The sequence below is a fragment of the Oreochromis niloticus genome, linkage group LG14 (assembly GCF_001858045.2).
Source record: "Oreochromis niloticus isolate F11D_XX linkage group LG14, O_niloticus_UMD_NMBU, whole genome shotgun sequence".
Classification (NCBI taxonomy): domain Eukaryota; kingdom Metazoa; phylum Chordata; class Actinopteri; order Cichliformes; family Cichlidae; genus Oreochromis; species Oreochromis niloticus.
The window spans coordinates 39,364,249-39,652,606 of record NC_031979.2 but is presented as its reverse complement, the minus strand read 5'-3'; the positions used below and the strand labels follow the sequence as shown (position 1 = coordinate 39,652,606).

Sequence of the window (288,358 nt, the reverse complement as noted above, 5' to 3'; positions counted from 1 at the left end):
CAACTACTCTTTCAAGGATGTTTGATATGAAAGGAAGGTTGGAGATTGGCCTACAGGGAGTGCAGAATTATTAGGCAAATGAGTATTTTGTCCACATCATCCTCTTCATGCATGTTGTCTTACTCCAAGCTGTATAGGCTCGAAAGCCTACTACCAATTAAGCATATTAGGTGATGTGCATCTCTGTAATGAGAAGGGGTGTGGTCTAATGACATCAACACCCTATATCAGGTGTGCATAATTATTAGGCAACTTCCTTTCCTTTGGCAAAATGGGTCAAAAGAAGGACTCGACAGGCTCAGAAAAGTCAAAAAATAGTGAGATATCTTGCAGAGGGATGCAGCAGTCTTAAAATTGCAAAGCTTCTGAAGCGTGATCATCGAACAATCAAGCGTTTCATTCAAAATAGTCAACAGGGTCGCAAGAAGCGTGTGGAAAAACCAAGGTGCAAAATAACTGCCCATGAACTGAGAAAAGTCAAGCATGCAGCTGCCAAGATGCCACTTGCCACCAGTTTGGCCATATTTCAGAGCTGCAACATCACTGGAGTGCCCAAAAGCACAAGGTGTGCAATACTCAGAGACATGGCCAAGGTAAGAAAGGCTGAAAGACGACCACCACTGAACAAGACACACAAGCTGAAACGTCAAGACTGGGCCAAGAAATATCTCAAGACTGATTTTTCTAAGGTTTTATGGACTGATGAAATGAGAGTGAGTCTTGATGGGCCAGATGGATGGGCCCGTGGCTGGATTGGTAAAGGGCAGAGAGCTCCAGTCCCACTCAGACGCCAGCAAGGTGGAGGTGGAGTACTGGTTTGGGCTGGTATCATCAAAGAGGAGCTTGTGGAGCCTTTTCGGGTTGAGGATGGAGTCAAGCTCAACTCCCAGTCCTACTGCCAGTTTCTGGAAGACACCTTCTTCAAGCAGTGGTACAGGAAGAAGTCTGCATCCTTCAAGAAAAACATGATTTTCATGCAGGACAATGCTCCATCACACGCGTCCAAGTACTCCACAGCGTGGCTGGCAAGAAAGGGTATAAAAGAAGAAAAACTAATGACATGGCCTCCTTGTTCACCTGATCTGAACCCCATTGAGAACCTGTGGTCCATCATCAAATGTGAGATTTACAAGGAGGGAAAACAGTACACCTCTCTGAACAGTGTCTGGGAGGCTGTGGTTGCTGCTGCACGCAATGTTGATGGTGAACAGATCAAAACACTGACAGGATCCATGGATGGCAGGCTTTTGAGTGTCCTTGCAAAGAAAGGTGGCTATATTGGTCGCTGATTTGTTTTTGTTTTGTTTTTGAATGTCAGAAATGTATATTTGTGAATGTGGAGATGTTATATTGGTTTCACTGGTAAAAATAAATAATTGAAATGGGTATATATTTGTTTTTTGTTAAGTTGCCTAATAATTATGCACAGTAATAGTCACCTGCACACACAGATATCCCCCTAAAATAGCTAAAACTAAAAACAAACTAAAAACTACTTCCAAAAACATTCAGCTTTGATATTAATGAGTTTTTTGGGTTCATTGAGAACATGGTTGTTGTTCAATAATAAAATTATTCCTCAAAAATACAACTTGCCTAATAATTCTGCACTCCCTGTATAATTAGCTAAGACAGCTGGGTCTAGAGATGCTTTTTAAGTAAAGGTTTAACTACAGCCAGCTTGAAGGCCTGTGGTACATAGCCGATTATTAGAGATAGGTTGATCATATTTAAGATCGAAGCATTAATTAATGGCAGGACTTCTTTGAGCAGTTTTGTAGGAATGGGGTCTAAAAGACACGTTGATGGTTTGGAGGAAGTAATTATTGAAGTTAACTCAGAAAGATCAATTGGAGAAAAAGAGTCTAAATGAATATCAATGGTACTAAGAGTAGCTGTAGATAATATTACATCTGTGGGATGATTATAAGTCATTTTTTCTCTAATGATTAAAATTTTATTTGTGAAGAAGTTCATGAAGTCATTACTAGTTAATGTTAAAGGGATTGTTGGCTCAGTAGAGCTCTGACTGTTTGTCAGCCTGGCTACAGTGCTGAAGAGAAACCTGGGATTGTTCTTATTTTCTTCAATCAGTGACGAATAGTAAGATGTTCTGGCTTTGCGGAGGGCTTTCTTATAAAGCAGCAAACTATTTCTCCAGGCTAAATGATGATCCTCTAAATTTGTGACACGCCATTTCCTCTCCAGCTTACGAGTTATCTGCTTTAGGCTACGTGTTTGAGAATTATACCACGGAGTCAGGTACTTCGGATTTGAGGCCTTAGTTTTCACAGGAGCTACAGTATCCAGAGTGAAAAGGTTTATGTAACCTAACTCTGACCATAAGCTGCTGTGCAGTGTAAAAAGAAAATTTTTACAGTCCAAGTCTTTACCCTTGGTTTCCTTCTGTGGGAACAAACTTGCCTGATTAGACCCGTTCAGTCTCTGCTCCCTGGGTTCTGCTTCACATGCTACCCCGTTGTGTTAAAGAACCTTCTAATGTGATGTTCAGGCTCATCAGCTTAGCGTTTACAAGTGTACAAGTTTTTTTTTTTTTTTTTGCAGCATGTTTTGCAATATGAAAAACATAACTTCAGAACATATATAGATTCAATATGTGATTTAAAATGAGGTCATTACATGTAAGCTTTCCAGTTTAAGAACTGCTCATGGTATCTAATACCTCTAAAATAACTGGTTCCCTTCCTCTCCTGTCCTGGATTTCTCTGTCTTACTGTCTCATGGTCTTCTCTCACTGTAAATGCAGCAGCTGGACCTTTAGCTGAAGATCCAAGCAGTCTGATCCACAACTCCCCAATCACGAGAAGCCACTAAATCCTCTGTCTCACCCCAGGTTTTTATTTTTTTTATTTTTTTCCCAAATCTTTATTTAAACATCAGTAAAATACAAAGTAGAATTAAACGGTACTACAATAAAGGTGTTGTACTTACAGAAATTGTAAACCATAAACAAACAAATAAACATTATTCAGAACGTACAATATACATATGCTAGGGGGAGAAGTTTAGCTGATTAAGCCAAAGAGTAAAGTGACTGAAGGAGCTTCATTTTTTCACATACATAGTTTTTATAGCTTTTGGGTTAGTAGAGTTCTTAATTGAAGTAAGATATTTCACAAGGTCATAAACATTTGGATTTGTGAATATGAATTTAGATTAACAAGTTAATCATATATCTGTTATCAATGTTGAATTGTCTTTGGTTTTTGTGGAGACCAAATAATACATATTTCCAAAACAGTGCAAATCCTTTAAAAAAAATTTCTGAGATAAAAACACATAATCTCTGCCAGAAGTCTTGTACAAGGGGACAAAACCAAAACAATAACTGAGTTAAGAACCATCTTAAGTCTGTTAGCTAAAATTAGAGCAAATACTTTATAATTGTTATTTAATAAGCGAATTGGTCTCCAATTATCAATCATTAATAGGTCCTTATTAGGCTTTGGAATCAATGTGGTCAAACTTGATTCATTGTAGTGGGAAGTTGTTGGTTTCCTATGCCCGTCTCACCCCAGGTGCAGATATCTTGCACAGAAGTTGCGGTCTCTCAGAGAAAGCAAACGAGTGTTTCAGTACTGCGGCGCCGTCCAGTGGTATCACTCTTGCATCACACGGATGTCTTCCTCCATCTTTAGTGGGGTTCATTTTTATTTATGTAGCACCATTCACAGCAACAGTCGCCTCAAAGCACTTTATAGTGTACGTTAACGACCCCACAATAATACAGAATCAGACGGTCCCCTATGAGCAAGCACTTCGGTGACAGTGGGACAGAAAAGCCCCCTTTTAACAGGAAACCTCCAGCAAAACCAGGCTCCAGGTAATCAGCTCAGGTGCACAAGTGTGGTTGGTGCATACACAACACAGGTCAGGCGGACCACGACCAGCGTACCACCGGCGCAGTTTAACCCCCTACTCTGGCGCGATAAATGATGCATAATTATATGGTTGTGTGATAACTGTCAGTGATTGATACAACAACAGTGTCTTGAGCCACAGTAAAGCTGCAGTATTCAGGTGTTACCAACACATTCAATTGTGATTGCAGTCTGATTTACATTTCTTGGACCAGGCTTTGTTTTTTGAGTGCTTGGCTCCACGTTTCGTGTCAAAATGCTGATGTATATTTGCTGCGTAGACCAGAGCTGCTTGGTTATCACATTAGCGGGCACCATGAACTTGTGTCAGTGTCACACATTGGACCCAACAGTCAGTCCATTTTGCAGAGCTCAATTTGTGGAAAACACACAAAACTGAAAAAGCCACGTGGTAGCTGGGTTCAAACATTTATCCAGAGGTCAGCGGGGGTCGGGCTGTCACACTGGTCCGAAGAACGAGACGTGTTTTTGCAGTTTGTGAAGGCAGAGATCGTTGAGCCCTGCACCAACAACCGGCCCATGGAAGTACGTAACCCCCACACGGGGTATTCATGTGTCATGACTGACCTGTGAGTGAGGCACAGGGTTGCTGTGATGGAGCATGCATGCAGACTTGGAACCGACAGCAGGTTTGATCAAGTTGATTTTTGTTCTCACACGTTCACGCTAACTGGCTCAGGTTGGAAAATGTTGCACACAAACACTCTTTTCAAAGATGTCTTAGAAAGGCCAGAAGGTGCTTTGTAATGATATCAATGATGCATTAAAGTAAGTCAGATTTATTTATACAGCGCTTTTCACAGATAAAAAACAAAGTGCTTCACAATACAAAGAATGAAAACACAACATATACCAATGTACAACAATAAAATACAACATAAAAACAACAAATTTGTTGAAATCTTGTCTAAATAAAAATGTGTTCAGCTGCTTTTTAAAAGACTCAGTGGAGTCTGCAGCCGTGGAGCCTGAAAGGCCCGATCACCACCAGCAGCCTCTGACACGATGACCTCAGAGCTCGGGAAGAGGAATGCGGTGTCAGCAGGTCAGATATGTTCTGGCGAGCTTGACCATGTACAGGCAACAAGTGAAGGGAGTGATGTGAGATCTTCTGTTGGTGCCTGGACAGCATCGTGCTGCAGCGCTGTGCACAGTCTGAAAACGATTTAAGGCTGATTTATTAAGACAAGTAAAGAGACTGTAGGAGCCATATGAGTTGTTCTTTTTTTGATTAAGAGGGTTGGTTTAAATGCACTCGCTGTATTGGTGCACGGGTGTGGGGTGTGACTCATGGGTGTGTTAGGTGATAAATGTGGTTGCACTCACCTGTTCACCGCACCTGATGTTGATGAGTAGAAAGGTAGGGGGAGCATGAGGGGAAACCTTCTGTTGAGCGCAGCTTGAGTCATTTTGATGCATTTCTGACTGTAACTTGAAGTATGGTTTATACACTAATTTATGCCATAGGCCAATGTTTTAGTTTGGCATAGTAATTGGTGCAATTCTTGGTGAGTTGCAGTCATTTTGTTTGTTAAATCTGTGCATTTGTTTAATAGTTTGATCCCACGTGCTGATTTGTATAGTGGACAGTACCATGTGGAATAAAAGGAGCAAATAGTACAGAAGTGCATCTCATGTGTTTTTTGTTGCGCGTCATCAGTGTCCTCATGTTTAGCCTGCCGCAGCTGTTGGTTGGAGGAGCCGCAACAGAGACCATTGCATTAAAGTACAGTCATGAAGGTGGAATCAGTCCTTTGTTTTGTTGCTTTAATAAAGCCCAGCTTATTACAGCACTGCTCATAATTATCACTGCTTCATGCTTTAGATCAGGGGTCGGCAACCTTTCTGATGGCGAGTGCCATTTAAAATTTCCTCAGAAGTCAGAGTGCCATATGATTGCATTAGCAATAAATTTAATAACGCTTTATATTAACAGTTACACACTATATAGAACAGATGTTGGCAGCTATCAGCGAATAGTTATCAGCTATTTTGAAACAAAAACAAAAAAAAGTTCCATAACAAGAACTCCATTACAGCAAATACAGAAAATACAAATGCTATTTATGGTCTCCTCACAACAATGATAAGAAAAATAAACTGGGCCAATATGGCATGTTTGTTAATACAGAGATACACATGTGATCTCTGGTCTCCCACTCAGAGACACAGGTCTCCGAGTGTCCAACATTCAGACGGCTGAGGACACTCATGTGAGAGAAAATCTGCTCACACAGATATGTAGAGCCAAATACTGTCAATAAGGCCTCTGCAATGTTCTGAAGACAGTTAAACTTGTCAGGTAGTGATGTCCAGCAGGTGACAATGCAGCTCCATGAACACACACATCTATGGATTCCAGCTACTTCAATGTTATATGTATGATTTCTATACATTTTATGTCAGATAAAAACTTTGGTTGTAAGCTTCAGATAATTATTTAATAACAGCCAGACATTTTAAATGAGAATAAGAAAGTATTTCTTTGTGCCCCCCTTTCCCTGTTAATGCCCTACCTGGCCCCCTGGCATCACTTTGCTAGACCCGCCCCTGCACAGTTACCAGCTGTCAGCTACGTAGAAAAGGATCCTGGTGTTATTTGTCTCTCAGAAACAGTTCATAACTTCCCTTCAACTCATTCATGTGACCTAAAAGGTAAACCTGTTTCTCCATCACCTGTTCAGCTCTGATGATTCAGTAAGGACATCTCCTGGTTTCATCTGCATGTTTCCCTCTCACCACATATCCAAACCGATATCATGACCAGCAGCTTTACAGCTGTGGCTCCAGCAAACATCAGCTGATACTAGAAATTAATATTAAATAAATTCTAACAACAGCTGATCAAGCTTAAACGTGCTGCTGTTGTTTAGCGCGACATCCGGTGGTTTCTTCTTTCTGGCGCAAATAAACAAACACGAGAGAAAAGCCGATCAGCTGATCATTGATCGTTTCATGATTGAAGTAGCAACAGGAGAGAGAGGGGGGAGAATGAGAGAAGAAGAGGCAGCTGCAGCGTAACGACAGAATAAATCCAGCGTTGTGTCTTTTTTTCATTTTAGCTAAAGTCCGGGACAAACTGTGTTCCTTTTCAGCTTAATACGAAACACGTAACATTTTCTCTGAATGAGGGACGATTCCGTCTTTTTACAGGCAACTCTACTAACTAACCTTATGAATAAAATAAAGTTCACTATCAGTAACATCACAGCACCCACCCAGCTGTATAGAAACACCGTCATGCTAGCTAGCACGCAGTACGAGTTATTGTAACTGACGGTAAAAAGTCAGCACAAGGAAAATAAACTCCACCTAAACTTGGTTTATATCTGACCCGGATAGACTGCAGGTCATAACTTCTTACCTGAAGTTCAGTTCACCTGACACTCGGCCGCCTCGGGTCTCTCCTCCTCCTGCCTCCCTTTTCTCTCATCCGGGTCATTCTTACTATTCGGTGCCATTTGAGTCCTAATGACATAATATGGTATATTTAGTGTAAAACTTGTCTAATGCTTATTTCTAAACCATTTTCTTGTATGTTTAACCCCCCTCTACCATAGAACACATTGATATATACACAGGATAAATACATTAAAAGTAAATTACTTTTATTTTAGCACAAGTCACTAAAGTACTATGTCCCCAGTCATGCTTGCTCGACTTCAGTTACAAATATAACTTAAAAAAAAAAAAAAAATCTAGATTTTTCATCATTTCTGGATTGGCTTATTTCTAATGTTCCTCATCAAATGTTCTTTTTTATTATTAATGCATGTTTAATACTTAAAATCTTTAAAAAATGTTGTGTCCCTGAATCAACTGTCACCCCTGTTACTCTGATAAGAATTCCATAGAACACATCACCTGATTATTCTTTTAGTCACATGACACTCCCGGATGTAACATATTTTGGAGGGAAAACTTTCAAGAAGAAGACGAGTAAGTACCACTCTTTAATCAACCCTTTTTTCAATGTTTTAGCAAGATTTTGTAATGTGGCAAAGCATAACACGTCCAACCTGTTACGCTTATTAATAGTGGAAACAATTTTTTTTTTGTAATTTTTATAATATGGCTAATAAACATGTTAAAAATGGTTCTTAGTGGTCACCATGTACTAGCTTGTTGTTCATCATACTAGTAGTAATGGCTAAGTTTAGCATAAAATCTCCCCCCTGTTACCGTCACCCCTGTTATTGCTATGCACTGTAACAGGGGGGACACATGGTAACAGGGGGGACGTAAGATGATAGAAGTTTAGTGTTTAGGGTTATTTATACAAGTGTGTATTGGTAATTATTATTAACCTGTATATATATACTTTTAGAAGATTTTGAATAGTATACATTTTTCAGGGAATGGCACCAATGTCTGCTGCGGAGAAGCAGCGGCGCTACCGAGCACGTCGTGATGCTGACCCTGAGAGAAGACAGATATATCTCAATAAAGAGAAAGAGAAGTGGAGAAAGGACAGAGAGGAAGGGAAAAAAAAGAAAGTGGCAGATCTCAGTGAACGACAGAAGAGAGCACAGAGAAAGCAGTGGCGAGAAAGGAAAAGAAAGCAGAGGGCTAGTGCCAAAGGCAGGACAGAATTTGAGGCTATGAATACTCCTCCCCTAAGTCCAGAATATTCCCTAGAGCCAGAAAATGCCCCGCAACCAGGACCCTCAAGGTTAGAAGAAGAGTTGACAGTTCAGTGAGAACTACTCCTGTAAGTATTCTCAAGAAGTACAAGCAGTCCACTTCGGAGGGTCACACCAGCAGGCAACCCTACATACTGGAGTACTGTACACTGCAGCTGAACAGTCACCAGTAACATTCTGCTCTATCTCACCTTCCAGGCGGCATGATCCCCCTGCGATATGGGCCCATCTTGACCCTGTGTTAGACATGATCAGAGAAAGATACCCTCTTATCAAACACCTCCATGTCTTCAGCGATGGTCCAGCTACACAATACAAACAAAAGGGCAACTTTTACCTGCTCTCAAAAGAGCCATTCAAAAAAGGGTTCAAAAACATCAGCTGGAACTTTTTTGAGGCCAGCCATGGAAAGGGGGCTCCAGATGGTATTGGAGCCACCCTTAAAAGGTCAGCTGACACAATTGTCCGCCATGGAGGAGATATCCCCAACGCAGAAGCTATGTTTCACAAGCTGAGAGACATGGGCACTTCAGTGGAACTTTTTTTTGTGGGAGAAGATGATGTTGAGAGGAAAGTAAAAGAAATTATTGATGGACCGACACTTGTGCCTGTCAAAGGAACCATGAAAATCCACCAAGTACTCAGTTTCTCTCCAGGAACAATAAAATACAGGGACATAACCTGCCTTTGCCAGGCAGACAAAGGTGTACTGGACTGTGAATGCTATGGCCTGAAGGAGATAAGCCTTAGTCAAGAGGCAAGTCCACATTGCACTGAGGGACCAACCCGGCCTGAGAACATCACAAAAGATCATATTGGTCAGTGGTGCATTATCAACTACGATGGTGAACCCTACCCAGGAATCATTCTGGAGGTTGAAGAGGATGTTAAAGTGAAATGCATGCACAAGAACAGGACCAACAAGTTCCACTGGCCAAGTCCACGTGAGGACATAACCTGGTATAGGGATGACCAGGTTGTGTGTCTGATGAAAGAACCAACACCTTTGAATAAGAGGTCAGTTCAGCTGGAGAGGAAAGTGTGGGATTTCCTTGAAAAAAACTGGAGTTGCTGGTCTGTTGCATAGGTAAAAGGTGTGAGAAAAATGTTCATTATGTTGGGTGTACAGTGAAAATTTGCTTGTTTAATGTGGACATGTATCTACCTGTGTTGGTTGGACGGGCATGGTGAAGGTGTTCAAAGTTTCTTTAAGGTGGTATTTTTTGTCACTGATGTTATGTCCACCCTGTTACCTCCTGTCCACCCTGTTACCTGTGTGTTTCTTTTGTTAATTAAATCAAATCAACAAACATAATGCATGTCTCTTTGGTTATTGGGAGGGAATGAATCAGCAAAATTAAGTTACTTAAAAATGGAGCCAATTTTTTTTTTATATTCCCTTTGAATCTAAAAACAATCTTTTGAAATTACACTGTGTCTTAAAACTGAACCTGTCTTCTTTCAATATAATGCTTGTTTAAAATACTTCCTTGAAATTTCCTTGCAGATTTTAAAAAGGGACATTGTAGCTTTTAGAAAATGTAAATATTACTATAACTGTGTATTCAAAACAGTTATTAATAGAAAATTGAATGTCCTGTAACAGGGTGGACATTTGGCACGTCATGGGTAAAGACTTTGATTTTAAAAAATATTATAATATAATATCCTTAGCTGGACCAATACATTTTTCTTATAGGTTGAAAATCCCTCTTTTAGATGAAATGTTAAAATAATTCAAAATTTTGTATTTTTTGATGAAGAGTGATCACACTGAAATGGCACCGAATAGTAGGAATGACCCATCCACCTGCTGGCCTCCACCACTTGCTAATTTTACTGAATCTGGGGAAGCGCCGCCATAGCCACCACCAAACAACTGAGTTATTTTTACACACAGACCAGCATCTGGACAAACCACCACCTTTCATTGTTTATACAAGGGGAAAAAAAAGTCACCGGGCCACCGAGCAAATGCCCGATGGCCAGTCCAGCATTGGTCGTGCCATCAGTTAGTTGGCACGCGTGCCGAGGGTTGCCAACCCCTGCTTTAGATGGAAGGAGCATCAGCTGGTGTTTTTATTTCTAAACTTACTGATTCCTGAAAAAGTGTCAGACATTTTTAGAAAAATGTAATTTTGAAATACATTTTTTTTTTTTTTACTAAAACCACATTGATAACAAAGGTGTGCCGACCAGCGCTAGCCCGGCTCACAACACAGAGCACAAACCAGGAGAACATTTATGCACTTTCCTGCCTCTCCTTCCTCCTGCATCGGTTTTCCTGCTCTGGACATTTTCAGTAGGTCGCTTGCAGGAAAACCACAGTAGTTAAACACTGTTATAGGAACACTGCACAGTGGTGGGGTGCCATCTCTGCACAGGACACAGAGTCAGCTTGCATCGTGGGATATGTAGTTTATGGTCACTGTACAGCAGGGGTCTCAGCAGGGGGATCATAATATCAAACTTGTGCAAGTTAGTCTTTTAAAAATGTGTAATTGTAACTTAATTCAGACATGAAGGTTTTTCTTTTGGTGTTGAATGAGCAGCAGAGCTCTGTGAGCTGTCAAACGTAAGGAGAAAAAGGCCTTTCCTCTCCGACTTCTGAATCTCTGCATAAACAATAAGCAACAACAGAAAAACAGACAGAGGTCATTTGATTTATATCGTGCAGCCTGGATGTGATGTGCAATGAGGTCATTTATATCTCATTATTCTTTATGATCCAGGTCAAAATCTCTTTTCTGTGACGGAGCTGGCCAAGATATTTATAGAAATAATACTTGTATCTGAAATTAAACATGCTTTTAAAGGTAATAAAGAACTGAGCTTACCTTCTGTTTATGTCCCGTGTCAGTAGGGCTGCAGCGTGCAGCTGATAAGAAAACCAAACATGTAAGAAATGATGATGATAGAAAACATCTGGCCTTCAAATATGCAGGACTGACATATCCATCACTGCAAATCAGCCATGACAGAATAAATGTACTCACTGTAATGTTGTTGTAATGATCATTACTGTTATTAGTGTTCAGTGTTTGGTTTTCTTGAATGGCACGCGTGTGATGAGCTGTGGATATTCACTAAAAAGCGTCCAGTAAGAAGCTTTGTTATTAAAACAACAATAAATCAACAAACAAAAAATGAATGTTGTTAGCCCCTCACCTGGTCGGCTACTGTGGAAACAGCTTCTAGCTGCTTCCTCAGGTTACAGGAGGGCGAGGCCATCATCCAGAACGCCTGATGGTTCTGATTCAGCTGTAGCTGCAGGAGAACCTTCAGTGTCTCCTCAGACAGACGTGACTCACACTCACAGTGGCTCTGACTGCTGGCAGCGATGCACATGGATGCAGTTTAAATGAACGTGTCACTTACCTGATGTCAGTGACAAATCCGCTGATTGGTGAAGGCGTGTTAGCTTGATGACACAGGAAAAACAGAAAATGTGCTAATGAAGTCTCAGATGGCATCCTGGGAAATACAAGCCCAGCCTTTCAACACGCTCAGTACTGTCTCTGTTGTCTTTGACAATGTCACCTCTGATGGGTGGAGTTCTGAAGGTGGGGCACAGAGAATGCTTTCAGGGACCTTCTGACTTCCAGTCCAGCTCTGAGACAGTAAAAGCAGATCAACTGCACGTGCCGCTCATCAGCGCCGCCTTAACACAGCTTTACACACCGGCAGCAGCGTTAACCCTTTGAGGTCCACACCAAGAAAAAAGCAATGGAAAAGTTTTTTGTTTGCATTTCTTATTGATTTGGGTGAGTAATTACCACAATCAATAATTTGTTTTTTTCAATAGACCCTGTAGTTTTTAAAATATTGATCTCTACCAAACAGTTGAGATGTCACTTAATGGTAAAAGTATGAAATGTCATGCAAATACAAGTACATTAGATAATACAGTTGAAAAAATCAAATAAAGGGCCAAATTATAATTAAATTAATAACAAAAACTATCCAGGACATTGGATACAGTTTATTTCTAGTAGCATGCAAGTGAACATTGGTGTTTTCATTCCATCAAAGGAAAGTATAATATCAAACAACAAAATGCATAGTTTTTTCATCTGCAAATGTGAAAAATGTGCTACGGCACAAAATACTTACATTCAGGCCACTTCTGATTGAATGCTACTGTGCAAAATCAGTTTTGTTTTTTAAAAAATAAAATAAAAACAGTGCAAATCAAGCACATCTGCTTGTGGTTTTGGTCGTTGGGGTCTTAGGGTGTAGCATTTATTCTGTGGTGGTGGAGAGCTGAATCATGGTTGTCCAACTCTAGATGCTGGCTTGTTAACTTGGTTCAGACACAGCCAGGTGGAATCCTTTTGAGAGCCGTGGTTTCTGATCCAGTAGGGCACAGTCCCTGTTGTAGACCAGGTATGCAAGTCAAGGATGTATCCGAACAGTAGAATATGCCATTTCCTTAACTTGTAACTTATAACTTGTCTTATACAGGTGTAAGCTTAATTCCTCCCATATGCTAATTATATACAGGGATGAGTGATGGGCATGGAATGGTGATCTTTGCATTGGACTCTTTGCTCCACTGTTTGACCGATGAAAGAAGCATGAACCCACAGGCATTGTTTAGAAGGTTGACATATTTGGTGTCAAACCATTTTATTGCAATCAGACCTTCATCAGACCTGTAATCACAGGCTCCATGGCCCTTATTCATCAGGTCTTTGTCTGCCATCAGGGGAGCTCCACCAGTGCAATTTGGTCATACAGTACCAATGCACCTGACACCCAAGGAGGTGTGCAAGTTCTGCACCAAGCTGAAACTTGTGAAGAGCTGAGGTTCTTTTATGGGTTTGCATAGTGTTTTTTTTTACAATTTTGGCCCCTTAGAGGTAGCTTCTGTTCCTTTTCACTGAGGGGAGCAGTGAAGAATGTAGACCCCCCTTCATACAGCAGCAAGTCGTGGATGATGCCAGACGAACTTGCTTGGCAGAACAATTTAAAGCCCCACTCATCTGGTTTGTTGGCAATATATTGGTGGAGAGTGCCAGCCCTTGTGGCTTCATATGAAACCATGACCTCAAACACACAAAGTGACAAATCAACTGTTTGGTTGAGCACTTTTTAAAAAAATTATTAAACATTTAATTTCACTTTTTTAATGCTGTCAAGTGACATACATCTGTTTAGTAAGTCCTCTAACACTATCATATATCAAAAAATTATATCTTCCTACCTTAGTTTCATCAAAAACACTTAAAATATGTTGGATGTTTTTTTGTTTCTGACTTCCTGGTTGGGAGAGGGATAAGAAGAGCCAACAGTTTCCATTCACAGCGCCTTCTGGTGGATTTTTTAGCAGTACAGATGTAAACCAATTGGTAGAAAAGACTCAACAAGGTAGGTCAATTTCAGTGAAAGCCTCAGTTAGATATAGGGCCTGAAAATGTGCTCTACCAATTGGTTGAGCAGAATGCTAAAGGGTTTTAAGGCTGAACCAGCTCATTCCTCCTTAAAGAGGGGTTCAGTAATAAACCAGTGAAGATTAGTACAGGCTTTAGCACAGAAGCCACAACTGATTGTAAATGGTTCAAAACACACACACACACACACACACAGAGTACAGGTGAAACCAGCAGAAACTCTTAGCAGCAGTGGCTCGCTGCAGGCCTGAGCGTGACCCCTTCAGGGACCCTCGTCCCCAGATGTAGAGCTCTGCAGGGGAAATGAGGCCAGCGTCACAAACAGCCTCTCAGTCGATGACACTTAGTAAATCCTCACAGCAGCTTTTTCACTTTTGGTCCTGCTACAGCAACGCTGGCCCTTTATGTTTGCTTCCCTTTAAAATGCAGGCTTTGTAATGAAGGCATGTTTTTCACAGGCTATTCTTTTTTATTTGACAGGGGTACAACGTGCAATGCAGTCAGTAATATCGGTCTCTGCACGTTCCTAACTCCTTAATCCACTCGCCTACACACCTTTCCTTCACCTCGAGGAGTTTTCCTCTAAGTGTTTAGGAAAAGGAGACAGGAGGTGGCTTTTCACGGGACTGATGGTGCTTCAGTCTGAGGAACAGAAGGGGAAACCACGCAGACCAGAAGGCCTCTGAGCTCCCACAGCACGTGAAGGCATCAGCGGCAGCGTACCCGCCCTGTCCCGGTCCACCCGGTGTTGATACGGTCCCTACTACTGTAGGGACTAAAAAAATGCTGTCGATCTTACGTGCTGCACAATAATGTTTAATATTTAGTATTTACTGACATATTCCCATAGATCATTGTGATGATGTTTATTACTCTCGTTTTCTTCTGCTTGCTTTCTTCTTTCTTTCTCAACAGGTGATCCAGGTGATCGATATATGTATTTTTTGTCTGCTTATTCTGTTGGTTTTTGGTTTTTTGCCCTTTTTCCCCATCCCTCTTCCCCGCTGTTTTTCTTTCCCTCTTTCTTTCTCCCCTTTCCTTCCCCCAGTCAAGTCTGTCCCGTATTCAGCAAGTGAAAATAAAATAAACAATAAAAGGTGAATCAGATGGACCATTACGGCAAGGCTGGGATGGTCCATTTGGTAAAGTAAATCTGTTGGGCATCTCTCTTTGCCTTTAGACAATAATTCTGATGGCAAAAGAACCAAACGGGACAGGTAAAAAAAAAAAAAAAAAAAAAAAAAAAAAGGGACTAAAAAAATGGTTTGATGTAAACAAATTATCTTTGAACTTGACAAAAACGAAATTTATGATTTTTGGAAATCGGGTAAAAGAGGATGAAGTAATTCTGTCCATTGATGGAGTTTTGATTGAGAGAGTTACTGAACTCCGTTTTTTGGGGGTAGTATTGGATGATGAATTAAAATGGAAATCTCATATTGAACATGTTAGAAAAAGATGGTTAAAAATATTTATATTGTGGGTAATGTCAGAGATATACTAGATTATAAGGCGATGCATATTTTATATTTCTCACTAATTTTCCCCTATCTCAGTTATTGTGCTGAGGTGTGGGGGATACATATGCGACTTATATACATCCTCTATATTTGTTACAGAAGAAAGTGGTACGAATGGTTCATAATGTTAAATACAGAGAACATACAAATAATTTGTTTATAAAATCTAAATTGTTGAAATTTGAAGACTTAGTGAAATTACAGACATTATTATTCATGTGCAAGGCAAAAAATAACACATTACCTCTTAAGTTACAAAGTTTGTTTGTATTGTGTTCAGGAAGTGGGGACAGTAGGAGGAAGTTTGACTTTAAGCATCAGTTTGCTAAGACCACACAAAGGCAAATGTGTCCGACAGTCAAAGGTATAAGAATATGGAATTCTCTCGAAGATAATCTCAAGAGTTGTACAAACATGCACCGTTTTAAAATGTGTTACATACTTAAAAGGATAAATCAATATGAAGACCATGAAAGTAATTAGGGCTAAATGTGGAAGAAAAATTTTTCATTGCCATTTAATGCTGTATATTACTGATTATATTGATTTGTTGTTTAGTTTTGCATTGTTTTTGGGGGGTATTGGCGCCCTCTTGTAAGAGTATTTGGATTGCAGATAGGGGGCAGCTGCTAACAAGAATTTATTCTTCTTCCTGCTCCTTTTCACCCATGGGTGCAGAGTTATATTAATGGGAAGGAGGTTCTGTATGTAGGAAAAGAAACACTATTGAACCATGTGTGAAATAAATAAATAAATGAAATATGTAAGGCAAGGCAAGGCAAGTTTATTTATATAGCACAATTCAACAACAAGGTGATTCAAAGTGCTTTACAGAGACATTAAAAACAAAAACAAATAAAAAGCATGATCTAAAATTGATTAAGACAAACAAACAAACAAACAAACAAACAAAACAGTGTTTAAAATAAAAAATGAAAACAGTAGATAAAATCAGAACAGTAGATAAAATCAGTAGTTAAAATGTAAGTTTTGAAATTTAAGCTTAAAAGTGTGGATTTGGTGATTTATTCAAAAGCAGCTGAGAATAGGTGGGTCTTCAATCTGGATTTAAATAAACTGAGTGTGTCAGCTGATCTGAGGCTTTCTGGGAGTTTGTTCCAGAGATATGGAGCATAAAAGCTGAATGCAGCTTCTCCGTGGCTGGTTCTGACTCTGGGAACTGATAAGAAACCGGATCCAGATGACCTGAGGGATCTGGAAGGTGCATACTGGGTCAGGAGGTCACTGATGTATTTTGGTCCTAAACCATTCAGAGCTTTATAAACCAGCATCAGAACTTTAAAGTCTATCCTCTGACGGACAGGCAGCCAGTGTAAAGACCTCAGAGCTGGACTGATGTGGTCCACTTTTTTGGTCTTAGTGAGGACTCGAGAAGCAGAGTTCTGAATGAGCTGTAGTTGTCTGACTGATTTTTTAGGTAGACCTGTAAAGATGCTGTTACAGTAATCAAGCCTACTAAAGATGAATGCATGGACTAGTTTTTCCAGGTCCTGTTGAGACATCAGATCTTTTATCCTTGAAATATTCTTGAGGTGATAGTAAGCTGATTTTGTTATTGTCTTAATGTGTTTTTCTAAGTTTAGGTCTGCATCCATCATTACACCCAAATTTCGCGCCTGGTTTGTGGTTTTTAGGTGTATAGATTGAAGTTCTCTGGTGACCTGTAATCGTTTTTCTTTGGCACCAAAGACTATTACTTCAGTTTTGTTTTTGTTTAGCTGAAGAAAATTATGGCACAACCAGTCATTAATTTCCTCAGTGCATTTACCAAGAGCCTGTACAGGGCCTCGGTCTCCTGGTGACAATGTGATATATATTTGTGTGTCATCTGCGTAGCTATGATAGTTTATTTTGTTGTTCTTTATAATCAGTGCCAGTGGGAGCATGTATATGTTAAACAGAAGGGGTCCCAAGATGGAACCTTGGGGAACTCCACATGTGATACTTGTCAGCTCAGATGTGAAGTTACCTATTGATACAAAGTATTTCCTGTTTTCTAAGTATGTTTTGAACCAGTTTAGTACAGTTCCTGAAAGACCTGCCCAGTTCTCCAGTCGTTTGAGTAATATGTTGTGGTCAGCTGTATCAAATGCTGCACTGAGATCCAGTAGAACTAAGACTGAGATTTTTCCACTGTCTGTATTCAGACATATGTCATTAAACACTTTGGTCAGAGCGGTTTCAGTGCTGTGGTTCTGTCTAAAACCTGACTGGAAGGCATCATAGCAGTTATTCTGTGTTAAGAAGTAATTGAGCTGTTGAGAAACTGCTTTTTCAATGATCTTACTTAAAAATGGGAGGTGTAGTATTACTGCTGTTATCCGTGGCTGCCTCCTCTCTCTGTTTCCTTACTTAAAAATGGGAGGTGTAGTATTACTGCTGTTATCCGTGGCTGCCTCCTCTCTCTGTTTCCGTTTCTCTCCCGGTCGTTTTTCTCCGGTCTGTTCGGTTCTGATGGCGGAGAACCGGGTGGGGCGGCGGGTAAACAAGGTGTGCGGGAATCCGTCACCGTGCCGTGCCGGCGGTGGGCGGGACCCTGGTCAGAGCCCCCAGCGGTGCCAGGCCCAGGTCACTGTGACGTACAACCGGGATGAGCTGCAGAGGAGACTGGAGGTGGAGAGGTGGATCGACCGCGGGCTGGACCGGTTGTACCGGGGCCGGGTAAGTACTGCGTACAATACTGCTGAGTACTGCATATAATACTGCACATGATACTGAGAGTACTGCATATAATACTGCATATTATTTATTTATACCAATTCCATGTGCAATAACTCAACTGTACATACATAACACTATTTATTACATATTGTTTACGGTTTGTTAATTGTACATTTTATATATATGTACACATCTTCTTCCCTATGTTAATACTGTCCATATGTATATAGCGCTGCAGAACTGTACCCCCCCCCCAACATGTTTACACTGAGTAGGAGATGCTCTGTATCTCATTGTACAGCTGTATAATGACAATAAAGGCATTCTATTCTATTCTATTCTATTCTATTCTATTCTATATGATACTGCTGCGCAAACAGATGTGAGGGGGGTGTAGGCTGGGGAGAGCAGGAGGGAGAGGTGGTCGGACTGACCGAGGTGGGGGAGGGGTATGGCTCTATATGCATGCTTGATGTTGGAGTAAACATGATCTAGAGTGTTTTCTCCTCTGGTGGGACATTTGACATGCTGATAGAACTTTGGGAGTACAGTCTTTATGTTGGCCTTATTAAAGTCACCTGCAATTATGTGAACACCGTCCGGGTGGGCCTGCTGCTGTTCGTTAACGGTGTTCAGCAGGATACACACAAACAGATCTACAGAAGACGCCATCGCCACAGCCCTCCACGCTGTGCTGAGTCACCTAGAGCAGCGGCAGAGCTACGTCTGAATGCTCTTCGTGGACTACAGCTCAGCCTTTAATACAATCATCCCGGACATCCTCATCACCAAACTGGTCACTCTTGGCCTCCCTCCTCTCACATGTGCCTGGATAAAGGACTTTCTCACAAACCGGCCCCCAGACTGTAAGACTCGGCCCTCATCTCTCCTCCACTCGCACACTGAGCACCGGCTCCCCACAGGGCTGCGTGCTGAGCCCCCTCCTGTATTCTCTCTACACCCACGACTGCAGTTTGACCCACAACAACACTCTCATCATCAAGTAGGGCTGCCATGATTAGTCGACTAGTCGCGATTACGTCGACTATTACAATCGTCGATGACTAATTTAATAGTCGACGCGTCGTTTGAAGCTTTGTAAGATCCCAAAATAAGGAATAAGTAGTAGGATTTAAGAGTGTAATGACGGACTGAAACAGAAGATGGCAGCACTGCATGTACAAGGATGCCAGCTGCCGTTAAACCCCGAAGAAGAAGAAACTGTGTCCCAGAATTCATAGCGCGGCCCTGCTCAGTTTCCAACAATGGCGGCAGCTAGTTAGTTTTAATATTACTCTTATTATTCTTTCTGGGTCACAAAATAAACATTTAACATATTTTCAGGCGAGAATGTAGCTGTGTAAACCTCAAATATCTGCTTAGTCTATCAAGACACCACATATTTGCAAAAGCGCTCCGACGTTTTCGGAGACGTCTGTTACCCACCGGGATAGCTAGCCGGGGTTGACGGCTCACTAGAGCCGGTGAGAACACCGGACTCCTGGCAAATCGTTTTCAAACCCACCGCCATCTTTCGCTACTCAGGTTAAACATGATATTTAAGTCACTTAGATAACTTAAAAATGATATTGTTTGGCTTTTTTCAGTATTTTATTTGTTCCTGAGTAAATCGGGTTGGCTGAGATTAAAGTTATAGTTTTTACACAGCTGAATAAACGTCAAGGAGACGACTGATTATCAGAAGTGTGAGATGCTCGAGAACATACTCCGGTGTCCTGTTATATTTTAGATAGCAAGGAGCAGACGGCTGAGTTTATTAAACTCCACCAAACAAACTACAAATGTCATTAAAATTTAAAAAACTATCATCTTGTCTTTATTTTTAGTTAGCACCTTAAACACTTAAAGCTGTAAGCTAATGATAGTTATATAAGAGCAGATGCATGCTGGTGAAATAAGCTGTATGTTTTACATCCAATGGATGCATGATCTGATTAGTCGACTATCAAAATAATCGTTTGTGGCAGCCTTATCATCAAGTTTGCTGATGACACCACGGTAGTCGGACTCATCTGAAAGGGAGACGAGGCAGCCTACAGAGAGGAAGTCCTGAAGCTGGCAGCCTGGTGTTCAGAAAACAACCTGACACTGAACACTAAGAAAACCAAAGAGCTCATTGTTGACTTCAGGAGACACAGCACTGACTTAGCCCCCCTTTATGGGGAGTGTGTGGAGAGGGTCCACACCTTCCGGTTCCTTGGTGTCCTCATCTCTGCTGGCATCTCCTGGACAGACAACATCTCAGCGGTCGTCAAGAAGGCCCAACAGCGGCTGCACTTCCTGTGGGTCCTCAGGAAGTACAAGCTGAACTCCAACCTGCTGCTGACCTTCTACCGCTCGTCCATTGAGAGCCTGCTAACCTGCTGCATCACGGTATGGTACGGCAGCTGCACCAAGGCGGATAGAGTGAGGCTTCAGAGTGTGGTCAAGACAGCACAGAAGATCATCGGCTGCCCTCTCCCCTCACTGATGGACATTTATTCCTCCCGCTGCCTCAGCAGAGCAGCAAACATCACCAAGGACAGCTCCCACCCTGGTTTCAACATGTTCAGCCTGCCTCCCTCAGGGAAGCGCTGCAGGTGCATCAGCACAAAAACCCACAGACTCAAAAACAGTTTCTTCCCCAAAGCCATAACCACCCTGAACTCACACATGCACCGATAACACAGCCCCCCCCCCCAATTTTTTTTCCTTCCCACTTCCTCTATGAACCACCACTGTGCAATACCAATTCTATGTGCAATAACCCAACTGTATATACACAACACTATTCATTATATATTACTTTTTTTAAAAACCGGCTTGTATATTTGTACATTTTATATATATATATCTTTTTCCCTCTGTTAATACTGTCCATATGTATATAGCGCTGCAGAACTGTACCCCCCCCCAGCATGTTTGCACCGAGTAGGAGATGCTCTGTATCTCATTGTACAACTGTATAGTGACAATAAAGGCATTCTGTTCTATTCTATTCTGAATACTACATATAATACTGCATTTGATACTGAGAGTACTGCATATGATACTGCATATGATACTGCTGAGTGCTACATATGATACTGCATATGATACTCCTGAGTATTACATATAATACTGGACATGATACTGCTGACTACTGCATATAATACTGCATTTGATACTGAGAGTACTGCATATAATATTGCACATGATACTCCTGAGTACTGCATATAATACTGCACATGATACTGCTGAGTACTGCATATGATACTGCATATGATACTGCTGAGTACTGGATATAATACTGCACATTATACTCCTGAGTACTGCATATAATACTGCTGAGTACTGCATATAATATTGCATATGATACTGCTGAGTACGGCATATGATACTGCTGAGTACTACATATAATACTGCATATGATACTGCTGAGTACGGCATATGATACTGAGAGTACTGCATATGATACTGCATATGATACTGAGAGTACTGCATATGATACTGCTGAGTACGGCATATGATACTGCTGAGTACTACATATAATACTGCATATGATACTGCTGAGTACGGCATATGATACTGAGAGTACTGCATATGATACTGCATATGATACTGAGAGTACTGCATATGATACTGCATATGATACTGCTGAGTACTGCATATAATACTGCACATGATACTCCTGAGTACTGCATATAATACTGCATTTGGTACTCCTGAGTACTGCAGATAATACTGCTGAGTATTGCATATAATATTGCATTTGATACTGAGAGTACTGCATATGATACTGCATATGATACTGAGAGTACTGCATATGATACTGCTGAGTACTACATATAATACTGCATTTGATACTCCTGAGTACTGCATATAATACTGCTGAGTAGTGCATATAATATTGCATTTGATACTGAGAGTACTGCATATGATACTGCTGAGTACTGGATATAATACTGCACATGATACTCCTGAGTACTGCATATAATACTGCTGAGTACTGCATATAATATTGCATTTGATACTGAGAGTACTGCATATGATACTGCATATGATACTGCTGAGTACTGGATATAATACTGCACATTATACTCCTGAGTACTGCATATAATATTGCATTTGATACTGAGAGTACTGCATATGATACTGCATATGATACTGAGAGTACTGCATATGATACTGCTGAGTACTACATATAATACTGCATATGATACTGCTGAGTACTACATATAATACTGCATATGATACTGCTGAGTACGGCATATAATACTGCATATGATACTGAGAGTACTGCAGATGTAACAGAGTTAGAAAATAGCTTAATGAATTTCCTCAAAATTGATGTGCTTTGTGACTAGTTGGAGCCACCTGGTGGACAAATACCGCAACTGCAACTGTTAAGGTTCCAAATCGCTGCACAGCGCATGCCTCAGCAAAGGAAAATACTCCCAAGCTGGTGGTAGGTGCTTGTGAGCGATACTGTTGTTAATTGTGTATGTGTATTAATTAAAACATTCTTATAGTGGTAATTGTCAACATGTATTTTGATTGTAAGCAGTACTAGCATGTATCCTGAAGGTTACGGGCATTTTGATGCATGGGTAGTAACTTTATTCACGAGTAGCATTTTTAGTTAGCATGCTAAGCTAAGCTAATACTCGTTAGCTAGTCGGGTGCTTTTTGACTTGCACTCAGCTCTAATGTTTCTCTGTGTGATTGTAATTGCTCTAATTCTTTTTAACAGAACTGAATGTTGCAGTTGCTTTGCACACTGTTAATGACGACTGTTTTCTTTGTACCAGGTAGGCGCTGTTAAGTGTAAGTTTTAATTGATGCTGTTGTATAGGAAAAAAACATGATGAACAATGATGATTGTTTTATAATAGAAAAGCTGTTTTATATGTTATTGTTGTTGTTGGTTAGGAAAAAGGAGAAAAATAAATAAATAATATTGCTACTATACGATCACAGGTTTGGTTTCAGCTAGAACTTTTAAAGAAAGATTTTGTTGATGTTGTGTTGTATCTTAATCATTTGTTAAGTGTTATGATTGGAAAGAAAAGAAAGGAAAATACTCCCAAGCTGGTGAACTGAATGTTGCAGTTGCTTTGCACACTGTTAATGACGACTGTTTTCTTTGTACCAGTTGCCAGAATAAAGAGGGAGCCCAAAGTAAGGGCAAGTCCAGCGTTGCAGTGCCGTCCTTCCTACATGGGCATATCACACCACTTGCACGATAGACTCACAGAACAGCAACAGCTACATTGGTGCCGTGACTCTGCGATTTGAGATCAACTTGATGCAGATCTCCAACCCAGGTTGCAGTGTATTGAGCTTAAAGATTCATCCTTTGCCCGTCTTGGACTGTGAATCACGTTGAGGTACTGGACTGTTTGTTCTTTGGTTTGATGGGACTCTCTCCGGACTGCTTGTGCTGACACCTGCGACTCTGAATATTTGTTATTGTCTGTGTTTTGTTTTTGTTTTTTCTTGCCTTTCCTTTTCTCTGTTTATATGCTAATATGGCAAGCAAATTCCAGCTGAGTGATATATGTGACAATGTTCGCTCCTCTGTTGGGCGGGGTAGAGGTGCAGCACGTGCTCATTTACTGTCACATGGGTCAGTTGGGAGGGATGAGGGAGCTTCACCTGTGTTGCCTGGGAGGGTTGGAGCCTTTGGGTCGGGTATAGATCCAGATGAGTCTCCCGTGGGGCAATTTTTGCGGGGCGAAGCACGTCACTCCACTCCCAGTGATGGGAATGACACATTAAACCAGTTTAGTGACATGATCTTTCAACTTGGTTCACAGATAGGTGAATCTATTGCGGCCAGACTTATGTCTAGTGGAGCTGTTGGTGATGTTGACCGAAATGATGCTCACTCACATAACCAGACTTCCCATTCGGGTGGCAATACGAATACGCCGAGTGAGAACACTCAATTCAGCGTTATTGTAAAATCCGACAGGGAGCCTGTCATTTTCAGGGGTGATGGTACAGACAAGTACACAGTGACTGAATGGGTTGAGCTGATGAAATCATACATCAGAAAGCAGAGTCTTGATGTGTCATTGCAGACAGAGGAGGTGATGGGGAGGCTAATGGGGAAGGCCAGGGATGTAGTTAAGATAGGCTTGAGAAGCGATCCTGCACTTATTACTTCCTGCGCCCCTGATGTCATATTCAACATGCTGATAAGGTACTTCAGCAACACTTCCTCTTGCCTACCCCTGCAGGACTTCTACTCGACTCTGCCTTCTCACAGGGAGAATCCTGTTGATTACTGGATACGCCTCAACAAGGCTGCTGATATGGCTGAGGAAGGTTTGAAGCATCAGGGCAGGCGAATGGAGGACATTGGTGGTGAGATCGCTAAAATGTTTGTGAAACACTGCCCAGATCCTGAGCTTGCATCTGTGTTTAAGTACAAGCAGATACATGAGTGGACGTGCAAGGAGATTCAGGAGAGGATAGATGAGTATCGGCGCGAGAGGGTGTCTTCTGTGAGAGTGCGCGTGGTTGAGGCCCATGCAGCAGCGCTAATTCGTGATGACACGCGTGTTGAGCTCTTGAATAACGATGACAGGAAGTCTTCTGGTGTTGACTCGCTTCCTACCTCACCCCCGTCTCCTGGGGTAGGTCCCTCTGTCTCACCCTCTCCTCTCTTGTCCCAGACGCAGCAGACGTTTCTCGCTCCAAGCTGTCCCACAGTTCCTCCTCTATTGTCACAGGATGGGGAACGGAACCCGACAACCTCATCTCAGAATAGATGTCAGACTATTCCCCTGCATTACCAGAAGCAGTCTGCTCTCCCTGCTCCTGAGCAGCAGTTCCCCCACAGTCAGCAGCCCAGTGATAATGCTGTGCTTGGCGAGATGATGTCAATGCTCAGGGAGCTGTTGAATAAAGTGAAGGCTGGGGATGGACATTCCCCCTCACGGCAGGGTGGCAGACGAGTACAGAACCGGGCACCTTCGTTCAATGGCAGGAGCTGTCAGGTCTGTAATAAGGAGGACCACACTACACAGTCCCATTGCCGCCTCGCCCGACTCTGTTTCACATGCTTTCAGCCCGGTCACACACGTCGCTCGTGTGCCAGTGGGGCCTCTACGGGTGACAATGCCCAGGGAAACTAGACGGCCTGTGCTTTGAGGGAGGCTGTACAGGTCATGAAGGACACTCCCACACACATGATGCAGCAGAGCTGTATGACAATGTAAAGGACTTAGACAAGTCTGAGAGAGTTATTTTTCAGGACACACAGAGAATCAGCAGCAGTGACAGCCTGTTCTACACTCCTGTTACAATCGGAGGCAAGGCATCCCTTGGTGCTATGTTGGATAGTGGTTCTATGGCCTGTTCCTTGAGTGAAGTAGCACTGCAGAGGCTTGCTGCTGCTGGTGCTATTGATTTGAGCAATCAGGGGGCACCCACTGTTGTTTTTGTTGGCTGTGGTGGTGTACGAGTGAAGCCTAAATCAGTGGTGGAGCTCGACATGGAAGTGTATGGGTGCCATATCTTGGTTCCAACATTTGTTGTTGAGAATCAACGAGATGACTTAATTGTTGGCTCAAATGTCATCAGACATTTAATCCGTCAGTTCAAGAAAGATGCAAGCTACTGGGAGGCAGTTTCGACGTCGGGTTCAGGTCATCAGGAACTTGAACAGTTCCTCTCTCTGCTTGCTGGCCTGGAACGCTGGTCTGGTACTGAGGTACCAGACAAAGTGGGCACAGTCAGGTGCAACAGGGCTGTCACCCTGCCAGGTAACAGTGAGTTTCTTGTATGGGGGAAACTTCCTAAAGATGTTAAGATATCTCCCGGCTCTACTGTGGTTACTGAGCCAACCACCTCTCGCTCTGCACCCAGGGGCATCATGGTCGCTAGAGTGGTGACTCCTCTCTGGGGAGACAGGTGGGTCCCACTCAAGCTCCTCAACGTCACAGACAACCCTGTTATTCTGCGGAGGAATGCCAAGCTTGCTGATGTCTACACCTGCCTTGCATTGGAGGATATGGAGGTTCCAGAGCTCAGTCAACAGTCTACTCGTACAGAGCCCACTGGGACATCTGTACCCACAGTGGATATTGGTACTGTACAGGAGAGGCTGGACCGTGTTGGCCTGGGTGACCTGGACCTAAAGTCCTGTGATGTGTCGTCGGACTGGCAAGAAAAGTTGACTGACCTTGTGGTCAATTATCAAGATGTCTTTTCTCGCCATCATCTGGACTGTGGTGAGGCTAAGGCCTTTGTGCACAGGATTCGACTGACAGATGACAGACCATTTCGTCTCCCGTACAGGCGTGTGCCTCCTGCCGAATACCACAAGCTCCGCCAGGTTCTTAACGAGATGGAGGAGAGAGACATAATCAGGAAGTCTACCAGCGAGTTTGCCTCACCTCTTGTCCTTGTGTGGAAGAGAAATGGTGACTTGCGAGTGTGCACCGATTTTCGATGGCTCAACAGGCGGACGCTAAAGGACGCTCATCCCCTGCCACATCAAGCTGATTGCTTGGCAGCCCTTGGTGGCAATGCGTTTTTTAGCACGATGGACTTAACTTCTGGCTTCTATAACATGCCGCTACATGAGGAGGATCGCAAATACTCTGCATTCACAACACCCATGGGTTTGTACGAGTATAACCGCCTCCCTCAGGGTTTGTGCAACAGCCCAGCCAGCTTCATGAGAATGATGACCTGCATTTTTGGCGATCAAAATTTCCTCAGCCTGCTGTGCTACCTTGATGATCTGTTGGTCTTTGCACCATCTGAGGAGTTGGCTTTGGAGAGGTTGGAAATGGTTTTCAGCCGACTTCGCCAACACAACCTGAAATTGGCCCCAAAGAAGTGCTGGCTTCTCAGGAGGTCGGTGAAATTCCTCGGGCACATCATTAATGAGTCTGGTGTGTCCACAGATCCTGCTAAGGTCGAGGCTGTCAGCAATATGACCATTGCGGACCTAATGGAGCCTGATGGGATCACCCCGTCACAGTCCCGTGTCAGATCATTTCTGGGCATGGTAAACTATTACCAGCACTTTGTGCCCAACTACTCTGCCTTGGCAAGGCCTCTCTTTGACCTTCTGTCTGGCCAGAAGCAGAAGCGCAAGGGGCGGGCACGTGTGGGCCGTGCTATGCAATCTCGGAAGCTGACACCTACTGACTGGACACATGATCATCAACAGTCATTTGAGGATCTGAAGGCTGCTTTGGTGTCCTCAGTGGTTTTGGCCCATCCTGACTTTGCTCGCCCTTTTGTCTTGTCCACCGACGCCTCCTTGGATGGGCTGGGAGCAGTTCTTTCACAAGTTCAGGAAGGTGATTTTGTGGCTAGACCAGTTGCATTTGCCAGTAAATCCCTTTCCCGTGCCCAGCGGAAGTACCCTGCTCATCGCCTTGAATTCCTTGCGTTGAAATGGTCTGTGTGTGACAAGTTTAGCCACTGGCTCAAGGGACATGCCTTCACGGTGTGGACTGATAATAATCCGCTTACACACATTATGACTAAACCTCGTCTGGACGCCTGTGAGCAGCGGTGGGTGGCGAAGCTGGCATCTTACGAGTTTGATATCAAATATGTCCCTGGTTCTAAGAACATTGTCGCAGATGCACTAAGCCGTCGACCATTTGTAAAGTTGGTTGTTGGAGAGAGGTTGCTTTGCTGCCCTTATAGCGACCTAGTTGGAGAAGCTCTTCCCATCTCTGTTGGCTCAGTACAGGAGGCATTTCGACAGTCGAACTCCAGTCGACATCTTTTCGACGGCCAGGTCGAGGAGGAGCCTAATGTGTCGGTGCATGCTAAGAACCAGTCCTTGACTAAAGAAGAGGTCTCTGCCATCTTTGAGACACATACTCTTTGGGAGCCGGGTGCCAGAACGCGTGCTATTGACATCCTCCAACAGCTTCCACAGCTACTTCTCCCTGAAACAGATGCTCAACCAGTGTTCTCTGAGGGTGAGCTTCGTGTGGGGCAGATGAGTGATCCTGTCCTCTCGAGAGTGTTGTACTTTGTGGAACGAGGCCGCCGACCTTCCAGGAGGGAGAAATCCGGTGAGTGTGCCATGGTCATTAGGTACCTTAAACACTGGGACAAACTGACGATGTGTAATGGTGTCCTTTACAGAGTATCTAGGGATCAGGTCTCCAAGAAGAAGAGATACCAATTTGTTGTCCCTGATGCCCTTAAACCCGAGGTCCTCCGGGGCACACATGACAATGCTGGTCACCAGGGGCAGTTTAGGAGCTTGTGTCTGGCCCGCCAGAGATTCTTTTGGCCGCACATTGATAGAGATGTGAAGGATTATGTGCGACAATGCCAGCGGTGTGTCGTTGGTAAGGCAGCTGATCCTGAGGGGAGGGCACCCCTGGAGAGTATCAAAACATCTGCACCTTTGGAAATTGTGTGCATTGATTTTTGGACTGCGGAGGATTCTAACAAGAAACCTGTTGATGTGCTGGTAGTGACGGACCATTTTACTAGGATGGCCCAGGCCTTCCCTTGCCGAGATCAGTCTGCTAAGCAGGTTGCGAAGCAACTCTGGGACAAGTATTTCTGCATTTATGGATTCCCAGAGAGGATCCATTCTGACCAGGGGGCATCATTTGAAAGTCAGCTGGTTGCTGAATTGCTCAGGGTTGCTGGTGTGAAGAAGTCTCGGACGACACCGTACCATCCAATGGGCAACGGTAGTGTGGAACGTTTCAACAGGACACTGGGCAACATGATTCGTGCCCTCCCTCCTGATGCAAAACACGACTGGCCCCGGCGCCTCCAGACCCTGACATTCATGTATAACTGTACTGTGCACGAGACAACAGGTTATGCTCCTTTCTATCTCATGTTTGGTAGGGTCCCCCGTCTTCCAGTTGATGTGCTGTTCAAAAACATACTGAAAGATCCTGAAATCAGTTGCTATGATAGCTACGTGGTGTCCCTGACAAAGGATCTTCAAGAGGCAATGGCTATTGCTCAAGGACATGTTGACAAAGAACAGAGACGTCAGGCTGAGCTCTATAACCGACGTGTGAGGGGGAACGTAATCGCTACGGGTGATAGAGTCCTGGTTTCCAACAGACGTGAGAGAGGGAAGCGAAAAACAGCTGACAGGTGGGAGTCCACCATATACACTGTCGTTGGTGTGAACCCTGCTACTCACACATATGTGATCAAGAATCCTATGACTGGACAGGAGAGGGTTGTGCACCGTAACCTGTTGATGCTTGTTAACTTCTTACCTGTGGACGTGGACAGTCACGCAGATCGCACCTTTCAGTCCTCTTCTGAAGCTGGATCTGGCGATGTCATGAATGTGACGGGATTGCTGTCTTTCTCAGAAAGTGGGGATTCTGTGAATAGAACTCAGCAATGGGTTGACAATTTGTCGGCTGCATGTTCGGACAGCTGTGAGGACGCTGAGCCCTCTAGTCGTGTTTTGAGCATGGCTGCTGTGCCTGAGAGTGTGAGTGATTTGCACCATCAGGCCGGTTCAGTGACCTCTGAACAAGACTGCTTATCGGCCCCCTCGACCATCACTCAGGGAGGGAACAGACAACTCGCGCCTTCCAACCAATCTGGTCCTGGTGATGTACAACAAGTCGGATCTCGTTTTGGACGCATTGTCAAACCAGTCAATCGGTTGCTCCATGTAATGTCCACTCAAGAGGTCGTCAATGATGCAAGTGAGATAATTGGCAAAGTCTCCAAGTCAATACGTCAGGCTTTTCAGTAAGGTTTTTCTTCTACATTGTGGTTTCCAGTTTGGGGTATTCTTTGTTCCATTCTGGTTTGCCATTGCACCACCATGTTTGAAATTCGGTCCCGTTGCGGAGACATTTCTTTTTCTGTGGGGCATGGTTTGTGTGGGGTGTAGACGGCATCCTGCATCCAGGAGCTGGTAGTGAGTTGGCGCCGCTCACTCTGCTTCATCCTTTTGGGGATACTTCTTGAGTTGGTATATCTATAACCATGTCGGGTCTGTTTTCTTTTGGGTCTTTCTTTTGTTTTGTTGATTTTGGTGGATGCTGTGGGTTGTGCATCTATAATTTTGAGCGAAATTCTGCGGGGGTGGATGTAACAGAGTTAGAAAATAGCTTAATGAATTTCCTCAAAATTGATGTGCTTTGTGACTAGTTGGAGCCACCTGGTGGACAAATACCGCAACTGCAACTGTTAAGGTTCCAAATCGCTGCACAGCGCATGCCTCAGCAAAGGAAAATACTCCCAAGCTGGTGGTAGGTGCTTGTGAGCGATACTGTTGTTAATTGTGTATGTGTATTAATTAAAACATTCTTATAGTGGTAATTGTCAACATGTATTTTGATTGTAAGCAGTACTAGCATGTATCCTGAAGGTTACGGGCATTTTGATGCATGGGTAGTAACTTTATTCACGAGTAGCATTTTTAGTTAGCATGCTAAGCTAAGCTAATACTCGTTAGCTAGTCGGGTGCTTTTTGACTTGCACTCAGCTCTAATGTTTCTCTGTGTGATTGTAATTGCTCTAATTCTTTTTAACAGAACTGAATGTTGCAGTTGCTTTGCACACTGTTAATGACGACTGTTTTCTTTGTACCAGGTAGGCGCTGTTAAGTGTAAGTTTTAATTGATGCTGTTGTATAGGAAAAAAACATGATGAACAATGATGATTGTTTTATAATAGAAAAGCTGTTTTATATGTTATTGTTGTTGTTGGTTAGGAAAAAGGAGAAAAATAAATAAATAATATTGCTACTATACGATCACAGGTTTGGTTTCAGCTAGAACTTTTAAAGAAAGATTTTGTTGATGTTGTGTTGTATCTTAATCATTTGTTAAGTGTTATGATTGGAAAGAAAAGAAAGGAAAATACTCCCAAGCTGGTGAACTGAATGTTGCAGTTGCTTTGCACACTGTTAATGACGACTGTTTTCTTTGTACCAGTTGCCAGAATAAAGAGGGAGCCCAAAGTAAGGGCAAGTCCAGCGTTGCAGTGCCGTCCTTCCTACATGGGCATATCACACCACTTGCACGATAGACTCACAGAACAGCAACAGCTACACATATGATACTGCATATGATACTGAGAGTACTGCATATGATACTGCTGAGTACTACATATAATACTGCATATGATACTGCTGAGTACTGCATATAATACTGCACATGATACTCCTGAGTACTGCATATAATACTGCATTTGGTACTCCTGAGTACTGCAGATAATACTGCTGAGTACTGCATATAATATTGCATTTGATACTGAGAGTACTGCATATGATACTGCTGAGTACTGGATATAATACTGCACATTATACTCCTGAGTACTGCATATAATACTGCTGAGTACTGCATATAATATTGCATTTGATACTGAGAGTACTGCATATGATACTGCATATGATACTGCTGAGTACTGGATATAATACTGCACATTATACTCCTGAGTACTGCATATAATATTGCATTTGATACTGAGAGTACTGCATATGATACTGCATATGATACTGAGAGTACTGCATATGATACTGCTGAGTACTACATATAATACTGCATATGATACTGCTGAGTACTACATATAATACTGCATATGATACTGCTGAGTACGGCATATAATACTGCATATGATACTGAGAGTACTGCATATGATACTGCATATGATACTGAGAGTACTGCATATGATACTGCTGAGTACTACATATAATACTGCATATGATACTGCTGAGTACTGCATATAATACTGCACATGATACTCCTGAGTACTGCATATAATACTGCATTTGGTACTCCTGAGTACTGCAGATAATACTGCTGAGTACTGCATATAATATTGCATTTGATACTGAGAGTACTGCATATGATACTGCTGAGTACTGGATATAATACTGCACATTATACTCCTGAGTACTGCATATAATACTGCTGAGTACTGCATATAATATTGCATTTGATACTGAGAGTACTGCATATGATACTGCATATGATACTGAGAGTACTGCATATGATACTGCTGAGTACTACATATAATACTGCTGAGTACTGCATATAATATTGCATTTGATACTGAGAGTACTGCATATGATACTGCATATGATACTGAGAGTACTGCATATGATACTGCTGAGTACTACATATAATACTGCATATAATACTGCACATGATACTCCTGAGTACTGCATATAATACTGCTGAGTAGTGCATATAATATTGCATTTGATACTGAGAGTACTACATATGATACTGCTGAGTACTGGATATAATACTGCACATGATACTCCTGAGTACTGCATATAATACTGCTGAGTACTGCATATAATATTGCATTTGATACTGAGAGTACTGCATATGATACTGCATATGATACTGAGAGTACTGCATATGATACTGCTGAGTACTACATATAATACTGCATATGATACTGCTGAGTACTGCATATAATACTGCACATGATACTGCTGAGTACTGCACATGATACTGCACATGATACTCCTGAGTACTGGATATAATACTGCACATGATACTCCTGAGTACTGCATATAATACTGCTGAGTACTGCATATAATATTGCATTTGATACTGAGAGTACTGCATATGATACTGCATATGATACTGCTGAGTACTGGATATAATACTGCACATGATACTCCTGAGTACTGCATATAATACTGCTGAGTACTGCATATAATATTGCATTTGATACTGAGAGTACTGCATATGATACTGCATATGATACTGAGAGTACTGCATATGATACTGCATATGATACTGCTGAGTACGGCATATAATACTGCATATGATACTGAGAGTACTGCATATGATACTGCATATGATACTGAGAGTACTGCATATGATACTGCTGAGTACTACATATAATACTGCATATGATACTCCTGAGTACTGCATATAATACTGCATTTGGTACTCCTGAGTACTGCAGATAATACTGCATTTGATACTGCTGAGTACTGCATTTGATACTGTGCGGACCCCTCTGAGTTGGAAGTGTAAGTCCAGCTCAATCTCAGTACTCGAGTAAGAGTACTCTGTTACTGGGTGTGGTGGATGATGGTGACGGGAGGATGGGAGGAAACAGGAAAAGGGAATTTCTTACACAACCACCATGATTCAGGCCGTGAGTGCTCAGGTTCTCCTGTCAGAAGTACTTGTACTGGTATTTGTAGTATTTGTCAGGGAGCTGCAGTTAGTTTCTGGTTGGTTAAAGTGATCTCTGCTGATGGTCAGAAACCAAAACACACACACACACACACACACACACGTGAGCTCTTGTTGACTTCATTGTCCTCCTCAGTGTGGAGGGGGCAGGGTGTGTGTGTGTGTGTGTGATTGCTGTACTGATGTTTAATGTTGGATTTGACAGAGAGGCTCCACCCAGTGGTTTTAGAACAGCCAATTAGAAGAAAGATGTCGCGAATGGCAAGGGTCATTTTTATTGTGTTTGAGAGGATGAGTGTGAATCAGCCAAAGCTGTTGTGCAGACACAGGCTGAGCAGAATAAGTCTTCTATAAGGAGATAAAAACAACTAATAGCATAAAATAGAATAAAACCAGAGAGAAACGAATCAGAAAACATGGATTTAAATCGGGCAGCACGGAAAGAAGGTCCTGAGTTTGATTCCACCACCTGGATGGCCCTTTCTGTGGAACATGTTCTTCCCGTGTCTGCGTGGGTTCTCCCTGGCTTCCTCCCACAGACGGTAATTGTAAATTGCCCATAAGTGTGAATGGTGACCTGTCCAGGATGTGCCACGCCTCCAACAGACAGGTGTTCAGAAACTCATTCTGGGACATGAAGTTATTTCCAGAGGGTTCATGTGAGCACTTTAATGGCAGGTAACAGCAGTCTCAGACAGGAAGTGCAGACATGAAGCTCTGATACTGAGGTGTGTGTGCTCCTCAGGAAGAGGACATGCCCGAGGAGGTGAACATCGACGAGCTGCTGGACCTCAAGACTGATGAGGAGAGGACGCACAGACTGCAGGTAACAGTGCCACCTATGTGTTACACACAGCCAGGCAGACGGACCGGCGCGCTCGGTGGTCAGAGAGCTGAGAGCCAAGCTGTCGATCTTCGTCCCCGCCCTTGCCTGTGATCTCACCCTCTGAGTCCTGACCATGGTGGAGGAGACTGCAGAGTTTCCTGTGAGGGCGGCTGGCTCTCCCTTAGAGGAGGAGCTCAGAGGGAGGAGGCCCAGGGAGAGCCAGGCCTGATGGCGGAGGTTAGCACTCTTGCCTGGGAAGGCCTCGGTGCCCCGGGCGGCGAGGAGTGACCCAGAGCTGGATAAGCAGCAGGAAATGGATGAATTTTAAATTCTGAACTTGAAAATATTTTTTAATATCAGTTTTTTTTCTGTAAATCTGTTTGCCATTAGAAGTATTAATGGTTAATATTCATTTAGAGGCTGATTTCTAATTGCTTTTATTGTCTGTTAGATCGTCACATAATGAATGATTTTATTTACGTCTAAACAAACAGAAGAAAAGAAAAAGTGATTTGTAAATGAATGTGCTGTTGTGACGGCCTCATCGGTGGTTCTCGGATTATGTCAGCGTCTTTCTCACTGTGATGTTTGTCACCTGAACCAATGATTCAGTTTGTACGGTCTCACACACACACACTGCATTCGTGTGTGCGCTCCCTTGGAGCCAGGGTGGTAACAAAATGAATGTTTTATAGCACATTTACTTATTAATTCATTAAATTAAAGTGCACGGTGGTGTGGTGGTTAGCTGACAGCAAGAAGGTCCTGAGTTTGATTCCACCACCTGGCCTTTCTGTGGAGTCTGCATGTTCTCCTCGTGTCTGCGTGGGCTCTTTCCGGTACTCCGGCTTCCTCCCACAGTCCACGGACGTGCAGTCAGTGGGGTTAGGTTAGCTGGCGATTCTAAATTGCCCAGGTGTGCGAATGGTTGTCTGTCTTTATGTGTTAGCCCTGCGACAGACTGGTGACTGTCCAGGTGTGCCCCGCCTCTTGCTCTGTGGTAACTGGGACAGGCTCCTGCCCCCCGCGACCCTGATAAGGTGAAGAGGATGGATGGACATTGAATTCATTCCTGCTCCTCCATGAAACACAAGTGTGACTGACCTCTGCTGTGCTCTGTGTCTGCAAGACATCCTTCACCCCTGTGACTGCAGCACTCAGGTAAGAGCTTTCAGTCTGTGTTGTGGGAGTCAGGGTGGCAAATTCCTCGCTGTCAGTTTAACCAAAAGGCATTTCCAGTGGAAATTGGCCGACATATCCTAAGCATAACCATGTAGAATATCCACAAAACTTAAAAACAGGTGCTTTGCAACATGAAACTGACAGTGTCCCAAATAAATAAGTCAAATACATGTTTTTTGGACCATAAGGTGCACGGGACTATAAGAAAACCAAACAGCCAGATAAATCAAACTTTACTCATTCTTCTTGCTTCCATTAATGTTGAATTCTCTCAGTGCTGCTCTGTTCCCATGTTCTACTGAGTGACTGATAGAGTTTGAAATCCGCTTCATTAGCATGTCTCTTAGCAGGAGCCATTTTGTGGTCCTTATACACACACTATACGGTAATATTATGTTGAAGCACAGTACGTATCACTCCACGAGGCTCCTGACTACGGTAGCCGTAACGCTGCAACAATCCATCAAGCGGTGCGGCTTCATAGCTTAGCAAAGTCGTACTAAAACTCTTTTGACAGATCTTTGAGCGCCGTGTAGAACATAAAATCAGTTCAAGGTCAGTAAGCACAACTAGAATTCATACATAAGGCGCACTGTCGATTTTTGAGAAAATTAAATGCGTTTAAGAGCACCTTATAGTGCGGGAAATATGGTAATAACAACGGCCCACTTGCATGCTCTACAAAAAATGTGCTTTGTTGTGTATCTGATGGACAAAAACCAAACCAGTTCCACACCACTGATGTTGCACCATTTTTACAAACCAGTTCTGGTTCATCTGTTTCATTCAACGATCCGCTTTCGCCCTTTTCATTCTCCGCCATGCTTTTTCTGCCATGTGCGTATGAAAATAAAGGTGCAGCGCATGCACGTTTTACCCATGTTCTATCGCAATATTTCATTTTCTTACCATTGCCTAACATTATACCAGTATTACCATGAACGGTATAATATGGCCCAGTCCTAGTTTACACACTTGCCTAACAAGCAGAAGACCCCTGGTCTGTTTATGGCAGGAGACACAAATCCGGTGGGGGGGTGTCAGGAAGGGTGCCCAGAGCTAACATGTCATTTCATCAATACTTGTGTGATGATTGATCAATCAGCCCTCTGCACCTGTTGGTGTCTCTGAGCCCTCCTGAGCTTCAGCTCATGTTCTCATGTCACAGTCTGTGGAGTGGACATTAGTGGACCCAGAGACAGACCAAACGTGGAAACGGAGCTGATTTGAACAGAAAACGTGTCTTTTATTATGGCCGAAAACATTAACCAAACACGAAAAAGAGAAACTAATCGCAAAAACCTAAACTGGGAAAACTAAATACATGAAAACCAGGAACACTAGGAAATACATGAGACATGAGGAGGTTAACAGACGGTCAGACAACCAGCAGAGGGAGACAGAGGGCTTAAATACACAGAAAGGTAACAGCTGACACAGATGAGCATGACGCAACAGGAGAAGCAAAACTAAACACACCGAACATGGAACACAGGACTGTCAAAATAAAACAGGAAATAGGCAGAGTAAGACACTCGGACTTAACAAGAGAACAGGGAAGTGACAATGGGAGACGAGACATGGATCAGACTACGGAACACATACAGAGGACACAACGGGCTGGGAGACATGACACTGAATACAAGGAGAACATGGGAACACAGCGGGGAAACAAGACACACACACACACACACACACACACACACACACACACACACACAGCTTTCCTTCACTCACTGTTCGAACATGGTGCAGAAAATGAAGCAGAGGTAATCTTGAAGGAAGAGCGTGTGAACGGTGTCGTGGAGGTCATGGGAGGCAGAGAGTGCTGTCGGCGTGCGTGTCTCACAGGTTAGAGGTCAGAGTTAGCAGAGACAGACAGGAAGCCCGGAGCAGGATGAAACAGGATGTTCTCCTTCTTTATTTCTTCAGCTGACGGTTTTTCTTATTAACACTCTTTAGTGTGACTTTGGAGTCTTTTCCAGATTCCTGTAAATCTTTGAAGCTTGACACAAACCAGTCTTCATTTAGTTTAAATTTATTGTCAGGGTCCATGTATGAAACACCCCAAACAAAAGAGAAAAAACACATGACACCAGTTTCAGCTGCTAGCTAATCTCCCCCTGTAGTGCTTGGGCAGGTCAAATAACAAGCACAACTGCATCATCAATAAGCAATATTATGCTAATACAAATACAGCCGCCCGGCTAAAGTAGTTTCAGAACTCATTGGTGATGTCCAAATCCCATATCAATCCACAGCACATGCATGCAAATGCTGACAGTCTCCACTCTCATGGTGTCTGCTAGTTTTCAGATCCTCAGGAAGTTTACGGTGGAGCTACAGTCTCACAGCTCTGCTGGTTGGCTCTCAGAGGTGGGGGTGCAACATGGTGAACAACTTTAAAATCAGCGGCAGATCAGAAATCAAGCTTAAATTATTACATTTCCTAATGATGTGACAGTGATGCAAATATCCTGGTTTCCTGTCGTCCAGAGCTCGATTATAAAGAGATTGACTCGTTTGAAGGTCGCGCCCCTCGCCTGTTTGTGACAGTTACAGTCAGAATGAGCTCACCTGAACAGCTTACAGGAAGCCCGAGGCCGTCTGTAGTCAGAGTATTTGATCTTTGAAAGGCTGCGAGCAGAGTTAAGACACGGTCCGAGGTCTGATTGGAGGAAAAATCATCATGTTGTTGACCGGTTTTTCTTTTCAGGGTGTAATGAGCAGTCAGTCTCACGTTAATTATTATTGATTATTTAGCTTAACTGGAGGTTTAAATAGTTTTATTCAGGAAAATAAATAAATAATTATTAAATGGTACATGTACTGCAATCCTGCGTAAGGTCGAGGTATCTCAAGTTATTGATCTTCATGCTATTGATTATCTAAAGTGCATCAGTGAAAGACTTAATTTTAATTCTGTGTATCACAGTCGGAGCTCCCAGGATCGAATCCATGTCAAACTGAAACTGGACTGACCTGAAACATAGAAACACACACACACACACACACACACACACACACACACACACACACGCACGCAGGATGAATAAACTGCTACATCTGGAGCAGAGGTCCACAGCTGTGTTCTCCCACAGACCTTGCTGTGGCAGAGGCCCTGACCCAGAATCAGGCCCAGTATGGAGTTCAGGATGTTGGCCCCACAGAGGACCGTCTGCAGTCCGCTCACAGTCCCCATCACACTGAACAGGACCAAGTTCCACTGGACCACCGAGCTGGGCTCCAAGCAGACCCCAGACCACAGAGTCCTGTTGAACAGGTATCCCGAGTGTCTAAGGAGACAGGAGAATATCTGTCCAAGTGTACAAGGAAACATCTGTGACATTACTCCGAGTGTCTGGGGACAGAGAGACAGGAAACCAGTGAAACATCTGTGTGAGTGTGTCTCACCGGCCTGGGAGGGGCTTCAGCGGGACCCCCCAGGTGGGACCAGAGGAGTCGTTGTAGAGGCAGCGGGGACCCTGAGACAGACCAGTGGCACTGACCAGGCAGCAGGAGGCAGCAGAGAGCAGACACAGGCAGGAGTAAAGCAGCTGGCACAACATCTGGAGGAGAGAGTCGTGGTATGACTGACAACATCTGGAGCAAAAAAATACAGATGTGGTTTCCAGATTTCACTTTGATAAAAAATATCTGTGATGAAAATCAGTGCAAGAGGGGGTGGAGCCTGAGGTCACCTGACTCCTGAATGCACAGCAGCCTCGGGTTCTGCTGCTCTGGACAAAGGCTCGAGCTCCAAGTAGAACCTGAAATCAGAGTTTAAAAATTCTAGTTAAACTGTTACACTTTGATTTCATTTTCTACTTTAACTTTGTTCAGGTCAAATCGCAAAGAGAAACATAAAAACACATCATCAGTAAGCAAATTATACTGATGCAAATGCAGCTGACAAGTCAATACAGTGAGCCAAACATCCTAAATGATTTAGAACCAAATAAACATTAAAATCCCAAAACAAAAAATGCACTGTACCAGACCCAGCACCCAGGTTTTATTGACAGTCACTGAGCAGATAAAACCACAACCAGGAACACACAAAAAATCCTCAGTAAGCAACTTGTTCTAAGACAAATTCAGCTATTTAAAATAACATGAATATGAATGATATGACTGGATTGTCTCAGGGGCATCTTTTTTTTTTTTTTTTTTTTTGTCTGTCCCATTTGGTTCTTTAGCCGTCAGCATTGTTGTCTGAAGACCAACAAGGATACCAAATGGATTTATTCTGCCAAATGGATCATCATGGCATTGCCGTATTGGTCCATTTGATCAAACTTTGTTGTTATTATTTATTTTATTTTCAGTTGTTACAGATGGGACAGACATGACTGGGGGATAGGAAAGGGAGAAAGAAAGAGAGGAAGGAAAAGAAAAACAGAAGGGAAAAGAGACAGTGAGAAAGGGCACTTACAAAGACAAAGAGAAAGAAAAAAAAAATCTCCTGGATCACCTGTTGAGAGAAAAAGAAGAGAAGACAAGCAAAAAAAAAAAAAACCAAACAAAAACAAAGCAACATACTAAACACAACACCATCACGTTAATCTAGCTAAGTGTGAACATCAGTAAATACTAAATATTGAAAGTTGTTGTGCAGCACGCAGGACAGACAGCGCACAATGTGCTTTGAAGTAGCAGCTAAGAAAGGTGTAGTTTATGTCTACGAACAGTGAACACCCGTGTGCACACCTGTGTGGATCAACGCGCTTGTATACAAAAGGTTTCCCCATGTAACGGTCTGCTAGAGGGTGTGGAGGGCCATAGCCCCATCCCCCAGGGCATGAAGCAGGCATGGAGGAGATCCAGGCTCCAGACATCCAGAGGCCCCAGAGTGCGAGAGCCCAAGGAGTACCGCCGGAGGGGCATCCGTGCCACCTTCCTGGGAAGGGCTGAGGAGATCCCCAGACGAGGGGGTCACCCAGTAGCCACGGAGCAGAAGCCAGAGGGGGCTGCACTGGCGTGCCCGCCGGCTCTGCCGGCAGCCAGCTGTGCCAGAGTGAACCGAGTTGCAGGCCCCGAGGCCGGAGGCCCGAGGGCCCCCTTTGCCCCGGAAGAGGCCTGACCGAGCGACAGGCACCAGGCACCAGGCCCCGCCAAGTAGCCACCGGGAGTGAGCTGGTGCATACCTGAGCGCCCAGCCCCAGACACCAAGAACCACCAATGCACCAACCCCTGAGGGCATCAGTTACCAGCAGGGAGTGTGGTGAGGGGAGATAGGCCTCCACACTTGGAGGGCCTGGGAGTACCCAGGGAGGTGGAGTCTAAGACCCGACCTGACATATAGACACAGACAAACAGGCACACACAGACATAAACATGCTTTCCCACCCTCATGCACACATATACAAACACTCAGCACTCACCCAACGTAGGGACAGACATACATAGACATGTACACACAATCATACTCCCCAAACATACTCTATGCCCCGGGTCCAAGTACCCTCGCTCCCAGAGGGGGAAACAGCACCCAGACCCAAGAGATGTGACCCTTTCCCCCGGGGTGGAGGCAAGCAGACCGCCCCAGGCTCCGCAGCAGCAGGGAGGCCAATCGGACAGCCAACACCTCCTCCCAGCCCCCCGCCCCGATGGCTAGTAGAGAACGGGGGTGTGTGAAGACCCCATACCTCCCTCCTCCCGCTCATGTGTAGTGTTGCTGCGTGTTGTTCTAAAGTGCATTTAAAACAAGGGAGGGCATGGTGCTGCTGCCAGGGAGCAGCAGGTGTTAGCACGGCCCCTCCTGAGAACCCTCAATGTCTACATGGATTTAAAATTGAGAGGTGGGCACCGGCGCCAGAGGTAGGGTTGAATACACAGACCGTCCTCTCGATGCCGTTAACGTGGTCACCCTCAAGGCCCTACATATATATATATATATATATATATATATATATATATATATATATATATATATATATATATATATATGTGTGTGTGTGTGTGTGTGTGTGTGTGTGTTATGAGAGTGTGAATAATGTGGATGTCTAAGTTGTGAAATAAAATTGAGGCACAGGTGGCCAGAAGGGGACAGAGGGGGGGAATGCCTCCCCTGCACCCTGGTGACACACCCACACCCCAAGGCCCTACCTGTGTGGGTGGGTGTGGTGGAGCGGGAAGAGGGAGGCAGCCGGGGATGGGAGGAAAAGAAGGGAGGGGCAAGATGCCCCTCTTTAGGGCCAGCTCCCCCGCTGACCCCAGTAGGCACCCCCGTCCCCTAGCACCCACCAAGGCAAGGGGCCCAGGCCCATCCAGACCGGGGCCTATGGCAGCAGCACCGCTAAGCCCTACAGGACCTGGGGAAGCCCACCCCACCCCACCGCAGAGGAAACTATACCCACCCCAACATTCAATCATCTCCAGACTACACAAGACAACAGACACCCAGGTTAGGTTTATTCTCCACCTCTCCTGTGTCTCTCCCCCACCTGCAGAGTGGACTTCTGCAAGGATGGAACAACCTCCCTGCCAGTTGAAGAGCCCCCCAGTTAGGCCGATGCACCAGAGGCCACCTGCGCCAGGGCTGAGCCCCCGTGCACCCACCCGCCCACAACAACGGCGACACACCGACGAGGACCGAAGCCTCCAAGGCCCAGCCAGAGCCCCATCACGGAGACGAAGCACCCCCGAACCCCAAGCCCCCCCGCCTGCCCCGGATCCACTCAGGGGCAGCCAGGCCACCAGGCCAGTAACCTATGTCCGCCAGTACAGACCATCCCCCAGCCCCGCTGCACGCAGCCACGAGGAGAACACCCTCTAAGAGCAACCAGAGCCACTAACCAGGTTATGACCACAACCCCCCGGGTTGAGCCCTCCAGGGATAACGTCTCTAGGGGTTCTCCTGGCGCCCTAAGCCCATCCCAACCTCCACATCAACCACAATAACGAAGGCAGGACCAAACCATGACCCCCCACCCCCACTAGGTGATGAAGCCGATCAAAGGAGCCCAAAGGGATTGATCAAATGTGGTGGCAGAGGCTGTATCAAGACTAATGTGATCTATTAGATGGTTTTTATATTGATTAGAATTAAGATTATTTTATTTTTCCAGTTAAGGAGGACCGTTTTCTTGGCAATGCATAGGGCTGTAAAAACAATGTGGGCTGTGTTTATTTCTGCAGTGACCTCATCCAAGTTGCTCAGCAAGCACACTAAAGGGGAGGCTGGAATGTTACATTTCAGACACTTTGATAAGTCTTCACATATCTCACGCCAAAACTTCTGCACTGGTGGACAGAACCAAAGGGCGTGGATGTAATTGTCTGGTGTATTGCCTTGACAGTGTGAGCAGTTGTTGGAAGATGTAAAGCCCATCTTGAACCTCCGATGACCTGTATAGTGCACTCTATGTAGTATTTTGTATTGTATTAATTGCAGACTGGGATTTTTAATCAATTTAAAGGTTTTTAAGCATACCCGAGACCAGAAGTTTTGGTCTAAGCTTACTGATAAATCTGCTTCCCACTTTGCAATAGGAAGGGATATTGATTCATCTATTTTAGAAAGTGTTCTGTATATTTTAGATAATAATTTGGGGGATTTAAGAGTAAGAAAGTGTACCGCACTTGGTGGTGTTTGTAATTCAGCTTGACTGAGGTTAAATCTCTTTTTTACTATGGATTTAATTTGTTGATATTCTAAAAATCTTTTCTTGTTGATCCCATATTGTGTAACTAGTCTGTCAAATGGAATAAATTCTGTTCCTTCTAATATATGTTCTAAGTATTTAATTCCTTTACAACTCCATTCTGGAAAATTAATCATATTATTGTTTTGTAATATGTCAGGGTTATTCCAGATAGGTGTACGTTTGCATGGGATTAATGAGGACGCTGTCATTTTTAGAAACTCCCACCATGCTGTCAGAGAAGAGCTGATGTTGATGCTTTTAAAGCATTCATGTCTTTTGATGTTTGAGCTGATAAATGGTAGATCTGAAATTTCTAGATTATTACATAGTGCCTGTTCAACATCTAGCCAGGGCTCATCTAAGAAGCTGTGTTTAAACCATCTAGAGATGAACTGAAGCCTGTTGGCTAAAAAATAGTGATTAAAGTTAGGCAGATCTAATCCTCCTTTATCCTTGGTCCTTTGTAATGTTTTTAAGCTGATACGTGGGGGTTTGTCTTTCCAAAGGAATTTAGAAATACATGAGTCTAGAGATCTGAACCAATCTTGTGATGGCTTACTTGGGATCATTGAAAACAAATAGTTTATTTTTGGCAAGACCATCATTTTTATAGCGGCAACCCTTCCCATGAGTGATATGGGTAAAGATTTCCATCTAGCCAGATCGCTTTCTACTGTCTTTAAAAGCGGGATGTGGTTTAATTTAGTTAATTCTGAAAGCTTAGGAGAGACATTAATACCTAAATATTTTATATTTCCAGATTGCAGTGGTGTAGGAGAAGAATTATGGAAGGAGCAATTAATTGGAAGAACTGTAGATTTTGACCAGTTGATTGAATAATCTGAGACTCTTGAGAAAGAATTTATCAATTCAATCACCCCAGAGATATTGGTTTGTGAGTTTTGGAGAAAAAGTAACACATCATCTGCATAAAGGCTGATTTTATGTTCTACGTTCTTGCATTTTATGCCCTTAATTACTGAATTCTGTCTAATTGCTGCTGCTAGTGGTTTAATAAAAATTGCAAACAGTGAAGGGGAGAGTGGGCATCCCTGCCTGGTGCCCCTCAGGAGACAGAAGCTGGAGGATGTCTGGTCATTTGTTCTGACACAAGCTGTTGGGGAATTATATAATATTTTTAACCAGTTTATGAAAGAAGATCCAAAACCAAATTTGTGTAAAGTTGCAAATAGAAATTTCCAGTTAACTCTGTCAAATGCTTTTTCTGCATCAAGAGACAATATTATGGTTTCAATGTTTTTACTGCATGAGTAGTCTGTTAAATTAAGTAATCTACGTGTATTTGTTGATGAGTGCCTACCTTTTATGAAACCAGTTTGGTCAGGATGAATTAAGAGGGGGGTCATTTTCTCTAATCTCTTTGAGAGAGCTTTGCAGATTATTTTGAGGTCTACATTAATAAGGGATATTGGACGATAGCTTGAGGGATATACAGGGTCTTTGCCTGGTTTTAGTAAGAGACTAATATTTGCAGAGTTTATATTTGGTGGTAGTCTGCCATTTTCTTTGATTTCCAACAACGTTCTGTAAAAAACTGGTGCTGGAATCGTCCAGAATTCTTTGTAGAATTCTGCAGGAAAGCCGTCTGGACCTGGAGCCTTATTATTGGGCATACTTATCAGGGCTTCCTGGAGTTCACCTGGCGTCAGTGGCGAATCCAGTGCCATTGCTTGGGTGTCTAATAATTTTGGAAGAGTTATGTTGTCCAGAAACTGATCAATTTCGTTTTTAGATGGGTTTATTTGTGGTGTATATAAAGTTTCATAGAAATCCCTAAAAATTTTGTTTATTTTTTTAAGATCATATATTGTATTCCCAGATAAATCTTTAACAGCACATATAGTTGTTTTTTCTTTATTGATTTTTAACTGGTTAGCAAGAAATTGTCCGGATTTGTTACCATGTTCATAATTTTGCAGGCGAAGTCTTTGTACTAAGAATTTAGTCTTTTTATTAATAATTTCATTTAATTCTAGTTTTGTTTTGCGTAAATTGTTTAATATTTCTTGATCTTGGTGTGATACATAGGCTTTTTCTAAGGATTTGATGGTTTTTTTCTAGTTCTTGAATATTTTTGTTTTCTTCTTTCTTCTTATGTGATGAGAAAGAGATTATTTTACCTCTCATCACAGCTTTCCCTGCTTCCCAGAGGACAGATGCTGATGTTCCAGGAATGTCATTAAAGTCTAAATATGAAGTCCATTCTTTTTTAAAGTATCTGATAAACTCTTCATCTTTGAGCAGCGATGTATTAAATCTCCAGTTTTTACTTGGTGTGGTATTATTCTTCTGCATTAGTGTTAAAGATACAGGAGCATGATCGCTGACAGCTATAGGGTGAATCTCAGTGTCTGAAATGTCCCTCAGCAGTGAGCTGCTGACCAAAAAATAATCCAGACGAGAGTAGGAGTGATGAACATGTGAGAAGAAAGAATATTCCTTACTGTTAGGGTGGAGGGAGCGCCATGCATCGCAAAGACCAAAGTCGCTCATATACTGTTTGATTATATTTGTGGACTGCCAATTACGCTGAGTTCCTGCTGTACTGAGCCTATCCATTTCTTCATTTAGTCCAAGGTTGAGGTCTCCCCCAAGAACAAGTGTGCAATCTAGGTGTTCAGAGAGTGCACTAAAAAAACCGTGGAAGAATGAGGGGTCATCAACATTCGGACCATATATACTTACAATACCTAGCTTTTGGTTAAGTATAGATAGTTTGACTATTAGGAATCTGCCCTCTGGATCTATAACTGTATCGAGTACTGTGAAATTAATATTTTTATGTATTAGAATTGCTACTCCCCTTTGTCTAGAATTATAACAGGCTGAGAACACATTAGGAAACTCAGGTGTTTTAAGTTTATTCAAACCTGTGACAGGCATGTGGGTTTCTTGTATTAAAACAACGTCTGCCTGTAGTTTTTTAAGTTGGTTAAATATTTTTAACCTTTTTTCCCTAGAGCCAGCTCCATGCACATTCCATGAGACAAACCTTAGCGTGCCCATAGTTGTGTGTTTGTGGCTAATGAGTCTCAGGGGCATCTTTACACAACCTGCACCTGGTGTGATAGACCCCAGCCTCTATCGATCTTGTGCTCAGAGCTTGTTCCTGTGCTGTCATGATTAGTGCCTCTGTGCTGTCTTTCAGTTCAGCTTTGTCCAGCCACTGGTAGGATTTCTGGATGTCAGTCACTTATTCTATTTGTCGGTGGTACATACCATGCAGGGGCCTGTGCTTCCATGATGGTGCCTCCTCTTGCTCCTCTTCTTTCTCACGTTTCTGCTGCCTGAGGTGCTGACCCTCACCAGTCCCCGGCCTCCTTCCTTCCACTTAGCGTACAGCCTCAGGGTGCTGGACTTGGGGTGAAACCCTCCATGCATGGTCAGGAGCTTCCTTGTCTTGATGTCAGTGGCTTCTATCTCCTCCTTTGGCCAGTTTATTATACCAGCAGGGTACCTGATCACGGGCAGGGCGTAGGTGTTGATGGCCCAGATCTTGTTGTTACCGTTCAGCTGACTCCTCGGGACCTGCCTGACCCTCTGCAGGTACTTGGTGGTTGCAACTTTCCTAGCGGCCTCTTTGTGGTTTCCATTTACTGAGGGATCCCCAGGTACTTGTAACTGTCCTCTATGTCTGCAATGTTGCCTTCTGGTAGTTCGATCCCCTCAGTTTGACTACCTTCGTCTAAAACATTCCAGTACTGCGCATGCGTGTAAAGTAAGAAGATTCGGCCTGCCTCATTTCTGTCTGCCTTTTATTTACTTTGTGGCTCTTTGAAACGCCGCGGCAAAATGTTTTTTAAATGGACTATTTAAATGCATACGACGCACCACTTCTGCTACCCATCCACCGTGTATCCAGCAGGGAACGTCCCTCCAGGACACTGGTGCTCTCTCAAGCCCAGGCTCCTCGTAGAGAAGAGAGTGTCAATTGCATCAAGGGACCAGTTGATGAAATCCATAATTCTTCTTTACATTTTAGAGAACAAGAACGAGACTGAGAGGAGCGCTGAGTTAGAGAGGAGCGCTGAGTTAGAGAGGAGCGCTTGAGTTAGACGAGACTAGACAAGGACATAGGAGCTAAGCAGGAAAGATAAGGGAGGGAGAGGGAGAGAGAGAGAGAGGCGTCCGCCTCCGCCAAGAGTTGAAGTAGAAAAACACTTGGCCGCTAGTGCTGTTCGCCATCCCCATTGAGTTCCTGATGAGGGCTCTTAGGATCCTGTTGATCTGGTACAGGTATAGACATTCCAGGATCCAGGTGAGGGGCATTGAGTCACAGGTTTTCTTGTAGTCAATCCAGGCAGTGCACAGTTTGGTCAGTCTGGTCTTGCAGCCTCGGCTGACTGCTCGGTCTACCAGTAGCTGGTGTTTCGCTCCTCTGGTATTCCTGCCAGTTCTTTTTGTGTCCCGCTCATGTAGTGAGCGATGTGCCTGTTCATCTTAGCCGCTATGATGCCTGGCAGGAGCTGCCACATGGTGCTGAGGCAGGTTTTTGGCCAGTAGTTGGATGCGATCGGTCCCTTCTGGGGGTCCTTGGGGATCAGGACTGTCCTGCCTTCAATTAGCCATTCTGAGTGTCTAGCTGCTGGTTCCCCAGTCCCAGGATGCAACAAAGACTCTGGTAAGGTAATGCGCTGCGGGCTGTGTGCTTATGTACTCCAGGACCGGTGCCATAACAGCAGATTATAGAGCACCTTATGGCACACGTGCAATTTTCACTGTATATATACAATGACAATAAAGGGCTATTCTATTCTACATGGAGGTAGAGAACTTGTCCTGCTGGTGCTCAGAAAACAAACAGAAGCTGAACATCCTAAAACCAAAGAACTCATCATGGACTTCAGGAGACACAGACAGGTCCACTCTCATTATAAATGGAGAACAGGTGGAATCTGTCTTCACCTTCAGGTTTCTGGGCACCCACATCTCAGCTGATCTCACCTGGACCCACAACAGCATCGCCCAGAAGGTCCAGCAGCAGCTGCACTTCCTCTGTCTCCTGAGGAAGAATAACCTGGACCAGGAGCTGCTACTGCTCCTCAGTGGAGAGTGTGCTCTCCTCCTGCCTGGTGTTTGGTACTCAGGGGCCACGACTGAGAGCAGGAAGGCTGCACAGAGGGTCATTAAAACCACCAAAAACATCACTGGCTGCCCTCTGACACCCCTGGAGGTCATTGCCTGATCCTCCTGTTTCAGGAAAACCAGGGCCATCACAGGTAACCCCTAGCACCCCACCCACCACCTGTTTGACCCGTTGCCCTCTGGTCGGCGCCTCTGGTCAGTCAGGTCTCACACACTCACTAACAGCTTCTTCCCCTGGGCCATTCAGACTGTTAAAAAACACCATCCCCTCCACACCCCACCCCTTCCCACCCATCTGAGCCATGGTCTGAGTGGCCCTGATCACTCAGGCCACTCACACACAGACTCTACCCAGACGGTGTCCTCTGCACTACTTACAAGCACTTGGAACCTGTTCTTCTAATGTGTGCCTTGTTCTCTTGTTCTGTATATGTCTCTCATGTCTGATATTTGTCCCTGCTGTCTTACTATTTATACTTCATACCTGGACACTTGGTGGGGAGCACCCACAGTTTTGTTGTACATGTACAATGTCAGTGTGTCTATTCTATTCCATATAAGCAAATGGATTAGCTCTGCAGTTTTGGTTGGTTTAATCTAAATTTAAGCTCCATTGGATGGAGCAAAGCTGCTCTTTCCAAATGTTCTTTTAGTTGTTTAGCAGCAACTTTTTCAATAACCTTCAATAACCACAGGTAATACAGGTAATTGGTCTATACCCAAAGTTGATCCTGTTCATCTGGACATTTCAATAGAAGAAATGTTTCATCATCATCAGGTGATTTCTCCAGTCTCAGCTGACTGCAGGTTTCAACCTTATAAACAGGACATTTGTACAATGACTGAAACCAGCGACACTGACAAACAATAGGCTGGGAGGTCTGTTTATGATCATTGATATGCAACTTTTCAATTCAATTCAATTTTATTTATATAGCACCAAATCACAACAACAGTCGCCGCAAGGTGCTTTATACTGTAAGGTATACAATACTATAAAGAAAACAGAAAAACAACAAAAATCATAATGAACGAGCGCTTTGGAAACACTGGGAAGGAAAACCTGCAGCAGAACCAGGCTCAATGAGGGGGGGGCTATCTGCCCCAAGCTGTGACTGAATCACTCAATGAAATATGGTCAACAGTATCGAACGCTGCACTGAGGTCTAGCAGGACAAGCACAGAGATGAGTCCACTGTCAGAGGCCATAAGAAGATCATTTGTAACCTTCACTAAAGCTGTTTCTGTGCTGTGATGAGCTCTGAAACCTGACTGAAACTCTTACAATACAATACAATACAGTTTTATTTATATAGCACATTTAAAAACCCGAAGGCACACCAAAGTGCTTCACAGTAATATGGAGAATCAACACAAGTCAATGACAGGGTACGGCACTAGCACAGACAAAATAGAGGCACTAATAGACAGCAGAAACTCTTCAAATAAGCCATTCCTCTGCAGATGATCTGTTAGCTGTTTGACAACTACTCTTTCAAGGATGTTTGATATGAAAGGAAGGTTGGAGATTGGCCTATAATTAGTGAGCAGTCTTGTAGGATTGAGGTGTAGTAGAAACACTGATGTTTTGGAGAAAGTCATTACTTAAGTTAACTCAGAAAGAAAGATTGGAGAGAGTCTAAAGAAGAAGAAGCAGTCTGCAGACTTCTGCTAGGGGAGCTCTGCGCAGTATTTACTTTTGAGGGAATAATATTATATTCTGTATATTTTCATATTGTTTACTTTGTTCTTTTTAATCGTACTATGTGATTGTGACTATCACATTATATTTTGCATCTAAATATCATGTCACAGTTGACCTCGATCTCACTTTTACATTTCACATCTGCCTTTGTTTCAGGTTGACCCCAATCGTTTCCTAAATGTGAAGGCACCAGAGATGAAGCTTAGTTTCACAGACAACAGACATTTTATTAAAGCTGACCTTATTTAACTTTGAGGAAGAGATGAAAGGTCCAAAGTAAGGTGATATGTAGAACCCCTACTTTGGCCTACTGATCTGAAGCTCACATACACAAACATGCATGAATGAGGCATGTTATAGTAGTATACACATATATATATATATATGTATATATATATATATATATATATATATATATATATATGTATATTTATGTGTAGTATAAGAACCAGTCCATGTATATACACACACTCACCAGGAAGCCAGAGCCCCACAGTCCTGTGGCCCAGGTAGCCTCTCTAGTCACATGACCGTCCAACAGGAACTGGATCTTCAGCTCAGGAACCAGTAGCAGGATGTTGCACAGTATGCAGACAATCGCCATGGGAACTAGAGACACGCCCACACATCGCAGACACCTTGATACACACATCTAGATTCTTATAGAGACTGCACATGAAAACAGTCATGAGATTAATGCAGGCGAGTCTCTGAAGGTAAAAACACATCCTTCATAGTATTGTCATTTCTTCTAAACCAAATATCTAACATCCGACTCCTGTGATCAGGTCCCTATAAACTGAGTCCTCTAATATGACCCCTGAAATGTGGCTCTTGAAATCTGGCTCATGTGTTCTGATTCCTCTAATCTGACTCCTGTAATCCGATGTCTGTAATTTGAATCGCACAATCTGACTCTTCTAATATGACTCTGTAATCTTGCTAGCGTGATTACTCTAATCTGACTCCTGTAATCTGTTCTTTGTAATCTTGCTCCTATACTCTGACTCCTCTAGTCTGACCCTGTATTCCAGTTCCTGTAATTTGCCGTAATATACATCCTGTGATCTGACCCATATAATCTGGTTCTATAATCTCTTTCAATATGACTCCTGTAATTTGACTTTTGTGATCGGGTTCCTGTAAAATGAGTCCTCATTTCTGATTCCTGTTATTGGATTCCTCTAATTATGCTGTGATGTGACTCATTTAATCTGGTTCTTTATAAATTTATTTATATTTATAAACTTACAAAATCATCCTTGACATGTCATCGAAATAATCACATTCATATTTCTGTCAATATCAATAAAGTCATACTGAATTTACTGAATAATCATTATTAATAATAGAAACATGTTTAAAGATGTCACATAAAAACATTGATTCAATCATACAGATTAATAATCACTCGTTCTTCAGTCCTTGTGTTTAAATCACTAAATAATAATATATATACTAAACCGTGTGATCATGTATCATTCAGGTCAAACTACAAGTCTCATCAAAGTAAAACCATGAATAAAGGCTCCTTCTATTTGTACTTTTATGTTGAAATTATTAAACCCATTTACAAATATAATTTCTCAGTTTTATTTTATTTATTATGTGTAAGATGATTTTTAAAAAATCTGTGACAGTACACAGACTTTGAGCAACAGTCATATGTTTCTATTAATAATAACAGAAGTCGACTCACCGGGAAGGCTGACTGACGATCCACTTTAGACTCTGTCTGAGGAACAACTACAAATATCTATCAGCACATGCACTAGGACACGCCTCCCGCTATTACGCACGTAGGAAGTACAAAAGATGGAAACTAACGCTCAACAGGACCGGCTCGGTATCAAAATGGAAAAACAGAAATAAACAGGATAAAATCGGACTTACAAACACACACATGATGTGACGCAGCAGCTGGTGATTCTGCTTCTGTGGCTCAACACGAGGGGGGAAGTTTCTCAGCCTGCTCGCTGGATTTTTAAATCTGTCAGGGTGGATTCTTATTGGTCGATTCTGTCACCACTGATCGTGACTGGTCAGCAGAATGGCATAAAGGGAAAACATGACTGGTTCCGATCACATCGAGACCTCGAAAGATGAAATTAATTAGAAGTTAATTATTTGGAGGTTCTGGTGCATTTGTAGACTGAACTAAGTTCACAGCTCCAGAGGCTGGACTGAGAAAGACCTCCTAACAGTCAGGGGGTCAGAGGTCACAGGCCACTCAAAGATCAAATCAGTGCCTGTTCAGATCAGATGTTTCTGCTGCTTTTCTCTGTAATCAAATCAAATCACTTTTATAGTCACAGCACATGTGAGTGAAATTCTTGTGTGCCAGCTTCACAAGCAACAGAGCTGCAAAATACAAGAAACAACCAAATATAAGAGCAGGAATGTGAGAATGATGAGATGTATGCACGTTACTAGATATGTTTACTCATTCATCTCATCTGTGTTGGTACAGATAGCAGCTGATCAGTTCTCAGCCCACAGTGGACACCTGAGCTCATGCTGAATACTCCAGAGAGAGCGCCCGAGCTCATGCGAGTGAAATAGAAAAATCTCAGTGAGACGTCAGTTTCTGTGCCACCTGTACGTCAAAGAGGCCACGCCCCTAATGCTGCAAATTTTAAAGCTTAAACAGGTGAGACACAGAAACATCCTCTTCTGAGTCTGATGAACTGGAGTGAACTTTGGTCCACAGCAGCGTCTCCTTTGGAGTTTCTGAGTCGCAGTCCCAATAACCCGAACGGCGAGCCAAGTAGCCCGCGTCGAAGCATCCTCATCGATCAGCCCTGATGTGGTCGACTTCCTCACATTTTCTCGTGGAGCTCATTAGGTCACACAGCGGAAACCATGACTCCTCGGGGATGTTGACATCAGTCACCAGGGTCACATGACCGCAGGGAAACCGCAGAAAGCTGTTTGGCGATGTAACTTCCTGTTAGACTGTACGCAGTGACTTGGTTTCTGACCCCGAGTCTCTGACCTGCTGATGCTTCCTGTTCCTCAGTCTGAGGTCATGTCAAGTCAAGTCAAAGTTTATTTCTATAGTATATTTAAAAGACTAGTGTAGATCAAAGTGCTTCACAATAAAACCGCAATGCGGGCAGAACAAAGAACATTATACTTAAAATTGCATTTACATGGTGTAATGCAGGCCGAATGAAAGTCAAACTAATTTGTTTCAAAACCTAAGTTAAACAAGCATGTTTTTAAACGGGATTTGAACGATTGAACTGATTCCAATGTCCGGATTTCGACTGGGAGATTATTCCAGAGTCTAGGGGCAGTGATGGCAAATGCACGGTCACCTCTAGTTTTTAAACGAGACCTTGGTTGCATTAGGAGCAGTTGGCTGGAGGATCTTAGTGCTCTCTTTAGGTTGTACGGATCAAGGAGATCAGTTAAACACCTATGGGGCAGGTTATTTAGAATTTTAAAAGTGAGCAGGATTTTGAAATCAATGCGATATTTGACGGTAAGCCAGTGTAGGTTAGCGAGGACAGGGGTGATGTGCTCATGCCTTCTGGTGCCGGTTAGGAGGCATGCTGCCGCATTTTGGGCTAATTGCAGGCGCTGAAGGAGGGAGAGTTGGAGGCCCAGGTAAAGAGAGTTGCAATAGTCCAATCTAGAAGTGATGAAGGCATGGATACGTTTTTCAGGTTCTTTATGCGGTATATAGGGCTTAGCTTTGGACATTTGGTGTAATTGATAAAAGCAGTTTTTTAGCACAGTGGATACCTTGCTTGTTCAATTTAAAAGAACTATCCATGAGCACTCCGAGGTTTCTGGCAGAACGAGAAAGGTGGTTGGCGAAAGACCCCATTGTATCAGTTAGCTGGCCCAGAGGAACGTGGCTATCGAAAACAATTTCTGTTATGCTTTCATTTAAGATAAGCGAGTTCTGGGATAGCCAGTCTTTAACCACCCGCAGACATTGGAACAAAGGCGAGAATGGGGACGGGGCATCCAAATTTAGAGGAAGGTACATTTGGATATCATCTGCGTACTAGTGATAGGAGATGTTATGTATGTGACCCTTTCACCGACCTCGTATCGTCGTTTAACCATAAAAACATCTGAAGGGTTCAAAAGTTTTAAAAAGCTGAAGTGTGATCTGTGTTTCTCTGGTCTACATAGAATTAACTCTACTGTGAGACCTGTGTGATGTCATAGAGAGGCTCCACCTATAATCGTCACATCATCTTGTAAGTGGAAGGTCGGTGGCTTGAACCCTGGGTGTCTGTCTGCCAAAGTTCCTTTGGGCAAAATAGTGAACGGGGAGTTGCTCGTTCGTTAGTGTTAGAAAACAGGAAACGATGATGTCGATGGTTTATTTCTCAGAAAAACAAAAAGACAAACAGGTTGACACAGCAGCCTCTTTAATCCCTCCCACTGTATGCTGCGGCCATGTGCCGCTTAAACGGGTGAGTGCTGCATTCAGGTGACCCTGGGAAAAACAGAAACTCCCACTTTCAACATTCAAACCATAAAAATAAATCAGATGTAGCGTCACATGACCCACTGCAGTCAGCATGCATTGTATCCCACAATGCCTCACATTTTATCATGTGACACCATTACACACCACCCAATAAATCATCAACAAGTTAACCAGACGTGGACGGCGTTCTGGGCGGAGTCACAGAAGCTGGGGCTGGAAACAAAATGGTGACTCTGTGTCACCTAGCAAACGGGTAAAAATAACCTGACAGCACTGAGTCCTCGCCAGCGCTTCCACCAATGAGAAAGAAGCGTTCCAGCTGGATGACCTGCAGAGGCAGGAAGTCATTCTCCAACAGCAACTTTAAAACACATGAACTCTGTTCACCATTCCCGAGTGTGCGTTCACTGCCATCAAATCTGTGGACCGCCGTGCGCTCACCATGATGACTCACAGGTAAGAGGCAGCAGCGTGTCCACAAACTTCTGGTCAGGATGTGTTTTAAAGTAACAACAGCGCTCAGGTAGACAGCTCAGTTTATTCATGCTCCTGCAGGAAGGGGGGGGGGGAGGAGGAGCAGGCAGAGGACAGCTCAGCTGCTGAGGGTGGAGAACATCTCAGTCAGAAGAGTCTGTTTGCTCCCCTTCCCTGAGGAGGAGGAGGAGGAGGAGGAGGAGGCAGCAGAGGGCTTGGCGGTGCAGTTCTTTGGCGTTCTCCTGGAGGGTCTTCCTGGCATGATAGAGGTGCGGCCCTCCTGCTCAGCTCCTCGGTGTGGTCGGAGCTGGTAGGCGTCGGTGGAGCCTTTGCTTCTGTCAGTGGCACACCGTTTCTCCTCCTGGTCGAGCTGCTTCTGCAGGATCAAAGCGAGCTGTCGGTCATCCTCCTCCTGCCTCCTCCTCTCCTGTAGCTCCTGTTCGGCTGCCTCCAGCAAGGAGAAGGAAGAGGAGCCAAGGAAATGGGGAGAGACTCGCTTGGTGTCTGCCGTCACCTCCTCTGTGGCCTCGAGCTCTGAGCTCTTCCTCTTCACTGATGAACATCCTCCGTCTCTGATTGCCTGACTCCCTGGCTGACGCTCAGCCACCTCCTCAGGTGGGCGGAGATCGGTCTCAGGCCCATAATAATCCAGCTGAGGTGGTCTTCGTTCTGCCGGTAGCGCTGCCTCTGAAACAAGGATGTTCTCCTGAAACAGGAAGTCACAGACATGTCGTCACTGCCACGCTCACATGTAGATCCTGTTCACTGAACATAAAACGCACGGTGGTGTTTTTATGTCTATTATTTACTCCATTAACCGAGTAATGGGATAAAGCTACTTTATTCTTATTAGTGAGTAATAACAAATATTCAAAAGAGAGAAAACTAGATAAAACATCTGTCAAAACAACAACTAAACTCTTTGATTGTATTGAAGTGCCATTTGTCTGACTTCAACACGCTGGTGGGCAGCTCTGAACACCACATCCAGAACACCTTGGATTGTGTTGAGAAGGTGAGAGATGTCATGATGGAGACAGATGAAACCATGGTCTTGTACGATCTTACATCTCTCTTCACTTGCATCCCAGTCACGAAAGTGTTGGAGGAAGTTCATAAGAGATTACAGGATGACCCCAACCTCAGCAACAGGACCACTCTCAGCATCGACCAAGTGTGTTTGAGCTGTGTCTTAATTCCACCTACTTCACATATAAGGTCAGTACTACAGGCAGTACTACCTCTCCGTGAATCGCTACCTTATCGTGGTGGAGGGGTTTGTGTGTCCCAGGGATCCCAGGGGCTATGTTGTCTGGGGGCTTTTGCCCCCTGGTAGGGTCTCCCATGGCAAATTGGTCCTGGGTGAGGGACCAGACAAAGAGCGATTCAGAAGACCCTTATGAAGAGAACATCGAGGGAACAGTTTACCCTGCCGGGGATAGGGTTACCGGGGCCCCGCCCTGGAGCCAGGCCCAGGGAGGGTGCCCGAGGGCGAGAGTCTGGCGGCCGGGCCTTAGTCCATGGGACCTGGCTGGGCACAGCCCGAAGAGGAGACATGGGCCCATCCTCCCGCAGGCCCACCACCCGCAGGAGGCGCCATAGGGGTCGGGTGCATTGTGTGCCGGGCGGAGGCCATGGTGGACTGATCCCCGGCTGCCAAGACTGGCAATAGGGACATGGAATGTAACCTCTCTGGTGGGGAAGGAGCCTGAGTTAGTGCGTGAGGTTGAGAGGTACCGGCTAGATATAGTCGGGCTCACCTCTACGCATGGCTTGGGCTCTGGAACCAGTCTCCTGGAGAGGGGCTGGACTCTGTCTCAGTCTGGAGTTGCCCCTGGTGAGAGGCGGCGGGCTGGGGTGGGTATTTTAATATCCCTCGACTTGCTGCCGGTACGTTGGGGATTTTCCCGGTGGATGAGAGGGTTTGTTCCCTGCGCCTCAGGGTCGGGGAACGGGTCCTGACTGTCATTTGCGCTTATGCGCCGAGTGGCAGTTCAGAGTACCCAGCCTTCTTAGAGTCCCTGGGGGGGGGGTTACTGGAAGGTGCCCCACCTGGAGACTCTGTTGTCCTGCTGGGAGACTTCAATGCTCACGTAGGTAGGTAACGACAGCGAGACCTGGAGGGGCGTGATTGGGAGGAACGGCCTCCCTGATCTGAATCCGAGTGGTGTTTTGTTATTGGACTTCTGTGCAAATCATAGTCTGGCCATAACGAACACCTTGTTCGAACATAAGAGTGTCCATAAGTGCACGTGGCACCAGGACGCTCTAGGCTGCAGGTAGATGATCGATTTTGTAATCGTATCACCAGACCTTCGACCATATGTTCTGGACACTCGGGTAAAGAGAGGGGCTGAGCTGTCAACTGATCACCACCTGGTGGTGAGTTGGATCAGGTAGCGGGGGAGGACGCTGGACAGACCCGGTGCACTTAAACGCGTAGTGAGGGTGTGCTGGGAACGTCTAGCAGAGGCCCCAGTCCGCGAGATCTTCAACGCACACCTCTGGCAGAGCTTCAACAGCATTCCGAGGGAGACTGGGGACATTGAGTCCGAATGGACGATGTTCAGCGTCTCCATCGCCGAAGCTGCTGCATTGAGCTGTGGCCGCAAGGTGGTTGGTGCCTGCCGTGGTGGTAATCCCCGAACCAAATGGTGGACACCAGAGGTGAAGGGAGCCACCAGGCTGAAGACGGAGTCCTATCGGGCTTGGTTAGCCTGTGGGACTCCGGAGGCAGCCGACAGGTATCGACAGGCCAAGCGGAATGCGGCTCAGGCAGTGGCTGAAGCAAAAACTCGGGTGTGGGAGGAGTTCGGAGAGGCCATGGAAAAAGACTTTCGGACTGCCTCGAAGAGATTCTGGCAAACCGTCAGGCGTCTCAGGAGGGGAAAGCGGTGCTCTACCTGCACTGTGTATAGTGCTGGCGGAGCGCTGCTGACGTCGACTGAGAAAATTGTCAGGCGGTGGAAGGAATACTTCGAGGACCTCCTTAATCCCAATGACACGTCTTCCGCGGAGGAAGCAGAGTCTGGGGATGAGGGGAATGACCCGCCAATTTCCGGGGGCGAGGTCACTGAGGCAGTTAAACAACTCCTTGGTGGCAGAGCCCCTGGTGTTGATGAGGTCTGCCCCGAGTTCCTGAAGGCTCTGGACGTTGTAGGGCTGTCCTGGTTGACACGCCTCTACAATGTTGCGTGGAGATCAGGGGCAGTACCCCTGGACTGGCAGACCGGGGTGGTGGTCCCCATCTTTAAGAAGGGAGACCGGAGGGTGTGTTCCAACTACAGGGGGATCACACTCCTCAGCCTCCCTGGGAAAGTCTATGCCAGGGTGCTGGAAAGGAGAGTTCGTCTGATAGTCGAACTTCGGATACAGGAGGAACAATACGGTTTTCGTCCTGGTCGCGGAACACTGGACCAGCTCTTTATCCTCTCAAGGATACTTGAGGGTGCATGGGAGTTTGCCCAACCAGTCTACATGTGTTTTGTGGACTTGGAGAAGGCATTCGACCGTGTCCCTCGAGGTGTCCTGTGGGAGGTGTTGCGGGAGTATGGGGTGTCTGGCCCATTGCTATGGGCCATTTGATCCCTATACAACCGTTGCAAGAGTTTGGTTCACATTGCCGGCAATAAGTCGGACTCGTTCCCGGTGGGTGATGGGCTCCGCCAGGGCTGCCCTTTGTTCATAATTTTTATGGACAGGATTTCTAGGCGCAGCCAAGTGGCAGAGGGCTTTCACTTCGGTGGCCTCAGAATCTAATCTCTGCTTTTTGCGGATGATGTGGTTCTGTTGGCTTCATCGGGTGAAGGCCTCCAGCTCGCACTGGAACGGTTCGCAGCCGAGTGTGAAGCAGCGGGAATGAGGATCAGCACCTCCAAATCTGAGGCCATGGTTCTCAGCCGGAAAAGGGTGGAGTGCCCACTCCAGGTCGGGGATGAGTTCCTGCCCCAAGTGGAGGAGTTCAAGTATCTCGGGGGTTTGTTCGTGAGTGATGGGAGAAGGGAGCCGGAGATCGACAGACGGATTGGTGCTGCGGCTGCAGTGATGCGGACGCTGCACCGGTCCGTCGTGGTGAAGAGGGAGCTAAGTGTAAAAGCGAAGCTCTCAATTTACCGGTCGATCTACGTCCCTACCCTCACCTGTGGCCACGAGCTGTGGGTAGTGACCGAAAGAACGAGATCGCGGATACAAGCGGCAGAAATGAGCTTCCTCCGAAGGGTGGCTGGCCTCTCCCTTAGAGATAGGGTGAGAAGTTCAGCCATCCGGGAGGGGCTCAGAGTAGAGCCGCTGCTCCTCCACATCGAAAGGAGCCAGTTGAGGTGGTTCGGGCATCTGACAAGGATGCCTCCTGGGTGAGGTGTTCCGGGCATGTCCCACTGGGAGGAGGCCCCGGGGCAGACCCAGGACACGCTGGAGAGATTATATCTCTCGGCTGGCCTGGGAACGCCTTGGTGTTCCCCCGGATAAGCTGGAGGAGGTGGCTGGGGAGAGGGAGGTCTGGGCTTCTCTGCTTAGGCTGCTGCCCCCGCGACCCGGCCTCGGATAAAGATGGATGGATGGACTACAGGCAGAAACATGGGTGTGCCATGGGTTCCCCAGTTTCAGCCATCGTGGCCAATTTGTACATGGAAGAAGTGGAAAAGAGGGCTTTGCTATCATACCCTGGAACACCACCAAGAATACATCTGTCACCATCTTACAATGCTGTGATTGCAGCCATTCCCCAACTCTGTGAGTGGGACTCATGACCATTGATCAGTGGTTGTTGATCAATGGTCATGAGAATGTACATATTAATGATGAACGAACTGACCTCCCAGCCCATTGTTCCTTCAGTGGGCTGGTTTCAGTCATTATACAAATGTCCTGTTTATAAGATTGAGACCTGCAGTCAGCTGAGACTGAAGAAGTCACCTGATGATGATGATGAAACGTTTCTTAAATGAAAATGAAAAAAGATATATATAAATAATCTCAAGTACAGACAAAGTCAAATAAAATAAGATAAAAACACGAACCTTTACCGGAAGGCTTTCTGACATTAGTCGGAAGCGAGTTTTAGTGCTGCTGAAAACAGATGTCATGATGGTGTAGCCATTAATATTAATAATAATTCAGTGTCCATCCTCACACCCTCAGGTACTGGCCCGTGTACATCTTTACTGGTTTGTGAAAAAGGCTTTTATTTTTACATTTTCAAACTCCAACCAATTTCTTCCTATTTTCCTTCCCACTGTCACCAAAGCCCTCGCTCGCAGCAGGTCATGTGATTGTTGGGTTTTTCTGTTTTCTTGTATTGTTGTAGGATCTTTGACTTACAATATAAAGCACCTCAAGGTGACGGCTGTTGTGATTTGGTGCTATATAAATAACACTGAATCAAATAGAAGTTCAAACTCACCTTGTTGGACACATGGCTGGAGGTGGAGCTACAGGTGGAGCTACAGGTGGAGCTGGGCGGAGCCACTCGGGGGGACAGGAACCTGAAACAACAAATAGAGATGTGTGAGGTCATAGAGATGGCGTTCCCGACACAGCGAGTTATTTGTCCATGGTGTGAGTAGGCACTTCCTCAGTGTTTTTAATTTCAGTTTGACATCACATACTTTCAAGATGGCGCTGGAGCAACAGCGGCCTTTCGTCTATTCGAGAGCAAAGCTGCTGGCACTAAATACAAAGGCACCGGCATGCGACACAGCATCCTGGCCGAGCTACAGAGGCCACGAGACTGGAGCGAAGCTGAAAGCGAGGAAAGTGGATCACTGGAGGCGATTCAAACCATCAATCCCGACAGTGATAATGGGCGACGTGAATTCACTACAGAACAAGATTGACAACCTGTCTGCTCTGAACAACCATCCAATCTACCGTGAGTGTAGCTTGTTTATCTTCACGGAGGCGTGGCTAACCAAGCTAACGCCAGGGACTAACGTAGAGCTATGTGGATTCATGTCTGTGAGAGCCAATAGGGACAACAGGTCAGTGGAGAAAGCAGAGGTGGGGGACTTACTGTCTACATCAACAACAGATATTGTAACCCTGGGCGCGTCTCCGTTAAAGTATCTGTATGCTGTTCAGACCTGGAGCTGCTAGTCGTTAACATATTATCTAAATTGAAAGTTCAGTCATGTGATCTGTGTGTGTGTTTAGATCCCTCCCAAGGCCGACGCAACAGCTGCCTGTGAGGAAATACACACAGCAAGACTGCAGACACAACACCCCGAGGCCTTCATTATTAAATGTGGAGACTTTAACCATGTCACCCTGGACTCTGGCTGCTTTTCACCAGTTTGTGAATTGTTCCACACGGAGCAACAAGACAACTGACCTACTGTATGCTAATGTGAGAGAGGCATACAAAGCCACCCCCCTCCCCCCACTAGGGAAGTCAGGCTACGTCCACACGTACACGGGTATTTTCCGTTTTCGTTTAAAAAAAATAATCCCGTCCACACGTAAATGCAGAAATGAAGGAAAACGCTGCTAGGAACATGCCAAAACAACAGTTGGCAATATATTCCTAACCGTGTAGAAATGTTGGCCAATCAGAAGTCTAGAAGCCTCGGTAGGAAACAGTAAACAAAGATGGCGCATAGAAGCAGAACCGAGTCGTATGTGTGGAGGGACAGTAACTGTGTATGTATGTAAGCATTTAAACACTGCAGAGAGTACAATTAACAGTAACAGTATTGTAGAAATTCATTTCACCGAAACAATAACGTGGCGCACACCTTTGACGCTGCGTTTTCTCCGTTTTTCTTGTCCACGCGTAAATGCAAAAACGGAGTTTTCGAAAATATCCACCCTGGCAGGTGTTTTTAGAAATCTCCGTTTTCAGTGACTGAAAACGCCGTTTACGTGTGGACGAAAGGTGCAAATGCATAGAAAAAATACCCGGGTACGTGTAGACGTAGCCTCAGACCACAAACTGGAGAAGGCAAACGAACTCAACAACTTCATCAACAGGTTTGACCAGCACATAACCCCCCCGGACATCATGACATCCCCCTGGACTCTGGTATAGTCTTCCTCTTAATTTTAGACCTGCACAAACATTTTAAATTGTTACTAAAGACACATTTTTATGGTCTGGCTTTTAATACATGTCAACCTAAACATTTTGCTTTGAACAGCCTTAATTGTTGTTTTTGTTTTTATTGACTTATTTGTTTTTCTGTATTTTACTGCATCGTTTTGCATTTTACTTATTTTAGTGGAAATGTGCTGTATAAATAAACTTGACCTTGACCTGTACCTAAGGGAAAGAGCAGCGTCAGGATCCTGTTCCTATACTTTTCTAGGGCCTCCATACAATCCGGCCCCGTCTGCTCCAGGAAAAACTGAACAGGATGCAGGTGGACTCCTGCCTGGTCGCTTGTATCTCCAACTACCTCACTGACAGACCACAGTACGTCAGGCTGAAGGACGTCACGTCTGGCACTGTGCCACAGGAGCGCCACAGGGAACTGTGCTGTCCCCTCTCACCTGTGCATCATATTCAGAAGTTTGTGGATGACACAGCCATCATGGGGTGTATCTCAGGTGATCAGGAAGAGGAGTACAGGAGTGTTGTGACTATAACTTGGCTGAAAGCTGTGTGTGCAGCTGTGGGTCCGTCAATTCCAGTGGCGTTTCGGGTACGTGCACCTTTAGATCTTTATAAACTGGGGCGTTGCTGTGTTGCAGACTAGTGTACGATCACGTTGCCACTTTAATGATATTCCAGTACAGGCGATCAGAGACGTACCGACATACGGGGCAAATGTTTGAAAACTAGAGACTTTCTGGAAAGAAAAGAAAAAACCCAACCGCTCTGTAAAGTCTTCTTCTCCTCCTATCTCAACGCTGATGTGGTAGTGCTGTCTGAGTGGTGACACCTGCTGTTCAGGTGAATACTGCAGCGGCATAAATACAAGTGACTGTGTGATGATTTTGCAGCAGTGTCAAAGCAACCAACGTGAAGGCTATACTGGCACCTTGACACCTCATCGACCAGTAAACTTGGAGCAGCTGATCAATGTGACCTCTGGTATGTTTCAGGTAAAGTCATGAAAACAGGACAGACTGAACTACTGATCAGGGTTAAAGGGGGAGGGGCTATCTCTGAGTTCCAGACCCATCTAGGACTCTCACAAACACATCACTGCTGAAACGCATAAGACCTGCCAGTAAAACCATCAGAGTCTGGCCGAGTGGGGCTGTCTCAGCGCTGCAGGACTGTTTCGAGTGCACAGACATGTTCAAAGAGGCAGCCACCCAAAATGGCTTCTTGGACCTGGACAAGTTCACTGAATCTGTGACCTGTGACATCAGTAAGTGCACAGAGGATGTAACGGTCTCCAGAAACATCACCACGAGAGCCAATAAGAAACCCTGGTTCACTGCAGCAGTACATGCATGTCTGAGGGAGAGAGATGCTGCTTTCTGGTCTGGAGTTAAAACAACTCTCAGAACAGCCAGAGCCAGCCTCTCTCATGCCATCCGGAAAGCAGAGCGTGCACATGCACAAAAGATCCAGAGCCAATTCCACAACACAAAGGACTCACACAGTTTATGGCAGGGCATTCAGGCCGTCACACAGTACAAGCCTGCACCAAGCAGCTATGATGGAGATGTCACACTTCCTGAGGAGCTGAACAAGTTCTACACACGGTTTGATGCACTGAATAACACGTGAGTGAAGAAAGCCACGCCCCCCCACCACCGACCAGACCATCTCTCTGCCTGCAGCCGATGTGAGGAGATCTCTCACCAAGGTCAACCCATGGAAAGCTGCCGGACCAGACAACATCCCAGGTCGCGTGCTGAGAGACTGCGCTGATCAGCTGGCCGATGTCTTCACAGACATCTTCAACTCATCGCTGATACAGATGATCGTTCCAGCGTGCTTCAAGTCCACCACCATCATCCTAGTGCCAAAGAAATCCTCAGTATCCTGCCTGAATGACTATCGTCCCATCGCCCTGACCCCCATCATCATGACATGCTTCGAGAGACATGGCACACGTGAAGAGCAGCCTCCTCTGCTCACTGGATCTGCTGCAGTTTGCATACTGGTCGAACAGATCGACCGAGGATGCTATTTCCACTGCACTACACCTCTCCCTCCTGGACAAGAAAGACACCCATGTCAGAATGCTGTTCATAGACTTTAGCTCAGCATTCAACACCATTATCCCCCAAAAACTGTTTGACTAACTCAGCAAGTTGGGACTGAGCACCTCTCTCTGCAACTGGATACTAGATTTCCTGTCAGAGAGGCCTCAGTCCGTCTGAATCATCAGGCTGAGCACAGGAGCTCCTCAGGGCTGTGTTTTCAGCCCTCTGTTGTTCACTCTCCTGACACACGACTGCACCGCCCTACACAGCTCCAACCACATCATCAGGTTCGCTGACGACACAAGCAGCTGGCGTTCTGGTGCAGCGAGAACAACCTGTCACTGAATGTGGACAAAACCAAGGAGATGATCGTCGACTTCAGGAAGACTCGCTCCACCCACACACCACTCAGCATCCAGAGTTCCACGGTAGAGATTAGAGCTGGGCGATATAAGATTTTTTTATATCACGATATGTTTTTTTCATTTCAGGCGATAACGATATATATCACGATATAAGCCAAATAACTATATTTGTAAGATTTAAATGTGCCGTTGCTCACAAGTAAAATGTGAAATAATTAGCAGGTTGTTTTAATTAAAATATTTATTTCCCATAATAAGTTCAACAGGGTAGATGTACTTAAGGAACATGAGACTTCAGTTTCAGATAAATAAAGGCAAATATTGCAAACTACACAAAAGGCAGCCGCTAAAGCGTTTAAGTTTCAAAATAAAACAAACAAACAGACTAAATTGTCAATTCCACTTGGAAACAAAATATTAATTCTAAAAATAAATCTTAGCTTGTTTTACAGAAGAACAGACAAAATTGACTAACTTTTGTCAATATCAAATAAACTGAGAACTAAAAGGAAATTCTCAATCTCTCCTTGTTGTATAGTTTAGCTTTTCAAACAGTTTTAACAGTGACTTTAGTCTGACAAAAGCCGAATGACGAATCAGCACTTTCAGTCAGAGATTGAGCATGCACCGCTTTATTGTATTTCCAGACTCGCTTTCGGCACAATTTACAGTGCGTGCTACTCTGTTTTTTGTCAGACTTGAAATAGCCGAAATACCTTCACACTACGGAACTTCTGTGGCCCTTCCGTTCGACAAGCTCTCCGGCATTGGAACCATCATCTGTTCTTTCTTCGGTAACCTTCGCTCACGCTCTCGGTTGATTTTTCTCTAGTCGGCAAACTCATTTCCTTCATTACCCGGGCTGCACGGCTGCAAAAACAAATACACATGTGCGCCTTGGCGCTTGTGCTGTACGTAACAAGTCACGTGACGTGACTCTGCGGCTGTGATTGGTTCGGCTCTGCGCTACTTAATTTGGATTGGCTGTTCTTTTTTTTTTTTTTTTTTTTTTTTTTTTTTTTTTTAAGAGGACAAAAGAGATGAGGCCTATCGCAATAATTTTTCAATTTTTTTAATTTTTTTAAAATTTTTCTATTGAGAAAAAGTTATTTTGCAATACATATCGTTATCGTTCTATTGCCCAGCTCTAGTAGAGATTGTTAACAGCATCAAGTTCCTGGGAGTTCACATCTCAGACGACCTCACCTGGAGCACCAACACCACCTCCATCACCAAAAAGGCCCAGCAGTGCCTCCGCTTCCTGAGACACCTGAAGCGGGCAAACCTCCCTCCTCCCACCCTCACCGCGTTCTACAGGGGCACCATAGAGAGCGTTCTGACCAGCTGCATCCCCGTGTGGTTTGGAAACTGCAAAGTCGGCAACCTCAGCCAGCTACATGGGATCGTCAAAGCAGCTGCCAAGATCAACAGAACATCTCTCCCTCTGCTACAGGACATCTTCCACAAACGCTGCATCAGTAAGGCCTCCTGCATCGTGCGTGACCCCTCACACCCCTCACATGGACTTTTCTCCCTCCTCCCATCTGGCAGATGCTATCGCAGCATCGGGGCCCGATTCTCCAGACTGCGAGACAAGCCATCAGACTCCTGAACTCACTACCAGCTCCCCCCGCCCACCACACACACCCACACAAACCATTAACTGATTCTACTGCACTCCACATGCTACTGCCTTTGTAAATACAGATGCTGCTCTATGGACAATCCTGCTCATGTTGGTCACTATAAACCACTTCAAGGCCACTTTAAATCTCAATTGTAAAGTTAGACTGTTATTGATCCCTTTTAGCTTAACTGTATATTTACTCCTCTTACCTCAGTCTCAAAGTTTATATTTATTTCTTACTCTTCCTATATTTATTGTTGTTTGTTGCACTGAATGGAACTGGAGCCTCGACGTCTCTTCTCTCTATATACTGTACTGTATATAGCAGAGATGACAATACAGTTTACTTTGACACACTTAAGGGTCATGTGACTCTAACCACTCTTCCTCGATGACCTTGATCTTTAAAACAGTCGCTTACTTCTCGATGTGTCCCACAGAGGCCGCCTTCTTCTTCTTCAGTGGTGTCACAGCAACATGACCCCTGTCCTCGAGAGGAGGAGGGTTCTGCCGAGGAGGGAAAGAGAGGGCGATAAATTTCCTCAGAGAAAGAATCTACCAACTGATCACTGGTCAACAAGCTCAGAGTTTCTGATTGTTAATCAAACATGGGGATTTTCTGTGAGGCATCTGTATCTATAAGCCTCTCCCAGTGTGGACCAATCACTGACTAGCTGATCACTGAGCAGTCTGGCCAGCCGCTCGTCTTCATCCCTCCTCTTCCTCTCATCCCGCAGCAGCTGCTCTTCCTCAGCCAGCAGCCTCTGGATGTACTCCTCACTGGCCTTCCTCTCCTCCTCCTGGAGCTCCCGCTTCTCCTTGGTCAGCTGAGAGAGGACAGACACACCTGAGATTTACCTGAAGGACCAAAGTGTGTTCATCAGGAAGTCAAAGGTCCTCTTTGGGTCAGACGACACATAAACCACAGGCCATCATCACAACAGATCTCACACATACTTTAAGGCCATCCAGGACCTTTTCAGACCTTTAGGCCGAGACATCAGAGAGTGAGAGCACAGACATATGAAAGTCAGTGACACACACACACACACACACACACAGGAGAATATGGATTCTTATTACAGAAATGTGTTTAACCCACTGGAGGGTGCTACTGCAGGCTGAGAGCTTCAGTCACAGGTGAGAATAACTATAAACGTGTTATGGCCACGCCCACCAATGGCTGAGCGGTCAGCTTTCACCCGTCCTGCAACAACAGCAGTGATGGTGAAAGATCATTTCTTAAGTATTTAAGTTTTATTAGTTTTATCAGTGATTTGTGCTATCTACTGTACAATATAAAGCGCCTTGAGGCGACTTTTGTTGTGATTTGGCGCTATATAAATAAAATTGAATTGAATTGAATTTAGATCATTTATTACAGATCGTAAAGTAAAAGTGCACATTAGCATAAACTCATAAACAAAGGTACACAATGACATGTTAATAACTTAAATTATTACCGAGGATGAACATTATGAGCAGCCTGTGAATAAGACCTCTGACCACATAAGCTCACACCGCAAAAACACAACAGCAGCAGCGATGATGCTGGCAGGGTTTAATGTGGAGGCGGAGTCTATTTATACCACCAAGAGTAAAGAGGCGGAGCCTTACTGAGACTGACGCAGCTATCCTATCACATGTGGAAGCAAACAGGGGTGAGTCTAAAGAGGGGAATGGGGTGTATTGCACCATATTTATTTGGAGGCTTTCGTAACATTTTTTAGATTTAAAGTGAAATATTATAAAATACTCTATTACTTAAACTGCACTAATATTTGAAAGTGTAAAAATAAAAGCTTTTTTCAGAAACCAGTAAAGATGTACACGGGCCAGTAACACTGTGACCTGAGGGTGTGAGGATGGACACTGAATTATTAATATTAATGTCTACACAATCATGACGTCTGTTTTCAGCAGCATTAAAACCCGCCTCCGACTAATGTCAGAAAGCCTTCCAAGAAGAGTAGGGGTAATTTTTTATGGCTTAATTTGGATGCTGTATATATTTTACTTGACTATACTTGTGATTATTTGTATATTTTTAAAGAAGATTTTGTCTGTAAAAGTTTAAAATTTCAATACAGCACACAATTAAAGCTAATCAAAGGGTTTGACAGATGCAGGGTTAGGGTTCTCTTTTGAATATTTATTATTACTCATTAATAGGACAAAAGTATTTATCATCCGATTACTTGATGGAATAATCAATAGCTGCAGCCCTACTCACAGCTGCTACGAAACACATTAAAAAAAATAATTGTAAAAGTCGAACAATCACAGGGTTTTATCTCCTCGCCATCAAACCTGCAGCACCTCATCAGCGTCCCCTGCTGTTCTGCACAGCAGCTACCCGCCCACTTCTTCACACATGTGGACACACACTCCCAGCTCTGACCTGGCTCATCAGCAGTAATTATTCGTCTTTTCACTACCTACAGTTCCCTAAATATTTACTGATCAGCTCTGGCCCACATTAGAGCAGCCTTGACTCACAATGCCTGTAAACAGCCAGGTGTGTCGCATTAGTGGTTTTACATTCTATGGGGTCCAAATTAAGTATAGTCAAGTATTAATTATAGTCAAGATGGCGCTGGAGTGACAGCAGCCTTTCCAAGTACCTCTGCAGCACCGCACCTTTTCTTAACTTTTAACTTTTTTTAGCCTAGGCTTTCAAACTTTATTTCACCTTCCTCTAGTTACTCTACTTCTACCTCTTAGATATAGCGATACAAGATGGATAATGCACTTTTTAAAACTTCTGGAAACAGCTCCAACTATTTGAGAGCGGAGCTGCTGGCACTAAGAACAAAGGAACAGACCGGCATGCGACACAACATCCCGGCTGAGATAAAGAGGAGCTACAGAGGCTGCAAGGCTGGAGCGAGGTAAGCGGATCACCGGAGGCAATTCAAACCATCAATCCCGACAGTGATAATGGGCAACGTGAACTCACTACAGAATAAGATTGATGAACTGTGCGCTCTGAACAACCACCGACACCGATATTGTAACCCTGGACACGTCTCCGTTAAAGTTTCGGTATGCCGTCCGGACCTGGAGCTGCTAGCCGTTAGCTTGCGGCCATATTATCTACCTCGGGAGTTCAGTCATGTGATCTGTGTGTGTGTTTACATCCCTCTGAGGGCCGACGCAGCAGCTGCCTGTGAGGAAATACACACAGTTACAGCAAGACTGCAGACACAACACCCTGAGGCTTTCATTATTATATCTGGAGGCTTTAATCATGTCACACAGCATTCTACTCTGGCTGCTTTTCACCAGTTTGTGAATTGTCCCACAAGGAGCAACAGGACAATTGACCTACTGTATGCTAATGTGAGAGATGCATACAAAGCCACCCCCCTCCCCCTACTAGGGAAGTCAGACCACAACCTGGTTTACCTACAGCCACAATACACACCCCTCGTCCAAAGGCAGCCTGTCACAACACGCTCCATCAGGAGATGGACCCCAGAAAAGGAGAAAGCTCTGAGAGACTGCTACGACACCACAGACTGGGATGTGCTTCTGAGCCCACATGGTGAGGACATAGAGGGGGCGACACACTGTCTGACAGACTACCTCAACTTTTGTGTGGACACAGTCGCCCCTGCTAAGATGGTACGGTGTTATCCTAATAACAAACCGTGGGTAACACAGGAAGTCAAAGCTGTCCTCAACATGAAGAAGAAGGCTTTCAGGAGCAAAGTGAAGGAGGAGATGAAAGCAGCACAGCAGGAGGTGAAACGCTGCCTGAGGGAAGCAAAGGACACCTACAGGAGGAAGGTGGAGCAGAAGTTGGAGAGGAACAATATGAGGGAGGTCTGGAATGGTGTGAAAACCATCACAGGCCACAACACCAAGAACAGCTCAGTGGGGGGGACTGTGGAGAAGGCAAACGAACTCAACTACTTCTTCAACAGGTTTGACCAGCCCACAACCCCCCACCCTCACCTTCACTACAGAGCCCTCTCCCCACTCTCCTACCTCCCTCGCTTCCCCCCCTTCCTGACACTATGACACCCCCCTGTGTGCTGCTGAACTTGGGGAGCCGCTACAACGAGTCTTCAACCTCAGTCTGCGACTGGGGAGAGTGCCCGCCCTCTGGAAGACATCCTGCATCGTCCCGGTCCCCAAAAGGAACCGGCCCAATGAGCTGAATGACTTCCGACCGGTGGCACTGATGTCACATCTTATGAAGACTCTAGAGCGGCTCTTCCTCAAGCTCCTCCGACCACAGGTACAACATGCCCAGGACCCACTACAGTTCGCATACAAGGCGGATGTCGGAGTGGAGGATGCCATCCTGTACCTCCTACATAGAGCCCACTCACACCTGGACAAGGGAAAAGGCACGGTCAGGATCCTGTTTCTTGACTTTTCCAGTGCCTTTAATACCATCCAGCCCTGTGTGCTCCAGGAGAAACTAAACAGGATGCAGGTGGACCCCTGCCTGGTCGCTTGGATCTCCGACTACCTCACTGACAGACCACAGTACGTCAGGCTGTATAAAAAAGCCCAAAGCCGACTGTATTTCCTCAGGAGGCTGAGGTCTTTTAACATCTGCAGGAAGCTCCTGAGGATGTTTTACCAGTCGGTGGTTGCTGGAGTACTTTTCTATGCTGTGGTGTGCTGGGGGAGCAGCACAGCAAAGAAGGACTCATCCAGGCTGGAAAAACTGATCAGGAAGGCTGGCTCTGTGGTCGGCATGAAGCTGGACACTCTGGTGTCAGTGGCAGAGAAAAGGACACTAAAGAAACTGCTGGACATTATGGGCATCCTCTGCACACGGCCATAAACAACCAGAGGACAGTGACAGGTTGCTTCTCCCAAAGACAAGAACCAACAGACTTAAAAACTCCTTTGTCCCACATGCCATCAGACTGTTTAACTCCTCTCTGCAGGGGAGAGGGAGGGGAGACAGGAGGACAAAGGAGGGGGGACAACTAAGCTGTAGTGCCTCTTCACTTCACTGTGCAATACTTTTTGTTAATAGTCAATGGTGCAATAGACTTCAATACTTGAAATGTGCAATTCCCTTGTATTCTTATTCCTATTTATTCTATTTATCCCTTTTGTATACTCTGTATTTATATATGTGTATATATATAATATTCTGCTCACGTTCTGTAACTTCTGTCGGTGCTGTGCTTTTGGAAACCGAATTTCCCAGAGGAACCCACCCAAGGGATTAATAAAATCTTATCTTATCTTAAGTCCCTGGGGTTCGTGTAACACTGAGGCCGCTGCACATTCTCACACATCCGGAGCAAAAGACTGTGTGTGTGTCTCAGAGACTGAACTCACTTTGGTGATCTGGTCTTCGTACTCCTGCCTCAGCTCTCCAGGTTCACTAACTCTGCGGAAACACACCAACGCTGCCCACACGCACACACACACACACACACAGAGTGGGTTCAACGTCACATTGACCTGTAAGAAAGCAGCTCTGCATAGTTCATGTTTCACAGTAATCCTTCTTTTTCTGAGCTTCCGTGAAACAAGCTGTTTGCCCCTCACCCTTTACAAAAGCAGTACCTTTTCAGATTGGCTGCCCCTCACAAACAGCAGTTTCTAGCCATACACTTGTGTACGCGTTACCTGAGTGGGGGTCCTCGACCTCGCCCTGCCCGCTGAGGCGATGCTCGCACTGTCGGGGGAAGCAGGTTTGGACCCGTCTCCACAGTGTCTCGTTCACTAGTGTGTTGTTCCTGCTGTGTAACCTAGCCCAGGTGGAAACCCTCTTCCTGCACATGGGACAGCACAGTGTGGCTTTATCCACCGACTCCAGGAAGCACACCTGCACAGGTACACACACAGTCAGGCCTAGTTCTGCCGGAGCGCCCAGAGGAGAAGTCATGTGACTATAATGTGTAAGGTCAGGCTGAAGGTACTGGCATCCAGCAGACCTTTGACCTCTGACTTTATTTAAAACCACTTCTTCAGTCACAGGAAATGAATCAGCCTGATGATATCATTCAAGGGAGAAACGGAAACGCACACACACACAAAAAAGGTCCTGACTACTGCGGCACATGCACGCACACCCCCTAACCCAGGGGTCGGCAACCCGCGGCTCCGGAGCCGCATGCGGCTCTTTAGTCCTTATTTTGCGGCTCCTGGTGGTTTGGGAAAATAGAAGAACTATTTCGCTGAAGTGCATTTTATTTGTGTTTAGTTCTTTCTTTTAACTTTTAGTTCTAAATTGGAAGATTATTGTGATTTTGAAATATAAAAATAAAATTATATTCTATTATTTTTTTATCGCTCAAAATAAGCGTCACACTCGCAGAAGCCGGTATACCCGCCGAAACGCCGTGCATTTATCGAGACTTTCGACACCAGGTAGGCCAATTATGGATCTTCGGATCCACATTATGTCGGCAGCTGTTCTCCACCGTGAACTATGTTAAAAACAAACACCGCTCACGCCTCACAGACGCTGTGCGCCGAGGTTTGGAACCAGAAGTCTCATTGTAAACATATCACTGCAGACCCGACGATGTTTGCATGGACATGCTTTTCAGGATCTCTATATTGACCACTTTTCACACACGGTTGCTGTACGCATAAAGCCGGCTGTAGCTTTTCAGCTCACAGCCCAACAACACAACAGCAGAGAGCGCACAGGCTTTAAGGCGGCGAGGCGCGATTGCGGGTGCCGCTCAGGTGCGTCCGACTCCCATGCAGCGGCACTGCAGACTACGCCCCGCCACACACATTAACAAGGTAAAATAGATATTTAGGCAGAATTTTGCAAATATCTATTTTTTTTTATTTTTTTTTTAGCAGCATAGTGCTTTTTTTTCCAATTACTTTTTAAAAGTCAGGTCAAGGCTCCAAAAGCCTTAACCTGAAAAGAGTGGCGGCTCACAACAGTTTTTGTTTGCCACATGGATCATTTTAGTTCAGCTGGGTGTCTTTCCTTTTGTTATATTTCTTTAAGAGTTCAAAATGTGTTAATTACATAAATAAAATGTAATTTTCTCTGTAGCACTTCATGGATTACATAAGCAACACACCTTAGTTGCTCTGTGGATTCTTTTAAAAAGCAGTGAAAAACTTTTCTGTTCAAACAATCCTTTTGTTGATCTACGTATTTTATATTCTTTACATTATTTACATTTGATCTTTTACATTGTGTATAATGTCTATTGATTGTATTGTTTATTTTAATATTTGTGTACAGCGCTTTGTGACTGCCTGTCTGTGAAAAGCGCTTAATAAATAAACTTTACTTACTTACTTTAGTTGTTCACACAAAGCACAAAGTGTTATCTTCATTTTAGATTTCAAAAAGTATTTGTGGCTCCCAGTGTTTTTTTTGCGTGGAAACCGGGTCCAAGTGGCTCTTTGGGTGTTAAAGGTTGCAGACCCCTGCCCTAACCTGTCTGTGCAGACACCTGCTGGTCGTGCAGGTAGCTTAACACACCTGAGCTACACGCACACATTGTCTGTGTGTGTTACCTTGCAGAAGGTGTGTGTACAGGGCAGTGTGACGGGCTCCATGAAGATCTCGAGGCAGACGGGACACAGACAGTCTTCTTTGGACAGCGTAGTCTCCTGGCCCCGCCCCCCTACGTCCGAGCTCTCAACCTCTGACACCGGAGACATCTTCCTCCTCTTCTTAGACGTTACAGCTCAGCAAGGCAGGACCTAAACTCAGTGAGATAGGTAGTGCTGTACTTCCTGTCTCCAGGATTGAGCTGTCAAAGGAAACGTACTCGATTACTGCTCAATACTACCCCCTGTGGCAGCTAGAGCCCGCTGCTGACCTCTGACCCCAAGGTCCGCGAGCCAGTAAACAATCCACTCCTACCACAGCACCTAACGGGGTCAAAGTTCAGCTAGCTCGGGCTCAGGTGTCTGTGTTTCGGAAGTATGCCGTCACGGTTACTTGGACTCACCTGAGCTGCCGGGCCGTTTGAAGCTTCCGTGGATGCTGACGTTAGCTTCGTGTTATGTCCGAACTAGCAGCTGTCTGTTGGCGGATTAAGCAGCAGAAAAACAGTGCCAAACTTCTTTTTTCTCATGGGAAACTGCCACGCTTTACCTGAGACCAACGCCTACACTAAGACTCTCTGAGTTTCGCGGAGTTTAACCGACTTTACTGCAGCTAACCGGCTAGCACCGAACACCCGCGTGAACAGGCTGTCGACACAATGCGCATGCGCTTTACACCAAAACAATTTTTTTTAAATTAACTTTATTGAACACACAATGAGTATACAACATACAAACAGATGAAGTATACAAAAGAACAGAACATGAACATACAAAACCAGAGGTAAAAAAAAAAAATTATATGAGTACACGCAAAAATTCACATATATATATTGTTTTGAGAGCCTTTTTGTTGGTGACCAAAACAATTTTCCCTCCCTCTCTCTCGTCGCTCTCTTTTCTTCTTCTTCGTGGATTAACCCAATTCTCACGGAGCGCCCCCTGCTGTTCACAGCTCTACAAGCTCAGTTACTGTAGTTAACTTACACAAACCACAGATACCGCAGCAAACCCACACACATACTAACGTTTAGAATATAATAGAATAGCCCTTTTTTTTGTCATTGTACATGTTGTTCAAGTGTGGGTGCTCCACACCGACTGTGCATGGAATAAAAATATAATAAGTAAGACATCAGGAATAAATTACAGACAAGAGGAGTGTTTGTTTACAGTTTGAATGGCCCAGGTGAAGAAGCTGTTTGTAAGTCTGCAGGTGTGGGACCTGACTGACCTGAGTGCCGTCAGGTGGAGAGCAGGGTGCGAGGGGTCAGCTGTGATGGACCTGGCTTTCTTGAGACAGGAGGAGTTGGCGAAGGTCCCAAGGGTAGTGTGACCAACCGTCCTCGTTTCCCCAGAAATGTCCACTTTTCACGTTCTGTCCAGGGCGTCCGGGGGGATTTTCGAGATTGATAAAAATGTCCGGGTTTTCTTGTATTCCCACAGAGGACCCATGTGTGAGACGTCATCCCGGAACTGCTGCTTTGTGAGTGCTTGTTCTGCGCTCACAGACGGGACAGACAGCGCGCAGCAACGCGCCTAATGATGTTTAAAAGATCTCAAAGCGCAAGTGCATCTTTTCAGATGAACTGCAAAAGAAATTTCCCTCGTACCGACCATCGTTTTTACGGCCGATGGTTTTGTTGTTGTTGTTGTTTTTGTAACGGTATAAACAATGAAAGGTGGTGGATTGGCCAGATGCTGGCCGATGTGTAAAAATAACTCAGTTATTTGGTGGTGGCTGTGGCGGAGCTTCCACAGAGGCCAGCGGGTGGATGAGAGACTTGAGGCGGCCGCCGGTCAGTTACAATAACTCGTACTGCGTCTTAGCTAGCATGACAGAGTTTCTATACAGCTGGGCGGGTGCTATGAAGTAACTGATAGTGATATGATATCGGTTTGGATATGTGGTGAGAGGGAAACATGAAGATGAAACCAGGAGATGTCCTTACTGAATCATCAGAGCTGAACAGGTGATGGAGAAACAGGTTTACCTTTAAGGTGACATGAATGAGTTGAAGGGAAGTTATGAGCTGTTTCTGAGAGACAAATAACACCAGCATCCTTTTCTGTGTAGCTGGTAACTGTGCAGGGGCGGGTCTAGCAAAGTTTTGCCAGGGGGCCAGGTAGGGCATTAACAGGGAAAGGGGGGCACAAAGATATACTTTTCTTTCTTATTCTCATTTAAAATGTCTCGCTTTTACTAAATAATTTCCTGAATCTTACAACCAAAGTTTTCATCTGATGTAAAATGTATGACTTCATACTTCAACTAATCACATGTAAATTTTCGCTTTAGCTACATAAGTCTGCACGTTAAATTTAATGGACAAAATGTATTTGATTAGTAGACATTAACTTTGACACATTTCAGCTGCATTTTAATCTGAATTATTACTTCACGTCTATCGAGGGCAGAAAAATCATTTTGAAGCTGGAGCAGCAACTCCAATAAAAGCTCGTCAGTCAAAGGTGGAGTTTTATTCAACACACTGAAACACAGCAAAGTCATTTTTTCACAGATGAAACAGAAACTAAACGTTTATTAGAGCTGCTTTCATCTGATTCTTCTTCTGTCAATGACTGAGCTCAAGGTCTGTTTGATTTTGGCAGCTGAACTTAAATCACCACGACCAGGTGAGACGCCAGGTGAGAGCCAAAGTCCATTTAAAAGAGCTGTCATTTTAAGTCCTGAGGCTGGAGATGCTGTCAGGGCCCAGCTGCTCTTGAACTTTGTTTTAGATTTCAACCCGAGACATGCGGGGGCGTCAGGTGAGGGCATCAGGTGAGTGCGCGAGGTGGTTTTGCAGCAGAAACCAAACATTTTCTGTGTCGCTGACTTTAACAGGGGATAAAAACCAGAAATGGTAAATGGTAAACGGCCTGTATTTAGAAACTCCAAAGTTTCCAAAGGAACTCCAAAGGAACAAACCAGCCAATCAGTGCCAGCTTCGGGAGGCGGATGGACACACTCCATAAACACAATTTGATGTTGATGTGCCGGACGCAGTCGCGGAGGGTGGTGTCAGCGGGAATTACCAGGTTTTCCCGCTGGCCTGTTTCCGTGTCACTGTGCCGTGAACTCGTGCGTCCATGGGAACGTGTCCGCCTGCTTCCTGTTCTTGCTAGCAGAATCGCGCGAGTCATGCTCGCCGTCTGCACAGCGGTGTTTCTTGAGCTGGCGTGAGTCGGAGAAGCCCCGCCCACAGCGCTTGCACGAGTACAGCTTGACGCCGGTGTGGATCTGCATGTGAGACTTCAGCTGGTTGGACTGGCGAAACTTCCGGCCACACACGGCGCACTCGTACGGCTTCTCGCCGGTGTGCACCAGCAGGTGGCGGTGGTAGTTCTGTGGCGTCCTGAACTCTTTGCCACAGTGCTCGCAGCGGTGAGGTTTGACGCCTGTGTGCAGCAGCTCGTGCTGCTTCAGCTGCGATGTCAGCAGGAAGCCTTTGTGACAGACAGCGCAGACGTGCGGCCGGTCGCCGCTGTGCTGCCTCAGGTGGTACAGGTACAGGTGACGCAGGTGGAAGGCTTTCCCACACGTGTCGCAGGTGAACTCTTTGTTTTGGGCGTGGCTCTTCTCGTGCGTGCGCAGCGAGCTGCTGCTGCTGAAGCTCTTTGGACAGACTTTACAGCTGAACGGTTTGACTCCGGAGGACCGCCGCCTGCCCGCCTCCCCGCAGGACTTTCCCCGATCGCCACCGCTGCCGTGAACCAGCTGCTGGTGCTTCTGAAGCTGGCAGTTGTAGAAGAACGTCTTTCCGCACAGGTCGCACATGAACGGCTTTGCCACGCCGTGAACCAGCATGTGAGTCTTCAGAGCCCAGGTCCCCGTGAAGCCCTCGCCACACTGATCACACCTGAGGAAGGAAGGACAGGTGAGGAAGAGTCAGAGGTTAAAGAAGATGCAACTCACAGAAATCAACATGATCTTGATGTTTTGAGTGATCAGCACACCAACACAAAAACAGCGTTCACCATCTGCGCCGAGTGCTCGCTCACAGGGTCGTCTGTAGTTCTGTAGGGTTTTTACTGTACAGTATTAAGCACTGCGAAGTTGGCGCCATATAAATAAACTTGAACCGAATGAACGGACCAGGAAAGTTGACGCTGGTATTTCTTTTGTCTGCCTGCAACACCATGCCGCACTCTGCTGGTGGTTCACTGGTGGATGTCAGCAAACAACTACGCCTCTGCTTCATGTTTGACGTCACACTGAAGCACTCATGAAATCCACGATCACCTTATTTAATCAGTTCACCTGCAGTCGCATGAGTCTAGTCTTCCTGTTAGGGACTGCGCTGATGCCGTTTACCTGTACACCTCACTCAGGTATGTTAAGAGAGACAGGCAAGCGTTTTGCCCAAGGGTCAGAGTGCATCCTGGAGCAGCGTGTGTGTGTGTGTGTGTGTGTGTGTGACCCTTGATCGTTCAGGTGTGTTTTTTTTGTCAGATGTTGTGTGTTGAGCCAATAAAAAGCAGAGATTTCTGTCAAATACCGAAATGGACTTGCTGAGACCTGGAAAATACTCGTTATAGTTCGGGGCCTCGTACCTGAAAGGCTTCTCCCCGCTGTGTAGCCTCAGGTGTCTCTGGAAGTTGTATTTGAGGCCGAAGCTCAGGCCACAGGTGGGACAGGTAAAGGGTTTCTCTCCTGAGTGGACCACGCGGTGCTGCAGCAGCCCCATCCGGCACTTGAATGCCTTGTCGCACTCGTCGCACTTGTACGGGCGTTCCTCGGAGTGCGACCTCTTGTGCACACGCAGGTTGCTGGCGGTGGAGAAGCTCTTGGCGCAGGTCTGGCAGGAGTACGGCCGTGCCCCGGTGTGCACGGTCTGGTGCTCTCGCAGGCTCTTCTTGCGCGTGAAGCTCTTTCCGCAGACGTCACACATGAAGGGCTTGACTTTGGCGTGCGACACCTCGTGGTATCGCAGTGCCCCACTGGAGGTAAAGGTGCGGTCGCATGCGTAGCACTTGAGCGGCGTTTTCTCAAGCCGGTGACAGGCCTGGTGCGCTCGAAGCTGACGTGGCAGCCTGAACTTCCTGTCGCATTGGTCACAGCGCAGTAGCTTGTCTGGGTCGCTCTCCTGCGCCTCGCGGAGACGGTGGGCAAGTAGGTGGCGCTGCAGTGTTTGCGCTTTGTAGAAACCTTTGTCGCAGGAGCTGCAGGGGAACGGTTTCAGGTGGCACGCGGCGTGCTTCAGCAGCTGGTGCTTCTGATGGAAGCCTTTGTCACACAGCTCACAGAAGAACCTCTTCTCCTTGTACAGCTCCCTCCTCCGCCTCCTCTCCTGCTCCTTCTGCTGCTCCTCGCTCACACCTGAACAATAAGACAGACAGGAAGTCAGAGATGCTCCTGCAGGTTCGACAAACAGAAGCGAATGATTAACGGACCATCAGCTGTTCTGAAGGACGACATCATCAAGATCCTCACGTACTAGGTCTTGAATAATCGGGCCCCATCTCATCTTAATGTATCGTATCATCCCATTAGAGCACGTCACTCTCACACCGCAGGCTTACCTGTGGTTCGTACAGTATTTAAAAGTAGATGGGAGGGAGAGCTCTCACTTGTCGGACCCCCGGGCACCTGCTGATCATCATGTTTCTGTCCTACAGGTTCAGACTTCGTCTCTGCTGCCTGGAAAACACGACGAGAGATAAGCATGGTATTATTGATCACCACATACAGAACCATCAACCAATCAATCAACCAGTTTGAAGCAGCTGTCGTCACTCACAGCGTCACACTGCTCTTCATGGGGTTCATCACCTGGAAGCTCAGCGGCCGGCTGATCCTCACAGTCAGGAAGTGATGTCACATCTGCGGGCTGGATCACATCATGTGACACCAGAGGATCTGCAGAGAAGTGCGTCATGTCTAAAACGCCCACAGCACCATTCTGCAGTGCAGTCAGACTGCTTTGGCCCGTGACTGGTGCGTGCACCGGCGGGCTGAGGATGACCACAGCCACAGCAGTGGTGGCAGCAGCTGATTGGTCATCCAGAGACAGGGTGGGTGCATCTGCAGGAGAAACCAAATGAGTTTCCTGTGAGACTTTAACCCAGGGTTTTGAGCTCAATGACTGTTTGACCTTTGACCCTGGGTCTCACCTGCCGGGCTGAACTTCACTGGCGGTTTGGCTGTCCTCGAAGCGCCGGGTATTTTTTCGAGGCAACTCAGTTCTGCCCTGAGAGCTTCATTTTCCGCCTCTACGCTCGCATACAGCTCCCTGAAGACTCTGCAGATTTTACGGGCCGCTTCTCTGGCCACGCCCCCCAGCACGGTGGACAGGTGAGCCTGCAGCACAGACGCATGGGTTACATGACAGATGCACAGGTGGAACAGGTAAAACATGTGGTCTGAGGACCCGAGCGTAACCGATTTCTGATTACACAACCTGTAGACAGGCCCCGCCCACATTCACCTGAGGAGTTCACCGTCATGCTGACTCTCTCAGAGACTGACTGCTGTTCACAGTGAGTGTTCTCCATGACGTGCAGCATGTTTTCAGTGCAAATGCCTGACTGACTGTCGGCCTGTGGCATGAACACCGACACCCCCGGAGTGCTGAGACAAACTTCTCAGTGAAACCATCCAACCTGACTTGGACGAGTTTGCCTACACGGCGAACCGCTCCACTGAGGACGGCGTTTCCACAGCTCTTCACAATCACCTGCACGCTCACAGTCATGTGATGATGTCATTCACACACGGTGGTTAGTGAGCTGAGCACTCTGGGCCACAGTTCCTCTCTGCTTTTATTTATCTTTTTATTCCGTGGACAGTTGGTGCATGCACAATGACAACAAAAGGCATTTCCATTCTATTATGGACTTCGTAACGGGTCAAAACGTCAGAGTGGGCAAACACGCCTCCACCACGCCATCCTAAACACAGGTTCCCCCAAAGCTGTGTGCTGAACCCAGTGACTGCAGCCCCAGCTGCATCTCAACTTCCAAGTTTACAGATGACACCATGATCCTTGGCCTCATTTCTAATGAGGATGGTTAGTGAGGCTGTACCTTAAAGGTTTAGGTGCTGCTGTTTTCTCCTCTGTTGATGCCGGTTAACCTTAAGCTTCTGTTTAGGTTAAGTAGAGGATGATGACGTCATAACACCTGCGGCAGGTGAAGATGAGGCTGCGAACATACCCGTTTATGTACAGCCTAACCTTTGGTCATGTGAGCAGTTACAGCTACACCATGCACGTGCACCACACTTCTGGACAAACCTGGAGGCATGCGCACCTCAGAGCTGCATACACCTGGGTCAAAGATCAAACACCTGCCTCCAGGCGTCTCCTGCGTGTCAATGGGCGGGGCCAATACGTGGGGAAGATCGGCCGCTTTTACCTTTGATCCCTTATTTTCTGCAGGATGTTTTTAACGCGAAACCGGAAGTGACGGCGGATTTTGCTCTCACATAATCTTCACCTGAGCTCCTCACCTGGCCGTGCTCCGCTCGCGCGCCCTCCCTTTCTAACTCGTGCACGGCGCTCCCCACGGCTACCTCCATGATCAGCTCCACCTGCGAAGAGAACGTGCTCAGGGCTGCCATGTTGTCTTTGTCCCGTGCCGGTCCGCGCGCACACATTATCGGAGGCTCGGAGGAACCGACCGAGGAGGGTTCGGGTCAGCCGGTCCGGGTCAGAGGTCAGACGAATACACTCTCCGCGGGATGATTCCCCGCTCTCTTTGCAGCCAACATGGCGGTCTGACGCGATGGTTACTTCCGGGTCAGAAGGCGAATCTCTCTTCTTTTCCTTCTTCATGGTAGTACCGCCACATGCTGGAGGAAAGGTGAAGCGCTCAACAAATTAACTGAGCGTGCGCACCCAGAGTGTCTGAGGAGACGTCATCAGAAAAATGAGAAAATTAGAAAAAAAAATCATATCCAATTCATCCTAACATAAAAGAGGTCAATTCTAAAACGTCAGATGAAATTTATCCAAATAACGATGTTATCAGGTTATCATACTGAACTTTATTTATGAACATCAGTCCAACAATGATTAAAGAAACATATGTCCACAAGGTTGAGCCTGAAAGATTATACAAAAAAAAACCTGTTACAGTGTGACAAAGGTCAACACAAAAGGTGAAGAGATAATGACAAGTCCTTTACTGTATGTCAAAAGAAGAAAAGTAGAATAAAATAGAGCTGCCTCTTATTATCATACACATGTACAATGAAAATGTGAGTCATGTTAACATAAACTAAACCTATTAAATAGAGCATCTAATTTAAGGCTTTCTTGTCATCTGCAAGTTTCAGTGTTTTAATCGGGAGTTTTTCATTCAGCCATCTGTTCATACACAGTTAAGCTTCACAGCATCTACATTTATAGATAAAAAGATATCCCTCATAACAGCACTGTCCTGAAAACAGAATGCAGATTTTATTATCAATAACTATCCCGACGGTTGAGTTGCCCTGGACTGCATGCAGCTCCACGTGTCGTTCCAAAAAGTTTAACCCATTTACAGTGAAAAAACACGTGATGCAGGCTTTCAGTGTCGTTTTCACAGAATACACACGTATTCAGATTAAATTTCAATCTTATAAAGATCTTATTTATTATTTTGACGTTTACTTCTTTTACTTTAGGAGGAAGGGGAAGAGAAATATATTTTCTTTATATAACCTTAATCTCCTCATTCTTAAATTCTTTAAGAATATAACTGGGTTAGGACAAAATAGTTCTAATCGCCTTGTTTGTGTCACAAAAGTCAGTTCCTGCTCTGCGGAGCCGTGTCAGTCCAGAGGAAACCTTAGAGAGCATAATATCTTCTTTATCTTTGATCTCAAAGGGACACTTTTATAGTTCCATCAACTGTTACCTGTGAACAGGTAACAGTTCACAGACCTGTTACCTGTGAACTTCTCACAGGTAACAGGTCACACCTTCCTCATCCGTAAAGTGGGCTACAAGCCAAATCCCTTTGGATCATTCATCCGCAGATTATTTTACCCAGTCGATGTACCTGTTGTTGTATTGTGAGGAGTAAAGTTATATTTGTATATTCATTTCCATTAAAGAGACATCTGCTTATGGAAATCTGAGAGTTTAACTGGTTATGAGCTGCAGTCAAAATCACAGTGAAGTGAAATGAGTGAATGAGGAAAATGCTGAAAAAAAACCTGTCTCCCCATTGGTCATTCCAAAATGTGACATCCTAATATGTCGCTCAAACTCCGAATGTTTAATGAGCCAAACAACATTTTTAAGTTTAACATAGTAGTTAAGTACCAGAAAAAAAACCCCAAGCCACGTAAAAAATAGTAAAGAACTGAAACGAAAAACTTACGGCTAGATCAGTGACAGGTGACGTTTAACAGAACTCTGTTGGCCCAGTAATAACTTTCTTAAACAAAATTGTTCATCTGTCATCACCTCAGACCATCTCCAACCGTTTCCCAGCCTGCCTCGCTTGTTCAGTGTGAGGCCACAGCCTCCTCCCGGTCCTCCCAGTCCTCCCACAGCAGCACATCAGCAAAGTGGAACCTCCCACTCTTACCGACAGCTAAGTCAACGCTAAATCTCTTCTTTCACATGTCTCCAGAATTATGATATGTTTCTGTGCACCACATCCATAGCTTCCTCCGTCTTTGCCCCCATATCAGGTGCAATTTCGGAAAGTATTCAAAGGAAGAGGTTATCAAATGAAAAATGAGAAAGGAGATGAAGAAGGTTTGCAGGAGTACTAAGAGGCTAGGTGTGCAGATAAGAGAGAGGTGGCAAATTAGAACGAAAAGGCTTATAGTGAGCTGTATGTGAGGCTGGACACTAACGAGATGAGAACTTGTATCGATTGGCAGAGATGGAGCTGAGAGGATGTGGAGGATGGATGAGTTCAGGCAGGAGGGAAGAAGAAGACCTCAGAGAGGGCTCATGGATGTAGTGAAAGAGAACATGCAGAGGGTTGGTGAGAAAGACGAGGATGATCCATTGTGGCAACCTGTAAAGGGAGCAGCTGAAAGAAAAAGAGGAAGCTTTGTGTCCCAAACTGTGAGGGTGTCTGTCCAGAAGATCGTCTGAGATACTGAAGCGTCACACTCTCTGGTCTTGGGTAAAAGGTCACTCAGAGGTGCACTTTCATTCCGGGACTTGTTTTAATTATCACCTTTTAAATTCTTATTGCTGATGCTGTATTTTTTCTTATTTGCATTTAAGGTGAGCTGGTGTTGTGGTGCTGGAACCACAGTTTCCCCCAGGCGACCTCCCCAAGAGAGAACTAAAGTTCTGCTGGATACCAGAGGGAGATATATTTCTGTCTGTAACACGCTGGACATATTTTTGCTAAGTTTATTTAAAATCAGAATCACAGTTTAAGAGAAATCTCACGTCTGAAAACAGACAGTCACTAATGTTTTACTCAGCATTCTTTGCTTTGACCCAGTAAAACCATGAATCTGAATCCACAGTGGTAAACTATTTGACTCCAGTTTAATGATAAAAATGGCAAAAGTGTGTTCATTAAAAATCTGATTTATTTTCATCACAGTGTCACAACAGTCAATAAAAATAAACACAGGCTCTGAACTCGTTCACCTGGACCCTGATCCAGGAAGCGGCTTCAGCAAACTCTGAACTTTCTGTTCCAGATGATTCGAGCTGGTCCAATCAGCTCTGAGTATGTTCAGCCTGACAGACCAGGGCAAAGCGTCAACAAAGAGCGCTCTGTCATCGTCACAAACTGAATAAAGTTTGATTCAGATCAGCTGAATCGTGATGTGACCTTTGACCTTAAATCCAACGATCGGAGCCAGTTTGCCGACAGCATCTGTTATAGAGCTGTCTGCACGCCGCTCAGAAATGGTCAAACATTTCAGGAGGAGACGTTTAAATGGGGAACACAGATCCAACACAGAGCCGAACCGAACCTCAGTCTGATCCGGTCTGAATCCGTGCACCTGATCCAATTTGGATCCATCCTGCAGAGTGAGTGCTGTGGAATCCCTGCTGTCTGGCATACCCACTGAGAATGTGTTAAGGTCAGAGGTCACAGTGAAAAATAAGTGTTTGTACGAACTTCGCTCTGATCTCTGACAGCTACTCTACGAAATGGAAGGTCAGTCAGATGGTTGGGCTGCAGGACTCGAGGCGGAGTCAGAGAGAACACCTGCCAGTGAAAAGGTGAAGTTCACAGAGTCTGTTGCCACAGTAACGGACTCAGAGTTTAACTGCCTTTCAGGAGTTTTAACTGAAGCTGCTTTCTGGAACAGGACCCTGATTCAGTGCCAGCACTCCGCTCAGTCACACAGACACCTGCCCACAGGTGTAGCACACGAATGAGGGTGAAACAGTGCCATCATGTGGACAAAATGAGTCTTCACTGACCTGATTGTCATGTGACTGACCTTTACATCCTGACACATGGCTTCATCCCGAGCCTTAAACCAGGCGTAGTTCGAAGAATAAAATATTTTAGTTTTTCATGTTGCATGGAGGAGTCATGTGACACTCACAGGTCATGTGACTGTTCCCTCAGTGCAGTGGTCAACATGACATTACATGTATGTAATTACCTTACATACAGTACCGTCATCTTTCAGTGATACAGTAATGATGAACTGATTACATGTTGGTCCCTCTCTCTGACCAGCTGCTGATTTTACAGCCTGTGCTACGGCTGCTCACACTCTGGCACAGAGGAAAGGAGGAAGACAAACTGAGCACGCTCAGTAAGTCTTTGTGGGAATGGACATCATCATCATCATCACGTTGTTACCTGGCTGCACAGCTGCGTTCAGCATCATGGGATCGCAGTAGAATCTGTCCTGCACTCTGCTGTGGTTCTGGTGTGTAACGTTCAGTGACACCGAGCGCGGTGGGAACAGATACAATGATTTAAACATTTCACAGATAGTCTGAGGGAACGATCAATCGTATGTTTCACAGACACTGATCCTGTTCATTGATTAATCTTCAAATATCTCAGGACGAGTTAATAAAGTTTTATTTTAATATCGACTTTTACAAACTGAAGAAGTGCACTTGGTTGATTACAGGAACAAAAAGCATCAAATCGTTAACAAGGACGCTATAGATCACATGATCACACTCTGTATTGATCACATCGAGTGTGAGAGTTTGTGTGCATATCCAAACATGAAATCTCCCCATGGCTTCGAGAACAGCTGCGGACAAGATGGCCAACTTCTGTGGCGGACAGGAAGTCACGTGACCTCAGAAGTGGAAGACACGTGCAGTCGTTTACACGTGGCCGAGCAGGCGGGGCGTGCACAACCACGAGGAACGGGCCCTCATAATTCTCTGTCAAACTTTGATGTTTGTAGAATCAGCTGAGGTGGAGACATCACATGACTCGATTATAACCCCGCCTGAGATGCTCCTCTGTTACAGAAGAGCGAGGTCGCTGATGTCACATGATTTCCTGTCCTCCGTCTGTAGTCAGACTCCACTTGGCTTGAGGCTGATTTACCTTTGTCTGATATCCCATAATGCTTTGCTTCAGTGCTTTGATTTGACATCATGATAATCAATCAGCTCATTCACCAATGATCAATAAACTGCATTCGTCAAGTGAAAGCTTTCTGCAGACCGTCATCATCATCTACTGCCCCCAAAGAAGTGACCTTTGACCCTGACAAAGCTGTCTCTCCCTCTTGTTGATGACAGTCGGGGGCAGCTGATGAGAGCAGACGAACAAACAACCTGTCAAAATATTCTCTTTTCAAAATAGCTTTTCTCATCTGAATAAAAGTGTTTTCCGTATAAAACATGGTCACGTCCTGACATTTCTTTCACACACAGATGAGCAAGCCTTTAATTTTTTAAATATAAAAACACGATTAAGCAACATTTTCAGCCTTTTTGTTACACACTTTATAAATGACTTTTTTCTGCTACACATCTGTCAGACTTAAAAAAAACATCAGTCTTTTACAGATAGAAAAATAACAAGTAGAAAGACGACAGAAAGCTCTGCTACACCGGAATGACCACGCCCTTCTAGACTCTGATTGGATGGCAGGAGAACACCTGCATGAGTGTGTGTGTGTGTGTGTGTGTGTGTGAGGGGGGGGGGGTCGACTTTAAACTGAGGACATTTCTGGTCCTTTTAATGTGTGCTGTACTGCGTAGGAGGTGACTGCTTATCAGGTACCCTCAGGGGCAACTTCCTGCTTAACCCATGCAAGGAAACAGATTGGCTAATCAATATCCAGATCACTGAAAAACCACGCCCCTTTTCTTTGTGAAGACGCTGATTTGGACAGTGCCTTTTCCTGGAGGTCCTAGTTCAGACTCCAGGACTTGTTACATCCTGTCGCCGAGGGCTCTGAGTGCGTGTGAACATTACTGCCCTCTGCACAGATTGACTGATTTCTCTGATTATTCTTTTGATGGATCTGGACACATCAGGATATCTGTAGCTTTACTGTGGTATGTTCTTTCTTTAAACGACAAACATACCACAAAGAGGAGCAGGTCCAACTGTCAGTTTTTGTATATAACTGAAGAACATTTGCTCTTTCATGACTGTTAGATTCATTATAACTTGATTTCATGTAAAATGTGAAGATGCTCAGAAGGGCAGAAAGAAGTTTAGTCTGGTGACTTTCAGCAGTGGCTCTGCTCTTGCTCTCGTGAAACAAGGAAGGAAAAGCATCTTTGATCACATTAAAGCATTCAGTGCATTTGGAACCTCATCATGATCATCATCGCTGTGTTTCTCCGTTTTACACAACAGTGTTTTGGGTGTTTCATGGCGCGAGTATTTGTCTTTCAGATGGCGGTGTCCCAGAACACGGTGGCAGCATGGCCGGCGGCAGTGGGCGAGGCCGAGTATGGCGGTGGCTGCTTCCTCTTCCAGCTGGGCAGGATGGGCATACTGTCCTGTTTGCACAGATTCTTATCTGGCCGCTGACGAGCTTTGATCTCTCGACATAAAACTCTCTTTTTCTCAATCATCTCCATCATGGTGGCGTCGCCACATAGCCATGGCATCTGGACACAAAGAACAGCTCGAAATCAACAGACCCATACCTCCCTTCTCACTGCAAACTACACTGAGACACACAACGTTACTGTGACGTTTCACACAACCTGCAGGTTCATTGTCACACTCCTATTCCTAACCTGTTTTCGTTGACCTCGATAAAAATGTCACTGAGGTCAAGGAAAAGAGAAGAGCCGTATGCTGAGGACAGGAACGACCTCACATTTGTTTTTCCTCCATGATGTGACATCGGATGTCTGAAGTGCTCACACTACAGTTTGCAGAAGATGGACTACAAAACCTGCATCTAACAACGTTGTTTTCTGGAGGTAATTTAAACCTGAAAAGTCTGTGAAATATAAGGTTGAAATTTCAACCTTATATTTCACAGACTCTTCTGTGAAATATAATATAACATCCAGGGTCAGATTTACTACCGTCTGCAGCAGCACAAAGCCTTCTTTTGATGTTTGTGCTGGTCAGTTTTAAAGTCTTAAATAATCAGGCCCCATCTTATCTTAATGACCTTGTAGTACCATATCACCCTATTAGAGCACTTCGCTCTCGCTCTGCAGGCCTACTTGTTGTTCCTAGAGTATTTCAAAGTAGAATGGGAGGCAGAGCCTTCAGTTTTCAGGCCCCTCTTCTGTGGAACCAGCTTCCAGTTTGGATTCAGGAGACAGACACTATCTCTACTTTCAAGATTAGGCTTCAAACTTTCCTTTTTGCTAAAGCATATAGTTAGGGCTGGACCAGGTCTATTTATTTGTTTGATTATTTATTTAAAATTTAGCACTTTGTAAAAATGTAGTAATTTTTTTTTGTAAAATACAGTAAGATACATTTAAAATGAGTCAGCAAAACACACACACACACAAAAATATGAACAACACAAATGTCAAAAACATAAACATATACGAACAGTTCCATACAACAAATAATGAGATTAATGCTGACGAGACTCAAAATCCATTTTTCACATCATGACCAAAGCTGTGAAAGTGTTTACGCTTTTTGAAGCGGTGCTTTGCTCAGGCAGACGACTGCAGGACATTTGTTCAGCACAGGGCACGCCAAATGTTTTCAAGGGTGGCGGATCAGTATTATGTATAATTTTGTATACTAACTGTATATTTGAATACATAACTCTATTACCAAAACATAACTTATCATGTTGACCTGGTACCAGGTACTTTTTTAGCACCTACTCAGCGAGAGTTCTAGGCAATCCGAGGTGATCTGAAAACATGGCGTTAGCCAAAGCGGCCCCTTTAAGCCCTGATTTTAGTGGTGTTTTCAGGGCTGTATCTGTTTCCCTCATTACTGGCGTAAAGTGTGATTTAACTGAGCCCAGTCTGGTTTTCTGTTATCCTTCTGAGACACACTAAGACACACTAAGCACCTCAGAAGGATTAGGAAATTTGGATATAAGTGTCTTGAAGGTATACATTAATTTCCTACAGACCTGGATAACTGAGAACCTACAAGGGAGGCCCGTTCATAGTTTTATGTTTAATTATATGTTCCAGTTGTGCCTTATTTCATTATCAAAATGCTGTGTTTCCCTTTTTGGCATTAATGAAATGCACTTCTTCTCTTTTAATATAATTTTATTTGACTGGCATACCACTGATTGGATCATATATTTTAGATACACATGCCATTTTATTTGTAAAAATAATTTATTAACAATGTCCTTTAATTTCTTGCCTGTTGTCTAACCCGTTTAAGTTCAAATGAAGAGCACTTCTGTGGTAAATGGACTGGTTCTTATACAGCGCTTTCCTACACTCACTGAGCACTCAAAGCGCTTTGTACAACTCGTGCATTCACCCAATCATACCCATTCACACAAACACTTTATTTAAGGTTTTTAGTGCTTCTATCTAACATTCACTCGCAGTCACACTCTGATGGATGCATCAGAGGTCAACATAGGGTTAGTATCTTGCCCAAGGATATTTGGCATGTAGACTGGAGGAGCCTGGGATCGAACCACCAACTTTCCAGCGAGTAGGTGACTCGCTCTACCACCTGAACTACAGCCACCCCTGTGGCTGGTGCGTTTTGTAAGAAGAGTTGACAATTTATGAAAAAGCAAATCATTTTCAGTAGGTTAGGGTTATCAATACGATACAACTACATTAAAGGACATTTCAGGAGAAAGAATAATGGTTACTCCAATACATTCATGATTCAGTTCTCTACAGTATCCTAGGGGCGAGCCATGCTGCAATAGGTGTAGGCTGCGGGGGGATTCCCATGATGCACTGGGTGTTTCTTCTTCACTCACTGTGTGTTTATGCACCTCTCTGCATTTAATGATGAGTTATCATTGTCATGTCTGACTGTGTGGCAGGCGGATGATGGACACAAACGCAGGAACAACATTTGTATCTTTCATGTCACACTGAGGGCCGTGTCAGCACTGCAATGTCAAATTCCTGTGTAATGTATACTTTATTGATCCCCGTGGGGAAATCCCTCTCTGCATTTAACCCATTCACTCTGTGAAGCAGTGGGCAGCCATTGGGCGCCCGGGGAGCAGTGTGTAGGGACGGTACCTTGCTCAGGGGTACCTCAGGGTAGCCCTTCAGTGGATTCGGACCCCCGACCCTCTGATCATGGGGCCACTACTCTACCTACTGAGCTATCCCTGCCCCTGTATATGATGTATGTATGATCTGTATATGTGGTTTCTGACAATAAAGATGACTTTGACTTGACAAAGGGAGTAAATACTGAACACTGAACACGAAATTACAAACCAAGAGGAGAAAACACACAGCTAACAGGGGACGACATGACAATGAGCAAAGGAAGACAGAGGGCCTGAATCCACATACAGGATGACAGAGGATAGGCTACAGGTAGGAACACGCTGGACCTAATACTGAACACAATGCACGCAGGACAAAACACTATCAAAATAAGACAGGAAACACACAGACAGAGCCTCAGCCTGACACAGTGACCGTGGAGAACAACTAAGCATAGGGAACAGAAGAGGCATGACAGAAGCTATGAATACAAGTATAAGCAGAGGGATCACAACAAGTGATCAACAGACACATAAATGCGGGCTCACAGACCCAGGACCATGACAGTGATGAATTTATGGCTGTAATTCTGCCCTCACTCCCAATGGTTGTGGCAGATCACTGCCCCCTGGCTGAGCCTGGTTCTGCCAGAGATTTCTGCCTCTTAAAATGGAGTTTGTCCTTCCCACTGTCGGCGAGTGCTCGCTCATAGCAGGCCGGGGCTTTTTCTGTATCATTGCACAGTCTTTACATTACAATTAAAACCGCCTTGACATGACTACTGTTGTGATATATATATATATATATAAATAAAACACCAATCAAATTTTATGTCGTTTTGTTTTGTTTTGTGGTCTCCTTTTTCTGTTTTTTGGGGGTTTTTTGGTCCCTTTTTGTCCAATTCCTCTTTGTTATTTTTGTTGTAATTTTGAGTCTTCGTGGGTTTTTTGGTCTCTTTGTAGTCCCAAACAGTTGTTACTGTTCATCTGGACATAGTGTATTGAGCAGTGTTGGGCAAGTTACTTTGAAAAAGTAATTAATTCCATCAGGAGATGGACCCCAGAAAAGGAGAAAGCTCTGAGAGACTGCTACGACACCACAGACTGGGATGAGCTTCTGAGCCCACATGGTGAGGACATAGAGGGGGCGACACACTGTCTGACAGACTACCTCAACTTTTGTGTGGACACAGTCGCCCCTGCTAAGACGGTACGGTGTTATCCTAATAACAAACCGTGGGTAACACAGGAAGTCAAAGCTGTCCTCAACATGAAGAAGAAGGCTTTCAGGAGCAAAGTGAAGGAGGAGATGAAAGCAGCACAGCAGGAGGTGAAACGCTGCCTGAGGGAAGCAAAGGACACCTACAGGAGGAAGGTGGAGCAGAAGTTGGAGAGGAACAATATGAGGGAGGTCTGGAATGGTGTGAAAACCATCACAGGCCACAACACCAAGAACAGCACAGTGGGGGGGGGGGGGGGGGGGACTGTGGAGAAGGCAAACGAACTCAACTACTTCTTCAACAGGTTTGACCAGCCCACAACCCCCCACCCTCACCTTCACCTTTACTGCAGAGCCCTCTCCCCACTCTCCTACCTCCCTCGCTTCCCCCCTTCCTGACACTATGACACCCCCCTGTGTGCTGCTGAACTTGGGGAGCCGCTACAACGAGTCTTCAACCTCAGTCTGCGACTGGGGAGAGTGCCCGCCCTCTGGAAGACATCCTGCATCGTCCCGGTCCCCAAAAGGAACCGGCCCAATGGGCTGAATGACTTCCGACCGGTGGCACTGACGTCACATCTTATGAAGACTCTAGAGCGGTTCTTCCTCAAGCTCCTCCGACCACAGGTACAACATGCCCAGGACCCACTACAGTTCGCATACAAGGCGGATGTCGGAGTGGAGGATGCCATCCTGTACCTCCTACATAGAGCCCACTCACACCTGGACAAGGGAAAAGGCACGGTCAGGATCCTGTTTCTTGACTTTTCCAGTGCCTTTAATACCATCCAGCCCTGTGTGCTCCAGGAGAAACTAAACAGGATGCAGGTGGACCCCTGCCTGGTCGCTTGGATCTCCGACTACCTCACTGACAGACCACAGTACGTCAGGCTGTATAAAAAAGCCCAAAGCCGACTGTATTTCCTCAGGAGGCTGAGGTCTTTTAACATCTGCAGGAAGCTCCTGAGGATGTTTTACCAGTTGGTGGTTGCTGGAGTACTTTTCTATGCTGTGGTGTGCTGGGGGAGCAGCACAGCAAAGAAGGACTCATCCAGGCTGGAAAAACTGATCAGGAAGGCTGGCTCTGTGGTCGGCATGAAGCTGGACACTCTGGTGTCAGTGGCAGAGAAAAGGACACTAAAGAAACTGCTGGACATTATGGGCATCCTCTGCACACGGCCATAAACAACCAGAGGACAGTGACAGGTTGCTTCTCCCAAAGACAAGAACCAACAGACTTAAAAACTCCTTTGTCCCACATGCCATCAGACTGTTTAACTCCTCTCTGCAGGGGAGAGGGAGGGGAGACAGGAGGACAAAGGAGGGGGGACAACTAAGCTGTAGTGCCTCTTCACTTCACTGTGCAATACTTTTTGTTAATAGTCAACGGTGCAATAGACTTCAATACTTGAAATGTGCAATTCCCTTGTATTCTTATTCCTATTTATTCTATTTATCCCTTTTGTATACTCTGTATTTATATATGTGTATATATATAATATTCTGCTCACGTTCTGTAACTTCTGTCGGTGCTGTGCTTTTGGAAACCGAATTTCCCAGAGGAACCCACCCGAGGGATTAATAAAGTTTTATCTTATCTTATCTCTTATCTTAATTATAGTTACTAGTTACTTCTTCAAAAAAGTAACTAAGTTAGTAACTGAGTTACAAGATTCTAAAAGTAATTAATTACTTGAAAAGTAACTATTGCATTACTTTAAAAAAAAAAATGTTTAACCCTCTGGGGTCCAGGGTATAATTGGCCATTTTAACTACTTTTGATTTTCTCTCCACATTTCACCTTTAAAAACTATTTACTTTGCCTTGTTTGGCATCATTCTTTTCAGCACAACCTCACGTGTCTGAATTTACAGTTATGTTTTCATTTTGACATACTGTATTAACACAATTGATCTAAAATCAGACAAAAAACATAAAATCAGAGTAGAAAAAGTTATATTTTTTACTGTAACAACCACAAACATGTTTATTGAATCATGTTTCATAACTTTAAATGCAAATATAAACTGTCACTTTTAAAATCATATACACAAGCTTTGCAAACAACAAAGTTATTTGCAGCCATTTACCTTTTACCCTTTTTTAAATAACGAACTTCCCCCTCTTCCTAAACAACCAAATGTCATGTTGCCATATCAGTTTTTGATTGGTTGACATGGTGCATTTTTCCACCAACACGAACGGGCAGTTTTTTGTCTTTTGTTTTGTTTTGTTTTGCTGATAAGCAGAGAGTGCTTGCTAGCGCTGTCCTTAGACAGTAAACGTGACAAAACTATTCAGGAAAAACGCGTGTAAATTGTTTATCATGACTCTGGTTTTACGTGACCTACCAACACAATTTAAAAACTGGTATATATCACCTTGTTGCTTTGTCATCTTAAAGTGGTCATGTGATTGGCTTACCACGACTGCTTTATTCTTCCTCAGTCAAACAGCAGCACTCATGTGATTGTTTTGCCCCCTTAGCTCCAGGTGTTGTGCCAAAAAGTGATCGTCGGGCAGAAAGTGATTGCCGTCCACGGGAGCGCGCAGCTGCTGTAGCGTCCAGATTACTTACAGCTACTTCCTGCAACTGATATAAGCTGCGGTAAGCTGAACACAGCTTCAACCGTCTGTTTGTTGAAAAATAGTAACACGACCGCATTTTCTTGTTAGTAACGGTAACGCCGTTGTAACGATAGGAATAGTAATTAGTTAGATTATTCGTTACTGAAAAAAGTAACGCCGTTAGTAACGCTGTTACTTGTAATGCTGTTATTCCCATCACTGGTATTGAGCATATTTGTCCCAGCTGCGACGGCAGATGTGTGGAGGTAAGGACCCAAACACAGGCGGTGACTTTGATGAGATGAGTGAGCTTTTATTTATGAGTGCGCAGGATACAGCAGGAGCGGAGAATGGAAAGCACAGAAACAAAAGGGAACCTAAATCCACAGAGGGAGCGTCTCACAGAGGTCACACAGAAAGACCATGCAGACAAACCAGCAACAAGCAGGAGAAAACACAGGGCTTATATACACAGTGGAGTAATCAGGGAATAGGAGACAGAAGGGAAACACAGCTGGGAGAAATCAGGGCTAATGAGACTAGGGAAGAAAAACTAGACACATTCACATAAGATATGGACCTTCAAAGTAAAACAGGAAGTACAACAGGTATGCACAGACACAAACTTAACACTAAGACATCAGACATGGCAACAGGGAGGAAACACAGAGACGTGGGACCAGGGCAGGCACAGTCACACAGAACAGAAGGAGCTCAAAATACAAAACTTGAGAACAAGAATGACTAGAACAGAACCAAAACTATTAACAGTAACAACCCTAAATAACAAATAATCAAGAAATACAAATGGAAAAGCTACAAAACACTGGGTCACTGACCCGGGACCATGACAGTATTGTCCCACTCCCACCGAGTGCACTACGTCCAGATGAACAGATTCAACTTTCTGGGATTTCCTTACATGAATGATTGAACACGTGTCAAGATGCCTCTTTGTAGAGTTTTGTAGTGTTTTTGCGTTGTTTGTTTTTTTGTCTCGTTGTTTTGTTCATCTATTGGTGCCATTTTTGGTTTTATTTTTAGTCTTTTGTGCCTCTTGGTGTTGTTTTTCCCCCCCTTTTTAATCATGAGCATATGAAATCTGAGTTTCTTGTTGTGCATTGATTCATTTAGTGACAGTAGGCATTATCAGTCTGGCATGTGATTGGCTGTTACTGTGTGATGTGGCATCCCGATGAAACTTGTCTTTGTGTCAATGTTAACAGTTACAGTTAATACTTTAAGCTTTGTCTTTTTTCTTTGACCCTGAGTTAGATAAGTGAATGGATGGACACACACACAGACACACACACACAGAGACACACAGACACACACACACACACACACACACACACACACACACACAGAGACACACAGACACACACACACACACACACACACACACACACACACACACACACACACACACAGAAAGACAGACAGAGAAGACAATAACATGTTTTTAATTTGATGACTTTAGCTCACGGTTGTGTGTACATGTGTGAAATGATCACAGCAGCTTTCGTGTACGAGGATCACTTTGACATTCATACATTTTGATTATATTATAAACAAATATAATAAGATTATAATTATAGAAACAACCATATTGTACAACATAATCATTGTTAATAAATGACTGAATTTAAGCTTTGCTTACATGTTAAAGAAGTGGGATAGATATTAGTGGGTGCTGTTATTATTGGTGGAAGTAGGTGTGGTTACATCCATATGTTCAGGTAAAAAGTTTACTGACACTTTTAATTTGATCTTTTACGATTTAAACGTTATTAATTTCAGAGCTGATTTGAACAGTGTTGTTGTTAGTTTAGTCTAATGTTAGTGTAATGTTAGTATTAGCATTTAACTTTGTATCACTACAGAAACTACAGTATAAGTACTGGAGCATTTAACTGCATGCTGTTAGTTTCAAAATGAAAGATAAAACCGAAAGATTGAAATATTTGACATGAATGATACAAAAGTCTAAATTAGTAAAAATGTGTGCACAGCTTGTCAGACTTCGGCTGATGGACCAAAGCTTCTTTTAGTCTCAAGTTGTTTTATTTTCTCTTGTTCAGTTAAAACCTGTGTAAAAATATTTCAGGTCATTATCATCTCAACATGTAACACAGACAGTAAACAAGTAAACAGGTGCTTTACACATGCTGTACCTGGCTTAGGGCAAGGTGATGCGGCTCATGCAGGTGACGATGTGGCGTGCCACCTGGTGAAGGAACTCCTGAAGTCGAAGCTGAACGGCCAAGTTTACCCGCAGACTTCGGTTCTGCAGATACAGATACAGATCGTCAGTAAACTCAAAGAGACATCACCTCGGTGCACATATGTTTGCGTAGATTTTCAGTCCTCCAGGGGTTCTTACCCTTTTTTACCTTGGGGCCCAACCTTTCCACTACACAGTGGCCCGAGGTTAGGGTTATTACTAACACTGTACTGAATAAATTGATGTTGCTTTTGGCTTGATTTATACTTAATAACTACATCCAATCTACTTCATTTTAATGACTAAAGCCTTGTCAAATAAAGTTTCAAGTTTCAAGTTTCTTCATTTATATAGCACTTTTAAAAACAACAGTTGTTGACCAAAGTACTGTACAATTCCACAGTCAAAGCAGAAGACATACCAAATAAAATAGAATCATGGAAAGAACAATAGAAACAGACTCATCTTGATCTAAAAGCCAGAGAGTAAAAGTAGGTTTTTAGATGGGTTTTGAAAGTCTCCAGTGTTGGAGAGGTCCTGATATGCAAGGGCAATGAGTTCTATAATTTAGGAGCAGTCACAGCAAATGCCCGGTCTCCTCTGTGTTCTAACCTCGACCTTGGGACAACCAAAAGCATTTGGTCCGCAGACCTCAAGGATCTTTTGAGTTTTTGAGTTGCTATTTTGTCTCCACGAGTCCTGCGTTTGGATCCTCATTTCTGCCTGCCTGCACACAGAGCCCTGACAGCCCCAGCTGTGACATATAATCTGTGAGTGAATCTGAAAGTTGTTTCAGCAGTAAACCGTTTTTCATTGGCAGAACCAGAAGTTACTCTTTATGTTTGAGACAAATGTACAAACAGTCACAGCAGGTAACTCCCCTTTACCTGAGACACCTGAGCCTGCCTCTGAGACACAATCAGATCCAGTCTGGGTGGGGGGAAAGGATCACTCTCTGAGTCTGTTTCGGGCTTTGGTCTTGGTTCTGGCCACGATGGAAAAATCCTGATTCACACAGATGTGTAGTTGTGAATGGGAGGAGTTTCACAGCTCTCAGTGCCAGACATGGGTCCTCCTTTGAGACAGCACCCCAGAAGAAGCCCACGTACAGTTTGCCCCACTGCAACTTTAAAGTGCTGTCGGTGGAAACTTCCAGAAGCTGGGATTCCAGATGTGAGGGCAAAGGAACATTTTCAGTGGGACCCACAGGAAATGGGTCCAAAATCCACACGTGTCCTTCTCAGAGGTCCTCAGGGGTCATCAAATGTCTGTGTCAGTTGTGAAAGGTGCTGACAGACAGAGTCACGGACCTTCACCTGAGGGGAGTTTTCCGAGATGTGAGACAAAAGTGGAAACGTGTCCATCGTCGTCTCCTGGGCCCTCTTAGTCTACAAAGCAAGTTTCCTCTTGAAAGCTTCAACTTTCAAGAGGAAACTTCAACTTTCCTCAAACGCTTGAGGACCATTCCTGTCCGATCTCACCTCACTGTGGTAGAGAGCTGGTCATGATCTGCTTCCATGTCCTCACAAGGTCGTCAAAACATCTGGAGTTCACAGCATTATTTTTAATGAAGCTGATGGTTTTCACACTTACATCCATCACCTCGTGGAAATCTGGTATCATCTTTTTTGCTGCAAAGCTTTCACGGTGGAGAAAACTGAGTCCATTTAGCTTCTGGTACACGATAAAGAACATGATGCTGTGATGCCTGCCAGCCATTGAAGCTGCATGATCACTGCACACCCCAACACCGTTCTGTCCAGGTCGATCTCAGTGAAGTAGTTGTCTTTTCTTTCAAAAGTCATTTTATTAGACTACATATGTTAGACAACATATCAGTGCAACATATAATACAAAGTACTTCAGAATTTTCACATTCTGTTCCCTCCCCGACCATTAAAAAACAAATAACTGGCAGTGACTAAAGCAAACATAAAGCAAACAAATAGACCAAAAAAAAAAAAAACAAAACTGGGAAGGGGGAGAAGCCGTGGGTTACTCAGAAACAATAGTCGTGGGTTTTCAAAGAAATCCAGAAAGGGGACCACAGTTTATAAAATGTGTGTTTTGACCCACAAACTGTATATCTGTTTTTTTCTAAATCCATACAGGACATTATATCTTTTACCCATTGCACATGCAAGGGCGGAGAAGAGTATTTTCACTTTAGTAAAATAGCTCGTCTGGCCAGCAGTAATGAAAGGTTTAGTGCTCTGAGTCTGGAATTGGGCAGCTTCAGGTCTGCACCAAACATAGCACAGAGTGGCTCTGGTTTAATTTGAGGACTTCAGACATCATTTGGAAAACAGAGTTCCAAAGGTTGGACAACGAAGGACAGGACCAGTACATATGAAGTAATGTACAAGGAGCACCCCCACACCTTCTACTGGTTGGGTCCACCTCTGGGTATATACACACCAGCTTAGCGCTGGATCAATGCCCCCGATGAACTATCCTAGATTGAATGAGTGTGTGTCGAGTGCACATCGATATATTGTAAACTTGGCCGAGGACAGAGCCCCACAGTTCATCTTCGATAAGAAAGTTAAGGTCTTGTTCCCATTTAGATTTGAAGGCAGCTACTGAAGGACATTGTAAGTGGGAGATTAGATTGTACAAGGCTGATATTGGAGGTTGGACTGACCATTACGACATCATCTACCGGATTGTCTGGAGGTTTTTAGGGGAATTGTGCTGTCATAGTCTGCACGTAGTGTCTGACATGTAAAAAATGAAAAAACTGAGCAGTAGCTATGACACATTAAGTGGATATTTGAGGAAAACTTGCAAATGTCCTTATACATCCAAGTCAGCAAAAGATTTTAGACCCTTTCTGTGCCAGATGTGAAAAGCACTATCTGTCATTGAAGGAACAAATAGGTGGTTTGCTGCAATTGGGCTTTGAAGTGAGACAGCCTGGAGGCCAAGACTCTTCCTAAACTGCGGCCAGATTCTAAGAGACTGCTGGACTTCTCTATGATTGCTAGGTAAAGGCAGGGCCAGAGGGAGCGATGAGTCCAAAGTTCTGGGTAGAGAAATTTTCCTCCTTGAATTAGACTACATGGTGACCCAAACTGGTGATTCCGGATGAAAGTGGTACTGTCTCCAATACAACATACACCAAAATAGTCAGAGTAGCGACAGTTAGTTACCCCTTATGCTGTGGGACTAGCGTAAAGCAGTTTAATCCAGGAGCCCATCCCAAACCTTTCTAATGTAAAAAACAAATACTCCCACTCCACCCTATCAAATGCTTTTTCTGCATCCATAGCAATAAAGCATTCAGGCACAACTTGGTTAGGAGTATAGATAATATTAAAAAGTTGTCGTATGTTAAAGAAGGAATGCTGATTTTTAATAAAGCCAGCTTGGTCGGGACAAATTATAGCAATTTTTTCCAGCCTGTGCACCAGTAGCTTAGACAGAATTTTAACATCCTTGTTTAACAGAGATATAGGCCTATAAGAAGCACAGTCAGTCAGGTCCTTGTCCTTGTAACACTGTTATACAGGCCTGGTAACATGATGAAGGAAGTCCCCCAAAGTCAAGCAATTCTGTGAAAACTTGGCAAAGGAAGGGAGCCAAATTGTCCGAGAATTTTTTTATAAAAGTCTGTAGAAAATCCATCAGGGCCTGGAGATTTCCCAGATTGCATGGACGCTATTGCCACCTGAATTTCCTGTTTTGTAATGGGAGCTTCCAGAATTCGTCTGAGTTGTGGAGGAAATGAAGGGATATGGATGGTCTCAAAGAAGTCATGCAAATCTTTACATCTACTGTAGATTCTGACGTATATAATTTAGAGTAAAATGAAGAGAAAATATCATTAATCGCCTTCTGATCTGTAGTCATCACTCCATTGTCCATCCTTACTCCTGTTATGATTTGTTGAGCCCTCATACTGCGCAGTTGATTAGTCAAAAGCTTACCAGTCTTTCCACCATGTTCGTAAAATTCACTCTTGTTCCTAATCAGACATCTTTCCACTTGCTGAGTTGAAAGTAAGGTGAGTTTGGCTTGTAAGCTCAGGCGTTCTTTGTATAGCGCCGGTCATGATGATTGACCGTACTGCCTGTTGATGCTCATAATCTGGTCTGAAATAAGCCTCTGCTCCCACTGTGCACACTGTGATTGAGATGCTGCCACTGAAATGATTTCTCCTCTCAGGAACACCTTTAAAGCCTCCCATACCATCCTGTTTGCTATACCAGGACTTCCATTCTCACTAAGAAAAGTTTTAATTTTAGAAGAAATATTAAAGACATATTGTTTATCTGTGAGCAACAATGGATCCAACCTGCAGAGCTTTGTCACAAAGTCACAGCCCAAAAACAACAACAAAAAGACATGAGAACCAACCCCACCCGAGAAATAAAGTACAATAACATGCCACAATCTAAAGGAAACTAAAACAATATCAACCACCAATATTACCCCAGCAGGTTGCATTGAACAGTAACCGCCTAAGCCCCTGCTCTCTTCCCATACTAGCTAAGTACTCCCCTGTACCACTACCACGTACGCCTTGTACCTTCACCATTAAACATTAACCCCTAAAGTTAAAGCAGGGCCCATATTTAAAGGAGAAGAAGAAGAGAAACAAAACAAAACAAAACAAAACAAAACAAAAGCAACCAAACAAAATACGAGTTTTCCTTTAAATGAACAGAAAAGAACACAATACTATATTAACAGCACGGCTGTACAGTATCAGTCAGATTGAGGGTGCCGAGCAGGCCAGTCCGACCCATTATACTGGTGATTTAAGCTGACTGCACTGACCGGCTACAACATCCACCTCAGGATGGAGAGCGTTGGTTTCCCTCAATGGATTAAATGAAGCGGGTAGCCTCATCAACTGACTCCAATCGCCGGTTATTTCTATCTGGAAGAGTAATCCGAAGTCTGGCGGGGAAGAAAAGGGAAGGTTGGAGGCCTCTCCTATACAACTCGGCCATAACATCCTTACACTGGGCTTGCTGATTTTCGACGTTAGTGTTGTAGTCCTCATAGAACTGGAGCTTGTGTCCGCAGTACTCAGTTGGCCGTGGACCTAGATCCACTGATTCCAGCAAACCCACCAGACGAATGTTCGGCCCTCTGCTTCTGCTCTCCAGGTCAGAAAGTTTAGTTTTGAAAAGTTTGTTCTCCCCCTCTCTCCCCCTTTACATTTAGCTTCAAGCACTACTAAGCACTGAACAACATCCTTCACATTTGTTTTGAAGCTCAACAATACGTAGTTCTTGGTTTACAACTTCCGCTTGTATTTTGTCCAGCTTACCGTTAATTACATCAAGATGTAGGCTTAAAATCCGCAGCTATGGCTGTTCTGCGCTGTTCAAGCAAGGCGACAAGCGCCGGGTTCAGGTCAGCACCAGCATCCTCTGCTAGGCCAGCACTAACACCACTCTCAGCAGCAGTTTTCTTCTCAGTTTGTCTTCTTGCCTTGGACATCTTTCCAGTGTCACACTTATTAAAGGCCCGAAAACATACGTGTCTAATTGCAAAGTGAGGATTAGGAAGTAAAATTTAAAAAGTTAAGCAGGTGCTCATAGCTGACACACCTTACTCCACTGCCAGAAAATGGAAGTCCCTGTGAAGTAGGTGTCAATGCAGTGGAAACCCTCCTGAGTCATGGCTCGTGTTGGTAGCTCTCCACAAAACAGCATGTCTTCATGCAAACTGCTGTCCCAGCAATAAAGCACAAAAACCAGCAGCAATGCACCATTCATGACCAGTGTTGTTCAAGTTACTTGAAAAATGTAATTAGTTACTTATCACTGATTACTTCTCCAAAAAACTAATCCTGTTACATTACTGATTACTTAATTTCAAATGTAATTTGTAACTTGTTACTTAGTTACTTTTTAAAAACATGATACACAACCTGAATACATAATAAAGCAACAGACCTTTCAGCCCAATTCTATTTTTTCTCCATAATCCATCATATAAAACTGAATCAAATGAAAAAGTCTCTTGTTAAAAATGCTTCATTAGTTTTAATCTTTTAACTTTATGCACATTGCATCAAGCAAAATTAAATTATATGCAGCACTTGAAGAAATGTGTTGCTGTATATTCCAGCATATAAAATAAAATCACATTTTGTGTTTACACTCTTTCAAATAGATGCAAGTAAAACACAGCAAAAATAAATAAAATCAAAGATTCAGCAGCACTGAGTCCTGTCACTCTTAAATCTGTTGTCACCTGTTTAGCAGGAGTGGGGCGGGTGGAGGTTTGCCCACAGCGGTCATGTCAGTGGGGGGATCCGGGGGTTTGTCTGTGAATGTCACATTCCCGTGGCAGCGTGCTTGCTGCTCGCTCAGATTTGAAGTTTAATTTTTCGCTGTAGAAAGAAGTTTTCTTCCCACCAGAGTGAACAGCTGACACTAATGTTTCTGTTACTCAGCTAATTGATTCACAAGTATAACCTCGTGTGTGTGTGTGTGTGTGTGTGGCGTTAGAGCATTGATGTTGTAAATAGATTTGTAAAGTTGCATTTATGGGCCTTTTTCACTCTGTATATATTGGTCACTGCAGCAGCCTGGTACGCGTGAAAAGCCATTTCTGTTGATTCAGTTTTCTCCTGTTTTTCATTTAAAACATTAGGGATTGTCTTTTAGTTGGATTTCCTTTGTATAGGAAAGCATCGGGACCTTTAGGGAGTTTTGTTTATTATTTTGGCATTGCTCACTGCTCATGCAAATAAATAGCTGCTTAGCACTTTAAAAGGTACTCTGTTTGGTTCTTTCTTGGGTGGTGTGTGAGTCGGGGCCAATTTCTTGTTGCACGCCTTGACTTACAACATAACAAGATGCTTTTAAAACCCTTTAGACGCTCCTGTCTCCTACTATCTTGTACATAAGCTGATCTGGAGCACGTTAGGTTGCAGCATATACACAGGTAAAAAGTGAACTATATTCATAGTATGGAAAACACTGGGTTAACCCTGAGGTTACCTCGATAACATGAAATCTTGCATTGTACCCACAGCCTGATAAGAGAAATGTGGAAATCAGATCAGAGGGAAATAGGTTGAACAGGTACTCTGGGTTTGTGTTCTGTGTGTCCAGCAGTGTGAAACAGACTCAGCAGATCAGAATCAAGTAGAACAATGTTTAGAGACTTTCTGCATCACCACATGAACTAATGCACATTCATTCTGAACTGCGGGAACTTTACAGCTGGGCTTCATTCACTACTTTCAGGAACAAGCTGCACATACAAAATCTATCACACTGAAATTATGCTGCACATAAAAATATCAGAGAAAACACGGTCCATCAGCTGACTGTACTTGGCTTGAAGTTTCTGTAAATGGCAGCATAAAGTGGGAGTCCTACAACTGTAAAAGACATCTCTCTCTCTCTCTCTCTCTCTCTCTCAAGAAACACTGACACAAATTTCAGCAGACCTTTCTCTTCTCTTCATAGTTAAACTCCTTAAACATGAAGTCATTGTTGTTGCTTTCTGACTCACCTCCTCCTCCCGTCAGCATCATGGTGGGACTGACAGATGACCTCCCCATCCTGCTGGAAACCGGACTCGACTGTCCATCTCTGTCTTTACTGTCATGTCTGGACTTGCCATCTCCTACAGAGGCACAACAACATTAACTCAGTAAGTCCTGAAGAGTCAGTCAAAGTAAACTTTATTGTCATCTCTGCTATATACAGTACAGTATATAGAGAGACGAGATGACGATGCTCCAGTTCATTCAGTGCAAAAGAACAACATTAAATATAGGACGAGTAAGAAATAAATGCACTTTAAGACTAAGGTAAAGGGAGTAAATATACACTTTGCAGTCATTTGTTCCACTGTGAGATAAAGACCCTCAACGAAGACTGTGATGAGACTAACATGTGTGGACACAGAACTCATCCCTGTGATAAGATTTAAAGATCTGATGTAAAGTCATTAGGGCGTGTTGGAAAGGATCAGTGGTGTTTGTCTACAGCAGCAAAAGAAGCTGCAGAGGAAATAAAGAAACACTCAGCTCCTGTGACATCAGACCTTGAACCAATAAAGCTATTATCAAACCAAACCATGCAGCTTATCAATTTGCACTCCACTTCTTCTTATATACAATATACTATATAATATATTCCACCCCTGCCTAAAGACAGTCATATTTATTCTGCCAATGAACATTCAGATAGTCGGTATGAAAGACAAGTGCATCTGACCTGCTCTTTCGTTTATGGCATGTAGTCTGTTTTATCTCAGGAAATAATCTAATGTGATCTTTTTGTTGTCCATGTTAAGACGTGCTTTCACCAAAGCAAACCCACGTCCACCCTTACAAAGGAGTCGAGTGTCAGAGCACTTGGAATCTCTGAGCACCACTGTTAGATTTGTATTGTTGATTGTCATTTATGCTTAGAAATATCTACTCATATATGCTTAGAGTTTTATAATCAATGTCATGTTGGTAGAGGTTTGATCCTTAGTAGTCTGTGGAGACTCTGTGTGCCTCCCAGAGCACTCTGGCATGCACACACAACTTAAGCTCAGGAGAGAGGTTATATCTGCTCTTACTGATTTATGGTATAGGAGGACACCTACTCTGTATCTGGTTAAGTATAAGAGCCTTTTGTTTAGATGGACCACTAGACTCCTGGCACCAGCTTTGGGGAGTCTTCACAGGTTCACATCTTGACCACACACACACACACACACACACACACACACACACACACACACACACACACACACACACACACACACACACACAACATACAGACTGGTACCTTTGTTCATGTGTATGCCTGTGTATGTATTAATGAACCAATGTATATTCATGTAACCTCAATAAAAGAGCAGTGTTACGGGGGAGCGGATGAGAGCAACTGGGGTCAAGCGAAGAAACGGCGTTTGTCCAGTTGGTCTCCCTCGTATATGAGAATCATAAAGAGCTCTGCTTGGTGTTCAATGCTTTTTGCTGTGTAACTGAATTGTCTTGAACGTCCCAGCGAATAGGTTTATGCTACAAACCTATCAACCACATTTCAAATGTCCCAGATGTGTAAGTTAAAGTGGGCCGTAGCAACTGCAGGTGCAGTGTCCGTGGTGCTTCAGCATCTGGATAGCGGTATAGAAGAGGATTTTGTTTGTTGCTTGCTGTTTTGTTGTTTTGTGTACTCTGTGCTCTCCTGTTCCACATTTCAAGTTCCTGTGTTCTGTCTCCCAAGTCTGTGTTAAGTTTGCGTGTTTAGAGTTTTGTCGGTGTGCTTCTTGTTTTATTTTGAAGGTCCGTTTCTCTTGTCAGTGTTCCTAGTTTCGCTTCCCCTTGTCTGGTTATGTCCAATTAATCCCAGCCGTGTCTCCCTCTTGTCTCCCGTTCCCTGATTGCCCTGTGTGTACTTAAGCCCTGTGTTTTCTCTTGTGCGTTGCTGGTTCATCTGTGTTCTTTCCCTGCCTCATTCTGTTATCTCCCTGCGTCTCCTTGCATCCCTGTTTCAGGCTTCAGATTGGTGTTTTGTTAGTTTCTCCCAGTATAGGTTCCTTAGCTTCTGTTTCTTGCCTGCTACGTTTTTGTTTGTTTCACTTACCGGTTTAAGAAAGTTCACCTGCATCTGACGGTGCCTGCATTTTGGGTCCTACTTTCAACCTCCAGTACAAACTCGCAACCATAGACCCAGCAGCACTTAACCCTTCTGAGGAGCTTCGTGATGACATTATTTACAATGTGGAGATACTTCTTAACCTGTGGCTGGATCATTCAGGGGAGGAGTGTGGATATGCTCGACAGAGTGTGGAGGCCCGGTTACAGCGATTGATTTACGGCCTTCCGTGGCTACTGGGATCGCTTTCCCCGATTGCTCAGGACTTCATCCTCAATACTTTACATCTACACCCAGCCACTACGTCCAATCTGCCCAGTCCGACGGAAGATTTCCAGCCCGGTCTGTTGGAGGGTTCAGTTCTTCTCCTCCTCTCCTCCTCAGAGACTCCCTTTTCTGAAGCCATTTCTGAGGCCGTCAATAAGACTGTTTTCCCTGAGACTGCTCTCACCCAGCCAGCAGTTCAGTCAGCTGCCCAGCAGCCTTCAGTTCAGTCAGCTGCTCAGCTGCCCTCAGCTCAGTCACCCATTCGGCCATCATTCTCGCCAATTCATTCCATGCAGGGAGAAAATTTCATCTTAACCTGTGGTGTTTCCCATGAACTGGCTACTTTAGAGATATTAACTCCTTCCAGGGCCTCCCCACAGGCTGGGTATCAGCCCTTAGCTGACTCTGGATCCCTGAAGGCTAAGAAGCCCCCTGAGAACTGCACCATGTTAGCGCTGCCTGGGCAGAGTCAGTGCCCTGTGCAGCTTCAGTCACCTTCGTGTCTGTCATAGGACCTCGAGGCCTGCTGGTTTTGTGCCTGTCTCTGCTGGAGGGTCTGAGGGGCCTGTCCATTCTTCGTTTGTCTCCGCTGGAGGGTTCGAGGGGCCTGTCCAGCCTTCGTTTGTCTCCGCTGGAGGGTACGAAGGGCCTGTCCAGCCTTCTGCCTCTGCTGGCCACCACCTGCGGCTTTCACACTGTCACCTGCAGTGCTACCACCTGCGGCACCACCACCTGCAGCGCCACCACCTGCGGCTTCCTGCAGCTGCCTCGTCTGGTCCTGCTGCCACCATGACGTCATCTGGTCTACAACCTGCTCAGACAGCACATTCAGGTCCAGCACGCTCTGTTCTTCTACAGCCACTTTCTGAACTTCGCCGGCCACCTTCTGGAGCACTGGCTGGACATCAACGCTGTCGTGGTCGGCCTCCTGAACTACGTCACTTCTGCTCCCTTCCTCACGGCCAGCCACTGGACCTCCTTCACCTGTGTAGCCACCGCTGCCTTCCATGCGGCCGGCTTCCGGACTTACTTTGCCTGTGCCTCCGCCGCTGCTTTTTGCACGGTCGGCCTCCTGAATTGAACTGTTTGGGATTCCCTAGTTCTCCCCCCTTTACTTCCACAGGCCTGGATATCTTTGGGCCTTGGAATGTAGTTGCAAGGCGCACAAGAGGAGGACTAGCCTACAATAAGTGCTGGGCAGTGCTATTTACTTGTCCAAGTGCTGTTCTAGATAGAAGTGATTGAGTCCATGGATGCTTCATCCTTCATTAACTGTCTCCGAAGATTCTTTGCTATCTGTAGCCATGAATACAACTGCACTCTGACTGTGGGACTAATTTTGTTGGTGCCTGCAACAAACTTGAGTACCACAAAGCAGTAAAAGACTCAAAAGTACAGAGGTATGTGAACAATCATGGTTGTACATGGGATTTCAACCTTCCATACTCCTCACATATTGGTGTAGCAATGGCAGCATGTCCAGCACCTAGCAGACCACTTCTGGAGACGCTGGAAAACAGAGTATCTACACACACTCCAAGCTCGTCAGAAATGGTTGAAGTTATGTTCTAACATTGAGAAGGGCGACGTTGTGCTGCTTTAGCATGGTTAGCTCGTTAACGCTTTAGCACCATTCAGCCCCACGCACAGGGCGATCCAGGGTAACTCGCTAACAGAGTATTGTGGTTATGGCGTTAGCGTCATTGTAATGAGATTAAAGCTGACAGCACTAGTATTTTCATATTATGAAACTATTAATTTTGTGTCATTCAAATGTTGCATGAAAATGCATAGTAAACCACTGTGTTGGACCGCTGCGCAGTGGCTGTGCTGCTCATTGTCAGTGTTATATCAAGTGTTCAATATTCCAAGTGAGAACCGTCCATGTCACAAGGTGAGTTTTTTGACAGTAACTGCTGTTTTTTCCACCGTTAGGTGTCAGCTGGCATTAAAACTTTCTTTGAAGTGGAGCTCCAACACTTAGTAAATAAACTCTCATGAGGTGTGAGAATTTAATAAAACTGTTTATCAGAGAGAAAGTGTGATTTTTAAGACACTCTACCCAGACATTAGAAGGTACAATGTTAACTTATACTCAGTAGTAGTAGTAGTAGTAGTAGTAGTAGTTGTTGTTGTTGTGGTCAGCTCTGGACTAATGACCACAACAAACGGCAACAAGCCACAATAAACAGATCCAAAGTGAATCCTGGCCAGATGAGCTGATACAAGAACTGATTTGCTCCAGATCTATGATCCTGATCTGGTTTTGATCCATTCTGCTATGCGAGTGGACTCTGATTGGGATCCAGTTTGTGGATCCATTACAGAGCCTACGGTACATCTGGGCTAGATCTGGTCCAGAGTAAATTTGCTATCTAGGAATATACAGTATACTGTGAGTGTGGGAAATGCAAATCAGCCAAGATTGTCAAGGTTTGCTGTGTGGCAGGCAGGATGAAGGACCCAAATGCAGAAACCAAGGAGTGAACTAAAGGAGGCAGCTTTTATTGCACTGTAAAAACTCGAACACCAAATACAAGGAACACAACATAATAACTAGAAGCTAGAAAACTAAGAACTCAGGAAACTAGAAACAAAGAAGCTAGAAACTAGAAATTGACGAGAAGCAACAATGGGAATCAGCATCACAGAGGGCACACACAGCACTGAGGGGGTAGTTAATGACGTGACAATTGTCAGGGTTATATTGTTGATTGTCATTTATGCTTAGAAATATTTAACCATATATACTTAGAGGTGTATAATTGATTGTGTAGTGATAGGAGGTGTGATCCTTAGTTGTCTGCAAAGACTTTGTGTGCATTCCAGAGTGTTCTGGCATACACACTCAGATCCTAGGGTCATGGGAAGAGGTCGTATCTTTTCTTGTTGATATATGGTATAGCACACACATCTATATCTGTTTTAGTATAAGTGCCTTTTGTTTAGATGAACTGCTGGACTTCCAGACCAGCAGTTTTAGGGAAGTCGTTTATGGGGTCACATTCTGACCCCCCCCCACACACACACACACACACACGCACACACACAGACGGTACTCTTTGTTTGTATGTATACCTATGTAAGACGTCATATATTAATGAGCCTATGTATATTCATGTAACCTCAATAAAAGAGCAGTGTTACGAGGGAGCAGACAAGAGCAACTGGGGTCAAGCGAAGGAATGGCGTTTGTCCAGTTGGTTTCCCTCGTATACGAGAAACATAAAGAACTTTGCCTGCTTGGTGTCTAATGCTTTTTGCTGTTGTATTAAAATTGTCTCGTTCCAGCGGCGGGTCTGTGCTAGACAGACCCATCAACAATGGACAGAGGAAAACACAGAGCTTAAACACACCAGGCAGTAATGAGGGAATGGGAAACAGGAGGGAAACACAGCTGGGACTAATCTGACATAACAAAGCGGGGAGGAAGCAAAACTGAAAACAAAGGACACAAGAATTTCAAAGTAAAACAGGAAATACAAGACAGACACGGAGACCCCAACTAAACAAGGGCTGTATCCCAATTCAGGGTCTGCATGTCATGGTTCCCGTGCCTCACCGGCTGACTCTGTGTTTGGCAACATGTTTTGTGTATTTTCCTTTGTGCTCTCTCTCTCCTCTGCTGGGGCGGTGCTCATTGCGGGCTCCCGCCCCTGGCCCATGCACCTGTGCTCACCGTCACACCTGCAGCCGATCCCAGCTGATTGGAGCACTATTTATGATGGCGGGCCTGTGTCATTGATCACTGGATTGTTGAGCCATCAGCGTCAGTTCCTCTGAATCTGAGTCTTTATCTGTGATTTTGAGATTATTCCTAACCTGGACTTCTTTCTGTGTGTGCATATAGATCTGCCCTGGACCCGAGCGAGCGTGTGCGTGTTTGGAACCTACTGAGGAGGAGAGCGTGTATAGCATTAATCCCTGTTTCCCCCTGGACCCTGAAGCCCCGGACCCTTTCCCCTGCCACACTGTATATATATTCTCACCTGGTGTCTAACTGTAAATAAAGACACTTTCTCTTTTGCCAAGGATTCCTGGTCTGTGCGTGAGTCTGTTTCAAACATTGTGACACTGCAGCCTTAAAGGCCACATTTACAGGCTGGTTACATCACAGCGACGAGACCAAGGCTGTCCCAATTTGAAGGCTGCTCCAAATGCAGCCTCAAATGGGTCCTTCATTTCCCTGAATTTGAATGATGGGTCGGTGTATCCTTCGTGGCCCAACATATCCCAGAATTCATAGCGCGGCGGTGGGTGTGGATAATTTAGCCGAAAAAAACGGCAGATGGCTGAAGCGGGGCGGCCGAAGAGTAAACTCTTAAAAGTAAGTACTGAATATTCAAATCACTTATTTATGTGCAAATGTTTAATAACGAAGAACATTAAAACATTACTTTTGGCTACATATCAGCAAAGTTATGTGACATTAGTGATGTTTGTACTTTCAGCGTTTACTTGGTTTTAAAGCCTTTACTTTATACGCCGTTCAATAGTCGACCTTAATCTTACAGAGAATGTGATGATTTCATGGATAATTAAAGTCAGTCATATATCCACAAACACAACAAGCTGAAAGTCAGTGATGCTGCTCGGTTTGCAGTCCTGAATATGACGGCACAAGCAGGATTCACTGCACTGTTAATGTTAGCTATGTTATATTGCTGCCTCTGTTCGGTGGTGTCGAGCCAAACGGACTTTAACGTGTGTTTGAACGAGCTGACGGTTCACTCGTTAAGCTGAAAGAAAGATGCTTTAATCACAGGAGTCACACATGTGTCCACTGGACCATCTGGGAACTCTTCTTGTTTAGCACTCGTAATAACACAAACACTAAATCCTCCTTCTCTTGTGCTGTTTTGTAGCAGTGTGTCCACCTGAGACTGTCACCTGTCTGTCTGTCCTGCACTCTCTCTCTGTTTCTTTCTCTCTGATTGTGGAATAAAAGTATGAACATGTATTTATAAGTTACACTTGTGTTTGAATCCTGCAGCTTATCACACATTTGATTTCCATGTGTGACAACTGCAAGTGTCCAGAGTGAGGACAGACTGAGGGACCCACTGCTGCACATCATCTGTGAGGCTTTGCACCCCTGATGATCCACCAGGACAAACTCAGCAGTGTGTGAGGAAGAGGAGGAGGAAGAGCCAGCAGCAGCTGACAGATGGAGAGAATAGACAGACTGTTCCCTGTTTGTGAAGGACTGCTAGGAAAGTTTAACATAACTAATTGTCTGTTCTGAATCAGTCTTATTAGGTAATGTTCAAATAATGTTATCATCCCAGTGTTTTCAGTGTGGGAGAAAGTACTCAGGGCCTTCAAGTTACACACTATGAAAGGCAGCAACAAGTTTAATATTCAGAAACCTAAAGTATGTATCAGCAGCAGAATGGAGCTAAAAATAAATGTTTGTTTCAGTTCTATGAAGCTTTGAGTATTTTGGATTAGTAGCACTGCTGTGTTTGTTGCATCATATTGCTGTAATTGTTTATATGCTTTATATATTCTGAGGTAAGTTGATCTATAGTGTTACATCATATTCTATAAGGATGTTATGTGTTTGTAGACTTTCTGCCCAGTTTGACCCATTTAGCAGAAGTCAGCCTGTTTAAGGCTCTGATATCTATTCTGTATGACTTAAAGCAGTTATGACATGGTCTGATTTTCTCACCCAATAAAGGAATATTTCATATATCAGTCTACTCTTCATTCTATCAGACACAGTTATCACAGCTCCTACATTTGCTTTTTACACATATATAATAATAATAATAATGCATTTTATTTGAAAGCGCCTTTCAAAACACTCAAGGTCGCTGTACACAGTAGAGTAAAAAAGCAACATAAAAGCAAAGAGTTCACACAATCATAAGACATAAACAAATTTAAAATAGCCAAATGGAGAGGTTATGTGGGATAAGCTATTTTGAACAAGTGGGTTTTGAGTTGGGACTTAAAGAGAGAGAAGGTAGAGATATTTCTTAAATCAGGAGGAAGGGAAGTCCAGAGTCGAGGAGCAGAGCAGCTGAAAGCCCTGCTTCCCATGGTGACAAGACGGGGGGAGGGGACGGAGAGTGAAAGGGAAGAAGAAGATCTGAGACAACGAGATGGGGCGGTGATGTTAACCAGTTCAGAGAGATATGGGGGAGAGAGATGATGAATAGCTTTAAATGCGTACATGAGTATTTTGAAATTGATACGATACTTAACCGGGAGCCAATGAAGCTGCTGCAAAACAGGAGTGATGTGGTGGACAGAAGGGGTCCTGGTGATGATACGGGCAGCAGAATTCTGGACGCGTTGAAGCTTGTGGATGGATTTTTGAGTAAGACCAAAAAGAAGTGAATTACAATAATCAATCCGAGAAGTAACAAGGCTATGGACAAGAATGGCAGTGGCATGTGAGGTGAGAAAAGGATGGAGACGATTAATGTTGCGCAATTAAAAAATGCAGACCGAGTAACATTATTAATGTGTGAATTGAAAGATAGAGTACTGTCGAGGATGACACCCAAACTTTTCACAGAGGAAGAAATGGAGAGTTATTGATAGTAATAGAGAAACTGTTGGTTCTGGATAATGTTGATTTAGTGCCTACTAAGAGGAGCTCAGATTTATTACTATTGAGTTTAAGAAAATTAGAAGAGAACCATGAATTTAGTTCAGCTAAGCAGAGGGTGAGGGAGGATGGGGGAAGAGCAGAATCGGGTTTAGTGGACAGATAAAGCTGGGTGTCATCGGCATAACAGTGAAAATGGATATTGTATTTACGGAAAATATGTCCAAGCGGTAGAAGGTAGATAATGAAAAGAAGGGGCCCCAGGACAGATCCCTGGGGCACGCCAGTGGTCAGAGGAAAGGGCTGAGAAGTAAAGGATTTGAGTTGAATGAACTGAGTGCGATCAGACAGGTATGATTTAAACCAGGCTAGTGGAGTATGTATATATGTAAACATTGAGCCAAATTTAGTGTCCTTAGGGAGTAGAAAGCTGTAGACTCTAGTAGTAATACGATGGCACTACTTCAAAATGGCGGCCAACCAAACCGGTTTGACAACCTGTTTGACCGGTTACGTGCATGTGTGTGTGCGCATGCGCGTTCAGGTGTGCTCGGGGTACGCGAGTTCATGTGTGGAAAACACAGGGCGTCGGTGGGGTCATATGAGTTCATGTGTTTTTAACTGGGTTTTAATTTAATCAAACCATAGGGTTTTTAATTAAACTATTTTTATTGTTTTGGCGTGTCTCAACATTCAGTTATGCAGACATATGTGTTCTCAAAAGCAATTCTTTGTTTTGCGGGCGGAGTGGAAGGCGTTTTACTTCGCAGTGCACCTTAACAAAGTGGGAATGCTTTTTATTTACATCTAGTCAAAAGTGTTGGTAATAGTGTTTTAATCACACTAATTTTGTGATTCTGACAATGTCTCAGCTTGCAGTGATGCAAACATTTTATTTTAAAAACGGCACAAATGGGAAATTCTTCTGAATGGGCAATGTCAGCCTGTTCACAAGCGTTTCATTTAATCAAACCACTAGTTTTAATCTAACTAGTTTTTACGCATGTACTGGGGTTTCTTTCACGGGTTGATGCGATCATCTTATTTAAAAATCGGGATTTCGGAATGTTGAACTAAGACGGAGACAGAGCCAGCTAGTTTTTAACACAGTAAATGGTCACAAATAACATTCAGCCCCTTTAGAAAATAGAAGCTATTGGACTACTTCTAAAACACGTTGCACACGATGTCACCTTTTCCCCAAAGCAGCCAGTATCACTCTTTTCAAACTAAATGTGTTTTAATCACTCATTTTGTGATTTTGATGTCCCAGCATGCAGCGATGCATGCCTTTTATTTTAAAAACGGACCAAACATGAATTTCTTCTGTAAGGGGTTTCATGGTTTCAGAGTAGTTTTTAACACAACAGATGGTCGCAAATAACATTCAGCCCTTTAGAAAATAAACGCTGCAGTGATACTTCTAAACTAGTCGCACAGACCCGCTCCGTCTTTTCAACAGCCGGTTAATTGTTTGAATTTGTTCAGGATTGCAAAAGTCCACTGCAGGTATCACTTAATTGTTGTGATTCCTTAGGAAAAGGTAAAAGATAGGTGTATCACTTAGTTGTTGAGAGTACCATGTGAACAAGGGCCCAACCTGTTGTTTAAATTGGCCGGTATTTTGAAATTCCTTAGGGAAAAGGGAAAAGGGGCAGGTGTAGCAGTCGGGCGGGAACCCCGCCTATTGTCTGAAGTATCGGCTCATTTGTAATTCCTTGAGAAGGAAAAAGCCATGAAGGGTCTCATTTAAATTGGCTGGCGATCGTGGCTCAAGAGTTGGGAGTTCGCCTTGTAATCAGAAGGTTGCAGGTTCGAGCCCTGGCTCGGACAGTCTCGGTCGTTGTGTCCTTGGGCAAGACACTTCACCTACCGCCTACTGGTGTTGGCCAAAAGGGCCGATGGTGCGATATGGCGGCCTCGCTTCTGTCAGTCTGCCCCAGGGCAGCTGTGGCTACAACTGTAGCTTGCCTCCACCAGTGTGTGAATGGGTGGATGACTGGGTATGTAAAGTGCTTTGGGGGTCCCTAGACGGGACTAGTAAAAGCGCTATACAAATACAGGCCATTTACCATACCTTCTTTTTGGAAACACCCATCCTATATAAAACAAGCTCAGAGTCCGAAACCCTTAGCCATTTACCCGTCAAGATCCGCTGCGGAGCACACCATTTTCTTTGCGATCATCAACACTAACATCGTTCTTTATAACATGGACATCGTAAACGGTAAGTAAAACAAAACCTATTATTGTATTTTTAAAGGTGTTATGTTAACATATTATAGGATATTTAAACATTTTTTTCCTAAAACAAAAGGTTAATTTTTAGGAGTTCGGGAGAATGGCACAGGACCCGTTTCTTCAGAAACTGCTGCTTTTACAGCTGGAACTAGTTCTCTAACAGGCACAAGGTGTGTACAGAATTACGGGCTTTTTAAACGTATGTATGTTTTAAACGTACGATTGTTTTAAATTATGTAATAACAGAGTTTTTGTTTGATTTGTTTCAGGCTTAACAAATTGAGCAGGAAAACATTCAGACACCGCGACCACAGAGCCCAACCTTACAACAGGTGTGTATACAATGGGGTGTATAGTTGTGTATTTCTTAAAAAAAAAATGGGTTTAAACAATTACAAATGTTCTAAGACCAACCGTTTTACACATACAGTGTCAGGTTTTGTGTGGAGGCGAGGAAGAAGGAACCCAAACGCAGGACTCGCAGATAGGTGAAGACTGGTGGTTTATTATAAGGAGTGGATGAACAGAGGGTGAACGGACACTGACTGGCTGGATAACTGAATGGCTGACTGAACTGAGAGAACACTAACGGGAACGACAACATAACATCACACGGACATCAATGACACAACAAAGAACTGGTGAAACCGAGGAGCTTAAATACACAGGTTGAATGATGACAATGATTGGAAACGGGTGAGTACAGGGCTGAACATAATCTGACTAATGACACAAGCTGACATGGCAAAAAACAGGAAGTGAGAACATTAATGTGGCAAACTAAACTGAACATGAACAGAACTGAATCACAGGGTCAGCGACCCAGGAACCCTGACATACAGAGCCACGCCAGAGAACTGTGTGTGTGGAGAAGCAGGACCGTCCGGAATAACGCACACTACAAGGTAAGCATAGGCATATATAAATTAGATAAAAAGAGAGAGGGAGACACACTTTTTCTGTTTGAAATGGGTAGAGACATGTATAAAATGTTTTAACACATGTCTATCTTCACAGACTGCAGCACAGTACCCCTCCTCATAATGATCAGGACACCGAACGATCCCTGACGTTTTTGGAATGTTTAAGCAGTATCGACCTCCCAGAACAACAAAAACCCGGAGCTTTGTGCAACAGTGGAGTCAGAACCGATCTTCATCACCGGACCTGCAACACCCCCGAGTGAGTGGCTGCCTCGTGATTTCTCTGATGTTTTTGACTACAGTATATCAGATTTCGATCTAGTTCATATACCCACCACCCCAGAATGTGTCAGAAATAGCGACGATTCACACATAGATTTTGAAGAAGACGGCATAACAGACTCTCAAATATCAGCGGCATATGATCCTTACATGAATGTTGCAGACGGTCAGCCTGCTGAACAGAGTCATATAGCTTCAATAGTTGATAAATTATGTTTGCTTGAAGCTAAACTCAATCAATACCACCAAGCCGCACAGGAACAAAGGCAAGAGTTTACCAAATTCATAAACAAAACGTGTACTACATTAGACATCATCTGCACCAGAATTTTAAATCCCTGACTTTTAAAATCCAGACCATGGACCCTCCAAATAAATTATTTAAACATAATAACGGAACCTCCACTCCTGTTAGATGTTATGACTCAGAGACTTTTAAGCGGTGGGCTGAACAAACAAATAACAAATTAGACGCTATTATAGCTAGACTTAATAGTGTGCCTGCATCATCCTCATCTGATACACATCCTTGTCAGACTGTTCCTACGCCTGCTATTGCTGCTGGGGCTATTATTGTTAACAATGCAGATTGTCCAGTCGCTGTTGCTCGGTCCGCTGTTGTTACTGATGCTAACCGTATTGCTGCTGCTGCTGTTGTTGCTGCTGGTGATTTTGTGTCTGATGCACAACCTAGCTGGGTTACCTCTGCTGCTGCTGCAGTTGCTATTGAGCCTGTTACCGCTTCTACTAATACTTCTGCCACACATGCGTGTCCGGGCGCATGATGCTGCAACACCACACACCCCGTCAATCATTGCAAATTTCTCACAACCAGATACTGCAGTAATCAAGCCCGTTGTGCAGTCAGGGTCTGCCAGGTGCTCTCAGCCGGACATTAGAGAGATACCTAATTTTAATACTCGCGAATTGCGTGAGCGCCTTGATTTTAGGGGTATAAGTCTCGATCATCCAGAAAAAGTGCCTGCGCGAGTGCTAAGCCAATGTGATAGACAGAGCTGTAGCTGGATCTCAACAGGGCAGCGTTCTAAACGTGGTCCTGCGTGGCCCCTCGCTGGCTTCAGATGTTCAGGCTGTTTTAAACGCTGATGATCGGTATGATCCGGATCTGTTTCTCGATCAAATTGCACAAGTTATGCAGAGTAATGATGAATCTATCGGTGATGATGAATTAGAGTTTATTGTCACGGTAGCTCAGAACAGTAGTGGCGGGGCTCGCTTAAGACTGGCGCACATCCCTTATGATGAGATTCTCTCAAAGAAAGGCAGACATTTATACACACCAAACAACACACACAACAATTTGTGCTTCTCCCTTTGCATAGCACATTCATTAAACTCAACATCCTCTGAGCTTGAAAAACTTGCTACAGCTAAACAGATACATGCTGAAGTAGGTCTATGCGACACACAGCAAGTATCCTTCTCTGATGTCAGCAAATTTTAGAAGCACTTCAACATTAAGATTGTAATCTATTACCACACAGAAGGGCGTAAACGCCTGGAATGTTTTTTCACACATGAAGAGCCAAACAAAAACACGTTGATGATGTATCTCCATAATCAACATTACCACCTGATTTTAAACCCGCCCACTTTTTTGGGGGCATCCTATGTGTGTAATTTCTGTTACAGTACATATAATACACCATTACACCACAGCTGTAAACATAGATGTAACACTTGTTACACACTCTGTCAACACCACAGGGGTCCCACAGTGAAATGCAGCAACTGTAACCGCATCTGCAAGTCACAACACTGTTACCAGCAACACAAATTACCTGAATTAAAACACAACATGATTCCCAGTGATAATATGAAGCATTGCATGCACTGCGGCAACACATATATAGAATCCAAGAAATTGCCACACAATTGTGCGCAGCCTAGATGCGAGCACTGCCGCGAACCTAAGTTAGCAGGAGACTCCGACCATCAGTGTTTCATACAGCCTGTTGAAAAACAGAAGCCTGGCGATAAATACATTTTATATGATTTTGAGACGAGGTACCACAACGGTAAACACGAGGCTAACTTTGTGTGTGCGTCTGATCTGCAGGGCAATAAGTTCACATTTAATACATTAAAGTGTGTGGAGGCGTTTGTGCAGCATTACAGATGCCCAAGGTTTCGTGGGTACACTTTCATAGCACATAATGCATCTGGGTTTGATAATTACATACTCCTGGAGTACTTGGTCAGACAGAGCATAACACCTAGTGTCATAATGAACGGCAGCCGTGTGATTTTGATGTATGACCGGGACTATGACCAGCGGTGGATTGATTCGTTGAGCTTTTTGCCCACGGGCCTTGCCAAAATACCCTCTGCTTTAGGTTTTCAAGACCTGCAGAAGGGCCATTTCCCACACAGGTTTAATATGAGGGATAATGAGCATTATGTGGGCCCGTACCCAGACCCCTCCTTCTACGGCTATGAGCACATGTCTGAAAGTGATAAGGTGCGATTCATGGAATGGTACCAGGTTGCCTCACAGAATCCCTTTGATTTTCAGGCTGAACTCAGGCGCTACTGTGTTAATGATGTTGATGTCCTGCGTAAAGCATGCAGCATATATCGTGACACGCTACTGGGTTGTACACAAGTTGATCCATTCACGTATACCACCTTGGCTGCATTTAGTATGGGTGTGTATAAAACGCTGTTTCTGCCCAGAGACAGGGACAAAAGAAATATTTTTAATGTGCATCTGCTCATTAGATTGTTTTATGTACTTTAATAATGAAGGCTTGTAGAGCAAGGCCACCTTTGACTCACAAACTAAGTGCTCAGCCAGACTGAAAAACAGGAAGTTGTAGTGCACAGGCATATTAATAGAAAAGACACAGAAAAGAGGAACTTTCCATATAAGCAATGTTTGAAACTGAGTGACGTGTAAAGTACCAAAATAACACCTATATGAGACACAGTTTATGATTCTAATGTTAGAGCTCTTGCAACTGGCATTTGAGCTGTGCAGGACTCTCTCTTCCAGAAGATGATTGAATAAAAAGAAATATAAATGTTTTAACACACTATGAGTCGGTTTTCTCTGTTCTATCATGGGGACAAAAGGATCGGGGTTTAATAAGAGACGCTCGCTCTCATGTATGACGGGGCATACGTTGAGCAGAATAAGACGTTTTCTAAGGTCTCTATCGAATGGCTTCAATACGTGTCCCACACCACCAACACAGTGGTAAAACAGGCTCTCAGAGGAGGCGAACAGAGGGTTGGGCCGTATTTTGTGGACGGTTTTGACCCCACAAGTAATACAGCTTATGAATTTGCAGGATGTTTTCACCACGGCTGTGTTAAATGTTACCCCGAGAGTGAAGTTAATCCTGTCAGCAAAGCATCCTATGGACTGCTGCATCGCATGTTTTGTGACAAAGTGGATGCAGAGAGATCACAACACAGTTTGAGCGTAATAGTGATGTGGGAATGTGAATGGGCTGCCTTGAGGCAGACAGACCCCACAGTTGTGGCTTTCATGCACACATACAGAAAGCCAGAACGCCTGAATCCCCGAGACGCCCCTTTTGGCGGTCGCACAAATGCTCTAAAGCTGTACCACAAGACTGCAGGTGATGAAAAAATATTTTACTACGACTTCACCAGTCTCTATCCCACAGTGCAGTCTAAAAAAGACTATCCTGTAGGACACCCTCAAGTCATTTACACCAACTTCGACAAGCTAGAAAATTATTTCGGCTTTGTTAAATGCACAGTGCTCCCACCTAAGGGTCTTTTTCACCCCATCCTTCCCTACAGGTGCCACGGCAAACTGATGTTTCCACTCTGCAGCATGTGTGCTGAAGACCAGAACCAGCACACTGCATGCGGGCACAGTGACAGCGAGCGGGTGTTGAAAGGCACTTGGGTCTCATTTGAGCTTGAAAAAGCTGTTGAGAAGGGATACAGGGTTCTTTCTATTGATGAGGTGTGGCATTTCCCCAATAAGACCAACACATTGTTTAAAGACTATGTGAACGGTGGCATGGTGGTTAGCACTTTTGCCGCACAGCAAGAAGGTCCTGAGTTCAATTCCACCATCAGGCCAGGGTCTTTCTCTGTGGAGTTTGCATGTTCTCCCCGTGTTTGCGTGGGTTCCCTCCGGGTACTCCGGCTTCCTCCCACCGTCCAAAGACATGCAGTTTGAGGGGATAGGTTAATTGGATAATCCAAATTGTCACTAGGTGTGAATGTGTGAGTGAATGTGAGCGTGAATGGTTGTCTGTCCCTGTGTGTTGGCCCTGCGACAGACTGGCGACCTGTCCAGGGTGTACCCCCGCCTCTCGCCCTATGACAGCTGGGATAGGCTCCAGCGCCCCCCGCGACCCTGGAAAGGATAAGCGGAAGCGAATGAATGGATGGTGAAAGCCTTTCTAAAACTTAAACAGGAGGCTTCGGGGTATCCAGAACACGTGAAAACACCTGACGAACAGCAGAAGTACATAGATGAGTATTATGAGGAGGGAATAATGCTAGACCCATCCAAGATTTGTGTAAATAAAGCTGTTCGTAACTGTAACAAGCTGTTGCTAAACTCGTTATGGGGTCGTTTCAGCATGAGGTCAAACATGGCGTCATCTGAGCTCATTACAGACCCTTCCAGATTTAGCCAGCTAATGTTTAGCGACCAGTACGACGTGCGTCAGTTTTGTTTCATCTCTGACGACGTCGCAATGGTGCAGTGGCGCCACGCTGATGGTAGAGCTTCCCGTGTGAAGGACGTTAATGTCTTTGTCGGGGCCATGACCACTGCACAAGCCAGACTCATGCTGTATGATTTGCTAGACAACTTGCAGCAGCGCGTGCTGTATTGTGACACGGACAGTGTCATTTTCACGGCACACCCTGGCGACTGGATGCCTCCTCTAGGGCCGTTTCTGGGGGATCTAACAAGCGAATTAGATTCTGGAGAGGGTGGTGTGGAGGATTACATAGTAGAATTTGTTTCCGGTGGGCCAAAATGCTACGCGTATCACACATCGCTGGGCAAGACACAGGTCAAATGTAAAGGCGTGACACTGAATGCATTAAACTCGAAAGTTGTCACCCACGACTCCTTGAAAGGTTTAGTCCACAAGTTTGTGGCCAATCAGACATCAGACGCACACCTAGTTGCCGTGTCTGATAGCATCAGACGTGATAAAAAGAAGCTTCATCTGAAGAATGAAACCGTTGTGAAGAAAGTTAAAGTTGTTTACAATAAGCGCCGTGTGCTCCCAGACTATACAACCCTACCTTATGGATTTTAAATTAGATCAGGGGTTTGACGCCAGGTTGCAGCACCCGTTCAGCATGGTGGTCAGTGGTCCCAGTAACTGTGGCAAGACTTTTTTTGTTAAAAGCGTCATTGAAAATTCTTCCAGGATTATATCACACAGCATTGACAACATTGTGTATATATACTCATGCTGGCAGCCTTTATATGACCAGCTTCTTAAGATAAGAGCCATAAACTTTGTTAACGGTATACCCGAATCTCTTGCTGATGACAACCTTCTGCCTACAGACAAGAACAATTTGTTAATTATAGACGATGTAATGAACGATGCCGCTAACAATTTAGAAGTACAAAATGTGTTCACAAAGTATGTGCATCATAGGAATTTGAGTTGTATATATCTAGTTCAGAATTTGTTTATTCAAGGAAAATCCAGTAGAACCATTTCCTTGAACACTATTGTTTAAAAATCCGAGAGATAAATATCAGGTTATGCTTTTAGGTAGGCAAATGTTTCCTGGTAACACTAAATATTTTATAGAAGTGTTTAATGATGCCACATCCACAACATACGGGTATCTTTTAATAGACTATAAAGCTAAGACACCGGACCATTTAAGACTCAGAACAAATTTACTATCAGACCGTCCAGTTGTTTACATTCCAAAACAAAAATCAGCAAAGAGGTGAAAGGATGTCATCACGCCTGCGGAGGAATCTGTCTCTGTTGGAGTTGATATACAAGGCTCCCCCTACTCTACGCAGAGTTATTATTAGTAATTCAAACTTAGATTTCATCAATGCGTTGTGTGAGATAGCCTTTAATGTATTGCATGGTAACATTCCACTGACCAATCAGCAGTACAAACAGCTAAAAAAGAAAAAAACAATAATCAGACTGATTGCTGACAAAAAGATCAAAACTTTGAAAAAGAGAAAGACAATCAACCAATCTGGAGGGTTTTTACTGCCGTTATTAGGGGCTGCAATCCCTTTCATCACCAGTCTGATAGCAAACAGGTGAAAATGGAACATGTGCAAAAGATGTTTTTGGTGCCCCAACACCAGTTGGACTTAATAAAGCAACAGCAGCAGCAGCAGCACACAGGCAGCATCAGACAACAGGCTCAGAACGAGTTGGACAAGGAGATGTTACAAGTGTTACAAGATTCTGACATAGATGTGTATGAGAAGGCTAAAAAATATGGCGATATTCTCCAAAGATACCTTACGCTTGTGAGACAAGGTGCCCGTGAAAAGAATGTATTGTCTTTATCACTACCCGAACAATTTAACAGGGATGTGCAACCCCAGTCGGCGGACACATTGGCTGTTCATGGTGATGCAGGGGTGAGGGATCTTGTTGCGGAGAATATTTTGACACACATACCTAAAAGGAGTAGGAGGAATGCAGAAGTTATTCTATCAGCGGTGAGCCGTTCGCCAGACTTGATCTCTTATAATGACAAAGGCGAAATTGTTGTTGATAAACACACCATCCCGGGTTCACACATTTATGATCTAATTAAAGCCGTCACAACCACACACACACCTTCTGAGGGTTTGAGACCCATCGGCTGGACAGAGTTTTTAAAGGCTGTCTCAGATCCTGGTTTTTTAAAACACACACCAAAAAAGAACACCCCTGGCGGACCGCTGTGACATAGTACATAAAAAAAAAAAAAAAAAGAATAAAAAAAACAAATTAAAGGGGGTCCTGTAGAGTGGTTGGATTTTTGAATTCAGGCTTTTTCTTATCACTGCTGAAATTGTTTTACTGCTAAAAATATTTGCTGTTTGGTGTTTTTCTACTGTAATGTTTTTTTTCCACTTATTGCTGCAAAATTGTTTTGTTTTGTTTCATTTTCTTTTATTACTGTTAAATATATTATGTCTTTATTACATTTAAATATATGTTTTTCTTTTTTTTATTACTGTTAAATAGTTTATGTCTTTTATTACTGTTTAAACAAAGTATGTTGTGAATCTATAATATATACACGAGATTTGATAATAAATACCACTGACTCGATTAAATCATGCTCTCATATTGTTTTTATTATTCTCATTAGTACATGTCAGTATCCACGTTGCACACACACATAATCACTGCATACAGCAACAGGTTGTATGTTGTTGACAAATCGACACACCATAGCATCATTACAAATTAAATCAGACCCATACATGTTAAGCAGACGTGCATAAGATACACCATTTTGTATATGATATAAAAAAAATACACAATGTTGACAGCATGTGATGGAGAAGTTGTTGTGCACTTGTTTTCCTGAATATAAAATAGTGGAACAGTTTTTTTAGTTTTTTCTTTATCGCTGGGGGAAAACTGTCTAACGAGTGTCCAAAACTATCAAAAAAATAACCGTGTAGGTTTGCACAGGGTAGCAGGCAAACCAGTCTTCAGACAACTCGCCAAATCGTCAAAAACAAGGCGTTTTCTAATACTCTCGTACGCAGTGTTGAGTCTGTCCCTCTTGATCGCGTCATCAATCTGGCTAAACAGACGTGACAAACCTCTCCAGTTGCACCACTGTATAAAAAAACAAGTCCTTAAACCATCTTGTGCGCTCCTCGAGGTTTAGAGAGTAAGGATTTAACCTCCAGTTTTCAAGCCCTCTGGAAGCAATAAGACTATCCCTGTCATCACATACACTGAGAAAAATAAAGTCGTCAGGGTTGCGATTGAAACGATCAGCCTCAACCCTGTAAAGCTCAGGGCCTGATGCACTGTTCCACTGGGAAACATACAGCAGCTCTGGGAAGCCCACATTGTCCAGGTCCGCACACACTACGGTGCTGAAGAGCTTCCAGTTTTTAGTAGACATGACTCGGGGTTCCCCCCAAAACAAACCCTCGCCACAATCTACACTAAGCACAACTGCCCCATCGGTATATTTAATGGCATACACATAGCCTTCGGCGCCTCGATATTCTAACTTAAATACAGTCCCATCTACGGCGTTTACACAGCGTTGCTTTTTACGTTGAGGACCCCGACTGCATACTCCTGTAGACATACCTAGAGCGGCTGTGGCATGGGCGATGTCCTGGCTGGGTGTCATGCTTGATGCCGATGTCATCCTGAGCTCCTTAGGTCGATGCGTCAGGGATCCTTAGCGCGATGTGTCGGTGCTCCTTAGGTCGTGGTGGTATCGATGCTCTAAATATGTGAAAGGATCACTTTTATACCTATACAACCTTGGCCATCCCACTAGGAGGAGTCGTTACCGCCCAGAGGGGGGTGTTTCCACACATAAACACGCATAACCGGTAGCACACCTGAACGCGCATGCGCACACGCAAGAAACCGGTCATACAGGTTGTCAAACCGGTTTGGTTGGCCGCCATTTTGAAGTAGTGCCATCTTATTAGTACTGACTCTTGCTCACGCTTGCCTGGGAAAATGTAGATAAGAGGGGACCATCTCTAGTGGAAAGTTACTGAGACACTGTTGTTTAGACTAGAATGAGAGAGCTTCTGTAATAAAACTGTTAGGGGCAGGCCACCATTTTGAGATTGAACGTGTCATGCAGGACGCATCTCCCTTCTAGAAGAAATAAAGTGTTAAATGGTCTACTGAGCAGTGTTTTGTCTTCCATCGGACCCCTCTGAGGAATCAAAAGAACTTGGTGAAGTGTTGATATTTACAATTGGGGGCTCAACCAGTAAAGCAAACAGAGACCCGGGTCATTTTAAAATAAAGGTAAGCACCACCTGTTAAATCAAAGTGTGCATATTGGAGCTTGTCTAAATTGTTTGTTCGCTAAGTTGATTGAATTCTCGGTGTTAATTTGCTGCAGTAGACAAAGTGGCGGTGTGTGATCTGTCCCAGTGCGTTAGAGCAACTAAATTGGGGTGTAATAAGCCGAGTAAACTAATTGGCTGTAGCGGATAATGACTGAAAGTAAGAGATTAAGAGTAATTATCCTAGGGCGTGGTTGCTCCACTCGCTCACGGAGTTGACTAGGGTGGCAACCTGGGAAATTGAGGACCCCTGAATAGCTAAATCGAGGTGTGGGATCCTCGTCACAGTTGAAGTGTGTATGAGAATAGGCCCCCTCAAGTACTCTGCTGGACAGATTGGGCCGCGGAGGGGAGTGAGGCAGAGTCTCTGCAGCAGCGCTTCTAAGCTGTGTGTGTGTATGTGAAGCGTGAGAGGTTGCGTCTCCCGTCTTGATTGAAATCGAGTAGTTAAATTTGCCACAGCTTGCAGCCTGTATGAGTGTGGGCCTAAGTTCTTTCGCCGGTTAGATTCTGAGTCAGAGATTGGGAAATCCTGCTGGACTGTCAGTGTGTATAAAAAGTTAAAATTCGTTGCAGTTGGCAGTCTGCCTGAAAGTGGGGCTGAGTTCTTTCGCCGGTTAGATTCCGAAGCTGGGTTCATTGGCTGCTGTAGCGCCTATAGACTGTCTAGGTTAAATTTGGGGTTAGTAAATTAGGCTTAACACTAGGTTTACTATCCTGCGCAAATTTGCGTAACTTCCCTAAACCCAATACCCCCTAGAATTACTGGCTTTTTTATTTTCTGGTGCAAGTCCCGAGGTGTTAAGCACCCCTGCTGAGATTTTCACAGGTCGTCAGCTTGTTTCTCCTACAGCTTTTGTTGTGCAAACCACCCATTGTCCTTGAGGCCTGGCACATTTGCATTTGCTCACTCAGAGTTGCTCAGATCCAAGGCAGGCCAAACCTCTGTGTTACAACTTTCAGAAATGCCTGATAGAAATGCTTCAACTTACTCATGAGATTTTGACCACATTTTTTGCGGAAGTCACAACTATACTGAATGCACGACCGTTGTTGCCAGCTGCAAGAAATGCTTGGTAGAGAACAGCTGTTCCCTACCAAGGTTCGTTTCAAAGTTTGAAAGACTTTGAAATAAAACAGACTTGTGTACCCATATATTGTGAATGTCTGTCTTTTGTATGTAGGTTGTAACACAGAGGTTTGGCCTGCCTTGGATCTAAGTAAACAAATGCCAATGTTGCACAAACACACACACACACACACACACACACACACACACACACACACACACACACACACACACACAGCAAATCTGCATTTATTTGTCCCACAAGTGGAAAATCTGCATTGTCATTGCAAAAAAGTGGACAAAGCACAGTATAGAAAGTGCACTATACAAACAATCTGGAAACATAAATATGGACATGTGTATTCAAAAATATTGGTGTATGTATACACACACACACACACACACACACACACATATCTATCCATCTACGTGTGTGTGTGTGTGTGTGTGTGTGTGTGTGTGTATGTATATATATATATACATACACACACATACACACATATATATATATATATATATATATATATATATATATATATATATCCATAGGTCCCTCATCCTATTCAGGTCAGGGGGGAGATATCATCACCCCCACCCGAGATTGGGTACATAGCCCCAAGTGCGATAGGAGAAGGATCGTAGAGTGCGAGAGGAACTGACCTGAAAGATAGGATCATGGCCAAGCTTGAAACCTGGACCCCCCCTAGCCGGTTACCAAGATTACGTGAAGTACCCTCAGAAGGTCTGCTAGATGATGTTAATGCAGCACTACGGATGATACCTACAACCACGATTACCGACACTAACAAGCTGATCTACACTACGGCAGCAGTGATCAGTGAGATGCTTGGCTACAAGTTGAACAGCCACAAGGGGCAGTACCCTCCATGGAGAAGGAGGCTAGAGGGCAAGATCAAAGTAGCACGAAGGGAGGTTAGCCAACTAACGGAGTTGCAGAAAGGCGCGACAAAGAAGGTGCATAAGAAATACAGCAAGCTGTCCATACCTGAGGCCTTGGAAACTGCCAAGCAAAGACTCACAGCCTTGGCCAGCCGCTTGAGGAGGTACACCAGAGAGATAGAAGGCAGGAGAATAAACCAGCTGTTCTCCACAGAACCAGCAAAGGTGTACTCTCAGTGGCAAGGGAACAATAACAGAACAGCACCACCAAGGCTGGAGACGGAGCAATACTGGAAGAGCATATGGGAGAAGGACGCAACCCATAACGGCAATGCTCAGTGGCTAGTGGATCTGAGGGCAGACCATAGCGACCTCCCTGAACAGGGTCCAGTAACCATCACAGTGGCAGACATCCAAGAAAGGGTCTCCAGTATGAAGAGTTGGACAGCACCAGGGCCCGACATGGTTCACGCCTACTGGCTGAAGAAGCTGACTGCACTCCACGAGCGTCTGGCAGCACAAATGAACCAGCTGCTAGTTAACGAGAGACACCCGGAATGGCTAACCGAAGGTCGGACGGTCCTGATCCCCAAGGACCCCAAGAAGGGACCGGTCCCATCCAACTACCGACCAATAACCTGCCTCAGTACTACATGGAAGCTCCTGTCAGGCATCATATCGGCTAAGATGAACAGGCACATGGGTCAATACATGAGCGGGGCACAGAAAGGGATTGGCAAGAATACCAGAGGCGCAAAACACCAGCTACTGGTAGACAGAACAGTCAGCCGAGACTGCAAGACCAGACTGACCAACCTGTGCACAGCCTGGATTGATTACAAGAAGGCCTATGACTCAATGCCCCACAGCTGGATACTGGAATGCCTAGAATTGTACAAGATCAACAGTACCCTAAGAGCCTTCATCAGGAACTCAATGGGAATGTGGCACACAACACTAGAGGCCAACTCCAAGCCCATAGCACAAGTCACCATCAAGTGCGGGATCTACCAAGGAGATGCTCTGTCCCCACTGCTGTTCTGCATAGGCCTGAACCCCCTCAGTGAGATCATTAACAAGACTGGCTACGGATACCGACTACGGAACGGAGCGGTTGTCAGCCACCTCCTGTACATGGATGACATCAAGCTGTATGCCAAGAGTGAACGAGACATCGATTCACTGATACACACTACCAGGATATACAGCAATGACATTGGAATGTCATTCGGGCTGGAGAAGTGTAGTCGGATGGTAACAAAGAGAGGGAAGGTAGTCAGAACTGAGGGGACTGAACTACCAGAAGGCAACATTGCAGATGTAACATATGTGTTAAATACTTGTGAATTTCACTCAAAACACCTTTTTTTTGGATTAAATATGTCATTTTTGCATCTCAGTCTCCTACCTGTGTGATCTGAGTCTGTGTGCGTTCGTGTGTGTGTGCGCTGCGTAGTGACGTAGGCGCGTGCATGTGTGCCCCGGTCACAGCTCCTTTCAGCATGGCCGGAGGTAAGTCACTGCCACGTTGCTCTCTGCTAATTAAAGTTTGTTCAGAGCCCAAGCTGCAATGTGAATACAGCCGAACCGCAGCATTTTTGTTTCTCATTAAGAGATTAATTCGGGATAAGTTTTGTGGAGGGCGGAGTTCGCTAATATATGTTTTTAATGAGTTTTAGCCGAGAACGCAGCTGAAATGCTAGCATGCTAAGTTAGCCTGATCGCTAGCGGCTAGTGAGCGTACTCGCGGCAGTCGTTTTTTTAACAGCGTGCACTCTTTTTTCCTTCGTCAGGAGAGGTGCACTGGCAGACGCATGACACACACAGATCAGACTATTTCTGTGTTGCAGGTATGGAGATGTTCTTGTGTTTTAGAGATGCAGTCTTTCATTCATTGTTTTTATGGTACAGTGTTGTATTCCCTGTTGCATGGCGATTATTAATATGATTGAACTTAAGTATAATGTAATTACCAAAGTATTGGGTCCTGGTTATTGAATTGTATTTATCTGACTGTTTATTTGTTTATTGTTCTTATAAGTTGTTTTTGATGATTTTTCAGTGACATATTATTTATTTTGTGCTTTTTGTTTTTGAGGGCTTAAGTTAATGTTTTAAAACGATTTGTTGTATTTGATTTATTATATTATTGTAGTGTAAATGAAGCTGCAGACACAGCTCCTTTCAGCATGGCCGGAGGAGAGGTGCACTGGCAGACGCATGACACACACAGATCAGACTATTTCTGTGTTGCAGATATACAGTAAAGAGCCAAAGACCCAGTACACAGCAAAATCGCCAGTGTCAAATTGACACTGTGAGTGTTAAATTTAACACTAGAAAAGTGTCTATATGTGTCCACTCTTTTGAGTGTTAAATTAACACTTTTCAAAGTGTTATATTTTTAACAATGAGCTAGTGTTATTTTAACACTGCACAGAGTTAAAGATTAACACTGAGTTACACTGACCAGTGTCAAAATATTCTACACTGGTGTTAAGTGTTAAAAAATTAACACCGAATAGTGTTGGTAGTACTTTACACTAGCCCTGGTGTTTAAAAATTCAACACTGAATAGTGTTAATTTTCTAACACTAACACTAGTGTCAGTCAAATCATTAATACCACCAGATTACAATAAACTCCCATTAATCTCTGATATCTCTACTGCTACAATTAACCCCTAACATCTACCCATTACAAAGAAATACAAGACATTAACGTTCCAAAATACTTTGTATTCTGATACACCACAAATAAACAAGTTATACAAAATTACAGTATGGGACAATGTACATTTTGTCATCAGTGCCATTTGAAAATTGCCTATCATAAGGTCTATAGTACACCAGATCATCTACAGAGATCAGTGCAAAGACATCTAATCCATCCTCAATAACAAATGCATTTAAGTGATCATTGAAATATACTGTTGAAGCCTTACAAGTTAGAAGATAAGCATTGCAATCTAACAATTATATTGACAATCTTACTGAACAAAGGCATCTCATTTTCAACACCAGAACAAACATACATCCCAACTTGATATCTGTATCATGGTATCAGTTGACAAACAGTCAACAACAGATTGTTTTGCATGTGCATGGATGTCATTAACCAGTTCCTCCAATGAAACAACTAAACACTGCACAGTACTTTCAGGAACTCCTGATGATTGTACCTGAGCAATAACAGAGCTGCACATGTTCAGTATTTGCCTTTTTTCAACTGGAACCTGTGTAGTAATTGTCATGGGATGAGCCACATTTACAGGCTGTGAAACAGAGGTTCCATCGTTAGGTACAGGCTCAAAATTATTGATGACCTCAGAGTGAAGACAGTCTCCATGTGCTCGGAGTAAGTGCCGCTTGTAATCAGAGTACGTGCGAAAGATAAATGAACATCCAGGCTCTCCACAGGTCAAACGTAAAAACCTTCCTGGGTACAAACCATGCTGGAACTTCAAATGTCTAAATAACACTGAGCAACTTGTGTGGTGTATCTTGCAAATGTAAGAGATGAACATTTCCAGTCAAAGTGCTGAATAGTGGATATCTTTAAACTGTACAATGAAGACTTCCTCTTGTTTCCCTGACCCGAGGACTCTCCTTCACACTGCCAACATCAATGCCATACACGGTGGTCTGGATGAATGTGTAGAAGTTGTTCAATGCCTTGTCAAAGGACACGGCAAATAAAAAATGTGCCTTGAAAAGTTTTGCCTTGTCAAAACCTGCAACTCCCATCTGTGTCACACAGGGAATGACCTTTTGATCTAGGATAATGTAGAAACTCTGGATGATGTTCTTTCTTTCTCCAACACACAGGACGAATGGCTGAGAGGCCAGCCTTAAGAAAAGCCGCTGTGCTACCTCCCACCTGAGGGAGAGAACGAAACCAAGTGATTCACATTAAACAAAATTGGTAATCTGATGTTGAGGCATAGCTGCCTGAAATTATGACAATATTAAAATGTTTCACTCCGCGCGCACAATTATTTTTGTTTCAATGTGTACATTTAGTTTTAATAGAAACAATAACATGTCAGTCCTGCAACACCAAGCCTGTCTGCGACAGATACATCTGCTGCACGTTGGATCACCTTGCCATCTTAAAATATCAGCCCTTGATAATTTGCATCTGTTCTCATCAAAAGAGAAATATACAGTTCTAAAAATCATACCTTGATGAATTTCATTAGGTGGTGAGCAGCATCTGATGTGCTAATCTTTGAAGACTTCCCTCCCTTAGATGTTGGAGGTACAAGTGAAGCAGCAAAAGCTGGCAGCCGCCTCGCAGTCCCAAACTACAGAATAGGAATTAAGATCATCACAATTACTGTCATTTAAAGGACCACAGCAGTCATTTTTTCCACGTTATGTAATACCATGATGACATTTTAGACACCCGATAATTTTTCAAATAAGGCAGTTTTCCAGTGCCTTGGTATATAAATTTCTTTCTAGAGACTTAAAATCTGGCCACCACGTGAAGTACATATCGAGTCATAACAATGGTAAGATTACGTAACTTTTTTTGTGCTCAAACTACATTAAATGTCATTTCAGGTTTAACATGTTTGTAAGCTTGTTTTCATACCATACACAAATGAACAGAAACCCAATGTGATTTAGAAAATGGACAGCTGTATTCCAATTTGTAGTAAAGGTTTACCGGTATGGTCCAGTGATATATTGTGTTGTGGGAATTAAGCAAATGCTGTAAAGGCATGCAAAATCTACCATTTCCAACTTACACTTACCACCCTCGTCAGAGTAACGCTGTGCAGAAATGAGCAGCTCATCCAATTCTGTACTCTAAAACAGATTTTTGCAATCTTTGATGATCCTTGGCTTGGTTGGCCACTTTGCAAGGAACTTAGCAGACACTTCCTCCCCAACAAACAGCATTGTGAAGTCTTGGTCAACCTTAAACACAAAGTGTAACAACAGAAACAACACATTAACAAGAAAACAAACAAAGGAACCACAAACCTGTCACTAAATCATTTTATGCCTTACCAAGCCAGGTGTATACAGAAATCTTGGGAAAAGGTCCAGGACAGTAGAAGCTGTGGCAGGTTCTTGAACCACTTTTTGCCTATGTTGAAATGTCACCTCCATGTTGTCTTTGACATGTTTCATGTCAGTTGAGTGCCTCTTCCTTGCATTCATCACCTGACAACAGCCTCACATTTGAACACAGGTTGCGAGGAGTCTTGGGGCTGTCTTGAAAAGCTGACTTTGATTTCTTCATCTCTTGTCAGGAACCAGCATATCACCACCTTCCAAGAGTAGAATAAGGTCAAGCATATAACACCATTTCTTTGCAAAATATCTAGCATGTCTAGTCCCTTTAGACTGAGCTAAAATTCATTTTGTTAAGAAAAAACATCCTTGGTCCATCTTTAAGTAGTACAAGCTGTGTAACATGACTGCAATACAGTATTCTCTCAATTATCGCAGGGGTCAGTAGAAACCATATTTCTATTTTATTATATATTTTAAGCCATAAAAACCCTCACCACTCTCTAACAAACCCTAATATAACCCTGTTATTCATTTTTAGACTAGAAAATGCTTAATTTACCATGAAAAAATTTTAATCTAAAAAAAAGAAAAATACCCTACTGGCTACAGAAATGCGCACTATAATGAAATTCCCATAATTTACAAGATGTAGGGGCCATTATAGTGTAAAAATACTCTCAGGTTACCCTTAAGCATCCTAGTTCACCTAAGGCAGGGTCTCAAACTTAAATGAGCTGTCATCTCATTGGAGGGCCACTTCAGTGTTCAAGAAGTAAAAAAAACAGAAACCACAAAGAAAACACCCACAAATATTCCTGACAATGTAGCGTTTGGTTTGTTTGTTTTTAAATTTCAAATATTGTATAACAAGACAAAACTGCAAATATGAACGCATTTTCCCCCCTCTTACTCTTAACTAACCGATGCCTTTAATTGAACTACCAAATGAACACAATGGTCCTCTCTTTCTGGTCAGACACTTTGCAGCACTTCTGCTGTAATTTTGTTCATATTTAACAAAATAAAAATGCAGAAATAAGTGTACACATTAGTTTTTGACTCTCACTGAACTAACAAAGCCAATCCCTCCACATGCTTGTACTCTCTTGTTACCTCGGCCAGGTCCGCGGCTCTGAACCGTGGTAAAGAGACCTCTGGCTAATACGTCGGATTGTCGGGCTTGTAGCTTTACTGTCAGCGAACACAGTGTACAGTCGAGTCTTAACAGCTTTCTTACAACCAGGCACTCCTTTTGGCGGCAGTGGTTATTATTATATTTACATGCTTTCTTCTTCCATTTCTCCTCGGTAACAGCTCCTACTTTCTCCCTCTCTCGCGCTCAAACACACAACGTTCTCCCTACAGCACGGACTACACTGCCCATGAGGGCCTGTAACACTCTGCCCTTATTGCCTTCATATTAAATCATTTTTGGTTAATGACCAAAAAAAAAGTCACTTCAAGGGCCAAATTGCATTATACTTCTTCACCTCAATATACAGGCCGCAAGAAGGGGTGACGTGGGCCGCAAGTGGCCTCTGGGCCTGGAGTTTGAGACCACTGACCCTAAGGCTTTGGCAGTTTAATTAAAAAATAAATAAAAGGCATTTAATAAAAACTGTGACATATATTAAGTAATATTCATTACAGTCTGCCAATAGCCAGATTATGCTAAATGAATATTAGGAAAGTAACTGGTACTTTGCAGAGTTCTAGCTAGCAGTAGCCCAGCTAAACAAAAAACAGTTAAAATTCAAATATGACACTTAAAGATGATGTATTTTGATATAAATACTATTTTTTTTACTAGTTATCATGTTACTTGTTCTAACATCAATCTAAAACTTAATATTTAACCGAATAAAACTTACCGCAGCAGCAAGAAAAATGGCGACCGAAGATTCTGAAATGCGAAGCTCCACAGGAAATGAAGGTGTGGTCTAATTTAACACCCACAGTGTTAAAATGCAGTAACGACTAAAATCGACACCAACACTTTTCAGGAATCAACTCCCGATGTGTTATTTTAACTCGATTAAGTGTTGAACTAACTCGGAACTCTGTTGAATTCTACTAACACTGAAAAATCAACACTGGCATTTTTGCTGTGTACTGTCTCCTGCCTCTTACTCTTACGCCAGAACACAACGCAACGACAACAGGCGTAACACTTGAACGGGTTACATTGGTGCCGTGACCCTTTGGATTCATCAAGCATCGACGTCATCTCGATCACCGTGGGGAGCTCTTCCCAATTTCCTTTGTTCCAAGTTGGTTGCTTTTCCTAACTTGTGTGGGACTTTTTGAATGAGCTTGGACATTTAATCTGCTCAATTCTGATCCTGATTAACATTAAGTTTTTGCTTTTGTACGGTTACACTGTTTTGAATCTTGTGTTTTTTGTGATTGTGCTTTATTCATCATTATGGAGTCGGCATCTGGTTCAGAGGCAACTGGTGTTCCTGATGGGGAGGTTTCCTCTAATGTTGGTTTGGGGCGAGGGTGGTTTCTTGGGGATGGGTTTCAGACACCTAAAGTTGGTGTGTCATTTGCTCCCAAGTTTTGTTCCACTCGTCTCCAGGTTCCTCCCTGTGACATTCAGACCCCGCAGACAGCTGCCAATGCTGAGTTGAGTACGCTCATCTCAGATTTGGCCAATCAGATTGGTCAGTCCATTGTAGCCCAGCTGCAAGGTGATAAGGGGACCAGTATGCCTACTGAAGCCTCTAAGGCTGAGCAGGGACCTCCTGAGCTGAATTTGTCTGGGGTGAAACTTGTCTTGCAATCAGACGTCAAGGAGCCGCCAGTTTTCAGGGGTGACGGCAGTGATAAATTCTCCATTCATGAATGGGTGGAAATGATGGAAATGTACTTTGTAAAACGCAACACACCAACAGATCAGCAATCACGTGACATATTGGCTAGGTTGATGGGGAAGGCTAAGGATGTAGTGAAGGTCACCCTACGTCACAACCCCTCACTTGACCATGTCCAGGTTCCTGAATTGATCTTTGACATTCTGAAACAGCACTTTAGTGTGTTGACTTACTCTTCTATGCCTATGGCTGACTTCTATAACACTAAACCATTACAACATGAGGGAGTGATGGAATATTGGATAAGGCTAAACAATGCTATTGACGTTGCTGACGAGTGCTTGCGTAGGCAGGGGCGTAATGTTGAGGATCCGGGACGCGAGGTCTCGATGATGTTCATCAAGTATTGCCCTGACCCCATCCTCTTGAACAGGCTCAGCATCAAAGCAGCTGAGGAGTGGACAACCACTGAGGTTCAAGAACGCATTGATAGCTTCCAGCATGAACTCAGGGCACGCAGTCAGGGCAGTTTCCACACCTCACAGAGGCAAGAGGTTAGCCACAACTGCTCTATTGTGCCTCAAGAAGTGATGGCATCACAGCCTGTGCAGGCCAGTGTCGCCTTGCAGTCTCAGCCTACAGCACCAGTCTCAAACCTTGCTTGTCAGCTTTCGCCCACAGCAGCTTGCTTCACTCCTGTTCTAACTGATGTTTCGACAGCCTGTCTCTCTGGGACATCAGTGTCTTCTTGCCCGGTGTCTACGCCTACTCCTCAGTTCCAGCAGTCTCCAACATGTCCTGTGACCACTCAGTCTATTCAGCAGTCAGTTGGTTGCGAGCTTGGTTCGACTACCACCCAAGCTTTTGATGTGACTGGCATGCGCGCTCTGATCAGCCTCTTGGATCGCGTGATGGCATGTCAGAATGTGCAGTCTGCAGCCCCGGCATCTGCAACTTTGCAGCATTTTAACCGCGGGCCCTCCCTTAAGAAGGGTTGTCAGGTCTGTGGCAACACTGGTCATTCCACTCACATGCACTGCAGGAGAGAGAATCTCTGTCTTGCATGCTTTGCTCCTGGTCATTGGAGAAAGGACTGTCACAGTCGTCGTGAGGGACGGGAGGCCGGAGCTGCCGCGAGGCAGAGTTGGCCTTCGGAAAACTGAATCACCCACACTTGGAGAGGGGCAGTGTGGGGGATGAACCTAATACCCTCAATCCTGATGAATCGGATCTTGAACTTCTTTATGTCAACACCTGTTCAACAATGCCAGAGGGATACCGTGTCGTGGTTCAGGGACCAGCAGTAGTGCCTACATTCAGTGAATTGTTCTACACCCAAGTTGCAGTGAATGACAAGGTTAACTTGAGGGGCATGATGGATTCCGGGTCCATGGCTTGCACTATGAGTGAGGAGGCCGAGAAGTTGCTTAGAGAAGCTGGAGCTCTTGTGAGTGACCCACAGTCAGCAGAATGTATTGTGCTGGTTGGCTGTGGTGGGAAGCAGACCCACCCAAAGTGTGTTTATGACTTGGCACTTACTGTCCACGGTGTGAAGTGCATGGTGCCAGTCTTGGTGGTGTCGGCACAGCGTGATGAGCTCATCATTGGCTCCAATGTCCTCAAGTACCTGATGCGAGTTATGAAAAATTCTGATGACTATTGGAAGCTTGTGTCTGTGGGGAGCAACCACTCGCTCCTTGACTATGAGCACTTCTTGGACATGATGTCGTGCACCACCAGATGGAGGGGTGAGGAGGTTCCTGACAAGATTGGCACTGTGAAACTGCCTCGTGCTGTGACCCTACTCCCACAGTGTGAGCATCTGGTATGGGGCAGGCTGCCCAGCAATGTGCCAGTCTCTCCAGGCAGCACGATCATTGTGGAACCTTGCACCTCTGGGCCGAGAGACGTTCTTGTTGGCCGGGTGATCACATCCATGTGGGGTGATCGGTGGGTGCCGTTGAAGATGACCAATCTCTCCGCAAAACCAGTGACCTTGAAACGCAACTCGAGGGTTGCTGATGTTTCATCTTGCCTTGCGGTGGAGGACCTTGATTTCCCGCAGGACTCCTGCAAGGTGGCGAGTATGGCCCAGGCACAAGTCAGTGGGCCAGCCGCTACCGAGGCTGACTTGAATGACAGGTTGTGTTCCCTCGGTTTGGGTGATCTTGACATTGACTCATGCCATGCCACCTTACATTCAAAGAGAGAGCTTGTTGAGCTAGTTGAGCAATATGAGGACATCTTCTCTAGACACCCGCTTGACTGTGGCGAAGCTAAACGCTTTGTACATCGGATCCACCTGACTGATGAACGCCCATTCCGCATGCCTTACAGAAGAGTGCCCCCTGCTCATTACCAACAACTAAGGCAGGTACTTACTGACATGGAGGAGAAAGGGATTATTCGCAAATCCATCAGCGAGTATGCATCCCCCCTCGTCATGGTCTGGAAGAAGGACGGTGGATTGCGGATTTGTACGGACTTCAGGTGGTTGAATGCGCGAACTCTTAAGGATGCGCACCCACTCCCTCACCAAGCGGATTGCCTTGCCGCGCTTGGGGGCAATGCCTTCTTCAGCACGATGGATTTAACTTCCGGGTTTTACAACATTCCGATGTGTGAGGAGGATAAGAAGTACACCGCTTTCACAACGCCCGTTGGCCTGTACGAATACAACCGGATGCCACAAGGGCTCTGCAATAGCCCGGCTTCATTTATGCGCATGATGCTGAACATCTTTGGTGACCTCAACTTCACCAGTCTGCTCTGCTACTTGGATGACCTTCTGGTCTTTGCTCCCACTGAAGAGGAAGCCCTGTGCCGGCTCCGAGCTGTTTTTCAAAGGTTGAGAGAGAACAATCTCAAGCTGAGTCCAAAGAAGTGTCATCTGCTGCGGAAGTCAGTCAAGTTTCTTGGTCATGTCATCGACCAGACCGGAGTCGCTGTGGACCCTGCTAAGGTGGAAGTGATTTCCAGGATGCCAAAGGAGGCTCTGATGGAGAAGGATGGTTGCACTCCTTCTGTGAAAAGGATTAAGTCCTTTTTAGGAATGGTCTTTTTCTATCAATGTTTCATTCCTGGTTGCTCAGCGATTGCCAAGCCTCTGTTTGCTCTGACGGCTGGCCAGAAGAGGAAGGGACGGTCTAGTCAGGCTGGGAGGGGTGCTGGCATGTTCAGGAGGTTGACTGCTGCAGATTGGAGCCCTGCGTGCGACAAGGCCTTTCATAAACTGAAGGATGACCTCCTTAACTGTGCCGTGTTGGCTCATCCTGACTTTTCACGACCGTTCATTTTGTCTGTGGATGCTTCTCTGGATGGACTGGGAGCGGTTTTATCACAATTGCCTATCGACGGGGATAAGGCACGCCCTATTGCTTTCGCGAGCAAAGCGTTAAGCAGGTCGCAGCAGAGATACCCAGCCCATCGCCTGGAGTTCATGGCCCTGAAGTGGAGCATCTCTGAAAAGTTCAGCCACTGGTTGAAGGGGCACGAGTTCACAGTATGGACTGACAACAACCCGCTCGTTCATATATTGACCAAGCCCAAGCTGGACGCTTATGAACAAAGGTGGGTGGCCAAGCTGTCATCCTACAACTTTGATTTGAGGTACATCCCAGGTCGAAAGAATGTTGTAGCAGATGCACTCAGTCGTGACCCCTTCACCTATTCTATTGGTGGGCGCTTACTTCAGGAGCCCTATGAGCACTTGGTGCAGAATGCAGAAGGTGCGGCGGCTCATGAGGTGCAGGACGCTTTCAGGTTTGGTGTCCAAAATCTTCAGGTCGCCCAACAACCTGCTCCAGCTCTGACCTCGGAAGATTCCTACAGCTTGTCGGAAGTCAAGGCTACCTTGGTTCACCATGATTACTGGGAAACCGCTGCGGAGAATAGAGCTGTCTCCCTTCTCCACCTTGTTCAGCAGTTGCAACCAGTTGGCAATGATGTACTGCCATCACTTACCTTGCATGAGCTGGAGGACCACCAACTTCAAGATCCTGTCATCTCCGCTGTCCTGCCACTCATAGCCCGCAGGAGGCGCCCTTCCAGGCGTGAGAGACATGATATGGATTCCAGGGCACTGGCCTTATTGAAGCACTGGGAGAGGTTCAAGATTCGGGATGGCATTCTCTACAGGGAGACGAGAGACCCTGTGAGCAAAACAAAGAGACTCCAGTTGGTGTTGCCAGCGAATTTACGGGCGCAGGCCTTGAAAGGTGTCCACGATTTGGCAGGGCACCAGGGTCAAGTTTGGACCCTCCACCTAGCAAGGCAACGTTTTTTCTGGCCCAATATGGAGAGGGATGTGAAGGAGCATGTTCGGTGCTGTGGAAGGTGCATACTCGCCAAGACTCCAGAGCCTGCAGCACGAGCCCCATTAGAGAGCATTAAGACCTCTGCTCCCATGGAGCTCATCTGCATTGACTTTTGGTCAGCAGAGGACAGAAAGAAGCGCTCTGTTGATGTGCTTGTGGTGACTGACCACTTCACGAAGATGGCCTTTGCTTTCCCGTGCAAGAACCAGACTGCCAAGCAGGTTGCCAGAAAGTTGTGGGACTTTGTTTTTTGTGTATATGGTTTTCCCGAGCGTATTCACTCAGACCAAGGTCCCAGCTTTGAAAGTGAATTATTTTCTGAGCTTCTGCAGATTTCGGGCGTTGCCAAGTCTCACACTACTGCTTATCACCCTATGGGCAATGGTGGCACAGAGCGGTTCAACCGCACACTTGGCAATATGCTGCGAGCTCTCCCTCTCAGAGCCAAACAGGAATGGCCGCGGCAGATTCAGACATTGACCTTTGCTTATAACGCAACTGTTCACGAGACTACTGGATATGTCCCATTCTACTTGATGTTCGGCCGTGTCCCACGACTACCGGTCGACGTTATGTTCAAGTCTGTTTTGCATGATCCCATTGTGGTGGACTTTGACAGCTACTCCAAGCTTCTTCTGTCATACTTGTCTGAGGCTGCCAAGATCGCCCAGGAGCACACCAGCAATGAGCAGGAGCATCAGGCTCGTCAGTACAATAAGAAAACCAAGGGTGTGTCTCTGAATGTTGGGGATCGCGTGCTGCTTGCCAATAAAGGCGAGCGGGGCAAGAAGAAGCTTGCAGACAAGTGGGAACCTCGGGTTTATACTGTTGTGGAGAGGCATCCCAGGACCCACATTTACAGGATCAGTGACTCTTCAGGCCAGAGTAAGGTTGTACACAGAAACCTTCTGTTGGACGTGAGTTTCCTTCCTGTTCAGGATGCATTGGGGAGTCAGTCCCTGGACGTTTTCTCCAGTGAGGGGGATCTCAGTGCTTGTGGGGATCTGGAGGACCCTGGCAGTCTAGAGACAGAGTCTACCGCAGCAAGGACTTCCTTGTGGGTCCTTTCGGATTTGAGCCATGGGGTAGATGTGGATTCTGTGGCAGGAGAGCAGGCCTCACAGTCTACGGATCGTCAGCACGGTTCATGTGATGGTGCGGACGTGGACAATACCTTACCTGACTCTCAGACTTGCACGACTCACACTTCAGCAAGCCCTTCTGGTCAGGCCCAGCACTTTGCTCTTCCTACTCCGGTTGACTGTTCCGCTACCTCTGATGTGACACAGTCTGGCACGGTTTCTGCTCCGGGTGCCTGTCATGGGGACGCTGTTGTTCCGCAGACTGTTCCTGTTTCTGGCTCGGACATGAATCAGACCTCTGGTTGGCCGTATCCTGGGCAGCCATCCAACTTGCCAAGACATGACCCTGACTGTGCCAGTGTTCGAGGCAGAGTGGTTACCAGAGCGGGTCGGGTGGTAAAGTCAGTCAACAGGCTGATAGAAAACATGGTCCAGAAGCCTATTACATGGGGCCTGTTACCACCACGTGAGGCTCGGCCTCTAGCATAGACTGTTTTTTTGGTCATCCCATTGCGTCTTATGAATGTGTATTTCCTTGAGGCATCATGGCGACTCACTGCGTGTTTAATGGGACCACGTTTGATGAGGTGTAGGCTGCACCTTTGTGTTCTGAAAGGGTTGGAGGCCTGATCAACCTATCCAACTTCTTTTAATCCGTCTTACGGATAGTTTTTTAACTGAACTATGGATAAGATCCTTGGTTTGCCTGGTCCGGAGGTGATGGTAGTTCAGCATCGTTGTGCCTCTTGGTATTGCAGTACCATTCAGATGTGTAGTGATTTTGGTGAAATTCAGGGGGGGTGAATGTAACATATGTGTTAAATACTTGTGAATTTCACTCAAAACACCTTTTTTTTGGATTAAATATGTCATTTTTGCATCTCGGTCTCCTACCTGTGTGATCTGAGTCTGTGTGCGTTCGTGTGTGTGTGCGCTGCGTAGTGACGTAGGCGCGTGCATGTGTGCCCCGGTCACAGCTCCTTTCAGCATGGCCGGAGGTAAGTCACTGCCACGTTGCTCTCTGCTAATTAAAGTTTGTTCAGAGCCCAAGCTGCAATGTGAATACAGCCGAACCGCAGCATTTTTGTTTCTCATTAAGAGATTAATTCGGGATAAGTTTTGTGGAGGGCGGAGTTCGCTAATATATGTTTTTAATGAGTTTTAGCCGAGAACGCAGCTGAAATGCTAGCATGCTAAGTTAGCCTGATCGCTAGCGGCTAGTGAGCGTACTCGCGGCAGTCGTTTTTTTAACAGCGTGCACTCTTTTTTCCTTCGTCAGGAGAGGTGCACTGGCAGACGCATGACACACACAGATCAGACTATTTCTGTGTTGCAGGTATGGAGATGTTCTTGTGTTTTAGAGATGCAGTCTTTCATTCATTGTTTTTATGGTACAGTGTTGTATTCCCTGTTGCATGGCGATTATTAATATGATTGAACTTAAGTATAATGTAATTACCAAAGTATTGGGTCCTGGTTATTGAATTGTATTTATCTGACTGTTTATTTGTTTATTGTTCTTATAAGTTGTTTTTGATGATTTTTCAGTGACATATTATTTATTTTGTGCTTTTTGTTTTTGAGGGCTTAAGTTAATGTTTTAAAACGATTTGTTGTATTTGATTTATTATATTATTGTAGTGTAAATGAAGCTGCAGACACAGCTCCTTTCAGCATGGCCGGAGGAGAGGTGCACTGGCAGACGCATGACACACACAGATCAGACTATTTCTGTGTTGCAGATATACAGTAAAGAGCCAAAGACCCAGTACTGTCTCCTGCCTCTTACTCTTACGCCAGAACACAACGCAACGACAACAGGCGTAACACTTGAACGGGTTACACAGACATAGAGGACAGTTACAAGTACCTGGGGATCCCACAGGCGAATGGGAACGATGAAGAGGCCGCTAGGAAAGCTGCAACCACCAAGTACCTGCAGAGGGGCAGGCAAGTCCTGAGGAGTCAGCTGAACGGTAAGAACAAGATCCGGGCCATCAACACCTACGCCCTGCCCGTGATCAGGTACCCTGCTGGGGTAATAGGCTGGCCAAAGGAGGAGATAGAAGCCACTGACATCAAGACAAGAAAGCTCCTTACCATGCATGGAGGGTTTCACCCCAAGTCCAGCACCCTGAGGCTGTACGCTAAGCGGAAGGAAGGGGGCCGGGGACTGGTGAGTGTCAGCACCACAGTCCAGGATGAGACAAGAAACATCCACGAATACATCACGAAGATGGCCCCAACTGACAGTGTGCTCAGTGAATACCTCAGGCAGCAGAAACCCAAGAAAGAGGAGGAAGGCGAGGAACCATCATGGAAGGACAGGCCCCTGCACGGTATGTACCACCGGCAGATAGAGGAGGTGGCTGATATACAAAAATCCTACCAGTGGCTGGACAAAGCTGGACTGAAAGACAGCACAGAGGCACTAATCATGGCAGCACAAGAACAAGCTCTGAGTACAAGATCCATAGAGGCTGGGGTCTATCACACCAGGCAAGACCCCAGGTGCAGGCTGTGTAAAGATGCCCCAGAGACAATCCAGCACATAACAGCAGGGTGCAAGATGCTAGCAGGCAAGGCATACATGGAACGCCATAACCAAGTGGCCGGCATAGTGTACAGGAACATCTGTGCCGAGTATAACCTGGAAGTCCCAAGGTCAAAATGGGAGATGCCCCCAAGGGTGATGGAGAATGACCGAGCTAAGATCCTGTGGGACTTCCAGATGCAGACGGACAAAATAGTGGTGGCTAACCAACCGGACATAGTGGTGGTAGACAAACAGAAGAAGACGGCTGTAGTGATCGATGTAGCGGTTCCGAATGACAGCAATATCAGGAAGAAGGAACACGAGAAGCTGGAGAAATACCAAGGGCTCAGAGAAGAGCTCGAGAGGATGTGGAGGGTGAAGGTAACGGTGGTCCCCGTGGTAATCGGAGCACTAGGTGCGGTGACTCCCAAGCTAGGCGAGTGGCTCCAGCAGATCCCGGGAACAACATCGGAGATCTCTGTCCAGAAGAGCGCAGTCCTGGGAACAGCTAAGATACTGCGCAGGACCCTCAAGCTCCCAGGCCTCTGGTAGAGGACCCGAGCTTGAAGGATAAACCGCCCGCAGGGGCGTGCTGGGTGTTTTATATATATATATATATGATATATATATATATATATATATATATATATATATATATATATATATATATATGTATATATATATATATATATATTTATATATATATACATATATATATATATATATATATTTATATTTATATATATATATATATATATATATATACATATATATATATATATATATATATATATAAATATATATATTTATATATATATACATATATATATATATATATATATATTTATATTTATATATATATACATATATATATATATATATATATATATATATATATATATATATATGATATAGATGTGTCTGTGTGTATAACTAGACTTTATGCTTTAAGTTCATGAACTTATGGCATTCATTTCAATCCTGTTTGTAAGAGCAATCATGTGTCCTGTTGGTGCCATTGTGGATTGCTGGTCAGAAAGTTTTCTGGTGCTACTAATCAAGGAGACAATGCCCCGAGATAGATTCATTTCAATTATGCAACACCTTCGATTTGATGACAGGGACACGCGGGCAGAACGGGTGAAAACAGACAAATTTGCAGCGATCTCCGACATCTGGACACGCTTCAACGAGAACTGTGCTAAGAGTTTCACTCCAGGGGAACACATGACCATAGATGAACAGCTGTTCCCTACCAAGGTTCGTTGTCCATTCACCCAGTATATTGCAACCAAGCCAGACAAATTTGGGATCAAGTTCTGGATGGCCACGGATTTGGACACCAAATATGTCTGCAGTGCATCTCCTTACTTGGGAAAGGACCCCAGTCGTCAGAAGGGAGAGAGGCTGGCAGAGAACGTGGTCATGAAACTGATGGAGCCGTTTTTGGATGATGGAAGAAATGTCACAACGGACAATTTCTTTACTTCACTGTCACTGTCGCACAGACTGCTGCAGCGCAAAACAACATTACTGGGCACAGTGAATAACGTCCGGCGTGAACTTCCTCAACTTGCAAAAGATACTGCAAAGCGAGAGGTATTCTCCACTTCAGTGCTTAGAAGTGGCAGTGTGTCCTTGACAATTTATGCACCTAAAAAAAACAAGACTGTGTGTGTTCTAAGTTCCATGCACCAAGACGTGACGATCGGTGACGGCAGAAAGAGGAAACCCAACACGATCACAGACTACAACCACATGAAGGTATGTGAATGTGTGTACAATTTTACACCAGTGCTACAATGTTTTCTGATGTGTGCTATACAGGCCTATAGAAAAAAACATATACTCATGACTCTCTCGCTCTGCTTTTACAGTGTGGTGTAGACGTGTTGGACCAAATGGCACGGATGTATTCTGTAAGATCAGCAACACGCAGGTGGCCAGTAGCGGTTTTCTACAATATGCTGGACCTGGCGGCAGTGAATGCCTACATTTTGTACAAGGCATGTACAGGGTGGACAGGCAAAAGAAGATTGTTTCTGCGTCTTCTAGCTCAGCAACTTCGTTGCCGATTCATGCAGCACAAGGAAATCTTAGCACAGAGGCAGGCTGCTGCAGCTGCTGTGCCAGGGACTGTAAAGACAACGCAGTGCCAGGTGCAAGAGAGCTGCAACAGGAATCGCAGCAGATTTACCTGTGCAACATGTAAGAAATTCACCTGTGCCAAATGCAGGGATGATGGACACTGGGTCTGCAAACGCTGTAAAGTTTGAAACACTTTGAAATAAAACAGACTTGTGTACCCATATATTGTGAATGTCTTTCTTTTGTATCTAGGTTGTAACACAGAGGTTTGGCCTGCCTTGGATCTGAGTAAACAAATGCCAATGTTGCGCACACACACACACACACACACACACACACACACACACACACACACACACACACACACACAGCAAATCTGCATTTATTTGTCCCACAAGTGGAAAATCTGCATTGTCATTGCAAAAAAGTGGACAGAGCAAGGTATAGAAAGTGCACTATACAAACATTTTATATATATATATACATATTATATATATATATATATATATATATATATATACATAGTTATACACACACATACATAGTTATACACACAGACACATCTATATCATATACACACACACACACATATATATATATATATACATATATATACATATATATATATATATATATATATATATGTGTGTGTGTGTGTGTGTGTATATATGATATAGATGTGTCTGTGTGTATAACTAGACTTTATGCATATTATATAAGGTGTGGCTATATAAATATATAAATATATAAATATATGTACAACTCTGTGTATATATGTTTATGGACAGGCATGCAGGCAGGTAAGGAAGGAAAGCAGCCTTGCAGGGAAGGAAAAACTTGAATCTCTCATGGTTAGGGGTTGGGGGAGGGTGTGTTTGCACAACAAAAGCAGGAGAACAATGGAGCTGACGACCTGTGAAAATCTCAGCGGGGTGCCAAGAGGTGTTAAGGTCGGGGGGAATTTACGCAAATCTGCGCAGGCCAGTAAATCTAGTAGTAGGGACTTGCACCAGGGAAAAAAGGCTCAGTAATTCTAGTGTTAAAGTTAAATTTGCATCTAAAACTGTGTGTTTGGGTTTTGCAGAGTGAGACACGCGGTCTGCATGATGTGTTAAGTGTGAGGGAGAAGGAAGTGTCTCCCAGAGCGGAGTGAAGCAGACTGACAGAAGAAGGAGGGGCAGGTAGCCCAACTCAGAGGGGAGGAGCTGAGTGTGGGGTGGACCCAAGGAGGAGCTAGGAGAAGCAGTCTGTGTGACTGCAGGGGAAAGTGCCTCAAATAGAGAGTCAAGAACAAAAAAAGGGGTAAAATTATTATGAATTATGCATAAAAACCAAAGCAGAACAGGAGGAACTGGGAAAAGAAGGCACTGGAATATTTAAATTAGGAACAAGGGGAAAGGTGTTTAAAGAATCAGGGAATGAGAGTGTCAAATAACCAGGGATGAAAATGATCTTAAATAAATCTCTTAGTATGTTAATACAGGTAACTACAGACCTGGTTAAACCGTCCACCACGAGCACAGCGGCTGGAGCAAAATGATAGATTAGCATAGCCCAGCAAGAATCAGCAGCTGTGGAACGGACAGCAGGGAATTAAAGGAGAAATGAAGGGTTTAAAAGTACATCAAAATTGGGTTGAAATTCGGGGCTAACTGACTTGTGGAGGTTGAGAAAGTGTTCGGCGCATCGCAACAAAAGGTCAAACAAAAACACACACAGGCAGAGAAATGGGAGAGAAAGGCACCTTTTAAGGAAACGCCTTTCGAAGAGAGGCTTTGCTGGATCTGCAGCTCCCCGAACACACACACAAACCTGCCTACAAACCACACACATGCAATGAAAATCAGCTTACACTTATGAACACGTTAATACTTTTCAGCAATATTAAAGTAGGGAAACTTAACATACACTTGTTGTTAAATGCTGAGTTTATCCACTACTGACAAATAAACTTTCCAGGTTGCAGGACAACAACTTCACAAAAAAAAAAGAGAGACTGGTATGACCAACCAGTGATGAGACAATAAATTTAGAGGTTAAGATAGTCAAATTGTGAGATGTTTTCCAGTGATTGAGCAACACAAGTAATTACTGTATGAAGAAAATTCTATTTTGTGGTAATATGGTAATATTTTAAATATGCATTTCTGTTGTTCTGTCATCTCGGTGAGCTATGAGTTGATTATATTATTTTTTTAAAAACAAGGGGGAGAGAAGGCTGACACATGGCCCGGCGTTTTTCCTCTCTCCTTGTAACACAGCAAACAGCACATCATTTTCATGTTCGTACACTCCTGTTTGGTTTTTTTTGTTTTTTGTTTTTTCTTTTATGCCCCATTGCAGGCTGCTTTGCAGGCCGTGGAAGCCGAGGCTGACCTGGACTCCTGCTTTCCCCTCTACCATCTTCGACACAAAACTTACCAAACGCTGCAGCAGCTGGACCCACAACAACAACCTCAAAATGTCAACGGTGCTGCAGGAAAGCAATCTCACACAGACGGAGCGGGAGGGTGCTAAACCCAAGGCCCATTTCACTACACAGGGGGAATTCCCAGACAGCTTCAGCTGGGAGAGCTGTGACGAGAAGCCCATCAAGCCCGGATGAGGATGAAGTGAGGCCGAACAAAAGAATGCTGAGCTTGATAACTCTGTGTTAACACTGTGCAGGGCAGTGACGGATGCCTCTCCTGCACCCTGATGGCACACCTGCACCCCAAGGCCCTGCATGTGTGGGTGACTGTGGTGGAGTGGCAACTGGAGATGGGGAGGGAAGGAAGGGAGGGTCAAGAGGCCCCTCCCTGGGGCCAGCTCCCCCGCTGACCCCAGTAGTGCTGGGCGATATGGAAAAAATATTTATCACTATGTGAATTATTTTATATCATGATAACGATATATATCACGATATACCACCTGACCTGTGGTCATCTGGAAAGTATGCAGTCTGTAAACAGCGAGTGGAGAGGGTGCAGTCTTTGTTTTGAGTTACCGTAAAGCATGTCGCAAATCCGGGTGCACGTAAAGCAGCACCATGTCGCAAAACCACAAGACGGAGTTTCTTTGCGAAAAATATCATTTTTTTATACTTTATTTTCTCTTGCATAAAGTTAAGAGTATGTATAGTGAGAAGACAACACTAACATATTTGCCACAGGCTATTTAACCCTTTAAGACCTACCATAGAACCAAGTCCGCCAGAGCTTATCTTTACATTTTACATGCTGTAGTGCCATTTGTGGGAGCATTTCAAGTTGCTATACATCAATACAACCGTTATAGCCCAAATTTTAATAATATGTATCCATTAAGTCCATAGTAACTACATAAATTGCAAAATAGTGCAATAAACTACAAAAAAATTGAAAATCATTTTTGTTTTGTTTTTTACATATATTTCTAGTTAGAGAAATTTAAGAGGCTCAAAACTGTAAATACAAAAAAGTTGCACAAAATAGTTTCCAACCACGTTTTATGTTTGAGATACACTAATTTTTATATACTACAGGAAAAATTAAAATAAATATTATAATGCAAATTTGCAAAAAAACAGCATGTGCATCAAAATAAACTACAGTGGCTTGCAAAAGTATTCGGCCCCCTTGAACTTTTCCACATTTTGTCACATTACAGCCACAAACATGAATCAATGTTATTGGAATTCCAGGTGAAAGACCAATACAAAGTGGTGTACACGTGAGAAGTGGAACGAAAATCATACATGATTCCAAACATTTGTTACAAATAAATAACTGAAAAGTGGGGTGTGCGTAATTATTCAGCCCCCTGAGTCAATACTTTGTAGAACCACCTTTTGCTGCAATTACAGCTGCCAGCCTTTTAGGGTATGTCTCTACCAGCTTTGCACATCTACAGACTGAAATCCTTGCCCATTCTTCTTTGCAAAACAGCTCCAGCTCAGTCAGATTAGATGGACAGCGTTTGTGAACAGCAGTTTTCAGATCTTGCCACAGATTCTGGATTGGATTTAGATCTGGACTTTGACCGGGCCATTCTAACACATGGATATGTTTTGTTTGAAACCATTCCATTGTTGCCCTGGCTTTATGTTTAGGGTGGTTGTCCTGCTGGAAGGTGAACCTCCGCCCCAGTCTCAAGTCTTTTGCAGACTCCAAGAGGTTTTCTTCCAAGATTGCCCTGTATTTGGCTCCATCCATCTTCCCATCAACTCTGACCAGCTTCCCTGTCCCTGCTGAAGAGAAGCACCCCCAGAGCATGATGCTGCCACCGCCATATTTGACAGTGGGGATGGTGTGTTCAGAGTGATGTGCAGTGGTAGTTTTCCGCCACACATAGCGTTTTGCATTTTGGCCAAAAAGTTCCATTTTGGTCTCATCTGACCAGAGCACCTTCTTCCACATGTTTGCTGTGTCCCCCACATGGCTTGTGGCAAACTGCAAACGGGACTTCTTATGGTTTTCTGTTAACAATGGCTTTCTTCTTGCCACTCTTCCATAAAGGCCAACTTTGTGCAGTGCACAACTAATAGTTGTCCTATGGACAGATTCCCCCACCTGAGCTGTAGATCTCTGCAGCTCGTCCAGAGTCACCATGGGCCTCTTGGCTGTATTTCTGATCAGCGTTCTCCTTGTTCGGCCTGTGAGTTTAGGTGGACGGCCTTGTCTTGGTAGGTTTACAGTTGTGCCATACTCCTTCCATTTCTGAATGGTCGCTTGAACAGTGCTCCGTGGGATGTTCAAGGCTTGGGAAATCTTTTTGGAGCCTAAGCCTGCTTTAAATTTCTCAATAACTTTATCCCTGACCTGTCTGGTGTCTAAATCCAATAGAGAATCTGTGGCAAGATCTGAAAACTGCTGTTCACAAACGCTGTCCATCTAATCTGACTGAGCTGGAGCTGTTTTGCAAAGAAGAATGGGCAAGGATTTCAGTCTGTAGATGTGCAAAGCTGGTAGAGACATACCCTAAAAGACTGGCAGCTGTAATTGCAGCAAAAGGTGGTTCTACAAAGTATTGACTCAGGGGGCTGAATAATTACGCACACCCCACTTTGCAGTTATTTATTTGTAAAAAATGTTTGGAATCATGTATGATTTTCATTCCACTTCTCACGTGTACACCACTTTGTATTGGTCTTTCACCTGGAATTCCAATAAAATTGATTCATGTTTGTGGCTGTAATGTGACAAAATGTGGAAAAGTTTAAGGGGGCCGAATACTTTTGCAAGCCACTGTATTTCCAACAGTGTAATTTGACTTCTAAGCCTCCCAGAAACAATACAGAAAAGGATAAAGTCAAACATGACTTTTAAAAACACCAACATAGGCTTTGAAAGTAAAAAACTAAATTTTCCGCAAAAATGACGTCACTTCCGGTTTCGGACAGGTAATGGCGGACATGCGATAGTTCCCGCTGACTTATATTCCAATGTAGGAAGTGTTATGAACAGCTGATCGGATCGGCAAAGCCTGTTTCTGGAATATTATGTTTTTGTTGCTGGAAGTGCTTTTTATGCAATTTTTGCAAAGCTATATGTGGAAGGAAACCGTGACCTAGGGCAAGCTAATGGAATAAGATGTAAGTACAACTCCTCCGGTTTCATATGCAAAAAAAATTATTGCGCTACCTTACGTGGTTCCAGTTCTACAGGGATTTAAAAATTGTTAGGCAAAACGGAGTGTGCCTGCTCCGACCAGTTGTAAAGGGTTAATGATATATTTTATGTAATAATTCATAAAATTAGGGTTAGAAACGATAGAACACAAATGGCACGATAGACACTTTTCTACTGTCCACACAATATATATATATCGTCATATCGCCCAGCACTAGACCCCAGTAGGCACCCCCATACTCTGGAACCCACCAGGGCAAGGGGGCCCAGGCCTATCCGGACCAGGTCCCACAGCAGCAGCACCGCCCAGCCCCACAGAGTCCGGGGGAGCCCACCCGACCCCACCACAGAGAAAACTGCACCCACCCCGTCATCCACTCATCTTCCAGACTGCACAAGACAATAGACGCCCAGGCTGAGTTCTTCCTCCACCTCTCCTATATCTCCCCCACCTGCAGAGTGAGTTCCTGGAAAGAGGAGACCTCCTGCAAGATGTAACAGCCTCCCCCACCAGTTGAAGAGCCCCCCAGGTGGCTCGATGCACTGGCGGCACCCTGCACCAGGGCTGAGCCCCCATGCACCCACCCGCCAACAAGCTCAGCAACACACCAACCAGGACCCAAGCCCCCAAAGCCCTGCCAGGGCCCCAGCCTGGAGATGGAGCACCCCCAGAACCCCACGCCCGTCCCGGACCCACCCAGGGGCAGCCAAGCTACCAGGTCAGTAACCCACGTGCATCAGCCCAGACCCTCCCCCAGCCCCGCTGCACGCAGCCACAAGGGAACCATCATCTAAGAGCCACCAGAGCCCATAACAGGTCATGACCACAACCCCGGGTTGAGCCCTCCAAGGAAGACGCTCCTAGGTAATCCACTGACGCCCCAAGCCTGTCCCTACCCCCACACCAATCTCAACAGCGAAGGTGGGACCAAACTACGACACCCCACCCCCACTAGGTGATGGAGCTGATCAAAGGAGCCCAGAGCAATTGATCTAATGTGGTGGCAGAGTTTCTATCAAGACTAATGTGATCTATTAGATAATTTCTATATTGGTTAGAATTAAGATTGTTTTTGTTTTTCCAGTTCATGAGGACTGTTTTCTTGGCTATGCATAGGGCAGTGAAAACCATATGGGCTATATTCTTTCTGTAGTGACATAATCTAAGCTGCCCAACAAACACACTAAAGAGGAGGCTGAAATGTTAAATTTCAGACACTTTGATAAGTCTTCACATATCTTGCGCCAAAACTTCTGAACTGGTGGACAGAACCAAAGAGCGTGGATATAATTGCACCTTAGAACACACATGCATCAACACTACATATGAGCAGGCGGAGGGAGGTTACCTAGACCGGGGGTATGGAGTACGTTTGGGGAGTGTGATTGTGTGTACAGTGTCTACTTATGTCTGTCTCCACGTTGGGTGAGAGCTGAGTATTTGCATATGTGTGCATGGGGGGTAATGGATTGTATCTGTGTGTGCCTGTTTGTCTGTGTCTATATGTCAGGTTGGGTATCAGACACCACCTCTCTAGGGTCATCTCAGGCCCTCCAAGGTATGGAGACCTATCTCCCCCCACCACTCCCCCTCTCAGTGGCAGACGCCCTCAGACATCGGTGCATTGGTGGTTCTTTGTGTCCGGGGATGGGCGTCCAGGTACGCACCGGCTCACTCCTGGTGGCTGCTTGTCGGGGCCTGGAGCCTGGGGCTTGTTCGGGCCCCTTCAGGTGGTGGGGTGCCCTTGGCCTCTGGGCCTGGGGCTCGGCCAGTCTGGCACAGCTGGCTGCCGGCGGAGCTCACGGGCACGTCACTGCAACCCCCCCTGGCTTCTGCTCCGCGGCTGCTGAGTGACCCCTCATTTGGGGCTCTCCTCAGCTCTTTCCGGGAGAGTGGCACAGAGCCTGGATCTCCTCCATACCTACTTCATGCCCTGGAGGTCGGGGCTGTGGTCCCCCACACCCTCTAGTAGATCATTACATGAAGGAACCTTTTAAATACAAGCGCGCTCATGCTCACAGGTGTACACACGGGTGCTCACACACACAAACTACACCCTTTTTTGGCTCCTACCTCAAAGCACGCTGTGCGCTGTCGATCCTACGTGCTGCACAATAATATCCAATATTTAGTATTTACTGTTATATTCACATATATTCACATTATATTCATATTCACATAGATTATCGTGATGATGTTGTTTATTATATTGCTGTCTTTTTTTTGCTTGTTTTCTCTTTTTTTCTTTCTCAACAGGTGATCCAGGTGATTGATATATGTATTTTTTGTCCCCCCACCTCTTTTTTTGTTTTTTGCCCTTTATCACAGTTCCTCTTCCCCGATGTTTTTCTTTCCCTACTTCTCTTTCTTTCTCCCTTTTCTTTCCCCAGTCATGTCTGTCCCGTGTGTAACAACTGAAAATAAAATAAAATAAACAATAAAAACAAAGGTCAATCAAATGGACCAATACGGCAAGGCTGGGATGGTTCACTTGGTAAAGTAAATACGTTGGGCATCTTTCTTTGACTTTAGACAATAATTCTGATGGCAAAAGATCCAAACAGGACAGGCGAAAAAAAAAAAAAGGATGGACAGAACTGTGAGCAGCAGCAGCAATGGCCGCAAACAGACTGAAAAGGAGGAGGGCAGGACCCCAGGGCACGCTTCAGGCTGTGGTTTACCCAAGACACCAGAACAGGAAAGTGATGAACACACACACACATCTACACACACACACTGACTCAGCATGAAGTGATACACAGACAAACACATGTACACCCGTTGATTGAATGAGAAATGACACATCTGCACCTAATTGCTGATTCACTGAGAAGTGATCCACACACAAAATACACATGCACAAGCTCGTGCAATGAAGAATGCTTTGCTAACAAATGTTCTTGCTGATACGCAAAATGTTGCACACACACACACACACACACACACACACACACACACACACACACACAGACTCTGTTACAAGAAGCCATTGATTACTTGGAAAGCATTTTATGTCATCCAGAGGATTTCAGAAACAAGGTTTAAAATTCTCTGCTTATGAAAACAATGTCTGTGTGGTGAGAGAGTGGAGTTTCTTGCACGTGACTGCATGCTTCAGGATGTTTATGGCTGCTCAAGGCCTGGAATTGTTTACTGTGCTTCACACAGCCTGATGAGAGATATGAGGAGCAGTGGTACAGAGTGAAAATGATGAATTAATTGTGTAAATGTTTATTTCAGAGCGCCCCATTTTCTATGATTGAGATTTAATTCCTGGAGGAACAAAAGAAGTTGCATTTCCCCTTGAAAGATCTAGTGACAGCAGGTGGAAAGACCGGGGCAGATTTGTGGACGTTTGTAACAATTGGCGAGTCGCGGAGTGGTCTGAGTTCAGACCAAGAAAGTATCAGAAACTAATTAAAGCCAGGAGCAGTGAATGCAACTCTGCATGCTACAGCACCTGAGGTTCTAATTCCCAAAAACTATTGTTTCATCAGGAAGGATGAACTTTCCTGTGAATTTTCTGTTGATTTTTCCTCAGCACTAGGTTGATTTTATCAGTGAAGTTTGGGTTGTTTTCTTTCTCTAAGAGAGAGGCGGTTTTATGCTTGGACATGTCTGGAACTGGCCCTAGTATTTATTTTATTATTTTATTGTTTACTTTTGTTTTTGCTTTTGTTACAGTGCACTGAGATAAGAAATCTGAGAGGTGTGATCCACCGGTGTTGATAATTTGTGAGTTCATGATTTAACAATCAGCTCTCTTTTAACTAGGCCCGAAAAATTGAAATTTAAAGTGCTATGAAATATTCTTACTGGAAACAGTCGCAAAGTGCTTCTCTATGATTATAATGGGCTTTGGAGAAATTCACTTATATGGAACACTGATCACATGAGATGGTGAGTCCCGAGTCTAAAAGGATTGCAGCAGTCAATCCAGTCCAAAATCATAAAGAATTGTTTTTATGTTAAAAATGATGACGTGATCTTGCTGGTGATGGAGACTCTGGACTAGGTTGCACGTGAGACGCCACTATCAGCAATACCTGGTGTGGATGCGTGTGAATGAATGCGTGTGACTGCGTGTGATGGACTGACTTGACACTGAGACAAAGACTGCACCAACTTTAGGATTAGTAAATGTTGACAAACAATTAACCCAGTCAGTAAGAAAAGGGTGGATGCTTTGTTTTGTTTTTTGCAGGAGCAGGAGGACAAGAGAGACCAGAGGGGGAGACGGTAGCTTCACTGGAGAGTGTGGAGCTTCAGAGTTAACCCTTTGGCTGCTAATTTTGAGTTACTGATGTTTGCATGAAGAAAACTGTGTTTTATTGGCTGTGTTTTGATTAGGGTATCAGACTGCATGGTTGGGAAATGCAAAGGAGGGGACTGCGGCTCTCAGTGTGGAGGTTTCTGAAAAAGACTGAAGTGTAAATGCCGTACGTTTTCAGAAAAAGGAGGGAGAAAGAAGAAGATTGGACAACATGGAAAATAGACAAGAAAATCAGTGGAAAATCAAAATCAGCATTCTTATACAGCCGCATATCACCTATGGCACTTAAGTAATCAACATGGCTGAAGGAATGACAACATGACTGCAAAAAGCAGTTACGGACATCAGATTGACATCAGATCTAAAAACTGAGCAACTGGTGCATCCAGATCTTGAGAAAACTTGCTATGGTGAATTAGAGCCTTGATGGAGAGAAGGAAACATCACACAATCTGCCTTAGCTCAGGTGGCAGAAATTTTGGCTCTCACCAAAGGCAATACAACTTTCAGGAGGAGGAACCTGACAAATGAATGCTCTAACAGAGGAGTCATTACCATCATTTGACAGAAGATGACATTAAAACAAAGATCCAGGAGCCTACAAGATCAGTGAGCGGATGGAGAAACAAACAACACAGAATAGTGGACGTTGGAAAGTACATGGTGAGAGATCAAGTTGCCCCTACAAAACTTGGTCAACTATCATTAAAACGACCACATGGTCCTTAACATGAGAGCAGAAACAGACTCAGAAGAACATGGAAAGCCTGTAAGTGACACCCACACATGGAAGAGATGGTGGAAAACTGTGTGAGGGAACGCAACACCTGTAATGAACACGACCCAAAGCAGCTGTACCAGTGTTCAAAAAGGGAAGTTTACACTGAAGGCTCCTTTTGGGGACATGAAAATGGATTCTACAGACACGAGAAGCTGACAAAAGACAACGAAGAACATAGAAATCTTCTTGTGATGGTGGACAGACACCAAATACGAAGAAGCAATACCCTGCAGAGAAAGGAAGCAAACCCAGACATAAAATGGCTGTGAAATGAACTGATACTAAGACATGAAGTACCGAGAACCATTAAAATCAGACAAAAGATTCCACTGTAACAACGAACATCTGAAAGAAGTGGAGAACACGTTCTGACATGACTAATCACAGCAACATCTTACCATTCAGAATGGCAGGCCATTGTAAAAAGGCCAATTAAATATTTTATAGGAAAAATCGCCACAACCAAAACAATGACAGAGGGTATGGTCTGAAATAGAGTTGTGTAATAATAAACACTGGTCCACGTGACTGAGGTTTTTTCCTCTTAAAATAGTCAATCATTAAAAGAAGAATACGACCGACAGGGGCATATGCTAGGATGTGGTACTGCAAAAGAACAAAAGCAAAGTAAAGAAAGAAAAAACCATTGCATTTAGATTTAATAAATTCAAATTAAAATGTACCGTTATACTCAGAGGATCAACATGAAATCAAATATATGAAAATTTTGTATGAAGCACATGATTGATAACTGTTCTGTCCTGAGCTTTTGTTTCCTATAGCACCCACTTGACCACACAATCAGTGGTCACGCCAAAGGAGGGTAATTGCACATGTTCGAGGGAGGAATATCACCAAAAGTGGGAAAGGTAAGCCCTGATGGGGGTGATAACACCATAAATTTCACTTATGGTCAAATTCCTAAACTGTGACACCAAGGATAAAATTCTTCAAAATTTAGAGACAGATAGGAGTTCTACATAAACATAATTTAGGAAACCCCATAGGGATTGAGGGTGAGAATCTATAATATTTTGAAATAACACCCAATATAATGTTGACCATGTTGATTATGTTTATTCTAGTGTGCAGAGATTGGCTAATCTGACCAGGGAATGCAATAAACAGGAATCTCAGAACAGTCGGCATTAAAGCCACCTTTGACAGTCCAGACTAGAATGACGTTGGACATCCTCAGGGTGGAAAAGGGTTGGTGTAATCAAGGTGTGGTTCGGCTTGTTGTATGCCGAACCTTGAAAGAGTAGTTGTCAAACAGCTAACAGATCATCTGCAGAGGAATGGCTTATTTGAAGAGTTTCAGTCAGGTTTCAGAGCTCATCACAGCACAGAAACAGCTTTAGTGAAGGTTACAAATGATCTTCTTATGGCCTCTGACAGTGGACTCATCTCTGTGCTTGTCCTGCTAGACCTCAGTGCAGCGTTCGATACTGTCGACCATAATATCCTATTAGAGCGATTAGAACATGCTGTAGGTATTACAGGTACTGCACTGCAGTGGTTTGTATCATATCTATCTAATAGACTCCAATTTGTACATGTAAATGGAGAGTCCTCTTCACACACTAAGGTCAATTATGGTGTTCCACAGGGTTCAGTGCTAGGACCAATTCTGTTTACATTATACACGCTTCCCTTAGGCAGCATCATTAGAAGACATAGCATACATTTTCACTGCTATGCAGATGACACGCAGCTCTATCTGTCCAGGAAGCCAGGTAACACACACCAATTAGTTAAACTGCAGGAATGTCTTAAAGACATAAAGACCTGGATGGCCGCTAACTTTCTGCTTCTTAATTCAGATCAAACTGAGGTTATTGTACTCGGTCCTGAAAATCTTAGAAATATGGTATCTAACCAGATTCTTACTCTGGATGGCATTACCTTGGCCTCCAGTAACACTGTGAGGAACCTTGGAGTCATTTTTGACCAGGACATGTCCTTCAATGCACATATTAAACAAATATGTAAAACTGCTTTCTTCCATTTGCGCAACATCTCTAAAATTAGAAATATCCTGTCTCAGAGTGATGCTGAAAAACTAGTTCATGCATTTATTACTTCCAGGCTGGACTACTGTAATTCATTATTATCAGGATGTCCTAAAAACTCCCTGAAAAGCCTTCAGCTAATCCAAAATGCTGCAGCAAGAGTCCTGACAGGGACTAGAAAGAGAGAGCAGATTTCTCCTGTTTTGGCTTCCCTTCATTGGCTTCCTGTTAAATCCAGAATTGAATTCAAAATCCTGCTCCTCACATACAAGGTCTTAAATAATCAGGCCCCATCTTATCTTAATGACCTTGTAGTACCATATCACCCTATTAGAGCACTTCGCTCTCACACTGCAGGCCTACTTGTTGTTCCTAGAGTATTTCAAAGTAGAATGGGAGGCAGAGCCTTCAGTTTTCAGGCCCCTCTTCTGTGGAACCAGCTTCCAGTTTGGATTCAGGAGACAGACACTATCTCTACTTTCAAGATTAGGCTTCAAACTTTCCTTTTTGCTAAAGCATATAGTTAGGGCTGGACCAGGTGACCCTGAATCCTCCCTTAGTTATGCTGCAATAGACGTAGGCTGCCGGGGATTCCCATGATGCATTGAGTTTTTCCTTTCCAGCCACTCACTATGTGTTAATAGACCTCTCTGCATCGAATCATATCTGTTATTAATCTCTGTCTCTCTTCCACAGCATGTCTTTATCCTGTTTTCCTTCTTTCACCCCAACCGGTCGCAGCAGATGGCCCCGCCCCTCCCTGAGCCTGGTTCTGCCGGAGGTTTCTTCCTGTTAAAAGGGAGTTTTTCCTTCCCACTGTCGCCAAAGTGCTTGTTCATAGGGGGTCATATGATTGTTGGGTTTTTCTCTGTATTTATTATTGTGCGATCTACTGTACAATATAAAGCGCCTTGAGGCAACTTTTGTTGTGATTTGGCGCTATATAAATAAAATTGAATTGAATTGTTTCTGCTCCTCTGTGCTTGCTCCAGGTTTTCTGTTTGTACTCTTATGGAGAAAATAAAACATAAAAACATGCAGAAAATAAAAGCTATTACCTTATCATTGATTGGTAACTGATTGATAATTAGACACATTCACAGCTGTATTGACTTGTTGTGGACGCGGTCTATTTCATGTTTAAGGACTCTAATTAACAGTTTGAAAAACAGCAACATTAAGGGAAGAATATGCAGTGCCACACTATCAGATGCCAGTGACGGTTGGGCTCAGTGATGAATCAGGTGAGCTGGATTCATGGCTGAATCAAGACATAAATTTTCCTGCTGTGGTCAGTGAGGGAAAACCAGGGGGGAAAAAACGGAGTTGCAAAGGTGAAGTTGATATTAACACACAGGTTTTGTTTCTAGGTAGTTCTGCAGATGCAGGCTCTGGGCGGAGCCAGGAGTCCAACAGATTTAACATGATAATTAAACTGATTTCATTCCCCAACACAGGGTGGCAGAGCTGGAGCAACGATACACGAGAGGAGAATTTCTGATGTTTTCTGAGAAATGATGTTACTAACCTTTTCTTTTAATTTCTAGCTCCGATAAATTGACACATGGGAGTGTCAAAAGGAGGGAATTCGAGTTTTAACATGAAACAATGTTTTCTATGATCATTTTTATGACTTTATTTGTGTGTTTAACAATTTAGGTATGGTAAAACTTAAGATTAAAATGACCCACCAGTTATATCCAGAATCATAAATCATTATTTTCATGTTTAAGCTTTAATGGTTAAAATAAACTGAAACTGTTAAAACGGGTGAAAGGAGGGAAAATGTTTGGATTGAAAATGTTCGATTTCTTTTACTAAAATAAGTGGTTATAATTATTTTCATACACACATTGCAGATGTGCTCATGAGAGTTGGCACTCAGTCTTTTTAAGGTGATAAGCTTCGTTCGGCGTGACTGTCCGGACTGATATATTGTAGGAAATGACTTAGAGTGCAGAGGGGTAACTGCAAACATGCTTACACACATAGATAATAATTAGAATAGTTCTGAGAGTCCCGAACATGATATACTAAACCAACTTTGAATCACTAGAAGAACAATCGATAACAACATTAGATTATCAAGGCTAGGCAGAGAGGTGTTTTCCTTTTCTGTCTTTTACAGAGGAAGGAGCAGACACCAGACGAGGTCATGGAGATATGAGGATCCTTCGCAGCAGAGACAGACACAGAGACTGCCAAGACAGTAACTGGGGTCATGTCGTTTGGGGTCCTGCTAGTCACGAGAGGATCCCATAACCACAGCAATAACCACGAAGGGGTTGGTGGAAATCCAGAAGCACCAGACCAAGGAGGGTCTGGCTAAGAAAGGGAGACTCGGCTGAGCCCCCCCCCAAAAAACATAGATCCCAGCCAGCCGGGACAGAATAAATACCCTGATCTATGCAACGAACTAGCCCCTGAGGTTTAAAGAAAAGAAGAGGAGAAGAGAGCAGAGAATCGCCCGTCCCGGAAGATTAGTTGTTTAACTGTAAAGAAGGTCAAAAGCCCCTCAGACGGAGGTTTTAGTCTGAGCACAAAGGTGATAGCAAGAAACAACCAGAATGAGGATCAGGGGAAGCTGAAGAGTAATGGGAGATCTGAGAATTAGGTTTAGTAGTAGTCTGTGATTTTTATGTTATGACAATTGCCAAAACACAGCAGTCATCCCATATATGGTCCACCCGTTAAAGGGGGACAGAGGGCCAAAGAGGGAAAAGAAGCATAGAGGACTGACACCTAGTGGGTAAAAAGGGTGTGTCTTTCATTCTCAAGAATACGGCCCCGGGTGGTTCTGTAACTAGAACCCTGGGAAGACTCGGAACATCATTTAAAATAATAAATGCATGAATACTTTGGAATTGATAATCCGTTGGAGGAGTGGATGACGTCTGTCCTTGGGCAATGGAAGGGTTGTATTAGGTCCATTAGGGTTCCTTATTCATTTTTACAGCTATTTGGGTAATTTGTGGTGGTTGTTGTGTGCCTTCTATCCGAGGATTATTAGTAAGGTTGGTTAACAGGGCAGTTGGGGATCTGATGACAACATGATGATGCTTGATGACTTTAGTAGTGTTGATCTGATCTGATCAGATCAAAGGAGGGAGTGTTGGGATTAAATAATTTGCAGTGCCTCAATAATGCTATGCTTTTTATTAATAAGTGTTATGAAGTTATATAGTATAGTATCAAGTGGACACAGCCCTGAAAAATAAAGGCATCAGACCATGTGTCCTTGGGGAGTAGAAAGCTGTAGACTCTCGCTCACGCTTGCCTGGGAAAATGTAGATAAGAGGGGACCATCTCTAGTGGAAAGTTACTGAGACACTGTTGTTTAGACTAGAATGAGAGAGCTTCTGTAATAAAACTGTTAGGGGCAGGCCACCATTTTGAGATCCGCGGCAACGTGTCATGCAGGACGCATCTCCCTTCTAGAAGAAATAAAGTGTTAAATGGTCTACTGAGCAGTGTTTTGTCCTCCATCGGACCCCTCTGAGGAATCAAAAGAACTCGATGAAGTGTTGATATTTACACAACCAATAAAGCAATATTTAATATATCAGTCTTCATTCTATCAGAAACAGTTATCACAGCTCGTACACACAGGGCTGGACTGGGACAAAAAATCAGCCCGGGCATTTTGACCAGTGACCGGCCCACCATGGTATTATAGGAAAAGCCATAAAGCCTTTATAATAAACTTAAACCTACACCATCCTCCCTATTCTGGTATTCTAAACAGTACTTAGCAAAAATATAAAACAACCAAATTTATAATTACATATACCTAAATAATAGGGTTACCAACTGCCAGCAAAAAAGAAAAGAAAAAACAAAATAGGGAACCAGTCCCCCACCGTCTGCCTCAAGATGCTTAATTGACAAAACCAATTTTAATTTAATGCACGTATAAATCAAATGCACAGAAATCTATTATTTTTCTCCAGGAATTAAATAGATTCAACATATTTCTTCAACAGAATTGCCAACTGCACAGATGGTACCTTAACAAAGGAAAGAATACTATAACTTACTAGGGTATATACTAGACTTAATATTGTTAGTATGCCTGGGTCGTTGACCCAGAGTTTTGAGTTTATTATATTATTTATCATTTCTAGTCTTTGGTTTCTTTGTTAGAGTTCTGTCTTATGGTTTACGTCTCTGTTCCCTCTGTAGCCGTGCCTGCCTGTGAGTCTGTGTCTTTAAGTTCAGTCTGTGTTATGTTTCCTGTTTTACTTTGGAGGTGCGTGTCTTATGTTAATGTATCTGGTTTTGCTTCCCCTGTTTCGTTAGGCCTGATTTGCCCCAGCTGTGTTTCCCTCCCGTTGCCCATTCCCTGATTTCTCCCTCTATGGCTGTATCCCAATTCAGGGTCTGCAGCCTTAAAGTACGCAGCCTCAACGGTCCTCAAGGGCCACGTACTCAAAGACCGCTAAGGCTGGAAGTGCGAGGCTCGTGAAATGGGACGGTCTAGCCTCCGTCGCGCTTCCCAGGTTGCCTAGCAACCATAACACCAACCGCTGGAAACGTTTCATACAGCTTTGTTTGACAGAAATGTAGGAGAACATATTTTGTTCGTGTGTTTGTTTCTACACGAGCTTTGTGTGATTTAATAAGTATCTGAGGCCGAGACCACAGGACTGTAAAACATGATTGTTGGCCTTCATATCTGTACTGAACAGTCATTTAAGATTAGCTAGTAAATAACAATTAGCTAATTTTGTTCATGAGACTAAAGTCAGTGTAAATATGATATGGCCAATATTATAGTTATTATATTAATCATTATAAGTTATTACAGCAGTGAGTTTGAACTCTCAAATCAAATCACTTCTATTGTTAGATCACATGTGCAGGTACACTGATACAGCACATGTGAGTGAAATTCATGTGAGTGAACTCTGTGTCTTCAGTAAAGATTCAAGTTGCAGTTATTTATATTTCCTATCACCTTAAATCTTCACTCAAAGACAAGTATCTTTGACAGTGTATATATAGATGTATTATATATAAGAGACAAACATTGTTCGTTTAATATGTTGGCATTACTAAATTTGGCTCAATGCTTACATATATGTGTAAAAACCAAATGTACGAGCTGTGATAACGGTTTCTGATAGAATGAAGCAGGGGCGATTCTAGGATCAGAGCTTTGGGGGTGCTGAGCACCCAGAGAGCTGCCCATCCAGGCAAGATAAACTTTACACATCACGATGAGACTTCTTCCCCGTCTCTGTCAGTCCCTGCATCCTTAAATGTTTCCAGTTGTCCCGAGTTCCCTCTGACTGTCTCCTTGGTGCATTTAAACCCCTGTTCCTCCCTGTCCTTATCGTCTGTTGTCTTCATCTCCATTATCAGTCATCATATTTTTACCCTCTCTGTTCAAGTCTGCAAATTTCTTTATTAAATCATAAGATTCTTAAATTCATCAAGTCTCTCTGTGCCTGGGTCCTCGTCACAAAACATGACATCACTGTTTTGTACATTTTAACACAATTTAATCCCCACATTTGTGAAAGAAAAGCAAAACACTTTTTTGAAAAGTCTGTAACAAAACCATCAAATCTGATAAAGGTTATTTAAATGCTGCCAAAGAAGAATGGATTGGAATTTAAAAAAAAAAAAAACATATCCTAACCTTAATTACTGCAGGAGAATAATGAATGATGCTCATAATGAGTAAAAAGTAAACTGAGTGCATTTTTTGGACAGAGATTCACTTGTAAAGTGTGTGTATAATATAATACAGATACATAAAAAATACACTCCAAAAATAGAAGAGTCCTTGAAATGTACAAAATATTATTAAAAAATTAGAAAAATGGAGACACCTTGGCCTCTGGTACAATGTATACAATGTATGAAAAGATCTTTAGTGCAGATACTACTATGGCTCTGCAGATTTTTTCTTTTCTTTTAACATATGTCGCCTCACCTTGAGGTTGGTAAATCTCTCACATTTTGGTGGTCAAGTCTCTCAAGCATCTCTTTCTCAACTGACATCACAGCCAGGTGCTGGAGTCTGCTTTGACCCATGGTCCTTCTCAGCCAGGTATGGAGCTGACTCAAGACACTAAAAGACCTTTCACAGCTACAGCTCCTAACTGGGTTTGTTAGGGCAACCTGAATAACAGTTTTCAGTGTGGGGAAGATCTGATTATCCAGAAGATTGTACAATGTTAACATATCTGGGATGGCACCAGCCTCACTCTTGAGCTTCAAAAAGTTTTTGGCAACCGTGACTTCCTCTGACTGAAGTTCAATATGGTAATGCAGTGCCAGGCTGGCAACCCAGTTTTTTTTGCAGATTCTGTATAGCAGCTTTAATATAGGGAGAACACAACTTCCAGATTGTATGAGTAAAATTAGTTGGGGTTTTTCTTTGCCAGTTTAACAGTTTCTGTTTTGCCTGTCACTGTTCCCTGTCTGTTTTCTTACCTGGTTCTTCCTGACCTTGTACTTTCTCCTCATGTTCCCCTCTTTCTTCTCTCCCTCTTTGGACTGACAATCATTCTATTAAGATTACTAATAAAAAAGTCCTCTCTCAGTGTACTTTCAAACAAAAGGCAAATAACCAAACCACATGTACATCTAATAAAAGATCTAAATATTGAAACACTGATCCAACATTATCCTTTATTGATGGATCATTTGATCCTACACTTTTACCTGAATGTGGCTCCTGTTTTTGAAAAAACTTCCTCATATCCAATATGAACCTGGCTGTCTCTCTGCACACACACACACACACACACACACACACACACACACACAACAGGAGTTATAAGGTTAATGGGTATCCAGTCAGTTAGCTAGTTAGTACCTTGGGTTCAATATGCACATATGATAAAATAACCAGTTTCTCTCATTACATTTCAAACAGGACAGCGGTAACAACTTTAGGCTACGGACAATTTTAAGTTTTAGATTTTAAATAGGCTGTATACATTTCAGTGGGAGCAACAGGACGGTCAAATGTCGCTGATTTTACTACAGAGCAGGACAGATTGTAGGGTAGCAAACATCGTCGGGAAACACGTTTTCAACACTGCAGGTTACCTGGGTGTAATGTTTTTCAGCTAAAAAGAAACATGGTCTGACTCCTACCGAACTATATAAAGAGTAACTGAAGGTTAAATGCAGCTAACATGTCCTGTTTTAAGCCAGGCACTAAAACATCCGCTCCGCTGCGTCTCAGCCACTATCGCTCTGACAGCAACGCAACGGCGCTAGAGCCAGAGTAGCTGAGCTGGAACAAACCATTTTGGGAGGGGGGGTTATCTATACTCATCTCAATTAAGTACTGGATGCTTTTTATATTTTTAGTAGTGTGCCACACAAACAACAAATATTGTCAAAAAAGTAAGAAATCTTTGGGGGTGCTTTGATTCATTTTGGGGGTGCTGAAGCACCCCCAAAATGGGCTAAAATCGCCCCTGGAATGAAGATCAGACTGATATATGAAATATTCCTTTATTGGGTGAGAAAATCAGAGCATGTCATAACTGCTTTAAGTCATACAGAATAGATATCAGAGCCTTAAACAGGCTGACTTCTGCTAAATGGGTCAAACTGGGCAGAAAGTATACAAACACATAACATCCTTATAGAATATGATGTAACACTATAGATCAACTTACTTCAGAATATATAAAGCATATAAACAATTACAGCAATAGGATGCAACAAACACAGCAGTGCTACTAATCCAAAATACTCAAAGCTTCATAGAACTGAAACAAACATTTATTTTTAGCTCCATTCTGCTGCTGATACATACTTTAGGTTTCTGAATATTAAACTTGTTGCTGCCTTTCATAGTGTGTAACTTGAAGGCCCTGAGTACTTTCTCCCACACTGAAAACACTGGGATGATCACATTATTTGAACATTACCTAATAAGACTGATTCAGGACAGACAATTAGTGATGTTAAACTTTCCTAGCAGTCCTTCACAAACAGGGAACAGTCTGTCTATTCTCTCCATCTGTCAGCTGCTGCTGGCTCTTCCTCCTCCTCTTCCTCACACACTGCTGAGTTTGTCCTGGTGGATCATCAGGGGTGCAAAGCCTCACAGATGATGTGCAGCAGTGGGTCCCTCAGTCTGTCCTCACTCTGGACACTTGCAGTTGTCACACATGGAAATCAAATGTGTGATAAGCTGCAGGATTCAAACACAAGTGTAACTTATAAATACATGTTCATACTTTTATTCCACAATCAGAGAGAAAGAAACAGAGAGAGAGTGCAGGACAGACAGACAGGTGACAGTCTCAGGTGGACACACTGCTACAAAACAGCACAAGAGAAGGAGGATTTAGTGTTTGTGTTATTACGAGTGCTAAACAAGAAGAGTTCCCAGATGGTCCAGTGGACACATGTGTGACTCCTGTGATTAAAGCATCTTTCTTTCAGCTTAACGAGTGAACCGTCAGCTCGTTCAAACACACATTAAAGTCCGTTTGGCTCGACACCACCGAACAGAGGCAGCAATATAACATAGCTAACATTAACAGTGCAGTGAATCCTGCTTGTGCCGTCATATTCAGGACTGCAAACCGAGCAGCATCACTGACTTTCAGCTTGTTGTGTTTGTGGATATATGACTGACTTTAATTATCCATGAAATCATCACATTCTCTGTAAGATTAAGGTCAACTATTGTATTATATTTTAAAGGCTTTAAAACAAAGTAAACGCTGAAAGTTCAAACATCGCTAATGGCAAATAACTTTGCTGACATGTGGCCAACAGTAATGTTTTAATGTTCCTCATTATTAAACATTTGCACATAAATAAGTGACATCATATTCAGTACTTACGTTTAACAGTTTACTCTTCGGCCGCTCCGCTTCTGCCATCTGCGGCAAAATTATCCACAGTGACTGCCGCGCTATGGATTGTGGGATATGTTGGGCCACGAAGTCTACACCGCCACAGCCTTAAAATTCAGGGAAATGAAGGACACATTTGAGGGCCGCATTTCGAGCAGCCTTTGAATTGGGACAGCCTTTGGCGCGCCGCTGTGATGTAATCAGCCTTAAAATGCAGACTTTAAGGCTGCAGACCCTGAATTGGGATACAGCCTATGTATTTAAGCCCTGTGTTTCAGTTTGTCTGTGTCGCGATCTGCCGTTTACTATGCTGTGTGTTCTGTCTGCTTGCCTGAGTTTATTTGGAGTCTCTGTTTTGTTACCTTTTTTGAGTTCAGCATTAAAGCTGTTTTTGAATTCACCTTTTGCCTCCGAGCGTCTGCACTTTGGGTCCACCATTCCTGCCTGCACACAGCCGTTCCATAACAAATATTTACTGAATACAATAATGGAGTTCTATACATTTTACATCAGATGAAAACTTTGGTTGTAAGATTCAGATAATTATTTATTAAAAGCTAGACATTTTAAATAAGAATAAGAAAGAAAAGTATTTCTTTGTGCCCCCCTTTCCCTGTTAATGCCCTACCTGCCCCCCTGGCAAAACTTTGCTAGACCCGCCCCTGCACACGTAGCTGTCAGCTATCTAGAAATGGATCCTGGTGTTATTTGTCTCTCAGAAACAGCTCATAACGTCCCTTCCACTCATTCATGTCACCTAAAAGGTAAACCTGTTTCTCCATCACCTGTTCAGCTCTGATGATTCAGTAAGGACATCTCCTGGTTTCATCTTCATGTTTCCCTCTCACCAGATATCGGTTTGGATATCTGGTGAGAGGGAAACTGTGTGTTGACTGTGTGTTGACCAGCACCTTTACAGCTGTGGCTCCAGCAAACATCAGCTGATACTAGAAAGTAATATTAAATAAATTATAACAACAGCTTATCAAGCTTAAACGTGCTGCTGTTGTTTAGCGCAACATCCGCTGGTTTCGTCTTTCTGGCGCAATGTGGGCGATAAATAAACAAGACGGGACAGCAAATCTGATCAGCTGATCATTGATCAGTTTCATGATTAAGCAGCAACAGGAAATGGAGGGGGAGATAATGAGAGAAGAAGAGGTAGCTATGCAGCGTAAAGATGCAGAATAACTCCAGCTTTGTGTCTTCTTTTTTACATTTTTGCTGAAGTTCAGGACAAATCGCATTCCTTTACACCTAAATACGGAACTTTAAAGTTCGACCTCATCGGCTGTAATTGGTCCAGCCCAGAGTCGATCATGACCAATTGGCCAATTCACCACCTTTCATTGTTTATACCGTTACAAAAAAAACAAACAAACAAAAAAACTCATCGGCCCATAAAAACGAAAAATCACCATCGGCCCACCGTGCAAATCCCCGGTATGCCCAATGGCCAGTCCAGCTATGCGTACACATATATGTAAGCATTGAGCCAAATTTAGTAATGCCAACATATTAAAATTTGTCTCTTATATATAATACATCTTTATATACACTGTCAAAGACTTGTCTTTGAGTGAAGATTTAAGGTGATAGGAAATATAAATACCTGTAACTTGAATTTTTACTGAAGCTCAGTATTTGACACAGAGTTCACTGCTGTAATAACTAATAATGATTAATATCATAACTTTAATATTGGCCATATTATATTTACATTACCAAAGTGAGATGAATTTAGTCTCATGAGCAACACTAGGTAATTGTTATTTACTAACTAATGACTGATCAGTACAGAAATGAAGCCCAACTATCATGTTTTACAGTCCCGTGGTCTCAGCCTCAGATACTTATCAAATCACTCAAAACTCATATAAAACAGATGAACCAAAGATTTTCTCCTTCATTTCTGTCAAACAAAGCTGTATGAAACGTTTCCAGTGGTAGGTATCATGGCTGCTAGGCAACCTAGGCAACGCAACGGAGGCTAGACCGTCCAATTTCACAAGCCTACGAGCCTCATACTTCCGGCCTTCTCGGTCTTCAAGGACACGGCCCACGTAGACTGCGAAGGCCGCGTCCTCCAAGGCTGCAGACCCTGAATTGGGATACAGCCAAGGAGACACGGCAGACAGGGAGAACAGAGACAAGAGTAACTAGACGTGGAACACGGGGAGGGCAAAGTAACAGAAAACTAAGGACTATAAACTAAGACTATAACATATGCAGAAAACAATAATGAGAATCAAAACCATTAAATCCAACAAATCCAAGAATATACAACTACCTCCCCAAATAATGGCCAACTGCGAGTAAAAGAGAAGGGGGCGAAGAAGAAATTATATAATAGTCATGCTGTGAGTGAGACAATGCAGTGCCTAATAGCAATAGATAAATATTTTTAAAAAAAGAAAGAAAAAGTAGTCGGTCTGACCTGGGTCCTGGAGAAAACCCCAAACCAGATGAAGGCCCTAGCATGAGCTGTGGTCAGAAGTAAGCAAAGAAGGTAAACTGGTTACAAACTGACCCAGTTCCACTATGCCTGGTGTGTGGGGGAAATTATCAATATGCTTTTTGTGACATTTTTGTTTGCTGGTGTGCTGTGTGATTTGATTATATTTCTGAGCAGCTGACCCAAAGACCATTAGAGACTGAGGAGGCATTCCAGGCGGGTGTTAGGGTAAATAAAGACGGACAAGCTAAACACAGTTTTTCTATCGTCTTTTACAGTTTTAGATTGGGAGATAAACTGGACACTTCAATGCGCTGAACTTAATTTTATAATGAACATGGTTTGACTGGGTTTTGCTTTGTATTTGAGATAAGAAACCGCAGTGTGTACTCAGTGTTACACAACAGGTTGTAAAACTGTTTAATATACTTTTCTTTCAGACGTGTGGATGAGCACCATTGGGCAATAGCAACAAGTCATCAACCTCTGGGACTAAAATTAAGCCAAGGCTCAAATCCCTAAACTTACAGTTCCTCATACATCCAGCAGGGGCTCCAGCAGTGAGTCAGTCACCATAGATTTCCATGTTAAAACTTCACAGCAGAAACAAACATGTTTACAGCCTGAAACACAAGCTGCTTTGGCCTCTGTGGATATCCCCCTACATAACAACTGTATGGTGGAGGGTTATTTGTCTCACCTGCTGAAATTGTATTAGGTTTAAAGTTTGCATTGTTAAAGGCGTGGGCCATTATTGTGAATGTGACCTCAGGTTTACTTGCTCTGACTTGTAGTCCCCCAGCACCCCCAAAAAACAAACCTTGTCCTTGATGTGCATCAGGTATTATAATATCGTGTTGATGCAATACTCTGCAACTCTCTTACCTTCACCCTCCCTGCTCTTCCTCCCTCCTGACCCCCTCTTCATCACCTGTCTACCTGATGCAAACAGGTTGTTGAGTTCGTCTAGTGGACTTGTTGGAGTCTGTGACCTCACGGACATGTTCTGCATGGACCCATGTGTGGAGGAGGAGTTACTGAGTTTAGCCCCTCCTTCACCTGCCCTGTGTGAGGATGATGAAGATGAAGATGAAGAGCGAGGCATACTTCCTCCTGCCATCAGAGTGTCATACGGCGGTGGCCTCTTCAGGCTCAGAGGTGTTAGTGAGCGTCCCATGCTGACAGGAGATGGGCATGCTGACTGGCTGCGGGGGTAACCGTGACCACCGTGTGTGGTGCTGGATGACTTGTAAAGGCTGGAGGGGAGAGGTGGAGCTGAGGAACGACCAGAAGATGTGATGGTGTGAGTGGAGGGCATGTCCCGGTCTCGTTCTTTGCGGTAGTGAGTGGAGCTCTGCGGCTGTTCAACACTGCCCGACTTGCTGTAGGAGACGTTTTCTAACATTGGGAGGCGGGTGACGTCCAAAGGGGTGAGGGGGGACTCATCTGAGTTCGGGGAGCACTGAGCGGGGGCAGGTGGGAAGATGAGCAGTGGTGGGCGGTGAGTCAGGAGATTTGGGAAAGGTGGAGGAATGTCACAGAGTGAGCCGCGGGATGACCAAGCGTCAGGGTCAATGATGGCAGCATTCGTGTCCTGCAGAAAGTCTTCCAGCATTGGGTACTTCATCTCCTCGTACACCGATTCGTTCTGGTCGTCCTCCTCTGCCTCCTGACCTTTCAGCCCTCGCAGGATGTTTCCCACCATCTCAATGTAAACTGGCTCCTCATCATCCGTGTCCCTGGATGCTGAACTTTGACTTTGGGATGAAGATTTGTCCCATTGCAAGGAAGGCTTCTTGTTGCCATGGTTACGGATGTAGCACTCATCAAAGGAGGTGCTAAGCTGAGTGTTGGGATTCCTCTTGGGTTTAGGTGGAGGCATCTTCTTGGAGGCATCTTCACAGTGGAGGAAACATTGAGCTGCAGACAGACAGTGAACAACTGTCACAACACTTCTTCCATACCTTCTGACAACTACAAATTCCTTAGAGAACTATTTAAATTCAAATGTAAAGGCAGTCATTTTTTCAATAATCTTACCGACAGAAGAACTAGGATTACTTCAGACAGATACAATAAAAATATCTTCTGCTTTTCAACATAGTCATAGGGATGGGAATTGATAAGAATTTAGTGAATCAGATTCCATTATCGATATGACTTATTGGTTTTCACTGACTCCATTATGAGAGTCGCCACCATCTCTAAGCAGCATATCAAAGACATTACATTCATGCACATGAATGACATGCTGTGGATGGGTTAGGTTGGTTAGGTTGTGGATGTTGGAGGTATTTCTGCTCTTTGTTGTGATTCGTGTTGGGGTCATTACTCAAAAAAGTCATTCTTAAAATGAATGCAGTACATAACGTAATTACTCCCAGGAGGAAGTAATTCTTTACACTACTGGTTACATTACTACTACTACTACTAATAATAATACATTTTATTTAAAAGCGCCTTTCAAAACACCCAAGGACACTGTACAGAAAAAATAAGACAAGCTTAAAAACAGGAAATGAACATAATAATAAAACAAAGTTTAAGAGCATGGAGAAGTTATACAGAGTAGGCTATTTTGAACAGGTGGGTTTTGAGGGTGGACTTAAAAGGAGGGAAAGAAGTGATGTTTCTGAGGTCAGGCAGTAAGGAACTCTACTATTACTAATACTATTGCATTTCTCAGTAAAATGACCTGAACTTGGTGAACTTTACCAAGGAGCCAGAGTGACAGACAGCATTAGCATGTTGTCTGTGCAGGTGTTTGCAAAGAGCTGAGGTTGTGTTAGCAACACAATGCAGCTGTTTCTGTCCTGGATGCAGTTTGCACTTTACCATCACGTTCATGTCCTTTTGTGCAAGAAAAATAAAAAAGTTCTGTTCATATGTATGCTGTAAACTGCCCTACTATTTTCCTCCTCAAGAGACAAGCAGCTGAACAATTCCAAAGAATTCAACTACTAGAAACCGGTTCTTCTAGAGAACTGGTTCTCGATTCTGATCCCTACAGTGTCTTCATGTAAAGGTCTAAGGAAAGGCTTTACACACTTCTTTAATAATAAAGTCAGGTGAAGTGAAACACATTGAACCTCTCCTTATGAATAATGTCCATCTGAGGCCACAGCAACATCCTCACCAATCCTACATGGACCAATAGGAGGTCATGAACAATGTTTTGCTGATGACACCCAGTTATACCTCTCTTGCAGACCTGACTCCTCCCTCCCACCTTCCTCCCTTTCAGAATGTCTATCCGAGCTAAAATCCTGGTTTACCTCTAATTTTTTAAAGCTCAATGAGGATAAAACTGAGATCCTCCTTATTGGCACCAAATCCAACCTTTTAAAGGCGAACCATTTCTCACTCACGATCGATAACTCCACAGTTTTCCCTTCTCCTCAGGTTAAGAGCCTTGGTGTCATCCTAGACAGTTCACTTTCCTACAAATCTCACATCAATAATCTCACCCGTTCTGCCTACTTCCATCTACGCAATATTAACAGATTACTTCCTTCTCTTTCCACCCAGTCTACGTCCATTCTTGTCCACAGTCTTGTTACACCCCGTATTGACTATTGCAACTCTCTTCTGCATGGTCTCCCCCAAAAATCCCTCCATAAGCTTCAACTGGTTCAGAACTCTGCTGCTCGCATTATCACCAGAACCCCCTCCTACCAGCACATCACCCCTATTCTTCAGGAACTTCACTGGCTCCCTGTGAAATTCCGGATAATATTCAAACTTCTTCTGCTCACCTTCAAGGCCATTCATAACCTCGCTCCTCCTTACCTTTCTGACCTGTTAACCACTACCTGTTCTGCCCGTTCACTTCGATCTTCCTCTTCTATCCAGCTTGCTGTACCTTCCTTCCGCCTCACCACCATGGGAAGCAGAGCTTTCAGCTGCTCTGCTCCCAGGCTGTGGAACTGCCTACCCCCAGAAATAAGAAACATTGGTTCTCTCCCCCAGTTTAAATCCCAACTCAAAACTCATCTGTTCAAATCTGCATATTCACTGTGAATCCACTGTTTGTTAATTTTATCTTGTGCTTTTGTTTTATTGTTCTTATTTTGCCATTATTTTACTATGTGTCTTCCTATTGTAAAGTGTCCTTGGGTGACTTGATAGGCGCTCATAAATAAAATTTATTATTATTATTATTATTATTATTATTATTATTATTATTATTATTATTATTATTATTATTATTATTAATGTTTATAATGAGACCTTGCTTTGGCCATCACCTGAACATCAGTCCTGAACATGCAGATCTAATTTGGTGCCCAAGTCTCCAACATGTGAGACACGTGGTTTTAATGACTTACCTTCAGCCTGTTCTAGCTTCTCTTTGGTGTCTTGGTGGTCTCTTCTTGTAACTCCACCCCCATCCACAGTTTCGGAGCTGCTGCTCAGTTTGGTGTTGGGATCTCTCTTAGGTTTGGGTGGGGGTTGTTTGCGGCTGCTGTTGGAGTCATCTTCACCTCCGCCCACTGAGTGGAGGGACTGGGATCTGACGGTGAAGCCCTGGCTGGGTGGGGGCAGTCGGTCCTGTGGAGCTGGCATCGTCATGAAACCCATCCTGAAGTGTTTCCCGGAGTATGCCCCATCCGAGGCCGCGGCAACATCCTCACCAATCCTGATTGCACCAAAGGGAGATCATGTTAGTGTGATTGTCCGATAACACAACAGCTTGTAAAATAAATACAAGACACTCGTAATGTTTCTGAAGAGGTGATGCATTAAACTCTTATTTACATTTAAAACACAAAAAAATGTCCATATATATATATATATATATATATATATAACCAGCAAAGGTGTACTCTCAGTGGCAAGGGAACAATAACAGAACGGCACCACCAAGGCTGGAGACGGAACAATACTGGAAGAGCATATGGGAGAAAGACACAACCCATAACGGCAATGCTCAGTGGCTAGTGGATCTGAGGGCAGACCATAGCGACCTCCCTGAACAGGGTCCAGTAACCATCACAGTGGCAGACATCCAAGAAAGGGTCTCCAGTATGAAGAGTTGAACAGCACCAGGCCCCGACATGGTTCACGCCTACTGGCTGAAGAAGCTGACTGCACTCCACGAGCGTCTGGCAGGACAAACGAACCAGCTGCTAGTTAACGAGAGACACCCGGAATGGCTAACCGAAGGTCGGACGGTCCTGATCCCCAAGGACCCCAAGAAGGGACCGGTCCCATCCAACTACCGACCAATAACCTGGCTCAGTACTACATGGAAGCTCCTGTCAGGCATCATATCGGCTAAGATGAACAGGCACATGGGTCAATACATGAGCGGGACACAGAAAGGGATTGGCAAGAATACCAGAGGCGCAAAACACCAGCTACTGGTAGACAGAACAGTCAGCCGAGACTGCAAGACCAGACTGACCAACCTGTGCACTGCCTGGATTGATTACAAGAAGGCCTATGACTCAATGCCCCACAGCTGGATACTGGAATGCCTAGAATTGTACAAGATCAACAGGACCCTAAGAGCCTTCATCAGGAACTCAATGGGGATGTGGCGTACAACACTAGAGGCCAACTCCAAGCCCATAGCACAAGTCACCATCAAGTGCGGGATCTACCAAGGAGATGCTCTGTCCCCACTGCTGTTCTGCATAGGCCTGAACCCCCTCAGTGAGATCATTAACAAGACTGGCTACAGATACTGGCTACGGATACCGACTACGGAACGGAGCGGTTGTCAGCCACCTCCGGTACATGGATGACATCAAGCTGTATGCCAAGAGTGAACGAGACATCGATTCACTGATACACACTACCAGGATATACAGCAATGACATTGGAATGTCATTCGGACTGGAGAAGTGTAGTCGGATGGTAACAAAGAGAGGGAAGGTAGTCAGAACTGAGGGGATTGAACTACCAGAAGGCAACATTGCAGACATAGAGGACAGTTACAAGTACCTGGGGATCCCGCAAGCGAATGGGAACCATGAAGAGGCCGCTAGGAAAGCTACAACCACCAAGTACCTGCAGAGGGTCAGGCAAGTCCTGAGGAGTCAGCTGAATGGTAAGAACAAGATCCGGGCCATCAACACCTACGCCCTGCCCGTGATCAGGTACCCTGCTGGGGTAATAGGCTGGCCAAAGGAGGAGATAGAAGCCACTGACATAAAGACAAGAAAGCTCCTTACCATGCATGGAGGGTTTCACCCCAAGTCCAGCACCCTGAGGCTGTACGCTAAGCGGAAGGAAGGGGGCCGGGGACTGGTGAGTGTCAGCACCACAGTCCAGGATGAGACAAGAAACATCCACGAATACATCACGAAGATGGCCCCAACTGACAGCGTGCTCAGTTAATACAGAAACCCAAGAAAGAGGAGGAAGGCGAGGAACCATCATGGAACGACAGGCCCCTGCACGGTATGTACCACCGGCAGATAGAGGAGGTGGCTGATATCCAGAAATCCTACCAGTGGCTGAACAAAGCTGGACTGAAAGACAGCACAGAGGCACTAATCATGGCAGCACAAGAACAAGCTCTGAGTACAAGATCCATAGAGGCTGGGGTCTATCACACCAGGCAAGACCCCAGGTGCAGGCTGTGTAAAGATGCCCCAGAGACAATCCAGCACATAACAGCAGGGTGCAAGATGCTAGCAGGCAAGGCATACATGGAACGCCATAACCAAGTGGCCGGCATAGTGTACAGGAACATCTGTGCCGAGTATAACCTGGAAGTCCCAAGGTCAAAATGGGAGATGCCCCCAAGGGTGATGGAGAATGACCGAGCTAAGATCCTGTGGGACTTCCAGATACAGACGGACAAAATGGTGGTGGCTAACCAACCGGACATAGTGGTGGTAGACAAACAGAAGAAGACGGCTGTAGTGATCGATGTAGCAGTTCCGAATGACAGCAATATCAGGAAGAAGGAACACGAGAAGCTGGAGAAATACCAAGGGCTCAGAGAAGAGCTCGAGAGGATGTGGAGGGTGAAGGTAACGGTGGTCCCCGTGGTAATCGGAGCACTAGGTGCGGTGACTCCCAAGCTAGGCGAGTGGCTCCAGCAGATCCCGGGAACAACATCGGAGATCTCTGTCCAGAAGAGCGCAGTCCTGGGAACAGCTAAGATACTGCGCAGGACCCTCAAGCTCCCAGGCCTCTGGTAGAGGACCCGAGCTTGAAGGATAAACCGCCCGCAGGGCGCGCTGGGTGTATATACACATATATATACATATATATCTCAGCTGATCTTTGTAGATGTATGTTTCTTATTGTGGAAAAATAAAAGTTCTTTCTATATCATTTATTATCCAGTTTACCATTGTAAGGAGCTTGGAAAGCGACTGGAATTCTTTACATTTCGTGAAGATGTTTCACCTCTCATCCCAGAAGCTTCTTCAATTTTAAAACCAAATGTGGAGAGGCCCAGGTATTTAATCCATAGTGGGGATTGTCCTTTAACCCACTGTTGATCATTTGCCTCATCACATGAGCCAACAGGTCAACAGGGTGGGTCATTATCACCAGAGGCTTTGGTTGAAACCACTGTGACACCCTATCATGTGACAAATTGAAATGACCTGCCTCACCCTGTTATGACCCACTGAGATCACCTGACACAAGATGTGAGTGGGGTTTGATGCACTTTGGAAGGGATATGAAAACTGCATTGTAGATGGCAGACAGTTGGTGTGGTAAGAACCACCCTCTGTTCAAAGATGGTCTTTCACAGTGGACATAGATGCTTCGTTCAAACCATCTGTCTTCTCTGTCCAACATGTGCACACTGGCATTCTCAAAGAGTGACCTTTGACCTTTAGATGCAGATGAACAGCTGAGTCTTGGTCTGTCGAAGTGGCTCTTCTATGTTGTGCATTTATGAAGGGGCTGTTTGGTGTCTCCAGTATAGAGCTCTGAGCTCTCCTCGCTGCACAGCTACACTACGGTGTTTAGTTTGTGTCTGAGTGTGTGGCTGGTTCTGAAGGACACTGGGACGTTGTGGTGGGGAAGTGTTTTTCTGATAAACCTGCTACATGAGGGACGATGATGATGATCTGCTTGTCTTTCTGATTCTCCCTCGTTGGTGTCTGACCTGCTTTAATGATTTGATGGCGACAATCAAACGACATGTTTCAAGGACTTCCTTTACGCTGTGTTCCTTTTCTTTCCCTTCTGCTTTATGGAAACGTTTTCTGCCCAGTCTTGAAGGGTCCTGATTACTCGGTCCTAATTAAACATCTTTATGAAACTTAAAGAAGTCCAGTTGAAAGGGTAGAAAGCTTTAAGTTCCTCGGAGTCCACATCTCGGCCGACCTTACCTGGTCCACAAACATCTCCCACCAGGTAGGGAAACCACAACAAAGGCTGTACTTCCTCAGGAAACTACGTCAGGCCCAATTACCCCAAAGACTGCTAGTAAACTTCTACCGCTCCACCATTGAGAGCCTTCTGACTTACTGCTGCACACTCTGGTTCAACTGCTGCACTGCGGAGGACAAGAGGAAACTGCAGCGGGTGGTGAGGGCAGCAGAGCAGGCAATCGGCACTTCACTAACAGAGACATCTATACTGGCAGACTTCAGCAGAAAGCCAGCATCATCATCAAAGACCCCTTGCACCCTGGACACTCACTTTTTTCCCCCCTTCCCTCTGGTAAACGCTACAGGTCCATCAGGTCGAAGACAAACAGACTCAACAGAAGTTTTTACCCACAGGCTGTCAAACATGCCCTACCTCCACCCTGATTGGAGGATAACTGCACTGCCAACACTCGTGGACATTACACCTTATTTATAAATCGTATTTCTGTTTATACTTCAATGCAACCAACACCCTTACCTCTTTAAACTGTATTTATTATAACATTATTTAGTATAGTTCCAACAGCACCCCCCACTCAATGTGCAATATCATCCCCCCCCCCCCCCCCCCCACACACACACACACACACTCAATGTGCAATATCACTGATCACACTGCACCTCTCAGTGCACCTGCTAGTTAGATGGCATGTATGTGTATGTATATAGATGTAAGCGTGTATGTGGAAATATGTGTGTGTGTGTATGTACGGATGCAAATATGTATATATACATATATGTATGTATGTGCGTGTATGTTTGCAGGTGTATGTATAACTTGTACATATCTTTCTTGTGTAAATGTAAATTTGGCTGTTATTGTGTAAATACTTACGCTATTGTGTGCTTCACACACATGGAGAGATGCCAAACTGCCTTTCACTGTTCTTGTAACAGTGACAATAAAAAGCTATTCTATTCTATTCTATTCTATTGTTTTGGTTTCAAGCTCCTTAGATTACCATCACCTGGATGACTGAGAACCTACACAGACATCCAGTTTACCAGAAGTATACCATATCTAAGCCCATATGAGGTCTGTGTGCTTAAGAAAAGGTCGGAAGAGTTTTCTATTGCGGTTTAGATGGGTTTACAGGAAACAACATGGTCTCGTTTTAAGGTTTGATGCTTTCTACCTCTTGATGCTTTCTTCCTGCCGTCTTTTTTTCTGGTGTTTTTCATGCAGGTACGTCCAATTGGTCTGGTTGCGAATGCGGTCGCTCTCTCTAGCAATGTCGGAGGCGTTTTGTATCACCAGACCATCGTATATTCGAAGTCCACTGTCCTCCACGTATTGGAAAAACCTCCTGAATGAAGATCCTTCCTCCTGTGATGTCATGACTCCCTAATAACCTGAGAGGAAGAGCAGAGAAAATCAGTTCACAGTGTTTGTTCCTGTTGGCAGTGCAGATCATGTTTGAATGGTGCAGGGCCACCGGTTAGATCAAAGGTCAGTCATCATTCTGAGAGTAAGCCAAAGATGCTTAGTATAACTCATGAATTCCACCTTAAGATTGTTTAGAAGCTGGAAAGCAGCAACGCTGGCTCGTGTAACATCTGCTCACATCTTGTTCAGTTCAACTGGTACATCCACAAATAGCAGGAAAACCTCAGAGCAGAAGCAGGACAGTTCAGGTGATGTTAGCCTGTCCACAAAAAAAACAACACATTTCTGGATTATTGTGACTTATTTCTGTTTTAGTCATCTCTCTTCTGCACAGCTAGGTCTTTGGATTCCCACCTGTGAACGTCCTGATACCGGGGAATGCTGATGATGTGGTCCTCTGTGAAGTGTCATGCACAAACAATAAAATAAACAGCTGTTTTTTGTGATTTTATTAACGTATACATTTTCCCTTGAACTTATTGTTTGTTGATCTCTGCCTTGACATGCAACACTATTTGCAATTAGTGATTATACGTTGTGTGACGTTGACCATTTGAGTAGGTTGTGTGGGTAAGCTGCAACACACTGGGATTAATAAAGCTATGTGGATCTGAACAGCAGCAGCATCATTAGCAGCGACTTTTAGCTCTAATTGTTCAGATCAGACATCAGTGATTTTTATTTTCAATTACAGAGTGAGAGTTCTCCGTCGACAAACATGTTTTCTTGTCTCTGCTTCCAGGATGCATTTCATTTCAACCAGCCAAGAAGGTTTTATATCACTTTTGAAATGTAATAATTTTGTATAAATTTATTAAAGTAATCATCTGAATATGAGGGACGTGGCTCACTTTTATCCATCTTCATCATGAAGGCTTCATGTTTGTTTTCCCTGACTTTTAAATAAAGTACTGCTTTGAATTCATCTCGCCATATTGATCCCCTCCCCCACCTCTCTGTTTCTCAGCATCCATCTAAAAATGGAACAGGGAGTCAGCTGGCAGTAACCTAGCAACAGCAGCATCTCTCACAGGAGAATGATGTAATGCTTCCTGTAAGCGGGTGAGAGAGGAGACACAAGGAGAGGATGAGGGGAAAGATTCAGATTTGCTACTCAGGGTCTCCCCTTTAGGATCTGTCAAGGTGGAACTGCTTCACACGCTGAGGTGTAGCAGCCTCCTGAGAGGTTTACTGACTACTCAGTCCTTTACACCACTACCCACATTAACACATACAGCTTCATTACAGATTCTGACCCACCGCACACTCCTTCTGGCTCACAGGTTAACATAACCAGCATGTCTTTGTCGGAGGAAAAGGGAATACCAGACTCCTCACAGCAGGAAGCTCAAAACAGGAACTTTCCTGCTGTCAGATGGTAGTGAAGTCATGTTACCTACAGTACAACAGGCACTGTTCAGCACTGAGTGTTTTTAGTTGATCCATCCATCCTTCTGTCCGTCCATCTGTCCATCCATTAACATATATATATATCCATCCATCCACACATTATCCTAACTCCTTAGCCTACTTTGGAACATGTGGGGTGGTGCCTATTCCAGTATAGATGGGGTACACCTGGACAGGTCAGTAGTCCATCACAGGTGAAGCACAGTGATGTAGCCACTGATTAATAAGGGCCTCTCTGACTGTATCTCTTTGACTTAGGTATGAACCTTCACACACACACACACACACACACACACACACACACGTTTTACACAGAATCACTTCCAATCTGAACTTTGACCTTGTCTTCTTAGGTGTGTTCACCTTTGTTTTTACACTGTTTACTCATGACTGACAGACATCCCCTTCAAAATAAAAGCCAATCAAATTAAGAAGTTTCCCCTTACTCTAACCCCAACATGGCAGCCATATTGAAGTGAAATGCTGCCGTTTCAGGTTTCACTGAAAGGCGAGAAGGATGTGAAGAAACTGGATATTTTGAACTCACTTTATTGACACTGTCAGTGGGAACAGCAGCAGCTCGAAGACAAGCAGAAAGACTGAAGAGATGAAGGAAGACGACACTGAAGCTGAATGAGGAGCCTTACCTGATGACCAGCAAGGATTCAGACTCCCTCTTCCTCCCACTCTCCCTCGTTCCCTGATTCGATCCTATTTCCTTCCCTGCTTCCTATTCTTCTTTTCTTGTTTCAGTCCTCCTTTCTTTCCCCCTTTTAGTCCTTGACTCCTTCCTTCCCTCCTTCAGTGCTCCCTCTGCAGAAACAAAGATGGAGTGATGAGGCTTCTGTTGTCCTCTCAGATCTCTGCAGCTCAGAGGAAATGACAGATTTTTTTGTCTGCAGCGACGTTAATCCAGATCCACCCTTCAATGCCGCTTTCCTCCCCCTGTCCTTCCTTTCCTTCCTCTCCGCCTTTCTTCATTCATATATCCTTACAGTTGTAATAACCACCACTCAAACGCACACACACACACACACACACACACACACACACACACACACACACACACAGTCACACTCACACACCCTTCACCCTCACACACACACATCCCTGACGATGGTCGCCACAAGAAACGAGAGGCTGAAACCACGGCAACCTGACAGCATCCTTACCCTGCTGGCTCCTCCCCCTATTGCTGAAGGGTGGGTGCGTGGGGATGGGGGGTTATAAGGAGGGTGAAGAAGAATGATGAGAGAGAGAGAGCGTGTTTTTATGTGTAAATGTGTGTGTGTGTGAGAGAGAGATAGATGATATCACACAATACTTTATCACAATTGTGTGATGTCACAGCTCCTACATTTACTGACACCTTTCACTGGGAGCAGGAAGTGTCCACAAAATAGTATAAAACACAAAATTAAAGCCCAGAACAGGAGATACGAAACAAACAAAAACCAGAAAGGACCTAAAAGTCTGGATCAGCTAGGCTGCACTTAAGGCTTGGCTCCATTTTTCAGACTGCTTTGTTCTACATGAACCCCTCCATCATCACCCAACTAAAGGTCCAAAACACACAAAACTTGTGTCTTTATGTATCCTGTACCACCTTCTCACGACTAGAACCAGAACCTCTTAAAGTACCTCTTCATTTAGTATTCAGTGTCTGCTGAGTCTGTCTTCCTCCACATCTGAAACATGACTTCAAGTGTGCAAACATCACCTCAGAGAGAGTCAGGTGCAAGGAAATCAGGAGGTTGAGCCACTGTGTTTGTCGCTGTCGTTCATGAAATATTACAACATGACATAAAAAAGCACCAAAAAAAAAAAAAGAAACAGAATAGATCCTCTCGCATTTCCTGGCTCCTTATTTCCTTCTTATTCCTCTTTTTCAGGTGGCTTCCTCCTTCTTTCTGTCTCACATCAGCATGACATCATCCTGCTTTTGCCCAATTACTTGCTACTGCAACGGTCACATGATCTGCTAGCGTGATTATATAATGTCGGTTTGACATGAATTTATTTCTGAGCAGCTTCTTTTTTTCTTTCAGGGTTTATTTTTATTGTTTTATAGAAAAATTCCAGTGAAAGGGATTATCAGGCATATTTTTTTTATTGACAAAAACACTGAATATCCTTGTCCTGACTGGTGACTTTACATTATATTAACCCATATTAGACGATAGTAGGGTTATGTTAGATTGGCGATAACTTTTGGGGATGTAAGAGTTAACTGTTAGAATTAATTGTAATTAGTTCCCCCTACAACAGCTGGGATAAACTTCAGGATGGGTGGATGATGGTCTCAGCCTATTCTCACAGCACAGTGCATCATCATCATCATCATCATCATCATCATCGTCTTCATCACTGGAGACCCTCAGCCCTCACACATGCTCTGTGCTGCGCATGCGTCTCGTTCTGCAGCAGTCCCTATGTGCTTGTGTGTGTGTGTGATTGCGCGTACAGGGCTCCTCTCGCAGATCCGACGGATCGGTTTATCCCAGCTGTTGGTGTTTAGCGTTGATTAGCCCAGATCAGTTTAGTCCGGCATCGGTATGTCGTCCAGTCCGCAGGTCCAGACCCAGAAACCAAACCAGGATCAGACTCAGGAACCGAACCAAGATCAGAACCAGGATGCGAAGGAGGAGGTGAAGGCGGAAGAGAAAGAAGAGAAAAAGGAGGAGAAACGGGAAAAGAAGGAGGACAAGAAAGAGGCGAATGAGGCGAATGAGGCGAAAAGGGAGCAGAAGAAGGAGAAGCAGGGTTCCTGGAAGGATTTCATCTACAACCCGCGGACCGGGGAGTTTCTGGGCCGAACCGCTGGCAGCTGGGGTAAGAGAGGCGGCCAAAGAACCGGGTCTTTTCGTGACAGTGAAAGTCTGATTCTGACCCGGTCTGACCCTACCCGGCTCGGTCCGGCACGGCTGTAAGCCCCTGAGCTTAGGGTGTCTGTCACGATGCTTCACAGCGGGCCGAGCCGGATCGAGCCGAGCCGGGCTAATATGTGAGCTCGGATGAGTGATTTTCATTAACACCGCTGAAGATGTGAGAATAAAGCAGAAATGAGCCTCTGCGCCCTCAGGCGCGCCGAGTTCATGTTTAATTATGTAAAATCCTCTGCAGCTCTGTGACGGTACTACAACATACTGCAGTATTTATGCTGCTGTACACCACAGCCTGCACACACTGTGTACTAATGCAGACATTCAACATTAACAGCATTTAATAACCATCGTGTTCATATTGATTTTAATGATTGATGAGATTTAATGAGTTTGAGTGAAGCTCAGAGGGAAGACTGCTTATAAGAGGCTGATCTCTGCAGTCATGACTGAGATAAAAGAGCTGCTTATCATTTATTTACAAAAGAATAAGAGGCAGGTTTAGGATCATCATCCTAACCCAGCAAAGATTTTAATAACAGAGTTTGTCCGTTCTGCCGTGACTACGAAAAACAAAACTGTTTAAACAGCTTTCAGTCTAAACATGTTAATAGGATCGACACACTGAGGATTTATTAATAAACTTGCAGTTTAAAAAGCTCAGTAATGCTGATGACATCGCAACAGTGACTAAATTAATATCTGTGGGATTACAGCCAACAGTATCAAAGACACAACTCATCAGAACTGTTCTCCTCACTTCCACCTTCACGTCCTCATTTTTGGGCTTTCTAGAGCAGCTCAGCATGACTCTGTTCCAAATATTCCTTCTTTATCTGAGCCTGGGCCTTGGTCCTAAGTTCATCTTCTTTGAAAGAAGCCATTTTGGCTCCTTAGCTTTAACATCCCTGTGGAGCAGGATTTATCTGACAGGAAGTGAGAAAAACAGGTTGATTTTTAAATCATTTAGGCTACGTCTACACTAGCCCGGATAAATTTGTCTGAAAATGCTCCGCGTCCACACGATCGTTTTCAGTCATTTTCACAGAGTTGTGCGTCCACACTGAAACGACCTAAAACGCTTACATTCCAGTACTGCGCATGCGTGTAAAGTAAGAAGATTCGACCTGCCTCATTTCTGTCTGCTGCTTATTTACTTTCCGGCTCTTTGAACAATGCGGCAAAATGTCGAGGAAAAGCACAGAGTTTTTAAAATGGACTAACAACGAGGTGGAGTTGTTGCTGTGAGTAACACAAAAGTACAAAGTTGCAAAAGCAAGTGAGAATTAAAGTATTTGAAGAAAAGCTATCTGGAGCATGTAGAGACTGATATTAATCTTTAATAGGTCTGTGAAACAAACAACTGCTGTATAATGCCCTCCGTTATCTTAGTTTAACTGGTCACATGACTAAAATGTGTCATCATTTTGAAAAGGCTCCGGGTTCACTGTCCACACTGCGACGCGAAAACGACATTTTCAAATGTATTGAATGTATTGAACGCTTTGGAGAGCATTTTCAAAACGCCGCGTTTCCCTTGACTCAAAACGCCGCGTTTTCCTTCTCACTGTGGAAAGTCTGAGCTGATAATGATACAAAGCTGATAAAACACAGCCTGATAGGAAAACACTGAACACATAGATAACAGACTGTACTTGATGATACACGCTGCTTTAATTACTGTAAACCCTCTCTAATGAGGTTGCGTACAAAAGTACTACTTTGTAACTCATTTTTTTGGCTTACACATTCACCAAACCAAATACCTTGGTTTAATCCTGTAAAACGGATCCTTTAGCGTTTGTGTCAGGATCTGATGAAAAGTATTTGCCAAATCAGGTATTTGGCGCAACTGTGCTCACCTCTCGTGAATACAGGAGGAGCTAAGCGTAGCTTTTATTTAGAAAAGGTTTCTTTCCCCCCATGTATATACTAATTTAACTTTTTACAAACATCAGTATGGTTTCTGTACACCCCCCTCCCCCCACCAACCAAAACAAAAAACCAAACAAGACACCCACTCTTCATTCCTTCACCATATCAAATTTAACTGAATAATAAGAATTTTAATCAACCAGTCAGCAGTTCCAGTTTACTGGAAAAGCTCCAGAATATGATCACATTTTAGGTTCCTCAGTAGTCTGTTCTAGGGTCATTAAAGTTCTTCATGTATGAAAAAATATGGTACTCCAATCAGTTACTTGCTGGAGGTTTCTTCCTGTTAAAAGGGAGTTTTTCCTTCCCACTGTCGCCAAAGTGCTTGCTCATAGGGTGTCATATGACTGTTGGGTTTTTCTGTATCTATTACTACCTTACAATATAAAGCGCCTTGAGGTGACTGTTGTGATTAGGCGCTGTATTAATAAAATTGAATTGAGTTAAAATGAAGCCTAGCAGACAGCTAACAGTTATAGCCCCCTGCCACACCCCTAATAATCAGGCTATAAGACTTAGAGCTGCCACACCTGAAGTCTGATTGCTAGTTTGATGCTGTGTGCTTGTCCAGCTCTCTCAGATTACATAAAGGCTGTGTTTGTTTTTTGTTTTGTTTTGTTTTTATGAAAAAGCTGTGTTTCTTTACTGCTACATTGCACCTGTGGCATTAGTTTCTTTCAGTAAAGAGTTTGCATTTTTCCCTGTGTCCCTGTGGGTTCTCCAGCTTGTATCAGGTGAAATGGTGAATTCAAATCGGCTGTAAGGGTGAATGTGAGTGTGGTTGTTTGTCTGTGCTAGCTCATCACTCCACCATGAACTAAACTTATGTATTTGTCTATGTAGGTTCTCAGTCATCCAGGTGGGCATTTCTTTAAGTTTAGGGTTAGAGAAGACGTTTCATCCAAGAAGCTTCTACAGTTCTAAAACCAAATGGTGGAGAGTCCCAGGCATTTAATCCCTAATTCCGGAGATCCACAAAGGAGTCCTACTCAGACCCATTGTTAGCAGCATTAACTCAGCCAACTATAACATTTCCAAGCACCCTGACACCATCGTAGCTCCTCTGAAGGGAACACACCCCATCAAATCCAAAACTTGCTTACTTCACCAACAAGGTTCAAAAACTTGCACTGGATCTATATAAAACCATGATGTATTCTCTCTCTTCACTTGCATACCTACAACTGAGGCAAAGGAGACTGTCAGAAAATGACTACAAGAAAATCCCTGCTAAGAAAACAGAACCAGCTTCACCCTGATCAGACCCGCACACTGTTAGACCTCTGCCTCACCTCCACATATTTCAAATACAACGAGGGTTTCTACAGACACAAACATGGATGTGCCATGGGCTCCTCGGTGCTACCGATTCTAGCCAACCTTTACATGGTTCACTGCTCACATCAACTCAGTGGATAAAAACAAAGTTCACCAGGAAAAGACAAAGGATAACTGGACTGTGCTGTGAACATTGAGGAGGATGGAAACTGAAGTTTACTGGAAGCCCACACCAATGGACCAGTACCACCTCATTGACTCCCATCACCCTCTGGAACACAAACGTGGAGTAATCAGGACCCTACAACACCAGGCAGAAAATGTTCCCTCTAAGCCTGAAGGGAAAAAGAAGGAACACACACGTAAAGGAAGCTCTTAAAACATGCGGTTATCCGCCACAGCTCCCCTTGCGTCGGTGTCCTGAAAAAAAACAAATAGAGGCCAGAACAATGGTCCCAGAAGCGGCCCTGGCTCATGGCCATGGCGACCCTCTCCCAATCCAGCTGCACCCAGTAAAAAACAGTAGAGACCCTACTCACAAATGCAGGCAGAGGTAAACCTCTGCCCTGCTGCCAGTCACACGCGTTGTCTCCTACTGTTGCCGTTCCATGAGGTCAGGACTGGGTCACCGTGTCACGCTGGCCATCTAGCATTCACCTTCCAGTCTGGGGTCTTTCCTCCTTCAGTGCTCAGCTAGCCTGCTTTTAAAAGGTCTTTACACAGCTGATAGGCCACCTCTGGACACACCCATGCCTCAGCGGGTGGTCCCATCAGCTAATTTGTCCCATGTGTAGCCAGTCCACAGTGGATTAAAACCATGTCATGTAAAACACTAAAAACCATGCAATAAAAACAGAACAAAACCATGCAAATAAAACGACACTCATAAACAAACACCAAAAATCAAAATAAAACAATATACAGGATAAATACAAATTTCCACTGTGTGACACATACACTGTGCATGTGATAAACGATTGGTTGACAAGGTTACCATGGTGATTCACAACATGTTTAATGTAGTTATAGATGAAACTTATTAACTCCAGATGATTTTTCAGTCACTTATAGTACTGTGCAAAAGTCTTGAGCAATAACTGAAGTGCTCTTAAGCAATACTTCTCCAGCTTTCTGAAGTTCTGTCAAAGTTCTTCTTTGGACACTGGATACTTTTCCCCTCATTTTGTCTACAGTCCTTGCACCTGACCATTTTCACAGGAATGTTTTTGTTATGCTTGAATAATCCGAGGTTAAAAGGCTCCTACCTCAAGGGATCGACGAGCGCTGTGTCTGCACATAACAGACACCTTAGCAAAGAACCACTTTTAAATTGTTTTTAGGCTCTTTGTTACCAGCAGCGTGTCACAGAAACACATCATTTGTTCCCACTTGTTGAGTTGAATCTATGAAAAATGCCAAAGATAACAGTTTGATGTAAAATTGTATTTTTTTCCTCTAAAAAAACAGTCATGTCCTTAAGGAGGAAAAACCCAGCAACGACCTGACACAGGTGCTGAGAGATGGACCAGGGATGGTCTCGGTGGAAGGGCGGCTGTCAGGAAGCCATGCTTAATGAAGGCTGATGTTTGGCAGATTACACAATAACTAGACTAAAATCTGGTGTATTTGGACTGATGGAGTGATGGATCCAAATCATGGTCAGTATGTAGGGAGGTGGTCAGGAAAGAGGTCCAACCAGACCCCTTTCCTGACCAGAGGTCTTTATTTAATTTATTTATTTAGGACAGTGCATGTTAATGAACATAAATCTAAAAAAAATTTACATGAATGTAAACATATCAGATTATAGCCAAGGGCTAATTTCTATCTGTTGTCCTTAAACATAAAAAAAATATACATAATAATTCATAAAAATTCATCATTCATTCATAATAAAAACTCCATCACCAAACTCACACATACACACCATTCTGTTCCCAAATAAAACATTAAAACTATACAACTTATATCTCCAAAAGTTGAATCTGTTCATCTGGGCGTAGCGTTTTGTGGGAGAAAAGGAAGGAAGAACATGGAAGAAGTGGAAAAGAGGGCTTTGCTATCCTACCCTGGAACACCACCAAGCCATTGGTTCAGATATGTGGATGACACCTGGGTGAAAATCAAATCTCAGGACGTACTACATTTCACGGATCACATTAACTCGGTGGACCGACACATCAAATTCACCAGGGAGGATATGAAAAGTGGCAGGGTAGCCTTCTTAGACTGTGAGATTTCCATCAGTAATGGGGGACATCTAAAGGCTGACGTGTACCGTAAACCTACACATACGGATCAGTATCTAAGGTTTGGCTCTCATCATACACTGGAGCACAAACTGGGTGTCAACACAGAGTGAACACCATCCCCACTGACACAGCGGCCAGGGAGGCAGAAGAACAGCACATCAAGAAGGCCCTGAGTAAATGTGGTTATCCCAGCTGGACCTTTGTCAAAGCTGGAAAGGCTCCTAAAGAAAGCTCCAGCCGATCCAGGAGAGAAGGACAACCGCTGCCCAAGCGAAAACCTGTAGTGATCCCATATGTGTCAGGAGTATCGGAGCAGTTGAGACGCATTTTTTTCTAAACACCGGGTCTCTGTGGCTTTTAAACCCCAAAATACGCTGCGCCAAAAACTGGTCCACCCCAAGGATCGGGTCCCCCGACACAAACAGAGTAACATAGTGTACGCTGTTAAGTGCAGGAGGATTGCCAGGATTTATACATCGGGGAAACCAAACAACCTCTAGCGTAGCGGATGGCACAACACAGAAGAGCTACCTCGTCAGGCCAGGACTCTGCAGTTTATTTACACCTACAGGCCAGTGGACACTCTTTCAATGATGAGGATGTACACATCCTGGACAGGGAGGAACGCTGGTTTGAGCGCGGAGTCAAGGAGGCCATTTACGTGAAAAGGGAAAGACCATCTCTGAATCGAGGAGGGGGCCTAAGGGTACATCTGTCACCATCTTACAATGCTGTGATTGCAGCCATTCCCCAACTCTCTGTGAATGGGACTCATGGCCATTGATCAGTGTTCTTTGATCAGTGGGTTTTGGTCAGTGATTGTTGATCAATGGTCATGGGAATTTGCATAATTATGATTAAGGAACTGACCTCACAGCCCATTGTTCCTTCAGTGGGCTGGTTTCAGTCATTATGCAAATGTACTGTTTATAAGGTTTGGGGAAACCTGCAGTCAGCTGAGACTGAAGAAGTCACTTGGATGAGTGACGAAACGTTTCTCCCACAAAACGCTACGTCCAGATGAACAGATTCAACTTTTGGAGATTTACTTTCCTGGATGATTGAGAATGCATCAAGATATACAACTTATACATGATCACACACTTGATTTTTCCATAACCAGTTTTTAACCTTTGCCTTAAACAAATTGAATGTAGAGCATTCTCTAATGGGTTGAGGAAGACTGTTCCACAGATGGCCGCCCTTGACAGAAAGGACGTTCTGCCCAAATGCTGTCCGTCTGTGGGGTATAAACAAGTCTCCTTGGATTGTAGCTCGAGTGGTCCTGTCTGAGCTTTCTTTATGCCTAATGAACTGCTTTAGTGGTGGTGGAACAAGGGAGTGTAAGACTTTATATATTAAACACACTTTTTTAAGTTTCACTAAGTTATTGAAGTTCAGTAATTTATGTTTTTTTTTTTTTTTTTTTTAAACACATGACAGTGGTGGTGGGAAGTCGGTTTTTTGTCAAGTAGTTTTTTAAACTTCTTTTATAAATGTTTTCAATAGTTTTAAGTGTTGTTGGACAAGCAAGTGACCAGGACGTCAAACAATAGTCCATATGAGAGATGATCATTGAGTAAAAATAAGTTTTTGCAACATTCATATTTGCAACATTAAATTATTACGTATATGATTAAAATTTCGATTATTAAATTTAAGTACCTGGGACACTTTATTTATGTGACTCTTGAAGGATAATGTTGGGTCTAGAATGACCCCAAAATATTTAAATTCTGGAGCTAATTCAAGCTCTACTCCATCCAGGAATATGTTTGACTGCTTCAAGTTTAAGGGGCGTTTTGAAAAATACAGACAGTTTTTGAGGTGTTCAACATTAGGCATGAGTCCTCCAGCCAGCTATGCATTAATGCTAAAGCAGCTGTAAGATCTTTTGCCACCTGCTGGACACTATTTGCTTGCGTATATATAACTGCATCATCCACATACATTTGAGCAAATATATTTGGACAGACTTCAGGTAAGTTATTGATAAAAAGAGAGAACAATAAGGGCCCAAGAACAGATCCTTGAGGAACCCCTGTATCAGTCTAAATATGGAGATTTAACCCCATCCAACACCACACACTGTTTCCTGTGTGAGAGATATGAGGCAAACCACTAAAGAGCCTGACTGGAGATATTAAACTGAGTCAATCTGGACAACAATATCTGATGGTTTACAGAGTCAAAAGCCTTCTTCAGATCTAAAAATACAGCTCCAATACAGGGACTCTTGTCCAGCAAGCTCTTCAAGTTCTCCACAAACATACACAGGGCAGTATCTGTGGAGTGATGTGCCTGAAAGCCAAACTGCAATGGATGTAATGAGGGTTGGGTGTTTTCTAGGTGAGCAGTGAGGAGTTTAACCACCCACTTCTCAGCTATTTTAGATACGACCTGGAGTATGCTTATGGGGCAATAATTAGACATGTCAGTCTTCACACCTGCTTTGAAAATTGGTGTAACTGCAGCAATTTTCCAATCTGTTGGAACAATGGAGTGTTCGAAAGACATATTCAAAACATGAGTTGTTGGACGTACAATCAAATCCATATGTTCCTTTAGGAAATTTGTGTTAATACCATATACATCAAGTGCTTTTGATTGTTTTAAACCTGTAATTAGTTTAGCAACTTCAGTGTCTGAAATATGAGTGATGGTGAACAAATTTTGACCAATATCATTCACATTATCAGAGCATACGACTGAGTCAAAGCTCTGACTGATCTCCTTAACAGATGAAATAAAGAAAGTGTTTAAGTTACTGGCAATAGATAGAGGCTCTCTAACAATAGAGTTATTTACATAAAGTTCAATTGTATTTTTACTTTTGTTTGAATGACGGCCAAGTAATTTATTTAAGTGTTGCCAGATAATTTTACCATTACCTTTGGCTCTTTCAATTATATTTATAAAAAAATTTGCTTTGGCCTGTCTCAAACTTCTTGTTACTTTGTTCCGCATTGAAGTAAATCTCTGTCTATCCAGAGTTAGACCTGTTTTCAGGAACTGTTTTAGTAATTGATCTCTTGTTTTCATTAAATTCTTGCACTCTTTGTTTAACCAGGGCAAATTAGATGTTGTCTTTATTCTTTGTCGACCTCTAATGGAGTATGTTGATATGACATCCTTGACAATGTCAGTGAAGTGACTGCTGCAGAATTGTGGATCATCACTACACAATAAAGGCTCCCAGTTAACTGATGCTAATGCTTCTGCTACATTTTGTCGCTGACTTCTTGGTATAAATTCATAAAAGGATCTCCTACTAGATGAACTTTGAAAGTGATTCTTAACCCGTGATTTTATAAGTTTTCTAGAAAATAATATAAAATTGTGGTCTGAAATACCAGTGATAAAATAATAAGATTTAATAATTCGCTCGGGCTTATTACTGAAAACCAGATCTATTTTAGTTTTAGAGTGTCTCGTTATTCTTGTGGGTTGTTCAATGTGTTGAATAAAGTTCAAAGTCTCCATTATGTCCTTGAGTGTTTTTCTGTCCTTTTCACAGCCCCAGTTGACATTAAAATCTCCCATTACAATTATTTCATTAGACTTATTATTTATAGTATGATATTTAAGTAATATCTGTAGTTGTTCATAAAAATATTCTTTGTGGAAGGAGGGCGATATAAACAGATCAACGTAAATGACATTTCTGGGGAAAGAGTGATTTTAACAGAAATATGTTCTATTTCAACATCTATTGGTGAACTAAGTAAAGAGCAATCCAGGTGTTTTTTTTACATACACAAGTATTCCTCCTCCTCTTGTTCCAATTCTATCCCTTCTGAATACTGTGTACTCTGGAAAGACAACCGCAGACTCAGGAGAACTTGTGAGCCAAGATTCAGAGATACCCAAAATAGAAATATTGGAATTGCTTAGAATATGTTCCAGTTGCTCATGCTTTGGTAACGTACTGCGAATGTTAATGTGTCCACATAGAAGCCCCTTTGGTTTATTTTTAGTGTCCCAGATTACTTTAGCCTGATTAAATGTCTTGCAGATCTTTGTTCCTCTGTAACTTTTAATAGCAGGATTTCTTGTCCTTTTGTTGACAATGCGATGAGCATTTAATGATGAGAAACCCTTTACCGGAGACTGTAATTTGGGTACAGCAGGCGGGGGCCCAGGCAGCCGAGGCGGGGGCGTAAACACTATTAGCTGTAGATGTAGCCTTACTAACTGGGACGGTGGTTGGAGCACAGTTAGTTGAGGTGGAAAGCAATGCAGAGATAGCTGTGCCCATAGGCTAACTAGGCTAATTAGTTGTAGCCAGTCCAAATGACTGATGTTTGAATTAGGTCCAGGATTTAGTTCTATATCACCAGCCAAAAGTAGCATCAGAACACATTTACAAGTGAATCAGAGAAAGTGGTGCTGATAAAGGTGTAGAAATGGGCCCGTGGCCATAAGCAGTTTTATGCAGCTGACATAGACTTTTTTGGTTCACAATAACTCAGATTTACTAATATAGTACAGTAGTATGAACAAAATGTGCTTCAACTAGTTGTTTTGTACAGGCTAAGAATGTTTCCACGCCATACCCCTCCCCCACCTCGGCCAGTCCGACCACCTCTCCCTCCCGCTCCCCCAGCCTACACCCCCCTCAGACACAGTGCCAGGCCCACCACAAAGACTGCTACAACCTGGCCTGAAAATGATCTCTCCAAACTGCAGGACTGCTTCACACAGACAGACTGGGACATATTTCAACACCAAGACCTAGAAACTTTCACAGAATCAGTGGTGGACTATATCAAGTTCTGTATTGGAAATGTGACGCTGCTTTCAGGTCAGGGGACAGAGCTCTGTACAAGGCTGCTCGAGCTGACCTGAAAAGAGGAATTAAAAAAGCCAAGTCAGACCACAAAAGAAGTATCGAGTCCCACCTGTCCAGCAACAACACACGGGAGGTGTGGCAGGGAATGCAAGACATCATCAACCACAGAGGCTGTGAAAACACAAAACCTGAGTGTGCAGCTGGCAGAGGAAATAAACAGCTTCTTCGCCCGCTTTGAAACACCACAACAGCAGCACTCATCTGCTTCAGCCCTGCTTCCATCCTCATCCTCACCTGGTTCCTGCACCGCTCCACTCACTGTAATGGAGCACGATGTCAGACATGTACTCCTAGCAGTGAACCCCAGGTAAGCGGCTGGTCCAGACGGAGTACCTGGCAAGGTACTAAGAGCATGCGCACACCAGCTCACCCTCATCTTCACCAGACTCTTCAACCTCTCACTGGATCAGGCAGCCATCCCATCCTGTCTAAAATCAGCCACAATCATCCCAGTGCCAAACAAGTCTCCCATCACCAGCCTGAACGATTACCACCCTGTGGCCCTCACACTGGTAATCATGAAATGCTTTGAGAGACTAGTCCTTCAGCACATCAAGGATTACCTCCCCCCAGAATTCGACCCCCACCAGTTTGCATATCGCACAAACAGATCCACAGAAGACGCCCTCGCCACAGCCCTCCACGCTGTGCTGAGTCACCTAGAGCAGCGGCAGAGCTACGTCCGAATGCTCTTCGTGGACTACAGCTCAGCCTTTGATACAGTCATCCCGGACATCCTCATCACCAAACTGGTCACTCTTGGCCTCCCTCCTCTCACATGTGCATGGATAAAGGACTTTCTCACAAACCGGCCCCAGACTGTAAGACTCCGCCCTCATCTCTCCTCCACTTGCACGCTGAGCACCGGATCCCCACAGGGCTGCGTGCTGAGCCCCCTCCTGTATTCTCTCTACACCCACGACTGCAGTTCGACTCACAACAACACTCTCATCATCAAGTTTGCTGATGACACCACGTTAGTTGGACTCATCTTAAAGGGAGACGAGGCAGCCTACAGAGAGGAAGTCCTGAAGCTGGCAGCCTGGTGTTCAGAAAACAACCTGGCACTGAACACTAAGAAAACCAAAGAGCTCATTGTTGACTTCAGGAGACACACCACTGACTTAGCCCCCCTCTACATCAACGGGGAGTGTGTGGAGAGGGTCCACACCTTCCGGTTCCTTGGTGTCCTCATCTCTGCTGGCATCTCCTGGACAGACAACATCTCAGCGGTCGTCAAGAAGGCCCAACAGTGGCTGCACTTCCTGAGAGTCCTCAGGAAGTACAAGCTGAACTCCAACCTGCTGCTGACCTTCTACCGCTCGTCCATTGAGAGCCTGCTAACCTACTGCATCACAGTATGGTACAGCAGCTGCACTAAGGCAGATAGAGCGAGGCTTCAGAGTGTGGTCAAGACAGCACAGAAGATCGGCTGCCCTCTCCCCTCCCTGATGGACATGTATTCCTCTCGCTGCCTCAGCAGAGCAGCAAACATCATCAAGGACAGCTCCCACCCTGGTTTTAACATGTTCAGCCTGCTTCCCTCAGGGAGGGGCTGCAGGTGCATCAGCACAAAAACCCACAGACTCAAGAACAGTTTCTTTCCAAAGGCCATGACCGCCCTGAACTCAAACATGCACCGATACCACCACCCCCCCACACCCCCCCCCCCCCCCCACCCCCACCACCCCCATTTTCCCTGTTCCCTCCATAAATCACCACTGTGCAATACTAAATTCTATGTGCAATCATAGGGAACTGTATATACAAAACACAATTTATTTACATATTTACTTTTTTCTTTTCTCTTTTACACCTGATTGTAAATTTGTACATTTTATTTGCACTGAGTATGAGATGATCTGTATCTCATTGTACAACCGTACAGTGACAATAAAGGCATTCTGTTCTATAATCACCTTTTAAGTGTGGTTACTGGTTTCCATAGTATTTTTCGTAGTCAACAATGGGTATTCTCTTGCTGTTTATTTAAACACAACAGTGAAACAAAGTAACATTTGAATGTTCTCTGTAGGTCTCATCCTCCTCTTCTACCTCATCTTTTATGGTTTCCTGGGGGGAATGTTTTCTCTTACCATGTGGGTGATGTTGCAGACACTCGACGAAAATGTGCCCCGACATCAGGATCGAGTGGCCAGTCCAGGTGCTTTCATTTCCTTTTTCACCCTGCTGCCACTCATCCTTACTTATGGCCTTTTTGTTTCTTTTTTTTCTTTTTTTTTCTTTTTTTTTAATTTCAGTAATGATTTTGATTTTGTTGCAGGTTTGGTGATTCGTCCTCATGCAGTTGAAATTACCTTCAACCGCAGTGACCCAGAAAACTACAAACATTACATCCGACAGTTGCACGACCTCCTGCAAAGTGAGTACAACATGTAAACCGCCACGGCAAAGGCTCCAAACTCATTTCTGGGATTTCCGCATTTGTCAAAACTTGATCTGATCTTTGTCTGGGTTGCATTTGCAGACAGCTTCAACCCCGCTGAACTTATATCATACGGCTTAAAAAAAAGTCTTTATTAAACACACCAAGGAATAGCTCACAGTCTGAAGGTAGAACATCAGTGAACCTCTGCTAACATTATGCCCAATATGTAGCTGAAATAAGGGTGAATTATAGAAGTGCTCCTGCAAATGACTTGGCTTATTCCAGGAAGAAAAGGACCAAGATGTGTTCAGACACGAGCTTAATATTCTCAGACTTAGAATTTAGGTCGAAAAGCAAAATGTTTTTTTTACACACATTTCAATGTTTGTGTTTCCTGTAGCACATTTAATATGTCAGTGAATATGAATGGTAGATTTAATAGAATTCATATCACTCTCAATATGGCTTGAAGAAAATGGCTGCCACTGCATTGAAGTGATAACCTGTAAACTGTATGTGTGACATTATGACTGTGTCTGAGTCACCTCAAAGCATTGATCCTCACTGCAGCCAAAATACAAACGACTGTGTGCTTGGACGCATGGGTTTGTCTGTTTGTCCATCATGTACTGTTGTGTGCAGAGCTTCATGAAACAGAGGTGGATATCATATTTATGAGTGGGATATCATTCAGTCTGGATCACCTTCCCTCTCATTGCACCACTTGGTCAAATGTATCCGGTCTAATGTCACAGCGTCCTCCCTGTAGAACATTGGTGGAGCGGGGAGCATGGCTTACTGGGCTTAAGCCCGTGTCATTTTTGTCAGAAGCCCGGGGTCTTTTGGAGTGTGATTTGTTTCATAGTTAGATGCCTGACTGACAACTGTATAAAACAAAAACTACACACAATATTCGAAGCACATAGCGCACAGTTGTAAATTCCCCCTAATTTTGGTATGATCTGAGCTGAGACACTGGGCGACTGAACACAGCACTTACGCCTGTGAGCGAGGGGGGAGAAGCTGCTGCCTGCGAGTTTGCTGAAGGAGAAGTGCAGACAGGCAAACAGAGGAGAGCTGAAGTTTGACCAGGTACCAAAGCAAATCATTCGTACTGTACAAATATGTAAATATGACGGTGTATCACAAAAGATTGATATCAAACTGATCACTTGACCCATATTACGTTACTTGCTCTTCGAGTGAATCAACAAATGGCAAAATGAAAAGCCTAACAACAATGCTGTTTTTTACAGTCTTAGCTCTCATGTGTGTTTATTTCATCTTTTCAGTTGTTACCCTCCACGGCTAAATAAAGTACTCTAAATCAGTTTCAGTTATCAAGACTCAAGAAGTTTATTGTGATTTCGTATGGTGTTACCCAGCATGAAACGAAATACTGTTTCGTTATGTACTGATGAACACAACAGTGGACATAAGGGGCTTCTTTCAAAGAAAAAAACTCGAGTAAATGTTATTTTATATATTATGCTTTGAATGTTGTTCAATGTATTTCTATGCAAAACAAGAGGAATTTCAATACACAGCAGTATATTCACAGTTGAAACCAGATATTTACATACACTTTAGGGAAAAAATATAAAAACATTTATTTTACTGCTAAACATCAAATTAGAGTAAACTTTTTTTTTTTTGTTTAGATAAATGAATATTGAAATATCTTTTGAATTAGTTAAATGTCAGAATAAAGAGAGAGTGTCACAGTATACGGCAGCACACTGTGTGAATTTGCGAAGGGGACCCAAAACGCAGACACCAAGGAACGTGAACAAAACTTGAATGTTAACAGAAAGCGAGCCATTTATTAAGGCTGGTAAAAACTATACAAAACAAAAGACAGAGATAAGCTAAAAGATAACTTAAACTGGGGAAACTAAAGATAAACATAAAAAACCAAAACATGAAACTTGACGTGGATACAAAGATACCTGAAACCTGGAGCATGGAACATGAAAACATGGCACAAAGGACAACAGACGACCTGACAATGAAGGAACAGATCGGACGTAACAAAACAAAGGAAGCAAAGCAGACTACACTGACATAAGACATAGACCTTCAAAATAAAACAGGAAACATCCATGGAACACAGACAAACATTTAGTCTGATTTGATGTTTTACAATTAAAGTGTTTGTGTTTTTATCTGAAGAGTATGTAAATATCTGGTTTCAACTGTATATTTGATGATGTTGGTGTTTGGCTTGATTGTCAGCACAAAGAGGGAGCGAGAGGAACAGAGACGGAACAAGAGCCAGGTGAGACAGACATGTTAGTCAAACGGTTGTTTGCCATAACTCATTAGAACATGTATCTAGTACCTACTACAACTAAAAAGTTAGTTGAGCCAGATTTTCAAACCAAGGAATTTATCTGGGCCAGAAATTTTTTTTTGCAGCCAGTAAGCAGCAGGTCATGATAAAATTCAAACCCACACAAGTGTATTGGAAAACAAGTAATATTTATTCTTTTTTTCCTTTCAAAATAAAATTTATATTTTGGTCACCCAGCCACATTTTAAAGGACAATGGTCACATCTGTCGTTTCTGCTTTTTTTTTTTTTGCCTGCTTTTGCAGAGGAAAATTGTGATCTCCTCTTTGAGATCACAGAAATGCTCCAGTGCCCTGCCCAGCCACCTGACATCACTGTGCAATAGCAGGTCATGGTGCTCAGCAGACTTTTCTGAGAGCAGCTTGCTGAATAAGCGGTGCTGGAGGCTTGATGTTGAGCGAATAAAATTAATTGCAGCCATGACGCTGTCCATTGTCGTTTTGAGCTTCGCACTTAGTTTTGTGCATAACACTGTCGGATGAACAATGCAGTGGTGAGGTTCTCAACTGAGGTGCAACAGCCAACCACCGCGCTGCCAAACGACTCACTTTTCCTGCCATGGATGGAGCCCCATCCGTCACAAGTATACAGACACGCTTCATATCCAGACCACTTTTCTCAAAAAAAGCTGAAATCTTCTCAAACATTATTTCGCCAGCTGTCCGTCCGTCTAACGGTAGTAAGCCGAGCAATCTGCCATCAAAAGGACATATGCACAACTGTGCATAATCAGTTCTGTCTGTGAACCCATCTCCTGCTATAGACATTACATCAGTTTTCTTCAGGTCATCTAACAGCGTTTCAAACTCGTCCGACGCCAGAACTTCAACTCTACGAATATTTGAACTGTCTGGTGTTTTTAATAGCAGATGTTACACTCACTTTAATTTTTTCGCCATTTATCACCGCATCCACCACGGCCAGCATGCAGCATTTCACTGTTTCCAAATCTGTGAAGGGCCTTTTCTTCTTCGCCAAGATCCAGCAAACATGAAGGGAAGCTGCTGCAGCTCTCTCTTGGGCTGTACAGGACCCTCACCATGGTAGTACAACTCTGGTTGTAAGATGCAATTAAACTCGCAGTTAAACTGTACTTTTGCAGCCCTGTCCTGAGATCGCTCTGGAAAGTTTGTGCAGGAAGTCTGGTGTTTGTCATTGTGGTGCCTTCTTAAGTACCGCAACACACTCACTGAAAATTAAACACATATGTTTGGCATTTGGATTTGGCGGTAAAATAAGTATTTGTCAGTCCAGGCAGGGTTAAACCAACGGTTTTTTGGGGGGGGGGGTTTTGGGGTTTTTTTTGTCAGTTTTATGCTTTTGGATTGAGAAAGACATGCTGTTGTCGCATCATACATTGCGATGATAGTTTAATATGTTTACATCACGGTGCATTGTGGGTTAAATATTGCCAGGCTACTAGGAGTGTTGCATTCACAGTTTACAATACGCTGAAGGAATTTCAATTTTTTATTTGTTATTTAATTAATTCATTTTTTGCGTCTTCTCTGCATTTCTGCCAGGACCACAGGCAGGGCCACTCGCAGGTTGCTTCTGGGCCACATGTGGCCCGCGGGCCATCATTTGAATAGGCTTGACCTAGTGTATCTTTTAAAAGTGTCTGGCTCTGCCTCTGCTGTAGATCCTGGTGAGGTGGATCAGTCACTCCACTCATGATGTATTCTGAGCTCTGCCTCTTTGTTTAGGTGTTCAGTTCCGATTGCATATGTCAGAGCAAGGATTTGAGTATGATGATGTACATTTTAACGGAAGCCAATTAAGCCCAACAGTACTATAATAATTTTACCTGAACTGAGCACTGACTCTGGTAAAAACTGAGAAACTATTTACAGCGCAGGAAGATCAGAAGTGATGCCACTTTCCTTAGCAGCAGATGTCTGTCCACCAGACTGCATTAAACAATCCTGAAAAGTTGTGTTAATGGATGTAAACCACAGAAGAAACATTGCTTTTCACATAAACACTGCAGCACATCTGAGGTTGGAAAACTGCATGCTCACAGCCAACGTGCCATCCATCTGTGAAACACAGTGCAGGCAGTATCATGGACTGATAAAGCTCTGTGGCTGTCTGAATTACATGTGTGCTCGGTGATTCAAAACTGTATGAAACATGTTCAAAGACAAATGAATTCCACCAGGACTGATGAAGAAGCTCATGTCAGAGTCCTGAGCTACACTGGCAGAAGGCTGACTGATAAATCAAAGAAATATTGATAAAGAGAAATGGTTTGTAGGAGCAAGGCTCCAAAAGCCTGATCAGCACAGAAAAGTGAACATGCATAATACTTTTCATCAGAGGCATCATTAAAGAGGTCCATTTAGTGGAAATTTCCTGAAACAAAGATCTGGAATATAAAGTTTGACATGAGTTATGATTCACTGTAATATATGATGAAGTAGACTAACAGGTGTGTATCAGCATTTGCAAGTATTCAACAACTGGTCAGGAAAGAAGACTAGTCTGTTTCCTGTATGCACACACAGATTAATGTGAAGACAAAAAGCTGCACAGATTAAAATAACCCTACTGTAAATATGAGAGACATTGTGCAGAGTAAAATAGAAACTGGGTCCAGATCCAGACTGTCTATCGGTCTAGCTAGAGCAGGGGTGTCCAACTCCAGACCTGGAGCGCCGGTGTCCTGCAGGTTTTAGATGTCCTTGATCCAACACAGCTGATTTAAATGGCTTCCTCAACATGTCTTGTAGTTCTCCAGGTAATGAACTAATCATTTGATTCAGGTGTGTTGACCCAGGGTGAGATCTAAAACCTGCAGGACACCAGCCCTCGAGGCCTGGAGTTGGACACGCCTGATCTAGAGTTGACTTTACTGTGCGTTGTCTAATACAGGTAGTGTCGACTCTGCCCCTGCTCAGGCATACAAGCCTCATTTTTTTTTTGTCTTTCTTCCTCTTCAGGTTATAATGACAGTATTCAGGAGCGTAATGAGTTGTGTATGGTGGGCGAATACACTACGCAGGACAATGAGCCGGTAAAGAAGGTTTGTCAGTTTAAACGAAGTACACTGCGTCAGTGTTCTGGTTTGCCTGACCCCAGCTTTGGGTTCAAGGAGGGGAAACCCTGCATCATAATCAAGATGAACCGGGTCAGTGAAGCACTTGTTGATTTTACAAGCCAGAAATGACTTGTGTGGATGCTAATTAACAACCCGTCTGCAGGTCATCGGCCTGAAACCAGAAGGAGATCCCTACATCAACTGCACTGCCAAGGTAACCCACAACATGCAGATATCCCACGGTGCACCTGTGAAGCAGAGGAAATGTAAAAGGAAAATTCACCACATTTTTAGAAATGCAGATTACAAGGTTTCAGTCATTAATGAAATTACTTTTTCGAACTATTAAATTGAAAAACTGTATATGTGCCTCACTCTCTCGTAGAGAGCCACTTCCTTGCAGATGCAGTACTTTCCGTCTGAGGGTCGTCTGGATAAGATGTTTTTTCCGTACTACGGGAAGAAGTCTCATGTGAGTCAATACTGCATGTTGAGTACTTATTCAGAAGTATTTTTATGTAGCAAAAAAATCTGATTGATTTCTACTTTTCTATTTATGTAGGAAAGTGTCAGAGCAACTTTAACACTAACGGTTTTCCTCTCGCTTTGACAGCGTAAAGTTTACTTAACATACAAGGAATGAATACAAGAATATATATGTCAGATTGTTTATTAATATGTTGATATCCTAAAGCCCATCTTATCAAGACACACAAATAAGTCATCACTTAGGTTTGTGCTAGAATAGTATTTGATACAGGTTGCTAAGCTAAGCTTTATTTAAATATTTACCTTTAAATTTATTTGTAAAGCACCAAATCACAACAACCATAAGGAGTCTCGGGTGCTCAGGATTCCCATGATGCATAGAGTTTTTCTTCTTCAGTCACATTGTGTTTATACACCACTCTGCATTTAATTTCATTAATATCTGTCTCTCTTCCACAGCATGTCTTTATCCTGTCTTCCTTCTCTCACCCCAACCGGTCGCAGCAGATGGCCCCGCCCCTCCCTGAGCCTGGTTCTGCCGAAGGTTTCTTCCTGTTAAAAGGGAGTTTTTCCTTCCCACTGTCACCAAAGTGCTTGCTCATAGGGGGTCATATGATTGTTGGGTTTTTCTCTGTATCTGTTATTATAGGGTCTACCTTACAATATAAAGCACCTTGGGGCGACTGTTGTTGTGATTTGGCGCTATATAAATAAAACTGAATTTAATTAAACTGAACACAATTTATTGTATACAGAATTAAGGCAGGACTCCCAAAGAAAAGATCACCAATCTTTCCATGGCACAAAGGACTATGAAACATGTGAGCATTAGCAACATTGCAAAGGCACAAAGCAACCAATAAAAACGCATTACAGTGAATGAGAAAAATGAGAGCATCCGGGCCAGGAGATGGCAGAGACACTGAGATGAGACAGGAGCACTGACTGAGTTAAGAGAGAAGGAGAGGCTAGAAGCTGATACAAAAGGTGAGAGAGCAGAGAGTCTGCAATAGGGCTGAGAGTTGGCAAAGGACAGAAGAGAAAAGAGTGGGAACCTGCATTAAGGCTGCAGGTCTCTGATGGCCACCAGAGAGTGGGTAGAGGGCCTGCGACAGGAGAGAGAAGAGAGCCTGCTTTGGGGCTGGGAGTTAACAAGGGCAGGAGAGGGGAGAGACCCTGAATTAAGGGTCAAGGCTGGTATAGGCCAGGAGAGTGTAGAAAGCTTGCAATCAGCCTGGGAGTTGTCAGAGGAGAGAGAGAAGCGAGACCTTGATACCACAACCAGTATTATGATGACTTGCCAGGAGTTTTAGACTTAAAAACAGGAAAGCAGAACCACACGTTAAGAAAAGATGGTGCTAAATGTGTGCAAAACTGAAGACAGCAGAATGAAGACACAGAAATGGACATACCATTCAAATTAATGAGCAGTTATGACAAATAACTTCTGAGACGATCTTTATCTAATGCAACCAAGTGGAAGTTCCACTTGTGAGCCAAGATTGGATAATCCACAACAGAAAATGCTCATGTCTTGTGGAGTGACATAAATGCCTAGCAGGGGAGACAGTCCATGTTTACTGAATGAGGTGCACAAGATGTTTTGCAGCCCTGAATTATTTAGGATGCCTGAAATGCCAAGAAAGTACATACACAGTTGTACAAATTGATTTGTCAATTCTCAGAAGAAATGCCTATGAGAGGCATTAGGGATTCCAATTTACACTGAAAAAGCCTGAAGTCCTTTAACGGTCCACCATATACAAGCATAGGTGAGCCCATAAAGGGCAGGAAGTAAACATTCCTTACCAAATAAGGAAACCAGAACCTTACATGGAATGTGCCTGCAGTTTAAGGCAAGGTTTACAAATTTTAAGTACAATAATGACAACTTTTATCACAATCACTCTAACAGAACCCAAAACTGAGCTGAAGGGAGGAATAAAATCTCACGGAGTTAAAATGCATTTCATGAGAAAATTAAATTTTTTTTAGGGACTTGCTGCAAGAGCTGCAAGCTTACATTGAGGAAGCTGCGGAGGGGTAAGAGGGGTAAATGCAATCATTTTGTTAGAATGGCTGCAGTTGATCTCTAGATCAACATAAATGACCAGGCTATTGGATTGATGGGGGAGATGGATAAGACTGGGAATTTCAGCTCGGTGACAGGGACTGGCCGGTTGAAGGGAGCATTGAACTGAAACTGAAGGGATTGATGGCAGAAAATATTTCAACTATAGTTAAGGTGATCACTAAAAAGCCGATTTCAGAACCAGTTTGTTTGTGTGAGAGAAAAAACTGGAGCTTGCTGATTCTTGTATTGTTGTGCGCACACTAAAGAGGTAGTGAAAGCCCAGGGAGGGAGAGATTTTGCGTGCGTTGCTTAAACAAGCACCTGTGATCGCATGGCACTGAGGCTCGATTGGAGCTGCAGACTGTGAGAATTTACCGAGAGGAGGATCAGTTAAAGCCAGACATAATGCAGAATCTCTGACTCTTAATATTGTACAGGAGAACGTCGAGGATGGGGATTGATAGGTTTGTAGCTTGAACCTATTCACTGGAACGTTGAAGACAATGTAATTACACAGCAAGCAAGACACGAAGTAGGCAAAGTTCTTTATGTTTTACGTGCACGGGAGAGAACTGAACAAACGCCGTTCCTTCGCTTGACCCCAGTTGCTCTCGTCCGCTCTCCCGTAACACTGCTCTTTTATTGTGGTTACATGAATATGCATAGGTTCATTAACATATGACATCTTACATAGGTATACATGTGAACAAAGAATACCTTGTGTGTGTGTGTGTGTGTGTGTGTGTGTGTGTGTGTGTGTGTGTGTGTGGGGGGGTCAAACTGTGACCCCGGGAAGACTCCCCAGAGCCGTCTATCTAAATAAAGGCACTTAGACTAAAACAGTTTATCCTACCATAAAACAATAAGACAAGGGTACGACCTCTCCCATGCTCCTAAAATGTGGGTGTGAAAGTCAGAGAGCTCTGGAATGCACACAAAGCCTTTTACAGCCTACTAAAGATCACACATCCTATCACTACACAATCAATTATACACCTCTAAGCATATATGGGTAGATATTTCTAAGCATAAATGACAATCACAATACAAAACCTAACATTGATCATGATGGGATAACCGATGGCAGTAAGAAGGAAAACCTCCCTTTTAACAGGAAGAGACCTCTGGCAGACCCAGGCTCAGGGATGGGCAGCCATCTGCCGCAACTGGTTAGGGTGGTGGGAGGAAGACATGACAAAAGTCATAACTTAATAATAACCAATGATTAAATGCAGAGTGGTATATAAACACACAGTGAGTGAAGAAACGATACATCATGGGAAGCCCCTAGCAGCCTAGGCCTATGGCAGCAGACAAAGAGGGGTCTGAACCCTGAAGGCTCTGGCTCCCATTGTACTTTACTTGTGGTTCCCAGAGTGATAGCAAAGTGCTCTATTTGGGTGATGTGCTACTGTGAAGTCTTTAAGATAAGATCAGGCCTGATTATTCACGACCGAGCATATGAGAAGAAGTTTAAATACAATTCTGGATTTAATAGGGAGCCAATGAAGAGAGGCCAATAGATATGAAATATTAAACTGCTGCAGCACAGTAGCTTTCATACCTAAAGCATGCTCTAATCATTGTAAGAATGTAAAATACTATGGTAAACTGTATCGAATGCTGCACTGAGCTCTAGCAGGACAAGCACACAGTTGACTCCACTGCCGGAGGCAAAAACATAATTTGTAACAGTGACTATACTGTTTCTGTACTGAAAATTCTGAACCGTGATAGAAACTCAAAGAAAGGGTTTCTGATCAGTTAGCTGTTTCACAAATACTCTTTCAAGAATTTTTGAGATAAAATTAAGGTTGGAGATTGGCCTAGGAGAGCTGGGTGAAGTGATAGCTTGTTAATTAGTGGGTTAATTACTGCCAGCTTTTAGGCCTGTAGTATGTAGCCCATTAATAGAGATGAGTTGATCATATTTAAGATTGAAGGATTAACTAATGGTAGGAGTTCTTGTGTGCAGCCTAAAAAACATGTTGATGGTTTGGAAGAAGTAATTACAGAAATTCATTCAGAAAGTTCTGGGTTATTTTATCTTATGGTTTGGGAGCGAATAGTAAATAACATAATTTGGTCTTGTCCTTAATTTATGCAGTAGATGATAAAGTCTTTGTAGATTATCTGCAACCTAACCCTCCCGAACTTTCTTTGATTTCGGATTTACTAAGTTCATGGTTTTCTCAGCAGAGGTGGCAGGCGTGCATAGTGTTGTTCATGTTCAGTTTTCCAGCTTTATGCCAAAGACTGAAGTTATCCTTTACGCCAGTTTTCATGGAAGACTGTGTTTGTAAGTTGAAGGTGTTTTTTAGCTGAATAATTCTGTCCCATACAGTTCACCATTGGAGCTCAGACTTCTTGGATTGGTTCACCAGTACAATTAACTACACAACAGCCCAACAGCCATATTTTTAGTTGGATAACTTCAATAAAATTGCTGGCAAAGGCTGCAGAAGACTTCAGTTAGATGAGGTGAAGCCAAGAAGACGGCTATGAGCTACAGCTAACAACCTCTCTCTCTGTTCACAGCCTGACTACGTGCAACCGCTTGTTGCAGTCAAGTTATTGTTCACAAAAGAAGACTATAACATCGAGCAGACGGTGGAGTGTAAAGTTGAGGGTTCTAACCTCCGCAATGATGATGAGCGAGACAAATTTCTGGGTCGCGTCACTTTTCGGGTCAAAGTGTCAGAGTAACCAGACATACCAATTGCCATGGACACCACAAACTGGGTTTACACTGGCAACTGGGCTCCAGTTCTGGATACTTTTTAACATGGACCTGATCTTATCTCTGTCTTTTCAGACTCTAAAGAAGTGACCAAATCTGGAGAAGTGGGAGATTTCACTGGTTTTAGATTTAGATTTTACTGCCTATATCTTTCAGACCTCCTGGTTCAGACATAGTTAACCCCAACAGATGTTTTATTTGGTCCAGATCTGCATTTTATTAAAGAGAAAACCAGAGTAACTGACTGTAGTAGAGTCTGTTCTGACAGCTGGAGCAGATCAGGTCTGCTGTGGGGCGCATGTGAGCCAGCGGCACAATGATGTGTTGTTTTTAAATTTATGTATGTTAGTGATGTAATAAAACAGTAATATTATACCTGCCATGTCTGACAGGGGAGTGCAACACACTGAAATGTAGTTTACATGTGGCCTGGTGGTGGGCAATCAGATTACCTACCATCCAACCAGATAATGCAACAGGAACTGCCTTTGAAATATTCATTGTACTGCAGTGAAGAACTGTGACTGTCATTAATTACATCAAATAATGTTAGATCCCATTTTTTCTGCTTTGTGTTCTGATGCAGTCTACAAAGAGCCCATTTAGTTCCTGTTACCTACTGTATTGAAATTGGCTGCCGTTTATCTAAAGGGTTCACAGAAGTTCATTCCCAGCAAATTGGACTGAGTGCCCAAAAGACCAAATTTTGTTATGATAAAAAAAAATACAGCATTAAATTTGACTGAAATAAAAACTTTTCTTCTTCAGTTTTTCACAGTAAACATAAATAGAAATAAAACTGCCTGTCCTGCTGTCATAAACATGGCCAGAAGATGTCACTGTTTTGTCATAAATCATGTTTGCAGATTCTTTTTCAGTATAATTTATTAGATATTTGTAAAAAGTTTTGCAGTGTTTATTAAGTATAGAATTTTTTTTTAAATGTGAATAATGTGTAACTGTAATAATTAGTGTTTTGTGACTATAGAAAAAGATGAAACCAGCAGAGCTTTTCACCTTCATCACAGGTCATTGCTGTTTAAACATGGTGTTGAGATTATGTGTATATATATATATATATATATATATATGTGTGTGTGTGTGTGTGTGTGTGTGTGTGTGTGTGTGTGTGTATATGTATATTTTTTTAAGGTTTTTTTAATATTCTGAACAAAAGGCACCAATTGAACATCGATAAACCATGTTTGTTGCTGAATGATCAAAAACAGGAAACCTAATGACACATACACTGCTGGAAATAAAACGAAGCTCTAACACTTGTCAGTGATTTAGTCTCTTACTAGTATTATTATTATTATTATTATTTTAGCTCTTATCAGATGTCCCTCACTTTTTCATATCACTGGGCTTTTAGATGTATTGAAGATTTACTGTCAAAAAAAGCTTGTGGTCAAAAAACAAAAAAGTTAATTAAAACTAACTTGAAACTAAACTGAAAAAAGCTGACTGAAAAATACAGCCATTTGAGTATTCAGGGTTAACTATTTTGGTAACATGGCAAGTAACCAGAAAGAATAGAACTTTGTGAGATATGCTGATTAAAAACCCAAGCACAGGAAAATAAAATCATGGATTTGCTAAACTGTTCTACAGAGAGCAGTACATTAATATTTTCCATTCATACAATGCAGAATTAAAGGAATATGCGGTCTCTAAAAATTCATGCTGGATATCTATAGTAATATGGACTAGGTAATGAGTTAGGAACAGAAGGATGCACATTGTATGATGAAAATATATCTACCTACAAATGGCTGAATTTAAAGAAGCCTGAAAGTCAGTGTGGAAAAAAAGTATGCATAAAGCTATTCCAGTTGCCAAAATTTCATTGCAGCAACTAGTGATGGTAAATTTGATTCTTTTTACTGAATTGAATTTGAATGAGTCACTCACTAAAATTAATCGAGTTTTTTGAGTCATTTGAGTCACTGGCTGTGTCCCAATTCAGGGTCTGCACGCTTGAAGTACACGCACTACGCGTACTACGTACGGTGCGTACTATAAGTACGAGAAGTGCGGAAGTGAGAGGCTTGTGAAATGGGACGGTCTAGCCTTCGTTGCGCTGTTCAGGTTGCCTAGCAACCATGATACTAACCGCGAGAAACGTTTCATACAGCTTTGTGTGACAGAAATGAAGGAGAAAAAATGTTTTGTTGGTCATTCATTTTTGTCATGACATCACTTTGATTAGTTGAGACCACAGGACTGTAAAACATGATTGTTGGGCTTCATTTTTGTACTGAACAGTCATTTCAAGATTAGTTAGTAAATAACAATTAGCTCATGTTGTTCATGAGACTAAAATCATCTCACTGTGGTAATGTTAATATAATATGGACAATATTATATGTATTGTCAGATTATTATGATATATATATATATATATATATATATCATAATAATCAGCAGTGAGCTTGAACTCTGGGTCAAAGATTCACGTTGCAGTTATTTATACTCACAGACAAGTATCTTTGACAGTGTATATACAGATGTATGCTGGCATTATTACATTTGGCTCAATGCTTATATACATGTGTAAAAAGCAAATGTACGAGCTGTGATAACTGTTTCTGATAGAATGAAGATCAGACTGATATATGAAATATTCCTTTATTGGGTGAGAAAATCAGACCATGTCATAACTGCTTTAAGTCATACAGAATAGATATCAGAGCCTTAAACAGGCCGACTTCTGCTAAATGGGTCAAACTGGGCAGAAAGTCTACAAACACATAACATCCTTATAGAATATGATGTAACACTATAGATCAACTTAGCTCAGAATATATAAAGCATATAAACAATTACAGCAATATGATGCAACAAACACAGCAGTGCTACTAATCCAAAATACTCAAAGCTTCATAGAACTGAAACAAACATTTATTTTTAGCTCCATTCTGCTGCTGATACATACTTTAGGTTTCTGAATATTAAACTTGTTGCTGCCTTTCATAGTGTGTAACTTGAAGGCCCTGAGTACTTTCTCCCACACTGAAAACACTGGGATGACCACATTATTTGAACATTACCTAATAAGACTGATTCAGGACAGACAGTTAGTTATGTTAAACTTTCCTAGCAGTCCTTCACAAACAGGGAACAGTCTGTCTATTCTCTCCATCTGTCAGCTGCTGCTGGCTCTTCCTCCTCCTCTTCCTCACACACTGCTGAGTTTGTCCTGGTGGATCATCAGGGGTGCAAAGCCTCACAGATGATGTGCAGCAGTGGGTCCCTCAGTCTGTCCTCACTCTGGACACTTGCAGTTGTCACACATGGAAATCAAATGTGTGATAAGCTGCAGGATTCAAACACAAGTGTAACTTATAAATACATGTTCATACTTTTATTCCACAATCAGAGAGAAAGAAACAGAGAGAGAGTGCAGGACAGACAGACAGGTGACAGTCTCAGGTGTACACACTGCTACAAAACAGCACAAGAGAAGGAGGATTTAGTGTTTGTGTTATTACGAGTGCTAAACAAGAAGAGTTCCCAGATGGTCCAGTGGACACATGTGTGACTCCTGTGATTAAAGCATCTTTCTTTCAGCTTAACGAGTGAACCGTCAGCTCGTTCAAACACAAGGATGGATATTAGGCCCCTTATGTCAAACTGAGTGATTTATGGCCCCCAATAAATTATTCATGAGCTCAGGAAGTAAAGGAAGTAATAAAAATATGATATTCATAAAAATATGATATTCATAAAAATATGATATTCATAAAAATTATGATTTTCATAAAAATTATGATATTCATCCAAAATATGCTAGTTCATAGCTCATTGCTTTTTCTTCCCCCCAAAACCAACTAATTGATTATTTAGAAAGATTTTTTTTATATCAAATAGTATTCTTTTATTTTTAAACCATTAAAAAAAGATTTTACTTTTTTATGCTTAAAAAACGCCCTCTGGTGGTGGGTCAACCCTCTATTCTGACAGTACGCAGTAGGGGCGAATAGCTATCACCTACCAGCTGTAAGGCCGCTATATCTGAAAAACAGAATAGATGATAACATCCAGCTTTTACATCTGCAGGATATGGTGCAAATTTGCGCTCAAACCGCTGCCAGACACCTGCTGGTACACCAAGCATATATGCCAGAGGAGGAAAAAACCTGAGCTGATATATCCCTCCAGCTGTGAATTCAAACGTTTTAACAATGGGGTGATATTTAAGATAAATATCCGACTCGAGACGCCTGAGGCAGGCTTCAACCTCTGCTCTTAGTGTGTTAGCATCCTCATAAAAGCCTGCACGTAGTTTTGTCTTAACCACGTCATCAGGCCGCTGCTCAGCATCGCCCTTCTTCCTCCATTCAAAATAAGCCTTGTCATTCGGGAGATTAAGCCATGTATAGGGATATGAAATTTCAGTGAGAGCCACCTCCCAGGCCCCATCGAGATTGAGATGGTGAGCCAAATCCACACGGAAATTGGAACTGGTGTTATTTTTAAAAACATTCAGACTTGCGTTTGATGGTAGTGTGACGTAAAAACCCTGCGCCCTGAGAGTCATGCTGAACCATTACCAAGGTTACCCCTGTTGAGAGTGAGGTGCAGAGTTTGTTATGTGAGGTTTTTAAGCTCACTGGCCTTCACCCGGCTATTAAACTTTTCAGGCCAATTCCTCCATTTCACCAGGAAATAAAGCTGTCCCCTCTGTTTACGTTTTGAGAGAATTTTGTCTATGTGATAGAGCTTATCCTTGACAAGAGCGATTTTCTGCAGCTCATGCTCGTAAAAACTACCGATAATTTCTTCCTCATCGTAATCTTTGATTTTATAAACAGGAGGCTCTCTAGGTATGCATTGATCAATAGTAAATATTTCGCTTGTGAATGTTTGCTCATACCGCTTATCAAACACACCTCTAACTTTAGACAGCCTCACATGATCTCCCTTTTTAAATTTCATGGGCTTTTTTCTAACACGAGAAGAAGGGCCATATAGGTTTTGAAATACTAACGCTGCGTTATCTGAATTTACCTGATCGGGGGACATTTTTATGGAACGGTGATAGCTGGTGTTATAGCTGTGCAATAAATCTTGTAACACATCGATATATCTGCGTGTATTTTCAGCAGTGAAATATCTATACATTTTACTTTTAAGAGTTCTATTAAACCTTTCACAGACTGAGGCTTTTAGATCGCTCCCTGTAGCAAAATGATTTATACCATGTTTTTTCATTAAAGATTGAAAACTGGAATTAAAAAATTCCTTACCACCATCTGTTTGTAGCTTTTGAGGGATTTGGCCATCTTTTAAGACAGACTCAAAAGCCTTGGTGACCTGAACGCCTGTTTTGTTTTTCAAGACTCTTGCATAGGCTTTTTTAGAGAAAACATCTATAACTGTAAGTAAATATTGATAGCCATCATTATGCTCAGCTAGCGCCCTCATGTCACAAAGGTCCGCCTGATATTGATTAAGAGGTCTGGGGACAAAGACGCGGTTTCTCGGAAAGCGCAGGCGTGCAGCTCGGTGCAAGGTGTAAGCATCCTGTTCTGCGAGGAAGTTTTGAGCTGTTTGTGCGTTAATCTTTGTACCAGTTTCATCCTGCACGCTTTAAATCAATTTTTGCACTCCACAAAAACTACCGGGGTGAGACGGGTCGTAATATGCGCGTTTCAATAGAATCTGTTCTGCCATGTGTGTTCTTTGAAGTTATGTTTAACTATGGTTTTATTTCATGATCGAACAGTTACTTATCTCATGTAACGAGTTCATGAAAAATTTTATTTCTTGTAATTAAAAACATTACACTTTGATTGTAGTAAAAACAAAATTAATGAGTTTGATTCTTGCAATGATTTTCCAAAAAGGTTTTATTTCATGTAACGGTTTTCCAAAAACAATTTATTTGATGTAATGAAAAACAAACAAAACAAACAAACAAAAAACATTACATCTGAAACGAGTAAAAATCAACAAAACAAAAAAAAAAAAACTTAACAGTAAGAAAACTTAACAGTAAGAAAAAAATAATAGGAAAGAGAAGAAAAAGAAATACTAGGATAGCCACAGTGAGTAATTGTCATCTAGCACTTGATCAATTATGGTGCGGGTAACTTCAGTGACGCTGGCATCAATTTCTTGCAGTGCAGTCTCTATGTCTCGGGCATCTCTGAGTTCAAAGAGATACGCTTGGGCCACACCTCTGACTTGCTCCGGTGGTGGTGAAAACCCTTCTAACCGTAAAATTTGTAATAATGTGTTGGTGAAATGTCCATTCCATAATCTTTTGCAGAGTTCATCATAGTACTTGAAAAAGTAATATTTTTCCAGCGGGAAAAGACAAGAATGCCGTCTCTGTGAGGGGTGGGAGACCGCGCATCCTTGACACACGTCTTGTCGGTGTTTCTGGAGTAGCGACATGATAAGGTACTTGAGAGTTAATTTTATAAGTTCAAAAACAGCGGTGGGGAGTAGAGTCGCGGCCTCATCGTTGTGCATGGGCGAAAGCTGTCCGCGGTTCTCGCCGGGGTGGGGATCATTGTCGTCAGGCTCTCGGAAAAGCGCCCGGCACACAGGGTCGCCCAAAGCCCACAGCGAGGCCCCGGAGACTGAGCTGCTTGCCGGGGTCTGCTCTGGTGATTGCCAGCCGAGAGCAGGGTGGCTGGGAGAGTTCCAACCTTGAGGTGATGGAGGCAGGAGTGGCGAATCTGGAAGCATAGCAGCCGGAGATGATGACCCCCGGTGGGGACTGGGTGGCGGAGTAGCAAGATCCATGAGGGGGTTCCCGGCTGGGGTAGAAGCAGCTGTTGGCCGAAAGGATGCTGGAGATAGAGCAGAGGGAGTTCCAAAGCTGTGGTGAGTCATGGTTGTTTTTAGACGATGTGGAGGAGACAGCTGTTGTGGTTTTTAAAAGGACTGGGGAGGAGGAGGCGGGGTAAGGGGACCGGATGAGGGGCGGGGTTATGCAGAAGGCTGCGGGTTATTTCCAACCAGGAACAACTCAATTGTGCTTCTACTTAGCTTAAAAAGCTCTAAAATTCTGCCGTTCTTTTCACCCACCATCTCCAACCAGTCCTGAGTGGGAATCCGAAGCAATGTGTTGAAAACACTGGAGTGGGTGTTTGTAAGGTCCAGCACAAAATCATCCTTGCCAGCATCATCTGATGTCTGACGACTTGCCTTGCAGACCCACCTGAAAAACGGCATGCTCTTAGTCTCCCACTGCGCATATGTCACAGTTTTTCTCACCGCGTTTAAAGGCCGGTGTTGTTGGGTGAATGGTGGAAACGCGTGGGCCTCTTTGAAAACACGAGGCGTCTGCGTTTCCTGATCCCTTGTTCGCGGTTGCTGTGAGCTCGTTTCCCGCAGGCTCTTCTGGATTTCAGGGGTCGCGATGAGGGTCAAAACAGCCCAGTCAGAGGAACTAAAAGCAATCCGCGGTGTCAGCGGGCCAAAACTTTCACCTGCTTTTAGCTGGTAGAAATAGATTTGGCTCTCCGGGAGGCTGAAAGCATAGCCCCAAAACCCCCCGGTGTTGAGACGGAATCTCTCCTCCAAAGCGATAGCAGATGCAGGTTGGACCCTGCAAAGATGCATTCGTCTGAGTTGCGCTGGCGTGGCAGAGGCTCTGTAGCTGGTTACGGGGGTCTGACAGACCACAGTGAGGTTGGTAGGTCTGGTGGCCATGTTGTTTGTGAAAAAAAAGGAGAAAACTTGTTTTTCTGAGAGAGAAAAAACAGTTAAATTTGAGTTGAAATGTTAGATTATTTATCCTGAGTGAGAGCCAGCCAGTGAACCTATCGCTGAGAAGGTAAATCCAAGCTGAGCCCGATTGGCTAGCCGGGGTGCGAATGGAGCCGCCCCTTTGTTATGTGATTGGCAGCGGGGCGAAGTTAGGCGGAGTTGGTCTCCGGCGCACATTTTCAAACTAGGTAAGCAGCATTCGGGGATTCAATTCAATTCAATTCAATTTTATTTATATAGCGCCAAATCACAACAAAAGTCGCCTCAAGGCGCTTTATATTGTACAGTAGATAGCACAATAATAAATACAGAGAAAAACCCAACAATCATATGACCCCCTATGAGCAAGCACTTTGGCAACAGTGGGAAGGAAAAACTCCCTTTTAACAGGAAGAAACCTCCGGCAGAACCAGGCTCAGGGAGGGGCGGCCATCTGCTGCGACCGGTTGGGGTGAAAGAAGGAAAACAGGATGAAAGACATGCTGTGGAAGAGAGACAGAGATTAATAACAGATATGAAAAGATGCAGAGAGGTCTATTAACACATAGTGAGTGAGAAAGGTGACTGGAAGGGAAAAACTCAATGCATCATGGGAATCCCCGGCAGCCTACGTCTATTGCAGCATAACTAAGGAAGGATTCAGGGTCACCTGGTCCAGCCCTAACTATATGCTTTAGCAAAAAGGAAAGTTTTAAGCCTAATCTTGAAAGTAGAGATAGTGTCTGTCTCCCGAATCCAAACTGGAAGCTGGTTCCACAGAAGAGGGGCCTGAAAACTGAAGGCTCTGCCTCCCATTCTACTTTTAAATACTCTAGGAACAACAAGTAAGCCTGCAGAGCGAGAGCGAAGTGCTCTAATGGGGTGATATGGTACTACAAGGTCATTAAGATAAGATGGGGCCTGATTATTTAAGACCTTGTATGTGAGGAGCAGGATTTTGAATTCAATTCTGGATTTAACAGGAAGCCAATGAAGGGAAGCCAAAACAGGAGAAATATGCTCTCTCTTTCTAGTCCCTGTCAGTACCCTTGCTGCAGCATTTTGGATCAGCTGAAGGCTTTTCAGTGAGTTTTTAGGACATCCTGATAATAAAGAATTACAGTAGTCCAGCCTGGAAGTAATAAATGCATGAACTAGTTTTTCAGCATCACTCTGAGACAGGATATTTCTAATTTTAGAGATGTTGCGCAAATGGAAGAAAGCAGTCTTACATATTTGTTTAATATGTGCATTGAAGGACATGTCCTGGTCAAAAATGACTCCAAGGTTCCTCACAGCATTACTGGAGGCCAAGGTAATGCCATCCAGAGTAAGAATCTGCTTAGATACCATATTTCTAAGATTTTCAGGGCCGAGTACAATAACTTCAGTTTGATCTGAATTAAGAAGCAGAAAGTTAGCGGCCATCCAGGTCTTTATGTCTTTAAGACATTCCTGCAGTTTAACTAATTGGTGTGTGTTACCTGGCTTCATGGATAGATAGAGCTGCGTGTCATCTGCATAGCAGTGAAAATTTATGCTATGTCTTCTAATGATGCTGCCTAAGGGAAGCATGTACAATGTAAATAGAATTGGTCCTAGCACTGAACCCTGTGGAACACCATAATTGACCTTAGTGTGTGAAGAGGACTCTCCATTTACTTGAACAAATTGGAGTCTATTAGATAGATATGATACAAACCACTGCAGTGCAGTACCTGTAATACCTACAGCATGTTCTAATCGCTCTAATAGGATATTATGGTCAACAGTATCGAACGCAGCACTGAGGTCTAGCAGGACAAGCACAGAGATGAGTCCACTGTCAGAGGCCATAAGAAGATCATTTGTAACCTTCACTAAAGCTGTTTCTGTGCTGTGATGAGCTCTGAAACCTGACTGAAGCGCTTCAAATAAGCCATTCCTCTGCAGATGATCTGTTAGCTGTTTGACAACTACTCTTTCAAGGATTTTTGATATGAAAGGAAGGTTGGAGATTGGCCTATAATTAGCTAAGACTGCTGGGTCTAGAGATGGCTTTTTAAGTAAAGGTTTAACTACAGCCACCTTGAAGGCCTGTGGTACATAGCCGATTATTAGAGATAGGTTGATCATATTTAAGATCGAAGAATTAATTAATGGCAGGACTTCTTTGAGCAGTTTTGTAGGAATGGGGTCTAAAAGACACGTTGATAGTTTGGAGGAATTAATTATTGAAGTTAACTCAGAAAGATCAATTGGAGAAAAAGAGTCTAACTTAACATCAATGGTACTAAAAGTAGCTGTAGATAATATTACATCTGTGGGATGATTATTGGTAATTTTTTCTCTAATGATAAAAATTTTATTTGTGAAGAAGTTCATGAAGTCATTACTAGTTAACGTTAAAGGGATTGTTGGCTCAGTAGAGCTCTGACTGTTTGTCAGCCTGGCTACAGTGCTGAAGAGAAACCTGGGGTTGTTCTTATTTTCTTTAATCAGTGACGAATAGTAAGATGTTCTGGCTTTGCGGAGGGCTTTCTTATAAAGTAGCAAACTATTTCTCCAGGCTAAATGATGATCCTCTAAATTTGTGAGACGCCATTTCCTCTCCAGCTTACGAGTTATCTGCTTTAGGCTACGTGTTTGAGAATTATACCAGGGAGTCAGGTACTTCGGATTTGAGGCCTTAGTTTTCACAGGAGCTACAGTATCCAGAGTCGTACGTAGTGAGGAGGTAAAATTATTAACAAGATAATCGACCTCTGTTGGAGTAGCGTTCAGATAGCTGCTCTGCTCTATGTTGGTACAGGGCATTGAAGATGATAACAGTGGGTGGATTATATTCTTAAACTTAGTTACAGCACTTTCAGAAAGACATCTACTTTGATAAAGTCTACTCTCCACTGCTGTGTAATCAATTATTGTAAATGTGAATGTTATCAGGAAATGATCAGACAGCAGAGGGTTTTCAGGAAACACTGTTAAATGTTCAGTTTCTATGCCATATGTTAAAACAAGATCTAGAGTGTGATTAAAGTGGTGGGTGGGTTCTTTTACATTTTGAGAGAAGCCAATTGAGTCTAATAACAGATTAAATGCGATGTTGAGGCTGTCATTTTTAGCATCTACATGGATGTTAAAATCACCCACAATAATTATTTTATCTGAGCTGAGCACTAAATCAGATAAAAAGTCTGAGAAATCAGAGAGAAACTCTGTGTAAGGCCCAGGTGGACGATAGATGATAACAAGTAAGACTGGTTTCTGAGTTTTACAGCTGGGGTGGACGAGGCTAAGCATCAGGCTTTCAAATGAATTAAAAGTCTGTCTTGGTCTTTCATTAATTAATAGACTGGTGTGAAAAATTGCTGCCACACCGCCCCCTCGGCCTGTGCTTCGGGATTTCTGGTAGTTAGAATGACTCGGGGGTGTTGATTCATTTAAACTAACATACTCATCCTGCTGCAACCAGGTTTCTGTAAGGCAGAGTAAATCGATTTGTTGATCAATTATTAAGTCATGTACTAACAGAGACTTGGAGGAGAGAGACCTAATATTTAATAATCCACATTTCACTGTTTTACTCTTTGGTTCAGATGTGGATACTGTATTGTTCTTTCTTTGTGATTTTTTATGTTTAAGTTGTTTATTGCTGGTTTTTAGTTTGTTTTTTGTCTTTTTGGGAGCTGACACAGTCTCAATGGAGATGGGTTTTTGGGGGGGTACCAGGAGGAGAGAAGCTGCAGAGAGGCGTGTAAGACTGCAACTCTGCTTCCTGGTCCCAACTCTGGATAGTCATATTTTGGGGGGTTTAATAAATTGGTCCATATTTCTAGCAATGAGAGCTGCTCCATCCAAAGTGGGATGGATGCCGTCTCTCCTAACAAGACCAGGTTTCCTCCAGAAGGTTTGCCAATTATCTATGAAGCCCACATCGTTTCTGGGACACCACTCAGACAGCCAGCAATTTAAGGAGAACATGCGGCTAAACATGTCACTCCTGGTCTGATTGGGGAGGGGACCAGAGAAAACTACAGAGTCCGACATTGTTTTGGCAAAGTTACACACCGATTCAATATTGATTTTAGTGACCTCCGATTGGCGTAACCGGGTGTCATTACTGCCGACGTGAATTATGATCTTACTGTATTTACGTTTACCCTTAGCCAGCAGTTTTAAATTTCCTTCAATGTCGCCTGCTCTGGCCCCTGGAAGACAATTGATTATGGTTGCCGGTGTCTCTAGCTTCACATGTCTGAGAACAGAATCACCAATTACCAGAGTTTGACCCCCGGCGGGTGTGTCGCCGAGTGGGGAAAAACGGTTAGACACATGAACAGGTTGGTGGTGTACCTGGGGCTTCAGTTTAAGACTATGCTTCCTCCTCACCGTCACCCAGCCGCCCTCTTTCCCCAGCTGCTTGGGGTCTGCCGGGGAACAGCTAGCGGGGCCTACGCTATCTTCGGCTGCACCAGCTACAGGGGCCTGGCTAGCTACGGGTGAATGAAGGGTGCGAAGCCGAGTCTCCAATTCAGTAATCCTGGCCTCCAGAGCTGCAAATATGCTACATTTGTTACAGGTATCATTACTGCTAAAGGAGGCCGAGGAGTAACTAAACATCTGACACAATGAGCAGGAAAGTGCAGGAGGGACAGGTGAAGTAGCCATGGTGCTAACGAGTCGGCTACGAGCTAAGCTAAGCTAGCGAAACAGTAAAGAGACAGTGAGTGAATACTTTGGCTATAAATTAGGTAGTGAGTACACAGAAAGTGTGATTCAGATGAAGCACGTTAAGATTATACTATGAAAAAGGAATGTATCAAAAGATTTAAATTAAATTGCTAAGCAGAAAAGCTACTCAGAAACACCACTGTGTTTGAGCAGGAACAGGAAGTGATACTCTACCACAAAGCGAGCGAACACCAAGTGACAGCGCCACCAAGAGTGTGCACTCTTGGATGAGCCGGGGAGCGATCAAGAAGGAAAAATTGTGCGCTGGTTGCGGGCCGGTGCGGCTCGGAGCGAAGGGAGAACTTAGAGTTTTGCGCTGAATTTGAGAGGGAGCTAGTAAGGGCGATCGTTTGAAGAAAAAAAAGACTAAGGGTTTTTCAGGGTTTACCCTGTTATCGAATATAAGGTTTTGGGTATACGGGGGTTCCCTAGAAGTTATTCTAGGGGTTTTGGAGAAAAACGCGGAGGGTTTTTAAGGAGTATAGCTAAGGATCGGGTGGGAGCCACGGGGATCGCGAGTGTTTTTTTGCGATTCTGAGTTTGATTTTAAATCTCCTTGTTCGGATTAAACAAATGCATATAAGTTGAAATAAAGTTTTCCCCAAAGGCATGCACCCTGTATGTCTAGCCATACTGAACGTTACAAAAGCACAAGTTTAACTAAGCACATTTACACTGGTTTAACACGTTTTCACACACAAGCACGGTACTGCCCGAAAAACACACAGCGCGCCTAGACACACGGACGCGGGGAGCACACACACGGTGCGCGCTGACGCGCTGACCCACCACCAGAGGGCGTTTTTTAAGCATAAAAAAGTAAAATCTTTTTTTAATGGTTTAAAAATAAAAGAATACTATTTGATATAAAAAAAATCTTTCTAAATAATCAATTAGTTGGTTTTGGGGGGAAGAAAAAGCAATGACCTATGAACTAGCATATTTTGGATGAATATCATAATTTTTATGAAAATCATAATTTTTATGAATATCATATTTTTATGAATATCATATTTTTATTACTTCCTTTATTACTTCCTTTACTTCCTGAGCTCATGAATAATTTATTGGGGGCCATAAATCACTCAGTTTGACATAAGGGGCCTAATATCCCTCCTAACACACGTTAAAGTCCGTTTGGCTCGACACCACCGAACAGAGGCAGCAATATAACATAGCTAACATTAACAGTGCAGTGAATCCTGCTTGTGCCGTCATATTCAGGACTGCAAACCGAGCAGCATCACTGACTTTCAGCTTGTTGTGTTTGTGGATATATGACTGACTTTAATTACGCATAAAATCATCACATTCTCTGTAAGATAAGGTCGACTATATATATATATATATTTAGGAGTAGAGGCTTTAAAACCAAGTTACCGCTGAAAGTACAAACATCACTAATGTCGCATAACTTTGCCGACATGTGGCCAACAGTAATGTTTTAATGTTCTTCGTTATTACACATTCGCACATAAATAAGTGACATCATATTCTGTACTTACTTTTGACAGTTCACTCTTTGGCCGCTCCCTTCTGCCGTATTTTGCAGCAAAATTATCCACACCCACCGCCGCGCTATGAATTGTGGGATATATGGGACCACGAAACGTGCACCGGACCACGCTTGATATTTGGGGAAATCGACGGCGCATTTGGAGTATGCAAGCAAGCAAGCAATTTATTTATATAGCACTTTCAGATCAGCCCCCAGCTGAACACAAAGTGCTGTACACTTGACATGCCAAAATGATACATTGAACATGTTAAAAAATAAGAAAAATAATAATATAAAAAATAAATAAAATATATATATAAAAATGATTATTAAAATGACATTAGAATAAATAAAATTAGCACAAATAGCAAAGACAATAATAAAATAGTATAAAAAATGATGATGAGAATTACATTTAAAACAATAAAATCAGCACATTAGATCAAAACAATAAAATCAATAAAATCAGGGTCAGACTGTGTCATATGCCAAGGAGTAAAAATGGGTTTTAAGACGTGTTTTAAAAGTGGACAGTGAAGGGGCCTCTCTAATGTGCTGGGGCAGATTGTTCCACAGATTAGGAGCAGCAATCGAGAAGGCCCTGTCCCCTCTGAGCTTCCTCTTGGACCTGGGTACCTCCAGGAGCAGCTTGTCAGCTGACCTGAGAGACCTGGGGGGTGAGTAAGGATGCAGAAGCTCAGAGAGGTAAGTTGGGGCAAGACCGTTTAAACATTTAAACACAAACATGAGGATTTTAAAATGAACTCTAAGATATACAGGCAGCCAATAGTGAAGCCAGGATGGGATGCATTTGAAGTACACTTCGAATTGGGACAGCTGTCGTCGCGTGGCGGTGACGTAATCGCATTTGAAATCCGTACTTCAAGCGTGCATACCCTGAATTGGGACACAGCCACTGAGTCAGTTGCCCAGAGAGTGCAACAAAAGTACATTTTCACTCAAACTTAATTTGTTTCTCTTTTCATGTATATCCTACTGCTGAGTGAGATGAGTGATTGAAAAAGAAAAACAACTATTTTTATAGAGCAAAAAAATTAAGATTTCTAAAGGGAGCATTTATTTTATTAGTATTTTCCTCAAATGTGTCAAATATATATTTTCTCATCTAAATGTCCACTGAGCTGTGAGCCAGGGGGCGGTAATGCACCTTAACATTGGTTGCCAACCAAGAAGAAGAAGCTGTGAGCCAGGAGAGAGGGGGTGAGTGAGTCCTGAGTGATTCCTTCAGGGGGTGAGAAACTCAAATGTGCTGTTAGCATGTTAGCTGAGCGATGCTACTGTGAACCAAGGAGCTATTGTCTTGATGTGAGCTTCTACTCAGGGTTTTTTTTTCGAGTTCAGAGCAGAAATGTTTCTGTTAAGAAACTGGCTGTTGTTTTTTTCCACACAATTTTAATTATAAGCTAGATATATTTCTACTAAATAAATTAGTTTACTAACAGCAACAGGGATGAGTCAGTGAATGAGTCAGTTGGGCTTGTGAAACATGATTCACAAGTCGGTAAAGTGATTCTAGAGTACTGAACAATTCGTTTATGATTCGCACATCACTAGCAGCAACGGTACTCAGTAGTTTTCCTGACAATGCCAGGAGAATGCGAGCTGCTTCTTCTGCAAGTGAGCTGTAATCCTTTGAGGCCACCAGCGGGGAGTTGGGCAGGCCAGCTCGGACTGGTCGTGGCAACTGACGGAGGAAGACATGAGTGAAGAGCAATCCTTCGACGAGTCCTTCCTAGCAAGGACAGTGTGCTCTCCATGAGCTTGAGAACAGTGCCATCACCCAGGCCTGAGAGAGAGGAGTTTCTTGGCCCACTCTACGTCGGAGATGTGCAGCAGCTCCTTGAGAGCGGTGTATTTGCCTTGGGTGGGGGGATCCCGGTGGAGGGTCATCACACGGCAGGTGGACAGCGGATCCAGTGAGGCCACCACATGATGGTATTTCTCGTCATTGGCTAAAATGCCATTAAGAGCAAACTGAGCTTCGACGTGCATGAACCACGAAGGAGGGTCGTGAAGCCAAAAATCCGGCAGCTTAACCACTACAGCAAAAATTAAAATGTACAGCTCTGTCATGACTTCAGACATACATGAAGACAGAAAACTAAACAGCAGTGACGTTTGTAGGGTTACTGAAGTTGGGCTAGCTGGTATATAACAATGTGGGCAATCGTGGCTCAAGAGTTGGGAGTTCGCCTTGTAATCGGAAGGTTGCCGGTTCGAGCCCCGGCTTGGACAGTCTCAGTCGTTGTGTCCTTGGGCAAGACACTTCACCCGTTGCCTACTGGTGGTGGTCAGAGGGCCCGGTGGCGCCAGTGTTCGGCAGCCTCGCCTCTGTCAGTGTGCCCCAGGGTGGCTGTGGCTACTATGTAGCTTGCCATCACCAGTGTGTGAATGTGTGTGTGAATGGGTGGATGTCTGGATATGTAAAGCGCTTTGGGGTCCTTAGGGACTAGAAAGCGCTATATAAATACAGGCCATTTACCATTTACCAATGTGCACGTGGTGGCTAGCTACACAGCTATGTTAGCATAACATAAACACAGTGAAACTGGAGGATGAACGCTAACTTTTTTCCACTCGATAAAAGTTAAAGTGAGGGTTCCTGATGGTTAGGGACAAATGCAATCGCATGGCAGGATGCTGTAAACGGACCAAACTTCAGTCAGGAGAACAACTGAGATAATCCATCCACAATACGAGGTTAGTCATTAATATACTGCTGCAAGGGCTGGGCTGTAGTTACATCGTAAGGGTTTAAAAACTGAGCTTTAAAATGAACAGTGGTGATAAAAACCGAGAGAGGCCGACAGTGATCACTGACTGTTTTTAGGGGCTTATTGAATTTGCTGACTTACTGGGGAGTGTTGTCTTATGCTATGATCGTATTTTAATTGTTGTTGATTTTAACATTCATGTTTGTTGCGAGGACGGTGTTAAGATCCATTTTGAGGACGAGAGAGGTGGTGGAGATCGGAATAACACACTGACCCAGTCAGTTGGAGTCTACAAATGATTTTTAATGAAGCACACGCAGCGTGTGGAGACCTGTACCCAGACAGCATCCAGATCTCATCTCCAAAACGTCAGAACACAGTTTTTATGCATCGGGGTATTAGAACGCCCCCTCTTGCGTCAGATAAACACAATACATGCATACGTCAACTCAAAACCACAATAACTTTTAACACAGTTTAAAAAGAACATTGTCGGCAGGTGCATCCGGTCACCATCCTGCCCGGGCTTATCTGTCTGGAGCATCAGGCACACGTTCTGCACAAACTGTCACTCATGCAGACACAATTTTGCAGTCGCAAGCAAAACATGATTAAACTCTTACCTATATAAATGAGTCTATCTAATATGTGTGTGTGTATGTGGGTGTATGTGTGTGTCAGCTTCTGCTGCCCTTTGTTTCACCTCTCAGCTCCCCAGCTAGACCTTGTAACCTTTCCACTAGACAGAAGGCCAGCACGTACACAACTGAAACTATGTGTGTGTTTCAGGCTCATCCTTACATGTAATAACCTAATTGGAACTATATATGTAATATGTTGAGTAAATGTTTTAATCAAGAACCTCTACTAAAAGCTTAATCCAAAGATATAGATACATAAAAGATACTAAAGATTCATAACCTACTCAAAATACTTGCATTCAGACTCTGCTTTCGGTTTCACTTCCTGCCCTGCACACTCTGCACACCTGCAGTTTCCTGTGAAGACTTTTAGGCCCAGATTATATTCAGAGGTGAGACTTTCAAATAATGCAATGTAATCTGCCTATAAACATTTTAAGATTATAGATTCAAAAGCATTTCGGGTTATAGATTCAACTCCACAGTTTAAAGTGGTTCTCACTGAACCTGTAATAAAGACTTATATGATACCAATATGTTTAAACATCTGAATGCAATATCCATAGTGTTATTAATAGAATGGTAATGATGATTATAAAAATAGCAGCAAATAATAGCAGCATAATATTTTACTACTCCTGACAACGGCTCACTAGTCAAAGACTTCCTTGCTCTTATTAATTTGTTTAATCTGACCCAGTGGGTAAGTGATCCAACTCACACAAAAGGTCACACACTCGACTTGGTACTGTCCCATGGGTTGGATATCTGCATCACGGACATTAAGAACCTCGGGATTTCGGACCATTTTCCGATTTTGTTTAACACTGTTATTAACAATGACAATGGCTTAATGACACTACCCACGGCCTTAGGCGTGAATGTCGGTGCGCTGAGCGAAAATGGAAAAAAGATAAACTTCATGTCTCTCTGGACATGCTTCGTAAATATTTATCTAGGTATCAAAAGTCTGTTAAAGCTGCTAAATCTGGCACAAACAGAGGAAAATGGAGGATTTTGTGCTGGAGGCAACTGTGGGTTCACACACTGAATTGAACAACTCAGACTCATCGGAAAGAGAGTTACTTTTCCCTTGTGTGGATCGGATGGTTGGTGAGCTTGATCAAACATTTTGCAGTGTTGATGCAGGGCTACTAAAAGGCATCCAGGCATGCAGTCCTAAATCTGAGACCTTCGTGAGTGAACCACACTTGAATGAACTTGCAAAGCACTACAGAGTTGACCTGAAAACAGAGGAGGTTCTGGTGGCCAGAAACTTTCTTGCCTGGAAAAGAGAGGCTGGATGTCCACCCAAAGATATGTCTGAATCAAGGAGGTTATCCACAGACAACATGTTTCCCTCTCTGACGCCAGCCATCCAAGTTGTCCTAACAATGCCTGTAGACAGCTGTTCATGTGAAAGGTCCTTTAGTGCACTGCGTCGGCTGCACTCCTGGCTGCGTCAAACAATGGGTCAGAAAAGACTTCACAGTCTTGCAGTCATGTCTATTGAAAAAGACACGCTTCAGCATCTGAGTCACAACAGAGTGATTGACCAATTTGCCACTCTTAAAAACAGACGGCACTCTTTGATGCTTCCACCCACCAAGTAACTGGTGATTGCAGCCATAAAAATGATTTACTTTTTTATTTTCATTTTTTTTCTTGTTTTTAATGCAGCAAAGACAGTGTTTTCTTGTTGTACTGTATTATAAAACAGACTGAAATAAAACAATAGATCTATTGGTGGCCTAAGATGTTTAATCTGTCCAAAAAAGTAGGAAAGCAATTTCTCAGTCTTTGTTTTCTGTTTGTGAAATTTTGTGCTCATGCACTACTTTCTTTCATATCGTGTCCCTCTCTTGGGGGCTAATCCCCCATCCCCATCCTTAAATCAGAATCAGAATCCTTTATTGATCCCTAGGGGAAATTATTTTTCGTTACAGTGCTCCATTATAAACAAACATTAACAAAGACAGACAATACACTAACTAAGAATAGCACAATATATACAGGCATATATATACATAAAAGTCACTTATTAATAAATAGCTGAAAAGAACATGTGAAAGAAGGGTGTAGCTGTTGCAGTAAACAGTGTGTTAAGTGGATGAGTTGTACAGGGAGATGGCCACAGGCAGGAATGATTTCCTGTGTCGTTCAGTGGTGCTTTTCGGTAATCTCAGTCTCTCACTGAACGTGCTCCTGTGACTGACCAGCATGTCATGGAGTGGGTGGGAGGTGTTATCCAACATTGTCTTTATCTTGGACAACATCCACCTCTCCGACACCACCTTGAGGGAGTCCAGCTCCATCCCCACAACATTACTGGCCTTACGAATCAGTTTATCGGGTCTGTTGGCATCAGCGACCCTCAGCCTGCTCCCCCAGCATGCAACAGCATAGAGGATCGCACTGGCCACAACAGACTCGTAGAAAATCCTGAGCATTTTCTGGCAGATGTTGAAGGACCTCAGTCGCCTCAAAAAATAGAGACGACTCAGGCCCTTCCTGTAAAGTGCTGTGGTATTTTTAGCCCAGTCCAGTTTATTGTCAATGTGTACTCCAAGGTATTTATAGTCCTCCACAATGTCAACACTGACCCCCTGGATTGAAACAGGGGTCAAGTGTTTCCTGGTCTTCCTGAAGTCCACTATCAATTCCTTGATCTTTGCCACGTTGAGCTGCAGATGATTCTGCTCACACCACGTGACAAAGGAGTCGACCACAGCCCGGTACTCTGACTCATCATCCCTGCTGATGCATCCAACCACCGCAGAGTCATCAGAAAACTTCTGAAGATGGCAGGTCTCTGTGCAGTGGCTGAAGTCTGTGGTGTAGAGGGTGGAGAGGAAGGGGGAGAGGACAGTCCCCTGTGGTGCCCCTGTGTTGCTGATTACCTTGTCAGACACACACTGTGGGAGACGTACATATTGTGGTCTTCCTGTCAGGTAATCAACAATCCAGGACACCAGAGAAGCATCCACCTGCATCGCTGTTAACTTATCACCAGAGGTGGGTAGTAACGAGTAACAATTACTCCGTTACTTGAGTAAGTTTTTGAAAAAAATGTACTTTTAAAGTACCTTTTTGGCGCAGTACTTTTTACTTTTACTTGAGTACATTTGTGAAGAAGAAACGGTACTTTTACTCTGCTACATTTGCAAAATTAGACTCGTTACTTTAAAAAAAAAAATTTAGTTTAACACATTAGATAATATGCCGCCAGTGGAGTTTCCGGTGACTTTTTTACCAATCAGATATGGCCATGCAGTCACATGACCAGTTTGAAACTGTGGCCGCCACAGTGTGGCGGGCCCAAGCCCAAGCGTTTCAAATCCTTGATCCACATAAGGACCCTGCTGTTATCCATGGGACAATCCCAGGAGCTGGTAGAGACACACAGAAAGAAGAAACACATGAAAACATGGCAGAGCCAATTGTCTACGCTAGAGCTGAAGAGGATGAACACCCTTGGCCTCACATACAAAGAATGTTTCGCTTCAAAGCAGTACAAAAGAACACCTATGTCTGCAGTGTCGGTGTCTTCAGTGAGAGCCAAAACAAAACAACTTTTCAGTGTGAAAAAGCTCAACTCGTGTAACCTGAGGAAACGGTAAGTTTTCTCTAAATATCTTTTTAGCTGTGGTTAGCTGGATGTCAGTCTTATGTTACAGCAGCTGTGTCGAGCTCGAGCTGCGAGTTATATTTTCGGCGCTACGTTGTAGTGAGATAAGTTTGTGGGTGTTTTGTGCAGTTGCGACTGTCCTTTTAACTGCTCGCTGGTTAGCTAGCCTAAGCTATAATCTAACAGCTAGCCTGGTTAAACAAGCTAGAGCTCCACGCACATGTAAACAGCTCGTCTCTACTGCTTTAACTGTTAAAACAGGAGGCAATACTGCGGGTGACAGGGTTTATTATGTGAAACAGCAGCTTGTTTTGTTTTAACAGTCTGCATTAAGCTGGGCAAACTGCAATTTTTTTCAGTCGCATTATTCAGCTCCTGCTCAAACTGTACAATTGAATTTCAGGGGTTAGAAGTTCGTAGGTCACGATGCAGGGTCTCACACTATACGGCCCGATGCTCTGATGCGACCTGAGTGCTCAAACTGTGCGTTTATAACATGAAGCTTATCATACAAAATCTGTCTCTCGCTCTCCCTCTCTCTGTCTTTCACTCACTCAGACACACACACCATCAACTTTGCTAAATTACTAATGAAAAACATTGACCAGGCAGCTGTGATTGAGCAACAATGTCCATCCAACTCTTTTCATGGTTGTTGTAGTCGTGATAATTTTGTGAGGCCACAATGAAAAACCTCAGATACGGAAACGTAGAGCTGCCACCCAGGCAAAAGAAAAATAGGGCTATATCACGTTATAACATGAAAGGTTTATTGTTCTAACAATATACTTTTTATGTTTGTACAAAATACTATCATGTAGGTACAATATACCTCTCACCTTTGAAGTATATAATATCATGTTATTACAATATACATAATTATCATGTTCATACAATATAAATATTATATTGTACCAACATGATAATTATATTGCACAAACGTACAACTGAGATTAGAGGCTACATTGCAGCTCCAGTCACGGCTTTCATCACTGTCTTTCTCGTCTTTCCCCAGAGTAACAGCCAAACGGTGCATAGAGGATCTATTGGCTAGCACTGCTTAGCCTTGCACGCGTTCTTATTTTAAACTTAATCTGGAATTCATTGCAAACTGTTTGTGCGGGATATGAATGACAAGATTTTGTTTTTCAACACGAGTTAGTAAAAAACATCTCCAGTGTGATCAAATCTTCTTGCCAAACATCCGCAGCTTGGCAGTGTATACAGCACTATAATGACCAGACCTAATTCTTTCAAAAACCATGCATCTTTCCACAGGTCTCAACTTCATCAGTGGGCAGGGATAGCTCAGTAAGTAGAGTGTCTGCCCCATGATCGGAAGGTCGGGGGTTCGACTCCACTGAACGGCTACCCTGAGGTACCCCTGAGCAAGGTACCGTCCCTACACATTGCTCCCCGGGCGCTGCATTGGTGGCTGCCCACTGCTTCACTGGGTGAATGGGTTAAATGCAGAGGAGTAATTTCCCTTCGGGGACTAACACAACACACTTTACACTTATTCATCAGACATCACCTAGACACAGAGCTGGATGAGGCCAGCACAAACAGCGGCCTATTCGATTAAGATGATGGATCCATGGGGTGGGAAAGCCAGAAGCAGGGGAGCTGGAGAGGTACCTTTCATGTCCATTCGCTGGAGTTGTGGATCTATTGCATGGCGTTCCTCACATCAAGAAGCTGTTGATCAAAATCAATATAGCTCTTCCTGCATCTGAAGCCTGTGAAGGACTTTAGTCATGCAGGACTCCTGTTCACTGCCAAACAGTTACAGCTTCACAGCAAGAACCTTGAGAGCAAACTGCTACTGAAGCTTAACCATCACTTCACTAAGTGAAGAAATGGCACATCTTTGCTACATATGCAGAAATAGATGCACACCCATACAATTTATGGTAAACTGAGCTGCCTTGTATGTACATATGTTGAAGATGCCTCGCTCTAATGTTTTCTCTGAGGCTGTTGCGCCATTTGCAGCAAAAATGAATATAAAGTTTACAGCATATCTTGTCACTGGAAATTGTTTGCACTGTTTATATATTTATATTATTTACTGTAGGTATTGGTGAAAAAAGCTTTATGTTGTGAAAAATTGAAATCTGGAAATTAGAATTGTTGTGCCTTATTTTGTTGATGTTTTTACATATATTCTATTTGAAAATACTAAAATTTGTATATTTATTTATTTTTCTTTGTCTGATAGCATTTATTTAAAAAATAAATTGGACATTTCAAACAGTTACTCGCTACTTGAGTAGTCTTTTCACCAAGTACTTTTTTCCTCTTACTTGAGTAACTTTTTTGACGACTACTTTTCACTTTTACTTGAGTAATAATATTTGAAAGTAATACTACTCTTACTTCAGTACAATTTTTGGATACTCGACCCACCTCTGCTTATCACCCAGGAGGGTCGGCCTGATGGTGTTGAAAGCACTGGAAAAGTCAAAAAACATGACCCTCACAGTGCTCGCCGGCTGGTCCAGATGGGTGTAGACACGATTGAGCAGGTAGATGATGGCGTCCTCAGTTCCAAGACGAGGCTGATAAGCAAATTGAAGGGGATCCAGATGTGGTCTGACGATGGGTCGCAGCTGGTCCAGGATGAGCCTTTCCAGGGTCTTCATAATGTGGGAGGTCAGTGCCACGGGCCTGTAATCCTGGGGGCCACTGGGACGTGGCGTCTTTGGAATAGGGACGAGGCATGATGTCTTCCACATCACTGGTACCCTCTGCAGACTCAGACTCAGCATAAACAGTTTATGAAAGACTCCACACAGCTGGGGAGCACAGGCCTTGAGGACGCGGGGACTCACTCCGTCTGGTCCAGCAGACTTGCCTGAGTGGAGTCTCCTCATTTGCATCTGAACCTGGTATTGAGTTAAGGTGATGGGTGGGGGAGGGGTGTCAGGAATCTCACAGGAGAAAACAGCGCCATGTGAAGAGAGATGCTGGCACAGGGGTGTGGCTCTGGACTCCAGGCTGACTACAGGTGAGGTTGTGGGGGTGTGAGCAGCCACTGTAGTGTCGAATCTATTGAAAAACAGATTCAACTCGTTAGCTCTTTCCTCACCTCCCTCAGCTCCCCTGCTGTTGGTTGGCCTGAATCCAGTGATGGTCTTCATGCCCCTCCACACCTCTCTCATGCTTTTCTGCTGTAGTTTCCACTCCAGCTTCCTTCTGTAATTGTCTTTAGCCTCTCTGATCTTGTCCTTTAGTAACACCTGGACCTTCCTCATCTCCTCTTTGTTGCCCCCTCTGAAAGCCCTCTTCTTGTCGTTGAGGAGGGCTTTGATGTCCTTGGTCACCCACGGCTTGTTATTTGGGTAACAATGAACAGTCCGAGCTGGAACAATGGAGTCGGTGCAGAAAGTTATGTAGTCTGTGATACACTCATTGATGTCCTCGGTGTGAGGCTCACAGAGTGTTTTCCAGTCGGTCACCTCGAAACAGCCCTGTAGTTCCGCTAAGGCCTCCTCTGACCACCTCCTAACGCTCCTCGTGGTCACAGGTTCCCTCCTCACAATTGGCACATAGCGTGGGGTGAGGTGGATCAGGTTATGATCTGACCTTCCAAGTGGGGGGAGGGAGGAGGAGCTGTATGCATCCTTGACATTAGCATACAGTATGTAACCCATATCAACTACTCCCTGTCACATGACCCACGTCAGCTGATTTGAGGTCCCTCTCCTGATTGGCTCCTTCCACGTCGCGGCAACTATGAAAACCGGCTGTGGAGGGATACTTCCGGGTTCGACTCCTGCTGTGGCTGTAAGCTTATGGCGTGTAGAACGGCGTTGGAAAACAAAGCGTTTTCTCCCCTAAATCCGTCTATAGGGTTAGGGACAGACAAAACCCAGGGACACAGAAGCTGTGTCCCAAAACGTCGGCTGCATCCTTCGGAGGACCCGGCCTTCGCGGTCTACGTGGGCCGGGTACTTCGAAGACCGAGAAGGCCGGAAGTGCGAGGCTGTGAAATGGGACGGTCTAGCCTTCAGATTTGCATCACCGCTGTGTTGGTGGAGTTTAATAAACTCGGCCGTCTGCTCCTTGCTATCTAAAATATAACAGGACACTGGCGTAAATTCTCGACCGTCTCACACTTCTGTTTAATCAGTTTTCTTTTTGACGTTTATTCAGCTGTGTGAAAATCCCGGAGGAACCCACCCGATGGATTAATAAAGTTTTAGTTAATCTAATAATCTAATAACTTTGATCTCAGCCAACCCGATTTACTCACGAACAAATAAAACACCGAAATAAGGCAAACAATTACATTTTTAAGTTATCCGAGTGACTTATATATCATGTTTAACCTGAGTAGTGAAAGAGCGGGGGTCTGAAAACGATGAAGCCGGGAGTCCGCTGCTCTCGCCGGCTCGAGCGACCATTGAATCCCCCGGTTTGCTATCGAGCAGGTGGGTAACAGACGTCTCCGAAAACGTTGGCGCACTTTTGCAAATATGCAATGTCTTGATAAACCAAGCAGATATTTGACATTTACACTGCCACTTTCTCGCCTGAAAATATGTTAAAAGTTTATTTTGTGACCCAGAAAGATTAATAAGACTAACTTTAAAACTTAGTAGCGAGAATGCAAGAATGTAGAACATAAAATCAGCCTTTATGCGGATGATGTGTTACTTTTTCTCCAAAACTCACAAACCAATATCTCTGGGGTGATTGAATTGATAAATTCTTTCTCAAGTGTCACGGCGAGTGGGATGAGCCGTGTGGAAAATAATAAAGGAGGATCCAATCGCAGGCAAGAATGAAGGTGAGAGGGTGGTTTATTAAACACAAAATGAAATGGACAAAACAGCAAAACGGGACCGAAACTATCTAAACTGAGAACAACTAAACTACTGACACAAACCAGGACCTGAACATGAAGGAGGATGAGCGGAGGTAGCAGGCGACGGACAGCAGGGAGACACACAGATGAAGCAGGGTGGATATGCAGACGGACCAGCAACTACAAACACAGAAGACGCGACTTAAATACACACAGAGAAACACAAGGAGATTACACACAGGTGGGGAACACAGCTGGGAATAATCAACAAGACGAGACAGGGGTAAAACTGAACACTCACATGAGACACAGACTTTCACAATAAAACAGGAAACAAGAACACTACACCAAGATGCAGAGAGACAGACAGAGAATGACACATGGAACCTGAACTCACACAAAACATGAGAACACAAATCCTAAATACAAATAAACAGAAACATGGAACTCTAATAACAATAATCATCAGCACCATCACCAAAACACCAAGATAACTGAAACACAGTACCAGAGAAACAAAGAATAATCCATGATGCAAAAAGTAAACCAAAACATAATAAACTCAAAATACTGGGTCCAACGGACCCAGAACCGTAACATCAAGAGTCTCAGATTATTCAATCAACTGGTCAAAATCTACAGTTCTTCCGATTAATTGCTCCTTCCATAATTCTTCTCCTACACCACTGCAATCTGGAAATATAAAATATTTAGGTATTAATGTCTCTCCTAAGCTTTCAGAATTAACTAAATTAAACCACATCCCGCTTTTAAAGGCAGTAGAAAGCGATCTGGCTAGATGGAAATCTTTACCCATATCACTCATGGGAAGGGTTGCCGCTATAAAAATGATGGTCTTGCCAAAAATAAACTATTTGTTTTCAATGATCCCAAATAAGCCATCACAAGATTGGTTCAGATCTCTAGACTCATGTATTTCTAAATTCCTTTGGAAAGACAAACCCCCACGTATCAGCTTAAAAACATTACAAAGGACCAAGGATAAAGGAGGATTAGATCTGCCTAACTTTAATCACTATTTTTTAGCCAACAGGCTTCAGTTCATCTCTAGATGGTTTAAACACAGCTTCTTAGATGAGCCCTGGCTAGATGTAGAACAGGCACTATGTAATAATCTAGAAATTTCAGACCTACTATTTATCAGCTCAAACATCAAAAGACATGAATGCTTTAAAAGCATCAACATCAGCTCTTCTCTGACAGCATGGTGGGAGTTTCTAAAAATGACAGCGTCATCATTAATCCCATGCAAACGTACACCTATCTGGAATAACCCTGACATATTACAAAACAATAATATGATTAATTTTCCAGAATGGAGTTGTAAAGGAATTAAATACTTAGAACATATATTAGAGGGAACAGAATTTATTCCATTTGACAGACTAGTTACACAATATGGGATCAACAAGAAAAGATTTTTAGAATATCAACAAATTAAATCCATAGTAAAAAAGAGATTTAACCTCAGTCAAGCTGAATTACAAACACCACCAAGTGCGGTACACTTTCTTACTCTTAAATCCCCCAAATTATTATCTAAAATATACAGAACACTTTCTAAAATAGATGAATCAATATCCCTTCCTATTGCAAAGTGGGAAGCAGATTTATCAGTAAGCTTAGACCAAAACTTCTGGTCTCGGGTATGCTTAAAAACCTTTAAATTGATTAAAAATCCCAGTCTGCAATTAATACAATACAAAATACTACATAGAGTGCACTATACAGGTCATCGGATGTTCAAGATGGGCTTTACATCTTCCAACAACTGCTCACACTGTCAAGGCAATACACCAGACAATTACATCCACGCCCTTTGGTTCTGTCCACCAGTGCAGAAGTTTTGGCGTGAGATATGTGAAGACTTATCACAGTGTCTGAAATGTAACATTCCAGCCTCCCCTTTAGTGTGCTTGCTGAGCAACTTGGATGAGGTCACTGCAGAAATAAACACAGCCCACATTGTTTTTACAGCCCTATGCATTGCCAAGAAAACGGTCCTCCTTAACTGGAAAAATAAAAATAATCTTAATTCTAATCAATATAAAAACCATCTAATAGATCACATTAGTCTTGATACAGCCTCTGCCACCACATTTGATCAATCCCTTTGGGCTCCTTTGATCGGCTTCATCACCTAGTGGGGGTGGGGGGTCATGGTTTGGTCCTGCCTTCGTTATTGTGGTTGATGTGGAGGTTGGGATGGGCTTAGGGCGCCAGGAGAACCCCTAGAGACGTTATCCCTGGAGGGCTCAACCCGGGGGGTTGTGGTTATAACCTGGTTAGTGGCTCTGGTCGCTCTTAGAGGGTGTTCTCCTCGTGGCTGCGTGCAGCGGGGCTGGGGGATGGTCTGTACTGGCGGACGTAGGTTACTGGCCTGGTGGCCTGGCTGCCCCTGAGTGGATCCGGGGCAGGCGGGGGGCTTGGGGTTCGGGGGTGCTTCGTCTCCGTGATGGGGCTCTGGGTGGGCCTTGGGGGCTTCGGTCCTCGTCAGTGTGTCGCTGAGGTTGTGGGCGGGTGGGTGCACGGGGGCTCAGCCCTGGCGTAGGGGGCCTCTGGTGCATCGGCCTAACTGGGGGGGTCTTCAACTGGCAGGGAGGTTGTTCCATCCTTGCAGAAGTCCACTCTGCAGGTGGGGGAGAGACACAGGAGAGGTGGAGAATAAACCTAACCTGGGTGTCTGTTGTCTTGTGTAGTCTGGAGATGATTGAATGTTGGGGTGGGTATAGTTTCCTCTGCGGTGGGGTGGGGTGGGCTTCCCCAGGTCCTGTAGGGCTTAGCGGTGCTGCTGCCATAGGCCCCGGTCTGGATGGGCCTGGGCTCCCTTGCCTTGGTGGGTACTAGAGGACGGGGGTGCCTACTGGGGTCAGCGGGGGAGCTGGCCCTAAGGAGGGGCATCTTGCCCCTCCCTTCTTTTCCTCCCCATCCCTGGCTGCCTCCCTCTTCCCGCTCCACCACACCCACCCACACAGGTAGGGCCTTGGGGTGCGGGTGTGTCACCAGGGTGCAGGGAAGGCATTCCCCCCCCTCTGTCCCCTTCTGGCCACCTGTGCCTCAATTTTATTCCACAACTTAGACATCCACATTATTCACACTCTCATAACACACACACACACATATATATAGGGCCTTGAGGGTGACCACGTTAACGGCGTCCAGAGGACGGTCTGTGTATTCAACCCTACCTCTGGCGCCGGTGCCCACCTCTCAATTTTAAATCCATGTAGACATTGAGGGTTCTCGGGAGGGGCCGTGCTAACACCTGCTGCTCTCTGGCAGCAGCACCATGCCCTCCCTTGTTTTAAATGCACTTTAGAACAACACACAGCAACACTACACATGAGCGGGAGGAGGGAGGTATGGGGTCTTCACACACCCCCGTTCTCTACTAGCCATCGGGACGGGGGGCTGGGAGGAGGTGTTGGCTGTCCGATTGGCCTCCCTGCTGCTGCGGAGCCTGGGGCGGTCTGCTTGCCTCCACCCCGGGGAAAGGGTCACATCTCTTGGGTCTGGGTGCCGTTTCCCCCTCTGGGGGCGAGGGTACCTGGACCCGGGGCATAGAGTCTGTTTGGGGAGTATGATTGTGTGTACATGTCTATGTATGTCTGTCCCTACGTTGGGTGAGTGCTGAGTGTTTGTATATGTGTGCATGAGGGTGAGAAAGCATGTTTATGTCTGTGTGTGCCTGTTTGTCTGTGTCTATATGTCAGGTCGGGTCTTAGACTCCACCTCCCTGGGTACTCCCAGGCCCTCCAAGTGTGGAGGCCTATCTCCCCTCACCACACTCCCTGCTGGTAACTGATGCCCTCAGGGGTTGGTGCATTGGTGGTTCTTGGTGTCCGGGGCTGGGCGCTCAGGTATGCACCAGCTCACTCCCGGTGGCTACTTGGCGGGGCCTGGGGCCTGGTGCCTGGTGCCTGTCGCTCGGTCAGGCCTCTTCCGGGGCAAAGGGGGCCCTCGGGCCTCCGGCCTCGGGGCCTGCAACTTGGTTCACTTTGGCACAGCTGGCTGCCGGCAGAGCCGGCGGGCACGCCAGTGCAGCCCCCTCTGGCTTCTGCTCCGTGGCTACTGGGTGACCCCCTCGTCTGGGGATCTCCTCAGCCCTTCCCAGGAAAGTGGCACGGATGCCCCTCCGGTGGTACTCCTTGGGCTCTCGCACTCTGGGGCCTCTGGATGTCTGGAGCCTGGATCTCCTCCATGCCTGCTTCATGCCCTGGGGGACGGGGCTATGGCCCTCCACACCCTCTAGCAGACCGTTACATGGGGAAACCTTTTGTATACAAGCGCGTTGATCCACACAGGTGTGCACACGGGTGTTCACTGTTCGTAGACATAAACTACACCTTTCTTAGCTGCTACTTCAAAGCACATTGTGTGCTGTCTGTCCTGCGTGCTGCACAACAACTTTCAATATTTAGTATTTACTGCTGTTCACACTTAGCTAGATTAACGTGATGGTGTTGTGTTTAATATGTTGCTTAGTTTTTGTTTGGGTTTTTTTTGCTTGTCTCCTCTTCTTTTTCTCTCAACAGGTGATCCAGATTTTTTTTTCTCTTTGTCTTTATAAGTGCCCTTTCTCACTGTCCCTTTTCCCTTCTGTTTTTCTTTTCCTTCCTCTCTTTCTTTCTCCCTTTCCTATCCCCCAGTCATGTCTGTCCCATCTGTAACAACTGAAAATAAAATAAATGATAACAACAAAGTTTGATCAAATGGACCAATACGGCAATGCCATGATGATCCATTTGGCAAAATAAATCCATTTGGTATCCATGTTGGTCCTCAGACAACAATGCTGACGGCTAAAGAACCAAATGGGACAGACAAAAAATAAATAAATAAATAAAAAAAAATAAATAAATAAATAAAACTTAGTAGCGGCCGCCATTGTTGGCAGCTGAAATTTGGCTGGACCGCGCTATGAATTCTGGGATATGGTGGGCCACGAAGGACACACCCAACCCATCCTTCAAATTCGGGGGAAATGAAAGACGCATTTGTCGGCTGCATTTGAAGGAGTCGACGAATTGGGACAGCCTTCGTCGCCGGGCTGTGACGTAATCGGCCTTCAAATGCGGCCTCCGGAGGATGCAGCCGACGTTTTGGGACACAGCTTATAAAATTGTATCACCTCAGCGGTAAGTGTTCTTAACATCTACCAATAACAACCTTTTAGTTCTCAGTAACCAGTCGATCGTTTTCGCGATTAAAAAATGACTTTGTTCAGCGGCGTTCCCACCGCGAGCAGAACTCCGGTTCAAAAACCGCTGTTTTTGAACACTTTTATTTACTTAAGCACTTTAATGGGCTTACTTTGAAATAAAGTGCAATTGAATGATTATTGTTATGTGTTGCCTTGAATTCGGCTATGCTGTCTGTTAGACAGTTGTTTTTCTTTATTGTTGTTTTTGTATTTGTTTGTAGCGAACGCTACTGGAATATATAGATTAAGCTACGTAGCCAAGATGATTAATAATTTAACTGTTGTACATTTGTGATTGATGATGATTTGCATTGTTTCAGAGACTTGCAGAAAAATGTATTTGTTTACCGGTAAACTGAATTTTGACTGAATTATTTGACTCTTGGTGGCGCTGTCACTTGGTGTTCGCTCGCTTTGTGGTAGAGTATCACTTCCTGTTCCTGCTCAAACACAGTGGTGTTTCTGAGTAGATTTTCTGCTTAGCAATTTAATTTAAATCTTTTGATACATCCCTTTTTCATAGTATAATCTTAACGTGCTTCATCTGAATCACCCTTTCTGTGTACTCACTACCTAATTTATAGCCAAAGTATTCACTCACTGTCTCTTTACTGTTTCGCTAGCTTAGCTTAGCTCGTAGCCGACTCGTTAGCACCATGGCTACTTCACCTGTCCCTCCTGCACTTTCCTGCTCATTGTGTCAGATGTTTAGTTACTCCTCGGCCTCCTTTAGCAGTAATGATACCTGTAACAAATGTAGCATATTTGCAGCTCTGGAGGCCAGGATTACTGAATTGGAGACTCGGCTTCGCACCCTTCATTCACCCGTAGCTAGCCAGGCCCCTGTAGCTGGTGCAGCCGAAGATAGCGTAGGCCCCGCTAGCTGTTCCCCGGCAGAACTCAAGCAGCTGGGGAAAGAGGGCGGCTGGGTGACGGTGAGGAGGAAGCATAGTCTTAAACTGAAGCCCCAGGTACACCACCAACCTGTTCATGTGTCTAACCGTTTTTCCCCACTCGGCGACACACCCGCCGGGGGTCAAACTCTGGTAATTGGTGATTCTGTTCTCAGACATGTGAAGCTAGAGACACCGGCAACCATAGTCAATTGCCTTCCAGGGGCCAGAGCAGGCGACATTGAAGGAAATTTAAAACTGCTGGCTAAGGGTAAACGTAAATACAGTAAGATCATAATTCACGTCGGCAGTAATGACACCCGGTTACGCCAATCGGAGGTCACTAAAATCAATATTGAATCGGTGTGTAACTTTGCCAAAACAATGTCGGACTCTGTAGTTTTCTCTGGTCCCCTCCCCAATCAGACCAGGAGTGACAGGTTTAGCCGCATGTTCTCCTTAAATTGCTGGCTGTCTGAGTGCACAGCAAAATTGTAAGTGTAAATTTAACTCTCTTAGTGTTAATTTTAACACTATCCCGGTGTTTATATAATCCTCACCGGTCCAGTGTTAAAATTACTCTTTCAATAGTGTTAATATTTTAACTCTTTTGTAGTGTTAATTGTCTAACACTCACAGTGTTATTTTGTTACACTTTTAAGTGTAAAACAAAACACTGTGAGTGTTAACGTGGTTAAACAAAATAACACTGCGAGTGTTTTTTTTTGTTACACTTAAAAGTGTAACAAAATAACACTGAGTGTTTTATATATATCATTTCAACAGAAAAATAAATGTAATTAATCTCTACCAAGCTTGAATGTGCTTGATTTAAAGGCTCAAGAAAAAAGATGCATAAACAAATTAAACAATAAACATTTTATTCCAAAGGAAGTGTTCCAAGCACCAATACAAACTGGCCACCAATTTGCTGCCTTAATACAACTACAAATAAAATAAAGGAACAACATATAAACAGTCAACACCAGTATGTGCATGTTGCAGGTCAAAGGGTTTGTAAATGATAAGATTGTCTGCTTTTATAACATCCTTTTCATCAGTCTCAAACACTCTGTAGGCATGAAAATGCTCATTGAAGTTATCAACCAGAAGTTTGTCCACAAGGAAGAACGTAGTACTGTCAGCTAAGAGGATCGTTGTTATTCTACCAAATACAGGCATTTCATTTTCAACATTAATGCAAATGATTAGTCCTTTTCTGTACTCTGTTCCAGAAAATTTGATCCAGCTAGAAGAAAATAAGTCTCTCGGTGCAGCATGCAGTGCTCTTGCAAACATCTGTGTATTGTCCTCACGGTCCAAATTAAATGATTTTAAGGGTCCATATTCGATGTGGTTTAAAGGTGACGTCTCCCAGTGGTATCCTATGAAGATTTGATGTTTTCTTGCAAGTGACTTTGTAACATTTTTGAAGTTTTTTACAGTATTTTTGAAAACCTTATGTTTAGCCTCAAATCGCATGCTCCACATATGTATCAGAGGCCCAATTTTTCTTATGCAGGAAGGATAGTGTATCATAAAGTGATGTTTTGGGATGAGGTTCCTATTTGGATACAACTGTTTAAACAAAACATGATGTTCTATTATCAAATGCTTCAAATGTATAGTCATGCCTAATGTAAGAGAAGGAGAAAATATTATGTTAATGATCTGTAATAAAAGCAACAGCAAAGTCCAGTTTGGGTTTCCCTCAGGCAGAAGATCACCAAAAATGAGTGGAAGGTTTCTTACAAGGCAAAGAGTCTGCATGGAATTGAGCCCTATGCTATTACCACTGCTGTCCAGGTTAATCCTTGTAGGACGATTTTTGCGCTCCAAATACCCGTAATCAAAAGCGTAAACTCTTGAAAGCAGATCATTTTTTGACAAAACATTTTCAGAAAGATACTCCATCAGTAACTTTATCTCATACTGAGCCACCCCTTCGAGAATGTCGTGCATTATGTCCAAAGAGAAATTGTGACAAACATGAAAGAACTGTAGGTTATTTAATGTTGAATTGTGCTTTAAGCCAAACACTGATAACTTCTGTGGTTCTGACTGCAACTCATTGCAATGCATTTCAAAAAGATCCTTTCCACGCAAGATTATCTTAGGGTCATCTTCATCATAAACATTCTGGGCATCATCTTTGTCAACCAAACACAAACGGCAGAAATGTCATGCACTAAAAGACTCCGTAAAACCCAGAATGGTGTGCATCCCCAGGTTATCTCCGGTTATCTGACATATAGTGCCATAAACTTTTTCAGAGGAGAATGGTAAATCAAGGCCAAAGCACTCCAGTATTTTGATGTCATTAATAAGAGGTTGTAGAATTGGATCAAATCCATATTTTTTCATGTCTTCAGTATGAAACAATGCTACCAGATGAATATTCATAAGAGCAGAGTTGAACTTAGGTGGCAGATTTCTAAGGACAAAATACAGAGCACCTACTTTATGGACAGTGCGTTTTGAACCTAAAGGGTTTGCAGTTTCAAAGTCATCATAGTACAACTGAATTTGTAAAGAACTTTGATCTTTAGAGAACAAGGGATGTGTCTTATAATAGCTTCCATCACAAAAGTCTTCAAATGTGTTCGTTTTTGATAAATGTGGCTCTCTAAGCAACTGACAAATTTCCGCATTACGACACATAAATTTAATCGTTTCCAAAATTGGAATGTAAATAAATGTTTCTTTAACTGGAACTTGATCATAGGTGCCTGTTAATTTATTTCTCCTTGTATCAAATCGAACTCCCAACATTATTTCAACTGGCTCCACAATGCCCCATTTCTCTCTGAAATATGCCATTCTTTTGGTTTCGGTATTAAAGCTAATTAAAGGGTTTTCGTAATTTTCAAAGCTTTCGTTTAATGTAGCTCTTACAGGGTCATCCTTAGAGAAATGAGCCAAAATGTCATGTTTTACCTGAGCATGTAGACCAGTAGCAAGATCTTCCAAATCATTAACAACTGATGAAACAACACTATTTGCCATACCACTTCCTTGCAGTTTACCAATAATTGAAGCACAAATATGTTTCACATTTTGGATTTGAAGACCAGATCCCTTGTTCTCAAAGCTATTAGTTTCTGGGTTTTGCATGGAATTTGTATCTCCATCTTCAGCATTGTCTCCTGAACAGTTATCTGTGAAACATGCTGATTTTACTGGATCAACACTTTGACAAAATTCCTTTTCATGAACAACCAAATGTTTTTTGAAACCTGAATACGTTGAAAACTGTCGCCTACAGCGGTCTTGTGCACAAACCAACTTAAACCTGGTGCTTGGATAGAAACTATGGTCAAGTCTTAAGTGAGTTATTAGTAACTGGCTAGCGGCATGTACAGCTTGACAGATGAAACATTTGAACATTTTTCTAACTTAGTTGAAGAACTTTGCCCGAAGTTCACAAACCCTTGGAGAGCCACTTGTTGTTGTAGCATCAATGCTGTAGATTGCTGTTTGCACAAATGCACTGTAAAAACTCATCTATAGAATTTACCCAATAAATCTGAGGTAACAATTTGCATAGCCTTTTTTGTGGTTGGTTTAGTTCAATATATTGTGTATAAAATAGCTTCAATAAAAAGCTATGAAATACTTAATTAAATTGGGTAAAATTTACCCCATATTTATGTATACATTCAACAGCTACTTACTCATTGAAATTAGGTAAAATTATCTCTTGTTTGCTAGTTGGTAATACCTGATAATTACTAATAAAATTTAATTATTATCAGTTGATAAACATTACCTATTCATATAAGGTAAAACGTACCCCCCCAAAAAAGATATTCAAATGGTTCATCATCTCAATGTTTTTATTCCATAAAAACACAGAATAAAGTGCAACACAACAGCTAATGCAGACAACACTTTCAAAGGCCACTTAGTCCATTTTAAAAGCCAAAAGCACAGAAACTCTACAAGGTTGTTTCTGTGCATGTACGTTATCAAACATATGTATAAATAGAACAGAACACTAACACCAACATTCAGTAGTTTCTGTGCTTGCTGTCAGAAGAAAAATTACAGCTCCATCAAGCTATGCCTGGACAAAAGATCCTCTGGGAACAAGAGGGGAAATGTGTGTGCATTGCATAAGCTTATTTTTGAGGCCGTGGACCTTGTTCAGTGGTTTCGCCCAGTCAAGTTCCAAAAACAGTTTTTGAAAAGTGTCAAATGTGTTCTTCAGCTCCTTCGGATATTCGAGGTTGAGGGCATATATCAGTCCCATCAGTTGTACACATGCCTTTGTTCGGCTTCCACATCCCTCCATCACTTGTTTTCCCTCAATCACAATGAACACATCTGATGGATCCTCCTCAGCCATGATGTTGTGGATCACGATCACCTTCATCATATTGTCTGTGTAATCCTCACATTCCTACGTGTTAAAAAGAAAGAAATAAAAAGCATACACATGTTTTATTTTATTTAAGATGCTTTTTCAATATATTTCAGTTGATCTAAAAAGGAGAGCGGACAGAAGATGAATGGAGAAGGGGAGAACAGGGGATAGGAGAGGACAGGAGAGAAGAACATTAGGATCCCTTGAGTTAATAAGTAATCTGTTATCAATATGACATACCTGGCAGTCATGAAAAAGATCTTCTTGTCTTTCCCCGAGGTAGCAGATAAGAAGATCCCTTTTCTTCTCAATGCTCTGTGTCTGTAGGGAGATACAATTTAGTGAAAAGACTAAGTCGAGTGATTTACATACATTAAGACTGAATTACTTTAAAAAAAAAAAAACATGGCTGATGCCTCTCTTCTGCTTTCAACAGGTGAGAGCCTGGGTACACCCTGGACAGTCAATCACAAGGAAACAGAGACAGACAGGATAAACAACCATGCACGCACACACTCAAACCTAAGGACAATTTAGAGAGACCAATTGACCTAACAGTCATGTTTTCTGACTGTGGGAGGAAGTCTGAGTACCCGGGGGAACCCACACATGCACAGGGAGAACATGCAAACTCCATGCATAAAGACCCTGGGCCAGGATTTGAACCCAGGACCTTCTTGCTACCCACTGCAGCCCTCCATAATTACATATTTGTGAAAAAAGTCAAATAACATACCTCTTTCAAAGTGTCCAGCAAAGGTCTCATCTTGGAACCAGCAGCTCCTCCTTTGGCACGCATACGCTGCAAAAGATAATCACAATCCTCAAAAACACATGGCACAGATGTTCAAAAAACTGCCTCTCATTGTCAAAAGAGCATGAATTACAGACAATGCATGTGAACGAAAGGATGTTGCCTGGCTGGGATGACTGTGAATGATGCCTTGACAAATGTGTCCTTAATGCACCCCATGGCTTGACAGTGCAAGGGCAATCTGCATGAAGGCAGGGTATGGAGTGGACTCGACCAAAATGCCCATGTATTAGCCTGATGTGTTTCAGCAGGTCTAATCTTTTTGTCGTTGTGAAGTTGCACAACTTGCATTTCCAATTCATTTTCACATAACTGAGGACTTTGGTTAAGATTAACCACATTTTCAAGGTCAATGTGATTTATTTCATTTAGAAACTTGCATACCTGTAAAGGATACACCGGGGGTGGGGACGTGGGTGGGTGCGTCAGCCCTAGAACTGGTAACAGTGCCGTCGATCAGCGAGCCTCTGCTTGTAAAGGACACACGTGAGGACCTGAAAAAGAGGGCAAATAGTGAGTGTCCACATACACAGATTTTTCATGCAACAAAAATAAGAAAATACATTACACAAAATAAATTTTCAGACATGTACCTGGTTACAAGTTTTTTATCAACCCGAGTCTCTTTAATGAAGGTAGAAATTAAACATAAGGGGAATATTCTTCTTCAGTTTTTCTTTGCTCCTGTTATCTGAGAAGTCTGTCTGTATGTTATACTTAACATGGGTCTGTTATGCAGAAATTACAGATTGTGTAATTACCTCACTAAAATGAAGGCATTGCAATTGCATAGATTAATATTCATGCGTCATGGAATTAGCTTCATAGATCATATTCATAGATGTAATATGCTTCACAGAACATGCCGTATTTCTCCAAATTATAGCCCAGACATATAATATTCAAAATTAATTTGGACCCAAGGTGTTTAAAATAACCAGGTTTCTATATGTGACCCGCTGAATAATTGGGGACATATGATTATGAAAACAATTATTAAGCACTGACGTTCTAACACTACCCAATATAATATAAAATATATTCAAAAATATTTTACTTGATCCCACAATTCCAAAAAAATCTTAGGTGCAGCAACAGTGGGTATTTTCACACATACTAGTGGGATACAGTAGTACTTTGTTTTATTTTTTAACATCTGCCATTTCAATATTTTAGAAAAAGCTAGCATTGACAAATTTTTAAACTTATAACAAGCAGTCAGACAGTCATGCACAGGCCTGGACTGGGAAAACATTTCAGGCTGAGAGCTTTACCCCCCCTGCTTTTATTTTGGTGTGACACCCTGGGGCACTTCAGCTACTTTCTGTCAGAGACCGTTGGCAACACTGATGGTCTCATGAGACGCCCTCCCTCTCTCAGACATACTTGTCCCACCCCGTGAGCGAGTATCTTAATCATCAGTAAGTAGGAGAGACTTTCTATCCAATCAGAGGTGAGGAAGGCGGGACCTGCCCCTACTTACTGAACGTAAGATACTCTTTAACCACACATCAATAAATACAGTTAATAATTCAAACTCTCAGAGCAGTCTTTGTTTTTTACTGATCGTTTCACGTTGGCTTTATTTGTTTTGCTGCTGAAAAATCTCCCTATAGCTGGAGTTCATGATGCTGCTGTGTCCCAGTGTTTCTCCGCAGTGCGAACAGCTGAGCGGATTATGAAGCAGATACGGGAGCAAAGCGGTATCTATCACATTTTTAAATACAACCAAGCATGCTTCAGAGCTTTTTCAGAAAGTTCTGGTGCTGCTAAAACAAAACCGCCAGTTACAGCTGGGAGAAAGCTTTCATTGAGCTCTCCGGGATGACGAGGTACAGTGAAGATGAATGGGGAGACGCAGACGGATGCAACAGCTGTTTTTTAAGAGTTTTAAAACACGGCTGTTGGGAATGATCTGCCCAGTGTTCATAGAATTTCAAAGACATACAGGATTTAAGTTTGTTTACCTGCTTTATGTGTTGACCCAGAAGCAGAGCCACCACAACTTAATGACTGCCGCTCTCATTTCTCAAAAAAATAATAATAATAAAGATCGTCTGACGTCCATTTTCTTTTCCATCAAGGAAGGAAAGTAGTTTGCAATTATTGGGGGTGTCCAAATTCATGGGCTGCATCCTCCCAACGTATTTATAGACCGATTACGTCACACCGACGCGCCGAAATCTGACCAATGCGTCCTCATTTTCCCCGAATTTGAAAGATGTGTCGGGTGTGTCCTTCGTGGCCCACCATATCCCAGAATTCATAGCGCGGCCCAGCCAAACTCCAGTTTCCGGCAATGGCGGCCGCTACTACGTTTTAAAATTACTCTTATTATTCTTTCTGGGTCACATAATAAACTTTTAACATATTTTCAGGCGAGAATGTGGGTGTGTAAATTTCAAATATCTGCTCAGTTTATCAAAATATCGCATATTTGCACAAGTGCTTCGACATTTTCGGAGACGTCTGTTACCCACAAGCTCGATAGCTAGCCGAGAGCTCGAGTGTCACTAGAGCCGCCGAGAACGGCACAACCCCCGGCACATCATTTTCAGATCACCGCTGTCTTTCGCTACTCAGGTTAAACGTAGGTTTACATCCGGCCTACCCGACCTTCTGAGGACCCGGCCACATAGCTCGCAAAGGCCGGGCCCTCAGGAGGATTCAGCCCATGAATTTGGACACGACCTCATTGTTCCGATTACCAGTCCGGGACTGGTCATGCATGCTGACTGATAAAAAGCGCACCACGAACACATTTCATTGCAACTTACCGACAGTTGTCTAGACGGTTAACAGACAGCAACAGATTCAAGGTTTTATTTCAAGTAATGGTGCATTACACAGACCTAAGCAATACAAGTAAAGTGTAATAGCTCATTACTTCAAAAATTACAATTTGCATGCGCTATTATATATCATTCACCCTATGTAAATAGCTTACCTTCACTTCTGTGGTTCGATCGGGTTTGATGGAAGCTGAAGAAAGGACCCAGAATTTGCTTGCTGTCCCGCTCAGTCAAAAAGCGCGGTCTGGCGCATGCGCAATTAGGAACATAAGACTCACGGTTTGGGGGTATATTTTACTGCATTTTTTAATGTAATGTTGTTACTCTTAAGAAAAGGATATAATTAACCCATTACTGTATAATTCCTTGGCTGAGTGCAATAATAGAGTAAATCTTACATGATTTGCATAGATTATATATACCTCTCTCCAAAATAGCTTTTATCAGTGTGTGTAGAGCTGGACCAGGGACTCATCATAGGACAGGTTGAAAACGTAGTGAGATTTAAACAATTCATCAAAAGCACCCAAGGAGCTGGTGGCTTGGCAGGGGATAAGGTGCTTGTCCACGACAATGTAGAACTGATGGATGTTGTTTTGGGTGCGGCCCACAGCAAGGATGTATGGCTGCTTTCCCTCTCGTTTCCGCAGGTGTTCATCAATGCTGCAGTTTGACTGGGAAAAAGAAACATACACTTGAAACTGACACATATTTACAGTCATATTTTAGTCTTAAGTACTCCAGTATGGCCCTTGAGCGACTAAAGAATCTGAAATATTGTCTAGAAATTGATGGAGAGATATTAATGTAATTGTTCACTTTTTTGTAAGAGGAAAACTATTAAAAATCAGAAGGGACACCTAACAGCAGCACAGCAGAAAAATTAGCAAGTCTTCAATTTTTACCAGTGCTCCCAGAAAGCTGTAGGAGACCAAACTGCACAGGACATGGCCTTACATTATAAAAAGTCTATTTGTAATGTCAACTTAAAAATATGCTGTTGCTAATGGGTTAACGTTATTGGATTGTAGTAGAAGAGGTATATTCACCTTATGAAAGTGCACCATTTTGTCCACAGCATCACATGGACTAATTTTTGTCCTCTTCCGACCAGCAGTGGGTGGCAACAAATGAAGGAGGAGCAGCAGAGAAGCCATATCACTGTCCCAGTCTTTAGGCAGGGAAAGACAAGGAAAAAACAAGACATATGGACTATTACAATTCAAAAATAAAAAAGCTTTAGCTGGCTGGAATACAAACCAAGAGAGAGAGTAGCCTTACTGGTTTCATCATTTGTTGCAAGTTTCTCAGCAGCTTTCAGAAGTTGGTGCACCTCAGCTGATCGAGTCAGATGTCGGGCCTCATCAATAATCTTGTGTTTAAACGCTATTTCCCACTTCTCAAGGAGCTTAGATGCGGTTTCAGCCCCAAACAACAGTTGGAAGTCTTGGTTTAGCTATTAATCATAAATACATAAAAATACTTTAAGTAAAATGCCATTGTAAATTGCCAACATTTGGCCCGATAAGAAAAAACAGCAGTAAAAATAAAAACACCACTCACTAGTCCCTTGATGTCTAAAAATCGTGGGAAGGTTTTGAGGACATCTGTCGTTCTCTGTGGATCATGCACGAGGTTCTGCCGATGTTGAAAGGTCATCTTCATCTTTTCAAAGATGACTGTCTCATCATTACAGTGAAGAAGAAACGATACAGCCTCCCTGCAGGCATCTCCATCAAGCTGTTGAGGCACTGTCACTGTTGATCTTCTGCGGTTTGGTCCTTGCGCTTGAGGAGATGTGGCTACCTTCTCTGGCCTCCGATCTCTACTCCTGGACATGGTTTTGAGGCGCCATGCTAAATATCCTGTGCCTTTTTCTCCATCATAGAAGTGCTCCTGTCAATGTATTTTCAAAAATGTGGAAAAATAAGTAAATCACTAAGTGATCTTAGAATTGCAGTTATAATTTTATAACCTAAAAAATTACATTTTTATCTATAGGGTTGTAGTTTGATAGATAGATGTTTTCAACAATTGTTATGCATTTAATGATAAATTCCTACTGTCAGCAAAGATTTTAATAATCAATTACATTTTTAGATAAGCAACTAAGAAAAAAATGTACTAAAAGTTTTTGTTTTTCAATTTTTTAACTGATGAATTATATGTCAAACAAACATTGAAAAGTTACAGTCTATAAAGCTAAATTGTCTTCAGGTATGAAGTTTGTTTTTTTTACTTACATAGCCTTTTGGAGAAAAAGGATCCTTCAGCGAAGGAAAAAGTGTAATGATTCCCAAGGCATACTTCTCTTTCTGCTTACGTGAAGGAATCCTCCTTTACAGCAAAGAAAACAAATACAAACAGAAAAATCAAAATAAATCCTGCCACTTTAATAATAATGTGGTTTCCTAAACATAATTCAGTGTTACACGTCTTGAAAACAAAGCAGTCCTAGATCACCTCTTTTGATCTGAATTAGTTTTGTTTCTTCAAAACCACTTACCCATGCATCTCAGTCATGTGACTAGCTAGTATGTTAACAAGCTGCCTGCGCGTGCGATGCTGCAGTGATTTCTCAGACTTGTACTCCTCCAAGACATCCTCACCTCCAGGTTTTATGCGCAATGCATTTTCTACCATCTTCAACAAAAGAATTGTCAATTAGCACATGTATGTTATTAAATAAATCTAACCCACCATTACAGATTCATACAAAAAACTAACATTAATAGGGTAAAGAGCAACCCCACTCCCACACACCGAAATCCCATCAGCAATGCATTAAGTTATCTTCCATCCAATTCATTGGCTTCCACTTATCCTTTCCAGGGTTGCGGCTGGAGCCTATCCCAGCTGTCATAGGGTGAGAGGCGGGGTACACCCTGGACAGGTCGCCAGTCTGTCACAGGGCTAACACACAGGGACAGACATCCATTCGCACTCACATTCACTCCCACGGGCAATTTGGATCTTTCAATTAACCTAACCGGGTACACCGGCTTCCTCACCACAGGGAGGAAGCCGGTGTACCCGGAGAGAACCCACGCAAACACGGGGAGAACATGCAAACTCCACACAGAAAGACCCGGCCTGATGGTGGAATTGAACTCAGGACCTTCTTGCTGTGCGGCAGCAGTGCTAACCACCGTGCCACCGTGCTTATCTTACCTTGCAAAAATTTTATAAGTTTAAATGAAACCATATTTATATTGTGACAAGCTAAACTTACAATAATAATTAGCTAATTACATTTTTAAAATGCATCTAAAGTACCTCTTTTGCAGCCTCTGACTCTGAAACTTCTGTGGTAGGCTTGTTCTTGGCCCCAGTGCTCAGTCTACTTCCAGTAACGGGGATCCCCAAATCTCTGTGAAGATCACTGTCACTTGAGGACAGAGACATGGTATCCGTGAGGGACGATGATGTTGAATGAGCTATAGAAAAAAAAAAAACAAGCTTAAAAACATGAAAAAGAAAGACAAAACTAATGGATGACTGACCTAGAAGAGGGGTGCAACTCTGGGGTATCATACTACCATATAACATAACTACATACAACTTAAAATAATCAGAATGACAATATGGCAGAGTCATTTAAGTTCTTTATTTTTATTTATATTCCAAATTCAACTAAAAAGAAAATAGCTTTTTTGCAGGAAGGGGGATGGAGTGTATAAATGAGTGTGATAAGGGTATAAGTGTTTCTGAGTGCATGTGTACCATAGCTTTTATTCATGTATTTTGGATCAATTAACATGTGTAAAGTTTTTTCATCAGTTTTAATTATGTAAAGCAATTTGTTTTTATGCTTTCATGAAAAGAGTGTGCTTAATATGTAAAATACAATAATGTATCAATTGTAGTTTGAAATGTTTGCTAATTGTATGCTCAGTTTTGTCTTAATACATTTTAATATCCAAATTGCCACAGCCAAATAGTGTAAAAAAATGTGCAGCTGCAAATCCCTGAACACTCGTTAAAACAAGACTTAACAATGAAATGAAACCTTACCATCTCCTGCTGCACTGTCACATACAGTCAGGCATATGTCAGGATTGGCCTCTATAAGTTCAAGAAAGATGTCTTCCTCCACCGCTGTGTCAGTCTCATCAAAAATGTGCAGTTCAGTAACATCAGGAAGTCCAAACTTGTTTTTCACTAAAGGAAGATGATAACATGTGACGTAAACATATCTGAAACAGAATTGAATTCGAATGGAACAAAGGCTGTATCTCCAAAGCTAATGTGAAATTCCACATTGCTTTTATTTAAAAGCAGTTTAGCAATGTGACATTTCAGTCACTAACTTGTGTGTTTGCAAAACCAATTTGAGTAATTTATGTGTGCTAACTCAACACTGTTAGTCCCACAAGCAGTCAATCTGGCCAGTTCACACTGTGCATTTTTCGGCTATCTCCAAGGTCTGCTTCATGCCAAAATATCAAAAATATTTTTTCTTGTCCTGCTTGTTATAAAGATTTACAAGATTGCCACCCACCTTCACTGATGAACTCCAAGTATGTGAAACCTGGCTGTAACCGTATGTACTTCTTGGAACTTTGGTACTTGACTTTCAGCAACATGATGACATCTTAGAAGAAATCCAAAAAGAGGAAAAGTAGGTGTTAGGGCTTGACGTGTGTAAAATGTATGTAAATATTGCAAAAAATAATAAAAAGTCATATCAGATAACTCAACCAAGCCTATTAAAATATACATCTTCAAAGGAATGGTTAAATTCTTTGGTGAGCGCACAGGAGAAGGCAGATTAATGTAGCGTTATGTTAATTAGCTCCCAAAGCAATAAACGGGTTCTGCGTTGGGTTCGTAGCCAGTAACTAGCTTTACTGTCAGCAAACACAGTGTACAGTCGAGTCTTAACAGCTTACTTACCGCTGGGCTCATCAACCACTCTTTTTGGCTGCAGTGGTTATTATTATATTTACATGCTTTCATTTAGCGTTTCTCGAGGGTAGCAACTCCTAAGTTTCTCCCTCCCACACAGAACGGGAGGGGGAGTCCCACACGTTCTCCCTGCAGCACCGACTACACTGCCTACAAGGGCCTGTAGCACTCTGCACATATTGCCTTCACATTAAATCATTTATGAATAATGAAAAAAATCACTTCAAGGGCTAAATCGCATTTTGTTTCTTCACCTAAATATACAGGCTGCATGTAGGAGTGACGTGGATTGCAAGTGGCCCCGCCTGACCTAAGGCTTTGGCAAGTTTGATTCGAAATTAAATAAAGGGCGTTTAATAAACACTGAGATATATATTAACAAGTTGTAGTTGTTATATTCTCCCAACAGCCAGAATATGCTAAATGAATATTAGGAAAGTAAGTGGTACTTTGGTGGAGTTCTAGCTAGCAGTAGACCAGCTTAATAAAAAAAACAGTTAAAATTCAAATATGACACTTAAAGATCATGCATTTTGATAGAAATGCTATTTTCTTACTAGTTATCGTGTTACTTGTACTAATATCAATCTAAAACTTAATATTTAACCGAATAAAACTTACCGCAGCAGCAAGAAAAGATGGCGACCGAAGAAGATTCTGAAATGCGCTGCTCCACAGGAAATGAGGGTGTGGTCTAATTCCAAACTCATAGTGTTAAAATGCAGTAACAACTAAAATCCACACTAACACTTTTCAGGAATCCACTCCCGATGTGGTATTTTAACTCGATTAAGTGTTGATCAGACTCCGAACTCTGTTGAATTCAACTAACACTGAAAAATCAACACTGGCATTTTTGCTGTGTGGTGTCCCAGAAACGATGTGGGCTTCATAGATAATTGGCAAACCTTCTGGAGGAAACCTGGTCTTGTTAGGAGAGACGGCATCCATCCCACTTTGGATGGAGCAGCTCTCATTTCTAGAAATATGGACCAATTTATTAAACTCCCCAAAATATGACTATCCAGAGTTGGGACCAGGAAGCAGAGTTGCAGTCTTACACGCCTCTCTGCAGCTTCTCTCCTCCTGGTACCCCCCCCCAAAACCCATCTCCATAGAGACTGTGTCAGCTCCCAAACAGACAAAAACAAACTAAAAACCAGCAATAAACAACTTAAACATAAAAAATCACAAAGAAAGAACAATACAGTATCCACATCTGAACCAAAGAGTAAAACAGTGAAATGTGGATTATTAAATATTAGGTCTCTCTCCTCCAAGTCTCTGTTAGTACATGACTTAATAATTGATCAACAAATCGATTTACTCTGCCTTACAGAAACCTGGTTGCAGCAGGATGAGTATGTTAGTTTAAATGAATCAACACCCCGAGTCATTCTAACTACCAGAAATCCCGAAGCACAGGCCGAGGGGCGGTGTGGCAGCAATTTTTCACACCAGCCTATTAATTAACGAAAGACCAAGACAGACTTTTAATTCATTTGAAAGCCTGATGCTTAGCCTCGTCCACCCCAGCTGTAAAACTCAGAAACCAGTCTTACTTGTTATCATCTATCGTCCACCTGGGCCTTACACAGAGTTTCTCTCTGATTTCTCAGACTTTTTATCTGATTTAGTGCTCAGCTCAGATAAAATAATTATTGTGGGTGATTTTAACATCCATGTAGATGCTAAAAATGACAGCCTCAACATCGCATTTAATCTGTTATTAGACTCAATTGGCTTCTCTCAGAATGTAAAAGAACCCACCCACCACTTTAATCACACTCTAGATCTTGTTTTAACATATGGCATAGAAACTGAACATTTAACAGTGTTTCCTGAAAACCCTCTGCTGTCTGATCATTTCCTGATAACATTTACATTTACAATAATTGATTACACAGCAGTGGAGAGTAGACTTTATCAAAGTAGATGTCTTTCTGAAAGTGCTGTAACTAAGTTTAAGAATATAATCCACCCACTGTTATCATCTTCAATGCCCTGTACCAACACAGAGCAGAGCAGCTACCTGAACGCTACTCCAACAGAGGTTGATTATCTTGTTAATAATTTTACCTCCTCACTACGTACGACTCTGGATACTGTAGCTCCTGTGAAAACTAAGGCCTCAAATCAGAAGTACCTGACTCCGTGGTATAATTCTCAAACACGTAGCCTAAAGCAGATAACTCGTAAGCTGGAGAGGAAATGGCATCACAAATTTAGAGGATCATCATTTAGCCTGGAGAAATAGTTTGCTGCTTTATAAGAAAGCCCTCCGCAAAGCCAGAACATCTTACTATTCATCACTGATTGAAGAAAATAAGAACAACCCCAGGTTTCTCTTCAGCACTGTAGCCAGGCTGACAAACAGTCAGAGCTCTACTGAGCCAACAATCCCTTTAACGTTAACTAGTAATGACTTCATGAACTTCTTCACAAATAAAATTTTTATCATTAGAGAAAAAATTACCAATAATCATCCCACAGATGTAATATTATCTACAGCTACTTTTAGTACCATCGATGTTAAGTTAGACTCTTTTTCTCCAATTGATCTTTCTGAGTTAACTTCAATAATTAATTCCTCCAAACCATCAACGTGTCTTTTAGACCCCATTCCTACAAAACTGCTCAAAGAAGTCCTGCCATTAATTAATTCTTCAATCTTAAGTATGATCAACCTATCTCTAATAATCGGCTATGTACCACAGGCCTTCAAGGTGGCTGTAGTTAAACCTTTACTCAAAAAGCATCTCTAGACCCAGCAGTCTTAGCTAATTACAGGCCAATTTCCAACCTTCCTTTTATATCAAAAATCCTTGAAAGAGTAGTTGTCAAACAGCTAACAGATCATCTGCAGAGAAATGGCTTATTTGAAGAGTTTCAGTCAGGTTTCAGAGCTCATCACAGCACAGAAACAGCTTTAGTGAAGGTTACAAATGATCTTCTTATGGCCTCTGACAGTGGACTCATCTCTGTGCTTGTCCTGCTAGACCTCAGTGCTGCATTCGATACTGTTGACCATAATATCCTATTAGAGCGATTAGAACATGCTGTAGGTATTACAGGTACTGCACTGCAGTGGTTTGTATCATATCTATCTAATAGACTCCAATTTGTTCATGTAAATGGAGAGCCCTCTTCACACACTAGGGTCAATTATGATGTTCCACAGGGTTCAGTGCTAGGACCAATTCTATTTACATTATACATGCTTCCCTTAGGCAGCATCATTAGAAGACATAGCATACATTTTCACTGCTATGCAGATGACACGCAGCTCTATCTATCCATGAAGCCAGGTAACACACACCAATTAGTTAAACTGCAGGAATGTCTTAAAGACATAAAGACCTGGATGGCCGCTAACTTTCTGCTTCTTAATTCAGATAAAACTGAGGTTATTGTACTCGGCCCTGAAAATCTTAGAAATATGGTATCTAACCAGATTCTTACTCTGGATGGCATTACCTTGGCCTCCAGTAACACTGTGAGGAACCTTGGAGTCATTTTTGACCAGGACATGTCCTTCAATGCACATATTAAACAAATATGTAAGACTGCTTTCTTCCATTTGCGCAACATCTCTAAAATTAGAAATATCCTGTCTCAGAGTGATGCTGAAAAACTAGTTCATGCATTTATTACTTCCAGGCTGGACTACTGTAATTCTTTATTATCAGGATGTCCTAAAAACTCCCTGAAAAGTCTTCAGCTAATCCAAAATGCTGCAGCAAGAGTCCTGACAGGGACTAGAAAGAGAGAGCAGATTTCTCCTGTTTTGGCTTCCCTTCATTGGCTTCCTGTTAAATCCAGAATTGAATTCAAAATCCTGCTCCTCACATACAAGGTCTTAAATAATCAGGCCCCATCTTATCTTAATGACCTTGTAGTACCATATCACCCTATTAGAGCACTTCGCTCTCGCTCTGCAGGCCTACTTGTTGTTCCTAGAGTATTTAAAAGTAGAATGGGAGGCAGAGCCTTCAGTTTTCAGGCCCCTCTTCTGTGGAACCAGCTTCCAGTTTGGATTCGGGAGACAGACACTATCTCTACTTTCAAGATTAGGCTTAAAACTTTCCTTTTTGCTAAAGCATATAGTTAGGGCTGGACCAGGTGACCCTGAATCCTCCCTTAGTTATGCTGCAATAGACGTAGGCTGCCGGGGATTCCCATGATGCATTGAGTTTTTCCTTTCCAGCCACTCACTATGTGTTAATAGACCTCTCTGCATCGAATCATATCTGTTATTAATTTCTGTCTCTCTTCCACAGCATGTCTTTCATCCTGTTTTCCTTCTTCACCCCAACCGGTCGCAGCAGATGGCCGCCCCTCCCTGAGCCTGGTTCTGCCGGAGGTTTCTTCCTGTTAAAAGGGAGTTTTTCCTTCCCACTGTCGCCAAAGTGCTTGCTCATAGGGGGTCATATGATATGATTGTTGGGGTTTTCTCTGTATTTATTATTGTGCGATCTATTGTACAATATAAAGCGCCTTGAGGCGACTTTTGTTGTGATTTGGCGCTATATAAATAAAATTGAATTGAATTGAATTGAACACCGGCTAACTGACAAGACCTAGTTATAAACTAATATTACAGTTGAATATTATTGCACCTAACCTTAGGCTCCAGTATTCTAAAACTCACACTTCCCCTCAGATAAACAATATGATTATGTAACCAATATGTCAGCTTACCAAAGAACAGAGGACAATTTATTCAGGATGTGATGGCACTTTACCACCTGTGTCCAACATATCATACAAATTTCTGGACTGGAGCACGTACATCCTTAAAAACTCCAGGACTTCATCACAGCCTCTCTCACATCCGCTTTACTTAAATAACACTGGGTGAATATGTTTGTAGCAGGATAAAATTAGGGTCCCTTACATGAATGGGATTTAAACAGGGAGAAAGAAGAAAAACATTGGCATCAGTTACCAACACATCACTTAATATCAAATTGAGACTCACTTTTGTTTAACCCTGGAATATGTGAACATATGACTTATTGAGTCCTTTCTCAGTCCATGGGTTGTAAAAGTGCAACATCCTCCATCCATAGTAAGAGAAAGTGTCTGTGGCAATAACCAAAATGTCTCCATACAGCCTTTGTGAATAAGAAAATAGCTGGCCAAGAAAATATATATTAAAAAAAAATTTTAAAAAAATGTATAGAGCTAAATATGAAACGTGTCTGTGAGTCCTTCAGTCCAAATACTCGAGGTCGAGAAGAATATGTAGCAGCCGCTGATCCCTCAGTGGCACCAGTAAGATGGCAGGACAGCAGGGCTAATTCCACAGCAGAAAAGTCTCCTCCACTGCTAGCAGGAGAATGAAACATGAGTATTTTAAAGGTACTGCGTGTACAGATATCACCGCTGGTTCACAAAAGCTTGCTCTGACACAGCTACAGACCATGTGTGCTCATAGCCCCTAAACAACAACAGTGCAGTCTGCTAGTTCAAATGCACAACATGAATGACAACTTACTGTACACTGAACACACATTGCTCACTGAGTTAGGTCCTTCTTGCACCTTTTTAAAAACACATCCCTTTAGCTTACATCTTAAAAGTAGTGCAAGCCATATGGGTTTATATTCCAAACAGTGACACACGAACTTGATCACCGAAGTCCGCTTAACATGGCTGCTAATTTTCAAGCTTACTAGCTTATTCACGATTAGCACACTAATAATCATCATTAACCACACATCATAACATAACCAAACGATAACATATAGAAAGAAACAATGTACGTATAAAACACCAATTCTTACCTAGCAGGAGAATAAATGTACAGATGTCACTGCTGGCTCACATGAGCTACCTCTGAGAACCGCCACAGTTGACTGTCGCGAAAGAGTCGTAAATCAGCGGCATTGTAAAACTTAAACTTTTTCCAGGGCATGTTAAAAACAAAACACCAAACAGATGTACTGAATATTAAACGGTATCAAACGACTAAATTAATACAGGGTTACAATTACATTCTACCACCGTCACATCGAGAGTTTATTCATTAATCATCAGAGTTCAACAATGTTACATCCAGTTGAAAGCAGCTTCACTAACGCCAGCCAAAACAGGCTAACAGTATATAAGAGCACAAAAACAGCCGTGCTTATCAACAGCTCGACATATCCTCAACAACTCACCTCAGTATGGCTGCCATCGGTCACCTGTCAACCTCTTCCATAAAATGAACTCTTACGCGGTACACTATACACATATACAGTATATTGATTTTATTTGGATTTAGAGTTTAACCTGAAATCTTCTGTTGCTGAGCAGCAGAGCTCCAAAGCGTCCCCCTGTAAACATGGTTACGCAGAGGCGTTAGTGTTCCAACTGTGACGTCACAGAAGAGAACCTGTGTCAAACTGATACCTGGATGAGCCTGCAACGTTTATTGGCACTTCTCTGCTGAGATCCGGAGTACGAATCCCTGGCGCCCAGGAATAAGATGAGTTGCTGTGTTTTTCACGGGGAAAACTAATTAACATGGAATAACGTCAGTCTTAGATGGAAAAAAAAAAAGATGCAAGCAAAAGAGGACAGCAGATTGAGAAGAGATTTCTTCAAACGGTAAGGAGCTTCTACCAAGTGACATAGCTGGACTGGCCATCGGGCATACCGGGCATTTGCCCGGTGAGCCGATGGTCATTTTTCTTTTTTATGGGCCGATGGGGTTTTTTTTGGTTGTTGTTGTTGTTGTTGTTATTTGTTTTTTTCGTAACGGTATAAACGCTGAAAGGTGGTGGATTGGCCAGATGCTGGGAGATGTGTAAAAATAACTCAATTGTTTGGTAGTGGCTATTGCGGAGCTTTCACAAATTGAGTAACATTAGCAAGTGGTGGAGGCCAGCAGGTGCAACAGGCAATCACTTTTTGGCACAACAACGGAAAGGGGAGGCAGGGGGAGGAGAGACCCGAGGCGGCCGCAGGTGTCGGTCCCAGTATCAGGGGAAATGAACTTCAGGTGAGAACTTATGACCTGCAGTCTATCTGGGTCAGATATAAACCAAATTTAAGTGTAGTTTATTTTCCTTATGCTGACTTTTTACAGTCAGTTACACCAGGGCTGGACTGGGACAAAAAATCGGCCCGGGCATTTTGACTGGAGACCGGCCCACCAGGTATTATAGGAAAAACCATAAAGCCTTTGAATGAAAACAAACGCTGTTGTCACAGTGATGTACACTGTCCTGTTGGTATATATGTATCAATCTAATAAACTACACCATCCTCCCTATTCTGGTATTCTAAACAATACTTAGCTGAAACCCAAAGACTGCTTGGTCAAGTTAACCTCCTGAACTATCTACAACACATGGTGGAAACCTGAAATTAAGACAGAGAAGACTAGAGGTGAGACATGATCATAACTAGTGTGATCCCACCCCCCCAATTAGAGTCCAGGCCTGGGCAGAAGAAGTTGAAGCCTGGGCCTGGACACGCGATGGTGAAGGAGAGAAAGAGTGATCGCCGCCACAATTAGAGTCCGGGCCTGGGCAGAAGAAGTTGAAGCCTGGGCCTGGACACGCAATGGTGAACGAGAGAAAGAGTGATCCCGCCCCCCAATTAGAGTCCGGGCCTGGGCAGAAGAAGTTGAAGCCTGGACCTGGACACGCGATGGTGAAGGAGAGAAAGAGTGATCCCGCCCCCCAATTAGAGTCCGGGTCTGGGCAGAAAAAATTGAAGCCTGGGCCTGGACACGCGATGGTGAAGGAGAGACAGAGTGATCCCCGCCCCCCTAATTAGAGTCCGGGCCTGGGCAGAAGAAGTTGAAGCCTGGGCCTGGACACGCGATGGTGAAGGAGAGACAGAGTGATCCCACCCCCCCAATTAGAGTCCAGGCCTGGGCAGAAGAAATTGAAGCCTGGGCCTGGACACGCGATGGTGAAGGAGAGACAGAGTGATCCCACCCCCCCAATTAGAGTCCGGGCCTGGGCAGAAGAAATTGAAGCCTGGGCCTGGACACGCGATGGTGAAGGAGAGAAAGAGTGATCCCGCCCCCCAATTAGAGTCCGGGTCTGGGCAGAAGAAATTGAAGCCTGGGCCTGGACACGCAATGGTGAAGGAGAGACAGAGTGATCCCACCGGATGGTTAAGGAGAGACAGAATGATCCCACCCCCCAATTAGAGTCCAGGTCTGGGCAGAAGAAATTGAAGCCTGGGCCTGGACACGCGTTGGTGAAGGAGGACAGAGTGATCCCACCCCCCAATTAGAGTCCGGGCCTGGGCAGAAGAAATTGAAGCCTGGGCCTGGACACGCGATGGTGAAGGAGAGACAGAGTGATCCCACCCCCCCAATTAGAGTCCAGGTCTGGGCAGAAGAAATGGAAGCCTGGGCCTGGACACGTGATGGTGAAGGAGAGACAGAATGATTCCACCCGATGGTGAAGGAGATACAGAGTGATCCCACCCCTCCAATTAGAGTCCGGGCCTGGGCAGAAGAAATTGAAGCCTGGGCCTGGACACGCGATGGTGAAGGAGAGAGAGAGTGATCGCCGCCACAATTAGAGTCCGGGCCTGGGCAGAAGAAGTTGAAGCCTGGGCCTGGACACGCGATGGTGAAGGAGAGAAAGAGTGATCCCACCCCCAATTAGAGTCCGGGTTTGGGCAGAAGAAATTGAAGCCTGGGCCTGGACACGCGATGGTGAAGGAGAAAAAGAGTGATCCCACCCGATGGTGAAGGAGAGAAAGAGTGATCCCGCCCCCCAATTAGAGTCCGGGCCTGGGCAGAAGAAATTGAAGCCTGGGCCTTGACACGCGATGGTGAAGGAGAGACAGAGTGATCCCACCGGATGGTTAAGGAGAGACAGAGTGATCCCACCCCCCCAATTAGAGTCCGGGCCTGGGCAGAAGAAATTGAAGCCTGGGCCTGGACACGCGATGGTGAAGGAGAGACAGAGTGATCCCCGCCACAATTAGAGTCCGGGCCTGGGCAGAAGAAATGGAAGCCTGGGCCTGGACACGCGATGGTGAAGGAGAGACAGAGTGATCCCACCCGATGGTGGAGGAGATACAGAGTGATCCCACCCGATGGTGAAGGAGAGACAGAGTGATCCCACCCCCCCAGTTAGAGTCCGGGCCTGGGCAGAAGAAATTGAAGCCTGGGCCTGGACACGCGATGGTGAAGGAGAGACAGAGTGATCCCACCCGATGGTGAAGGAGATACAGAGTGATCCCATCCGATGGTGAAGGAGAGAAAGAGTGATCCCGCCCCCCCAATTAGAGTCCAGGCCTGGGCAGAAGAAATTGAAGCCTGGGCCTGGACACGCGATGGTGAAGGAGAGAAAGAGTGATCCCGCCCCCCAATTAGAGTCTGGGTCTGGGCAGAAGAAATTGAAGCCTGGGCCTGGACACGCGATGGTGAAGGAGAGACAGAGTGATCCCCGCCCCCCTAATTAGAGTCCGGGCCTGGGCAGAAGAAGTTGAAGCCTGGACCTGGACACGCAATGGTGAAGGAGAGAAAGAGTGATCCCGCCCCCCAATTAGAGTTCGGGTCTGGGCAGAAGAAGTTGAAGCCTGGGCCTGGACACGCGATGGTGAAGGAGAGAGAGAGTGATCCCACCCCCCAATTATAGTCCGGGCCTGGGCAGAAGAAATTGAAGCCTGGGCCTGGACACGCGATGGTGAAGGAGGGACAGAGTGATTCCACCCCCCCAATTAGAGTCCGGCCTGGGCAGAAGAAATTGAAGCCTGGGCCTGGACACGCGATGGTGAAGGAGAGACAGAGTGATCCCACCCCCCCAATTAGAGTCCAGGTCTGGGCAGAAGAAATGGAAGCCTGGGCCTGGACACGTGATGGTGAAGGAGAGACAGAATGATCCCACCCGATGGTGAAGGAGATACAGAGTGATCCCACCCCCCCAATTAGAGTCCGGGCCTGGGCAGAAGTAATTGAAGCCTGGGCCTGGACACTCGATGGTGAAGGAGAGAAAGAGTGATCCCACCCCCCAATTAGAGTCCGGGTTTGGGCAGAAAAAATTGAAGCCTGGGCCTGGACACGCGATGGTGAACGGGAGACAGAGTGATCCCACGCGATGGTGAAGGAGAGACAGAGTGATCCCACCCAATGGTGAAGGAGATACAGAGTGATCCCACCCGATGGTGAAGGAGAGAAAGAGTGATCCCGCCCCCCAATTAGAGTCCGGGCCTGGGCAGAAGAAATTGAAGCCTGGGCCTGGTCACGCGATGTTGAAGGAGAGAGAGAGTGATCGCCGCCACAATTAGAGTCCGGGTTTGGGCAGAAGAAATTGAAGCCTGGGCCTGGACACGCGATGGTGAAGGAGAGAAAGAGTGATCCCACCCCCTAATTAGAGTCCGGGTTTGGGCAGAAGAAATTGAAGCCTGGGCCTGGACACGCGATGGTGAAGGAGAGAAAGAGTGATCCCGCCCCCCAATTAGAGTCCGGGCCTGGGCAGAAGAAATTGAATCTTGGGCCTGGACACGCGATGTTGAAAGAGAGAGAGAGTGATCCCCGCCACAATTAGAGTCCAGGCCTGGGCAGAAGAAATTGAAGCCTGGGCCTGGACACGCGATGGTGAACGAGAGACAGAGTGATCCCACCCGATGGTGAAGGAGAGAAAGAGTAATCCCGCCGCCCCAATTAGAGTCCAGGCCTGGGCAGAAGAAATTGAAGCCTGGGCCTGGACACTCGATGGTGAAGGAGAGAGAGAGTGATCGCCGCCACAATTAGAGTCCGGGCCTGGGCAGAAGAAGTTGAAGACTGGGCCTGGACACGCGATGGTGAAGGAGAGAAAGAGTGATCCCACCCCCCAATTAGAGTCCGGGTTTGGGCAGAAAAAATTGAAGCCTGGGCCTGGACACGCGATGGTGAACGGAAGACAGAGTGATCCCACGCGATGGTGAAGGAGAGACAGAGTGATCCCACCCGATGGTGAAGGAGATACAGAGTGATCCCACCCGATGGTGAAGGAGAGAAAGAGTGATCCCGCCCCCCAATTAGAGTCCGGGCCTGGGCAGAAGAAATTGAAGCCTGGGCCTGGTCACGCGATGTTGAAGGAGAGAGAGAGTGATCCCCGCCACAATTAGAGTCCAGGCCTGGGCAGAAGAAATTGAAGCCTCGGCCTGGACACGCGATGGTGAAGGAGAGAGAGAGTGATCGCCGCCACAATTAGAGTCCGGGTTTGGGCAGAAGAAATTGAAGCCTGGGCCTGGACACGCGATGGTGAAGGAGAGAAAGAGTGATCCCACCCCCTAATTAGAGTCCGGGTTTGGGCAGAAGAAATTGAAGCCTGGGCCTGGACACGCGATGGTGAAGGAGAGAAAGAGTGATCCCGCCCCCCAATTAGAGTCCGGGCCTGGGCAGAAGAAATTGAATCTTGGGCCTGGACACGCGATGTTGAAAGAGAGAGAGAGTGATCCCCGCCACAATTAGAGTCCAGGCCTGGGCAGAAGAAATTGAAGCCTGGGCCTGGACACGCGATGGTGAACGAGAGACAGAGTGATCCCACCCGATGGTGAAGGAGAGACAGAGTGATCCCACCCGATGGTGAAGGAGAGAAAGAGTAATCCTGCCGCCCCAATTAGAGTCCAGGCCTGGGCAGAAGAAATTGAAGCCTGGGCCTGGACACTCGATGGTGAAGGAGAGAGAGAGTGATCGCCGCCACAATTAGAGTCCGGGCCTGGGCAGAAGAAGTTGAAGACTGGGCCTGGACACGCGATGGTGAAGGAGAGAAAGAGTGATCCCACCCCCCAATTAGAGTCAGGGTTTGGGCAGAAAAAATTGAAGCCTGGGCCTGGACACGCGATGGTGAACGGGAGACAGAGTGATCCCACGCGATGGTGAAGGAGAGACAGAGTGATCCCACCCGATGGTGAAGGAGATACAGAGTGATCCCACCCGATGGTGAAGGAGAGAAAGAGTGATCCCGCCCCCCAATTAGAGTCCGGGCCTGGGCAGAAGAAATTGAAGCCTGGGCCTGGTCACGCGATGTTGAAGGAGAGAGAGAGTGATCCCCGCCACAATTAGAGTCCAGGCCTGGGCAGAAGAAATTGAAGCCTCGGCCTGGACACGCGATGGTGAAGGAGAGAGAGAGTGATCGCCGCCACAATTAGAGTCCGGGTTTGGGCAGAAGAAATTGAAGCCTGGGCCTGGACACGCAATGGTGAAGGAGAGAAAGAGTGATCCCACCCCCTAATTAGAGTCCGGGTTTGGGCAGAAGAAATTGAAGCCTGGGCCTGGACACGCGATGGTGAAGGAGAGAAAGAGTGATCCCGCCCCCCAATTAGAGTCCGGGCCTGGGCAGAAGAAATTGAATCTTGGGCCTGGACACGCGATGTTGAAAGAGAGAGAGAGTGATCCCCGCCACAATTAGAGTCCAGGCCTGGGCAGAAGAAATTGAAGCCTGGGCCTGGACACGCGATGGTGAACGAGAGACAGAGTGATCCCACCCGATGGTGAAGGAGAGACAGAGTGATCCCACCCGATGGTGAAGGAGAGAAAGAGTAATCCTGCCGCCCCAATTAGAGTCCAGGCCTGGGCAGAAGAAATTGAAGCCTGGGCCAGGACACGCGATGGTGAAGGAGAGACAGAGTAATCCCGCCCCCCCAATTAGAGTCCAGGCCTGGGCAGAAGAAATTGAAGCCTGGGCCTGGACACGGGATGTTAAAAGAGAGAGAGAGTGATCCCCGCCACAATTAGAGTCCGGCCTGGGCAGAAGAAATTGAAGCCTGGGCCTGGACACGCAATGGTGAAGGAGAGAAAGAGTGATCCTGCCTCCCAATTAGAGTCCGGGCCTGGGCAGAAGAAGTTGAAACCTGGGCCTGAACACGCGATGGTGAAGGAGATACAGAGTGATCCCACCCGATGGTGAAGGAGAGACAGAGTGATCACACCCCCCAATTAGAGTCCAGGCCTGGGTAGAAGAAATTGAAGCCTGGGCCTGGACACGCGATGGTGAAGGAGAGAAAGAGTAATCCCGCCCCCCCAATTAGAGTCCAGGCCTGGGCAGAAGAAATTGAAGCCTGGGCCTGGACACGCGATGGTGAGGGAGAGACAGAGAAATCCCGCCCCCCCAATTAGAGTCCAGGCCTGGGCAGAAGAAATTGAAGCCTGGGCCTGGACACGCGATGGTGAAGGAGGGACAGAGTGATCCCACCCCCCAATTAGAGTCCGGGCTTGGGCAGAAGAAATTGAAGCCTGGGCCTGGACACGCGATGGTGAGGGAGAGAAAGAGTGATCCCACCCGCTGGTGAAGGAGAGACAGAGTGATCCCACCCGATGGTGAAGGAGAGACAGAGTGATCCCACCCCCCCAATTAGAGTCCGGGCCTGGGCAGAAGAAATTGAAGCCTGGGCCTGGACACGCGATGGTGAAGGAGAGAGAGAGTGATCGCCGCCACAATTAGAGTCCGGGCCTGGGCAGAAGAAATTGAAGCCTGGGCCTGTACACGCGATGGTGAAGGAGAGAGAGAGTGATCCCACCCGATGGCGAAGGAGATACAGAGTGATCCCAGCCCCCCAATTAGAGTCCGGGCCTGAGCAGAAGAAATTGAAGCCTGGGCCTGGACACGCGATGGTGAAGGAGAGAGAGAGTGATCGCCGCCACAATTAGAGTCCGGGCCTGGGCAGAAGAAATTGAAGCCTGGGCCTGGACACGCGATGGTGAAGGAGAGACAGAGTGATCCCACCCGATGGCGAAGGAGATACAGAGTGATCCCACCCCCCCCAATTAGAGTCCGGACCTGGGCAGAAGAAATTGAAGCCTGGGCCTGGACACGCGATGGTGAAGGAGAGACAGAGTGATCCCACCCCCCCAATTAGAGTCAAGGCCTGGGCAGAAGAAATGGAAACCTGGGCCTGGACACGCGATGGTGAAGGAGATACAGAGTGATCCCACCCGATGGTGAAGGAGTGACAGAGTGATCCCACCCCCCCAATTAGAGTCCGGGCCTGGGCAGAAGAAATTGAAGCCTGGGCCTTGACACGCCATGGTGAAGGAGAGACAGAGTGATCCCACCCCCCCAATTAGAGTCCGGGCCTGGGCAGAAGAAGTTAAAGCCTGGGCCTGGACACGCGATGGTGAAAGAGGGACAGAGTGATCCCACCCCCCAATTAGAGTCCGGGCTTGGGCAGAAGAAATTGAAGCCTGGGCCTGGACACGCGATGGTGAAGGAGAGAAAGAGTGATCCCACCCCTCAATTAGAGTCCGGGCTTGGGCAGAACAAATTGAAGCCTGGGCCTGGACACGCGATGTTGAAGGAGAGAGAGAGTGATCCCCGCCACAATTAGAGTCCGGGCCTGGGCAGAAGAAATTGAAGCCTGGGCCTGGACACGCGATGGTGAAGGAGAGACAGAGTGATCCCACCCGATGGAGATGGAGAGACAGAGTGATCCCACCCGATGGTGAAGGAGAGACAGAGTGATCACACCCCCCCAATGAGAGTCCGGGCCTGGGCAGAAGAAATTGAAGCCTGGGCCTGGACACGCGATGGTGAAGGAGAGAAAATGTGATCCCACTCCCCCAATTAGAGTCCGGGCCTGGGCAGAAGAAATTGAAGCCTGGGCCAGGACACGCGATGGTGAAGGAGAGAAAGAGTGATCCCGCCCCCCAATTAGAGTCCGGGCCTGGGCAGAAGAAATTGAAGCCTGGGCCTGGACACGCGATGGTGAAGGAGATACAGAGTGATCCCCGCCACAATTAGAGTCCAGGCCTGGGCAGAAGAAATTGAAGCCTGGGCCTGGACACGCGATGGTGAAGGAGAGACAGAGTGATCCCACCCAATGGTGAAGGAGATACAGAGTGATCCCACCCGATGGTGAAGAGAGACAGAGTGATCCCCGCCCAATTAGAGTCGGGCCTGGGCAGAAGAAATTGAAGCCTGGGCCTGGACACGCGTTGGTGAAGGAGAGACAGAGTGATCCCACCCCCCCAATTAGAGTCCGGGCCTGGGCAGAAGAAATTGAAGCCTGGGCCTGGACACGCGATGGTGAAGGAGAGAAAGAGTGATCCCGCCCCCCAATTAGAGTCCGGGCCTGGGCAGAAGCAATTGAACCTGGGCCTGGACACGCGATGGTGAAGGAGAGAAAGAGTGATCCCACCCGATGGTGAAGGAGATACAGAGTGATCCCACCCCCCCAATTAGAGTCCGGGCCTGGGCAGAAGAAATTGCAGCCTGGGTTAGGGTTAGGGGGTTAGGGTTAGGGGTTGGAAACTGACTCCTCCCCCTTCTTTCGAAGGCAGGAGGATGTGCACGGTCCATCCCCCAGGTGACCCGCTGTTGCTGGAAGTTGGACCGCCCAGGACGCCGCTGGCGCTCCCACGACGGACCACCGTCCACCCATCCTGATCATCAAAAAAAGCCATCGAGCCCGATGGACTTTTTAATGTGTTGTTGTTTTGTTTATTTATGTAGTGTATTGCTTTTGTTGTTGTGGTGTCGCCTTTGTTATATATTAATAATGTCGCCTTTGGTATATAAGTAATCAAAATTAAAAGTGATAATGAATAAAATAAAATAAAATGAAATAAAAGTTTTGTTGTGTTTGTGTTTTTAATTAGTTTTGTATTTATGAATTAAAAATAAAATGAATTAAATGAAATTAAATGAAATCAAATTTCAATTTGTGCCGCCGCGACGTTTCGGCCCTGAAAAGGGCCTTCTTCAGGCTGTGGCACAAAAAACAAGCAAAACAAACTTGTGTGTGTTTGTCTAGTCTCTGCGATGTTGCTCCTTCTGTGTCTCAAGGCGAAATGCCCTCTCTCTGTGTGTCAGCTCCTTTTATGCCCTCTGTTCCAGTTAGATTTTTCGTTCGTCTTTTTTATCTGAATTTCCTTCCTATGTAAATAGCCCTTTCCCAATGATTTTAAAAATTGCTTTCTTCATGAATTATAATATTTCACACTATGTACTCAATTACTGTAGGCCCAAATTATTTTTATATGTAATATTTAAGGTCCAATTTAATATGAAATTTTTAATATTAATTTTTAATCCCAATGTTTATGTTAAATGTTATTACACTTTAAATTTTAACTTATAAATTTTCAGACCCCCAAATCATGTATGCCCCTTGTGTTTATACTACAAATATGAAATTTTTAATCCCATAATACCGTAAATTATTAAAATTAATTTATGAATTCAATCAATACCCCCATGAATTTTATGATATCCTCCCCAATGTTATCAACCTTATTAAGTATTCCAATTGATGACCCTTGTAAATATTGGACCCCTCCCTCTCCCTATCCTCCCAATAAGGGTTAGGATGGGGGGTGGGGTAAAATGGGGTAGGGGGAGAAGGTTAGGGTTAGGGCCGGGGGTGGGGGTGTGGTTAGGGTTAGGGCCAGATGTAAGGGTGGGGTTGTGGTTAGGGCCAGTCGTCAGGTAGGGCTGTCATAAAGATATATGGTTGGGGCTCAGATCGGGGATGGGGTTCCACGCAAGGTGGAATGGTTAAGGTTAGGGCCTAAGTTCAGGTCAGGGGCCGGTAAGACAGGAAGTCCCGCCCGATCACGCCAAACCCGGCCATCCCAATCCACTAATCATCGTCCCCCCATCAATCTAGTCCGTCCATATCCAATTCACCGAAATCTAATGTTTAACCCATCTGGTTCTTTAGTATCCAACCAATAAATCCATCTTCTCTCAACCTTCTTTCTCTCCCAATCCGTCCATAGGGCATTCCTTTCCAAACCAGCAACTCTCAGAGACTTATAGCTATGATTAATAAAGTGTTCCACTAATGGAGTTTGCCTTTCTTTATGATTTTTAATATTATAACGATGTTGTGTCATCCTCAATGAAATCGAATTCTTAGTCTCTCCTACATATTGTATACCACATTTCACACAAAAGATCAAATATACGCAATTTGTGGATTGTGGCGTGAATTTCAGCCGTACAGGAAAAATTGTCTTCTTGACCCTGTTTTTGACAAAGGTCAAGGAACAGAAAGTGCCGAACAACACTGTTGGCTTCAAAAATTGCTGACTCGTCAGCTTTGCTCTGACCAAGTAGTCTTTTAAGTTTTTATTTCTCCTGTACGCCGAAATCACTGTCCTATTTGGCAAAACTCCAGTGTTTATCATTAAAGAATCGAAGTTTTCTTTCAGCTTCTTATGCATTTGAACATTAAATAACGAATAAGTGGTTATAAGTGGGATACGGTCCCCTTCCAATGCTTCTTTCTGGTCCAAAAAGGATCTCAAGCACTGTCTTAAAAATTGACGAGAGTATCCTCTCTTTCTCAAAGCGACAAACAATTCCTTGACTGCTTCCTTGAAGTCGTCCTGTCTCGTGCAAATCCTATGAAATCGAAGTAATTGAGCCTTTACGATACCTCTATACGTATGACGGGGGTGGAAACTAGTTTTGTACAATAGTGCATGTGTGTCAGTCTTTTTAAAGAATACTTTTATATCTAACTTATTATGTACTTCGAAATTTGGTCCTTTATACACCGTAGTGTCCAAAAAATCAATTTTTTTATCATCCAATTCATACTTACATTGTATCGACCAATCATGTGCATTTAAAGTCCTAATAAATTCTTCAAAATCAGGTTTTGAATATGGCCACACCCCCCATATGTCATCGAGGTACCGTAAATAATGGAGAGGCTTCTTCGGGCACTTCTCCAAGGCCTCCGCCTCCCACTTAGCCATAAAAATATTCGCATAAGCGGGCGCAAACCGTTTCCCCATTGCCGTCCCTTTAATCTGCAGATAAAAGTCTCCATCAAACTCAAAATCATTACGTCTAAGATTAATCTCCAGAAGTTCTAAGATCTCTTTATCCGGTCTCTTGGCATCCGGATACTTCTGAAATATCTCTCTTACCGCCTGCAATCCCGCTGCAATGTCTATGTTAGTGTATAGACTATCAATATCAATACTAAAAAGAAAAGAGTCAGCTGGGATTGTCAGGGATCTAACCAAATCAATGAAATAATAACTATCCTTAACATAGGACGGATGCCTAATAGAAAGCGGATTCAAATAAAAATCAATAAACTCCGCGGTCTGGTAGGTCTCGCTACCGCAGTCAGAGACAATGGGTCTGCCTGGCGGGATTTCATGGGGAACTGTCCACTTTTCAGGTTCTTTGTGGATTTTAGGCAAAATGTAGAACCTTCTGGGCCTTGGTTGCCCCTCTCCTTTGAGGTATGAACTCTGTTTTTTATTTATTACCCTTTTATTATAAAGGTCATCTAAAATCCTACTCACCACAGGAACCGTCTGTAAATAAATTGGCTCTTTTAACTTTTTATAATAAATACTATCTGACAACTGTCTTTTAACCTCTGTCACATACTGCTCTCTAGACAATATCACCACTGCGCTCCCCTTATCAGCTGGCTTAATGACAATAGTCCTGTTGCCCATCAACTCTCTCAAGGCTTTCACCTCTGCCACTGATAAGTTCGGAGCTTTTTTAACAACTTTGAACCCGGAATCTAACATGTTTTTATCCTTATCAACTAATAAACCAATCTCAGGTGGCAACTTGTCTAGTGGCGGTTCCCAAGTAGATGTACCCACAAATGGTGGAATCGCTCTGTTCTGTGAGTCTTTGAAGTAGGCCGCCAATTTGATACGCCTATGGTAGTTCTGAACATCCAATTGAAGTGTTGTCTTCTGATTTTTGTGAAGTCCAATCATTGGCACGAAAGACAGGCCTCTGTTTAACAAAGCAGACTGTGCCCTCGTAAGGGTGAAGTTTTTGGCCAGATTGACCACATTTTGTGACACAAGGGGCTGGAGCCCCTTCTGCCCCCCCTGAGCCAGGCTTAAGGGGACCTCAAGTTTAAAAACGAGACCCAGTGTCTAAACATGGCTCTCGCTGTAGTCCTGGTCCAATGGATGTCATCCCTCTCTGTCCCGAAATCGTTCTCTGACAACTTGGGGATGAAAGGCAAATTCCTAGAAATGTAGGCGTTCATGGTCGTGAGTGTCTGGATTTCCTCCCTGCTCAAGCCTGAGGAAAAATTAATGAGAGGAATCCAGATTTCCGAGAAAGGGAACCGGTTCTTCGCTGCTCTGACGGCCCCTAACATCTGCTTGATCGCTGTTTCTTTTGCACCTTGATTCTTGTTATTCAACCCGAACGCCAAGACCACCTTCTCTACATTGGAATGAATGGTGGCCTTTCTAACCAGTGCTTGAGCATGTCGGAAGTTGGCCCCGGGAAAGCTGTCTATCTGCAGGTCCGGCAACACATGTGCGGGAAACCTTGCAAGATTCGAGTCCCCCAGGAAAACCCACTTTTTCCGAATGCTCAGCCCCCAATCAATCATCTTTCTCTCCGTGTGAATATGCCGTTTAACAGAATAGTATTGCTTTGGGGTTGAAGTCAGGTTCCGCTGCTCAGATGAACTATCCATGCCCAGGCTCCTCCCTGCATCATCCCGTGCATTAGCAGGAGACCCTGGATCCTCCCTTGACCTCTGTGAGGTAGGTACTAAGATGGGTGTTCTGTCCTGTCTAACCTCATCCTCTCTCTCTTCCAGCAGGGAATCACGTGGACTCTCCCCTACGACCAGAGCTGGCTGTGAACCCTGACCACCCTCGTGTGAAGAATCAAGCTCCTCTAACTCCAACAGAAAATTGGACTCAGGAATCACACAACCCTGTCTTGCACCCCTGGTACGAGGCGGTCTCTGCTGCAAAGGAGAAGCCGGCCGGGCTTCCTCCTGTACCTGAGCTTCCTGCTGGATTGCCTGACTCGGAGCTGGTGTCCAGTAGGATCTCTCTTCTGTCATTGTCCCCATATCCTGCCGCAATTCTGCAGGCCTGAGGACTTGGACCGAAACCCGCTGCTTCAGGGGTTGAGGGTCTGTCTGTTGAGCCATCTCAACTGTCCCTGGAGGAGCCCGTGCTTCCTCATGCACAGAACCCCTCTCCACGTCCTCTGTTGCCTCCCTGCCAGCCGGCTGAGGCACCCTTTCCGTAGCTGTGGCCGCGCATGCCGTCACCAGGGCCTCTGCGTGGTCCAGCACTTCTTGTGTGATGTGGGGTAGGTCTCTACGAGCTCTCCTCACGGCCATCTGGAAACATTCTTTCCAGTCCAGACTCATCTCCTCGGCCAACTCTCCCCTCATCACATCAATCTGCTTGGAGTAGTGCTCCTCCAAAATCATGAGGGTAGTGTACCCCCAATTCTTAGCATTGCCCAGGATCAAGTCCAGCGTTTCAGGTGTTGGCAAGGCTGGCTTGATCATGGAGGCCAAGTTCTCCACCATACGGACAATCATCCGCGGTTCCTCTCTCCCGTCCTTGGGAGTCACATTCTGAAGGTGATGCACCAATCTGATCACCGTGTGCAGCTTGCGAACCAATTGCAGCTTTTCCTGGTCCATTGGTTCCTGTTGCTGCTGCCATCTTGGCTGCGGTCTCCACTGGCGTCCCCAGTTTAATCTGGGTCTCCGGTAGTAGGAAGCAGTCACTCTCGGTTCATCTTGAGGTCGTCCTCGGCGAACCACATCAGCATAGGATCGGGCTGGAGGACCAGAGCCACGGAATCGAGAACCCGAGGGAGGCACAGGCCGATTAGGGATTGGAAACTGACTCCTCCCCCCTCTTTCGAAGGCAGGAGGACGTGCACGGTCCATCCCCCAGGTGACCCGCTGCTGCTGGAAGTTGGACCGCCCAGGACGCCGCTGGCGCCTCCCACGACGGACCACCGTCCACCCATCCTGATCATCAAAAAAAGCCATCGAGCCCGATGGACTTTTTAATGTGTTGTTGTTTTGTTTATTTATGTAGTGTATTGCTTTTGTTGTTGTGGTGTCGCCTTTGTTATATATTAATAATGTCGCCTTTGGTATATAAGTAATCAAAAATTAAAAGTGATAATGAATAAAATAAAATAAAATGAAATAAAAGTTTTGTTGTGTTTGTGTTTTTAATTAGTTTTGTATTTATGAATTAAAAATAAAATGAATTAAATGAAATTAAATGAAATCAAATTTCAATTTGTGCCGCCGCGACGTTTCGGCCCTGAAAAGGGCCTTCTTCAGGCTGTGGCACAAAAAACACTAGTCTAGTCTCTGCGATGTTGCTCCTTCTGTGTCTCAAGGCGAAATGCCCTCTCTCTGTGTGTCAGCTCCTTTTATGCCCTCTGTTCCAGTTAGATTTTTCGTTCGTCTTTTTTATCTGAATTTCCTTCCTATGTAAATAGCCCTTTCCCAATGATTTTAAAAATTGCTTTCTTCATGAATTATAATATTTCACACTATGTACTCAATTACTGTAGGCCCAAATTATTTTTATATGTAATATTTAAGGTCCAATTTAATATGAAATTTTTAATATTAATTTTTAATCCCAATGTTTATGTTAAATGTTATTACACTTTAAATTTTAACTTATAAATTTTCAGACCCCCAAATCATGTATGCCCCTTGTGTTTATACTACAAATATGAAATTTTTAATCCCATAATACCGTAAATTATTAAAATTAATTTATGAATTCAATCAATACCCCCATGAATTTTATGATATCCTCCCCAATGTTATCAACCTTATTAAGTATTCCAATTGATGACCCCTTGTAAATATTGGACCCCTCCCTCTCCCTATCCTCCCAATAAGGGTTAGGATGGGGGGGTGGGATATGGAAAAGGACTGGGGCCCCAGCAAAGCTGGAAACCCACAAGTGCACGGTCCTTCGTGGAATGGGGGATGGTGCCCCCACCAACACAATTGTTCCAAAAATTGCCCAACACGGGGGTTAAGTAGGCCATGAATTTTAAATTGAGCTCATCGCGACGTTTCGGCGCTTTGTACGCCTTCCTCAGGCTGGAGCTCAAATGAATTTTTAATTTTTAAATGTCCCTCTCTGGGTTTTATCTTGTTTGTTATCTCTCTGTTTGTAATAAAGTTTTTATCCCTTGTCTTTGTGTCCCGTGTGGTCTTTTATCCCCTTGTAGGCAGGCTTTTTAAGTGGCATTTATTTATTTATTTATATCCTTTGTGGATTTTTAATTCTTTCTGAGTGCCGATGAATTTGGGGGGTTAAGTATGTTTAGGGTTAGGCGAGAAGGGGGGAGTGGTTATGTTTAGGGCAAGACCCCTGGGCCAGGTTCCTCTCCCTTCTGCCTACCCAACAAAAATTATTTTATTAAATTTAAAATGTACCCAATTGGGGTTTACTGTGTGGCCAACAGGCATCGCGGGGCCCCTTCGCTGAGGGGTTCAGCCCCAAGCAGGAAGGACCACCTCCTCACACACAGGCATCACGGATCTCTTCCGGGGACCAATTTCCAATCTTAGGTCTCGCCAATAGGCATCACGGGTCCCGTTCCAAGACCAATTTCCCATCCTAGGTCTCACCCATGTGTGGATTGGGGAACTCCCTAATCAGGAGACCGACCCCTGAGCGACCAGGGTCCGACTTCCGGTACGTGGTCTCACCTGGTGGTGAGACCACGTCTCACCTGAAGTGGTCTGGCACTTCCTGGGTCTCTGCAATGCTGCTGGACAGGAAGCTGGTCTCCAGAGACTTCAGGACCTGCAGGCCGAAGTCGCCGACCTCCTCGTAGAGCGGCTCAGGCAGGTCAGGAGACTCTGAGCGCTCCTCGAACGAGTCCTGCTGGACCTTCATGGGCTGGAGACACACACGAGACACACCAGAACACAGAGAGATGGGATCGGTCCCAAGGTTAAACCCCGCCCCCCCAGCGTTTACTACAGGCTCACGAGTGAGACGAGAGGAAGTACAGAGTACTTACAAAGTACATGGAGAGAGTTCTCCGGTCGTGTAGTTTCCTCTGCAGGGGAAGACAAAGTACAGATGACGAGTTTGTGCATTTGACCTGTGACAGTTTACTGAGCATGTTTGAGAAAAAGCTGAGAGAGTTGGACTCTAACCAGCGTCTGATTGGCTGACAGCATGCTGCTGTTGCTCTCGTCTCCTCTGATGGAGACGAGCGGCATCGTTCCGAACTTCTGCTTGGAGATGTCAGAGGAGGAGTGGCGGCGCAGCGCCGGAGGACCTGGGTCATCGTTCTGCAACAGAAGCACATTCATGATGGCCAGCACAGGAGCGACGGCTGATCCCAGACCAGCGTGCAGGTAAACGTACCTGAGCTCTGAGAAGGCTCGTGATCCAATCCCACAGCTCGGCCTCGCTGCTGCAGCACAGGTACCTGGTGGAGGGGAGGGGCAGATACTTTTGATGTCATGCAAGACTGAAACGCTCAGAGCTTTTATTTGAATGCACGACGTCAAACATCAGCTGCTGCAGGTGAGTGTGACACTGAGGAGGACAGGTGAGCCCTGATACTTACAGCTGGTGTTTGTCTGACATCACTGTGAAGCCCCACCTGCACAGGAAACACAAGCCATCAGATAATGGCCATCAGATAATGGCCATCAGCCTTTGACGCTCACTGCTCAGTTCAGACCGCAGGAGTGTGTGTGTGTGTGTGTGTGTGTGTGTGTGAGTGTGTATGTGAGTGTTCTTGTCTAGCTATCTTTGTGAGGACTTAAATCTGCATTCTACTATACTTGTGAGAACTGACAGTCACTTGTGAGGACACACACACCAGTCCTCACAAGTTTGAACAATTAGGTTATGGTTAGGTTTAGGGTAAGGGTTAGGCATTCATTTTTAATGGTTAGGGTAACGGGCTAGGGAAACTATTATGTCGATGAAGATCTTCACTAAGAAAGCTGAACGGGCTTGTGTGTGTGTGTGTATGTGTGTGAACAGGTTCTTACTATACTGGTGGGGACCAACAGCCCAGGGTTGAAGGCATTTTTTCACACTCAAAATGTGGTTTTGGTGTGAGGGTTACGTTTGAGTTAGTTTTAGGTGTAGGGTCAGTGTTAGTCATTCATTTTTGATGGTTAGGGTAAGCAGCTTGGGAAAGCATTATATCAATGGGATGTCCCCACGAGGATAGCAAACCAGACGTGTGTGTGTGTGTGTTACCTGGTTGGAGCCTTCAGCTTCTTGCGGATGCCGATGTAGATCTTTAAGGATTTCAGAGCCCACTCCTTCTCAGGTTTGATGCTCTGCAGACACAGATGGAGAGACTTTTGTTTTTTACTGTTCTTTTACTGAGATTTGCTGGTTTTCTGTTCTTATTTTGGTTTTTAATGTTTTCCCAGGTATTACTCGTCTTCTTGTTCTCCAGTATGCGCCTTTCTCTCCTTTTTGTACACATTCCTCCTGTTTGTTAGTTATTCAGCCACAGTTGGTGTGGAGCGCCCACAGTTTCGTTGTCCATGTACAATGACATCTAATATATTCTATTCTTTTTTAACTGTTTGTTTTACTGCTGTCTACTGTTCCCGACTACCTTCTTGTCTTTGAGCAGCAGCAGTTTGTGGTCTCGAATCTGGAACGTTCTCTCCTGGAACCTGGTCCCCTGAAGGAGCTTCGGAGGCTCCTCGCGACACCTCAGCAGACCCACCTTCATGATCTCGCTCTTATAGGCTGACAGGCACACACAGGTGGACACGTTAGCCATTAATACAACATCAGAGGCTTATTATCGCACAGCTCAATTCAATTCAATTCATTTTATTTATATAGCGCCAAATCACAACAAAAGTCGCCTCAAGGCGCTTCATAGGTACAGAGAAAAACCCAACAATCATATGACCCCCTATCAGCAAGCACTTTAGCGACAGTGGGAAGGAAAAACTCCCTTTTAACAGGAAGAAACCTCCGGTAGAACCAGGCTCAGGGAGGGGCGGGGCCATCTGCTGTGATTGGTTGGGGTGAGAGAAGGAAGACAGGATAAAGACATGCTGTGGAAGAGAGACAGAGATTAATAACAGATATGATTCGATGCAGAGAGGTCTATTAACACATAGTGAGTGAGAAAGGTGACTGGAAAGGAAAAACTCAATGCATCATGGGAATCCCCGGCAGCCTACGTCTATTGCAGCATAACTAAGGGAGGATTCAGAGTCACCTGGTCCAGCCCTAACTATATGCTTTAGCAAAAAGGAAAGTTTGAAGCCTAATCTTGAAAGTAGAGATAGTGTCTGTCTCCCAAATCCAAACTGGAAGCTGGTTCCACAGAAGAGGGGCCTGAAAACTGAAGGCTCTGCCTCCCATTCTACTTTTAAATACTCTAGGAACAACAAGTAGGCCTGCAGAGCGAGAGCGAAGTGCTCTAATAGGGTGATATGGTACTACAAGGTCATTAAGATAAGATGAGGCCTGATTATTTAAGACCTTGAATGTGAGGAGCAGGATTTTGAATTCTGGATTTAACAGGAAGCCAGTGAAGGGAAGCCAAAACAGGAGAAATCTGCTCTCTCTTTCTAGTCCCTGTCAGGACTCTTGCTGCAGCATTTTGGATCAGCTGAAGGCTTTTCAGTGAGTTTTTAGGACATCCTGATAATAATGAATTACAGTAGTCCAGCCTGGAAGTAATAAATGCATGAACTCGTTTTTCAGCATCACTCTGAGACAGGATATTTCTAATTTTAGAGATGTTGCGCAAATGGAAGAAAGCAGTCTTACATATTTGTTTAATATGTGCGTTGAAGGACATGTCCTGGTCAAAAATGACTCCAAGGTTCCTCACAGCATTACTGGAGGCCAAGGTAATGCCATCCAGAGTAAGAATCTGCTTAGATACCATATTTCTAAGATTTTCAGGGCCGAGTACAATAACCTCAGTTTGATCTGAATTAAGAAGCAGAAAGTTAGCGGCCATCCAGGTCTTTATGTCTTTAAGACATTCCTGCAGTTTAACTAATTGGTGTGTGTTACCTGGCTTCATGGACAGATAGAGCTGCGTGTCATCTGCATAGTAGTGAAAATGTATGCTATGTCTTCTAATGATGCTGCCTAAGGGAAGCATGTATAATGTAAACAGAATTGGTCCTAGCACTGAACCCTGTGGAACACCATAATTGACCTTAGTGTGTGAAGAGGACTCTCCATTTACATGTACAAATTGGAGTCTATTAGATAGATATGATACAAACCACTGCAGTGCAGTACCTGTAATACCTACAGCATGTTCTAATCGCTCTAATAGGATATTATGGTCAACAGTATCGAACGCAGCACTGAGGTCTAGCAGGACAAGCACAGAGATGAGTCCACTGTCAGAGGCCATAAGAAGATCATCTGTAACCTTCACTAAAGGTTACCTGACTGAAACTCTTCAAATAAGCCATTCCTCTGCAGATGATCTGTTAGCTGTTTGACAACTACTCTTTCAAGGATGTTTGATATGAAAGGAAGGTTGGAGATTGGCCTATAATTAGCTAAGACAGCTCGGTCTAGAGATGCTTTTTAAGTAAAGGTTTAACTACAGCCACCTTGAAGGCCTGTGGTACATAGCCGATTATTAGAGATAGGTTGATCATATTTAAGATTGAAGCATTAATTAATGGCAAGACTTCTTTGAGCAGTTTTGTAGGAATGGGGTCTAAAAGACACGTTGATGGTTTGGAGGAATTAATTATTGAAGTTAACTCAGAAAGATCAATTGGAGAAAAAGAGTCTAACTTAACATCGATGGTACTAAAAGTAGCTGTAGATAATGTTACATCTGTGGGATGATTATTGATAATTTTTTCTCTAATGATAAAAATTTTATTTGTGAAGAAGTTCATGAAGTCATTACTAGTTAACGTTAAAGGGATGGTTGGCTCAGTAGAGCTCTGACTGTTTGTCAGCCTGGCTACAGTGCTGAAGAGAAACCTGGGGTTGTTCTTATTTTCTTCAATCAGTGACGAATAGTAAGATGTTCTGGCTTTGCGGAGGGCTTTCTTATAAAGCAGCAAACTATTTCTCCAGGCTAAATGATGATCCTCTAAATTTGTGACGCCATTTCCTCTCCAGCTTACGAGTTATCTGCTTTAGGCAACGTGTTTGAGAATTATACCACGGAGTCAGGTACTTCGGATTTGAGGCCTTAGTTTTCACAGGAGCTACAGTATCCAGAGTCGTACGTAGTGAGGAGGTAAAATTATTAACAAGATAATCGACCTCTGTTGGAGTAGCGTTCAGATAGCTGCTCTGCTCTATGTTGGTACAGGGCATTGAAGATGATAACAGTGGGTGGATTATATTCTTAAACTTAGTTACAGCACTTTCAGAAAGACATCTACTGTGATAAAGTCTACTCTCCACTGCTGTGTAATCAATTATTGTAAATGTAAATGTTATCAGGAAATGATCAGACAGCAGAGGGTTTTCAGGAAACACTGTTAAATGTTCAGTTTCTATGCCATATGTTAAAACAAGCTCTAGAGTGTGATTAAAGTGGTGGGTGGGTTCTTTTACATTTTGAGAGAAGCCAATTGAGTCTAATAACAGATTAAATGCAATGTTGAGGCTGTCATTTTTAGCATCTACATGGATGTTAAAATCACCCACAATAATTATTTTATCTGAGCTGAGCACTAAATCAGATAAAAAGTCTGAGAAATCAGAGAGAAACTCTGTGTAAGGCCCAGGTGGACGATAGATGATAACAAGTAAGACTGGTTTCTGACTTTTAAAGCTCGGGTGGACGAGGCTCAGCATCAGGCTTTCAAATGAATTAAAAGTCTGTCTTGGTCTTTGGTTGATTAATAGGCTGGTGTGAAAAATTGCTGCCACACCGTCCCCTCGGCCTGTGCTTCGAGATTTCTGGTAGTTAGAATGACTCGGGGGCTCGCTTGGCCACTTCGGGGATGGGGTGCCCTCGGCCTCTCGGCCTGGGGCTCGGTCACTCAGGCACAGCTGGCTGCCGGCGGAGCTCACGGGCACGTCACTGCAACCCCCCCCTGGCTTCTGCTCCGCGGCTGCTGAGTGACCCCTCATCTGGGACTCTCCTCAGCTCTTTCTGGGATAGTGGCGCGGCTGCCCCTCTGTTGGTCTTCCTTGGTCTCTTGTGTTCTGGGGGCCTCTGGATGTCTGGAGTTTTGATCTCCTCCATACCTGCTTCATGCCCTGGAGGACCACTGGATGGAGATGGAGAGGACCTCTACATGCCCTACATGGTGAGCTTGGCGGTGAGCACCTTCAACAGCTGCATCGACCCGTTCATTTTCTACTACGTGTCCACGGAGTTCAGGCAAAAGGCCAAGAGCACTCTGTGCTGCCACTGTGATTCTGAGGATAAAACATACTCTCTGGTCAAGAATGTGTCATCTTTATCGTCAGGCCCAAGGTCAAAGGTCACCCTGCTGTCCATGTCCAGTCGACAGAGGCCACCTGAGATGCCATGCAGCTCCCAGGAGAACAGAGTAACGGACACCTGACTGCAGACTGTCACGCAAATGTCTTCAAATTGTTGGACTGCTCCTTTAAATGGGGAGCTACAGTATATTGATCTCTTATTGGCTCTGGTCACGTCAGCTGATGTCACATGTTAATGATTTGTTTTTTCACTAGGACCAATTCTGTTTACATTATACATGCTTCCCTTAGGCAGTATCATTAGAAGACATAGCATAAATTTTCACTAGTGATGCGCGAATCATGAACGAATCGTTCAATACTCGAGAATCACTTTACTGACTCATGAATCATGATTCACAAGCCCAACTGACTCACTGACTCATCCCTGTTGCTGTTAGCAGCAATATATCAAGCTTATAATTAAAATTGTGGAGAAAAACACAACATCCAGTATCTTAACAAAAACATTTCTGCTCTGAACTGGAAGAAAAAACCCTGAGTAGAATTCAATTCAATTCAATTCAATTTTATTTATATAGCGCCAAATCACAACAGAAGTCGCCTCAAGGTGCTTTATATTGTACAGGAGCTCGCACAATAATACATACAGAGAAAAACCCAACAATCATATGACCCCCTATGAGCAAGCACTTTGGCGACAGTGGGAAGGAAAAACTCCCTTTTAACAGGAAGAAACCTCCAGCAGAACCAGGCTCAGGGAGGGACGGGGCCATCTGCTGCGACCGGTTGGGGTGAGAGAAGAAAAACAGGATAAAGACATGCTGTGGAAGAGAGACAGAGATTAATAACAGATATAAGCTCACATCAAGACAATAGCTCCTCGGTTCACAGTAGCATCGCTCTGCTAACATGCTAACAGCACATTTGAGCTACTCACCCCCTCCCTCCTGTTGTTTGATCTTTTCTCCTATATATATATATACATAGCAACTCACTAACAATGTATCAGTCTATGGCCACTTGTAAAACATTTTTAGCCAGGACATCATTAATTAGTGGGTTTTATGAGTATGTTATATCCAAATGTCTATCTCATTATCATCTTCTTCATTCTGTGGTAGGGTGATGTTGCATCTCTGAGTTGTCTAAGTGTGTTCAGAGCATCAGTCATGTTCGATGACTGTAAATATGTGTGTGAATGCCAGAGTCTCCACAGACTACTAAAGATCAAACTTCTATCTATCTGCAACTAATTATAAAACCCTAAGCATATAAGTAGATATCTGTAAACATAAATGACAATCAACAATACAAATCTAACATTCTCCCCTTTGGCAGTTATGCTAGAAAAGTCCCTAGTTATGAATACCTCATGTCTGGTAGTGTTAATGCAACCATTTTTATACTCAGCATATGTAAACGTACACAGTTTCACAAATGTATTAGCAGTTACCCAATTTCTCATTGATCTCATTCAATGGTAAACTGCATCCTGCAAGCAAACAAATGAATTGTTAATGGTCAAAAAGAAATTAACATTTTCAAGATCACTCCAGCTTGGTGGTGCTCCTCTGCAAGACATGTAAATCGCACGTCTCTCTGCAGAGTGGTTTAAGTTCTGCAGGGTGCCATAAATGTCTCTTCCAGTTGTTTCCATCACTGTTCATAGGACCAGAGTCCAAATGTATGTAGAATAGACATTCAAACATACCAGTTGAGTTTGTTGTTTGTCAACATGGGTCTCAGCTATCTTCAAAGCTGTAGACCTCGTCAACACTTGAGTTTTGTGGCCTCTACCAACCCCCATCACCTCACTTCAGGCCTCTGTCCTGTGGGGGATACATATGACTCCTCCATTGTCCATCCTCTGCAGGAAAAACCCTCTGTGGAAAGGGTGCTGGATCCAGTTATCTTACTGCTGTTATGATCCCAGCAGTCTTCAGTGTGCCAACGTATGCACAGTATAGTGACACAGCATTGGGTGATGTTCACTGGAAACTGCTGTCATCACCACCATAGCTTCTGGTTCCTGTGCTTTTCACAGAATCACGATGTCATCCTTGGACTCCCCCTGCGCTGTCGTTGGAGCTTGGCACGCTCCCCTCATCCTTCAGGTGCCCATCTGTTGTCTACAATCTCCTCTGTTGGCCTCTGGAAAGCCCCCTTGGCACAGCTCTCATTCCAACGCAGCTTCATGGTCCTTGCTGTGGCTGTGGAATCTGATCTCATGATGGGCCCCAAACAGCTCGACCTTTGACCTCAACCACTGCCTGGGCTGTCAGCTCTGCTTGGAATGGGTTCTCGCTTCTCACTGGGCCTCTGAAGATTTCTCAGGAGATTCCTTTCAGCAATACTCTGACTGCTGCTGCTAGGAGGAAAAACTCCTACTTGGAAAGCATGTCAATCATCATCAAACCACATTCTTTAGTTCAGTGAGCTTCATTTATGGACCATCAAAGCCTCAGCTGAACATGGATGCCCCACTTTACATAGGTTTAATACCCGTAGATGAACTGTTAAGCACACAAAAATCATAAAAACATAGTTTAGAAAACATAGAAAAGATAGTTTCATGTAACTCTTTAACTCTGGACCCCTCCTCTTGACGCATGGACACTCCGATGAGTCAACTCATCCAACCTAGATTCCTGTCTGAAAGAAAAAGATTAGCTAGATCATGTCCCAGGCACCCTCAGGGCTTCACCTCCTCTGGAGTAGCTCCGTAACCCTGCAATAAAAGATGTTAGTGTGTTTTGCATATTAAGTTTGCTTAAAACCCCAGCTCCGCCAGGAGCCTGCATACACACCATCATGGCCTGGAAAACAAGATCTGGAAGTAAAATCAAACTTCACACTTATAAACAATTGTATCATAAGAGTAATAGAGCACTCTTAGAAAAATAAACATTGCAACACACATGGACAATCCTGGAGGTCAGGCAGAAGTTGACAGGTTCCAGAGGTGCTATAAAAAGGCCATAAAGTTACCCATCCATATCTGTGGACAGAAGTGACACAAGTTTCAACACAGGGAATGATTCACATGTTATCCACATCGTCAAAGTAACCTTCACATTTTCCCAACAACACAGTGTAACAGCATCACCAACTCATAACCTGTAAACACAGTTTTCCTCACACATAAACCCAGAAATCCTGTAGTAGAAAACATCAACCAGCTATCCTGGTATAAATCACATGAAGAATTGTAATGCTGTAGAAATGTTAGCGCTGCGCAGGTGTACACACTTTGTCACAGTTACCTCTGTGAGCAACACAAGGTAGTGAATAACACCCCTGGTAGATGCACAGACACAGAAAGTGACATTTAAAAGGTTAAATCATCATGCAACCTCGATGTTGTTGTCATCTTTCTGCTCCTGTAAAAAAGAAACACACATAGATTCATCTGCACCTTTGTCAGGTGGGGGTTAACTTCGCACAGTGATGTCAGTCAGTCAGTTTTATTTCTCTTCCACTCATTCATTCATCCTTTCTTTGCTGACAGTGGAAACTGTCATTGGATTTCGTTTCCACTTCTCAGCAAAATGACGTCATTTCAAAAAGAAAAAGAAGAATTTTTTAGATCGGATTATCTCGCTGAATCCTTTTTTGGGTAGGGACCTATTTTCTAATTGTCCCATATAAGTGGCTTTCTCCAGAGCCCATTGTAATCTTTTGGAGAAACTCACTTGCAACAATTTTCTCGACGACGCGTCGTATAGCGCTTCTGTTCTAATCGTGCAGATCTGCTTCAAACGAGGTCATCAAACAAACTTTCAGTGCACTGTGAAAGTATCAAAATAAAAAGGCCTCGTTAAGTCATGACACACACTTCTCATCTCAGGAGGGTAAATCATACCATTAGCATGGTTCATCATACCATCATACTAATTGGCAGGCTCAACTTCACAACAAAAGAAAAATCATCAGCTAGATTAATTCAAAACCAAACCAACCATTAGCCGCACAACACACAACATAAGCCTCATGTCTCATTAGCTATGAATTTTAATCCCCAGGACTGTACTTTTCACTCATTTAGGCCACAGATTTTATTTAGTTTTCCTTTTTCCCCGTCATCATAAAACATGTGACATGTCGTCATGCATTTCACAAAAGACGTTTGTTCTTATATATTCAGAGTTGTGTATCTGGGTGCAAGATTCACTCACACATCACAACAGGAAACTCAGTGTTTAGAGTCTCCACTCTAACAAACTCCAACACATCCCATTCACTCGTGCTAGAATTCAGCCACCTTTACTTAATCTAAGAACCATCAACTAATTTGCATATCAGCTATTAACCCACTAAGCTGACAGGACAACAGAAATGCATGTTCAAAATATTATCACAAAAATAGAATTTCCCTCATACAGTAAATTACTTGTGCTGCACCAGTCAAGCAGAAAGCATCTCCCAATTTACTATATTACCAACTAAATTTATTGTCTGATCACTGGTTGATCTGTTTTTTCCCACAAAATTAAACTGTTGTCCTGCAACCTAGAGAGTTAACTGTCAGCATTGGATAAATTCAGCATTTGATAACAAGTGTCTGCTAAATTGACTCTATTTTAGCACTGATGAGAGATAACAAGCTGATCTTCATTGCATGTGTGTTTGTGTTATTAGGCAGGTTTAATCGATGTCTGTGGAGCTGCATCTCCAGCAGGGCATGTTCTTAAAGCTGCCTTTCCTACACACTTCTCTGCTATTATTTGATCATTTTCAACTAATGTGCTATGAGTCCACTGATTTTTTTTCTTTTCATCACACGAGGTGACTTGGACAAGATGATAAACAGACTCACATGCTTAAGATGGTGTCTAATCTTCATGAGCTCTCTTGTGTTTGTGTTAGTAGGGTTAATGCATGTTCTGCTTGTGTGTGTGATTTTGTATATGTTTCTTTTCGCAGTGTTTCAGACTCCTTCACAACTTTCCACTTAAGCAGTCAGTTTTCTTTTCCCCAGGCTGGCTAACCCAAATTTTGATTTCCCACATTAAACACCAGCTTTCCTCTGTGTTCTCACCTGCTCTCACTCTGTTGTCCTCTCCCACTTCAACAGTCCAATAGCCGGCAGTTCTTCTTCAGCTTTGTCCTGTGTTCCACTGTCTCTTCTTGCCATTTTCTCCAAAAGCGGCAAATGTCAAACTCCAACAGTCTCCTCAGTTCTCCTCAAAAGTCCTTTTCACAAGCACAATGAAGTTGCAGCTTGTTGGAAACAGTGTCATTCATCCAGTCAGTCAGGATGATGGTTTACTCTTCTTCTCTGATGCTGTTTGTCCACACTGCTGCTGCTTGCTGGGTCTCTTTGCTCAGGACTTTGCTGCTGTCTCTTCATCTGCCATGTTATTGCTCTTGGAACTGCATTCTTTGTCTTCAGGGAGGAGTGAGAGCTCACTTGTGAGGATGAGGGACACATGGAGCTGTAAATAAGTTAGCCAAAAACTTGGCCCGAATGTTCCCAATGATGTTAAACTATAATTTCCTTCTGACTGCTGCATATGGGAAATTGATCCGGGTCTGCTCCTCACCTGCAAGTGACACACTGAGACATTTTGATCATTGTTCTCATTGCTTAACCGACACACAGAACTCTCTCTCTATTTTTTGTGAACTCTCCTTTCTTAAAAGTAGAAAATGAGATTGTAGTTGTTCTTGGCTGATAAACTCAAAACCTTTTTCCCTATGTATATTTCTCATCTACAATGTAGATTTTTCTCCTTCTTACTCTCTCTCTCTCTTTTTTTTTTTTTTCACACTAGCTGGTGACCTGCAGAATCACCACTCTCACAATGGGAGACAATTACGTTTTGTTTTCTGTTTTGGATTCTTTTCAGTATTTATTTCTGCTTGGAGGGTTTCTTTTAATTTAGTCAATGCGGAGGGGCTACATTTTCCCTCCCATGTGGGGCATTTAGTTCTTTTCTCTTGATTTCTCCATCTACATGCACTAATTTGTCCGGCGCCTGGACATTTTTTCTCTAACCACTGCTCGTCAGCAGTGAGTTTTGAAGCTTCGTTACCCATTTTAATCCTTTACAACTACACAACTGCGGCACCTTCTCTGGTACGAGAATCGAGAGAGGTAGTTGACACGGCCTTCTACTTTCAAGCTATTCTTGAAAGCGGTGTCATCTTTATGTGATGCCTCCTTATTGTGCTGTAAAATCAACTTATTCCATCATCACAAAAACAAAACAATAAATACCTTTATGCGCGCGCTAACTTTACCCACTACGGGGAGCTACCAGTCCCAGACGAGCTCTATCTTTATTTTAACCCACTACGGGGAGCTACCAGTCTCAGACGAGCTCTATCTTTATTTTAAATGCTACCAGCCTTCTTCAGGCGAGCTTACACGATTTTACGCAACGTGTCTCAGAGTGTTAATATTCACCTGCTTGTTAATTCACTGCCGGTCTCTCAGGTCCACCTCATTGACCCCCACCGTCGTGGACCACTTCTAAGAACGCTGGCCAGAACCCGAATTCACGTCTCTGGTCTTTTATCCTGTACCTAGACAGGAGCTGTCGACAGACTTCAGCGCGGGCTTCTCACGACGTCAGGACTCGATGAGGTTTTCCCGTAGGATCACACAAAAGTGTTATGTTAATCCGGCTCGAAGGACCAAAAAAATGTCAGGAGTTTTCCTGTAATGCAACTCAGATTGGAATAAGTGACACTCAGACAGGTTTTACAAATTAACGTGCACGGGAGAGAACTGGACAGGCGCCGTTCCTTCGCTTGACCTCAGTTGCTCTCATCCGTTCCCCCGTAACACTGCTCTTTTATTGTGGTTACATGAATATGCATAGTTTCATTAAACATATGACGTATACCTTGTGTGTGTGTGTGTATGTGTAGCAGTGTTGGGTAAGTTACTTTAAATTAGTAACTTAGTTACATTACTAGTTACTTCTCTAAAAAAGTAACTCAGTACTAACTCGTTACTTTCAGAGTAACTAGTTACTAGGGAAAGTAACTTTGGTTTTACTCAGAATTCTCTTGTTAATGTGTTGCTTCCGTAACTGGATACCCAGCAAGAGTGCCAGTCTTCTAGCTTGCTTACTTGCCACAAGTGCACTGTGCCACCTACCAATAGAAAGGAAAAAATAATGTGCACATTTCCACGAGAGAAATCCCACGCCTGGACCGTCGTTGACCGCCGCCATGATTCTAGCCTGCTTTTTACATCCAACACAAAAACTGCAGTCGTGGTGCTTTTGATTGTACTCAGAACTTGGAAATTCTGCCTTCTGAATAGGAAGATGTAGGTAACACCAGACTGCAGATGAGCTGCATACAGAGCTGGACTGGGACAAAAAAATCGTCCCGGGCATTTTGACTAGAGACCGGCCCACCATTATAGGAAAAATCATAAAGACTTTGAATGAAAACAAACACTGTTGTGACAGTGATGTACACTGTTCTGATGGTATATATGTATCAATCTATCAATCGTTTGTTGTAAGACTCAGATAATTATTTTTTTTAAAAGCGAGACATTTTAAATGAAAATAATAAAGAAAAGTATTTCCTTGTGCCCCCCTTTCCCTGTTAATGCCCTACCTGGCCCCCTGGCAACACTTTGCTAGATCCGCCCCTGCACAGTTACCAGCTGTCAGCTATGTAGAAAAGGATCCTGGTGTTATTTGTCTCTCAGAAACAGTTCATAACTTCCCTTCAACTCATTCATGTCACCTAAAAGGTAAACCTGTTTCTCCATCACCTGTTCAGCTCTGATGATTCAGTAAGGACATCTCCAGGTTTCATCTTCATGTTTCCCTCTCACCAGATAACCAAACCGATATCATGACCAGCAGCTTTACAGCTGTGGCTCCAGCAAACATCAGCTGATACTAGAAATTAATATTAAATAAATTCTAACAACAGCTGATCAAGCTTAAACGTGCTGCTGTTGTTTAACGCGACATCCGCTGGTTTCCTCTTTCTGGCGCAAAGTGGGCGATAAATAAACAAGAGAGAAAAGCCGATCAGCTGATCATTGATCAGTTTCGTGATTGAAGTAGAAACAGGAGAGGAGAGAATGAGAGAAGAAGAGGCAGCTGTGCAGCTTCAGCTTTGTGTCTTTTTCATTGTAGCTGAAGTCCGGGACAAACTGTGTTCCTTTTCACCTCAGTACGAAACGCGTAATATTTTCTCTGAATACCAGACGATTCTGTTTTTTACGGGACGGTTGGCAACTCTAATAATTAACCGTATGAACAAAATAAAGTTCAACATCAGTAACATAGCACCCACCCAGCTGTATAGAAACTCCGTCATGCTAGCTAGCACGCAGTACGAAAAAGTCATCATACCGAAAATAAACTCCACCTAAACTTGGTTTATATCTGACCCAGATAGACTGCAGGTCATAACTTCTTACCTGAAGTTCAGTTCACCTGACACGCGGACCGGCGGCCGCTTCGGGTCTCTCCTCTTGCCTCCCTTTTCCTTCATCCACCTGCTGGCTTCCACCACTTGCTAATGTTATTGAATCTGTGGAAGCTCCGCGATATCCACCACACGAAGTAACGAGTAACGAGCCTATCTAAATCCCAGTAACGAGTAACGCGTTCCTGGTTTTGGCATAATAACTAGTTACCGTGCTCGTTACCACAATAATAACGTAGTTACTGTAACGCGTTACTTAATAACGCGTTAGTCCCAACACTGATGTGTAGTGAGATATGATCCCGTGAAGACTCCCCAAAGCTGGTGCCAGGAGTCTAGCGGTCCATCTAAACAAAACAAAACAGATACAGAGTAGGTGTCCTCCTATACCATAAATCAGTAAGAGAAGGTACAACCTCTCTCATGCTCCCAGGATGTGTGTGTGAAAGTCAGAGAGCTCTGGAATGCACACAAAGCTTGCACAACATAACTTCTCTAGTAAAAAAGTTCACTATGACATCATTAGCACAATAGAGACTGAGTAAAGTTTTAGATGCTCCAAATCTGACATTTACACATGAAGGAATCAATATGGCAGATTTAATGGGATCAGGGGAACCTCATAATTGTGCTAAGAAAGCAGAACTTGAAGGGAAAGTCAGGGAAGATTTAAAAGCAGAACCTATCCCTGGAGCTGAGGATTGGTTCATAGATGGCTGCTGTCATCGTGATGAAGAAGGATCGAAAGCAGGCTATGCTATAGTCTGCAAACAAGGAACTGACTTTGAGCATCAGTGGAAGAAGCCACGCTGGATGGGTCCTTACGAGGTCATTGCCAGAACAACTACAGCAGTTCAACTAAAAGGGAAAGGTGATACCTGGTATCATTGGTCGCAGTGTGCGCCAGCACATGAGAGTTTGGTAGAGGAAAACTCCTCTACACCCAACACAAGTGGTAACGAGCCGAGGCAGAATAAATCCTCTCACCTGTGCAACGGGCCAACCAGTAGTCCACCTGGGAGGCCGAAGAAAAAAGAGGAGAAGCGCAGAAGGTCGCCACGCCAGCAGAAAGGAGCAGTGACAAGTTGAGGACTTCACAAAAGCAGGGGAGTTTCATTCCAGGATACAAAGTTTATATAACATGATGCAAACACACGAATCAGAGACACGTAATGAGAAGAAACTTATTAAAATGTTCCTTACAACTACATGTTTATTGTATACAATGATATTGACTATGGCTGTGT

The 288,358-nt window shown here is 43.8% G+C and overlaps 8 protein-coding genes and 2 long non-coding RNA genes across 21 annotated transcripts; 3 read left to right on the top strand and 7 right to left on the bottom strand.

Annotated features, from left to right (window-relative positions):
- Nucleotides 1-36,981: 36,981 nt before the first annotated feature.
- LOC102081653 (transmembrane 4 L6 family member 5) lies at nucleotides 36,982-53,917 on the bottom strand. 3 transcript variants are annotated; one of them, XM_005462727.4, is made up of 6 exons: nucleotides 51,442-53,917; nucleotides 50,218-50,411; nucleotides 38,984-39,052; nucleotides 38,697-38,851; nucleotides 38,386-38,578; nucleotides 36,987-38,264 (listed from the first exon to the last, which is right to left on the bottom strand). In XM_005462727.4, exons 2-6 carry the CDS (start codon nucleotides 50,392-50,394, stop codon nucleotides 38,244-38,246), a joined length of 615 nt encoding a protein of 204 aa, XP_005462784.1. In that variant the 5' UTR covers nucleotides 50,395-50,411; nucleotides 51,442-53,917; the 3' UTR covers nucleotides 36,987-38,243. The 3 variants fall into 3 exon arrangements, with proteins under 3 accessions (XP_019203255.1, XP_013121255.1, XP_005462784.1); XM_019347710.2 differs by having other exon boundaries at nucleotides 36,982-38,578; nucleotides 50,218-50,351; XM_013265801.3 differs by having other exon boundaries at nucleotides 36,984-38,578.
- A 154-nt stretch (nucleotides 53,918-54,071) lies between these two features.
- rnf168 (ring finger protein 168) lies at nucleotides 54,072-73,956 on the bottom strand. Of its 2 annotated transcripts, none has more exons than XM_005462726.3 (8): nucleotides 73,674-73,956; nucleotides 73,234-73,472; nucleotides 71,368-71,566; nucleotides 71,074-71,144; nucleotides 66,432-66,587; nucleotides 66,182-66,267; nucleotides 60,071-60,152; nucleotides 54,072-55,375 (listed from the first exon to the last, which is right to left on the bottom strand). In XM_005462726.3, the coding sequence occupies exons 2-8, from the start codon at nucleotides 73,378-73,380 to the stop codon at nucleotides 54,788-54,790; spliced, it is 1,329 nt and encodes a 442-aa protein (XP_005462783.1). In that variant the 5' UTR covers nucleotides 73,381-73,472; nucleotides 73,674-73,956; the 3' UTR covers nucleotides 54,072-54,787. The 2 variants fall into 2 exon arrangements, with proteins under 2 accessions (XP_005462783.1, XP_013121271.1); XM_013265817.3 differs by having other exon boundaries at nucleotides 73,234-73,422.
- A 1,779-nt stretch (nucleotides 73,957-75,735) lies between these two features.
- On the bottom strand, nucleotides 75,736-81,017 carry LOC102081397 (zinc finger protein 345). 2 transcript variants are annotated; one of them, XM_005462724.4, is made up of 6 exons: nucleotides 80,723-81,017; nucleotides 79,387-79,573; nucleotides 79,014-79,297; nucleotides 78,796-78,913; nucleotides 77,827-78,592; nucleotides 75,736-77,132 (listed from the first exon to the last, which is right to left on the bottom strand). In XM_005462724.4, exons 1-6 carry the CDS (start codon nucleotides 80,867-80,869, stop codon nucleotides 76,337-76,339), a joined length of 2,298 nt encoding a protein of 765 aa, XP_005462781.1. In that variant the 5' UTR covers nucleotides 80,870-81,017; the 3' UTR covers nucleotides 75,736-76,336. The 2 variants fall into 2 exon arrangements, with proteins under 2 accessions (XP_005462781.1, XP_005462782.1); XM_005462725.4 differs by having other exon boundaries at nucleotides 78,844-78,913.
- Nucleotides 81,018-85,219: 4,202 nt separating this feature from the next.
- nyap2a (neuronal tyrosine-phosphorylated phosphoinositide-3-kinase adaptor 2a) lies at nucleotides 85,220-180,767 on the bottom strand. 3 transcript variants are annotated; one of them, XM_025898416.1, is made up of 9 exons: nucleotides 180,239-180,763; nucleotides 178,536-178,578; nucleotides 178,302-178,440; nucleotides 177,931-178,147; nucleotides 172,772-173,082; nucleotides 169,329-170,363; nucleotides 103,276-103,389; nucleotides 95,741-95,853; nucleotides 85,220-87,248 (listed from the first exon to the last, which is right to left on the bottom strand). In XM_025898416.1, the coding sequence occupies exons 4-9, from the start codon at nucleotides 178,131-178,133 to the stop codon at nucleotides 87,027-87,029; spliced, it is 1,998 nt and encodes a 665-aa protein (XP_025754201.1). In that variant the 5' UTR covers nucleotides 178,134-178,147; nucleotides 178,302-178,440; nucleotides 178,536-178,578; nucleotides 180,239-180,763; the 3' UTR covers nucleotides 85,220-87,026. The 3 variants fall into 3 exon arrangements, with proteins under 3 accessions (XP_025754201.1, XP_019203136.1, XP_019203137.1); XM_019347591.2 differs by lacking the exon at nucleotides 178,536-178,578; XM_019347592.2 differs by lacking the exons at nucleotides 85,220-87,248; nucleotides 178,536-178,578 and adding an exon at nucleotides 95,004-95,654 and having other exon boundaries at nucleotides 180,239-180,767.
- On the top strand, nucleotides 127,864-128,908 carry LOC112842176 (uncharacterized). Its single transcript, XR_003213879.1, has 2 exons — nucleotides 127,864-128,475; nucleotides 128,724-128,908. It is a non-coding gene; the product is annotated as an uncharacterized LOC112842176 (long non-coding RNA).
- LOC112842175 (uncharacterized) lies at nucleotides 129,343-133,520 on the bottom strand. The gene is made up of 4 exons (XR_003213878.1): nucleotides 131,647-133,520; nucleotides 131,388-131,553; nucleotides 130,809-130,931; nucleotides 129,343-130,504 (listed from the first exon to the last, which is right to left on the bottom strand). It is a non-coding gene; the product is annotated as an uncharacterized LOC112842175 (long non-coding RNA).
- LOC109195424 (uncharacterized) lies at nucleotides 133,527-141,638 on the top strand. The gene is made up of 2 exons (XM_025898414.1): nucleotides 133,527-135,530; nucleotides 135,805-141,638. Exons 1-2 carry the CDS (start codon nucleotides 135,396-135,398, stop codon nucleotides 140,356-140,358), a joined length of 4,689 nt encoding a protein of 1,562 aa, XP_025754199.1. The 5' UTR covers nucleotides 133,527-135,395; the 3' UTR covers nucleotides 140,359-141,638.
- A 1,223-nt stretch (nucleotides 180,768-181,990) lies between the features above and the next one.
- Nucleotides 181,991-207,158, top strand: atp1b3b (ATPase Na+/K+ transporting subunit beta 3b). The gene is made up of 7 exons (XM_003460095.5): nucleotides 181,991-182,423; nucleotides 194,826-194,954; nucleotides 195,075-195,173; nucleotides 200,474-200,661; nucleotides 200,735-200,785; nucleotides 200,957-201,043; nucleotides 205,673-207,158. Exons 1-7 carry the CDS (start codon nucleotides 182,147-182,149, stop codon nucleotides 205,838-205,840), a joined length of 999 nt encoding a protein of 332 aa, XP_003460143.3. The 5' UTR covers nucleotides 181,991-182,146; the 3' UTR covers nucleotides 205,841-207,158.
- A 34,110-nt stretch (nucleotides 207,159-241,268) lies between these two features.
- LOC109195489 (uncharacterized) lies at nucleotides 241,269-251,484 on the bottom strand. Of its 6 annotated transcripts, XM_025898534.1 has the most exons (15): nucleotides 251,228-251,483; nucleotides 250,200-250,292; nucleotides 249,713-249,859; nucleotides 248,975-249,135; nucleotides 248,205-248,341; nucleotides 247,942-248,035; nucleotides 247,262-247,594; nucleotides 246,980-247,154; nucleotides 246,748-246,869; nucleotides 246,121-246,372; nucleotides 245,854-245,942; nucleotides 243,291-243,400; nucleotides 242,829-242,894; nucleotides 242,333-242,413; nucleotides 241,269-242,128 (listed from the first exon to the last, which is right to left on the bottom strand). In XM_025898534.1, the coding sequence occupies exons 2-10, from the start codon at nucleotides 250,282-250,284 to the stop codon at nucleotides 246,142-246,144; spliced, it is 1,485 nt and encodes a 494-aa protein (XP_025754319.1). In that variant the 5' UTR covers nucleotides 250,285-250,292; nucleotides 251,228-251,483; the 3' UTR covers nucleotides 241,269-242,128; nucleotides 242,333-242,413; nucleotides 242,829-242,894; nucleotides 243,291-243,400; nucleotides 245,854-245,942; nucleotides 246,121-246,141. The 6 variants fall into 6 exon arrangements, with proteins under 6 accessions (XP_025754319.1, XP_025754320.1, XP_025754316.1 ...); XM_025898535.1 differs by having other exon boundaries at nucleotides 243,291-246,372; nucleotides 249,713-249,761; nucleotides 249,795-249,859; nucleotides 251,228-251,484; XM_025898531.1 differs by having other exon boundaries at nucleotides 244,874-246,372.
- Nucleotides 251,485-272,998: 21,514 nt separating this feature from the next.
- Nucleotides 272,999-275,115, bottom strand: LOC109195228 (arf-GAP with Rho-GAP domain, ANK repeat and PH domain-containing protein 3). Its single transcript, XM_019347049.2, has 7 exons — nucleotides 274,903-275,115; nucleotides 274,533-274,615; nucleotides 273,886-273,921; nucleotides 273,681-273,744; nucleotides 273,467-273,604; nucleotides 273,328-273,366; nucleotides 272,999-273,203 (listed from the first exon to the last, which is right to left on the bottom strand). The coding sequence occupies exons 1-7, from the start codon at nucleotides 275,071-275,073 to the stop codon at nucleotides 273,030-273,032; spliced, it is 705 nt and encodes a 234-aa protein (XP_019202594.1). The 5' UTR covers nucleotides 275,074-275,115; the 3' UTR covers nucleotides 272,999-273,029.
- Nucleotides 275,116-288,358: the final 13,243 nt, after the last annotated feature.

Coding starts and splice junctions, on each gene's coding strand:
- LOC102081653 (XM_013265801.3), bottom strand. CDS start 50,394: ATGTGTGTATCAAGGTGTCTGCGATGTGTGGGCGTGTCTCTAGTTCCC. Junction 39,053..50,217: donor TGTGGGGCTCTGGCTTCCTG/GTGAGTGTGTGT, acceptor CTCTGATTTCAG/GTTCTACTTGGAGCTCGAGC. Junction 38,852..38,983: donor GCTGTGCATTCAGGAGTCAG/GTGACCTCAGGC, acceptor TCTCTCCTCCAG/ATGTTGTGCCAGCTGCTTTA.
- rnf168 (XM_005462726.3), bottom strand. CDS start 73,380: ATGTCTCCGGTGTCAGAGGTTGAGAGCTCGGACGTAGGGGGGCGGGGC. Junction 66,588..71,073: donor ACGAAGACCAGATCACCAAA/GTGAGTTCAGTC, acceptor GTCCTCTCTCAG/CTGACCAAGGAGAAGCGGGA. Junction 55,376..60,070: donor CCAGCCATGTGTCCAACAAG/GTGAGTTTGAAC, acceptor TTCCTGTTTCAG/GAGAACATCCTTGTTTCAGA.
- LOC102081397 (XM_005462724.4), bottom strand. CDS start 80,869: ATGTGTGCGCGCGGACCGGCACGGGACAAAGACAACATGGCAGCCCTG. Junction 79,298..79,386: donor AGTGAAGTTCAGCCCGGCAG/GTGAGACCCAGG, acceptor TTTCTCCTGCAG/ATGCACCCACCCTGTCTCTG. Junction 78,593..78,795: donor AAATACTGTACGAACCACAG/GTAAGCCTGCGG, acceptor CTTATTGTTCAG/GTGTGAGCGAGGAGCAGCAG.
- LOC109195424 (XM_025898414.1), top strand. CDS start 135,396: ATGTGCAGTCTGCAGCCCCGGCATCTGCAACTTTGCAGCATTTTAACC. Junction 135,531..135,804: donor CAGGAGAGAGAATCTCTGTC/TTGCATGCTTTG, acceptor GAATTGTTCTAC/ACCCAAGTTGCAGTGAATGA.
- nyap2a (XM_025898416.1), bottom strand. CDS start 178,133: ATGACATCACAGGAGGAAGGATCTTCATTCAGGAGGTTTTTCCAATAC. Junction 173,083..177,930: donor CAGGAAGAAAGCATCAAGAG/GTAGAAAGCATC, acceptor TGGTGCAATCAG/GATTGGTGAGGATGTTGCCG. Junction 87,249..95,740: donor ATCACCTTGCCCTAAGCCAG/GTACAGCATGTG, acceptor CTTTGTGTCCAG/ATGCCATGGCTATGTGGCGA.
- atp1b3b (XM_003460095.5), top strand. CDS start 182,147: ATGTCGTCCAGTCCGCAGGTCCAGACCCAGAAACCAAACCAGGATCAG. Junction 200,662..200,734: donor TCATAATCAAGATGAACCGG/GTCAGTGAAGCA, acceptor ACCCGTCTGCAG/GTCATCGGCCTGAAACCAGA. Junction 201,044..205,672: donor ACTACGGGAAGAAGTCTCAT/GTGAGTCAATAC, acceptor CTCTGTTCACAG/CCTGACTACGTGCAACCGCT.
- LOC109195489 (XM_019347623.2), bottom strand. CDS start 250,284: ATGTTGCTGAAAGTCAAGTACCAAAGTTCCAAGAAGTACATACGGTTA. Junction 248,036..248,204: donor CACATGACTGAGATGCATGG/GTAAGTGGTTTT, acceptor TTTGCTGTAAAG/GAGGATTCCTTCACGTAAGC. Junction 247,155..247,261: donor TTTTAGACATCAAGGGACTA/GTGAGTGGTGTT, acceptor TATGATTAATAG/CTAAACCAAGACTTCCAACT.
- LOC109195228 (XM_019347049.2), bottom strand. CDS start 275,073: ATGGCTAACGTGTCCACCTGTGTGTGCCTGTCAGCCTATAAGAGCGAG. Junction 273,367..273,466: donor TGTCAGCCAATCAGACGCTG/GTTAGAGTCCAA, acceptor CTTCCCCTGCAG/AGGAAACTACACGACCGGAG. Junction 273,204..273,327: donor GAACTCTCTCCATGTACTTT/GTAAGTACTCTG, acceptor GTGTGTCTCCAG/CCCATGAAGGTCCAGCAGGA.